The 274,205-nt window shown below is 42.3% G+C and overlaps 11 protein-coding genes across 17 annotated transcripts; 7 read left to right on the top strand and 4 right to left on the bottom strand.

Moving 5' to 3' along the window:
* The first annotated feature begins 8,597 nt into the window (after positions 1 to 8,597).
* Positions 8,598 to 12,726, top strand: LOC146965328 (uncharacterized). The gene is made up of 7 exons (XM_085764328.1): positions 8,598 to 8,801; positions 9,182 to 9,283; positions 9,380 to 9,489; positions 9,599 to 9,794; positions 9,964 to 10,021; positions 10,479 to 12,303; positions 12,343 to 12,726. The coding sequence occupies exons 1-7, from the start codon at positions 8,618 to 8,620 to the stop codon at positions 12,724 to 12,726; spliced, it is 2,859 nt and encodes a 952-aa protein (XP_085620454.1). The 5' UTR covers positions 8,598 to 8,617.
* Positions 12,727 to 44,431: 31,705 nt separating this feature from the next.
* Positions 44,432 to 46,433, top strand: olig2 (oligodendrocyte lineage transcription factor 2). Of its 2 annotated transcripts, none has more exons than XM_085765574.1 (2): positions 44,432 to 44,555; positions 44,866 to 46,433. In XM_085765574.1, the coding sequence occupies exon 2, from the start codon at positions 44,873 to 44,875 to the stop codon at positions 45,695 to 45,697; it is 825 nt and encodes a 274-aa protein (XP_085621700.1). In that variant the 5' UTR covers positions 44,432 to 44,555; positions 44,866 to 44,872; the 3' UTR covers positions 45,698 to 46,433. The 2 variants fall into 2 exon arrangements, with proteins under 2 accessions (XP_085621700.1, XP_085621701.1); XM_085765575.1 differs by having other exon boundaries at positions 44,467 to 44,540; positions 44,846 to 46,433.
* Positions 46,434 to 61,223: 14,790 nt separating this feature from the next.
* LOC146965326 (putative C-type lectin domain family 20 member A) lies at positions 61,224 to 69,356 on the bottom strand. Its single transcript, XM_085764326.1, has 5 exons — positions 69,317 to 69,356; positions 68,769 to 69,140; positions 62,736 to 63,080; positions 61,891 to 61,988; positions 61,224 to 61,358 (listed from the first exon to the last, which is right to left on the bottom strand). The coding sequence occupies exons 1-5, from the start codon at positions 69,348 to 69,350 to the stop codon at positions 61,224 to 61,226; spliced, it is 984 nt and encodes a 327-aa protein (XP_085620452.1). The 5' UTR covers positions 69,351 to 69,356.
* Positions 69,357 to 73,719: 4,363 nt separating this feature from the next.
* olig1 (oligodendrocyte transcription factor 1) lies at positions 73,720 to 74,646 on the top strand. The gene has a single exon (XM_085764715.1). It carries the CDS (start codon positions 73,774 to 73,776, stop codon positions 74,593 to 74,595), a length of 822 nt encoding a protein of 273 aa, XP_085620841.1. The 5' UTR covers positions 73,720 to 73,773; the 3' UTR covers positions 74,596 to 74,646.
* Positions 74,647 to 108,829: 34,183 nt separating this feature from the next.
* On the bottom strand, positions 108,830 to 112,338 carry hpxa (hemopexin a). The gene is made up of 10 exons (XM_085765738.1): positions 112,226 to 112,338; positions 111,677 to 111,711; positions 111,495 to 111,572; positions 111,222 to 111,379; positions 110,966 to 111,119; positions 110,270 to 110,482; positions 110,071 to 110,166; positions 109,774 to 109,904; positions 109,516 to 109,663; positions 108,830 to 109,412 (listed from the first exon to the last, which is right to left on the bottom strand). The coding sequence occupies exons 1-10, from the start codon at positions 112,270 to 112,272 to the stop codon at positions 109,183 to 109,185; spliced, it is 1,290 nt and encodes a 429-aa protein (XP_085621864.1). The 5' UTR covers positions 112,273 to 112,338; the 3' UTR covers positions 108,830 to 109,182.
* Positions 112,339 to 120,596: 8,258 nt separating this feature from the next.
* ankrd50l (ankyrin repeat domain 50-like) lies at positions 120,597 to 141,439 on the top strand. 6 transcript variants are annotated; one of them, XM_085764938.1, is made up of 5 exons: positions 120,750 to 120,961; positions 126,871 to 127,778; positions 135,140 to 135,363; positions 136,714 to 140,272; positions 140,566 to 141,439. In XM_085764938.1, the coding sequence occupies exons 2-4, from the start codon at positions 127,294 to 127,296 to the stop codon at positions 140,259 to 140,261; spliced, it is 4,257 nt and encodes a 1,418-aa protein (XP_085621064.1). In that variant the 5' UTR covers positions 120,750 to 120,961; positions 126,871 to 127,293; the 3' UTR covers positions 140,262 to 140,272; positions 140,566 to 141,439. The 6 variants fall into 6 exon arrangements, with proteins under 6 accessions (XP_085621061.1, XP_085621064.1, XP_085621062.1 ...); XM_085764939.1 differs by lacking the exon at positions 120,750 to 120,961 and adding an exon at positions 126,554 to 126,763; XM_085764935.1 differs by lacking the exon at positions 140,566 to 141,439 and having other exon boundaries at positions 120,597 to 120,789; positions 136,714 to 140,484.
* Positions 141,440 to 149,678: 8,239 nt separating this feature from the next.
* Positions 149,679 to 157,778, bottom strand: LOC146965322 (uncharacterized). Its single transcript, XM_085765737.1, has 3 exons — positions 157,687 to 157,778; positions 151,816 to 153,795; positions 149,679 to 151,731 (listed from the first exon to the last, which is right to left on the bottom strand). The coding sequence occupies exons 2-3, from the start codon at positions 153,742 to 153,744 to the stop codon at positions 150,988 to 150,990; spliced, it is 2,673 nt and encodes an 890-aa protein (XP_085621863.1). The 5' UTR covers positions 153,745 to 153,795; positions 157,687 to 157,778; the 3' UTR covers positions 149,679 to 150,987.
* Positions 157,779 to 162,652: 4,874 nt separating this feature from the next.
* On the bottom strand, positions 162,653 to 187,012 carry fhip1b (FHF complex subunit HOOK interacting protein 1B). Its single transcript, XM_085765734.1, has 12 exons — positions 186,474 to 187,012; positions 181,272 to 181,798; positions 178,126 to 178,530; positions 177,137 to 177,367; positions 173,181 to 173,426; positions 172,773 to 172,940; positions 171,790 to 171,869; positions 171,147 to 171,316; positions 168,655 to 170,052; positions 166,672 to 166,850; positions 165,510 to 165,672; positions 162,653 to 164,407 (listed from the first exon to the last, which is right to left on the bottom strand). The coding sequence occupies exons 2-12, from the start codon at positions 181,398 to 181,400 to the stop codon at positions 164,106 to 164,108; spliced, it is 3,471 nt and encodes a 1,156-aa protein (XP_085621860.1). The 5' UTR covers positions 181,401 to 181,798; positions 186,474 to 187,012; the 3' UTR covers positions 162,653 to 164,105.
* A 1,090-nt stretch (positions 187,013 to 188,102) lies between these two features.
* On the top strand, positions 188,103 to 192,052 carry cnga4 (cyclic nucleotide gated channel subunit alpha 4). Its single transcript, XM_085765735.1, has 7 exons — positions 188,103 to 188,415; positions 188,940 to 189,041; positions 189,132 to 189,238; positions 189,773 to 190,356; positions 190,442 to 190,687; positions 190,919 to 191,084; positions 191,232 to 192,052. Exons 1-7 carry the CDS (start codon positions 188,261 to 188,263, stop codon positions 192,050 to 192,052), a joined length of 2,181 nt encoding a protein of 726 aa, XP_085621861.1. The 5' UTR covers positions 188,103 to 188,260.
* Positions 192,053 to 192,905: 853 nt separating this feature from the next.
* trappc10 (trafficking protein particle complex subunit 10) lies at positions 192,906 to 220,779 on the top strand. The gene is made up of 23 exons (XM_085764320.1): positions 192,906 to 193,093; positions 196,611 to 196,692; positions 197,580 to 197,715; positions 201,558 to 201,757; positions 202,339 to 202,534; positions 202,676 to 202,787; positions 202,875 to 203,122; positions 203,992 to 204,138; positions 204,867 to 204,981; positions 205,373 to 205,449; positions 205,658 to 205,749; positions 206,567 to 206,707; positions 207,505 to 207,614; positions 207,715 to 208,256; positions 208,457 to 208,598; positions 209,511 to 209,669; positions 210,040 to 210,269; positions 210,490 to 210,590; positions 210,718 to 210,841; positions 215,666 to 215,830; positions 215,980 to 216,160; positions 217,194 to 217,388; positions 218,637 to 220,779. The coding sequence occupies exons 1-23, from the start codon at positions 193,033 to 193,035 to the stop codon at positions 218,885 to 218,887; spliced, it is 3,807 nt and encodes a 1,268-aa protein (XP_085620446.1). The 5' UTR covers positions 192,906 to 193,032; the 3' UTR covers positions 218,888 to 220,779.
* Positions 220,780 to 221,773: 994 nt separating this feature from the next.
* Positions 221,774 to 224,963, top strand: gdf3 (growth differentiation factor 3). The gene is made up of 3 exons (XM_085764643.1): positions 221,774 to 222,137; positions 223,064 to 223,677; positions 224,521 to 224,963. Exons 1-3 carry the CDS (start codon positions 221,786 to 221,788, stop codon positions 224,758 to 224,760), a joined length of 1,206 nt encoding a protein of 401 aa, XP_085620769.1. The 5' UTR covers positions 221,774 to 221,785; the 3' UTR covers positions 224,761 to 224,963.
* The last annotated feature ends 49,242 nt before the right edge of the window (positions 224,964 to 274,205 follow it).

Below are 274,205 nucleotides of genomic sequence, written 5' to 3'. Positions count from 1 at the left end.
TTAATTGTAGTGATTATGGCTTGCATGCAATAAAAACCCAAATTCAGTATCCCCAAAAATAATAATACTACATCAGACTAATTTTTTTAAAAAAAAGATTGTTAATACAGAATTGTTATGTGCACTCAATACTTGATTGTGGTGGTGTTGTGGTATTTAAAAAAAAAAAATGACATAAGAGGTTGAAAACAACAAGACCAATGAAAAGAAAGTTATGCCATCTTTAAAGATCAAGTCAACAATAACCATACTATATTTTTATGTTTTGTGTGGGTTTGAATAGTTAAAAACCAATTATTTTGTGTCCTTATGTTGTTTCATTTGAAATGATGCATTACCTCTGCTAATTGCCATCTTGATCTCCAAGATTACAGCATGCTCTTTAGCACCACTTAATGGATGAGAGTGTGCACTTCAACAGGATCTGAAGGAGTGCAAGGCGTTAGTGGTGAATGGGGATGGATGTGAACTATATATGACCCTTATAACACTTTCTGCTGAGCTAGGAGTTTTGGCTTCTGGCGCAGTAACATAGAATGGCCACCAGGCAAGGATTGAGGATGGCAAGATCTCAAATATGGCTAGGAAGGTGGTACACTTCCGGAGAAGATGAGGGTGAAACCAAGGTCACAGAATAAAATGCACAGTCAGCAGTGATAAGGCCTCAACAGGTGGGAAGGAGAAATACTGAGATCAGCACATGCCCAACAGTATATAAGCCACACATTGATGATATGAAATTAGTCGCTCTGTCACTCTCTTTGCAGTGCACCTCTGTGTACGTGTCGCAGTCTGTAATTGGGGAGAGCTTATGACTTTGTTTATTTGTTTTTTTGTGTGTGATCATATTGTGTGCAGTGCCAATTAACTCTCCCCAATGCAGCTGCGGCGTGTCCATTTCAGTGAAGACACACCGGTACGAGGTTTCACTAATCAGTAGTAGACAATCTGACTGGCTGGAGGGGCAAGGCCAGAGGATCTTGCCCGGCGTCTTTGCCTTTCTCTCCTGGGGTGGCATGCGGAGAGGAGTTTGTCGGTGACGAGCAGCCCAGCTAGTGGGAGTAGCTGCGGATACACAGAGGAACTCCAGGTGGTAACTGCTTGAGAAGAGCGAGCCTGCCGGAGAGGAGAGGCAGCCAGCCGACGGTGCGGCGAGAGTGAGTCCCACGGGACCTGATATGCTTCAAGCCTTATTGGCATCAGGCGAGTGCATCTCCAAACCAGTTCCTGAATTTATATTGTGATTGGTGCACACATGGTTGTTCATTTTACTCCATAGAAGTTCTTCGCGTCTCCGGAGAGGGTCCCACTCCCAACGCAGCCTACGTTTACAGCCACGCACCCAAGAGCTCTCCCCAAGGACGCACGGAGCTGGGACTTGTCAGCCCCCCAGAAGGACTGTATCAAAGACTGTGTATTAGCGCCCCCTGCTGCTCATTCTAAGCGACAGACATTTTTAAGGCCCTTTTAGCTTTTCATAATCACCTTTTTAAAAGAAAAATAAACTGTGTCCTGATTTGACTTCCTCGTGGTCTGTGTATCCTTGACCCAGAGATCTTAAAGAACCTTTTGTGACATTTGGCGTTGTTTGGCAGGATCTCTGGTGATCAAGGTGCACAGTCATGAATGAAGACCAGGAGGCAACAGGCCAGCCAGTCCCAAATATGTGGCCGTGTTTTATGGGAATCCCATGGGCCCCCAAATTTGATGGAAAAAAAGAAAAATTTGCAGATTGGGCCAGTCAGATAAAAGCTCTTTTGAGGGCTCAGGGCCTCAATGAAGAACAGAAGATAGATTTTATTATTAGTTCCATTGAGGGCAATGCCAAACGTGAAATCTTTTTAGAAGACGAACAACAGCGAGACACGGCTGACAAAATTATAGACATTCTTAGAAGGTTGTATGGAGATACCCGCTCTGCTGCTGACTTACGCACAGCATTTTTCAACATTAAGCAAGGCAATGGGGAGACGGTGGGTGATTTTAGTCTTCGGATCAGAGAAGCCTTCCAGGAATGGAAAAGAGCAGAACCAAATGGTTCGGCACAATTAGCCAACACTCTGAGAGACCAGATGATCATCAGTTTACAGCCAGGTGTATTGAAGAAAGAGTTACAAACAAGACAAGTACGCAGAAATGCTGACATGACCATCACTGAGCTGCTACAGGAAGCCAAGGAGCTAGAGAGGGAAGGCTGGGGGATGGAGTGTGAAGGTTTGACCAACCAAGTTGCCACCACACCTACCGTTGACCCACTTTCTCAATGGAAAGACCAGACTCGGACTGAATTGATGCAACTAATCACAGAGTTGGGGAAAGGTCTAAAGGAAGAAATTCCAAAATCTTAGACAAGCCTCACTCCAGTACAGCAGAGTTCCATCACAGAGGCACAACCAGTCCCGCCCTCGCTGGGATGATCAAGGACAGCCTATCTGCCTCCATTGCGGACAACCTGGACATTTTCGCAGAGAATGTCCCCAGGGTAAGGCACCTCAGCCAGCTTTAAACTCCCAGCCTATCTCCCAGGGCTCCCGCCAAGAGTGGGAACGAGCTTTGGCCTGCTGCCAGAGAATAGTGACAGTGGGACCAACCGAAGAGAGGCCTGTTACTGCCCGCTTGATCAAACAACAACCGGTTGTGGTTCCAGCAGAGAGCGAGATGGTGTTGTGGGCACACATTCCAGAGGACTCTGGTAAGACACACTACACTGCTTTGGTAGAGGGCATGGACACAGAGACTGACTGGCAAGTAGCACACGCAGTGGTTGATATTAAGAATCACAGAATTCCAATACGGGTGTGTAATCCACACCCCTACCCCATTGAGATTCCTCAGCGCCAACCACTGGCTAAAGTGTGTCAAATATCTCTTGATCAAATCCATACTGACCGTCTTGAATTTCAGGAATTGCCAAGTGGAGAGCTGGAGGTAGCAGTACATGCAGTCCAGGAAATTGCAGAGGATGGCACCTCGGGCGGGGTTCCACAATGCACTAACCTCAACCAAACGCAGCAGGAGAGAGTGGACAGGCTCATGGCTAAGTGGAAGTGTGTGTTCGCCCAGGATGAAGAAGACTTTGGGCGGACCAGTGCAGTGCTCCACCAGATACCCACCGGTGATGCCCCTCCCTCACGAGAAAGGTATCGGCCCATACCACCAAAGCTCTATTAGGAATTACGATCCATGCTGCAGGACATGATAGATAAAGGAATTGTTCGAGAGAGCAGTAGCCCCTGGGCAGCCCCAGTCGTCCTAGTAAAAAAGAAATCTGGTGCATGGAGGTTCTGTGTTGATTACAGACGCCTGAACGCCCTCACTCACAAAGACGCCTACCCGCTACCTCGTATTGAGGAGTCCCTGACTACCCTGTCTAAAGCAGAGTGGTACTCAACGCTGGACCTTGCTAGTGGATATTGGCAAGTTGAAGCTGATCCTGCAGATCGGGAGAAGACTGCATTCACAACTCCCCTGGGGCTTTACGAGTTTGACCGGATGCCTTTTGGACTCTGTAACGCACCAGCAACCTTCCAAAGGCTAATGCAGCGTTGCCTTGGATCACAGGTAAATGAATCTCTCCTTATTTACCTTGATGACATCATTGTGTATTCTGATTCATTTGACACACATCTAATCCACCTAGAAAGAGTGTTTCAGAAATTGCATCAACATGGTTTAAAGCTGCAGCCTAAAAAGTGTGCCTTATTCAAGAAAGAAGTGAGTTACCTCGGCCACATCGTCAGCCCACAGGGTGTGGCCCCGAACCCAGAAAAAAATCAAGGCTGTAGTGGACTGGCCCCCACTTACTACTGTACGGCAAGTACGCTCATTCCTCGGGTTGGTAGGCTATTACAGACGCTTCATTCACTCCTTTTCAAAGATTGCTGCGCCACTACATGCACTTACACATGGCATTAAACAGCCAAGCTCCAAAAACCAGCCTGTTGAATGGAGCCCAGATTGCCAAAGAGCCTTTGAGTCACTTAAAGAGATGTTAGTGACTGCCCCGATCCTTGCATATGCAGATTTCAAGTTGTCATTTAAACTGTATACTGACGCAAGCTTTGAGGGGCTGGGTGCTGTGCTCTGCCAGTTACAAGAGGGCAAGGAAAGGGTAATAGCTTATGCCAGTCGAACCTTAAGCCCTGATGAACGTAATGACAAGAATTACAGCTCGTTCAAATTAGAGCTGCTTGGTCTTAAGTGGGCAGTCACAGAAAAGTTTAAAGACTACCTTTATGGCACCCATGTAGATGTATACACTGACAACAATCCTTTAGTGCATTTAGACACAGCAGGCCTGGGAGCAGTAGAACAGAGATGGGTGGCACAGCTGGCAAATTTTGATTTTACTCTGAAATATCGCCCAGGAATGGAGAACAGCAACGCTGACGCGCTGTCCAGGAGACCCTCGGAGGAAACATCATCCCACGTCATGGCTACGACCGAGGACGGCGTACAAAAAGGACCAGAGGGATGGGCGGAACGCCAGGACGAGGATCCAACCCTAAAGACGGTAAAAACAATGATCCAACAGCCAGATTCCACTCAAAGGCAAAAATCTAAATTGTTGAAAGCTTACTCCAAGTGTTGGCACCAACTCCACATGACAAGGAATCTCCTAGTAAAAATGAGTGAAGAACAATTCCAATCAACAGATAGAACAAATTGTAGTTCCAGCTGGATGGAGACGATTAGTGTGGGAAGAATATCACAACGCAGCAGGCCATTTGGCAGCAGCCAAAACATTGTCCCTGTTACAGCGGAAGTTTTATTGGCCGGGACAAAAGGATGATGTGCACCAGTGGTCCACCAACTGCAGTCACTGCTGGTCCCAACGCCGACAACCAGAGGTAAGGGCCCCATTGAACTCTATTGTTACCTCTCACCCCATGCAATTGGTTCAAGTTGACTATTTGTCTTTAGGCAGACCCGAAGACGCATATCCATACATCCTGGTAGCAATAGATGTTTTTTCAAGATATGCTTGGGCCATTCCAACAAAGGATCAGACAGCAGTAACGACCGCAAAAGCATTTTGGCAGCATATCATCCAGAACTTTGGCTGTCCAGAGAGAATTCACTCTGACCGGGGAGCCCAATTTGAATCGGCCATTTTCTCTGAACTGATTCACATGTATGGAGCCCGTAAGAGCCACACTACCCCCTACCACCCCCAAGGTAATGGGTCAGTAGAAGGTTTGAACCACACATTGCTGACACTTCTGAGCTCATTAGAAGGGGATGAACAAACACATTGGCCCAGAAAGTTACCTGAGCTAGTGCATGCATACAATAACACTGTGAATGATTCCACTGGCCTGTCACCTTTTTTTGTCATGCATGGCAGGAATGCGCTCCTCCCAGTGGACATAATGATGGGAGCCACCGCACCAGCCAAGGTCTTCTCTGAAAGGGGGTGGGTACAGGCCCACCACTCAACACTGACCCAGGCCTACGAAACGGTGGCTAAACACACACAACGACAACAGGCTCGAGACCAGAAACGCCACGATCAGAGGGGAACGGCTGAACCCCTCCTCCCAGGAGAGCGTGTACTGGTAAGGAATTTTCGTTGTAGGTCCCAAGGAAAGTTGGCCCCCAGATGGAATCGGCAGCCATTTGTGGTTGTATCTGCTCTTTCTCCAAACAGTCCGAGTTACAGAGTACGGCCAGACGGTCAACCCTGCGTGTTTGCCCCAGTACAACCACCACTAGAGAAGGACCACAACTCAGCCACGACTGAGGTGAGAGAACACCCCCCTATGCTCCTCATCAGGCCTCAATGGAATCCACCCGCAACTCAGGTGACTGTAGACCTACAGGGTGCCCCACCAGAGAGGACAGCACCAGTTGAACAATCACTTGCACGTGATAATGCCCAGAACGGGCCGGAGGAAGAACAGCTACCGGACGGCCAACCCTGAAGATCCTCCGGGGAAAACCTTGGGGTCAAGCCCCACCGGTATCAGGATGAATGAAGTTGCCGAGGACGACAACTGAAAAGACTGGGAGGAGTGTCGCAGTCTGTAATTGGAGAGAGCTTATGACTTTGTTTATTTGTTTTTTTGTGTGTGATCATATTGTGTGCAGTGCCAATTAACTCTCCCCAATGCAGCTGTGGCGTGTCCATTTCAGTGAAGACACACCGGTGCGAGGTTTCCCTAATCAGTAGTAGACAATCTGACTGGCTGGAGGGGCAAGGCCAGAGGATCTCGCACGGCGTCTTTGCCTTTCTCTCCTGGGGTGGCAAGCGGAGAGGAGTCTGTTGGTGACGAGCAGCCCAGCTAGTGGGAGTAGCTGCGGATACACAGAGGAACTTCAGGTGGTAACTGCTTGAGAAGAGCGAGCCAGCCGGAGAGGAGAGGCAGCCAGCCGACGGTGCGGCGAGAGTGAGTCCCACGGGACCTGATATGCTTCAAGCCTTATTGGCATCAGGCGAGTGCATCTCCAAACCAGTTCCTGAATTTATATTGTGATTGGTGCACACATGGTTGTTCATTTTACTCCATAGAAGTTCTTCGCGTCTCCAGAGAGGGTCCCAATGCAGCCTACGTCTACAGCCACGCACCCAAGAGCTCTCCCCAAGGACGCACGGAGCTGGGACTTGTCAGCCCCCCAGAAGGACTGTATCAAAGACTGTGTATTAGCGCCCCCTGCTGCTCATTCTAAGCGACAGACATTTTTAAGGCCCTTTTAGCTTTTCATAATCACCTTTTTAAAAGAAAAATAACTGTGTCCTGATTTGACTTCCTCATGGTCTGTGTATCCTTGACCCAGAGATCTTAAAGAACCTTTTGTGACATACAAAGTTCTGAACTTTATTTTTCTTATCTTTTACCTATGTATGCGACTCGGGTTGTTTTTCTTTTGCTTTGTTCTGAAGTGAATTAAAGACAACTCTACTTGAAGATCCATCTTTTCCAGCGTCGTGTTTTGAGTTTTTGAGTTTATTTTACTTAAACGGAGAAGGAAAAGTAAAGGCCCAAATAGGACGATATATACGTTCTATATATGTTATTTTTCTTCTACAGTGGCATGGAGGCAAACGGCCTGTGGCACTGCTGAGGTGTTATGGAAGCCAGGTTGCTTTGATGGTGGCCTTCAGCTCGTCTGCATTTTTGGGTCTAGTGTGTCCCATCTTCCTCTTAACAATACCATAGATTCTCTAGGGGATTGAGGTGTGGGCAGGTGACAAATCCAGCTGGAAAATTAATTTAGCATCTCCATAAAACTTGTCAGCAGAAGAAATGCAAGTGCAGCAAGTGCTCTGAGGTAAATGGCTGCGCTTGCAACTTGGATTCTGTGCCTCAACACCATTTCTTGTCTGTATAAAACATGTATTGCACATCTGATCGTCCTGGGTGAGGGATCCCAGCCTCTTCTGCTGCTCACCCTGAGGTTTCTCCAATTTTTTTTCCCTGTTAAAAGGGTTTTCTTGGGAGTTTTTCTTCAATGTGAGGGACTAAGGGCAGAGGATGTTTTCATGACTCTGTGTAAAGAGTAAAGACAAACTGTAAAAATGGGCTATACAAATTGCCTTGCCTTGCCTTCCTCCAGACTCTGGATCCTTTGTTTCCAAACTTTTATCTGAAAAGAGGACTTTGGACCACTGGGCAATAGTCCAGTTCTTAGCCCAGGAAAGACAACTCTGACATTGTCTCTGGTTCAGGAATGGCTTGACACACTAGATCCAAAAATGCAGACGAGCTGAAGGCTGCTATCAAACCAACCTAGGCTTCCATAACACCTCAGCAGTGCCACAGGCTGTTTGTCTCCATGCCACCCCAAATTGATGCAGTAATTCAAGCAAAAGGAGCCCCAACCAAGTATTGAGTGCATATAAATGGACATACTTTCCAAAAGACCTATCCTGTATTAACAATCATTTTTTTAATTGGTCTGAATTTTTTTGAGATAGCCTACTGAATTTTGGGTTTTCATTAAATGTAAGCCATAATCATTACAATTAAACAAAAATAGAGACATGGAATATTTCAGTCCGTGTCATGGATCTATATCAGGTAAGTTTCATTTTTTTAATTGAACTACTGAAATAAATGAACTTTTCCATGATATTCTAATTTACTGAGATGCATCTGTATAAGACTGTAAAGCAGTGAACAATGAACTGCCATCAATGAACTCAAGAAAATGTGTGGTTACAGCACCATTGTATTGTTTATGAGTCATATGAACATATGAATCTATGTCACAAGACAACAAATTATGCTTAAGTTACTATAGGCTAATTAAGTTGAAACACTATAGCCTACTTAAATAACTAGCACATCTGAATAGCATGTAAAGCTAAAAGAAGCAGAGACCAAAGTGCTGGAGCAGTACTAGGTTTCAATGTAAAGCAGTTGGAGTTGCGTTATGGTGAGGAAAAACAATACAAAAAAAAACCAGCTAACGGGAAAAGATAGATTAGCCATAAACTACCATCTGGAGTTGCGTAAAATGAACATAGCTACTCTCCATGTTGCACCTGTGCAGCTTGTGGATCTAATTAACTGATTTAACAGCACAGCTGTGCAGCGTCCCTTGTTTCTCAATCCATGTCGGGCCTTGGTCTGGTCTGTTGGCGCAGGGGACGAGAGGAACAGACCGGAGTACCATGGCGTCTGCACTGATGGTTTGGGTTTGGATCGGTTTACTAGCCCGGCTCAACAGCGCAGATGGCTACCGGTACACACGCGGAAGTCTGGGCGACCAGGACGAGCTCCATACTCGCAACAAGCGGGTGGAGGCGCCTTCAGAGGACCGGAGCTTCCCAGCGTCAGTCTGGAATTTCCTCCAAGGTGAAGCCTCTTTGTTTCTGACCTATGCACCTTGTTATCAGTAGCTCATTATCACCTTAACTACTTCCATTAAATCTCCTATTCATAGGCTATGGGAGTCTTCTGAAAAGTTTTTAATGGCAAACGAAGCACTGAAATTAAATGATTATGAGCATTAAATTAGGACGGACAAGCCTAGTCTTCCTAAACTAACTGCATATTTTGATAAGCAGTATTAAATGTTCTACCACAGGCCTAATTTTTTGAATATAATATTTACTCCTAACTGTTGTCAATAATTTTGTACCATATTTCCAAGCATTTGCGATGCACTTAAGTGTAAACCTGTACAGTGACCTCAGACTTGATGGGTTTTCTATATTCATTGCATTTTTATTTAGTTTCAGGGGTATCAGATTTCAACCAGCCACAGTATCGCTGCAGTAATGATGCACTTTACCTGCGATTTTCACTCATCAGGTACTCTAGTCTTCGCATGGAAGGTAGGCCTATGTTTGATTTATCCACCTGCAGTTATTCGTTTGCCTTACAAAAAAAAAATGTTAGAAGCCTGATGTATCTCCAAATATTTTTTACAGATGGATCACGGTTGTTGACGTTGCCTGAAAGGTGTCACAGCTCGATTGAGATCTACAGGTGGTGGTTGTTGGTGAAGCTTCCATACACCGGCTGCCACACAACAATGAAGGTAAAATGTTGTATTATATTTTGATTTATATTGATTATAGGAGCTTTAACATTTCTGACTGATTGGTGCCTCTTTTGATCTCTCTCTCTTAAATTTTCTTTGTTCCCAGACTGATGGAAGTGAATACAGTGCAGTGAAACTGCATTATTTTGACCATCTGCTACAGAAGCATATTTTGGGCATTGCTGTTTGTGACACTCAAGTAATGTTATCACAAGCAGCATCACCACTGGTGACTTGTACATCAGGACACGTCACTGTGAAGCTGCCTAGGGGAACAAAACTAAGGAGGGTGAAAGAGCTTGGTAAGGATGAGGTATTTCGGAGCGTACAATTGTAACATCAAAAAATATTACAAATGGAGTAAGGTTTTTGTCCATAAGGGGGCAGAATAACTTCTATCTTAACTATACCAAGATCTATATAAATGTCATGCAAATCTGATTTGTAAACCTGAATCTGCATTTTCTTTAGATGTTTTCAATACTGATCATGAAGAATACTCTGTGAGACAATGGACCTCCAGGGCTCTGTTTGTGGAGATATCAAAGTTACCAGACACCGTAAGTCATGTTAAAAATGAAAAAGGCACACCAGTAACGATGTCAAATTGCTAATTTAATCTGAAAACTAAATCTGACAATGTTGACAGGATTCTGGCTTTGAACTGGTTTATGCTGACTCTACTGGGAAACTGCACTCAGCGTTGGTAACCTGTTTACCAATGTTGCCAAAACACGTTGGGAGGCACCGTGTTGTAAGAGCTCCACAGGAACCTGATGTATCCGAGACGTGGGGCTTCGAAGAGATTCCTGAGGAACCTTTTGATCCGGATACAACACAGACAACAGCACAAACTCTGACTAGTTCTGCTGATGATGAATCAACACTGGATTCAGACGTCATAGTATTTGATACGGATGATGATGATGGATTTGAACCTGATCCTGACTTAGATGAATTGTGGGGTCTTCCTGAAATCCCTGAAGAGCCATTCACTGGAGTAGATATAGTAATCCCAGAACCCGGGGCTTCCACTACAGCGACCACTACCACAACAGCTGCCCCCGTCACAACGACCACTACCACAACAGCTGCCCCCGTTACAACGACCACTACCACAACGACCACTACCACAACAGCCGCCCCCGCCACAACGACCACAACAGCTGCCCCAGCCACAACGACCACAACAGCTGCCCCAGCCACAACGACCACAACAGCTGCCCCAGCCACAACGACCACAACAGCCGCCCCCGCCACAACGACCACTACCACAACAGCCGCCCCTGCCACAACGACCACAACAGCTGCCCCCGCCACAACGACCACTACCACAACAGCCGCCCCTGCCACAACGACCACAACAGCCGCCCCAGCCACAACGACCACTACCACAACAGTCGCCCCCGCCACAACGACCACAACAGCTGCCCCCGTGACCACTACCACAACAGCCGCCCCTGCCACAACGACCACAACAGCCGCCCCTGCCACAACGACCACTACCACAACAGCTGCCCCCGCCACAACAACCACTACCACAACAGCTGCCCCCGCCACAACAACTACAACAGCTGCCCCAGCCACAACAACCACTACCACAACAGCCGCCCCCGCCACAACGACCACTACCACAACAGCTGCCCCCGCCACAACAACTACAACAGCTGCCCCAGCCACAACGACCACTACCACAACAGCTGCCCCCGCCACAACAACTACAACAGCTGCCCCCGCCACAACGACCACTACCACAACAGCTGCCCCCGCCACAACAACTACAACAGCCGCCCCCGCCACAACAACCACTACCACAACAGCTGCCCCCGCCACAACGACCACTACCACAACAGCTGCCCCCGCCACAACGACCACTACCACAACAGCTGCCCCCGCCACAACGACCACTCCCACAACAGTTGCGCCTGCCACAACAGCGACCACAACAGCTGCCCCTACCACAACTACTACAACAACTGCCCCTACCACAACTACTACAACAGCTGCTCCTGCCACGACTACCACAACAGCTGCCCCAACCACAACGACTACCACAACAGCTGCCCCTGCCACAACAGCGACCACAACCACAACAGCTGCCCCTACCACAACCACTACAACAGCTGCCCCTGCCACAACGACTACCACAACAGCTGCCCCAACCACAACGACTACCACAACAGTTGCCCCCACCACAACGACAGTCCCCACGACAACCAGGTCACCTTCTACCACCACACCCAGGCCTCCGACCACCACACCCAGGCCACCGACTACCACACCCAGGCCACCGACTACCACACCCAGGCCACCGACTACCACACCCAGGCCACCGACTACCACACCCAGGCCACCGACTACCACACCAAGGCCACCGACTACCACACCCAGGCCTCCGACCACCACACCAAGGCCTCCGACCACCACACCAAGGCCACCGACTACCACACCAAGGCCACCGACTACCACACCCAGGCCACCGACTACCACACCAAGGCCACCGACTACCACACCCAGGCCACCGACCACCACACCAAGGCCACCGACTACCACACCCAGGCCACCGACTACCACACCAAGGCCACCGACTACCACACCAAGGCCACCGACCACCACACCAAGGCCTCCGACCACCACACCCAGGCCACCGACCACCACACCAAGGCCTCCGACCACCACACCCGGGCCTCCGACCACCACACCCGGGCCTCCGACCACCACACCAAGGCCTCCGACCACCACACCCAGGCCACCGACTACCACACCCAGGCCTCCGACCACCACACCAAGGCCTCCGACCACCACACCAAGGCTGTCCTCGACTAGCCCTTCCGGACCGCCCTCGACTAGCCCTTCTGGACCGCCCTCGACTACCCCACCCGGGCCGCCCTCGACTACCCCCCCCGGGCAGTCCTCGACTACCCCCCCCGGGCTGCCCTCGACTACCCCACCCGGCCAGTCCTCGACTACCCCACCAGGGCCACCCTCGACTACCCCACCCGGGCCGCCCTCGACTACCCCACCCGGGCCGCCCTCGACTACCCCACCCGGGCCGCCCTCGACTACCCCCCCCGGGCCGCCCTCGACTACCCCACCGGGGCAGTCCTCGACTACCCCCCCCGGGCTGCCCTCGACTACCCCACCGGGGCAGTCCTCGACTACACCACCCGGGCCGCCCTCGACTACCCCACCCGGGCAGCCCTCGACTACCCCACCCGGGCAGTCCTCGACTAGCCCTTCCGGGCAGTCCTCGACTACCCCACCCGTGACGCCCTAGACTACCCCACCCGGGCCCCCCTCCAGCGCCACAAGCAGCATGCCATCAAGCACCTCATGTGGGGCGCCCTCGAGTTCCGGCTAAACAACAACCTAAAACTGTTTTATCTTTTCTTCAAAATAAACAAAGCAATTTCAGTCGGTTCCTTTTGTGTTTATTTTTTAATATAAGGATGTCGAGAGATAGTTCTTCTGTAGATGTACTTGGGTGACATTTAATGTTAAGTAATGTAGGCCTAACCGATGTCTAATTTTGCTTTTATTTTTAAAAATATCCAGCCAATCGATATTTCAGACAACAGTCTAGTTACATGGGTGAATCCGGTGTTTTTGAACAATGGTTACCTGTGGGTTTTAGGGTAAACTTCATGTGAGGAGGTCCATAGGTTGTCCTCCAGATCCCTAGTGTGTGTGCCCTTTTTGTAATATATGATCCTCAACACTGGGGACTACAGGTGATGTGCTGATCTGTTGCTTTGAAGAGCTTAGTAGATAATATGCTTGTCAGCAAGCCAGCTCTAGAAGGCAGTCTAATATAGGCAGTGAAGGTACCCATTTTTTAAATAAAGATAGGCTACTTAAATTGAGGTAACAAACAACCACACAGCTATGATACAATGCCGTCATTTGAAGCTATTTAAACTTTTGTGTTATATGTAACCTAGATAATTAAATTGCCATGGCATTAGTGAGAGATTGGTTAATTGAGGTCCAGCAGCTACTTTTTTGCCCTGGGGCTCTCAGCAGTCGGATGCTGTGAGTAAAAACTGTACTTGACAGGTTGTATTGTTTGCTTTTTTCTCCCATTCTTCAGTCTGAATCCCCTAGAGTCCCTGTTTTTTTGCTGTAGGCCTACTCGTTCATTTATAACTTAATATATGATATACTTGATCAAGTATCTATCAAATGTGCTTGTGCTGAAGGACAGCCTCAGAAGAGTGACAGCGCTGCGCCACCTGCTGTCGGAAAGGAGTCATAGCAGAGGAGTCGTAGCAGAGTGAGCTGATGCATCAGGTGGAAACGTGCACAGCGAAAGAGGGAGAGACTTTTTATTGTTGCCGTGTCGGTCGGGAGTTGGGAGCAGTGTGCGTTCATATACCAGTGAGTGTAATGTTTAAGGTTGTCAAATCACGTTATGCTGTTCATTATGGTTTATTCCTGTGTTGATACTCCTGCTAACAAATTGCTAATAATAAGCAGTCTCTCACGTGTGTATGTTTATATTATTAGTGTAGCCTGGCTATATTATCGGTTGATGTAAATCAAGAGGATGATTCACTATTATTTCATTGGTTATTTACTACTACTGGTAGCCCAGTGTACAGCTAAAATGATGGGCTGTTCTGATGATTGTTTTTTCCTTATTCTGTTACAGAACCACACACACACACACCCATAATCATCAATCATACTCCCACCCATTGTTGATCGACAATAAAGAAATTTAAAGGAACATCATCTGGACTCAAGCATTTTAACTGATGCCCCCCAGCGGCCACAAGTGTACTGTATCCATCCAGTTCATATACAGTCCTTAGAATAATCTCCAGAACAGTGCTATCGAATTATATATTTCATCCAATTCGTCTTATGAAGTGCTGAGAGGCTCGTTTTCTGACCATGTCACTTTATTTCTTCTTTTCCCAGGCGCTGTGTGCTTTGAAGGGGGCATTCCCCACTGCCCTCAAGCCCTCTCCAGCAGGCCAGCAGAGCTAGACAAACAAGACCTGGGGTCCAGTCAATTTGTCTGGACAAATGTGGGGATTTGGGGCCACAGCATGCTATGCAGGGATGAGTGCTAATTGTTTGTGTGCCAAGCAACTCCCCTCAATCCCCTGGTCTCTCAAGTCACTCTATTCACCCCAGCCTTTGTCTTGTAAGTAACTTGAACCTGACACATCGGACAAGAGAAGGTGGCATTCATGCCATTTTCTTCTCCCCTCATTTACAATTACATTATGTCTTTTGAAGGATCAGTTCATTGTCCAGGCATACGATGTAATTAAATATGATTTTTTTTTTCTCTAAATGTATGGTTTTGTCACTCTTTCTCATTGTTTCTCAGCCGTGGGGGGGTCACGGTTGGAGGATGAATGGGGAGCAGATGGACCGGAGGGGGGTGTTTGCCTTATACCTCCACCCCCTGGTCAACAATAAGCTGGGGCAACACTACATCAGCACAAGTGGCTGAGACAATCTGAGAAAGTGGCTGGAGCCAGGCGTCACCTCAGGCCCCCTCTCATCCACCGGTCCAGTCAGGCCCCTCTGGGCTCTCCTGGCATGCTGATCAGAGGATTAGACTCCGGAGGCAGCGTTGAGTCAAGAGCGCACTGGAGAAAGAGAAAGGCATGCAGGGAAAAAGAGGTACATGCCAGTTTCACATGCACCCACACCCACACAAGAAGGCAAACAGGCGTGAATCATGAGGACCACACACTTGCCTGCACTTGTGACAACCTGTCAGTAGAGGGTGCTACAAAGCCACTGTACAGTGTTTGTTCAGAGGAATAGACATAATGATTAGAAAAACTTCACAATACTATGGGAAAAATGTGTGTGAAGTGAATTATACCAGCCTTGCACTTCTCATTTAAGCTCCATGGTCTCTTAAAGGGAACATATAACCTTCACAAATAAATTTATGAATGAAGCGAGAGATTGTGAATTGATAACAAAAAAAGCACAGGAATTTCTGTGCATGTTGCTTTATGTCTGTTCACGAAAATAGGTGTGAGCTTAATTTGGGTCTCACAAAAACCACAACAAACTGGTTCTTAACTGGCACCATCAAGTGATTTATAAGAACATTTATTAGCCATTTTCTCTCAGCCAGAGAGTTTACGTTTCTGCACAATGGAGAAAAACAAAACACTACATAGGCTTTTGAATGGTAATGTTTTTAAACTTAATAACTGGCACTGTTTATTTTATTTTATTGGTGAGAGTATATTGCATAATATCTCATCCAATTCAGTAGTTGCTTGGGAAATTTATCAAAATGTAAAGTGTCCATCTCTGTGATTAGGCAAAACAAATCTAGCTCTTGGACTAGTTTCCTCTTTGGCATCTAACTTCACGTTCCCCACTATTTCCTCACTGTTTTCACATTTCTTCACAATGTCCTCACCTATTTCAAGTGTCCTAAAATTGTAAAACCTCCCAGGCTAAAACTCTCATTAGATCTCTGCACTACAAGAGCACCGATATAGAAAATTACTTCTCTAAAATGTAAAATCACTTGATTGACATTTCCACAAACATTTAGTTACTTTTCAAAACTTTTTTTTTTTAATACTTTATTGGTCTTTCAAAACTTGTGCTCAGAGAATGTCTTCTCTTTCTAGAAATCCTCCTCCCTTGTGTAAACATCCTCAATTCTCATTTTAAAACAACCACAAATGCACGCACAGACACACACACACACACACACACACACACACACACACACACACACACACACACACACACACACACACACACACGTACGTACGTTGACACAAGTTTCTACTAATTTTTAACAGGGTCATTAGAAATGCTTCCCTCCCACAAATTGCAGCCCATTCAGGCCTCTTGTGTTTTTTGTGTCAGGCTCTGCCCACCGATCAGGAGGCAGGTGGTCAGCAGTGCTCTAACTACTCTGGCTTAACATGAAGCCAAGAAAGGGCGGCCTCTCACTGAGTGTATAGCCCGCCACTGACCCTTCATCTGATCATACTCACCCCTGAAACACATGCACGAACATGGGGGTGGGGGGGGGGGCAGTTAGGGAAGCAGTGGGGCAATAATTCATAAGACAGAGTGTGTGCTGTCAACATCTGCATACTCGCTGAGAAGTAATGTGAGTAAAGTTCAGAATTTGAAAGTCCATTGTTTTACATTTTCTTTCAGAAGAAAGTTGTGGTTTCTAGAGTTAAAAACCATCTCAGTGTAGATTTACATCTCCTTTGTCAGGTGTCTCTCGGTAGCTTTGGTAATGAGAAGTCAGTGACTGATTCAGTCAGAGAGGAGGCTCTGAGTCTATCCTCTGATTGGTTGACTGTTTTCTGAGCGATTGAATAAAAAAAATAGCAGATAAAACAGGTAAAACACTCCAGAGAAAACAAGAAACAAGAAAACTTAGTTGTGACATCACAAAGTTACAGAAGTCCTGACAGCTGGTTTTAAGACTGAGTTTCTAAATACAGCCTCTGTGCATTTCTCTGTGTTGACTGGGGTTTTGATATTTTCATAGTGTAAATGTAGAGTCTGTAATGGTATTGAAAGGAACTTTTAATACTTTAATACTTTTCCTCAGGGACTTAAAGGTTCCTGTGACCCATTGTTGTTGTCGGCCCATCTGTTGTACCCTTTCCTGTGGGACTCCATCTTGAACCATAATAATTTAATAGTTTTGAACCAAAAAACAAGAAAACAGAACAAAACAACAACCGAAAATGGTTGGCTTGTAGCTACAAGTGTTACCAGTTCCTCAAAAGGTTCCTGGTTCCTGGGGAAAGCTTCTGCTGTTGAAATGAGGCTAAGATAACATAACGCAAAATCTTACCATGCAATGCTCGTACATGCCAGATTTACACAGGCAACAGATTTTTCTGTCTAATAATGTTAATTGATGAAGCTAATGTGAAAATGTATCAGTGCATTGACTGTGAGGATGTGGGATGAGTGTCCATCCTACGTTGTGTGGCTGGTTCAGTTTCTGGAGAATCATCTTAGAAAGTCAAACGTGGACTGATCCACTTTTTGACAATCGTTTCTCAAATTTATACCCAGCAAAGTAAAAAGACGTCAAAGACATGTAGACGGTTGTCCTGTGATTGTTTCACAACGTATGTGTGTGTCTGTTTGCAGATCCACGTGTGCGTGCTCCAGCTTTCGGGAGTCGCAGGTCGGCCATGCACGACACAATATGGGCTTTAATTCAGACCAACAGCCTCTCTGTCAAAAAAGAAAAAGAAAAAGGAGGAGACGGAGCAATTAGCCCCGTGGAGGAGAGAGAAAGAAAGAGGGAAGAACGAAGGGGAATTGTGAATTTGACACATTAAATGGTGGCCGTCATTAGCATGTGGCTGTGTAGAGTTGGGGTTTATTCACTGGATCCTTGAATGCATATTGCTCCACGACCACGACCATACCCCCAACCTATTCTCTACCCGGTCTGTCCATCATCCCCACAGCCACCTTTCACTGGTAATCACCCTATTTGGCCTCTTTTCTCATTCAGTTTCTACGGCTTTTTCTGTCGCCTTCATCTCTCTATGCCGTCATGCTGACTGGGAGAGGGTCCCTGGGATCCCCCTAATCAAAACAAATTAAGCAGGATAATTACATGTAGGAACAAATGAAACGTCAGATACCCGTCGGTAAACTCCAAGCACCACACGCTTAGCTTTTCCCGTATTAACGATATACATTCGATACTGTGTTTATCCCAATGAGGATGTCGCTCTGCACTTCCTGCCCGGGCTCCCCAGGACGCATTAAAAACTCATTTTGACTTGAATTAGTCTTTCACGTTGCTGAAGACCTGACACAGCTTCTTGTCTGCGTTGACTTTCCCTCAGCTTGTTGTCTCCGCTACATGAGCCTGGAAAAGAGCAAAGTAGCCGGCCCAGTGTGGTGCCTTTTCCTCCATTGTGCTGAGATCACCTCATGCCAGCTTTCTCCTGTCACATTAGCGCACATCAACACACTGAGCAACACACATCCCACACAGGGAGGACGTTTGTCCTCTGGGTTTCCTCTGGCTCTCCTCAGTGCACACAACTGAGCTGCAGGACATTTGTGTTTCTGGGTGATTTTGCAGTTTTTGCATCATCATCATTAATTAGAGTTGAGGAATAACAAATGAATACAAAGGGCTGTAATAACGCTGAATTAACAAGCGTTGGCGTTTTAATCGGTTCTTCAGAATTAGTGGATTTTTGAAGCAACGCTGACTCAGGCATTTTGTGTTTAGAGTTCACGAGTTGTCATTTTGGCCTCTCTCAGCCTCCGTAACTTTGTTTGTCTACATGGCGCTCAGATATTTATTTGACACACAAATATCAATGTGCTCAACTCTTCTAGAAATTACATTTATATGCAAACAAATCTGTAGCAGTGAACACATTTTACAGAAAGCATTACATTTTTTGTTGATATAATGAAAACATGCAGTTGTGTTTAAACTAAACATTTTGGAAAAATATTCGGACAACGTGTTTGTTTTCTGCCAAAATATCCAATGATTTCCAGCCCATGGTTTGGATTAATTATTGTTTTCAACATGTTTATTTACACTAAATGCGTCTCTTATTTTGAAGTATAACGTGTAGCATGTAAAGTGTCCTACAACATTTATCAAGTCACAAATACAGTGATGTGATAAAATCAAAAGTATAATACGTTTATAGGCATAACAGTTGTTATCAGGAGAAAATTACAAGTTGTTTGATGCAGATTTATTAGTTTCTACCACAGTGGATCAGTGTGTGTTGGACTGAATGTGAATAAACAGCAGTTGGTGTTCATGGTCGCACAGTGCAGCAGTTTAACCCACTGGTGTGTTATTAGTTAGTGCAGCTCTGTGGCACAGTTGAATAACATATGCGCGTGTCTAATACTTGTTGGTTAATTGATAGATTTTTTGCATTTCATGGCATAAGTTTCAATAAGAAAATACAGAATATTGCCAGAATATGAGATCATTTTAAAATCATCAAAACCAAAATCTCCTCCCTTCTTTCTGCTTTTTTCTTCTCTCTTCTCTGCTGTTTGTTGGAAATCCCTCTCTTTCAGTGTGGCCTCCAGTCCCCCCTTTTTCTTGCTTGGCCTCGATCTCTCTCTCTCTCTTTCTCTCTCTCTCTCTCTCTCTCTCTCTCTCTCTCTCTCTCTCTCTCTCTCTCTCTCTCAGCCCCTGTTAGGGCAGTGCGGCTCGAGCTGTCAGAGCAGCAACAATCCCGGTCCATTAGTATGGTAATGAGGCTGCAGGCCGACAGGTGGCCCGCTAGACAGCTCAATTAAACTGCTCATTAAAGAGGAAAGTTAACGAAGCTGCAGCCCGGTGCCAGTACGGCTTTAACACACAATGTGATGTCACAGGCAACAAATTGCTGGTGAGTAGGGGAGTGTGTCAGTCTGTGTGTGTACAAGTGTGTGGGTGTGTGTGCCCGCTTTCCCCCCTGTGTGAGTGTGTGTGAGTGCACCCTGACATCCCGTGTGTGTGTGTGTGTGTGTGTGTGGCCAGAGATTGAAATAACAGGTCAGAGAAAGTTAGATGGACGTTCCTAATAAGGCAGAGACGCAGCTCAGTGATCAGAAAAGATGAAAGACGGGGAGGAGATGGGACGGAGAACAAAAATGAGTCACTCAAACTTGGCCTTTAACTGTCCCATCAGGCTGCGGACAGACAAGTTCTCTGCATCATTAACTGGACAGGAACGTAGTAATGCTCTAATTATCATGAAATAACCCAAAGTACACAAACACAACGCACTGTGTACATTATTTAAATATCACATATATACACCAGCTCAGTGCATTAAGGGAAAAAGTATATATATATATAGCCTATTTGTTTTTAAATTGATTCTCCCATGAACCGGACTAAAGCAGCTAGTTTAGAGTTCATTATTCTGCACTTTGCACTTTTGGTTCTGACCTGTTGGTGGAGCTCGATGACGTCGGTGCGTGCTGACAAATCAACATGCGCTCGCACAAAAATGAATCCTGTAAACACAACATGGCTATTTTGAAATTTCAGTGACCAAACATATTGATTAGTATTAATGGTAAACGCAGCATTGTTGCTATTTTGTATTTTTTGTGATCTGAAGCACTTTGGGTCAGTCGGCGTTGTGTTTAAAGTGCTATATAAATAAAGCTGAGTTGAGTTTAGAGTTGAGCACCAGCAACACTCTCTGTTTGTCATCATCAATTGAGCCAGAGCATTGAATATCAATATTAAACAAAAAATAACCAATATTGGTTATGTTGGTTGTATTTTTATGAGTTAACAAGTTTGATCAGAGGTCATTGAAACTCAATTAAAACCACTGTGCACTTATGTTCAACATTATATTGTAGTACCGTATAAACTGTCTAATAAACTGCATAATTCATAAAATACAAATAATTTGCGCCGAGCCAACCAATACACAAAAGGATAAACTGATAACTGTAATAGCTGATATGACTTTTTGTTAATTCAATTCTTCATTTTGATGCATTAAGAATAATGATACATGATAAACATCCTCTAAGCCTATAAACAAGCTTTAAATTACAGTGAGATTAGACACAAACATAGTATCTAAGTGTTCATAGCTACATAAATCGACCTCTTTATGTAAATGAAAATATTAAAATTTGTAGCTTCACTCCCTCCCTGAACTGACTCAATGCGATTACAGTTTTTTTTTTTTTTTTAATGCGGTTTTCATTTTGATTTGATTAGTCTGGTCTGGATGGAGCTGGAGGGGGGCGCTGAGTGCAACATGTTTTAATAGTCGCTCATTGTTTATTATGAATTAGAATAAAGATGTAACACAACATGGTAATCAGTTTGTAACCCTGACCAATTTAGTCTGTAATCCGGGGGGGCGTGCTCTCTCAAGTGTGAAAATGGGGCCGTATGGGTCTTCCTTCTCTCTCTCTCTCTCGCGTTTCTGTCTCTGCGTCTGTGACATGGCGGATCATGGAAGTTAATGGGGTGGGACTGCGGTCAACAAACGGGGTTATGTATGGGCACAGTGAGAAAACAGACCCTCCAGATTCACTCAAAGCTGTCTGAAAGATGTCTGCCCTTATGAATATGCTAATCCCAGTTTAGCATGAACAACAACAACAACAAAAAAAACTCATTAATTAATCAGTAACAATGGCCTCCTTTAATGACACAGTAGCTGCCGTTGGAGACACAGACTACTGTATGTGTGCGTCATGAGAGTTTAATATAAAAACAATATTAATCCAGATCTTTATACTGTTCTTAAAATAACTTATACTGACACTGGTTGGTCATGTGAAAAAATATGCAATAATACATGTAATTATATAATATATTCATATAAAATTTAAGTTGGTTGCATATGAGAATCAAGAATTATATATTCAAAAAAAGTACTATAAAAATGTATATCGTTTTCATGCAAACAAATCGATTTTGCTGCTCAAATATTACAACAGTTGTGACAGTGATTGACAGGCAGACAGACAGACACAGTCTACAGAGGTGTGTTGTGTCTGAATAAGCTGTTTCACTGCATTCTGGGTATTAACCTACTTAACTGAATGAACTGAACTGAAATCATAAACTGACCACGACCACAAAACTAGACCAAACCCACAACAACAGACACAGACCTGAGTCTTTAAGTCCGGGCCAGGGCGGGAAGTGGATCCAGGACGTGGGAGAAAGAGAGAAACAAAAGAGTGAGTGTGACAATCATGGCTCATCCTACCTGCTCCTTTAACCCTGTAGACGAGGTCACTCTGTTTTTATGAATAGGAATGAAATTTATTAACATGAGCTAAGTCCAAAGCTGGTCCGTGAACAAAAGGTAAATAAGACATGCTATCATGTAGTAAAGGGATCACAGGAATTTGATTAGCCTATCAAATATAGGTTTACCTTCACACTTTTACAAACCAGCATAAACATTATGTTAAATCTAGAGAGACAGAGTTATTATCAAACTTAATTACACTGATTTCCATTGAGTTAATACTTTTAATATGTTTGATATCACATGATTTCTCCATTAGACCCAATAGTGTGGCTTCTCAAACCCACTCAGTGGAAGGTCCGGCTGAGGAACATGTTTTCTTTTTTATTATTCTAAATGGAAAATGTGTATCATTTTATTCAATTTTACATATTTTGATGCTGAAACTTTTGTTGATTTGAACTTTTGTTGAGATCTCTCTCTTCTCTCTTCACTTTTGTTGAGATACACCAGATCTGTGTTTTATTTTTGTTTTTTTACCTTTTGCATTCCTCACATTTTTCCCAGACCCCATGACGGTCTCCACAGAGGTCAAGAGACAGAGCGAGGACATTTTTGGGACCATTTGACCACCACCTTGTCTTTTTGCCATTTCATAACACCTCTCTCTCTCTCTTTTGTCTTTTACATCTGTGTCCCCTCAGCAGCAGTGGATCATTGAGGTCCAAGTAGTCAGTGGGCTGCAGCCCGCTGCTCTATTATGTCGCTAATTGGTGGCATGAGTGAGATGGCTACAATATCAAAAGGCAGGAAGCAAAGGTTGGAGGAACTGGGGGGTGGTGGTGGGGGGCAACTGGGAGACGGAGGGGGGGAAAACGAGAGATTTGTTCTCATTAGAGGAGGGCGTGTCCATTCTCCACGTTAGAGACAAATTAGGTTGACAGTGGAGTGACAAGTTTTGTGCATGTGTGTGTGTATATGGGCACGTCAGTCAGTCTGAGGGGTTTTGGTAGGGAGTGTTGTGTATGTATTTGTGTGTGTGTGTGTGTGTGTGTGTGTGTGTGTGTGTGTGAGAAGTTTGGCTGTGAGGCTTCATCATAAGCTGCTCTAATAATAATAACGGCTCTGTTGGTGGGAAACAGAAAGTGGAGCTGTGGGAACTAAAAGTGAAGCGTGGACGTGAGAAAAGATTCAGACACAAATGGAAACAAAGGTTTAGAGGGTAAATCGATGATTATAGCCCAAGACTTTTATCATTGATCGATTATTAATGACCATTTCTGTTCTGTTTGTTAAGAATATCTCACTATGCTCCATTAAAGAGCTATTTAATTGTCATTGGGAGTCGACTAATGTACAGGCAGTAGAGAAATCGTTGGCTCGTGATGGACAATGAAGATGCTACTGAGCGGTCAGAAGTGTAGGACCTAGAGTTGTTTGGAGCTTCACTGAAAAACAGTGACTCTTAACTTTGTGGAAATGTGGGCAGCAAGTACACTTTTTCAAGTTGATTAAGTCTATTTAAACTTAATCAAAGTATATATATACTGTATATTGACTGTCAGCAGCAGTGTCAAACTGCATCTGAACTTGAATTAAAAAAAATACTGTTAGAATTTAATCCATGGCTTGTTGGCTATAGAGCTATTATCAATATATTCACATTTCTGGAAAAAGACTCACACTCTGTGTCAACAGGTGGCAGAAATGCACTTGTTTGACGACAGTAAATCAAAGAAGAAGAGTCGAGTGACGTCATCAGCTAAGACTGTGGATAAGAACCAAATGATAACACAGAACACACAGTGAGAAAGCAGCAATAGAGCAAACTGTGAGGCTACTCCAAAAATGTCCCGACTTAATGCTACTGTATCAACGAGGTCAGTGACTCACACAGACAAACAGGGGCTTGTTAGAAAGTACAGGTTTTTTTTTTGTTTTTTTTTGTTTTTTTAAGTTTATGGCTCTTTTTTAATTGATCCTATAGGTGAAGGATCCCTTCTCTGTTGCTCATCCTGAATTTTTCCCTGACTCAATGTGAGGGTCTAAAGGCAGAGGATGTTGATATGATGCTGAGTAAATTGTTTGTAAAAAAAAAAAAAAAAAAAAGTTATACAAATGAACTTGCCTTGCCTATCGACCTAAAAGAAAAACTCGGGTAAATTAATCCAGACATTTCAAATTACACACATTTTTTCCTCAGATGTAATCTGTCAAGATTAACATGCACTTTTTAATCTTGAAGTGAAGATCATGTGAAATGTGAAAGCACCCTGACAGCTATTAAAAGGACCTCGATCTGAGATTGTCCTGTAAACTGATATTTCCAAAGTCAAGGATGAACTCCGGTCCCACAAAAACAATTCTTACCCCCTTTGTGTCTTAAAATGGAGCCCGATTTTAATTATTCATTCATTCAGAAACAGTGTTTTGACTAATGTTTTAATGACAATCAGTGTAAAAAAAGTGATGTAATTGTGAGGGATTATCGTTCGTGCCCAACATCCACTCTCTGGCCTCGCTTTCCTTTGCCCCGAGGGCGTCTTCTGCCGCCTCACGTGTCCTAATCGTCTCCCTCTCCCCATCACTGCCACTGACCCCCCGTTGTGGAGGGAGAGAGCAACATTACATCTTAATCTCACCCGCTTGAAGGAGAATGCAGGTCCCTGAAAAGCAGCATTTTCTGGTTACATGAACCCATTAGAGGTGGATCAACCATATGCCAATTGACATGGCTGGGGCTGAATGGCCAACGTGGATTGTAACAGTGGTGCTCGGACAAAAAGCCCCCCGCAGGCTCCCACACCTCCACCAGAACTGAACAGACGTTCAGGCTGCTGCTAACACAAGGCCAGACCCCCCCACCACCCACCCACACTGACACACACACACACACACACACACACAACTGTCCCCCACTGACCTCTGATGTTTATGTTTTTGATATGATGTCGTTGGGAATATTAACATTGGACAAAACAACTCCAACTCCTCACAATATGCAATTGCATAGAGTTTATAGTTTATATTATTCAATGGGATTATATTATATTGTAAAACACAACGGGAAACACATAAAAATTGTCATTTTTGTTGATTAAGAAGTTAAGTCGCTATTGAGTCTTTCACCTGTTTGACATTTTATCACATAATGAATGTTTTCTTAGTGGTATCTTGTTTAAAAAATTAAGATACTAAAGGCTGGTGAAGCTGAAACAAGTTTGAGTAAATACCTAATATGTTTCTAGCAATGAAAACAATTGATCAATAAAGATGTACAGCAGTGGACACATTTCAAGATAAAGTAAAGAATAAATAATGTGACTTTGAAAGAAGAGTTCATGCATGTTCTTTTTTTTCACTTGGAAGTAGATTTTTGTTTAGTTTTGATATTCATTTAAATTTTCCCAAACCTTTTTAAATTGGTACACTTAGTAGCTCTCTTGGTTTGACACTATATATAATAGTAAATAAACTTTATTAGTACAAAAAAGTTCAACAAAGTTATAGGAAGAGGACAAAGGGTATCAAAAGCAGCTGTAAAAGAAGAATTGGATATTTGGATGTTTTATTTTGAATAACTGAACTAATGAAAATGTAAAAAATGACTTGAAAGGTAGATGAAAATGTAAAAGACAAGAGTTTGAAGTTTTTATATTAACAGGTCTTGCAGACCCTCTTTTTTGCATTTCAATTAAAAATGTTTTATAGAAGAGTCACATCCTTTAAAATCCTCCAGGCTGAGAAAAAGTTATCAAGTGTGACCTCCTCTAATCACTAAAAGTGTCGCTCATCATCACATGGTTTTTCCATGTCTTAACTGAAACTGTGATCAGATGGCAGCGGACTCCCATCTCTGGGACAACGAGCAAAACAATCCTCGTCTTTTCTACACCAGTGATCCCACATGAGGAGCTTTAGTGAAAATGTGCCCTGATTGGAGAGGCAAGCTGGCCCTGCCACTCCACCGACTGTACGACTGGAGAGGCCAGTGCGTTCACCATATGTGACAGGGATGGTCAATAGGATTACGTCCTGCACCTCGCCTTCTCCCTCTTCTCTGCACCACACATAATCAAACCAGGGGGGATGAAGTCCTAACCCACCAAGCCTCCGCTGAAGTAGCCCCAGATCCCCTTTCGCCTACTTGGGAAGGGAGAGTGGGGCAGTGGGGGTCTCGTGGGCGAGAGAGAAAGAGCAGGGAGGGTAGGTGGGGGGGTAGAGGGGTGGAGAGGTGGGGGGCACCAGATGGATTAACATATTCAACAGAGACAGAGATCAAGCCTTTATAGAGTGAGGACAGAGGGAGGCTTTCTCTCACACATACAGAGTCTGAGAAAAAAACAGAAATGAGTGTAAGCTGGATTTGTTTTCATTGTCATGGAAAAACAGCGATGGGCCAAGTGATAACTACTCGCATGTAGCCTTGTTTTTTTTGTTTTGTTTTTTTCTTCTCACCAACGTAGGCGAGACGTGGACATGTGGACAAACACTAGAGGTGGAAAGTAACTTGAGTATTGTGCTCAAGGTTGAGGTAGAGGAATATCAGCCCTCCTTGTTTCACTTCATTACTCAGCCTGATATCATGATCAGTAGTAGTTTCACATGTTGACAAAGTTAAAGTCTCAATTTCGGATTGAGTTCAAACCAGTAATCGATCTAATAATGGTCAGATTAAATAGCAAATATTACTTTATTACTTCGGGACAAGTTTCCTGTTTTTCCTTCAAAATTAAAGACCCTATATTTTATTGTTTTATTTTAAGTGCTAATCTGTAAGAGGGTATATCTTAAAACCATCTCAGTCTAGTTTTACATTTCCTCTCTGGGTTGTTGTTAGCCAATCAGAAGAGAGGAGGCCCTGAGTCTGTCCTCTGATTGGCTGTCTGTTTTCTTAGTGGTTGAAAAACATATACCATATAACAGATTTCAGGTAAAAAACTCTAAGAGAAACCCAATCCTGCAAGGTTGGGATGGTGGTGTCCAGGTGGGCGGGGCTTAGGGCGTGACTGAGAGTGGTGACGTCTTTGTTGTGACATCACAAAGTTACAGAAGTCCCTACAGCTCATTTTGAGGTACAGTTTCTAAATACTTTCTAAAAAAAAAAGAATAAATCGGTTAAATGAAATGTCAGCCCCCATAGCTATGCCTGGGTTAACATGGGTTTGGTTTGAAGGAGAACTTCACTAAGGTAAAAAAAAAGTGATTTTATTTGTAATCAAAAATATATTTTCACAGTTTTGTGTTTCCATTTCTTCTTACATAAAGGATCTGAACTCTTCACCACACACACACACACACACACACACACACAGCATTACCACCGTGCTGTGAGTGAACTTGTGGCCCTGCCACAGCATGGGCACCAGATTAGAGACTCTGTTTTTTTCACTGGTTTGCTGTTCTCATGACATGTGAATGGCCAGTGAGATAGTGGACCGACATTATCCTACACATTCATCTCCACATCAAAGATGAGCCCAACGGCCGCAGGGATACCACCCTGAAAGAGAGCAGAGACCCCGCTGCTGGTGTTGGATTAGAGATCCAAAAGCAGAAAGTAGCTGGAGTCGTGTTCATGAGTGACTGTTGATGTCCGATCAGGCCAACTTCTTCTCTTTTCTTCCTCTCTCACAGGCTGTTTGGCCGCTCTGCAGTCTGTCTCCCTCTCACTGTCAGAGTGAAGTTCATCCCGACACAAAGGCCGACACACATGCAAACAGCACATTAAATCCATTGTCCATAATTTTCAATTTCCATTTTATTTCAGTAACAAAAGTCACAGATAAAAATGATAAAACTATGAGGACAAGTGGCCTCTGCTTTAATTGCAAAAAGTGTGTTACTCTGTTCCTGTAACAGCCTGCACTCTTCTGTTTCAGTCGTTCCTCTGATAAGTCCCTGCACCAGTCAGTGCTGCAGTTCATCCCACACGTGTTGGATGCTGTGCAAGCCAGTTTTATTTTCTATTCCACATTTTATTTTATTTTTTGCATTTTTTGACTTGCAAGGAATTTTGACTTTCTGTAGCCACGCTCCTTTTATGGCATGAACAACCAGCAACATTCTGTTAATTATGCAAAACTTTAAGTGAGTTATATACTTTTTTTTTTTTGGTAATGGAGGAATTCAGCCATAGACACTATAACTAGTCCACCAGGTTGTAAACATGTTTAATTCTGTTTCAAATTTGACATTTTAACACAGGAGTCTGTGGGCAGTGACTCACTGTTGGAGTTCGACTCAAGCTTGACTTGGGTTCATTCTGCAGCCTCTGAAGTTGCTGCTTGGTTGCTCCCTGACCTCAGAGAATTACCTCTATATGGATCTGGCTTTGAGCACAGAGGTAAAAAGATAAAGGATGAAAATAAACCTGGAGGTTCAATATTGTTTAAAATATTGTTGTGTGATGTAGCTTGAAGATTTAGACACCCAGGCCAAAATCAGAAAGACAATATTTTCCATTATCTTTCAGTTTTTTTGATGAAGCTGTTTGCTGTAAGAAGAAATAGGGAAATATAAAATCAAAATAAAAGAACCCACCATCATCAATTATATTCATTTGTTGAGCAGCAACATGTAGGGACACTGTGATTTGTCAGGTTTGGCTGCAATGCACTAACCAATGAGCTCTGAGGGGGTGATGAAAGAAAAACAAGATGATGAAGATGAGGAGAAAGTGGAACAACGGAGCATGAGGGTCCACTAGTGCAGGAGAGTGAGGACAATGCAGCAGCAGCAGCAGCGACTGGAGAAAGAGGGTGAACCTGCTGCCTGGCTGCTGGTGCTGTGATTGATGAGGTCACTGAGAGGGCTTCCTCCAAATGCAGAGTGTCTTCAGAAGGTCAGTCAGAGGTTGGCTGCAGGTCAGAGTGCAACCAAAGGGAAGACGCAGAGTCTCAAAGTCCCAGTGAGTGAGTGATATGTTAGTTAGTTAGGTGTAAAGTGTGAGTGAGTCACATGGTGTTGCATCATCTGTAAAATCAGTGGGATCTCCGAGAAGGCCTGTAGTGCAACAGGTGAACTGATCTGCTGTATTAGTGCAAAACATAATGTTGGAGTGTTATCTTCTACTATTTACCTGAAGTTAATCTCTGTTAATTCATCTCTAGTTGTGTTGATTTGTCTGACTTTGCACCTCTAGTAGATTTTGTCTGAGGACAGTTTGATTGAATTTTCAAAAATACTGAGTAGACTACTGGGGAAGACATGGGTGTAAAATAAAAGAGCAATTATATAAGGTAAATAGCTTTTAAAAATCAAATAATACAGATTCCCGCACACTGTGAACTATGCAAAAGGACTTTTAATCCTGGACCGAGCAACGTTTCGGTCTGTGAGACCTTCATTGAGATCTTTGCCCTCTGTTTTTGATTTGCTCTGCTTTTTCCTTCACACCTGTCGATAAGACCTTTTACAGGTGTGCATGAGCCCACATTGAATTTTGAAAAGTTAAATAATACAAATAAAATAAAATAAAAAATAACACGTTGTGACAAAAGTAGCAGAGATGAACAGACACTTGAGCCTTTTGTGCAGTTCAATCCAGTGCAGCTTTAGATACCTCAGGTTTGCAACTAATATAAAACTTGATTTATCAACAGAATACTTATCCGCTTACTATATAAAAACGGTAGATACCTATACAAGTTGCATGGACAGAAAACTGCAGAATGGTGTCACAAACCTTTCAGCAAGTAGTGGAGAGAAGTTGAGAATCAGGTGAAGTTTAACTGAGGTTATAAAACAGCGGCCTATTCCCCCTTCCTCCTCTGATAGCATACATTAGCATACATGCTAATTCCAACACAACGCTGAGAGCACTTTACAGTGATGTCACACAGTGTGTCCCTGTGTGGGAGGGTCAGCGGTGGAGTAGCTATGTATGAAGGTATAACCTTTTTCAACCATGTTAGAGCCACTTGGTAAACACACACTATAATTACTGCTTATTAGAGGCTATAGGGGCCCATTAGTGGCACTGGCCCCTACCCCTCACTGCCCGCCACCTCATTACAGAAGCCAGCACAGCACAGTGTGCCTCATTACCACCTGCCTGTTAAACTCATACACAAGCATCCATGCAGGGACACACACGCACGCACGCGCACACGCACGCACGCGCACACACACACACACACAGGGACACACACACAAACAGGGACGCACATAAACAAACGGGTCGACATGCACTTGTGAGCACACACAAACACAGTGCAGGTGCTGCCAGATTGAAGTCAGGTGTTGACTTGTTAACTGTTTGATAGATGAAAACAGCAGTGTGTGTGTGTGTGTGTGTGTATGTGTGTGAAGTGTGTTTACTGCATCGTGTGATTAAGAGACATTGTTTATGAATATTTGCCTCATGTTATAGACGGGGCTCATTATTTTTTGACTGGCATCACTTTGTTGTTCGTGGAAGAAATTTGTTTAGTGTTACTTTTAGGTTTTGACTTTGGCAGAAATCTTTCAGCCATGATGGATGTTTTTTTTTTTTATGTGTCAAAGTTTTTGCTTTTTATGTATATTTATGTTAATTACAGCTGTTATGTCCACTTTAATAAAGAAACGTGCACAAGTGGTGCAGCAGTAACTGATAAATGTTAGTGTGCATGCAGGACGTTCACTCTTTTGATATTGTATTGTAGTCACATACTTAAAAAAAAAAGACAAGTTTAGTGTGAAACTGACTTTTTAGTGTTGAATTGAATTAACCTGAGTAAACTTTGGTTTAAAAAAAAAAGGAAAAAAGAAGAAGTTTGTGACTACAAACCTTGGCTGTAGGTCAGTACTGGCACAACATGTGGTACATGTGCACACATACACACGTACACACACACACACACACACACACACACACACACACACGCACGTATACTCGCAGACATAATGTCTCTCTTAATTGCCCCCTCAGTGTGCCCCATTTTGACCCAGTCTCTATTAAAAAAAATAAAACAACAACAACAATAATGTCACATTCCTGCCCATGCCACCAGACCCTGCTCACTGTGCCGCCTGTGCTGCAGACAAAAGCCCGCTCTCTGTCAGCAGCCACTGAACTGGGTGCAGCTGCCACCGCCGTTTCTTCACTTCATTGGCGAATGCCCGCGCTTCTCAACAACACTGATTTACAGGGAGGGGGGAATACACAGGCACTATTTTCTCCCTCAACAGACCCTCTCTCCCTTCCATGTCTCCCGTCCCCCTCTGCCCTCTGTGTGCCCTCTGTTCGGGTTGCAATTTCTTCACTGAGACTGTTTGATTCTGCCATGGCAGCCGAGGCAGAGTGAAGCTGCCAGCACACTTATCTTTCTTTCTTTTTTTTTTTTACTCTTTGTCCTCTGTGGAGCTACAGTCGTCGAGTGAACGGCACCAAGGCAGCACTGGCAGTTAAAGACTTGTGTCTGTCTCAGTTGCGCTGCAGTAGCAGATGCCTGCTTTCTCTTTGTGCGGACAAAAATAAAACCACGCAGTGATGCAATGCAACGCAGTGATTATTCAGAATACTAATGACTGAGGACGGAGGGATGAAGGAGCAACAAGTCCTCTAACCAAACAACCAAAAATAACCTCACGTGACCCATAAGACGATTCAAAACTGACTCCTATGATGTTTAACCACCTGTTGCTTCCATGGTTAAAGTCAGCTGACATTCACACAACAAAAATAGCAGCAGATGATTCTAGTTTATCACAAGTTTGGTGTTATTCTGATTATTTTAAGTCAGGTATGAAAAAGAAAGTAGGCAGGATGAGACACTATGCCCCTCCATCCAACATGCACCATACAGGAATAATTTCTGTTTTGCACCAAAAGTAAAGGCAAGATTATTTGTATAGCTTATTATTTTACAAACAGTTTGTCTCAACGGGCTTTACACAGCATCATAACAACATCTTCTGCAATTAGACCCTCACATTGACTGAGGAAAAACTCTAAGAAAACCCCTAACAGGGGAAAAAATGGAAGAAACTGGCTCAGGGTGAGCAACAGAGGAGGGAACCCTCACGGGCAGACAGACGTGCAATAGATGTTGTGTACAGACAAGAAAATGGTTTACAACATGGAGTATGGGGATGAGTGGGGATTCATCAGACAAGGAAGAGCCGGGCAGGCTGGGCCAAATACAGGGAAATAAGGGCGAGCAGGCCAGCTTAAAGGGGAACTATGCATGTCCGGTTGCTTTCCCACTGTGCTGCTAACCCTCCTCCCGGCCATGTGCATTTGTTTTCAATGAAGCCATCAAGAATGCAATCCATGGAGCAATGCATAACAAAATGCCTTACGATGTGTATATTTGTGTAGTTTTATCTGTCATAAACAAGAGATTATGGGTTACCTAGCACGTTTGTGTTGCAGTACTGCCGAGACGAGAGCCTGGACACCGGGTTGGAGGTGCTGATCTTGCAAGGTTGGTTTTCAACCAAGAGACGGTTTGTTAAAGGGAGAGAGCCTCCGTTCTCCCTGTAACAAGTTACATTTATTTAACCATCACAATCACTACGAAAATGTTTATTTAATGCTGCATAGTTAAGATAACAGTCTTGCATAGTTCCTTTTTAATGGGAATACTAGTGGGCAGGCTGGTTCATAAACAAAGTTATACTAATTTCTTGCCAGTTCAAACACAAACAATATAGGAAAAAATCACTCAGGAAATTCAAGTTATCTCAAGTTGGTTCATCCCTGGTAAAGAAATCGTGTTTTTCCTGTGGAATCTCATGTTTTTTGAGTGAAACACTTCCTTCCTGTGGACACTGCTTTAACACCACCTTTGGTATCATGAATCAAACCACACGGTCGTGAGCTGCAGCCTGACTGGAGGGATGTGCAGAGCAGGCGTGCAGGATCGTTGAGAGAGCTCACACGTCACATGGGACACATCGAGCTCCTCAGCTCTGATCATCAGCCTGAAGCACCCGTTAGTCTCGGCTTTAATTAGGAAAGAAAAGAGTCGGCGCTCTTCACCAACCCTGCACGCAACAACAACAGGTTACTCCCATAAGAATCCCCTCAGATTCTGGCCTTGTAGGGTTACGGCTGTTTCTAGAGGTGGCTGATAAAGGAGCATGTGTGGCATTCAACATATAAGCATATGTGTGTGTGTTTCCACTCCAGGGTGCTCCAAACGTTGAGGACTGCCCCTCCAGAAAACACAGGCCTGGCCCTCCAAACTCAAAGGACGAGCTCCATTCACCTCCTGGCAACGGCGCTGAGAAATGGAGAAGAGATGGGCAGAAGGGAATGGGTGGGCAGTAAATTATCAGCTTTCTCGAGGAGAAGACATGATATTTATTTATAGCATTCAGCCCGGGCACTCGGGGAGGGTCGCCATGGAGCGGGGCGGTGGGTGGGTGCGTTGCGTGTCTTTCGCGAAGGGGCATCTTAGGTGGTCAGCATTGACCTGCGCTCACCCCTTGTATCCTGTCTCATTCTCCCACCCTTCACACTTGTCTTGTACCCATAGCTCCTGAGACCTCCCTGGTAATTAGGGAACGAGTCACACCCACTCCCTGCCCCCAAAGGCAGTAAATTTTCCTCCTTCTCCTGGCCTTGTGACACACACACACACACACACACTCACACACACACACTCACACACCCTCAGAGTCGAAGCTTCGGGACACCATTCAGCCTGATCCCTACTTTGCCCCACCACCCTCCCACCCCACACCACACTCTACATTTTATCACCACCCCTTGTTTTGTTTTGCTGTCTCAATCCATCAATCTTCCCATTAGCCCTCCATATTACGGAAACCGCGGGGAACGCCCCCTTTACACCGGCCCTTCAAATCCGTCTTCCTCCCTGCACCTCCCTCCCTCCCTCGGCCTCCTCCACTTGTTGCTGACTCCCTCTTTCCCTCCATCCATCCGCCCATCCATCCCTCACTCCGGCCTCGTTACTTCTACCTGTTGCTCTTAAAACGTTCACACACTCTCCTCCAGCTTCCCGCTCCGTCCTTCGCCCGCACAGCTCCAGTGTGACATCAGACGACGGTTGCTGGGCAGGGCAGGGAGAGGATGGTGATGGACGGAGAGAGAGAGGGATGCTGTGGGTGGATGGTGGCGGTGGTGGTGGTGGGTGGGGGGCAGCAGCAGCAGCACTTTGGGTGGTATGTTTCCTGCGAGGGTGGGACACAATGCCCCCAGTGTTCAGGCAGGCCCACAGGAGCTTGTTTTACAACAGGGGAGGGGCAGCCATCAATGGCCAGATGATGTGAACCACCCTGAGCCGATTCACAGTGACAAACAGCCCCCTCCAACGCAGACCCCCCCCCCAACAACCACCACCCTCCTCCTCCTCCTCCGCCTCCTCCTCCTCTTTTCTGCTTTCTCCCATCACCTCCCTCCTTCCCTCCACACATTCTGTTCAGTTGGACCAAAACCAGGGCATCAGAGCGCATGCAACAGCACCGCAGCTCAATGGACTGGAAGTGAGGGGGACACACGCCCCCACACACACACAGACACACACAGAGACACACACACACTCAAAATTTCTCACATACATAATGGCCTTACATGCATGTAGTCGTGCACGGACACACACACACACACACACACAGGAACAGGAACAGAGCCTTTCTGTCCTTCTTCTTCTTCTTCCTCTTCTTCTCCTAATGACGCCTCAAGTATCTTGCAGGAACATGAATTGGTATTAGTTTAATTAAACCAGCGTGGCCCTTATTTGTGTCGCTCTCTTCATTTAAAAAAAAAAAGAAAAAAAGAAAAGAAAAAGGCAAAATGGCTTGATGACAGCATAATTGCTGAAGAATTGAAGGAGAGCTGGTGTGTTGAGCTGCCAATTGGGCCCAGGAATCCCCCCCTCCCTCTCCCCCCCCCCCCTCTCCTCTTCCAGCTCTGTGGCCCCTGTGGCCCTAGCTTCCTCTGGAGACCTGTCCATGCTCTCAGGCCCCTCTGTCCGTTACTGTCTGCACCGGCCTCACCATTCAAACAGCTACTTCCTATCTGTGCCTAACGGTTTGTAGGTTTCATACGATTGTCCCAGTGCAGCTCAGAAGTACCAGCAACAAGTTGGAAGCTTGTTACCTCAGTGTTGTTATTGATTTATTATTATTGTGCATAGTAGGTCTATTCAAAATAACAACATTGTTGTGCATTGTTAGCATCATAAGTGTTGTGTTGCTACAGAGATGCTCTAACCAACAAATCATATTCTCAAGATGTTAAAGGGACATATTTGTTCGGTACAATTTTATATTTTTTAAGTGAAAATGTAAAGCGAAAATGTTTATTCTGACTAAAAATCACATGTCGCAATGTCTGCCCATATAATTGCAATATGATGTTTTTGCATATTGTGCAGTCCTGATAGAACGCAATATATCCAAAGAGAAATGTTGGACAGTGCTGTGTGTGTGTGTGTGTGTGTGTGACTGATTTAAAGAGAGCTCTCACTTCTGTTGATGCCCAGAGCAGCCATCTTGGATTTTGAGATCGAGGTCGACAAGATTCCTCCAGCTCTCTGAGATAAAAAAAATATGACTTTAAGGAGGTGTTTCAGGTGAAATCTACAACTGGGAATTCAGACTTTCCTGTGCCAACATCACCCACTTTGTCTGCTCTTCAATTGTCCTTTATCTAGTTCTTTAAAGGGATAGTTCAACTTGTTTTGAAGCGGGCTTGTATGAGCTACAAATGCCCATTAAGTTTTACACCAGATGCAGTAGAAAGGTCTCTGCTCTCCTCACTGAGAAACACCGGCGCATTAATCAGCATATTTTTGCTGCCTATGAGAAGTCCCGTCTCAAAATAATACACCAGTTCAAGGGTACCACTCCATCACGCCTATCAACTGTTCGGATCAGCGGTGTGTGGAAGAGGCGGAGACCTTTCCATGTAGATATTATACTTAATGGCCATTTGTACCTCATAAAACCCCACTTCAAAAAAGCTGAAATATCCCTTTAAAGCAATGCTCAGGCTGAAAACGCCAATACAGATCCCCACGACCAAATGTTAAAATTGAACCTGACCCCACTTTTGCCACATTTATTGTTTTATAAGTATAATCCAGTATCCTAGGACAGTGGTTTTCAAAGCTGGGGCCGAGGCCGCCTGGGGCTGCTGGGGGGTCGTTAGCAAATTGGAGTGAAGGTGAGAAAAAATGCAAATAACAAAATAAAATCAAATGACTATATTTTGAGAATTATTATGAAATATAATTTATAGTAATATAACATATTGAAACCTTATTTGCCATCATGCCCATCTTTCTAATTGCTTGCCAGTCAAAATATCATTCATGACATCATAAACTGTGTTGACATCAAGCCTCAATCTCAGTGGATTTGCAAAATGGGTCTCCGGACAGAAGCTAATGGTATTTGGGGGGGTCTTGGCATGGAAAGGTTTGGGAACCCCAGTATCCTAGGAATTACTGTATGTTTTATAACAGATCTTCAGCTTCACCTGCCTGACCTTGCTCAGTTTTACCTCCTTTTCACTTTGTTTTTACTCCGCAGCAACACCTGCAGCTACTTTCAGTCAACCCAGAAGCTGTGAGAATGCATGTCTGTATCTGTGCATGTACGTACATGTGCATGTGCATGTGTGTATGTGGTCGGGGGTGACAGCTGGTTAGCAGTGGGGTGGTAATAAAGTAGCTAAAGTAGTCCGCCCCCTTGTTAGGGATGATGAGCTTGTGTGTGTGTGTGTGTGATGGGATCAGGAGGCTGGTAGTGAGAGTAAAGGAATGTAACCCAGCCTCTCAATCCCTCCATATGACGCTAATTGCAGCAGAGCGGGGATGGCCTGGGCTGCTTGTGTACGCCATTGTTATTCCTCGGCCTATTGTCTCCGGCCTTCTGACAATCGCCATGTGAATGAGAGCCTGTTAAGCCTGGCAGATCCCCATCATTAGACCCCTTTACACCCATTGTGATGCAGCGCTGAGGATACTGTAGGGCTATCAGTGACTTTCAGCGGGACAACCGAGACCATGTCCTCAATAACACAGATAAATTTTCTTTTTTGTTCAGGCCGTCCATCCAGACAAAGACGGCGAGGTCCACCTCTTTCACAAAAAAACACTTGAAAATGGCGAACACTCGTTTCACTGAGGATGATGCACAGAGAGATTTTTAACCTTTTATCAGCCCACTGCTCTCAAGAAGAGAGACTGTAACGTTCATGAACTCCTCATGCTATTCAAAGTGAATATGAATATAACAATGTGATATGCAATGTGTATCCATAATATATTCACATTGTTGTATCATAAAAATAATCCAGGTGTAACTGAATTTGACAAAATTAAGTGATAGTGTTACAGATCCCTGTCAACTCTAAATATTTATAATACAATTGTATATATTATATATATATATATATTTTTTTTTAAGTCAGGTCGTTTCTATATGGGGAAAAAATAATTGTAGAGACATTTCCATATTTTGTTTGGGGCATAGATACCACTAAGTATGTTTACTGTATCCTGTTTATCTATTATCATAGTTTATGGAGCTGCTGAAGAAGTAAGAGCAGATTTATCTGGTGCAACACTATTTTGCATTTACAAGTACTTTCCATATTTCATATTGCATTTTTATTTAAGTTTTCATTTTTCCCCTAATACTTTTTGTTGTCTATTTCTTTACTTATTTATTCCTGACTTTTTCTACCCTTATGCTTGAACCACTGGTAAATTTTCCCATTGAGTAATATAAAATCTTATCTTATCTTATCTTAATGTATTATCAGAGGTGATAATGAGATGATAATGGGAGCAAATGAATGAAATATCTTAGTGTGGCTATATCCTGGGTAATTTAAACAGCTGTCAGTTTATTAGGAACACCAAACTAATTCAGTCTAATACATCAATCTTCCTCCTATGTTGAACCTCTTCCAGAAAGGTGTTGATCCAACTGTATGATCACTGTGGATGCTGTAGTAGCCTGTGGCTCTGTTATACTGTGTTGCATTATACAAAAAAACACTGATATACATGAGCTGGACAAGGTATAAGCTAATATAAACAACTGGCAGTGTAACTCAGCACTAATCTGTCTGCTTTTTACAGCTCTGTGCCACAAACTAAATTAAAATAAGTGATAAAAACAGGAGCTAAATCAGATTATAAATGAAATGCTTGGCCGGATTAGTCCATTCACACTGATGCATAATGATTTGGCTCAATCTTAAAAACTACAACTTGGAGGGGGAAAAAAGGGGTTTGTGTGGATCATTATGTGGATCAATTGTTACTTTTAATAAAAGCAGAGGAATTAAAGGTGGAATTCCTCACTCTGAGTATTTCAAGAACTTTCTAAACATCTTTTAAAAACTTTCAACAGTCTTTCACCATATTTCCCCCCTGACAACAATTGACAGCAGCACTCCAGTGAGCGTGGCACTTTTTCTTTCTTTTTTTTTTTTTTTTTTTGTGTCCGCACAAGTTTTGGTCGTGGACACACAAACTACCAGCTGGCCTGTTTTGGGCAGAGTGCGGCTCAAGTCTAGTCTCCGTCTCCCCTAAAAAACAAGCATCTGGAGGCCCCCGGGAGGTGAATACAAGTGTGAATATATTCATCCCCATGCTGCTTTGTTAAATCTCTGGGCGTAAAGCCGTTGTACCCCCGTGCCCTCCCGAGTGACCCCCGAGGATCAGAGACCAGGTTGTCGAAACATTTGTAACATTTGGCCAAAGCAAATCTCAGGCTGCCTGTTGAATTGAAGCTCAGACCAAAGAGGAGAGAGAGAGAGAGAGAGGGAGAGAAAAAATCCCCTCAAAACACTCCCTACGCCGGACCGGGACCCCCTCCCCATCCCCTCCCGTTCCTTATCCCTCACACACACATATACACACACACTCACACAACCGAGCACAGAGGCTCAACCCCTCACAACCTCCAGCAAATCCCCTTTATCTTTTCCCAGCCAGATGGGGCCGCTGGAATAATAGCTAAAGCCCAATGAGTTCCATTCAATTTGTCATGCCGTCTAAAGGAGCTTGTAAGCTTCCCATTTGCAGTTATGTTATAGTAACCATGGGAGGCTCGGCAGTGTTAGGACTTAATTACCTCCTAATAGCTGTTGTAGAGATAAAGCCCCCGGCCAGCATAACCCAACACTGTCCGGCCCCTGAGGCTCGCATGCATGCAGGCCCGTGGACCGCGCCTCTGCAGCCAGGAAACCTCGCGGGTTATTGTCATGTGCTGGATTGGACTTGACTTGACTCGACCCCTCATGTGCTGTATACCCCCAAACAGATGTGTATAGCTGCACAGATGTGTTCAGGATAGTAGGTCAGTCCAGGTTTAGGTTTGATCTGATTATTGTGGAGGAACTCACCTGAGGATCTCAGCTCAGGTAGATTTGTGAACATTTGAGCTTTGAAGAACCTACTTTCACTTTAATTTACTGCCTGTGTGTGTATTTTTCTCTCTGTACCTTGATGATGCATTGACTTTTGACTTTTTTTCCGCCACCCAGCTTTTGATCCAACACTTTATACCTCAACAGTTATCAGATGGATGACCATGAAAGGTGCTGCTGACGGTGGTGATCCTCTGATCTCTCCTCTGGTGCCTCCATGTGGTTCACATTTGTAGTTTTGAGGGAAATGTCACACAAGAACTATATTGGATTATGGGATGTTATGTTCCCACCAGGATGGACTGTGAATGTTTCCTCTTCCCACTGTCAACAGGAATTAAAATTTTAATTTGTCAAATACTTACTTAATTTTCAGAAATCCAACACGTGCCGCTGAAACAAAGGAGGTTCTCGTCCTCGTCAACATCATCTGAACTTCTTCATTCGTGCTAATAGGCAACTGTTAGCATGCTAACACGCTAAGATGCTGCATCAGCATGTTAGTATTGTCATGGTGAATATGTTCACATGCCGTGACTCAATGCATCTCTGCACTAAGGGACCGTTCACACATGTTCATGCATGGGACAGTAGAGAAATGTCGGTCTCTCCGGCAGCTTCCCAGTTCTCTGTGATGAATCCCTGATAATTTACTGCGACATTGGACATGTGGAAATTAATTGTCCACAGTTCTGTTGTCTTAGTCGGAGCAGAGAAGCCTGCAGCTCACAGGCTGCAGCACATTTGACTCAAAATCAAACATGTTTCTGTGCTCTTGTATCCACAGGTTGAAGACAATTAACAAAACAATATCTTTTGGATGAGTTCTTTATCTGCCACATCTATCACATGATTTGTTGTTGCCTAATATGGAGACTGCTTCTCTAAATGAGATTTTATGGGATTACATTTGTTCTCTTTTACTTGTTTGGATAGTTGTCCTCTCTAATTTGAAACCAGAGGCGTCATACACACCCACACAAACAGTTTCTCACCTACAAATCTAAACAAATATATATTTTTAGAGAAGCACACTGTTTTCCTTCATGTGAGTGTTTTCTTCTAAGGATCATTAGACTCATTCAGATCTGTCGCTCTGATGACCCGAGAAAGACAGGATGGAAACTCACGACCGTTGCTGTTAAATGCTGGGTAAATCTCAAGTGCAGGAGAGCTACATGTGAACCTAACTGACACACACACACATACACACACACTAACACAGTAACAGCAGTGGCGGCCTGCATCTCACGTTCCTCGCCACAGATTTAACAACAAAAGCGAGAATTTTGCTTCATTTCGTTCCAAGATTTCTCAGAGAAAAGGATGGAGGGGGAGAGCCAGGACGTTATTCATGTCTTTCAGTTCATTTGGCCGAGGCCAGTCAGCTCCCCAGACAGAAAGAGAAAACTTCTCTCGTGTTTTTCCACCCTCCTCTCTTTTCTGCTTCTTTTTTTTTTTTTTGTTCCTTTTCTTTTTTATTTTGGAGGCAGATTAGCAGGATTAAGTATGGCTCACATATGCTCCTCCTCACTATTGGTATTCACCACGGCACCGGGCCCACCGCCACCCAGACTGGTGGACAGAGCAAGAGAAAGAGGGAGAGAGAGAAAGAGAGAGGGTCTGAAAATAGGAAATGTCCATACACTTGTGTGTACGTTTGGTTTCGGGCCATTTTTTCCACAGTTCTGGTTTTGACCTCTTCCAGTTCCAGTCAATTGAAATGTTAATACTACACCGCACATACAAGTGTTACTGTGTCCCTGTCTGGTGAGGGAGGGGTGAGTGGGGGGGGGGGCTCTGACCTCAAGTCTGTCCAACACCTCTGGGATCAACTGGAGCACCAACATCAGTGATGGACGGACGTCACTCACGCTCTTGTTGCCGTGTCTGCAGACTTCACACAGGTTCAAACCCTGCTGCATGGGAAACCTGAAATCATATAAAACAAACACAAACAATAAGATGTCTATCACATAGATATCACCAATGAGCTTCTAACATAAACAAAGTTCAGATACTTTGCTCTTTTGTTCTTTATTTTCCTTACTTTAAAATCCTCATCAGTAATACTTTATAGGAAATACAGCTGTGGAAATGGAAACTTACAGGATTGCATTTGTAAGTTACTTTGAATTTTGAAGCTGAAGTATCCGAAATTACTTGTTTGTGTATATTTGATGATTGATGATTCACTCCTTGTTTTTATTTTTGGCTCACACTGCAGGTTCCCTCTGTTATGACCGAACTTGGAAAGACCAGTTTCTCTTACTGTGCAGTGCACCTACAACACTCTGCAAAATCATTTGAAACTTACTTCACTTTTATCAATAGGACAATTTAAAACCATACCTACATCTTATTTTACCTCTAACTGCTCCTGCTTTTAACTACACTTATGTTTCAATTTATCCTTGTCACCTTTAACTTCCGGTATTCTGTTATGCTTACGTATGTTTCAAATGTTTTGTCTTCTGTCCTTATATGTTTTATGTTTCATCTTGGCTATATTGTAAATGAGGTTACTCCTCATTAAATCTCCGAGTTTAAATAAAGGTTATGATGATGATGATGATAATTTTTATGATCCAATGATCCAAAACAGAGTTACTATGAGGAACAGTTATAACAGTCAATTATCTTCATCAGAGGTTGATTATTAGTCGGTTAAACTTGGGTTGGGATGCCAAAGTGAGCTATAGTATATAGGCTATAGGAGATGATATCGGCCTCCAGCACAAAAGTTCCATATAGCGGTCATCACTGATAATCTATTTTGAGCTAATTTGTTAATTAAAGCCTTTAAAACGGGTGACAACAGATTATTTCTATTCTTATAGACATAAGAAAATATATAAGTTAAATAAGTGACTGCGTCTATGGGCTGAGATTTCTGAAACAGTCTGATCAAAGAGCTTTAATCCAGTGATAGATACGGATCAATTTACTGTATAGGCTATTAATGATGATGATGATGATGATGATTATGATGATGATGGTGTAAATGCTGAGGAGGAAGGTCTGTGTCTGTGTCTCATTGTGAGTCCACAGTGACACTGTGGGAATGTCTAATGAAGCAAATGATGGCACAGATACAAAACCTCCTGATTTAAAAAGCCACTTTAACCGCCCTCATTAACATAATCTTATTTAACGGGAGTAAATAACCACGTGCACGCAACGGATGAAAAAACAAAACAAAACAAGCAAATAATATAATAACCAGGAGGAGGCGAGGAGGTGTGTGTGTATGTGTGTATGTGTGTGTGAACTTGATTTTGTCACATGGTTACCGGTCGGATGAGGACGTGACACTTGACTCACGGTTACGGCGACGGAGGGAAAAATGATCGGTTTCTGATTGGCTGCCACCAGGTGACCGTTGAATGCATATGACACCACCCCTGCCACCATGCATGGCCAAATCAACCCCATCCATCCTACTAAAATACGGGTAACCATGGCAACAGCACAGTCTTAACTCAGCATCCCAAGAGAACTAACTTACAAACACAGCAACTAGATAAACGAAAATAAAAAAACATTTCAAGATAAAAAAAAATAAATATATATTTTTTTGCTTTTAACACAATGTGAATGTTATCTTGTATTTTATTTTTTTCAAATTTAATACATTGTTCTTCCTCTGCTTCACTGGCACCTGTCAGTTTTTTTCTCTTTTTAAATAAATAAATCTGAAAATCGAATCAAAACTGATCATTTTGATTGGATTAAATTATTGTATCAAATTAAAAATCATGCTTTAAAACAGTTCAGATTGAACTTCCCTAATTAGAGTTTCTTTTTTTTCTCTCTCTCTCCATAGCCTAACTAGATGCAGAAGGGAGCAGAGAGGAGAGAGAGAGAGAGAGGAGCCTCTTCCCTCCTCGGTCCTTATGAAAACAGATAAACTTGTAGAGGCAATTAGCGCTGATTGCGTCTGAGCGCGCACCACAGTTCGTCATGTTTGTGGACAAAGCTGCTGTCAGCTTCACTTAGTCCGGGAGCACATCACCGCTCTGGGCCCTTATGTCAAGCCGGAGGCCCCGCGAGCTCCTCCAGCAGCAGCAGCAGCAGCAGGCCGCACGAGCACACCGCGCGCTCTCTGCAGACTAATTGAAATGTTACGGATCATAACCGTTAAAAACAATTTTGCACACTTCATTAATTAACGTCGAAGATGCACTTTAAACGGCAGCTGCTGGCCGACAGCGGGTAGAAACGGAAAACACCATATTTACTCCAAAATCCGCAAAGCCGGAAACATATTGCGCTGCTCACGAGGCTTCGACCCGTTATTACCGTTCATTAGAGCGCGCGACGTGATTTCATGCTCCACCGGGTTATTGACTAAAAATAAAAAACGAGACGAGGAACGAACTTGCTTTAAAAATTATGATCCGATTAATGAAATATTATTGATTATTAAATATAAACCTTCGATAGACTATTAATTTTCAAGTAACTTATTATTTTGGCACAATAAAATAATAATTCAAATTCATGCAGATCATTAAATGAGATCTTATTTATTTATTTTTTGCCTATAATTGACTCCGGATCCTTAATAATACAAACAAATTAATCAACTTCTGATAAGCAAAATGTGGCAAAATCTGTGTTATTATAATAAAATCAATCCACGCGTACGGGCCGAACATTTTCACAAGAAGGAGCCATATGTAGGAGGAAGTGTGTCTGATTTCACTTAATAGTGATGCTGTGTGCTGGTAATTACATCAGGCTGGAGGACCCTCCGTCACCCCTCCTCCTCCCCCTCTCCCCCCTCCCTCACCCACCCTGCGCAGAGCTGATTGGTCGCGGGGTGGCAGCCGGGACAGACACTGCGTTGTCCCGGTGAGGCGGCCTCTGTGCGCCTCAGCCCCGCTATAAAACCCTGCGGTCACACGCAGCCGTGCCAAATGGGCTGTCACACATGCGGTTTGGAGTAACAAGTGGATTTGACATTTAGGTTTTCTCACCGTCGCGCTTGGAAACACTCGGTAAGTGATTTAATACTTCTGTAATTAGTGGCATTTTCACCAGAATGTATTTATTACTGAGGCAAGAGGAGAGACAGTGTGGGAAAGAAATGTATAGGGGACTCACTGATAACTGATCTCCGATCGATTATCGGATGATCCAATGTCAATAGAGAGATTTTAAAAGAAAATTAGTCATAACTGTCAAGCTGTTTTTAAATGTAATCAGTATTGATCTTCAACTGATACAATTACAGTCACTAGAATAAAGTGCACGGTCTCTATAATGAGTTCACTTCTATAACTTTCTCTGTGTGCGTCCTCAGAGCTCTGTAGCCTACTGGACCAGAACCATGGACTCTGATACGAGCCGCGTGTCGAGCAGACCGTCCTCCCCCGAGGTGGACGACATCTTCATCTCCACCCTCAAGAAGTCGGTGCACGGCTTCTCCGGCGCCGTGTCCTCCACGCAGAGCGACTCTCCGTCAGACCTGGTCGGTCTGCGCGGCCTCTCCGCCGCCGAGGAGGAAGAAATCGCCCTGCGCATGGCGTCCAAGAAAAGCGGCAAACTGCTGTCAGAGAACGAGCTGCAAACCATCCGCCTCAAGATCAACAGCCGCGAGAGGAAAAGGATGCACGACCTCAACGTGGCCATGGACGGGCTGCGGGAGGTCATGCCCTACGCGCACGGACCGTCGGTGCGCAAACTCTCCAAAATCGCCACCCTGCTGCTGGCGAGAAACTACATCCTGATGCTGAGCAACTCGCTGGAGGAGATGAAGCGCCTGGTCAGCGAGATCTACGGCAGCAGCGGACACCACGGCGGCTTCCACCCGTCAGCCTGTGGGACTATGACACACGCGGGGCCGGTGCCGGGACACCCCGCGGCCTCCCACGCCCCTCACCCGGCGGTGCACCACCCGCTGCTCCCGCCGGCCGTCTCCACCGCCTCTCTGTCCGCGCCCGGCATCTCCGCCGTCACCTCGGTCAGACCCCACCACCACGGACTCCTCAAAGCCCCCGCCGCCGGCGCAGGGCCGGTGCTGGGCAGCAGCTTCCAGCACTGGGGCGTTGGCACCGGGATGCCGTGTCCGTGCAGCATGTGCCAAGTCCCGCCTCCGCATGTGTCCAGCATGAGCAGCGTCGCCATGCCGCGGCTGGCCAGCGACTCCAAGTGACTCCAGACTCCGCGGACACGAACTTTTTCTGGGGTTGTCACAGACTCTCTTCCTACATTGTTACGCTTTTAATTTATCTCTGTTGCTGAATCCGTTGCGTTCACGGAACCAGTAAAAAAAAGAAAAGAAAAGAAAAAAAAAGACCAATGCATTGATTTTTCCTCACCGGGACATTGGGGGGGGATTTGCAACTAACTTAGTGTTTGATGGTAAATTAACCTCAGCTGTAACAGGTGTTTCCTAAAGCACAACGAAGTCCACCCTCTTTACTGGAAACATGTGATGCCACATTTATTTAAAGATCAGATTGACTGAGCTGATTTTCTGTTCTGTGGGCCTGCAGAGAGGAAAAAGGTCTCAACTTGAATCAAACCACAAATATAGAGTGTAAATATGTAGATGGATTATTCTGTTTAAATAGTCTGAGATATTATATATTAGAGTCTTGTTAATGTGTGGGACGACTCCCCCAGCCCTGTTGCACCTGCTTTATTCTGTCCGTCTAATAATACAGCGCATCTCCCTCTATTTTCTGCCCATCAGGGCTGTCAGTCAGTCACTGCCCGACACACTCACACACACACACATCCACAATGACCACTTCTTTATTTTTTTAATAAAAAAAACAAACAAAAAGAAAATGATATTTATTTACTTATTTCGGGCGGGAATTTCAGATGAATCTCTGATGATGATGTTGGGGGGTTTGAAATGTAAAATAAAGACGATTAATTGAAAAAAGTGAAAAGTTTGATGATGTCTTTCTTTGTCAATGTTTATAATGATTGATGACATTAATGATTAACAGGCAAACAGATAAACACCATCAGGCCTACACATCAAAAACTGTGTTTTATACATAAAATAGCCTAAATAAAATAAATAATAAACATCATGAGAAATAACTGTATTTTAAGCTTAAATAAAAAATATATAACTGATATCTCTATAACAGAAAAATTGTTTTTTATCATCATTATTATAATTTTGACACATGAAGAGAATTTCTCAGATTTTATCTGTGCATAGCTGTTATAAAAATACTGCAGAGTGGATTCAGAATTCAACTAACAAGAAAAATATGAGGCATTTTTGTCTGTGGACTTTTAAAATTATAGTCCCAAAATCATTGTATGCTAAAAACTCATGATGAGCATCTGATAATACTTCTACTTCTTCTTTTTTCATCAATTTGGTCGCAAATGGGTATTTTATTTAGGATAAATTGCTAAAATTAACATATTTTATTAAATTTGAATACTTTATGACAGATTGGTCTTTGTGTCCAGACCTTCTCTCTTCTGCTGGATGATGCTCAGATACTTCATTTGGTTGGAAATGAGCTGAATCTTATATTCAATCCAATTCAACTTTATTTATAAAGTGCATTTCAAGCACAAGGCAGACTCAATGTGCTTCACAACTGGTCTACATACTTACAGTAAAAACTGTCATAAAAAATCAATTAGAAATCAATCGGAGAGTTCAAGTAAACAATCATATGTATGCCATTTTCACCACATACACTTAAACTCACACATGTGCACACACCCACACAACCACACATGCACACACACAGTTCAACAGAACGCTGTCGAAAAAGATAGGTTTTTATAGACGCCTGTATGTCCAAAAAAGACTGATCGATACCAGATACTGAAGACATCTATTTTTAATTTTTTAACCTGTATAAGAAAAGGGCACTGTCCACTGAAAACTGCATCTGGAATCATCATCAACATTTTGTAGAAAATCGACATGTAAAAACAGCCGCCAAAGGACGATGCGTATACGCTCAAAAGTTGTGCCACATGCAGAAAAGCAGCCAGTAATGACAAGTAAAGGCCGGTACACTTTAGGAAAAGGCAGCAGCTGCATAGCAGATTGTGCATGCTGTTGCAATGTTTTCCAAAGGCTTTTGAAGCTGGAACGATATGAACTAAATCTCTGAATATTCATGCACGCATTTGTTTATTCGTCTCATTACTGGAATTGAATTATTCAGAGTCCTCCAGCGTTTTTGTAGGACGTTTCAAAGAGGAAGAGGTCACCTGGTGCAACACAGCAGAGATACAGTCTGAGTACAGGTGAGGAAGAAGACAAGAAAACATCAGCCATGTTAGAAAAATTGAAGATAAAACCCTGACATACTTTTACTGTTAAACCCATCCTTGATGTGACTGCTCGACTGTTAAAGATTCATTAGCCTCCAGGTTTCCATCACATCACTATATCTCTTTGCAGAATCAGAGGGATCCACATTTAGGACAAAAGGACAAGAGACATTTTCAGCTGTTTTCAACTGAAAATTTGACCCATTATGTGTCAGGTTAGTTTAGTATGAGAGGAGGCAGTAAGAAGAAGAAGAAGACGTGTTTGATCTCTTATAGCCACATCATCAGCCTGTAAATACAGCCACAACCTTTATTGTTATTCAAAAAGTAAACGACTGGATACGACTGAAGTTGTCACGTTTTAGTTTTGCTCTTTTGCATTTGGTCTTGAAACAATGATCCTATGAGTCAAACGTTTAATTTTCATATTTTGTGGATATTTGTAAATTGTGTTTTTGGCTGTTAATGAGTAGAACTGTTGCACTAAAGCAAAATCACACTCATGGTCGTGATGTACTGAATATCACATGGCAAGTTGTTTGTGTGGACTCAACATCTTTCAACTAACGTAAGTGTTATATTTTGTTGTTATTCTTGCAGTTCAGTGTTCAAATATTGGCTGTGTTTGTTATGATGTGATATTTCTGGCAAAAGAATAAGATACGAGACATTCAGCTGTTTCGCTTTTGAAGGCACATACCTCAGTTTTCTCAGCAGATGCAACAAGTCTGATTTCTGTCATTTCCGTTTGGGATGTTGAAAGCATTCCTGGGAAAAATGTAACTGTAACCTGCAAAACAGATTTAAAAAGAGGCAATAAACAGATTGAAAATGTGATGCAGTGTGAGTATTAACATGCACAAAATAATCTGAAACCCAGTAAATCACTTAAAAAGCCTCACAGTTAAGTTCTGCTCCATCTGCAGTTTCCCCTCACCTTCACCTCTGATTTCTGCAAACAGCTGCTTTGAGAATTAACAAACCAGTTTGATGGCACATAAAGGGAGAAGTTGTAGGATTATTTGTCTTAGAACATCTGCTTTACCTCAGGTATCTTTTCCCCAGAGCCGCCCGAGCACCATTTGTCAGTGCAAAATGCAGTTAACATGGATCACATTGTATCGTATTGCAAAAATAATTAGACCTCCCTCTTCCCCACGGTTCCCTCTCTTCAGTGTAAATTTCAACAAGTAGGCTACACAACAAACAAATATCATCATATCAAAGTGTTATTTCACTGTAAGCTTCAATGCTTCAGTCTCTGACCTTTACTTCACAGACGAACATGTATTTTTCTCCAAAGTTATTAAGAAACTTAATGTAAAATAAAAAACTATTTTTCCAAACTGTAAAATGATGATAAGCTCTAACTACAGATGAAATATAAAGTCCAGTCTCTTTCAAACTCCTCAACTTTGTATGCTTTTTATCTATAATTCATGCACTCTGACACTTTTAAAGCTCTGGGTTGGATATAGGCCCAAAAAACAAAACAAAACAAAACAAAACATTGTCAGTGGACACCGGCAGCAATAGGTTTTCCCTCCTAAACATTGTGGGGCAACAATGTGGTAGTTGGCAATTTACTGAGCATGGCCCAAGAGCTCAACATGCTGCAGCATAAGAAAACAACTGCAAAAACACAAACATGCTGCAAATTCAGAAAACTGTGACACCAACAACAAAAGCCCACTAACTTAAAACTTGTATAATAAATACAACATCAGCACACGCTGTAAGACAGCCATGGTGGTCTAGTTACTTGTGTAAACAAATGCAGCCATAACAGTTAAAAAAAAAAAAAGAGTTAATGAGGTGTCATTTGTTAGCTGAAAGTTAGTTTTTCCACTGGTAAACCTCTTTAAACTTAAAACTGGGCTGAATTTGCTTTACCTCTATAATAAGAAATAATAGAAAACACACTGATTGATTACGGATTGTAGGCTACCTTCAGCTTGGCCTCCATGCAGCCTCTCAGCTCCTTCTATACCCTCCACATTTTCTGGGCAAAGAAAGGTCCGGCTGAGACGCCATCTTTGTTATAAAAAAAATTCCGATGGATCTGAACGCGTCATTACGTTTTACGTTTTACACCTACACTCCCCCGATGCCATCTTTTAGCCAGGAAGCGGACAAAAACAAACACACCTGCAGAGGCCCGCAATAGGAAAGAGGAAACCTTTGTGGATTGATGAATAACAGATAAATCTGTTAACGGCGATAATCATAACTCGGAATACTTTTATGAAGAAACCTTTCGTCGTCTGTGAGCTGTGGACACTGGACTACAGGAAGATAAACAATGGAGGAATGAAAGAAGAGTGCAACATGTGTCCAACAGGTAGGCTCAACAAGGCCATTCTGGTTAGAAAGATAAATTATAAGTGTAATCTTATGACCTCTGCTCTGTTAGTGCCTGTCATTAGGACAAGGTTGAGAAACTGAATAGCATGGATAACCAATAGACCTATTGCCCGGCTAGTATTTTATCAAAAGTGCTGGAAAAGATCTTATTAACAAGGGTGGAAATGTTCATTTTAACCATGGATAATCAATTTGTTTTTTTGTTTTTTTTTAAACATAGTGCAGATGTGTATTTATGCTCTTGTTGGCAACATTATTAGGAAAAAGGTATGAGAAAATGAAGTGAGTGAGTGAGTAGGCTATTGATGACATGTTGATACCATGGCACGTGACACTCATGAGAAAGTTTTTCTCAGATAAACACGGTGCTGAAGTTAAAAGAGAAACTGACTGAGCAGCATCTTTTCAGCTCTGCAGTGCCTGGGATGATTTAGCCAATAGCAGCTGGGCTTCACATCACTGTGACTGGATTTGAATAAACAGCTTCTCATCCACTGTTGGTGGCAGGCTGACTTAGCCATTGATGCTGAGAGTCGGAGGTTGGTTCTGTGACAGTTTAAATATTCATAACTTTGGACAGAAGGGGAGCATCAGTCTTACACAGTTGTAACTGGGTTTAAACCTTCCTGAAAACACAGCACAGATGTACACCCTTTCAGCTCTGCGCATCATGTTGTGTTAGCTGAAAGGATTAAAGATTGGTGGGATGCATCAAAGGTGGCGGGATAACAGAAAGAGAAACATAGTCTATGATGGAGCAAAGGAGGAATAAGGGAGAGAAGATAAACAAACAGAGGAGCTGTCATAGACAAAGGCAGGATTTAACACTTACAAGGGAATAGATGGAGCTCTAAGGTGAATATGAGACCTCACAGGTCACTCTTTCCCATGGGACTGATGTTTACTTCAACACAGCTCATCTGCCCCCTCTGTACCAACATTAGACACTGTGATGTAGCCTACCCGAACACACAGAGAAACACTGACTGTACTGGCAACAAGTGGCGTCTTAGCCAAAGATTTAGCTACTTTTTTCTTTTCCTGAGACTTAGGATATTTGATTAGACATTTTTGGTGTCACTGTGAGCTGCTCAGTATAAATGCTTTAAACCTCATCCACACTATGGGGTATGTTGTAGTAAACACCAGTTCTTGGCCTATTAATTGTATTCACATACCATCACCATTTGAACAGAATGGGAGGTAATTAAGATATAGGATTATTTTTGTTACAAATCTGTTTGGTTCATTCTTTCTGCATTATATCTGTCTGCAAGAGTTTCTTTCTTTCTTTCTTTCTTAAAACAGCTACAGTGTACAACTTTACGATACAAAAGACAAATTCATGTTTCTGTTGACGTTTCAACATTGTGTTGTGGCATGTGGGAGACATTCCTGAAATTATCACTGTGATGTGGATGATTTGTCATAACAGTGTGTGTGTCCAATATTGATTGAATCTTGCACAAGTCTCAGTGTCAGTCATAGTCAAAGGTCGTTGAATGCCAGTGTAATAGCTTCCTGATATCAATTAATCGTATTAGCAGATCAGTTAGTGGATTGTATTATTGCTGATATAGAAGGTCTAAGTCGAGGAGTTTCAATCTCTTCTTAGAGCTTAAGGCCAAATGGGTTGGTGATCAAACAAAGAACGTAAAGGCTACAAAATTCAAACTTTTATATGTTTATTTCAAATATTTTGTCTCTTTTTGTCTCTTTGTTAAAGAGAGGACTTCCTTTTTGATCAATGCCGGAGAACCAGAGAAAGTTGGGGAAGTTAAAGACAAAATGAGCAGCAGCAACATCCTGGATGAGCTGCAGAGAGATTTGAGCTGTTTTTGGTACAGACAAGGTTGTATGAACCGATCAGGTCCACAGAGTTAATGAAGGAATAATCACTGGTAACAGGTCAGTTATGTGTTTGCAGTTTGGGCTGAAAGCTGGAGACGCACGGCCTCAGTGTGGCTGCATTTCATAAATACTGCAGTTTTCTGAATTCATTTGAATTCATTGTAGTCTGAGAAGTGAGATGTGTACACTGGCTTCCAGGTGCTGAAATCTGGCAGCATTTACAAATATATCAGGAGTTTAATGTAAACGAAAGTTAAATACTTAAACCACACTCCTGAGTGGTGTGTGTGTGTGTGAGAGAGAGAGAGTGTGTGTGTGTGTGCCTAATAATCTATGAAGAGCAGCAGATGAACTACTCGATCGGGTGGATCAATGTGTTTAGTAAAAGCCCAATGGGACAAAGACAGAAGGGAATGAGAGAGAGAGAGAGTAAAGGAAAGCCAGAGAAACAAAGCGAGAGAGCAGAAGATCCATTGAGTGTGTTTTTTGTGGCTGAAGAATTGTCCCCAGTGGCTTTGAAAGGAGGGATAATCCTGTCAAGTAAGCAGACCTTTGGATATTCATGACTGGCCGAGCGGCTCGGCGGACTGAAGGAGGACACAGTCAGGATGGGATTAAACATCAAAGTGCATCTGAGGAGCGCAGGACTGGGACATAGATCAACCAATGCAGAAACACAGAGGTATCAGAGGGGTGTGCTGGGGGGCCAGAGGGGACCAGTGGGGACCGGTTGTCTGCTGGGTGGACAGCATGTTGACTCCAGGATGAGAGGGCCTCCTATACATACACTTATACCATGGTGCGTGCACCTGCCCCCCAGTCTGAGAAATACATAAGCATCCACTTAAGTCAGAAAATAAAGTTCTCATCATGTCTGTTGAAGAGAGAGCAGACACAATCCCATCCACGCATTCATTTGTAGCTTTTACTCTGGGCTTGTTTCCACGGTTTGGACAAAAAACTCCTTCATTTTGATTTAAGTAAATATTATGTTTGATCATCTCTTTGACAACTTTATGACAACAGTTTGTGCAAAATCCAGTGGGAATTAAGAAAGCAGAGGCTTTTTGGTATTAGGACTGTGGTTTATAAGTGACACATTCAACAATCACCTATGGGTCATCTTATGTCCTTGGTTGCATACGTACCTTCAGCCCTGCAGTGTGTTTACTACACTGCGATTTGGTGTCCTCTGTCCAAGTTTTATGATACCTTCCTTCCTCTGCAATACTAATCTTAGTTTGGCTTGTTCTGCTTAAAAACCAATATTTGGATAATTCAGCAGCAGAAACGATGCTGTGGTTACTCAGGATAATCCATAAACCTCAATGTAAACACTTTTGTTTGGAACTACGTAAATGTGAAGGAATAGAAATGAAGTTAAAGTAGTTGATGTTTTTTTTTATCGAGATATTGAGATAAATTCACATGCTGATGATGGTCTGTACCAGTGTGTGTGTGTGTGTGTGTGTCTGCATGTGTCCACATGTTACGGCACCATCACATATCCTGTGAATGGCGTCCCATATGGTTTGTTGACCATGTCACGCTCATGTCTGTCCCCTGGCAGTGGCCCTGCCAGCGCTGACTGCTGCAGGCAGCTGGGACGCCTGGACAAAGAGACTCAACCTGACAGGATTCAGGGAGGAACATGCACACACACACACACACACACACACACACACACTGGGAATTCTGCTGTCGGCAAAAAAAGGGTGAGAATCTATGCTGAGGCCTTTATGAGATGTTTTAGAAAAAGGCGAATGGATGGATGGATCTGATCTAACATGAGACTTGTATTCTTAAACACTTGAATCAAACACATTCAGCTCAATCAGCTGGGAGGAGAAAAGTATAAGCAAGATGACATAACTATGTTTCTTTATTATGTTTTTAAACATTTTCATGCAAAACATTTCCATGCAACACAGTAAACTGAGATAGCAAGATAAACATTATAGCTGTATGCCTACACATGCATAATCAATTTTGAGAAATACAATATTAATTCATTTCATCTACCATCATTATGTGAATTTTAGGAGCTGGTTTATTGAGATGAAAAGCTGAATGCATTCATTTTTTCTGTGAACCAGTGCAACAAGATGATCTAGTAATTAAAAGAACTAATCTGAAACAGCAGAAAACATGATGGAAAATGACTTTTCCATTTACAGGAACACATAAGACTAAAGACACCACAGTTTCCATCTGAGCCAAGTTTAAAGGAGCTTTGAGGATTTTAGGGCAGAAACTGAAATAAAAACAAGTTGTAGATGTAGATCAACTAGTTTTTGCAGCACACTCTCTGTTGTAGCCAGAAAACAATCTGTCTTTGGTTTGAGGTCTAACCAGATCAGTGTGATTGATTGTTCCTCTACAGGCGCCGCGCCACCCCGAGATGGTGACGTTTTAAAAACTACAACCACAATTTGTCAAGTCACTGAAGCCTGCTATCATGTTGCGCTGCAGCATATGTCCGCTCTCTGAGTTGTTGCTTCCCCGGGGTCTGCTGTTTCATGAATCAAATTAGCACCGCGCTTACAATGGCCGCGCGGTCTGATGATGTGCAGCTAATAACGTGCATAAATATAAGTTTCAGTCCTGCGTGTGCTGTGCTGCGGCCCGTTGGTTAACGCAGTCTCACTCTTGCTAATAGTCAACAGTCCTCAGTGGGAGGCCCGGGCGTGGGTTTGGGCAACATCTGTGATAAACCTGCTTCAGTTTGGTGAGAGTGGGAGTTGAATAGAGAGGGAGAGTGGTGGCTGCTTCAGCCTGATCTCTCAGGTCTTAGTGAGGATTTTAATGTGCTGTGAGGAGCCGGAGCACAGTGGGAGGTGAGTGAGACGAGGACGAGGACGAGGACGAGGAGGAGGAGGAGGAGGCTGCAAGGCAGAGAAGGAGAGATTTCTGGGCTCTGGGCTCAAGGGGGAGGGGAGGTAACTGTGTGTGTGTGTGTTTGTGTGTGTGTGTGATAAAGGGTGCAGGCTGACAGATGTGTCCATCAACGCCTGAAAGAATCATCTTACATCCACTGCATCCATCTGCCAGCTCAGAGTGGCACCATCTCTATCAAACCAGAGCAGTGTGGTAAAATGCAAAATGACTCGTGGTGGCCTGAGAGGAAGAAAAGTTTTTGTTTTTAAATCACATTCAGATGACGGCAACTTTAAAAACTCTCAGCAGCACCACTGGCTTCAGCTGCAAACTCATGTCCTGCAAAGAAAAACGTCATAACCCAAGTGGTATCAAATATGTCAGGCTGAGTTTTAGGGTAGATTTCTTGATTTAAAGAAATATAAGTAAAAGGGAATTTAAAGGGATAGTTCAACATTTTAGCAAATTGACCCATTGCCATAATCCTTATAGTCATAGCAGAAGGTTTGTTACCTTTGACTTTGACTTTATTTTACAGGATAGCCCCTTGAGATGTGCCATCTCATTTTCGAGGGGGTCCATATTATCAACGGAAATACAAACATACATAGCACATTGTAACATACAAAGAAAGTAAGCAAAACAAACAAACAGACAAAAAAAACAAAAACAACGAACAAACAAACAAACAAAAAAAGAACAAACACATGATACAATATAGAGACACAGACGCCCATTCACACACTTTAATTGTCGGTGCAAGCTATTTTTAGAATGGCGGAGCAGAGCCGTGAGCTGCTCAGAGCTACGCTACGGAGGCTCATGGGATTTCTTGGTTTCCCTCATCAAACTCATCAAATTCACAATGGTAAGAGGTAAATCATGCAAAACTAATGATGTGGGTTCCCGTTGGGGGGAGTTTTTGTCTCGTAATGTTCAATTATTATCTCATAACGTGGGGTCTTGTCCACCAGAGCGTTTTGGAGTTGTTGGATTGTGTATTTGATGAGTTTGATGAGGGAAACCAAGAAATCCCATTAGCCTCCATGGCGTAGCTCTGAGGAGCTCGTGGCTCTGCTCCGCCATTCTAAAAATAGCTTGCACCGACAAGTAAAGGTAACAAACCTACTGCTAAGACTATAGGGATTATGGCAATGGGCCAATTTACCAAAATGTTGGACTATCCCTTTAAAGCAAAAAGTGGGTGCAAAGAGACAGAAAGTGGTTGTACTGTAGTTGATCAGGGGGAAGGAAGCTGGTTGGTCCGTTCATGGTGCAGCGAACAGGATCACTCGGAGCACCAGGACACTCAGCAGGATCCTCCAGCTCTTCCTGGTGGATCTCCCTCAGTGCCCCCCCCCCCCCCCACACACACCCAGTCAGCTGGGAGATGTGATCCCTGCAGCGTGTCCTGGTTCGGCCTCTTGTCATCCCCTCTGCCTGCTGGATGAACACTAACATGTCCAAAGGGAGGCTTCTCTGTCCGGGGAGGGGGGGGACATCTCCACCAGGCCATGTCCACACCAGTGAGGATGGATTTAATGACACCGCCGTTTTCATAGGGGAACAAGACTCTCACAGTTTCACACTCATTAAAGGGATAGTTCAACATTTTGGCAAATTGTCCCATTGCCATAATCCCTGTAGTTTTAGCAGTAGGTTCGTTACCTTTAATTGTCGGTGCAAGCTATTTTCAGAACGGCGGAGCAGAGCCGTGAGCTGCTAAGAGCTACGCTACGGAGGCTCATGGGATTTCTTGGTTTCCCTCATCAAACTCATCAAATACACAATCCAACAACTCCAAAACGCTCTGGTGGACAAGTTGTGACCTGCACATTCATCACGCTATGAGATAATAACACAACGTTACGAGACAGAGTTGTTTTAGAGGTAAATTCATGCAAAACAGCTGATGCACGTTCCTGTCGGGGACAGTTTTTCAGCAAGCAGTCTCTGTATTTACCTCTAAAACAACTCTGTCTGGTAACGTTGTGTTATTATCTCATAGCGTGGTGAATGTGCAGGTCACAACTTGTCCACCAGAGCGTTTTGGAGTTGTTGGATTGTGTATTTGATGAGTTTGATGAGGGAAACCAAGAAATCCCATGAGCCTCCGTAGCGTAGCTCTGAGCAGCTCGCGGCTCTGCTCCGCCATTCTAAAAATAGCTTGCACCGACAATTAAAGGTAACCAACCTACTGCTATGACTATAGCAGATTATGGCAATGGGCCAATTTGCCAAAATGTTGAACTATCCCCTTAACTACTCCAGTTGTCTGATCGGAGGTTTGTTTAAAACACGTCTGATCATTTGATTTAATGTGTTCCTTCTGTGTTTTTGCAAAGGCCTCAGTGTTTTATTTTGAAAAGCCTAGCCAGCAAGTTGGAAAAAGAAGTCCATTCCTGGCAAATAAGTGATTTCTCCTCTGAAAATGAGAATGAGAGTTTGTAAACATCTAAACAGAGACTCTCGAGTTTCCACCCTTACATCACAAAGATGAACGTCAACGTTTCAATGCGTCTGTTTCCCTTTCACTCACTAATCAGCTTCAGCACAACGAGGCTCGTTTCTGGGACGTGTATCCTCATCCATCATACGTCTATCAGCTTTCACTTTTAACAGTGACTTTGGTGTGGCTGCACCGCCCTCCATACAGAGGAGGATAACCCCTGAAATCCCACCCTTGGCCTTGTACCGCTAATAAAACCCAAAAAGAAACATCTCAACCCGCCCCCCAACAACATTTAGGCCCCCGGCCTCGATCACATGGGTGAGAAGAAGACGCTCTGTGTTTGACTTTGGATAAGGATTCCTGTGTGGAAGTTTAGAGTCTGTGAATCCATCATTGTCACAGTTAAATAGGATCGGGGGGTTTTAAGGGTACTTTGTAGGAGGAGGGGGGGTGCGGGTTAACTAACATTTTCCTATTAACAGCCACCCTGCAAATCCCCAGTGGCATTGTTTCACAGCTGAACATCTGCTATAACAAAAGGTGATCGCAGAGTTGGGTTTTGTTTGGGCTACTTTTAAATGAACACAATGAAACGTTAGAGTACTTCAGTTTGACTTTTGCAAACCAATTTAATGTGAAACTTTGCAACGTTTTGAGATATTGTAGGAATTTCAGGCTTTTAATGTGAAAACGACACTTGTCAGGCGGTATAAACAAGCAAAAAAAACAACAACTCAAAACGACAGGAAGTGTCAGAGGAGCAGTTAGCAACATGAAATATGAATGTGGCAAACGTCCATCTGTATTTAAACAACCGTGACCAACTGAGCGTGTGCAGCTATTGAGAGCGGAGCGTTTAGGCTCTCTTTCACAAAGGGCCCGAGGGCTAAAACCTTACACCCCCTCCCACCACCTTCATTATCCACTGCCACACTATGATCAGCACCAAATGCTGACTATCCCAGGCCAGCGCTCACAAAGCATGCTGGGAAGGACAAAAGCAGACCTTCAGCCGATCGGTTCCACCTTATTAACAGCTTGTAATCTTCTCATGTCTTTGGTCAGGCCTCACAGAGCAGGAGTTAGGGCGAATAGACGAGTGTGTCCTCCGTCCCTGCTTTGATGCAGAGCAGCCTTTTCCCTCTGAAAAGTCTCTGCTCTGTTATATTTTCCATTGTTGCTGCTGCTGCTGCACCTGTTTGCCCGCAGGGACACATGGACAAAATCAGTCACTGGCAACTGTTAATTTCTCATTAGCGTCTCTTTTGCACATTGTAAACAGAAGGCGGTTTGGTGATGTAAAGCCCATAGCAGGTGCATTAACGCTCTGGTTAGCACTCTGTCATAAAAACCGTTTAACAATCCTCACAGCATTTTGAAGGCATGTGATGTGATGTGAATGCTGCAGCCTGACAGTTGTTTTGTGATTGGTGCAGGCAGAAATCCTTGATCATGCAGTGGGTTTCCCTAAAAATGCAATGGAATATGCGTTATTGTATAGTTATACAACTTTATGCGATGAAATTGTGGGAACCTGCAACCTCCACTTTATTCCCCATCAGGTGTTTGTACCTCAGAGTATCTGAAGTTGTTTTTGGCTTCTTAATGTCCATTAACCAAAACAGCTCTGAAGAACAACACAGTCTACCTCCTCCCACCTCAAAGCACCTTAACAGCACTGCAGCTTTGAAATGTACAGATTTTGATAATTATTTTCTGTTGTATATACTTTTTGTTTCTTATGTCTCTATTTAAAAATCTCTTTTTTTTATCTTGCACTTTTTACATTTACATTGTCTTCTTTTATCTGTGGGAGCACCCTCAATTTCATTGTACCTTGTGCAATGATAATATGGCTCTATCTATCTATCTATCTATCTATCTATCTATCTATCTATCTATCTATCTATCTATCTATCTATCTATCTATCTATCTATCTATCTATCTATCTATCTATCTATCTATCTATCTATCTATCTATCTATCTAATCCATCTAATCCATCATCCACATTTAAAACAACATTAAAATAGCTACTAAAGAATACCAAATCGTGCAGGAAGCATCAGTATCGTTGCCATAACTACCTCTTAATTATCGTGTTAAACAGTGGTCAGAACAATGTTTGGGGTTTGATTTAAATAACAGTCAGTGTCTAAGATGAGGAGGCAGAAAAGAAGCAGTGTAATTGTCCCAATTTAAGGAATTAGATTGCCTCTTTCAGACATTAACAAACATGATCAATCCTCCCAGTTTGTGCAACCCCCCCCCCCCCCAAAAAAAAACCACATGGACGCGCCATAAAAGTGATGCACAAAGGAGCTCAATCAGACACCTGATGTAAATTGACTCCATTAAGTCAAGATTGTGCGGCGACCATAGCGGCCAGCCCGTGGCTTGACTTCATTTGTGAACCTGTCTCTTTATATCAAGTGAGGTGGGGTATGTAATTATGCCAATTTATATTCAATTAATGAGCCAGTGGAGATTGTTTTGTGCCGTCTCCCAGCGAGGAAATGTCTATTCTGCTCTTTAAAGGTAGAGTCTGGATGTTTTTTTAATTGCAGTTTTTAAAAAACAAAAGGTAGGGGTGGTATTATAAAAAATTTGAAAACTAATTACATCAACTGAGGGAACAGCTCATAAAACGCATGGATTTAAATGTTGCGAGCCTGAAAATTACAGATTTTTTTGTCAATTCTCACATTTCAGGGGCCGGAAAGCGAGCAAAACACCCATGTTAAAGAGCCTTCAAAAAGTCATATTTCCATAATATGTCCCTTTCAATGCTGCACATCCATCTGGTGAACATTTGAAGAAGAGTTATATTCTCTACTATGGACTGAACTCTAGAAACATTAGATCCTACTTTACCAAAAATGCGGCTGGATATTGTCTTTAATCACATCTTTCGAAAGCTCCCTTTAGAGCCACAAAAGGTTTTACTACAGGGCCTAACGCGTCCCTTGACACTCAGACCCTTGTAAATCAGGCTAAATGGCTCGATAGCGCTCCCTGGGAAATTCAGAAAGCTCTCTGTCATAGAGATGGTTCCAGCTGAGGCAACATTTTCATGCAAAGTTCATGTTTGATCTCTGTTGTCAACCTAATCCTTAAAGTTTGTTTTTTTGACATTCAAACATTGAAAATATTAGAAATTTAATATATTTGCATATATTCCAGATAATTCTGCTAAGATATCTGCAAACAGGCCAACGTCAACATACTGTATAGTAGTAGGTCTGTTTGGGAAACATTCACCAAAAAAAAGTAAGTGATCCCTTGTGATGTGGCTTGTTCTAAACTCTGTGATTAATATCCATTTTTATCTGCATATTTCAGTATTTCAGTGCTCACTGTTCATGAAAATACACTGAAGGAAACTCCAAACAAAGATGCAATATATCCAATGTTATTATACTAGTGTCAATACAGAAGTAAAACTTTATTTATTTAGAAATGTTAAAGTTACTTTGAAAAAAATCAAACTGACACAATAACTACAACAAGATTATATTTACCATAATAAAAATAATTGGCTAGACAAAACATCATAATAAAAGAAATCCCTTAGTATTACATGACACTTAAGTTATATGTGAATAATATCATCTACTGATAATAAGGAAAGAAAGACATTAATGAGAAACAACTGCAGTAACAAACAAAACAGCACAGAGGAAAATGTACAAACACGACTAATATGTGGATAATCATAAACCAAAAATTATCAATATAACTTTAACATGACTGATACATGATGAACGATACGGAGGTGACGGTAAACGGCCATGATGAACTCTTTAGCAACAAGGAAAACTAAGGTAGCATAGTTTAGACAACTTCTCGACACTATTTGCTGTGAGTTTCAGTTATCTTCGTCAGACTCGTCTGTCATCTGTTCATCCCTCTGTTCCTTGACAAAGACTCTTCCATCAGGATACTTATTCCACCTCAACCTGAAATTCTCAGTCCCAATCACGCCCCCCAGCTGCTGCCTGATCTGAGGAACAGAGAAAACAAAAAGAACAAAAGAAAATGTTAAATATTTCTCCAAAGACAACCAGCACCAGCACCAGTTGTTTTCTGGCATGGTTAAAAAGTTCTGCAAAGGTTCTGTAACAGCTTTTCCCCCCAAGCTGTCAGAGCCCTCGATAAGATCATTAAAACTTAACTGTTGCATACACATCTCACACACAGACACACACACGTCTGACACTTCTTTTATCGAACTGAGTACCTGCACTTTGCAACAATTGCACCTTGATAAACTACCTCTCATTGCTCTCAGTTTAACCAAGCCATGTCTTGTCTTTGTATTGTTTGAATGGACTGTCACTTTGCAGCACAGCTATTACTTTTAAATCCCCTTTTAATCCTTTGAAATGCACCTTGAGTCTGCACGAAACAACATTTTGTTTCACTACCTGCTAGACTTGTAGTGGAAATGGCATTAAATCTGAGTCTGAGTTGTTGTACCTCCATCAAATTTCGTCTTCTTGACATTGTGCCATGCTCTTGTTACTGGGACTCACTTGTTGTAAGAGGTCCTCTTCCACTGCAGGGTTGTTCTGCTCCATCACTGAGTCTTGTGCTCTGATCCTCAATTTAATGATCTTCACCTTAACGGGACCTGATGGTGAGAAAAGCTTCATCATATCCATTATGACAGGCCAATGCACAGTAGGACGATAAGTATTCAGTTACCTCCTATTTCAGAATATTTCTATAGGGAAAATAAACATTGGTAATGTGATATTCAAATTCATGGGTGCTTTCACACATACTGCTGCGGACCAGGGGGGAAAAAAATGGTCCGCATTCACACGTTGTTTTCTTCACTCTGGTCCAAACGGCCACCACTGGCAGAGCGGCATGTTTTCATGACGACTGATCAGAAAAAGACGCTCGGTAGGCTACGTCATGTTTACACAAGTCCTGATTGTAAAAATGAAATTCTGAGAAGTAACGCTAAACTTTAACAATGAAGACACAGGTAATGCAGTTCACAAGTATGTGTATTATTTGTAGCACTGGTTCATTTTACATCATTTGTATTTACCACTACCTGCAAAAAATAGATTTTGAGAATTAAGCGGGACTGAGGGCGAAAACTACGGGAGCCTTTTTAGCTCAAACTTGTTGTGTACACCAGGCAGTTAGTGCGGACCAGGCTGCAGCAGCTTTCACATAACAAACGGATCGCACCATAGTTCGACCACCTCTTCAGGCCGGTCTAGGTGCTGTGTTTTTGGTGTGCAGCAACAGTTGTGTTCACAGTGACCCTGGACCTAAACACTGCCTGTGTGAAAGAACCCTAAGTCCAAGTCAGATTATGAGCTTTCACCAGAACAGAGTGGTGGAGAATCTTAATGCTCACCGTTACAGATGAATGGATGAACTTCACCACATGACTTTGGTCCCCATTTACCAGATTCACTCTTCAACACAGCAACACACTCGTTTGTCCCTGGTTCAATATAAACTGTTTCACTCGGTCTCCAGTATCTAAACGAGGAGTAAGTCCCGTCAGACCACGTCCATGGTTCTCTGAAGAGACCCACCCACACCGGCCTGTCTTCTGCTACTTTCTGAATGATCTGGCTCTCGACCTCATTCCTCACACTGGCCAGGTCTGTGTGGTATTTCCTGCAGTAATCCCGAGCACTGTTCCACGTCGTAGTTGTTGTATTGACAACATACTGTTCTTCACCAACTTTTTTTTCTGAATAAAAAAAGAAAGAAAGACACTTATTGACTGCGTTTACATGGACTTCAGTAGGGTTTGATTGGGGTTTTTAAGTATCCCGTTTTTCATTCCCGATTTCAGAAATCGGGATAAGCCCTTATCCCTAGGAGATTATTAACTTTTAGGGTAAATTCCAATTCCCCCCTTAGCCCTAGCCCTTGGCCCTACCCCTTCGTTTTGCGGGTTCACGTGAAGTGGTAGGGGTGTCCCGAGTCTGGTTCAGACGAGGGTTAGGGGGAAGTGGTAGGGCTATCTGGCCCTTCAAACTGAAATTTTTCAGAGGCACACTTCAAACCAAGGGGTATGACAAGTTTCCCTGAATGCATCTCGCGGCAACCGGCAGCTGTTTTATTTCTCACTGTAGCGCTGTTATTACGTCATTTTGTTAATTTTTAATATTTTTTCATGCGAGAAAGTAGCTGTTTAGACCCCAATGTGCGGTCGGTTTATCCAAATGGCGGAGCCTCCACCTGTGGAGCAGATCAACGACTCGTCACGGAGACACCACCCCGCCCGGAGAGCTTGTCAACCAGCCAACCCCCGTCGTCATCCCGGTAGAAAAGACGATCGCTAATTAACTTACCCGCAGGTTTTTAAAGGTTTACTGCCGGGTAGTTACATTCTTTTTAGGAGATAAATGCTGGTCTCATTGATGAAATGTAACAATTGTGGCAGTCGCATTAGTTTGTTTGAATTAAAAGTGAAGCTTCATGTGTGTATTGGACAGAGGAGCAGTGCTGCCTGGGGGCTCTGTAGCCTACGTACAGAAATCACCACATTTACATCAATAAATAAATGTTTTTCAATGAACCGATCAGTCTGCATTAAATTTTATTTTATTTTATTACAGTAAGTTAACATGGTTTTGAATACAGGATTTGTACAAAAGCTCGTCACGTCTGCTTATGTGAAAGCCAGCAGAGACGACTGATGACGTATGTGATTGTTGAAGTGATTGTTGAAGTGGTGTCCCAATTCGTAGGGGTTGACTTTCAACCCCTACCCCTTGTAGCTCCGTTTCAAGGGGCTACGGGAAGGGGTAGGGATGAAAAATAGAATTGGAATTGGGCCTTAATATTTTTTCATGCGAGAAAGTAACTGTTTAGATCCCCTCTGTGCGGTTAGTTTATCCAAATGACACCTGTTTAGAAGTTTGCTCCTATGTTTTTCAGAAGTGAAGCTCCACTTGTGTGACATCACAGAGGCAGCAGCCCTGTCTCCTGAGGTTGTTGCCCTTCCTGATGTAAACAATAAACATGAAACACGAATGCGCACATAAGACGCAGTAAAAGAAACTGGGATACTGGTATTTATCTTGTATACGGGGATACTGAATAACCAGGTTTCTCTAAGTTTATTTAAACACCATATCCTGAATTTGATCAAAATCGGGATAACCATCAAAACCAGGATACTTAAGTCCAGGGTGCGATTTGTGAAAAAAACAGAGGGGGGGATAGTTTGCACCGTACCTCCGCACATGACAACTACCATTCTCAACCAGACTCTGGTCTCCTAGTGGGCCGGGTCTGGCTCCAAGTTTGAGCAAATAAATTAGCAAAGACCCGACCAGGTCTACGGAAGCCGAGAATGGCCACGTCCATAATATTTTTTTTATTACCGTTTTCTCGTGATAACGACTTATTATTTCGTTATCGAGATAACAAAGTCCGTTTTCTCGTGATAACGAATTAATTTATTTCGTTATCTCGAGATAACAAAGACCGTTTTCTCGTGATAACGAAATAATCATAGAATGTGTCGTTGACATGGTTGCTTAGCAACATGTTTCCCCGGTGCAATCGCTTCTGCTTACGGGGAAGTAGCAGCTGGTTAGCCGCTGTATGTTCGTAGCAGGAGGCTACTAAAGCGAGTCTGTTGGAAACACTACACATCTACAGATCTAACGTAACAGAAGAGATGTTTTTCGTGGGATAATTGCCCAGAACCATGTGTAGAACTCAAATCAGTGAGCTGATTAATGTGATCACATCATCCTGATTTCAGCCTTCAAGAGCTGCCACTAACATTAGTCTGCTCTGAGGAGCTGTCAACAATGAAGTAGCCTACCGGTAAGTTACACTTAACATTAGTTTGTTTACTGAGCTGGGTTTATTTAAGGGGCTACAGGTTAGCATAAACACATGAGAGTTGACTACGTTATGGCAGCTTCAGCTAAGGTAATGTTAGCTAGTTGCTGCTCAGATAAAGCTCATGAACACTGCTGTCTTGCCAAATTAACATTAGCCTACATGTCAGTGGTCGCAGGCAACAGGTGTCTGATGGTTCGAGATAAGGTTGTGATTTCTGACAGCAGCAGACAGTAGCTAACGTTAGCTTAGCTGAAACAGGATAGATGGGACCACCGGCCGGTAGCCCCTTAAATAAACCCAGCACAGTGACGTTATTCAAACTAACGTTAAGTGTAACTTACTGGTAAGTTATTGTTGACAGCTGGTGTGGACAATAATCACACCAGTGAGTAGAGTAGACTGAAGCAGAGCGATAGATAGATGTTATATCTATCGCTCTGGACTGAAGTTAACTGCCCCATGCTCGAGCTGAACAGTAGCCTCCTGTTGCTAGGCAACCATGTCAACGACACATTCTATGATTATTTCGTTATCACGAGAAAACGGTCTTTGTTATCTCGAGATAACGAAATAAATTAATTCGTTATCACGAGAAAACGGACTTTGTTATCTCGAGATAACGAAATAATAAGTCGTTATCACGAGATAACGGTAATAAAAAAAATTTATACGGACCTGGCCGTTCTCGGCTTCCGTACAGGTCTGACCCTGGACCCGATGCGGTCGGACCGTGGCAAAAATAAATAAATAAATAAATAAAAGAAAGCCTGTGTGTGGCACGACAAGCATGGTGATCAGCTGTGGTCATTGAATAGACTACACTACAGTAGGTCATTTCAATTTGCGCATCTGTGTTTTTTCCTTTTTATTTTGTTTTATAACATTTATATGCGCATCGAGAGTGAGTGAGCGAGCGCGAGAGAGAAACAGCGGGTGCACCAGATGATTGCCAACCGACAAAAACTGAAATGAGACGGTTAAAGAGAGGAAAAACACAGAATAGGAACAATCTGTATGTCCAAGAGACTTTGTCCCGAGGAAGGATCGGATGATTGGTGGCCCAGGTTTAGTGATGAGGAAACTGTCACTGTCAGCTGCACATCTGTCAGCAGCTGCTCCAAACAGACATGTCACAAACTTTATTTTGAAGGGACAGATTAGATGCTGATTTTGTTAACGGTGACTTTGTTGCACCCAAACATTAAGCATATAGGCTATATAGCCTATAGAAACAGACCCGGCTTGAGACCGGCTTTTATTTGCTCAAACCTGGAGACAGACCCGACCCAGCGCAACCGGCATCTTGAGACTCGCCTTTTTTTTTTTTTTTTTTGAGAATTTACAGTAGCCTAGGCTACATTATGACGGTCTGGGAGACGCTGTGCGCTACTGTAGGGGGGATGAGAAGGCTCACGGTTCAAATGATGTAGACTTGATCTAAAGTAGGCTATTACTCTATCTGACCACAGGGGGGGGGGCAACACGTATCCCCACCGGGGATAATAATAAATGACCAGAGGGGGGGACATCAAAAACAGAGGGGGGGAAAATCCCCACCATCCCCCCCGGCAAATCGCACCCTGCTTAAGTCCATGTAAACTCAGTTATTGTCATGTTTTGTGGAGATTATCACATTGGACATCATGCACTAAGATTTTTTGTAATCCTGAATAACTCTTGCTTCTTTGGTCTTGCTCAGTGATCTGGGACAGATCCAGTAAATGTAAGTAAACCTAAAGCTGTTGTACTTTTATGTCCGTTAATTGTTACATACCAGCCATTACGAGATGAGACAACACAATACTGATTACTGTAAACCTTTCACCTCCACAAATCTCTCTTGTTTTTTTTTAGTTTTTAGTTAGTTTTTTTTAAAGTATTTATTGTTTTGAATTGCATGTGTACGAAGGAGTATTAGGGCCAGCCAAAAAAAAAAAAAGCCAGCCAAAAAAAAAAAGAATCCAGCGCAAGGGAAAAAAGCAAGCAAAAAAAAAAAAAAATCCGGCACAAGAAAAAAAAAAGTCAGGGAAAAAAAAAAAAAGATCGGGCACAAGAAAAAAAAAATCCGGCACATGAAAACAAAAAAAAAGTCAGGGAAAAAAAAAAAAAATCCAGCACAAGAAAAAAAAAAAAAAAAGAAGCCAGGCGAAAAAAAACAAAACTGCAGTGGCTTGACCACGTAGCTAGCTACCACAGAGCGATCGGCACACAAATCACTTCTGTGTCCAACCCCTGCTGCCAACATACAGCAATGCATGTTGTTCATTGCTGTCCCCCATATCTATGGCTGCCCCCCCCCCAAACAAACGCACACACACAATCATTTATAAGTTACATAGAGACGTTATATGAGCTAACGTTTAGCGCTAGTAGCCTACCAGCTAACTAATGTTAACCTCCGTGACTGGACCACCGCGATCCACTGGTCTCTGCCTCCTCCTGTAGTATTTACAAATACAAATACTACAGGATAGGCCTACCTCCTCTCCTCCTCTTGTGTAGTATTTGTAGTATTTACAAATACTACTACAGGAGCCTGTCTGTCACTCTGCCGGTACCGCGTCCTGTGTTTCCTGTAACACACACCGACACCGTGTAGCCGCGGTACCGGCCGGCTGCTGTCATGGAGCCGTCAGTCGCTTGACACTTTGTTGTGGTACGTGGTCAAGCCTCTGCAGTTTTTTTTTTATCCTTGCGCCGGATTTTTTTTTTTTTTGGCTGGCCCTAATACCCCTTCGTACATGTGGTCGGTTCGTCTGTTCAGTTAATTTTCTGTATATTGAGTTTGAATCCTTGAGTAAAGATCTGTTAAAGAAACTCTTACCTTTCTGGCATTTCATACAGCACAGCATAAAAATTTGAAAATCAACAACTCCACCTCCCTCCAATATCTCACCCACCTCTTCCTCCTGCCTCACCTCCACGTGCCCCCCTCCTTCCCCCTTGTTTGCAGTGCCTCTTAGTGAAAATGCAATGTTTTTTTATATTAGTGGAACAACTGGTTTGACTGAAAAGTGTGTGAATGTGCCACAGTACGGTCGACAGTGCACTGGGCGAGCTCGGGTTTCTATACTCTGAAGGACCAGGAAAGACTGTTGAGGCGGTGTAACAGATCAGTACGTTTACGTGACAGTTGGAAAAAACAACAACAACAAATGATGGCCTTATCAGACTATAACTGGACAACAGAAGTGCATGTAAACATGTTAGTCTGACTAATACTGAACTTCTCCAAATCTGACTAAAGCAACCAGATACTGCAATTGGAAACTGGGTTTCTTCTATACGCCCTAAAGGAGAATTACGGCCATTTTTGATAGGGGTGTGTGCATTGGCACTGCCCTCACAATTCAATTCGATTACGATTCACCAGATAAAAATTCCCTCAAGGGGTCAACAGGAGCTACGCACTACAGCATTAAGTTTTACAGGACCAGTAATTTGATGAAGGGATTTAATGAAGAAAATGCCTATGCAGCTACAACACATTTCTAGTTTGTAAACACACTGATTGATTGTGATTGCATGCATTTCAATGGGTGATGCCAGAATAAGAATGAATGACACTCACCATCAAAGCAAAGTGGATATTTCTCACTAGCACAGAGAGATGTAAAGAGACTCCCATTTTTGAAAAACACACAGTTGTGAGATCCTTGGTTTCCCCAAACTAAATAACTTCTTTCTCCTTCTTTGTAGAAGTCTTTGTCTGCCAGAGACCAGTGCCACATCAGGTCTGTTTCTAACTGAAGTCCTATCCATAGACTACCATCGTATTTATCCTCAACATCTTTAAGAAGCCTTTCCATCTCTCCAGCGTCGTCTATGGTGGCCAGGTCGTAATAGTTCTCTCTGCAGTAGCTCTGTGCATCATACCAGGTTTTTGGAGTTGCCACTAGAACGTATTGATGCTGGGAGACACATGAAGACAGAGAGCACAGCCCTGGGGGAGGAAAGCCGTAAAACTTTATGCAGTTTTGTAGAGGTAAAAATGCTCAACGGGTGAAGAAAGCAAGGAGGTTGAAAAGAAATGGAAATTTAAAAGGAAGAAGAGAAATTTAGAAACTTGATTTTAGAGTTCACGTTTACAATAAGTGCAGATGTATTAGTAACACTGACCTGCAAGTAGAATTAGATGTGAGATCTTTTCCATAGCTCTAACTGTTTGGTACAAAAAAGAGAATTTACTTTCTGAGATGTCTACAAGCATCTACATAAACTATGTGAAATATTTTTTACAGCAGGAGAACTTACATGTGTTCATGTGTAAATATGACATGTATTGAAACATGTATAAGTTGCTTTTAATGCCTTTAAAAAAATGCCAAATAATTATATCAGAAAAAGTATTTCATTATGAGTTGGAAACACTTACCCATTATCTGGTGAGTCCTGGTGCTTTGTTTTCTCTTCTTTTCTTTCGTCTTCCTTTTCTTTTCTTTTCTCTTCTCTTCTTTTGTCTTGTCTTGTCTTCTCTTCTCTAAATGTCTAAATATTTTTTATATAAACGTCTTTAGTCATGTGAAGTTGATTCAGAAATCCTCTATGTGGGTTCAGCTGTGTTTGTTGCTTCTGCTAATATATGGGCATGATTCTTCCTCAACATGTAAAACACAGGGAAATGATGTCAAATGCAAACTAGATATCAGTTGGAACTTGCTTTCCTGAAAGACAATCATTCAAATAATGCGTTATTATTATGTCTGTAGCTGTGATGTGTTATTATGTTTGTAGCTGTGAGTGCAAATCACCTGCACACCTCTCTGAACGTGGACGTGACTTCAGCCATGTGGCTTGTTGTAATGGGTGAACACTTTATGCGTTCTCTCCTACAGTATCAACACCTTTGATATTGTCATTGTGCACATCGTTAGAAGTTAGAACAACAATCAATATACCAGATATGTGGCACCCACCCCGAATTGATATTTCATTTTTAGTCTGTCGATGTGTATGTTGGTACACAGTTACTAACATGTAGACAGGTACCTAATGTTAACTATTATGGTCTCACTTTTTTAGATATTTTGGTAGATGTTGATTCATTGCTTGCAGCTTAAATTCAATTTTCCATTTGAGTGCAAACACTCTGAGGTTAATTGATTTATTGTTATGTTTGAGTGAATCTAACTAAGAATCCTGTTTGCATGTTTCATAATTTTCCCTTCAATTCCTACCAAAATCAAAACAGTAAAACCATATGACCTTAAACTTAATTTACACACCTAAACATCTAAAAAGAAAAAGAAAAAATGCTATTATTTGATTAAATCAACTGTAACTGTAAAGTCACTGAAGATTTGTTGGTTCAAAATTGTACAAAAATCACAAAAGAACTTCAGAAAACCTGTTTATTTCAGTCCTTTTGTGGATAAGTGTAGTGGATTTTATCATCTCCTGTGTGAGGTCTGAGATTTGCGTTAAACACCAAGAAAAAAAAAGGTCATAATAATAACCGCTGTTTCTGTCCATCGGTGTCACTCTGGGTGTATTTGTCATGTTGTATTGGAGGATAAATCGACCCAGGAGGTTTGGCCGAGGTGTCTTCCTGTCTGCCGGCCGCAGGAAGTGGCTCCGCACAGACGAGGCATTTAGCTCCCAGGTGCAGACCCACCATTGGACGGCCTTGCCCAGATGGATAGTTCTCCTTCCACCATAAAGACACTAGTCTTCCCCCTGCCCTGCAGCCACCGGTGCTCCTGCCCTGGTCCAGCCTCATCAAAAGGAGCCTGGAAGCTGGAGGAGGCGGATATGCTGGGCTGCAGCCCCAAATCAAGCTCACTTTTCTTTCCCTTGTGGATAAAAAAAAGTGGGGGAGGTGCACTTTTCGGGTAGACACCAGCTTCTTTCTTTCTTTCTTTATTTCTTTCTTTCTCATCCTTTCTGACTTCTGTATGCGTGGCTCCTTGCAGGTGTCCTTTTTCTCCCTCTCTCTCTCTCGACACAGAGACCACGTCAAAAGCATCACGGCTCGTTTTCTTTCATTACTCCGTTTATTACCTCTCATTGTTAGACAGGCACTAGAAATCAAATTGAGCTCACAGGCACGCACACACACACACACACACACACACACACACACACACACACACACACACACACACACACATTCATCCTGGCTGCCTGCACTCTGTTCTCCTGCAGGTGCGAGGGCCATCCGCCTGGCCCTTTTCATAGGGGCCCTCCCTTTCCTGTCCGTCTGGAGTCTGTCCATTCAGCTTCAATCACAGCACCAGCCGGACGCCACCGGACCACTGGCGGGGAAGGGAAGCGCCTCCACATACATCTTTCACTTGTTGAACGACAAGAGAGGAGCGGGCTGGGGAAGAAAGAAAGGGTCTTCCTCCTCTGCATCTCCTTCTGCTTTCATCACGAACAACTTGCTTTCTGTGTGTAACGGTGCTGTCCTTCCCCTCTTCCCCCTGCCTTCCTTTTCTCCCACTCAGATGGGCTTTACAAGGAGGAGGAGGAGGGGGGAGAAGGAGGGTGGGAGTGCAAAGAGAGGACGGCCAGGCTCACTGTGCCACGGAGTGATGCTGAGGTTCTTTTTGTGGCTCCATGAATGGCACATCTGAGGTTTCCAGCCTTGCTCGGTGCCCCAAGCCAGCTTCACCTGTGGTTGGAGTCAATTGGCCTGTTGTCTGGCTGCCTGGAACCGTGCCCAGCTCTCTGCCAGCCAATTTGGTGGTGGGGGGGGATGGGGGTTCGCGTGTAGCCGCTCAGAACTGAGCAACAATAACCTCCACCTCAAAACCATCAATTAACTCCACACACACAATGATGTGTCCATTGAATGTTTGCCAAAACTCTCCTCTGACACAGTTAATACCTATGTTAATACTGCTAATACCTGCTCTCTGGCTCCAAACAAAGTACTGAAGATTTTTAATGGCCTCCCAGTTGTTAAATGTTAAATGGCTGCGGTGCCACATTCCATTAAGCTCACGGTGTGTGTGTGTGTGCTTTCAATTAACTTCACATAAAGGACAAGTAAAAACAATGTGGAGGCCGTCGGCTCAGGGAGGCACGGCAGTGTTGTGGGTTAAATGCTAACATCAGCATGCTAACATCTCTGCACAGACAATGATTTTTTAGCAGCTAATGTTCATCGCGTTTAATATCATGTTTTTAGTGTGTCAGCAGATTAGCATTCGCTAATTAGCTCTGAACAGAAAGCGCAGCAGGGGCTGACGGAAATGTTTTGACATTAGCAGGAATTTGCTCACGAAACCAAACGTTTGTGAAATAAAAGTGAAAACACAAAACACAGTCAGAGTATCACCAGACTCTTTAGGATTCATCCTCAGACGACAATGACTGCGGCCGCCCAGGAGATTAGATCGGGTCATTTTTTTGACCAAAGAGGTGGAAACTGTATGTCACAGTACAAAAGTACAAAGTACAAAAAGATGTCACAGTTTAATCAGTTGAACTTGTCCCTGTTTATCCCCAAAACCTTCTGGTGTTTGATTTATTTATTTTTTTCTGTGTTCAGCAGTGCATTTATCACAAAATATGACATTAAGAACACATTGGTCCTTTTAACATCAAATTTTCTTCACACCGTCCTGATGATTTGTAATAGGTCTGTTTTACACAGTAGTCAAAATTATATATGAATGAATATATCAAGTATATTTTGATTCTTGCAGAATTTCATTATACACTGTAAAATTTGACAAGGAAACTAGGAATCCAGGAAACTGCTGAGGATAGTAAATATGACTATTAATCTTATATTATATTGACTTTACATCTGCTAGTTTAGTGTATTTAAATGTAGTTTTAATCCAGCAACTAAAATCAACCTTGTGTATATGTTTTATATCTTTGTATGGCATCCTCATAAATGACTGTAGTAACTTCCTTTACAGGAATACGTGGCTAAAAGCTGCACTAAGAAAAATACAGTAGCACCTCTGTTTCAGTCTGAAAGAAAAAGATCTAAGAAGTAAATGTCTGGTGATGACAGTTTTTAATTGAAGTCGTGCTCATATTCAATATGAGGTTGATAAACGCAGCTTTAAAAAAGAAATGATGCAAAAACACAAATAACATTTATTGCCGTAATTGTATCTGAGCTTCTTTGTCAGATGTGAAGATGTAAGTCAAACGTGCATGTGTGTGTGTTTCTAAAAGACACATCATGTGCTGGGGAGGAGTTGAGCTGAGGTCGGGGTGTGTGAGGGGGGCATTTAGCTCACTTTACCCCTGTGTGAGTCGTCATTCTCAGCACTCGCAGCTGTGGAAATGAGATAAAACTGAGCTGCCACTTCAGGAAGCTCTCACTCACTCACACACTTGTGCTGCCAGAAACCTCTGAGGCCAAAAAGTGAAAACCGTTTGGTGAGTCGTCATTGTGCTGGATGGCATCTGTTCTCTGCAGGCAAAGAGGAGAGCAACAGGTGGAGGGAGGACGTTTTTGCACCTTGTGGATTTTTTAGAAGCAGGAGTGAAGCGTTTTTTTTTTGTTTTTGTTTTTTGCTTTGACAGATTTTTTGGTTTGTCTCTCAAACCTTCATCTTTTTGCTGAAGAAGCACCACACTCTGAAGGCTGGCACACGTCTGAGGAGACTATGAACGTGCTGTCGAACCCAGTGATCAGGGCCCAGGAGCAGTCTCTGTCTCTGTGTGGCCCCGGGTCTGTCCAGGACTTGCCCCACTGCCCCCCGGGGTTCAGCCTGAGCTCTCGCCTCAACCCGGCGCACCCGATGCTCGGCCTCCAGTGCGGCCAGAGATCCGCCAAACCTCAGAGGGAGCTGAGCCCCGAGGAGCAGCAGGAGCTCAGGAGGAAGATCAACAGCAGGGAGAGGAAGCGGATGCAGGACTTGAACATCGCCATGGACGCCCTGAGGGAGGTCATGGTGCCTTACGCCTCCTCTCCTTCCTCTGCCGCCGCTGCTGCTGCTGCTGCCGCCGCCTCGCAGTCCCACCAGCCTGGAGGAACTCCTCCCGGCCGCCGGCTCTCCAAGATCTCCACCCTGGTCCTGGCCAGGAACTACATCCTCCTGCTGGGCTCGTCGCTGCAGGAGATGCGGCGGCTGCTGGGGGAGGTGAGCATCGGGATGGGGGTGAACTCGGGCTCCGTCCCCAGGTTGCTGCTCACCGGAGGGTGGCCCCTCATCTCCGGCCCCGGGCAGCTCCTCCTCACCCAGGAATCCCTCCTCACCTCAGCAGCAGCCTCCTCCTCCTCCTCCTCCTCCTCTTCTTCCTCCTCCCCCGCTTCATCATCCTCTGTAGCTAAATGCCCCCTCCTGTCTCCGGGCCCCATGGAAGCCTCTCTGGCCCCGGTGCAGTGGAGCTCTGCGGGGGCCTCGGCCGGGCCCCTCTGCCCCTGCGGAGTCTGCAGACTGCCCAGATTCAGCCACTCGGCTCCAGTTCCACGATTCCCAAAGTGACACCTTTCATGTTGAAGAGGAAAAGGACTCGATGACTGTTACATGTACGCCACGGTTTTTATATGAATTGTTATTTTTCTAACATTTTTAACATGTTTATATTCGACTATACTCACAAATACCCTTTGACCTTTTTTTTTCAACATTACGCAGCTGTTCTGTATTTGATAAGACAGGCTCTTTAAATCTAATAATGCTCTTTAATGTTTCAGAGTTGCAATACGTTTCGTCACAATATTTATGTCACAAACAGAGAAATAATGAAGTACTTTATATTAAATGTAAACTATGATGGCTCTGTGATGGTGCATGTGACTGCAGTGCTGTTCTGTAGCTTGCTGGGTGAAAAGTTAGTGACTGTTCAAGGGCCCAAAGCTGGAGAGGGTCCCAATAAAGGCTTGTTGTGAAATAAAGATGATGCCAGTTAAAGGTTCGATCTAGTTTCTATTAGCAACAAAATCCTACACAAAGACATGAAAGAGCTGATCAGTTCAGGATGTTTTCGTCTGTGCACAAATCAGGACTGAACACTGTCACTGTTGGCAACACAAAAATGAAATGTAATTGTTTGGTTAACAAAAACGTTTTGAATTGAATAAAAACAAAGATTATACTGTGCAACTAATGCAGACACATATGAAACGTCGGATTTCTTATAGATTGTCTAAACAATCTACTGTAACAAAAAGAAGTTACATGACACATAGGACATTCAATATAAAAGCTCTCCCAACTTTTTTGAAACATGTTGGTGGCAAAATGGGCAAAATAATATTCAACAAAACAATGACATTTCTCAGTTTCAACACCTGATATTTTGTCTTTGAGCTATTTTCAACTTATTACGTATTAAAAATTATGTTTAAACACTCATTTCGGTCCCAACTTCTTTAGAAATGAGGTTGCAGTTTAAATATGCATTTGTGAAACACTCTATTCATTTTTTTTTCTTTTTTGACATATTGATAGCATTGGAACCAAGAAAAGTCGAGACTTGTTTTCTAACTTTTCTGGTAACCTTGGCCTGGATTTTGCGTAAAGTTTTCTACCTTTTATACAACTTTCAGCTCCTTCGTTTTCTCACAGAAGTCCTGCATCACCTCGTGTCCCACAAAGTGCTGAGAAAAGGATTCACTCTCACAGCCTCTCCTCCTCGCACCGTTACACTTTTCTCTGGATCCTCACGGTTGTAATTTCTGATATACTACTTCAGACTCGGGACAAGATGCTGAGCTGAAAAGCTCCGTGAAACCCTCTCCTCAAAATACTGAAACAGTCCTCATCTATCCCCCCACTCCACCACCACCACCACCACCTTCATTCATTGCTCCCAACAAGCAAAAGATCAAAACCCACCCGTGTAATTACTGCTCTGCAGAAAGGAGGCCTTTTGATTATTAGCCCCCTCTTTCTCCTCCATCCTCAAATTCTTGATGTTTCTCTGTGTTAAGGAGCCAGGACGGGTGATTTGGTGCTACTCATTACACTCACTCCACAATATGTTCAAACGCCCAGAAAATGTGTCTCCCTGAATGGGGTTCACTCCCGCAAACTCGCCACCCCTCTGGAAGAAAGCAGGCAGCCTCATTCTGAGCGAGAATAAGAGGCGTTGGTAGGAGGGAGGATATTCTCCGCCACAGCCTGGCCCTTAGCATGGCCTGCATGAATAATAATAATGAAAATAATCATAATCATAATGCTGATAAAATACTCAAAATAATTGGTACCCCGGAATAAGAGGATTATAGAGGGTAGATATGTGAATGGTGGCGAGTGAAAGGCAGGGAATCTGTTAGCATCAGGGAGGACAAAGGAGGAGCTGGATGCCATTAAGTGAGATTAAGCCAAATAAGGCTTGATTTTCTTACAAGGAAAAAAAAGGAGGAAGGAGAAGAGGGTGAGAGTGAAGGAGGAGAGAGGAGGGGGGGGGGGGGGGCAGGGAGGGCCCCGATTCATAGATCAAAGTAAGATGGCCAAACTTCACGTCTTTCATTTACATATAGCTGCTTTATGTCTCTGGAGGGATTAGCTACCTTGCTATTTTCTCCTGGTTGTTCTCTATTCTGCCGCCTCTGTCCCACCGTCCATTTCCTCCTGCTCTCAGGACGGTCCAGCCCTTCTTCTCCTGCTCTTGTCTTCTCTCTCTCTCTCTTTTTTTTTTGTTTAAGTCCCAGCCTCCTTAATTTCTCCCCCCTCTCGTTCTCTGCTCTTTCTCTCTGTTTTTCCAAGAGGCTCTCACTTTCTCGCGTTTGGTGGTTTCATTGTTGCGGCGATGCAGGGGTCTGGTCAGTCTTTGTGTCAGCACTTTAACTCATCTCCATTTCATCACTGTTGTTCAATGGGGCGAGGAGAGCTCATAAGACAATGCACGTGCACACACAACACACACACACACACACACACACACACACACACACACACACACACACACACACACACACTGTGGACAACAACCAGAAAAGCAGATTTAGGCCTGAATGGTTCTTACTCTCATTAAAGACACAGCACATCCAGAGAGCAGCAACGCCACTGGTTTCTAGTAAATGTTACTTCTTCTTTCCTCTGTTAACAGATGTCTCAGTCGGATTAAAAATCTTTATACAGTATAAACCTGCCCAGAAGAAAAAGAAAAAAAAAGATGCAATGAACAAGCTATGACTCAGCAAAGCCTGCTATGTAAAATAAACATTAGAAGCACTGACTAGCTCATTTTGTTCAGGTCCTGCAACTTCAGTTCACCACTAATCCAAATCTAAAGTTAAAAATCTTTTACTATCTTCCTCTAAGATTAAATTTACTAAGATTTACATTTTTTAACATTTCTAGCAGGACACTTCAGTGCTTCTGTCTTTTACTCATCCATGTGATGGTGCAGCTGTGGCTGTAAAAAAAAAAAATTAGGAAGTACTACATAAATATCATGTTTGTTTTTTTGTTTTTTTCAGCTTTAATTTACAACTTCACAGTGGAGTCAGTTGTTTGTGTCGGATTTCACTCTGCAGACTCATGGCTTTCATGTGGATGTGATCTCACTCATGGGCACTGATGTTATAATGTAACAGGGACTGAGACTTCAACATGTTCACTGATTTAAACTGCAGGCATAAGTTGTTCAGATAACCACTTGACTGAGCACCAGTTTGTAGTACTTTCACTTTCAAGATAGTTTGTATCACCTCTTTCTTTGACTGTAATCGGCCCAGCACAGGCCTGCAGTGCCACTTTCCAATAGTGATTCACAGCAGCCTCCGATCGGCCCTGTAGACAACAACCTCTTGTCTTATGAAGATGAAGGTGGTTGAAGCAGTGTCAAGATACCACCACCACCACCACCAGCAGCAGCAGCTGCTCCCTGCTAGAAACTGCTGAGTCAGGGAAAACTTACAAATAGAAACATTTAACCGTAGTTTATAGTTTTGCATCGTCACTGACCTGCAGGATCATTTACCAACCGAGCTGTCTATTGATAACCACTGAGTTCCTGATTCCTTTGCTTCCACCTCACTTGTTATTTTTCAGACACTTCAATTGCACTTTCTACTTAAATATAACAAATACTGTATCAGAGCTAATACCAATTTGATGTTATGTCCTTCCATATAAAGAGGAACTATGCAAGATCTTTACTTCAACTATGCTCCATTTCTACCTTAATTAAACAGATTCACAGTAATTGTGATGGTTAAATGACTTGTAACTTCTGACGAGGAAGAGTGGAGGCTCTCTGTCTTCCATTTGCGTCTCTTTGCCGAAAAACAAACTTGCAAGATCAGCGCTTCCGACGGGGTGTCCCAGCTCTCATCTCTACGGCTCCATGGATTGATTTCTCACCGGCTTCGTTTAAAGCAAATGCACATGGCCAGAACGAGGGTTAGCGAAACAGTGGAAAAGCGACCGGACTTACATAGTTTGCCTTTAAAACAACAGATATACAAAACCAGCAGGAGGAGGAGCTTTGTACGAACGCACCACACCAAACGTCCTTCACAAATATTTGCGCTACACATTTACATCGTCAGGTGTTGTGGCCTATTTAGCGTTTCAGCTGAACATGTTGTTGTGCTTTATAGTCCAGCACTGGTCTCTCTAATGTGGATGGCACACATTGTCCTGCACTGTCCCCTCTCCTGCAGCCTCTCATCTCAGAGTGTTGTTTGCCTCCGGCCTTTGTCGTACTGTTTCACAGCACTTAACCAGTCAACGTGGGGAGTCCTTGGCTTAGGAAGTCCTGAGCCATAAATTTCATCTCCACAATGAGCAGAGCACAGGGGCTGGTCAGGACCCCCATTTACTTTCTAACCCAGCTTTTATTCATCCCCTTCCTAAATAACATCAGACCCTCCTGCGCTGTCCCACCCTGAAATTCCTGATCCCCTGTGTCACCCCCTTGTGTCTCAGACCGAGCCGATACAACGGGGTTACCGCTGAGCCCGCCGGCCCGCTCATTAAGCATCGTGTTCTCTCCCACCCATTCCAGCCCTCTGTCCTATTCACGCCGCGGCCCTCATTACAACTTTACAGGCCACCATCAGCCGTCACCTCATTACCCCAATCGACCGGCTAAAAGACGGGGGCTGAGATGGTGTGTGGTCACTGTTGTCTTTGCAGAATCAGAAATGATCTCTAAAGCTTCGTAAACGATTCGGTTTAGGGCCGATTTTAAGTTGAATGGGTCGAACCGCTTGTGTTCAAGTGTGAATAATGCAGGTGGCACCCACCCACTGCAGAAACTCACACTGACACAGTCATAATAAATATTAAGCTCTGATTTCCCTCGTCTTTTAGAAAACTGCATTAAAATTTTGCATTTATCCTTCATATTCATTCATATTTAACATTTTCATTTATTTACATGAAGGTGACATAGTTTCCTCCACATGTTTGAGGTGCTAATCAACACTACTGTATAGAATATTCAGCGTTATTGATTTTGGGGCCCCTAGTGGTTCAGCAGGGCCTCTGTCTACCTTACATCACCATAAACATCCTGTCTGCTCTCCTGGTTCTCACATATTCATATTCACATGGTGCTTTTGCATTGAATATCAGTGGAGTCTGGTATGAAACATCTGCAGAGCATCACCTCTGAGGTGATTCAGAGGACTTTCCCAGCATGTGACGGACAGGAGAGAGGACACAGAGGTCACCTGATAATCAACAGTTTAATATTAACACCAGATATTAAATCAGGATGAAAGAGAAGGGATACGCATATTCTTTGTCAAAATGAAAGTACTGGCATGACTTTCCAGATCTGATGAATCTGCGTTGCTGCATTTTAAAACAGTGACTCATTCAAATCTGTTGATGTTAGACAAATATAGTCAAAGACATGTAGTTCACAAGTTACATGTGTCCAAACTTTGATTTGTAGTGTTGATTAGTATCTCTACTAATATATGTAACGTAATGTAATGTAACCGTATCTATGTAATGTTTGATTTTTAGTCTTCAGATGTTTTGAAGACACTTTCATGAAGATGATTTTGACTCTATGACAACAAAAACGTGCTACTTCCTGTCTTTTGTGTGCGGTTATGATCAATCTGGTGTTGCACCACCTCTACAGGTTAAAATAAAATATTGAGTTTTGGTTTTGAAAGAGCCAGTTTCATTTTGTTTTAGGTTTACCCAGAGTATATAAGTTGTATTTGTTCTTTTTCTTTTAAGTAACAAACTGAAGCTGCAGTATATTAACTTTGATTACCTTGAAATCAGGTTGACTGATAAATGATCACACTCGTACAAGTCACAGATGACTGCAATCGACCTTAAAATCTAGAAATAAGTGGCGCTTGGACAACACCTGGAGAAAAGAATGGGAAATAACATTTAAAATTCTAAATTACATCTTTGTAAAGAAGGACAGCGATTACAAAGAGGCTCTAACATGAAAAGACGCTGGTACTGTTGTGTTGTGTGTGTGTGAGAGTGTGTGTGAGTGTGTGTGTCTCTGTGGTAATGAACCCCTGGCCCTCAGTTTGCCCTCTGAACCCACGGTGGCCTTGGAAGCAGGAATTCCAGTTAACACATCACAGATCAGTTTTCTTTTCTTCTCGTTTTGTGTTTCTGTCGCTCCTCGCCAAAACGTGGGCCGGGCGTGGACGGGGCCTGACAGCCACCAGCCCTCTCCCTCCTCTGTTTTCCTGTCCTCTTTCTTCCCTTCCTTTCTCTCGCTCCTCTGTTTGGGCTTCTCTCTTTTGCCTCCTTTTCTGCTTAATTGAGTTGTTTGGCAGGCGGGCTTGTCAGACAGCACCGTCTATGTGGGGAGTCTGAGGGGCAGTGGGGGGGGGGGGGCACCCGCCATTGTGCTCCCAGAGACGGGTTAGTTTTTCACTGTTACTGCTGCATGAGTGAACATGGCCCAGATTAGGACCAGTGTGGGGGGGCTGGAGTTCAATTTATGAAATATCAAGAAGGTCGTTGGTTTTTTTTATTTTCTTACATCTGATTATATGAAAGAAAATAATTCTCTGATTCAGTTTGTGACTTATAATTAAGTAATTATACATATTCACTCTGTAGACATAATTTTTAATAAATCCTAACCCTCTCTGTGTTGAATACGCTGTAAAATATTAAAATGACTATTTAACTCCTTACGCATTTCATTTGTATGTATATCTTAAACCATAATAAGTCCATTATTGACATTTGGACCATTAAGAGATGAGAGTCTCCTCAGTTTTAAGTGCTAAGCAAACCCATAAACATCGTGTCCATACGAGAGAGTAGAGTGGTGTGAAGAAGGCAAACACTGAGTGTGTGTGGAGTCATCAATCATCAGGACACAGAAGAGAGAGAGAGAGAGAGAGAGAGAGGATGAAGAGGTTTCTATGTAGTCACGTAACTGGCTCTGTATTAAAATTTCCCACAATAACTAAAACCAAAACCAACAACATGCAGATCTCAGATTTTATTGTCCTGTTTTATTACAGTATCATATCAAAAATAACAGTTTGCGTGTAATATGTCTGAGCTTTTAAAGACTGTTCCTTGTTTTCTCGTTTGCTCAGTAGGAGCAGAACTGCAGGCCTGAAACGCCTTTTTCTAAATTTATTCAGCTGAATTAAATATGAACTGTTTATTTTTGCAGTCAGCAGCACAATGGGGAGAAAACACAGTGTTTCTTTCATGAAGGATTATGTGTTATAATCCACTCAGGTTGGATGTTATTTCTTAAACATGTAAACAATATAAGATGTAAAACACAACATTACCTGCGTGAAGCTTTAGAGTATTTTTTTTTTAACTCGTTTCTCTCTGATATTATTATTATTAAAATACAAAATGACTCATGTTTCATGCAGGCAAATGTTTTTGTTGACTTTGAGCAGCAGTGTTGCTTCTATTGTTTTAATTGTGTTACACTTTTTTAATCGTGTTGTGTGTTTGTTTGTGTTTTGAGGCCGTAGGAGAAACACACTCCCCTCTTCCCTCAGGGTTCATGAGCCTGTCCATCTGCTCACACACACACACCAAAACAGACAACCAAGGGCAAAGGGTGTGCATGTGCGTGTGTGTGTGTGTGTGTGTCTGTGTGCATGTGCATGTGTGTGTTGTAAATATGAGATTCTTGAAGGGTCGGGTGTGTAGTCAGTTTACATGGTACAAGGTCTGGACCAGAGCCACTAGACTTCAACTCCCTCCCTGAGGCTGCCCCAAAACTCCTTACTTTTAAATCACACATGTGAACACACACACACACACACACGCACGCACGCACACATAAATACACAAGGCTGCTCTGACAGCTACAACCTCCCCCCAAACACACACACAGACCCACTTGTGTCATCACACAGCCGTTCTCTTTCTGCTGACCAGCAGAAACCCTGGACACCTCAACCCAAGGACAGACTGTGTGTGTGTGTGTGTGTGTGTGTGTGTGTGTGTGTGTGTGTGTGTGTGCAGCAGGGGTTGCTGGGGGCCACAGCTCACTGCCCCGCTCCTCCAGCCTGCTGGAATGCCAAAACCAGCCGGCAGGGTCAACGCAGGAGTCAAAACACTTCAGAGAAACGAGGAGAGGCCAAGCAGCGTTGTGCATTTTTATCACACAGGTACATGGTTTTGACCTATTGAACAATAAATCAAAATGACTTTACTCTGAAGTCTGGAGAAAACCTCAGCTGTAAGTTTAAAAGGTGGAGAACGTGGCTGTTGTGCCTTTAGAAGTCAACAATGAGGGAGGAAAAACTCACTGTTATCTTACAAATTGAATTAAACAGAGTGTGGTGGGTGATTTTCTAATTTCATGTTTGTTCTTAGAAAGTGTACGGATCTGGACTGAGATCGTGAGTGTGTATGGTTTCATTCAGTGTGAATCATCAATCTGGACCAGAGACTGGAGCTGTGCATGTTCCAAGTCAGGAGCCACTTCTTTTGAAGAACACAGGGCCTGATTTTCTAAAGGTTTGCATTTGAAAAACATGTGCAAACTTGTGCAAACACATGTTGAAGCTGATCTAACCGGAAACATTGAGGATTGCGTCTCTCAAATAGGCAAAATAGCACGCACAATCCACTACAATCCATTCCCTCAATGAAAATGCAAATATAGGCGCTTCTGATGAATAAAGTTTTCTTTTGTTCATCGCCTTATATCTCCTCATCTTCTCTTCAGTTCATCTGTTCTCTTCTTATTTTACCAACCACATTTAGTTTATGGTTTATGGACATTTAGTCCACGGCGGAAACAATTGCCAAGTGCAAACCCCTCATTTAAATACTGCGGTTTGCGCCTGTAGTCATTTAGGCAGTTACTCTTAGTAGATCACCTGTTTTGCATGCACTAACTAAACACATAAATCAGGCCCATATAGTGTATGAAGAGACACAGCCAGCCATTGTAGACCCAGAAGGCCAAAACACAATGAGGTGGTCTGGTCCATGGAGGGTTTAGACTGTGTGTCACCAGATTTGCCTGCCAGTAGCATTTAGTTTTTTTCTAATATAAACTTGAGATGTTAAAGCCTTTGGGTTTAACTGTTACACTTTTGAAACGAGCTGAAACACAGTATTTGCGTTTAAAAATTGCGCTTTTTTAAAAATATCATTTGATTTCATGCAGGGAATCTTGGGATACGTTGGTCCACAGAAGATCCACCCACTGGGTCGTTGTTTGTCCAGAAAAAGCGGGATGCATTTGAAGGAGCTTTTGAAAAGTGGACAGTCAACTCAGTGCATACTGGTTCCTTTAATTCTGAGAAGACAAGACCAACACGCTTTTGAATTTGATTGTGTTTTGTGATAGTGTTTGGTAAGGCTGCACGATTAATCGTATTGTCATCGTCATTGCGATGTCAATGTGTACGATTAACACATTGCAAAGTTTGCCTGAAATGTGATGAGTAAGATTTATTTGGCGCACCTCATACCTGTAACCTGAGCTGCACCGCTAGACGTAATGTAAGAAAGAACAACAATGGTGGACTTCAGTCAGGTCCCTCGTATACCGCGCCTGAAACGCATACTTATAATGTTTGGCGTTTGTTGAGTATTGAGCATAGACTGTAAAAAGAATGGACGTAGCGTCCGTGACGTCACCCATTGGTTTTGGGGAGTCGTTTTTGTGACTCAAATATGGCGGCCTGAACAGCGCCATGTTGGATTGGCCGGCCGAGAACCCGCCCACTGGCCTCGAAGCAGCTGTCCACGGAGCTGCTCGGACCTGTCACTCAACGTTTCCGCGCCCTAATTGGTCAGAGTTTTAACCTTATAACAGTAAAACGGTAGAGTTAAAAAAAATTCACCCCCCTCAGAGTGTGTGCGGGGGTAGAAACTATCGATTGAGACGAAAAAACGTTCTGACACCAGGCTTTTAACATGTTTACTGAGGATGTAAAGTCTGCGATTTTAACATGGGGCTCTATGGGGAATGCTCCCTTCTGACACCAGCCCCCAGAGGAATTCGAGGGGATTGCAGTTTTTTGAACGCGGAAGTGAGCTTCACTTCTCAGACCGACAACTGCCCCCTTGGTATTGAGTCATTTTCAGAAAGACACAGGAACTGTATGGTTATTATGCACACCTGAATATTGGCCAACTTATCGCAGGTCATATCGCCATTGCGATTTTGAACAGTGTCATTGCACATTGGACATTTTGCTGATATCGTGCAAGCCTATCGTGTTTGGTCATGTTGGCACCATGGTATACTTAGGCTCCTGACAGCTGGATTAACCAGAGGAGATGCACTTGCAGCACTCAGTATTTTGGGAAAATGTTGTAAAAGGAAACATTTTGATTTATGTTCAATAATAGTTGTGTTAGTGTGGGATTGTGAATGTGAGTTAACAAATTAAAAGCTCAGACAGAAACCGATGGGCACCAAAGGATCCCAGTATGTGTGTGTGTGTGTGTGCGTAGATGGATGTGTGTGTGTGTGTGTGTGTGTGCTGGGCAGCGTACCCCACCATCGTGAGTCCTCTGTTGGGAAGGGCACGGTCCATTCCTCCTGTGTGCAGGTGTCATGGCTGGACCTCTTCATTTGCATACATTTGCATGCTGTCAAACGGAGCTGCTGCTGACAGCTTCCAGAGCCTACTGTCTTCCTGGACCCCGGCCCAATCCTGTCGGCATGGTTACACGGGATGGGCGAAACGTGGCGCGGCAGGCTCGCAGCCAGGCCGATCAGCCTGGACGAGAGATTCACTGAGACGTCTTTCAGTGGACAGACATCAGCTCCAACGACCTCCAAATGTCACAGAGCGAGGGCAGAATTAATAGGTTTTATGTATGTATATATGTATGTCTGCTGGTATACAGCAGTGTTGAGACACGCTTGACCCTTTTCTACCAAACTGGACCATCTTGTCCCAGGCACTCAGTGCCAGTCCTGTCTTTGGTTGCACCATATCCACTGAACCATGAAGATTGGTGTTAATTATACAAATTGCAGGGTGTTGAGGTGGAAATGGAGACTAAAAACCCCTTGAGATCTACTTTGATATGTCAGTCATCCATTAATCTGCCCAGTCCTTATCATACAAACACTTAATGTATGAATGAACTCTTTAAACAAGCTGAAGGAGGCTCTGAGCTCGTGTTTGATCAGTGATGCTACAGCAAATTCAACCTGGGAGTGGGACCATCACAGATTTATTCCCACCAGGACTAGGATTCAGGACAGAAGCCATTACGGAGGAATATAATTTGGGGTAAAGGTCTTTGAATGTCTGCTTTGGTGGTTGGTGGTTAAAGAAAAGTCAGGAAGGTTGTACAGAGATAGACACTGTGGGATTAACAGTTTGGGAGATGAATTTTAATTATTTCTCCTCAGATATCAATCATTATCCACTCAGAGGCATCTTGACATGGAAAAATTTGGAAATGTTCTATGCAATTTCCTTTTCCATATTTGCCTTTGTCTTATGTTCTTATATGAACTCTGCCCACTGCTGTCGGCTGAAAAACAAACACTTTTCTGGATAAATCAACATCTTTGATTCGAAGACGAGCAGCAGAGTTTATCTTTCTTATTCTTATTCTGAGTTAATATCTCCCATCTTCCTCCTCCCCCATCCTTTCAACCTTAGATATTAAAAAAAACAAACTGAAGGTGAGTCCAGTCCACTGTCCACTTGCCCTCTCACTAAAATAAATTGCCCTTTACCCCCCTACTCCCTCCTCCTTCTGTCTCCGTCCTCTCGGCTTTTGGCAGTCGTGCCGGGACCTTTCAGAACGACTTGTTTGGCCCCAGATTTCTGGACATTAGGTGCCAAGAGACATAGAAGCCAAAGAGTCAAAATGAGCTCTCTCTTCAGTTCCTCCCGCCCTCTTCATCTCTGCCTCCTCGGCGGGTGTTTGTCATCCCCCGCTGAGCCAAACAGACGTGTGTTTACCAGTTTACTGTAGCTGGCCGGGGAGGCTTGTCGGTGTGCAGGCCAGCGCTTTGTCTCTCACACTGTGAAACACAACAGCAGTTAGACTTCTCCCTGACAGCATGCTAATCGTCTGATTTAACTCTCCCATGTTTAATCATGAGGGGAAACGGAGGGAGAGGGAGAGAGAGAGATTATGATAATTGGTTCAAAGTTCTTTTGTGTTGGATCCCATCTGTACACTTTTCGAATGAGGGTGTCACTTTCAACATGTCTGTTTCTTTTCAGTGCAAACAAAAATGCAGAAGACGGGGGCTCGATATTTGGGGTTTGTGGGAAATAACAGAAACTATTTTCATGTTTGCATTTTGCACTGAGCCTTTAAGGAAGTCTTGCTATTGCTACATGGCTAATGTTAGCATTTGCCACTGTTTACTTATTAGAATAGAAGAAATGTTGCAAGTTCCTCACATATAGCGCCTTAACCAGCAGTGGAAAGCAAGACTAATGTTGCTTTTCTTAAAGAGGAACTATGAAAGCCCAGTTGCTTTTCCGCTGTTTTACTAACCCTCCTCCTGGCCATGTGCATTTGTTTACAACTAAACCAGCAAGAAATCAATCAATAGAGCGGTATATAACATTATATCATGTACGATGTTACAACGTGTATATTTGGGTAGATTCATCTGCCATAAACAAGAGATTACGGGTTCTGGGCGCGTTTGTGTCGCGGTGTGCAGAGACGAGAGCTGCACTGATCTTGAAGTTGTTTTTTTAGCCAAGAGACGCAATAAGGGACACACACTTGGAGGCAGAGAGCCTCCATTCTCCCTCATAACTAATTAAGCCATATTTATTAAACCATCACAATTACTCTGAAGATGTTTAATTAAGATAAAAATGTAGCATAGTTAAGATACAAATCCTGCATAGTTTCTCTTTAATATTAGCATGCTATCTACCTAGCTCTGGCCTGTCTCGTCATTTTCTGATAGCAACTCACTGTAGCCTCCGATTTCAACTCAACTCAAACTTTTTTTTACAGAGCACTTTAGAAATAACCAATGTTGACCAAAGTGTTGTACAGATTAATGAAAATACCATTATTGAAAAAACACAATACATAAGTAAAGTGCAATAGAATAGCCTACAAACTATAAGCAAACAAATAAAATACAAGTAAATGAGTCAACTCATCTGTTATGATGCTGTTTAGAGATAAAGTCTCTAAACAGCATTATAACAGATTAGTAACCTCTTGTCTTGTAAATGCAACGTTGGCCGAAGCTCTTGTCAAGTCACAGTCAGCACAACCCGCTCCCGACAGGAAACCACGTTCAGAGGCAGCGAAAACTTGCAAATTGCCTCTTTAAGTGATGCGTCCATCTGTGTAGGATGCCGGAGTGTGAACCCTCCATAAGGATCAGTTTTATGTAAATCTGTCACATTTTTATAGCTCTCTTCTCTCCTGTGTGCTTGAATACACTTAACAACGAGAGCACAGGTACAAAGAGAGGAAGGTGATTGACAGGCGGCAGCATCACAGGAGCAGGAGAAGAGAAGGTGGATGAGAGGAAGGTTATTTAAAGTCTGATATTGTCTGATAGTTGATATGATGTTTTGTGTGTGGAGTGGGTTCTAATAAGCACATGTAGCAGTTTTGAGGGTGTTTCTATTGTCACTATATACAAGATAGTGTTGCTATAAATGAGTTAGGATGCTATAATGTTGTCTGGATGACAGGTTCGGACAGTTTGGGTCAGAGGCCAGTAATAGTGCACAGGTGGAAGTGTGTTTCAGGAGTCTGGTCTGGAAATAGTTTGCAATTTTGGGGATAAATCCAGATTAATTAAGTGGAAGCATGTTTCATCTTTAAAGGGCATCTTCAGTGTAGAAAATGAAGGATATGGAAACTGAGAACATGTGTGCTAGGCTGTGCTAGCTTAGTGTTTAGAAATAGCTGGACGTTTTAGCACAAGGGTTGGAAATAAATTTACCAAGAATGCAGTGTATTGTTTCCAAATATTCTCATACAAATCATTCTTGGGAAGTGCAGGCAAACACTTTGGCACGAGGCCGTTTGTATTTCTGAAAAAGCCACGGTGAAGACCAGTGATTGTTTTTTATATAGATTATTCTCATGACTTTTAGTCTTCATTGGATAACTAAAAGTTGAAAACCCAAAGTATATATTCTATACTTTGACTTCCCGAATATAAATCGAGTTCAATAAAATGCAGCATATAAAAATATCTGAGCTGGCACATCTTGATGTCGAAATGGGGTCACAAGCCAAAAAAGATTGGGAACCACTGGTCTAAGTGGTTGTTGCATGCTTTAGCATTAAGATTCCCCTCTCTTTGGAAATAAGAGGTCTAATCTTAACCAGTTGGATATTGTTAAATAATCTCATCTGATATAGGTTTGAAGCTGTATAGTGTTGACATATTCACTTCAGGCATCCCCACAGGTTTTACCATGTAGTGTGGACACAATATTGTCGCAATCTGCTCCTTGTCGTTTCCTCCAATCCCAAAGTTTTGGATCTCATGTAATTTAAGTTACAGTGAAGGTCGAGTATTTGTTTGAGATTCCAGGTCCCTTGCCGGTCAATGACACATGATTGGTCGAGAGGCAGCAGCATCACTATGGGAGTCAGATTGAGTGTTGGTGCTCTGAACATGTGAGATTTACAGACACTACAGTGTGACGGGCCGCCACAACAATCCGCTTTCACTGCCACACAGACAATGGTGGGACTGTTCCTCCACAGACGTACAAGTGTCCCAGCCATCTGTCTGCATACCCCCACAGTACAAACATTGTCCTACACACACTCTCACACACACACACTGATGCCACCCCCCAAAACACACAGCTAGCCGACTGTCATACATGTGCCAAGTCACACAATGCATAAATATTTTTGCATGGAGCGATTTCAATATTAAAACATTATTTTTTACATAGGGTTAGGGTTGTTGTTTCATATTTAAGTGTTATGTAAAAAATAGTAGAACCACGAAAAATAGACTGAAAACCTATGGCACAACTTTAATATTTTCTTACAGTTTATCACTTTTCATATTTTAGTTTTAATTTACAGAGTTTTAATTGGCTTTTTACAGACATTGTTTCTACCCCTGCCCAAATTCTTGTTGGTCATGAAGGTTGATTTGCCCTTTTTAGCAAAAATATCAAATATTTGTTGGTATTAGCTTCTCAGATATGATTATCTCTGTTCTTTTATCACTGCCATGAATATCTGTAGATTTTTTAAATTTATTTATTTATTTTTTGGGGGAAAATTTCCACAATGTCCACATATTGTACGCACAAAACAAAAACCTTCAAAGACCTTCAAAAATGACCCTGTGCAGAATTGTGTCAGAGACACGATAGTCAATTGGACAACTGTGCAGAGGAATCAACACATTAACTGCTGCTTAATTGCAGTTTTATCTCATTTACAGGGTCTGACATCATAACAATGATCCAGTGACCCATTGTAACACAAAGTAATTCTATTAGCAATGACATGACAAGAATCGATTAAACTGTCAGGGGGCATCCCTGTACTCTCCTATTGAGACACGCACGCACGCGCACACACACACACACACACACACACGCACACACGCGCACACACAGCTTGAAATCTAAAGAGACTATATAAGGAGCAGAGACAAAGGGGGTGTGTGTGTTTGTGTATGCACGCGTGTGTGTACCAGCAGAATAAGATCGGGTCACCATACAGTCTCAGTGACAGTTGAGTATTGAAAGGCTGCTTGCAGAAGAGAGACGCCAGTGTGTGTGTGTGTGTGTGTGTGTGTGTGTGAGAGAGAGAGAGGGATAAAGACAGAAAGTGTGTAGACTTCAGACACATCCTCCCTCTCTGTCTGAGGCATCACATTGTGTGTTTTGTATGGTTCAGTCAGTGTATTTTTGGCTTTACCAGGATTTAACATTTATAAATTAAATTTTCTTAGTTTTCTACTAAATTTGCATTTGCATTTGCATTTTGACTCAGGTAAGGAATTTCACCTTCGGGAAAAATAATTCATAGTTAATTATCCAAATCTGAACCAAAGGTCAGTGGGATCCTCTTTGACCTGCACCCCATGACCCCACCAGTGTATAAACTGGTTCAATACCTCTTCCTTAATCCATCTGAAAAACTGCTAATATAAAGAGCTCAGTGTTTGTTACGTTTTGTAGTTCTAGCAGCAAGCGACTTAATTCATGGCATTTATTCCGTTGTTCTGAATCAATTTTACAGATTACAAGAGGACTGAGCATGTAAACACTACACACAGCCCTTAAACACTTTCAATTTATTTCTACTCCATTTGTTTAGTCAGACGATGGCCTTCATCGAGAACACTTACCTTGCCTTGACTGTTATGTTATATAAACATCTTGAATTATCACATCTTAAAGGTCTCATATTGTAGGTATTTTCTTGTGTTTAATTTTCTTTTGTGGTTATAAAACCGCCCCAGGCCCTGTAAAGGTATGAAAGTGCTCAGTTCACAGAGAGATGCTCACAGTCTGTATTCAGAGATTGAGTATCACAATGAGCCGTCAGGACTTATGCAACTTTGTGATGTCACAAAAACACAATCACTACTCTCAGCCCTAAGCCCCACCCACCTGGACCCACCTCCCGTTCTTGCAGGATGCTGTTTCTCTCTGTTTTCCCTGAAAAAAAAGGCTCTGAGCCTGCTCTCCTCTGATTGGCTGACACTGAGCTGTTGTTACTAGAGCCCCAGAGAGAGCCTCTGTATTAATTCTTCCTCGGAAACTGAAACACAAGCTGTTTGTGTGTGTGTGTGCTTGTATGTGTGTGTGCACACATGTGTGTTTTGTGCTCATTCAGCATGTCATACAAAAAGACAACGACAGACAAACACAAGCCTGGGAGACCAAACACACACCTGCATCCAAACCCACAGAGGAGACACTCATGTGACAGTCTGAATGGTGTCACTTCTTTCTCTCTGTCTTTCTCTTTTCTTTTCGTTCTGCGTCTTTTACTTCTTTCTTTAAATCTTTGTTGGATACGAGCAACAGGCTGACCACTATAGTCTGCGTACCATCGGCATACAGTGCACAAAGACGTCCCTGTGTGCGCTATGAGAGACAGTTGGCGGTAACAGTGTAATTCACAGTGAGTGCTGTCACAGTGAGGGAAGCAGAGACACATTCACTGTCTAACAGATGGCTCATACACGCTGCTCAGCCTGAAAACCCTCTATTCTCACACTCAGATGTTTCAAGGAGCAGCAACTGTTTGTTTGTCTTACGCAGGGATGGCAGAAAACACACTGGCAACAATAAACTACTATAAGTCCAACTTTTTTCATTTATGGGTCGATTTTATTTATCATTTATTCCCGGCTAACACTCCTGCCTCCACATTGAGATTTTATTGTATCTTTTTGCACCTATGGGAGATGTTCATTAATCACTTTCCTGCCAGTCCCCTTAAAAAAGAAGATTTAATAAATTATTATTATTATTTTAAAGATATTTTTGGATCATTTGTGAGGAGAGACACTGGGGAAATGACACGTTTTACAGATCTGCACAGTCAGGAATTGATCTGGCAATCACTGCATTGGGCATTGCCAATATGGGAATGTGCTCTTAGCCCACTCGACCACCGAACATCCCATTAGATTTAATTTTTATCCAGAATAAAACACCAAACAGAAACCAAAACAAATCTTGTCCTTATTCCTGGTTCCACATCCCAGATTTAGCCTGTGTACAACATGACTTTATAAGATGCTACTTTTCTGGAGTGTGCAACGAAGTGGCTTATCAGTCAGTCAATACTGGAGGAAAACAGCTGGAATCGGCCCAGATGTGGAGATATATAGGCCACAGTGGGGCCAAGGACCCAGGCATACGTTGGGCCAGAGGTTTTATTTTGTTATCTGTGCAGGACGAGAGAGTGCAGAAAATAATCCATATGAATGTGTCACCTGCAATTAAGGCTGGCTAAGATGAAGGCACCATAAACTGTCTGGTTAAGACTGTGGTCCAAAAATAATAATTATTATTATCATTATTTGAACGCTTAAAAGACAAAAGGACAGTGCCCCGGTTTTAGGAAACACTGCCAAGTACTGCAGCCACATTATTATTCTGCCAGTTAAAAACCAGACAATGTATAATATGTGAAAGTTTTTTCTTTAAATTTTGATTTCTTGACTTTTCCAACCAGTGTTCAGACCTGAAAACTAAAACTACCGCAAGGTCAGAGGACGGATCTGTTTAGTCGAGGGAGGTTTATTTCCTGCACAAAGCGAGGAGCTGAGCTGTTTGTTTTATCTCTTCTCTACCATCACTGTCTCCTTTTTGGTTAGGTTTTGTATCCTCCCTCTCTCTGTCTCTCTCTCTCTCTATCTCCCCATGTTTCAGACCCTCGGGTGCTTCCCACTGCTGAGGGATGAATAACAACAGATTCAACAGACTAAAGTTCAGCGGGCGCTGTGGAGAGAGGAGCTGTGCTCTGTGTGAGCTCTCATAAAGTGAAGCTGGTCAAGGAGAAAAGCTACAGATCCAACCTGTCACTGATATGAAAAACGTTTTGTGAATGAACTAAAGAAAAAAATCGGTAGTATTAATGTGAGCATCATTTATACTGGGCCATTTCTGGTCCTATAGACTCTACATGACTTTATCATCTCTAATGTTTTCTGTGTTGTATTATGTCATCATCTTCAATCCATTCAACCTGTACATTATATTTGTACCCCTGCCCAGTAACTTCCTCCATTTGACTATCAAGGGTTGAGAAAATTAAACCCACTGTTACCAGATATATGGTCATAATGATATTAAAACTAGCAAATATGAATAACTGTAGTTTTATCTTTAGGAAGATATAATGCATTCAACTCAACGCACTTGCAGCAATTAAAATATAACCAAAACAAATGAGACGATGACAAGGTCAGAGTCTCACAAAGTCACTGCAGTTGTGCCTGATAAGGACACTGCAGCTAGCATGGCATGAACACCAGATATTCATTTTGAAACAGTATTTTAAAAAAGAAAACAATCTCCATCCACACAGCATATGGAAATTATTATTATGTTATTATCTCATAGCGTGGTGAATGTGCAGGTCACAACTTCTCCACCAGAGCGTTTTGGAGTTGTTGGATTGTGTATTTGATGAGTTTGATGAGGGAAACCAAGAAATCCCATTAGCCTCCGTAGTGTAGCTCTGAGCAGCTTGCGGCTCTGCTCCGCCATTCTAAAAATAGCTTGCACTGACAAATGAAGGTAACAAACCTACTTCTATACCAATTTGCCAAAATGTTGAACTATCCCTTTAACACTGCATATGATTAGGTACAGATAATGCTACAGATGAGGACCAGTGGTAGTGGTAGTTGCATGTAAAAATAAAACAACAAACAGAGTTTTCAAACTAATAATGTGTGACTGGTGAAGCCTTAGTTTTGCTGTAATTAAAGCAGAAGTAAGCGATCCGGTCGTTTTGGCTAATGCTGCGTTCCAGGCCGGCTTTTGAAACCGTAAATTACAGCTCCAAGTCACAACTTACGACTTTGTAGCGTTCCAGGCAACCCAGGTTCACAGGTCGGAAAAACACGAGTTACGGGTTGCCGTGAACGCACCATAACAGTCCTCGTCCCTACTGTACGTCACCACATTCAGGCGCATCCCTTGGCTGCACACACAGCCCCGCATGCCGTTCTCTCTCCTCATTGGATAAAAATTGTAGGATACGAGAAAAGTTCTCTCCTGGGCTCAGAGCAGAGCAGAGTGACTGACAGACCCGTGTTTCAGACCAAACACTCTATGTAAGTGATTGCTGTCGGAAGATATAACTATTTAAGACTTATATTAACACAAAAATATCACTTACTTCTGCTTTAATTAAAAAGAAAAAAGATAAAGGGCTCAAATTTGTTGTTTTCATCAAATATGATTAGATATTTCAGATACAGTGTTAAAAAACAAACAGACAACATGAAGTTTGTGTGATGTCGTGCCTCTAACTGTCAGATCAGCATTTCTTCTGTAAAAAAAAAAAGACGGCATAAAACTATAGAGACCCATGTCTGGATATTGTTTCCCAATTAACCGGGACGGCAGTCATTTCTACAGAGACTGTTGCCAACATCTGAAACAACAGCCAGTGTATTTAGCAATTAGCTGCAGTGTGGCCCGATGGGAGTGGGAGTGTCCTGGCAGAGAGAGAAAACATCAGGGATGAACCTGGAGACAGAGCAGGGTAGAGACGACTAATTTCCCTCAGGAGGGCTCGGCACGCACACACACGAGCACAAACACATGAATACAGAATGTAAACGCACATACAGACATATGCACACGGACATGCATTCAGCCGCACATGCACACACACACACACAGAGAGAAACACACACCAGCTCTCTCCGTCTTTGAAACAAGCCCGGGGGAGCTGAGGGTTGTAGGCAGTAGCTGCAAACTGAGTGCTGACCGGTGTGTTGTGTTGTGTTGTGTCTCTTGTCTAATGAGGAGGTGCCAGTCCCACCAGTTAATTTACCAGAAGACAATCGCACACTGACTCACACTGACATTTATAGGTAATTAGGACCTGCCTGGGAAAAGTGTGTGTGTGTGTGTATGTGTGTTGTCTGTGTGCATCTGTGCATGCATGTGTGAGTGTGTTGGTGTGTGTGTGTGTGTGTGTGTGTGTGTGTGTGTGTGTGTGTGTGTAGGTGTGTGTGTGTGTGTGTACGTGCAGCGGTTAGGTCAACATTTTTATCAGTTCAAAACTGACAGAACAGCCCTGTAGCTAATTTTGTTTGCATACAGATAATGGGGGATACGTTCTTTTAATTGCAGCCTGACTTGTAGACATTAAATTCTGTGTATTTTACAAGACTTGTGACCAGTGCAAGGAATTATGGGAATGTTTTTATCAGACAGGAATGTTGACTTTTCTTATACTGTAAGACATGGATCAGAATCAAAAAGGAGTGTGGTGGTTTTATTGCCAATAAAGTTTTTCAACAATAAGTAAAAAAGTAAAAGGGAAAGATAGAGGAGAAGAAAGATAGAAAAAAATAGATAGAAGAAGTTTACATTAAAGTTAACTATTCATTATTAACCACAGTTTTTAATGCTAAACACTTTATTACCAAGCTCATATATAATGTATTTCATAATTGTATTATCATGCTTAATAAATTATGGTTTCAGTATTTATTAATAAAAAGTATTATATCAATTATCAACCACTTATTGAGGAGATTTCAGTGTTTCATTAGATCCTTTATAAAGTCAGTAAGTCAGTAAATAATGAACAAACTATTTACTATTTATGTACATTTATGCTGCATTACTGTAATACATACAATGTTTTAACACATATAGTGGTTACTTATTAATACTGAAATTCATGATGAACTGATGATTACTAATTAGTTTAGTTCTTTAAAAATAAAAACATCAACAACAATGGAATTGTTCAATATTTCTTAACTAATACTTGCTGAAAAATATCAAAACATATATATATAACTATATAATACTAGGAATATATTATAATACTAGGAGTATTTTTAATTAAATATATTATGAGAAGTGATTTTCTACTTCCTTTTTGTAAAGTTTTACTTTACAACATGTTTATTTCAAATGAAGGAACTTTTATTCTCATAATTTACATGAATAACTTTAAGCTCATCGTGTCATGTCACTAAGAAGTCAAGTCAGGTTTCTGTTCACAGCCCGCAAAGTCAAGTCCTCGGTGCCGTGCAGTGCAGTGCAGAAAATGTATTGAAAGAACGTGTTTTTCACGTTCAGTCCTCGGATGAACTCATCGAATCTCTTACAGCCCATCAGAGGTCAACAAGCAGCACAGTGCGGTGCAGAGGCGATCGCCTGCAGGATCACATGTGTGATGTAATGCTGCTTGCATCACACTGTATCTCCCCCAGCTGATGACAGTCAGGCCTGTTTCCCCTGCCAGCACAACCCAGCTGCTATGAGGCAATGTAGTCTGCCAGGCACAATACGGCGCGTCAGCCCCTTAACAATGGACGACTTGTGCTCCCTGGATGGCATCATTGTCACAGTTTTTTTTTTTTCCTTTTCTTTTTTTAGAGGGAGTGCTTTGTGAGATGTTGTTGTTATTGTTATTGTTGTTGTTTTTGTTGTTTTAGCAACATGTCTCTCTCTCTGTGTTTGTGTGTGTGTTGGCCAGTTATTAACCCTTGAATTGTTGGCTGTGAGACAATAGATGTTGTGTGTGATGATGCACGGCTCATGCACATGGACGGGGATGTGGGTCATGGGAAAAGAGACGGGGTATGATGATGAAGCCGTGGGGCTGCACAGGATCTGTACCTCAGTGATGCCAAACCAGGTCAGAGCAGCCAGACGCAGTTCACCAAGCCCACGGTCATCTGAAGGACAGAAACAGAGCTGCAGACTCTGGTTGTTTCATTTGAGACTGTGTCACTCAGAAAAAACAACACAGGCCTGCTTCTTAAAATAGTCTTCATTCAATTACAGTAAAGGCCATGCAGTTTAGCACGGTTCCTATAGTATGCATGAAACTGATGGGCTGTAATCTAATTCTAAAGATAGATAGATAGATAGATAGATAGATAGATAGATAGATAGATAGATAGATAGATAGATAGATAGATAGATAGATAGATAGATAGATAGATAGATAGATAGCAAAGCATAACTAAACTATGAGGATATAAATGTTTCTGTTTGACACTAATAAATATAAATGAATTTGCAGACAAAACTCGATTTTAGCTTCATTTTTTTTCATAATTGTGGCCAAAATTGCCAGAGCTCAACTTACATATTAGTCCCATTTATATCAGGAAAATTGACTTGAACTCCTCTAGACTTCTACTCAATTGACCAGATTTGTTTGTCTCCAAGAATCACTTCAGTTTATTCCAATATATGACTCCTTTTTTCTTTTCAGTTGTTACAAGATCTCCAATGTAGAGCTCAATATGCTGTAATTGAAGAAAACACAAGACTAAACAGACATTTTTATTTTCTAATTTGACAGAAATGAGGGACAAATAATATAAAAAATAAGATTAAAATATAAAATCTGCTCTGTCCTTTGTCTATGCATGGTAAAACTTCAGTGGGTAATTTGCAGAGGAAGCGACAGATTTCTTAATGACGACGAGCTGCAGTGACTGTTGTCAACCTGTTGTATAATTATGGGTGTGTTAATGCTCCACAGAGGGTCTTCTAACAATCTGAGTAACGAGCCACTCTGCCTGTGTCATTAAGAACGCAGCCTAATGACACTGGTGATTGCCTCGAGCCACAATGTTTGCACAGTCTCTTCGCCTAAATGATCCATTAAAACTGGAGAGAAACGTTGCCATGGTTGTGAACATCAGGGCCTTTTTTCCCCCCAATCTGTTTTTGCCAATATTGTTATTATCTGTTATTGATAAGGTTCTTGTGAGTCTCATTCTAGTTTGAAAAGTATTGTACAGATGTAACATTGTTTATTTCAGGGTTTGCTAAAAGGTAGATCAAATGTAAGGTGAGAGATAGGGTAAGAATAAAGTCAGACAGACATAATGAATCTCCTTAGATTTATCACAATAAGATTTACTTTACTTTAGTTTTTCTTTTCTTTTTTCTCTGTTATTTGCCTGTATGTTTTAAAAACCCTGCAGCTCCCACAGTAACAACTTTACAGAGATATTGTTACCCTTAGCTTGAGTCCAGGTCTTCACGTGCAAAACCTGGGACCTGATCTTTATAGAAAGGTTTTCTATCAGGAAATTGCTAGTACATTAGTTGGTTTACTTTGTTTGGAAATTATGTTTGAAATCACATGCATTATCTATGCATTATGATGCATATGATGATATATTACAGTACAGTGATGCACAGTCTCATTTTGTCAGGGGAATATTTCAACATCTACCCTTGCCCTCACCACTTGGTTGCAAAGGCCTAGGGGATATAGGAGGAGGTGAAGGAGTATGAATGAGAAACTGGACCTAGGCCCTGCCCCATTTTACCCACTTCCACTCGATTTTGGCCCTAGCACTCGGTTTTGCGCGTTCTCGTGTAGGGGTAGGGTGTCCCAATTCTTTTAAGAGCAAGGAGAAGTGCTTTTCAACCCTTAAAACTACCCCTTAAATCGGAGGGAGGTCGGAGGCAGACTTCGAATGTAGTGCAAGATGAAATTACCCGTTTTTTCCGTTTTATTGACGGTAGCACCAGCTTTTCAGGCGGATTATCGCCACCTTCTGTTTCCTGCATTTCTTTGTTGATTTGTCAAATGAAGGAAGGTCATTTAAGCCCACACGACAGGTAACACAACAGCTGGAGCTGGCATTTTCAATCATGAATGAAAACCATGGACACCTATAGGTTGTGGCTCCTACTGTACGTTGTAGCTATGCGTGATGTAGGTGAAAATGTGGTGTCCCATTGCGTATAGGTACGGTCTCTACTTCTAACACTTCTCACTTCATGGTCAAGGGGTGTCTCCCTTTGGAGGCCACTCGAAACCAAGTAAGGTAAGGTAAAGGTACTTTATTAGTCACATATACAGCTAGTACAGTGAAATTCTTTCTCTGCATTTAACCCATCCCTGAGGAGCAGTGGGCAGCCACAGTGCAGCGCCCGGGGACCAACTCCAGATTATGAGCCAGTGCCTTTGGTCAGGGGCGCTGACTGGAGGATTAACCTATCCGACATGTTTTTAGTGGTGGGGGAAACCGGAGCACCTGGAGGAAACCCACGCAGACACGGGGAGAACATGCAAACTCCACGGGATTCGAACCCAGGACCTTCTTGCTGTGAGGCAACAGTGCTAACCACTGTGCCACCGTGCCAAGTGCTAGTGTTAAGGGAAGAGAAATGGGATGGACCTTAGTCACTCGATGATAACGTCACCTGGCTTCCTCTTTGGTTCCTGTTTTTGTCAGTTGACTTCAACGCGTGTTCATTGTGAACTTCTTCTTCTTCAAACACGGGGTAAGAAGAAGAACATTTTCCTCCCGTGACATTGACGGTAACGACACACCACATGCTCCCAGCTGATAAAACGTCCGCTCTGATCCCCTCATGCCATCGACATATTGACACCGACCTGAGACCGGCTGCAGCTCGCCTCGCTCCACCCAAACCAATTAGACTGAATATGATTTGGACCGGGCCCAGATCAGGTCTCGGTGACTGGACCTGTGAAGACCCCAGCAGAGGAGTATTTGTCCTTTTTTTTTAGCCTCACACATGTGTTGTCACAAAGTAACTCCTGCTCTGCCCTTGCTCCCCTCTGTCTCACCCCCCCTCCCCTCCCTGCTCCCCTGATGTAGAGTTAAAGTCATAATCCCTCCTCCCCTCCCTCACCCCTCCGTCTCACCAGGTCCCTTGAGCTTCGCCCGTCCTCATTAGCGAGTATTTTTCCCATGTTTGTTAATTGTGTCCTGCTTTTTGCGCCACCTGCCCCTCCCCCTCCACCTCTCTTTACCCCCCCTCCTCCCCTGTCTCTCCCTCTCTCCCCCTCTCTCCCTCTCCCTCCCTCCCATGCCTCCCCCCTGCTCATCTGTGCACTCTAACAGACACTAATTGTCATCATAAGGATGCGTCCGCTGTCACAACTGGAGAACAGACTGCGGACCGACAGTGTGCAGCCTGGCTCCTCTGGCCCCTGGAGGCCTCTGCACCGGCGTCTGGGGGCCCGCAGGACCTTGGCAGGCAGGAAGCCTCCCTCTGCAAGTGTAGCTAATGAAGACAGGATGAGGATTTTACCTGGCTGAGGGAAGGAGAGACAGGTAGCAAACTCAACAAGGGCAAACTGGGAATTAAGTGTAAATGAGAGGAAGGGCAGAACGGTACAGTGGCTGCCTAACGAGGTATACGACTCTGTTTATCACAACACAGTGCGACTGTAACACAACATCCCACTGTGGATGATTTCATCACTCACTCCTATACCAGACTTACAAGGATCTCCAATGTATTCCTGCAGTTTAGTCTCATTTTTCTCCCGTGCATTTAACTTAAATCATAAAACCGTGGGACTGTTTGCATCCCCACATTTCACTGCAATTGTTCTACTGCCAACAATGACTGTATTTAAAATCTGTCTGTGTGGAGACTTAATGTGACATATGAGTTAATGTTTTCATGTTTTTAATAAGTGGAGCAACATATTATGATGAAACTTGGGGTGTTATTGTATACACATATTCTGACATGTGCAATAATAAAATCTTTAAAATCTTTTTAAAAAAGAACATTGAGTTTAGATGTCCATGAGAATTAAAAAAAAAAAATGCAGTTCTGGGAATTCAAAAAACTTGAGAAGGCACATTTGCACAAATGTAACCAACTGGTCTCCTCCTCCTCCTTCACCTGACTCTCTCTGTTCACCTACAGTTCACCTGTCTCCCATTCCCACAGTCAGTCACAGCACTTACACTTCCTATACCATTCCCTTCACTCTTTGTCAGATTGTCTGTCAAAGAGGAGTCAAACTCATTTTAGTTCAGGGGCCACAAAAAGTGCAATTTGATCTCAAATGGGCCGGACCGGTAAAATAAAAGCATAATATCCTAATAAGAACTCTTCTCTTTGTTTTACTGCAAAGAAATACATTATTAAGATGTTTACATTAATGAGCTATCTTTTTACAAAGCATATGACCAACCAGAAATTTATTGAGAAAAATACATGTAATGTCAACAACATTATACCTCTTCTGTCTTACAGTATATGTAATTTTCACACCTGGTAAATTCATCCCACGGGCCGCATGTTTCTATTACACCATTTCAATCACACTCTTCCTGCCTTTTCCATGCTCTTGGACATTTTCCTGAGCTTTGCCCCTTGTACCTGATTGACCTGCCTTCTCCTGCTCTTCCCCATGCAGACTTCCCTGCCCTTCATTACGTAAATATATGACTCTTTAAAAAAAAAAAAAAATCATCATCAGATCTGAGTTTAATATTGGGTCATTTTGTAACATTTCTATCTCCACAATCTTTAGATCAAAGTAATCCCATCTAAAGGCTCTTTTACAAACCAGTGTTTAATTAAAACCAAACACCACAACATGGTGGAAACAACTTCTCCTGCAGCACATGCACCATTCATTTAATCATTAAATGTCATGATTATCAGTGTCTATAGTTAAATGACAGTTTAAATGCTTTTTAGTTTGAGGAGATAAATAACAGACCTCAGTGAATGACTGAATACACCTCAGATGTGTGTTTGTGTGTCCTTATGCATGTTTGTGTGTGTGTCTCCATACATGCACATGTTAGTGGACGTGTGTCTGTGTGTGTGTCTGCAAGTGGGAATTTGCGCTTTGTGGCATGTGTGCCCTCAGCATGGGGCCGTGGCGGGCCCCGTGCCGGCCAGCTGGAGGCTCAATCTGTTGAGGGGGTCCACTGCTCAGTGGTGGGAGGTCGGCCGGACCCACAACGACGCCCCGACCATTTGCCCCGGCCTCCCCTCTGACCAGGACGGTGCAGCTTGGCAGGCCCAGCTAGGGTCTGACAGCTCCGCACAACCCAATCCACAAGACACCGAGGAGGAGGAGGAGGAGGAGGAGGAAGAGGAGGAGGAGGAGGAGGAGGAGGAGGAGGAGGAGGAGGAGGAGGAGGAGGAGGAGGAGGAAGAGGAAGAGGAAGAGGAGGAGGAGGAGGAAGAGGAGGAGGAGGAGGAGGAGAGGAGGAGGAGGAGGAGGAGGAGGAGGGCTGGATACACAGGCGAGGATTCAGGTGTAAAGAGAAGGATGTGTTGCGGCTGCAACTTAGAAGGGAGGGCAGCAGCAGCAGAGCAAAGGGAAGGTGAAGAAAAAAAAAAGAAAGGTAAAGAAATTAGACTCAGATGGAGGCGACAGAAACAGGGTGAATGAGAAAAGAAACAACAGTCGTCAACAAAGTGCTACACACGCTGAAAGGAGTTAATTAATAATTCTTCAAGCTTTGTTTTTCATGTATACTTCTGGATATAACTATAGGATTTTATTTTTGTTTTATTTATTTATCCAGGTCATAGATCAGTTTGCAGCCTGTTTTTTAGGACATTTTCCTTTTCCTGCTGTGGGGATGGCAGATTGTTCTTTCTTTCTTTCTTTCTTTCTTTCTTTCTTTCTTTCTTTCTTTCTTTCTTTCTTTCTTTCTTTCTTTCTTTCTTTCTTTCTTTCTTTCTTCCTTTCTTTCCTCTTGTCACACATTCAACATGGAAAGACATGGAAACACAGTTTGACACTTTGCAGGGTTGGAAGAGTCGCCATGATGATGTGGTGATTCTGGGCAAACACATAAAGGCTTATTTCTGAGTCATGAAATCAAACTGGAGTTTGATACGATCATCGACTGCACGCAAAATACAAAACTAGCAATGTTGGTCCAATCTTGCAACAGCTGGACCAGTTAGAGTTTGCACTCTTGATAGAAGAAAAACTAATTTATGTTTTTTGTTTGTTTGTTTTTCTCTTTTCCTTTCTTTGTGACTTTAAACTTGAAAACTCAGCATTTTAAACACAAATATATCACCCCATTCCAGTTTACTCTTTAAATCTAAAATCTCTCTCTTCCTTTCTTGATTCCATCTTCTGTAATAACCGTCAGCTCTTGTACTGAGATGCTTGAAGGACAACACTCCTGAAGGACCTTTTTTTTTTTTTTTTTTCCCTCTGAGCTTTGTGTCCACATCGTACTGTTGTTGTGTAGCCATGTGTGTGTGTGTGTGTGTGTTTTGGTTCCCTCTGCGTGTCTTCACCAGCCTGGTTCTCTGCTCCCTCTGACAGTTTGATGCAGGGCACCGGGGTTACATCTGAGGGAGTGTTTTTAGCGGTCACCAGTCTACAGAGGGGACGCTAGCTGGCACCATCTGGTCATGAGAGCCAACGTTTATCTGGCACAGTCTTGGCCACTGTCCATACCTGCTTGTTCCACACACACACGCACACACACACACACACACACATGCACACTTATATATTCCTGCCTAACCAACAGTGGACTTTTGGACCGCACAGACTAAGTCATTTTGTTTGTCCCACAAACAAAGTCCACTACTCTGCTAATGGTCGGAGGAACTTCACTCTGAGCCACCTAGTTACTGCCCATATTTGGTCTGTGGTTCCTTCCTGATCATGGCCTGGAAAACCATAACTGATAGAGTACATCACAGTTTTTATATGCAGTGTTGTCCCTGAACTGTGCTCCTATACACCCACAGGACGGTGCAAGCGGAGGTGTGAGTGGACCTCCAGAGTCTCCCTCGTTGGTGAGCGTGTAACATCTGGGATGTCCACTGTTGGATCGGTAGGCAAGCATCATGCAGAAACACACACAAACACACACACACACACACACACACACACACACACATACGGGGGGTCAAGCTACCCTAAACGACAGGCTGAGAGCAGATGTCCGTCACCCCTCCCAGTCCAGTTAATTAAGCAGCACCGCAAACAACAACTGACATTCACACTCATGCATGCACACACAAACACACACACACACACACACACATGCACAAGCATAATGTACATTATGACAGTTGAACGGCTGTTTGTCCTCACCAATAGTGAAGCGTGAATAGTCACAAATGTGTGTGTGTGTGTGAGAGAGATTTGTTGTATTAAACATTTTGTCACACAAAAACTGAAACCAAAGACAAAGTGTTTATAGTTAAACCAAGTTGGAGGCAGCAGCAGCAGCAGCGTGTGTCATGAAGCTGTAAATCAGGTTATTATAGGATGCTGCTGTGTTTATGCCATATTATATAGTCTCTATGGTTTCACTGACATACAAGATGTCAAGACTGTCTCCATGGGAACCAGTGTCTCTGTTAGACCTCGAAGGAAATACTTCAGATTTGGTAGAAACATTCACTTGGACTCAAGGAGGAACTGATGAGATTTTGGAGCTCAAGGGTCAAATGTCAAGGTCTGTGCATTTTTGGCTTTGTGAGCACGATATTTCAGTCGTGCTGTGATGGAACTTTTTTTTTTTAGCTTCACCACAAGATGCAAATGTTTTATTCTCCCCTTCGCTTGCAAATACGGGAAGTGAACGGGAAAATATTCGCATAGCCTACGTGTGTGACCGCAGCCACATTTAGCAACTGCGGGTGATTATCTTTCACATGCCAGTGCAACGTGTGTGTGTGTGTGTGACTGAAGCCTATAATATTTGAACATGTATGTAATATTCGTATGTATTGTATAGATATATACAGGTATGTGTTTTCAGATTGAGCATATATATATTTTTTAATTTTATATTGTAACGTAGGAACCCAGGAAGAATAGTTGGCAGTGACTATTGGGGCTCCATAATAAACTATAAACTAAACTAAACTATACTGCAGGACTCGATGGGTGGCTGTTACACACCACAGCCTCAAATGTGACACAAATGTTCAATGTTATGATTAGATTTAGGTGGCTCTAGCATCAAGACTTCATTATGACAAAATTTGACAGAAATAGTTGATATTTTACAGGACTAAAACAGGGATGTAACCTGAGAGCAGCCTGGGGGTTAAGGTTGGATAACTGGTGAGTCTTGTTGTTGTTGTATTTATTTGTCTTTCCCTGCTAGTTTGTCATTTTGCATACTCTCCCAGCCTCTTCCGCCTCTCTGAGCTCTTACCTGCTGTTTGAACATTTCATCTGTGTCTTTTGAATCCCACATTCGAGCTCAGCTGTGTGTTTGTCTGAGCTGTGATACATTCACACACAGGAGAGTAGTTGGTGGTGGAAACATGCACTACTAGGGTCTGTTTCACAAAAGCAGTTTGTGAGCGCTGAGTGTTGCCGGGCTGGCGGCCTCTGTGGGTGACTGTGGCATCATATCAGGGCTGCTGAAGGGCCTCAGTGTTTCCCCCTCCTCCTCCTCCATTGTCATCCCAGCAGGCAGTGGGGTGAAGTAAGGGATTGTGTGATCCAATGAAGCGTGCTGTTATCAGAGACTTCAGTCCCGGTCATGAAGCTGACATCACCCCATTGCCTCAGTTTGGAGCTGCATGATGCACAGCAGGTCAGCGAGGACGGGAGGGAGAACCCCAAAATCAGTGCAAAGCCTGTGTTGTCAGTCACCACCACAGTCTTCCTCTGTTAGGCCTGTGGAGCAAGTGAGTGGACATCAACCACTGATTCACACCGAGCTTTGTTTATTTCATGTTTCCATGTAGACATACTGTAATTAACGGCAGTGGTTCTCAAACTTTTTTAGATCAAGGACCCCTAAACGGACACAAATTAGATTATGAATTGGACACAATTTTAAAACAAACACCAGCAATACACAAATATTTGCTCTTTTTAGTCAATGCAAGTTCAAATTACTGACAATGGCATGAATTTTTTTGGGGAAAAAATGTGGTAAAATTCTTAGAAAAAGTTGAGGAATCCCTTGATATAAACTGTAAACTGTTTTGTCTGTAACAACATCTATTGCACGTATGTCCGTCCTGGGTGAGGGATCCCTCCTCTGTTGCTCACCCTGAGGTTTCTCAGATTTTTCCCTGTTAAAAGGGTTTCCATGGAGTTTTTCCTCAGTCGATCTGAGGGTCTAAGGACAGAGGATGTTGTTACGATGCCATGTGAAGCCCTTTGAGACAAACTGTTTGTAAAAACGGGCTATACAAATAAAATTGCCTTGCGTTGCCTTGCCTTGCCTTGAACCCTCTCAAGGACCCATGGGGGTCCCCGGACTCCACTTTGAGAACCACTGATTAACCGGATGGTGCAAAGTGTAAAACAACGGACACTTCTCACCCACACTAGTGACCATTTTGGCTTTGTAGTGGAAGAGGTGGGGCCACTTATGAATTTTCAAAACGGCGAGGAACGGCGGTGCAGATTGCATGACATACAGTATAGAGACACAGAAAAGTAAAAGGAACATGAAAGTCAAGCGAACAAAGCTGCCAACAGGACATCACACACCCCTCTGTGGAAATTCAAACACAGCAAGTTTCAGGTTTGAGTCACCTCATAAACTAGAATCAGATAAACCAAAACACTTCAGTAAAGATTTGATTAACTGCATCGACAGTGAAATAATAAGGGCTGGAGGCCTTACACAGCCTGGATATGACATTTGATTTAAAGCCTGTGCCTTGAATATTGTATTTGAAGCAAGTTAAAGGTGTTCAGAAATGGCCGTTTGTCCTGTTTGTCGTGCCTCCTTCTCCGAGTAAGGAAAACAAATTTGATTGGCCGTTATCGAGCAGGCGGGACATTCAATGCTTGGGGCAAGACCGAGCTCGGTGTGTGTGTGTGTGTGTGTCTCAGACGTTTGATTGACGGATGACGGATCCAATATCAGTGGCTGATGAATTGTGAGCAACGTGACGCATAATTCGTGTGCCTGCATCATCCAATGCGGGGAAAAAAAACACACTTTCATCCCGGATTTACTCGAAAATAGAATTTTGCACAAAGTTTGGGCTTACATCGTCTGAGAGATGAGTTATTACACTAATTTTATGACCCATAGTGGAATCAAATTAATTCTTCTTTTCTGTACACCTTTAAATGTTGTATTTTTTTTTTAAATGTGTTTATTAATTTTCTTCAAAAACAAACATATAGAAGACAGGACCAGACAAAACAAAAAATGTATCTGGTTTTCAAGCACCTGAACCCGCGTGTCCACCGTCTTATGTGTTCAGCTGTTGGGCGTGGGCCTGTATCGTTTGGGATAAGGGCCCAAGCTTTTCATCAATCACTCTGGTTATGTTTGCTGTTGAATAGTTTGACGAAAAGTCGGGTCAAGGACAACCTCTGTGTTAGCTTGTAGCTGTTGCAGCTCTTCCTCCACTGGGGGAGAGTCAGGCATGTTAGCAGCAGTAGCTTCTGGCCTGCTCGTCTTGGTCGGATTTCGATTTTCTTTTGGTGGTATCTTGTCCCAGGGTCTCAAAAAATACTCGTCGATACTCACATTAAAATACACGATGTGGAAGTTGTTGCGAATATTGAATTCTGTATGAAATTTCAGTGCGGTGGTGCAGAGCTCAGAAAAAGTCAACCACTCTCTATGCCACCATCTTGAATCCCCTCAAATGTTGTATTTTAAGTTAGAATCTGTATTTTAAACTGATATTGTAAACTGTCATATGTGTCATCTGTTTGAACCCTGCTTGGCACCACATGGCAGAGCCACTGATAGAGTCTGAGTTTATTGAGTTAAGTAGCTCAAGTAACAAGTTAAGTCAAACAATTAGCATTTCACAGAAACCTGCACAGAATAATTTAGCCGCTTCTTCTCCATTCAGCAGATGGAAAACTACAGGTTTCTGTCAAACAGATTCTGTGTTCCTGCCAACTACAGCAGGGCCTGTGAGCCGGCGTTCACAGGTAGTCGAAAACATTTCAGCGTACAAAAAACAAAGCTCCCTGCGGTTGACTCTCAAAATCTCAAAGTCTCAGTATTTGCCTCCGAGGAATAAGATATCACACCTGCACTGACTTATCTGTGCTGCTCTGTTGGAGAGAAACAGGACGGAGCCACAGACTGAGGGAAACACAAAAAGCTGAACTGGTCTCGTCAAACAGCTGGCTCCTGATGTGGAACTCTTGTGCCCTCTACTGGTGAAAACCCAGAATTAGTGCTGGTTCCTGCATTGTGCAAAGATATGCAACGTTCATTCAAGTCTAGAAAAAACTATGAAGTCGATAGTGTGTCCACCCATTAGTTCAATAAATTGCTAACCTGAACAACTGCACAATGTTCAGCTGTACAAGAAGACGGAAAAATATAAGATCTATTTCCACGCAGTCAAAAAATCAACCATGTATAAATGACAAATTGATGTTAACAGTTTCTTTATCTCAAGTTATAGCCTATCTTAATTTTTAACTAGTGTTTTTATATAGAAAAGCAATATAACAAATAGATCATAAATACTGAATAGGATTTTTCTCACCTTGTTTTCCTATAGGCCTCACTTATGGTTCCAGAGAGCAAGAGCACAGGCCATAATGTCATTCACTGTTTTATACAATGGGTCACTGTTGGGACACCATTATGACTAATAGTGGACGTCCGGACTGAGACACTTTTATACTCTGTTGCCAGGGTAATCAAGGTCTTAAAGATAAGTTGGTATAGAGGAGCAGAAACTTAGAGAACACTTTCTCAGATCTTGTTGTTTTCAAGAATGAGCTGTAAAGCACAAGAAATGTAATACAATAATAAAGAACATGTGACAACGTGGGTTTGGTGGACAACAGCATATTCCCTCAATGTTCATGATAAAGTTTAGAAAATACTTTTTCTGTGGTGCTGCTATAGTAGAAACTATAGTTTATAGTTTTCAATCACATCTTAATTATGAAAAATTTACTCAATACTAAAAAAATAAATAAATAAAAACTAGAAAAAGTAGACTGTTTGTCCATTCTTCTCTTTATTCACAACAACACTGCACAAAATGAAATCACAGACAAACATGGAGAATCCTATAACTCCTGAGTAGCACACTTTTACATGGAGGACCAGTGAGCATGGTAATGAAAAGAGAAAAACTCTTCCGGATAGACATACGACAGATAGCAGGTTATTTTGAGGTAAAACACAGAAGGGAAACAGCTAGTGTAAAATATTGCATCGTTGTCTGCTTGTCGACTTGTTTATTAGGCGGCCTCCTGTACGATGTTGCCGGTGCTGTCATTCTTCCATGTTTCACTGTGTTGTATGTGACACTCTACACACAATCCATTCAGTCCTGTCGAGCGAGCCTCTTAGTGATCGCAGCCGAACATCTCCAGCGATACTCTGTGCTGCTCAGGCAGAGCCCTGGCAGCTACCATCAACATGGGGCTTTCAAAGTGGTAAAAGTGGTTGCCAATGATCACTTTGACTCCTGCAGCATCACACATGGCAGCGTCGATCTTCTTGAAGAGGGCAATTGGACGCTCGTTGCTTGCAACGTGGGGGGTGACCCTCATGTCCACATCATGGAGCTTATCGCCTGAAGGACACGAGGTAGGGAAACATCATGTGAGTGGGCGAGAAGGATAACACATTAACCTGGACTATTGCTTGCTAATGTCAACCTTTGACTGTGCCCTTACCCTGGACGATGTGGGCGATGTGATGATCCTCGCAGATAAAAGCGGCATCGATGTGACCCTCGATGCCCAGCTCCTCCTTCACACTCTTAGGGTAACCCTCCAGGTGGGTGTGGGGCTCTCCATCTTTGTAAAGGAATAGCTGGTCATCCTGAGGTGGGAGGAAGAAAAGTCATGTGATTTCAGTGTTGAAGAAGAAGAAGAAGAAGAAAAAATGATGGGATCAATGATGATTTGCATGTGTTTGTCCTCTTCGTTTACCTTGATCATGTAAAGGTGGTTGTCATAGGTGAAGACAGCGTCCACCTCACTGTGCAGCTCCTTGAAGTCATGCTCGATGGTGTCGGCCTTCAGTACATCGCTGCCAGCATCTTTATGCAGGAAGTGGTGGCCTGCAAAACAAGGTGAACACTTTGAGAGGCTGCAAAAGGGGAAGAGCCATTGAGATAGAGAGCAGGACGTGGACGTAAACATTTGGCTGTCAAGAGAATCGTACAGCCTGGTCCCAAAGCAAAACACTGAGGAACCATCTCTGAAGAACTCTGCAGCATCTCTCACCTCTGAAGGCGTACATGTTTCCGGCGTTGTCGGATGTGATGGCATCGAGGTGAACACGGCTGCAGCGCTCTCTCTCCACATGGTCGCTCTCTTCACCTATATGGCGGAGATCAGTTTTTATAAATACATATTCTCCACCTTTGTCCAGGCCGCCATTGATTCCTAATAATTATCCTATGAAGGTATGATTTTCACTTACTGAACTTGGAGCATCTCATGAAGTAGTCGCGTGCCTCCTTGGGGTATCTGCCGTGCACCTCACCGGTCTTGGGGTCGAACTTGGAGAACTTGTGTCCGTGGAAGCAGTAATAGTGCTCCATGAAGCGGAAGGAAGATGTGCAGTTTGGCATGGACTGGAACTCCTTCTCATCCACAGCCTTGGTCCTGACGTTGTAGTGGTAGATGTCGTCTCCTACGGAGAACCATAACACATGATGTCAAAGACTGTAGGACTGTTAGGCCTTTTTTTTTTTTTTTGCCCAGGGAATGCCAGATAAAAAGAGTTAAAGTTCCTACTTCTTACACAGTTCATCTGCTATGGATGTAAATTAAATTCAAGCTTAAAGTCAACATTTTAAACTCAAAGTCACTGCGTCACTTGAGATTCAATATTTGTTAGAGGTCAAAGTGGACCTGGGCGATTACAGGGCTGTTCAGCCCTCCATATTTGTTCTTGTTGTAACTATTGACATTCCTCTATCTGCTTCATATGCAGCAGTTGTTGTTGCTGTTTTTTCATTCACAAAAACGCAGTAAATTGCAGTTATTCTTTCATCCGACTGCAGCTTAATTGTTCATAAAGTCCCATTAAAACACTGTGCTAAAATAACAAACAAGACCAAGAACAACTTCTTTGGTGAAGGTAATTTTTTTTAAAGCAAAAATGTACACCAACCTTTGAAGAAGATGACAGAGTCTTCATCGCACTCTGGCTTAGGGCACTCCACGGCAGCGTCGAGGTGGTCAGGGATTCCAGGGAAGACCTCAGAGATGTCCTTGGGGTAGCCGTCCTCCAGCTTGTGCTTGTAGTAGCTGAACACTTTGGTGTCCTGCATCAAAGCACCACCAGATTGTTATAACCAACCTTCCACTGAGGGTTTGTTTGTGCGTGGTCATAGTGGTGCTGTGTGTTTATAATGACCGGACCGTACCAAGAAGAAGAACATGTGGTCGTGGTCGGCTTGGTTGTCCTCGTAGTGCATACGGAAAGCAGCATCTACGTGGCCCAGGTGGTGATGGTCGTCCAGCTCGGCGAAGGACTCATTAGACAGCTCGGCTTTGCCATGGAAACCCTTGAACAGGTGGTCACCTGACAGGGAGTACGGACACCAGAGCATGGATTAATCGCTCAGTGACCAGCTGACACACTTCGTCATGTGTCCGATGAATACAAACCCATGATTCTTCAACATGTAGGAACTTACCCTTGAAAAAGTATGGGATTCCCTCTTCGTTCACGGCAACAGCGTCCATCTCAATGCCCAGACAACGGTCAGGGATTTCTGCGGAATATCAAGGGGAAAGAAAAAGTGTTAACATTAATGATGAGAAACATCTGGCCAGTGTCAAAATGAGAGTGATGATCGAATGTTTTCTATCATCTCACCTTCATGATGATGATCATGATGATCTGCATGGTGACTGGATGAACAGAAACAGAGAAAATAATTTTTAAATTGTTCTCATTTCCGAGGATGAGGTTGTTACACATTTTAGGATTTTATGTGCATAAACAGCAGTGAACAAAAGAGAAACATTTGACAATGCTATTACTCATGAAATGGTGCTGCACAATATTATCATGCATCTTTTTTTAAACCATAAATCTTCTTCTCAGCATGACTCCTAGCTTCTACTCTTCTAAAGCTGCATCATTATATTGAGGCTAGAATAAAGCTATCTAAAATAATTGGAGCATCTGCTGGTTCCTTTTACCACTTCTTTCACTCTTTGTGGTCAGTCGTGCACTTAATTCAGTTAAATACCCGTCAATTTCAACAGTATGCAGAGTATTATCAGTTTGCAGTAGAAATCATATCATGTCTACGCTTGCAGAGTTCAGTAAATGACTGCATTGGTATGCTACAGTGACATAACATTATGTTGACTATTGACTTATCTTATATAAGATAAGCGACAAGAGTGTTGTACTTACTCAGCCCATGCCAGGGCCAGGCAGAGAGACAGGACGAGCAGCTTCATGGCGAGTTGTCCTCTGGTCCAGGAGTGACTGGAGGAGCTGGGAGAGAGCTGGGCAAAAGGTACCCTGCTGCCGCCGCTGCAGCCGTTTATATCACTGCCCAGTTTGCGTGGGCCTGGTCACGTTGGGTATTGAGGGGAGGAGGAGTAGAGGATGTGGAGATTCACTGGGTCAATCAAAGACGCCCACAATGTTTGACGTATCCAACTTACTCAGACCAGCTACGTGGAAAATGAGTCCTGGGGCGGCAGAGATTCATAGAATTCAGAAAGCTCCATGTTCACTATGAAAATCTAATCAATAGTTGTGTATCTTGTCCCTCACATGATACCATGTCCAAGTTCATGCATGTTTCATCATGTATTTGCCACTGTTATTGATTGCAGGTTGAATAAATCTCATTCAATTACAATTTCATAGTGCCAGTGCAGCCGTGATTTCCACTGTAAACTCTGCCTATGTCACATTTTATTGTCAGCAATATTAATTCTTATATATTATTATATCTTTGGATACAGTGGATACTTTTTTTTAATTTGAAGACTCAAAGCTTTGGATGTTGGGATATGAAACAATTTATAGAAAACTCCTCTGTGCACTGATTCATTGTTGGAACCATTTAACCACAATTCAACCTGTGCACAAACTCAGTATATAGTTGTTTTTTTTTTAATTATTATTATTGCAATAATCAATAAACAATATGCTCAAAGTCTTAAAACTCAGCTGTGACACATGTGTGTTTCAGAACCTTCCAGAGGGTTTGTCCCGACCGATCAAAAGCAGACCAGCATCATGGACCTGGTCCAACTCAGAGAGGTAACTAACCCAGTGGGCCAACAAAAAATAAATACAAACTGCTGAGCACTGCACTTATGTACGGTGAACATTAACAGAGAATAGTGGGTTGGCCTCATTGTGTGTGATACTCTGTGAAATTGAGAAGTCTATGAAGTTGTTAAAAGTCAAAAAGACACAGGAGATATGTGTGCTAAGTAATGGAGGAAATAAAAAGAGATGTTTTTAAAAAAAAAGTGCAGAAATGGACACATATTTTGAGTTTATGGATGTAAAATACAAGTTCAATGTTTCATCCTTTAGAACCACAGATGCTGAAGTTGCAGTAACTCAACTGAGCCCCTTGGTCAGCATCACACAGCAGAGCAGCAGGTGAACAGAAGTTACATGAATGTAGAGCAGATTAAGAGCTTTTTTGTTTCTATTAGGACTTAATGTATTATGAAGATTAGAACAGATCTGAGTGGAAGAATGAAAACTGTTTGTCCTCATACAGTACCTGCTTCAGGTGTCAATAGCCACTATGAGGTGGTTGTATGTAAGAGCCTGTGTGTTTCCTGCTTACCTGGATTCACTAAATGAAACATACTGTTTTCCTTTCCTTGACATCATTTAGGAACAAAAGTGACGATTATTAATGAATTAACATAACTTTGGATGCTGAATTTGACAGATAGTTTTCCAAATAAAACAAAAATGTGGCACAGTGAGTGTAATATACACTACAACCTACAGCACAGAAGGCTTGTTTCTATCTAAATTAAACTGATAGAAGTTCTGAATAAAGTTACTTTCTACATTGTACTTGGATGGCAGCAGAAATGTTAGAGATGGGTATTTCAAAACCAAGGCACAAGAAAGAAAGAAAGAAAGAAAGAAAGAAAGAAAGAAAGAAAGAAAGAAAGAAAGAAAGAAAGAAAGAAAGAAAGAAATCCAATCTGACAGCTTGGTTAAATGTCTTTAGAAACCGTGATAACAGATGATTGTGTTTTTCTGTTTATGACAGCAGCAGAGCAGGTTTCTTTTTGGAAGCTCTTTCAGTAGCTCCCTCCTCTTTCTCTCCATCCACTAATCCCTTTCCCTTTCTCCTCCTATCCATCCTCTAACTCCCTCCCTCGCTCCATGCTTCACCCGCTCCTCATTTGACTCATGTTTCCCCTCTCACCCCCTCCCACCCCTGTTATGCTTCTCTCTATATACATCCTTCCCTTTGCCCTCTGTCCTCCCTGCCATTTATCACGTCCATCCTCTATCACATCTATCTGTTTTGGGTTGGGAGGGTCAGAGACTGTTTACATATGGTTCAACATTACGCAGCATAACAACCTCGAAATGCAGCTGAGTCATGTTATTTATCACCCAATCACTATTACAGTAGTCAGTTGTAGGTCAACTAGTTACAGTCAGGTTTATTTAAACCAGGTCTACTGTAGACAACATGCAGTGAAGGCAACTATAAACAACTTTAAAGGGATAGTTCAATATTTTGGCAATTTGGCCCATTGCCATAATCCCTATAGTCCCTATAGAGTAGATTTGTTACCTTTAATTGTCGTGAAAGCTATTTTTAGAACGACGGAACAGAGCCGCAAGCTGCTCAGAGCTACAGTACGGAGGCTAATAGGATTTCTTGGTGTCCCATATTTGTTTGTTTAAATTCAGGAAAAATGAATTGAAATAGCAATTTAAAGTTCACGTTTGTTCATGTTTGCATCTATCTGTCTATCTATCTATCTATCTATCTATCTATCTATCTATCTATCTATCTATCTATCTATCTATCTATCTATCTATCTATCTATCTATCTATCTATCTATCTATCTATCTATCTATCTATCTATCTATCTATCTATCTTTATTACATATTAAATGTTCATTGTTTATATATGATACACACTGTGAAAACTGTTTTGTTACATTTCAGCCACACAAAAGACTTTTACAAACACTGAGTGAGCCCTGTTGAGCAATAATACTCCAGAGACTCTTGTCTGTACACAAGAGGGGTTTAACCTTGACTGAGGCGCAGGCTGCAAAAATACCATCACGTTGTGCACGAACTGAATTCATTGAACTTTTTTTTTTTCTCTTTTGTTAATAAGTAATAATAAGACTTTCTGTTTTGAAAAGGTCAGTATGGAAACTGCATTGTAATAATGACATTTTCTAGTTGTAACGGTTACATTTCTGGTTTTTGCTCTCTTTTTTTTTGCTTTTTACTTGCTTTACATCCTAAAGCCGATCTCAACATGACAAGCAGCTTTTTTTTTGCCTCTTCAAAAGTGGAAGCGCTGACTGAACTAATCATGTAAAGTATAGAGAACGCAGTGCTCCTGCTGTTGCAACAGGAAATGTGGAATTTGAAAAGCTTTAACACCTCAGTTGTTTCTCTCTAAATCTGTGTTTCGGCTGTTTTTTTGCTGTCAGAAATGTCTCACAGTTGAGCTTCCACCATTTTTGTCACTGTTAAAAAAAAAGAAAAAAGCATGATGTGCAAATGTGAGCAGCAGTTCAGAAACCTGGGTCCAACCGCAGCTATTTATTTCTAATGTGCAATCATTTTGTTTCATTTCGATGAATCAAAGAACAGAGAGTAGCTTTTATGCCTCTGGATGGAGTCACTTCACTTCCTGCAGCTCTTTTCATCCAAACAGTCTCAGAAAACCTTTCAGTCCTGCCAGTGGGTCCGATTTCTGGGCCCAGCTCCTGCCACCGGCTTTATTGAATCACTGTTAAACTCTGATAAAGAGTCACCTGCTGAGGCCAGTTAAAGCACACATGGCGCTGGATGATCACTTTTTTTACCCAGAGAGTCATGAACACTTCTAAAGCATGAAATGAAATGGTAAAGTATGCAGCCAAATTTCAGCCTGGAGATGTTGTATTGGCTGGATTTAAAAGTTTCCCTGCTGCTTGAAACTGAACTAGTTAAACACTCATAACGTTACAATGAAGCCCAGTTGAAGCCAGAGAGCTTAAAATAGCAGGTTTAGTGAAGCTAACCTAACCTGACCTAACCCTAAGATATCTGACTCCATGAATAACTGCTGTGTCGCAATGAAAAAGAGTAGGCCTACTGGCAGATTTCCAGATTTGCTTTCTAGTTATATTCAATGTTTGAAGGGTCCTGGTCCACTGACCCAGTTCTGGAGCCACTTTCACACTTTTAAATTAATATATTTATAAAAAATTAGATTACAGACAACAACAATGCATATATGAAAAATCTACCTATATACATTATGTTTCATTACATACTTTATTTTACACATACCTGTAGGTCGATTGTTCATTCATTGTTCAAAAAACCTCTGATGCATTCATGTGCACTGTAACTAGAAAACTCAATATTTTACATTGACGAAAATTATAAAAAAAAAAATGTCACTATTCTGCACTCGATTCTTAAGATGTTGTTATACTCTATAATTATTAAAAAATCCCAAATATTAGTGTTTCAGATGTCTTCAAGTATAAATATCTATAGTATCATTTTAGACCAATTATTACAGTAACCTAGAGGATGCACTTTCTTCTTCAGTCTCACTCACTGCTAAACACACACACAATCCTCATTGAAAGCGACAACAGTGGTGAGGTAAAACTTCCTTTTACCATAAGAGGCAGAAAGCTCGAGCAGAACCAGAATCAGCGTGGGCGGCCATCTACCGGTTGGGTTGGGAGAGGCGGAGAAGACTAAAATATGGACGATCTTTTATCAGAAATCATTGCTGCACATTGAAAACATTGGAACAAGTTCTGACATCGAGCACTGAAAGTACAACCAGTGATCAAACAGATTTGATTTGATTTATTTTGGTATCTTCACAACTAGGTTTTATGTTCAGCAGTTTTCTTAATTCAATCAACATTTATTTAAAAGTATATTTTTTAGAAATGCCACTGCAAGTGAGACAACTGAGGTATCACTGATTGTGTTTCAATTTTTTGACATAAAAGCTGCTCATGTGATCAATTGTGTAGCAGATTTCTTATATAAATTAGATGCAATGAGTGTCGGATGACACAGTTATTACATAAACAAGTAAAAAAACGACAACTTCATACTTGTCTTTGCACTCTGAACTGCTCAAAGTAGTTGCATAATGTTTGACAGAACTGAAAAAAGAACCAAGGAAAAGCTTATAAACTACAAACTGGAAACACCAGCACATTACAGTCTGAAGAAGAAAGAAAAAACAGACGAAGAGTTTAACTTATTTTGCATTTCTGATTTGGCAGGAATCTCAAAATCAATTGTTGTTGTTTGTGATGTTCACAATGTTCGTTGAATCATTGTGTTGTGAGTTTTTTGGGGGTGATATTTCTGTCAGTGACCGTGAACCTGTTTAGACCCGGATCATTGTCCTTCATTGCTGTTGACAGTCGTGAGCAAACATAAGACTCGACCAACAGGGAGTAATCTTTGCCTGTGTGTCCAAAGCCAACAGACCCACGCATCCATGTTTATGTTCAAGATTTAGAAACCTCCTACAGGTACTTATCAGTAGTATTAGTTTGAATGGTTTTAAACATGAAGTCGTTGACATTTCATAGACAGCACTGGGACATATACTAGAGTATATGTTCTGTTCAAGACTCGGTTCTTTGACTTTGACTGTCATCTTTGTGTTCCTGTGTTTCTTTGTTTGTGACATATTTATACTTAAATTATCCAAAAGCAAAGATGAGAGCAGCAGCCAGTCACAGAACAGGCAGCTTCAAGTTGATAAAAGTGAAACGCTGCAGGTTAAATAAAAGAAGTCTGCGAGCAGAGTTTTGTCTGTCAGGTTCAGGAAAAGTCTGGAAAATGAGCAAACAAATGCAAACTGGCTGGTGTCGAAGTGTGCTCGCCTGATCTTTTATGTAAGCTTCAGATTTCATCACACACACACGTGCACGCGCATACACACATGCTGCATTAATCACAATCAAAAATGTTGTTGACTCAGTTGTGAAAGAATCCAGCGAGTCTGACTCATCTAAAAAGAAAACAGTGACACAGTATGGATTGTTTGGTCCGGAGGTCAGAATCCTCTCCTCTGACAATGATTTATCGATGTGTTTCTGTATGATAAAAGATTTCAACATTAAACTGCTCGGCTTGCAGTGGCACGGACGGGGTACGGCCCTCACTTTGCAGGTCAGAAAAGGTCTTGAGGTGCATGATTTTACACATTTTGCATGCACGCTCTGTTGCAGACACTGATCCTTGTTTGCTTATTTGATAATGAAAAATACCTGCGGCTTCATTCATGCAAAACTGCACCCGAAAATTTGAAGTGACAAAGCATTATCTATCAGTCTTTGCAACAAGACGTCTGAGGAAACCCCCGTACTAGATGACTCAGAGGTCAAGTAGAGGGTGGATGTACCTCATGAAGCATTAAGGCAAACACTGTGGGTTTAATATGGGTTGTTGGTTGTCTAAGATTCATAAAACTGGATTTAAATTGTTCAAACTGAGTAATTTATGGCCTCATAATTGAGAAATCTGCTGATGGAGATCATTTGATGTGACTGAAAGGTCCAGGACAGCTGTTTGTATACCCAACTGCAGTTTCTAAGATTAATTTTAAACCTGAACAAAAGCCCTGTTTTCAATGATTATGGTTATTAATTTTAATAATCAAGGCCTGCCGTAAAAAATAAAAAAAGTCATGATCAAGAAATATTGGTCTTTTTTTTGACTAAAACTGGTTGATTTTTTGCTCTTAACCCTTTAAAATGTGACTGTCAATAGTTTTGACAAAAGTCTGTAATTACTATAAATATCCACTAGAGGTCACTCTTGCAAATACAGTGGAGAAGAGTGGAGCCTCTGATTGATCTTTATAGCAGAGATATTGTTGATAAAAGAGTATTTTACACATGTAATTTTGATTTGAGAGTTTGTTAGAGAATTTCTGATGCAAAACAGTGGAATGGAAAAGTTAAGAAAATCAAAAAAATATGCCTAAATTTTACGGTTTTTATTTTGAACCATCCAATCACAGAAAGATGAAAGCTTATCAAATGTGATTATCTTTTTAGTCCCTATTTTGTAGTTTGTTTGTTTTTTAATCAACAAGACTGATTGAGTAGATTTCACAAAAGATCAGAGTTTTTCTTTGTTGTCTTTCTGATGTGTTTGCACAAAGATGAGCTGCACTCAACACACTCAGCGTTTCATCACGCAAAAACATACTTTGATGACGAAATCTTCAGTGTCAAATATAAAAGTCATTATTCAAGAGGGAAAAGTTTTTCTCTCTTTTTTTTTGGTATTTATTGGTCTGTATGTCAGAATGTAGAGAATTGGCGAACAGGGTGAAAAGGTCATCTCTCATCTCACTGTGAGCTGCGTTGGGATCGTGGGACAGTTTAGGGCCCTGACAGGTTAAGCAGAGTTTTTACGAGGTTTAGACCAAACACATCATGTCCGTCGACCAGTAAACAGTGATCAGGACATCTCAGTAAAGACTGGATAGCTGTACATCCAATAAAGTGCTAACATTTCCCCTTATTGGTCAGCAGGTGTCATTATTTTATTATCCTGGAATAACCTTTTTAACATGGAGGCACAGTTGGTAGTTGTTGAGGTATAACTGAGACATATTCACACATTGACTTTGCCTTTTTGACCTCTTGGTTCTACAGAATCCCGTTGGATCTGATTGTACATTTACATTGGTTGTTCTGTCTCTAACATTGGATCTATGGAAACCAGTTAATTACCAAAAAAAAACCCTAAATGAATGAAAATTTTGGTCAGGGTAAGTTAAAGTTAAAGCAGAAGTAAGCGATCCGGCCGTTTTGGCTAACTTCTTGTCAGCCGATGGAGTTAGCAGCCCCCGCCCTCGTCATGGATCTATTGTTCCTCGTCCCTACGTCACCACATTCACGCGCATCCCTTGGCTGCACACACAGAGAGGACTGCCCCTTTATGCCGTTCTCTCTCCTCATTGGATAAAGGTTGTAGGATACAAGGAAGTATACAAGAAGTTTTCTCCTCGGCTCAGAGCAGAGCAGAGTGACTGACAGACCCGTGTTTCAGACCAAACACTCTATATAAGTGATTGCCGTCGGAAGATAGAACTATTTAAGACTTATATTAACACAAATATTCCGCTTACTTCTGCTTTAATTAAAAATACAATTTTGATATACTGTTCCATAATTTGGGCGTATAACCTTAAAATACTGCTAGATCAGGTAGACATCAAACAGCTAAATATGATTTTCTGAGTCCAAATCCAAAAAATACTATTCCCCAAACAATGGGAATTTTGTTGTTTGGGTGAAATTCATTAATCGTCAGTAAAATATTCGGATTTAATCTTGACATTACCATATTATCTCTTTATATCGACTTCTGTCTTATCAGTTTTACTTAGTAAATCAAAAGTTAACCTCTCTGTAGAATATCTTTGTGCTATTTAAATTTGTCATAACTTTGCTTTTTATGTATTTTTTGTGATCAATTCTGATCTGTTTTTCTGACATTAATTAACATCCATACCCACAGACTTAAGAGTAAAAACCAAACCCATGTCTGAACCTGCTGTCCGGTCTGACATGTGTGTGTGAAACCAGCCCTGCAGAGGCTGATGATCCTCCAGAGAGACTCAGTCCTCCAGTTTTTCTTCTCCACTCTGGAGGAAGCAGAAAGAACAGACTGAGAGGAAATACCAGCCTCTGAGAGATGCAGCTCTGCAGAGCAACTCCACCAGAAATAGCAGTAAGTTGACATTTGCTGTGCTGTTATGGTATAGAGGATTGTGGGAGAGGAGGATACACGTGATTAATTCCGGTGAAGTGGTGTGGTGTGTGCATGTGTGTGTGTGTGTGTGTGTGTGTGTGTGTTGGGAAGGAGTCGAGGAGGGAGACGGGAGGAGATGGAGCACGGTTAGGTAAGATCATCGCTGTTTCCCGCGGGGAAATAAAAGCGATTTGTGACTTATGAGTCTTTCTGGGAAACAAACTGGCAAAGTGTTTGAGCGGCGCTTTGTGTTTTTGTTTACAATGGCGTCGACCACCGCGCCTCATTAACGACTCCAGCCACTCACAACGCAGCAGCAGCAGCAGCGGCAGCAGCGGCAGCGGGTTGACGAGGGGAACATGCTCACATTGATGGTGGAGCAGCAGCAGACAGGTGGAGAGACGATCACCTGTAGATTCCTGCAGCGACACACAAATGAGACCGGAGAGAAACAGCTGATTGGCTGCAGTGATGCGTTCAAGTGTCATGTGGAAGCAGAAAAAAAGGACAAAGGATGATCTGCTCTTCACTCTATCTTGATTTTAAATGGTTTTAAACCTAAACATGCCATATAGACAAACCAATTTATCAAGCAATAGCTTTTATTTTTGTTCTCTTTGCACAAATGGCTTTTTGTGTAAGGAGAGTTTTCTGCAGTTTTACTAATCTAGACAACTAGCCTTCATCCTGTGCATTGTCTTTACTGGCTGCATGTTCTGTAGTGACACAGACAAAGTGAATTCTTCAAAGAAATAGTGTAGGCCTAGTTGTTTACTCTGAGTAACTTTTTGCATTTTTCTCTTGTTGATTCTTGACATTAGAGACGTTTCCCCATTTTTACAGCCTTCATGCTAAGCTAAACTAGTTGCTGTCTGGGGTGTGACCACAGGAGGCGCTGCTGCATGGTTGTTGAGTTTGTAGGCTAGGTGGTTGATATTGTTGTTATTCTGTCTTTTTAAAAGCAAAGTAGGTACCTGATGCAATTACTGCATATTTTTGTGTCACATCTCCCGGACCACATTATTCTAATGAGCTGCCTTTGACCTTTTATAGAGAGTTTGTTTTTTGTGTGCTTTTCAGTGATTCCAAATACTATTTGTTTGTTTAATCCATGGATAATTTTTGGCTTCTAAATGTGGCAAAAATATAAAAGAGATGTTTGATATGATTTCCAATAGCTCAAGGTGGCAGAGACCTGAAGATATTTAGATTACCATCATTAGGCTACTGGCGAAAACCCTAAAATCCATTGTGTAAACTGTTTTGCTCAAAAAAGGGACTAAAACACTTATTTAATCATCAAAGAATTTGCTAATGAATTTTGCTGCTGATTAATTATTTGTTTATTTTTTTGGCCATTTCTTTTCAATAGCCTATAGAATAGAGGCAGGAAGTGATTAGCATAGTTTAGCCTAAATAGGCTACTGAAAAGAGGAGGAACAGCTAGACATTAAATAATCTGGCACATAATTGCCTTTACAGTACAACAGTGAATTGTCGCTTTTATGTCTGTTTTAGTATAGCTATAAAACAAACAAATAATAATAAAAAAAGATATGACTTGCCAGTGAGCTGTGCTGTGCGGCATAACATTTGTCCGTGGTTTCAGTTTTTATTCTAAGATAAGCTAAGGGCTCACACTAAGAGTGCGGTCTCCTTGTTTAAACCGATTTTCTTGAAATGTCAAAACCCCTACAAAAGACTTTTAACTGAATGCAAAGTCTCTTGTTTCTACTGATGTCTCTGTATGACCTACAAGCTATTTCTAAATAGCGTAGTGTAACTCTTCGGGAGGCAGTGGTTGGGTTGGTCCCACCGGACGAAACAATTTACGACACTCAGACCAGAGGAGACGGCACACCTGACGAGGCTATAAATGAGCACTGAGTTGTTGCTACACTAGCCAGTAAAACCAGGCTCAGTTTCATCACTATATTTTCGTCATGGCTGACACTGGGGCAGGATCCGCAAAGAGAAACCTACCGCTTTTGCCCACAGGGGTCGCCAAAATCAACACAAAATGAAAGTTTTTTGTAGTTGCTTTAAACAATTTCTTCAAGTCACAGACTAACACATAAAGCTAAATGTGGCGATTGGTGTTAAGGGGAGTTAGATGGTGTAACTTCTTGATGAATAACAGTTTATCAGTTCATTCAGTGCCTTAATTGCAGTGTGTCTGCTGGTTGCCTAGCAGCATCATTTAGTGCATTTACAGCCAGGTTACAGTCAGTAAGTTGATTTCTTAAACATCATGTGGACGGCAAACCCTCTTGTGCCTTCCACAACTAGTCAATCAAATCAATTAATCAATCAATCAATCCATCAACGTGTCTCCATGTGTAGGCCATTTCTTGGCCATGTTTCCATGTTGCCGGGTTTGTTATAGACAGTTATATTCACTGTTTGCCTGACTGAGGCAGTGTTACTGTCACTACAAGGCGGTGAAATGAATGAGAGCACAGATTATGTGTGTAGCTACTCAAGATTAATTCAATCTGAAGTTGTGCTTCATTGTCAACTGACACAACGCAGCCTCTAGAAGCAGAAATAAGTTATTTTCCAACACCGAGTGTTTGATTGTTTGTCAAGTTCAGACACATTTGTGCTGTAACCGCGGGGCAGGGGAGAAATCTGACTGCTTCCTTGTCAAACAGTGACTGTATATACAGACAGTAGCTACATAAACTAAAGACCTGTTGTCTTATTTGCTTCACCTAATTTTTCCTTGTTTTTTATCTGGTTTCTTTTTGCGCATGTAAACACACACCCTAAAGAATAGACCTCAAGAGGTGCGGGTGTTGTGTTAATTAAATAAATTAGATGTATTTGATTTAACTTACTGCATAACTTAACTGCATAGTGCACTGCATTGTCAGTGAGGCACCATATAGACGCTGCTGCTGCTGCTGCTGGCTTTGGTTGCTGCTGCACCATTGTCTGTACAGGCTAAACGCCAGGTTTGGAGGGCTTTGTAAATACCACAAGCAATGACAAGAATGTAGACAACTTCAGTGCTTGGTGCCACTTCTCCTCATTACTGTCATCAGCGACTTGCCAAAACACACATCTCTTCATTCCCTGTTCATTTTCAGAATTCGGCACTTGTCAGCTGACAACGATGTAAGTGTATACAACGTGTGTCATCCCTCTCAAAGACGGTCTGAGTCTGAGCAGCAAAAAACCACAGACAGTAAAATGATGCACATGTCAAAAATGATCTCATCAGGAAATCAGCCGGCTGTTCTGACTCTGTATCCATCGGGCTGCCGTGCCGTGCCGTGTCGTGTAGATGTGCACGGCGTATCTGCTCTGTTCGGGAGTGTTAAATCACAATCTCAGTTATAATCTGACCAATTCGTTTTAGTGCAGCTGGTGGTTGATTAGTCATTGACTTCAAATAAAAGCGGAGCAGTGTGCACCCTCATCATCGTGTCAGCTTCGTCTCAGAAACTTCTCATTTGGATTCCTTTAAGGCTTTTATCAGATATTCATTTTCTCTCTATATAAATACTTATTATAAAAGTGTCAGACTTCAAGCACATTTTTACCCATGTGATTAACACAGTACAGTCATCACATCTACCTATAGATGTGTCATGTGATGTCGTGTGCACTGGGTAATTGAGAAAATACACTTTTACATAATATATGCATATGTATAGTGGGATCATGTGGACTAAAAGGTGATAGACTTTTGTGCATGGTGTGAAATGTGCGTTGCCTTAACATGCAGCACATACATTACACAGCTCAGGAGTGGAAAATGTGTTTGGTGGTGTAACGACTTGTCTAACCAATAAATGACATGATTAGTGGATGTCTTCATAAGGAATCTTTGCTTCACTACCCGTGAAGGGTTTTTTTTAGATTCACTGTTGGCAGCAGCTTTCTGAAGTTAGAGTTATATTTACCTTAGTTGACTTGTGCTATTTATCTTCAGTAACAGTTACAGTGTGATTAACTTTTCATTGAGTAGTACGAGAGAATTGTGCGGAGCACATAGTGCATGTAAACATCAAATTAAAGCACTGATAATTGGCTTTAAACAAAGTAGATGGGAAATGGAAAATGCTCGAAAGCAATTTAACTCACAGTATGTCTTAACAAAGCATGAAATTATGATTATATACAACATTTAATGTCTAAAAAAAAGTTGAAGATGATTCATTTGTCAATTTCTTATCCTCACTGATCAAAGTTCAAAGATACGTAATCTATATGTGACAATCTTAAAGGGATAGTTCAACATTTTGGCAAATTTACCTACTGCCATAAAGTCTTAGGGGTAGGTTCATTATCTTTAATTGTCGGTGCAAGCTGTTTTTAGACTGACAGGGCAGAGACACGAGCTGCGAACGGTACTTTCGCCTTTTCCTCATCAAACTCATCAAATACACAATCCAACAACTCCAAAATGCTCTCGTGGACAAGTTGTGACCTGCACATTAACCACGCTATGAAATAATCATGTGATTATGTAACATTACGACACATGAAGCAAATACTGGGAACTGCTTGCGCTTTTGAAATCACTCCGCCCAGCAGCCGTGTCTGGAATGTAGTTCCGGCTACGCATCTGCCTCGAAAACAACTCTGTCTCGTAAAGTTACATTATTATTTTATAGCGTGGTGAATGCGCAGGTCACAACTTCTCTACAAGAGCGTTTGGGAGTTGTTGGATTGTGTATTTGATGAATTTAATGTTGCATTAGCTGAACAGCTCGCATCTCTGCCCCGCGGATCTCAAAAGAACTTGCACCTACTCCTATGACTATAGGGATTATGACATAGGTGAATTTGGCAAAATGCTGAACTATCCCTTTAATTTTGGGAAACTATAACTACAAGTTGCTTGACACATTTTCATGATAAATGATCAAGTTACTAATCAAATACCAGTTTCAAATACGTCTTTCTTGATTGATTGATTGATTGATTAATTAACTCGTTGCTGAAGCTCACACGGGTTCAAGATTAGACAAAGACTGAAAAGTAATTTTCATCGAACTAAACTTAAACAACATGAAGCAGCTTTTTACTGGCCACACACAAGTGGGAGTTTATTGTGCAGATCTTAATGTTTATGGATCTGGGACTTCCCGTAATCAAATCCTTTGGTGTGAACGAAACAGCAATGGTTCATGAACATTGATCCCATGAGTGCACGGTGACTGGGTGTTGCGTATTATACGACTCCCCGCAACTCTCCACGTCAGTCACCGTTGGTTTCATTTTTGTTTTTTGGTGCATGACTTTAGAGTCCGCCTCCATGTTTGTTTTCCCCATAAAGTCACACACAGGGTTGACGAACTCCTCTACTCTCGTCTGAGTCTGAATCGTCTGGCTTGTGTCGATTTAGGATTAAAATATTCAGAATCGGTTAAATCTGTCGTCATGTCTCTGCTCCCCCGGCTGCTCAGATTTAAAAACCCTGCAGCAGTGTGCACCCAGCCTTACCTGGATAATTCACCTGAAGCCAAAGCTGGAGGTGTAGTATTGTCCTGTGACTGAACCTTGACCCCAGGTAACCCCTCCCACCTGTCAGCTGTGAAATAGCTCACAGCCACATGAGCCCTCCCTCTCTCTCTCTCTCTCGCTCTCTCTCTCCCCCTCTGTTCTCCTGGGCATGTCTTTACATGCCGAGTTACACCACGGGAGGGAGGAGACAAAGACAAAAACAAAAAAAAAAGAAAACAAGAAAAACCGGAGCGCATGAGAGAGAGAGAGAGAGAGAGCGACAGACAGACAGTGTGGTAGAAGGAGGTGTGAGGTATTAACAGAGGGTTGGGACAGGAGCTCAGGAGCGTGAGAAAGGAGAAGGGAGGATTTCATTGTGGAGCTGCAGTTCGATGGTACCGATGCTGAAAAAGTCGTAAGAGTGGACAGAGACTGAGAGGAAGGGAAGACTGGAGCTGTAATTGGGAGACGGAGGACGGCTCAGGCAGGGGAGGGGGTGAGAGACAGTGTCATTATATCTGTGAGAAACATGCTGTCACCTAACCCTCTTCATTCATTCCTTCTCTCTCTCTCCTTTTTTGCATTTCTTTTTTTCTTTGACAGAGCAGCTCCACGATCTCCAGGAGAAGCATAGTGATGATGATGGTGATGATGAAAGGTGGTAACCATGGATCCTCTTCCTCGCTTCTGGGTGTCAAACCCGGCAACAAGCTCAAGATCAAGACCAACGGAGGAGATGACGATGAGGCGAACCATTAGCTGACTTGACCTTCCTCCGACTTCCTCTTCCTCGCGGCGTTCCACCTGGAGATCTGCAGGGGAACGGGGACAGCAACTGATACTAATCACCTGATGCAACACTTACAGGAACTGCCGGTGTGATAAAATACCCAGGCGCTGGCTGCCCAGAGCTGTCACCAAACCAGAGTTGCTGTCGCCGTCGCCAGCAGCTGCAGCTCAGCCCTCAAAGTTACCTCGCAGGAGCATGGTGGGACGTGGGGTTCGGAGCAGCCGGTTGTCTCCTGGATGTCAAAAACAAACCACCAGGAGCAAATGAGCAGCAGCAGCGGATTTGGCAGCAGCAGCTCCAGCTCCAGCTGCAGCTCCAGCTCCAGCTTGCTCCGGGGCCGGCGTTTCTACTGCCGGGAATGGGCCCTGGACAAGCTGCGGCGCTGCCTGGACGCCCGATCCGTGCCGGGGCAACCGCCGGGGCTGCTGGTGACGGGGGGCTCGGGCGCTGGGAAGACGGCGCTGTGCACGGAGGCGGTGTGGCCCACCTCCAAGGCAGGTGCGGCGGCGGGACTGGCGCCACGCTGCCTGGCCTCCCACTTCTGCCACAGGGAGGACCAGAGGAGCACGGTGGCCTGGAGGTTCGTGCTGGGCCTGGTGGAGCAGCTGAGGGCCTCGCCGCTCCTCTCCCCCGGGTACAAAGACGTCCTCAACAGCCCGTCTGTGTCCTCCGCTCTGGAGCCTCACACCTGTCAGAGACACCCTGACGACACCTTCAAGAGGTTTGTATCATATTATTTCAAAATTTCCCTTTGAAAATTGAATTCTCAGTGTGAGGAAATTATTGCACTTTTTTTTTTTTAATGTGTGTCTGGGTTTGATCTAAAGAGGGGGAACTTTTTTTTTTTTTTTTTTTTTATTGAGCCAGACTGTAGAGAAGTTTCAAGGTTGTCAAATGAGAGGGGGCGGAAAGTTGCCGCAAGGTAACGAGCAATGGAGCCCATCCAGACGCTTGTTGGCATGTGTGTGCATGTTGGAGAGCGTGGCTCATTCCCAGCTCAACCCAGCAACATTCACTGTGTGTGTCTGCGTGCGTGTGTGTGTGTGTCACTCTGTAAAGGTTGATGCGACTGATGAAAGCAGGAGCAGTTGAACAAAATTACATGTGTCAGCAGGCAAAACAAAAAAAAAAGTGGTTTATCAGATTCAAACATGAACGAAAGCAACTTGGTGAAAAAAACCTGCAACACAAGTTTTGTTGAGTTTTGTTAAAGGTAAGTTTCAACATGTGGCTGTTACACACACATGAAGGGTTTTTATGTGACATTTCCCACAAGCATGGTGAAACATAGAGAGCGAATTTAAAAAGGATTCATTTAGCCTACAAATCATCAGGTTAAAACACAAAATTCATCATCAACATGGATCTGATGTCAGATCAACATGTGGTTGACAATACATCAGATTACATCACTGTAGATAGTTTCTTTAGTTAAGACAAGACAGATGTGTTTTAACCTGATGATCTGAACATGAATCCTATTAAAACTTCTCTCTCTGTATATCAACATGCTTGATTGAAACGTCATGCAAAACCCATCAAATGTGTAAGAACAAGAAAAGTTAGTTAGTATGTAGCACTTTCTACAGATACAAAGCACTTCGCAATTAAAATGAACCAATGAAAGAATTACATATAGGGCTGTCAACGTTAACGCTAAATATAAACTGTTAATGCTAATTCCTTTTAAAGCCACTGTTTTTTGACACACGATGAACACACACACGTTCTTTTATTTTGGCATCAACATATTTTTGCAGTGAGGCCTCATTACGGTACGTTTTGGACAAATGCGATGAATTGCGATTTACTACGGACACTTACTTTACTACGCGATTCATTGGAATTTTAATTGATTGACAGTCCTAATTAAAACCATAATACATCAAATAAAAGCAAAGATATTAATATCGGTCTGACAGTCTTCAGGGACCATTATTGGTTTTCTTTCATCTCAAGTAATTATAGCTTACTAATCAGGAAAACATCATCATGTTAAGTGATTAGATAAAATCTTACACAATTCCACCTTAGGTGAATAAGTGATGATAAAGACTGAAGATCTGCCTCAACATCAAACATCTGTGTACAAAATAAAAAACTTTCCCACCGTGAAAAGACAGAATGACAAGTGCGGTGGAGAAAAAAAGAGGTGTGAAGGCTTTAAAGCTGCTCCTCTTACTTCTTCTAAACAGAGGTGATTCTTTGCAGGTGTTTAGACTGTCAACAGACAAAAAGCAGCTCAGACACTGTAAATGTAAAAAAAAAACATGTGGTAAAGCAAAGCGAGAGGGAGAGAGAGGCCGGGGCAGTCACAGGAAAAAGATGGCAGCAGCCATTCTTCCTCGTCTTATATTTATTTCTCTTCTCATAATGCGGCCCATTCACGGCGCACACAATGGGCCTCCAGTGTGAATGAATGCAACAGTGTTATTTACGACACAACATCCTTTCAGAGAGAGGGTAAAAAGGAACAAAGAGGCAAAAACTGCCTCCAGTACCCCGGTGACCATCTCGGCACCAGTCAGCGAGGTCACTCTCCTCTCTGGGACTTTTTTTTTTTTTTTTTTTTTCCTTTTTCTTTTTTTCACTCGGCCCTGCTGTGTTTACTCAGCGATGAGTCTGAGCCCTTTTACACTCCCCCTGTGTTTGCTCTCCTCTGGTGTGAAGTACCGAACTGGATTCCACACTCCCCTCAGACTGGCTCGCGGCCAGCGGCTGTTTGTGTTTGGAGCCCTTGTGAGAGAAAGTGGCCGCGGGGCGAAAACGCTGCCATGTGAGAACGGCCGTCGACAAGCTGATGAAACACGGGAGGCTCGAGTCGGCCGCGGAGAGAGAGAGAGAGAGAGAGAGAAGCAGCTGCTCTGGATGTATGTGCAAGAAGCAGCTGGTGGCTCGGAGCAGTCACTCCTCAGTTGAACTTTGAAGTGCTGCTGCTGCTGCTGCTGCTCGCTCCACCTGGAAACTCCTGCAGTTTGACTGAAAGCTCAAGAAAACATTTCTGTGTGTGAACTGATGAGTCAGATACATTTCTGTTTGACACTTGTAGGTCAGTGTCATACATCTTAGTTTTACGATTAGGGAAAAAAAAAATCCCATCGTTCCTGTGTACTCTATTGTGCTCCAACCACAGACTGTAAATAAAGATCGACGTCGCCTGTGTGATGTCACTCGTAGGTTTCTGAAGCTCAGAGCGGGCTGCTTCCCTGCCGCCATCTTGGCAGCGCCTGACCCTGACATCACTTAAAGATTAACTACTGTATGCAGGATCTGTAGCTTAACCTTCCTCTTGTGTTAGGGTCACCACTGACCTGTTTTTAGGTTTTAAATGCATAGAAGTACCACATATTTGTGTATTGCATCAAGGCTTTTTGACTTTGCCAGGAACCTCTATTTAAACAAAATAAAACCTTTTTTTTCCACAAACTTCTAAAACGGTCTGGTTAAAATTATGACATTTGTGGTGTTAGGGACAGTTTCGGCTTGGTTAACACGATAAGAATAATAATGAGAGTTAAAACTGAAATCATACGTGCAAAACCAACCTTTTCATGGACCAGGAAGCCTAACGATGTAACCAAGAGAAGAAAAACAAATTGGATGAAAAAAAAATGGGTCAAAACTGACCCCAACACAAGGGATGGTAGCAGAAAGCTAACACAAGACGAAGGTTAACGATGCTAAATTTTTACCTTAATTAAACAGATTTGGAGTAATTGGGATGGTTTAATAAATGGCTTAACTAGTTAGGTGAATGGAGGCTCTCTGCCTTCAACGTGTGTCACTTATTGCATCTCATGGCTGAAAACCAACCTTCCAACCAAGATCAGTGCCGCTGCCCCGGTGTCCCAGCTCTCGTCTCTGCGGCACCACGACACAAACGCACCCCGTAACCCGTATTTCTTGACAGATTAAACTACACAAATGTACACGTCATACAGTAACATCGTTAATGATATATAACGTTATGTATCGCGCTATTGATTGATTTCTCGCTGGCTTCATTGTAAACAAATGCACATTGGCAGGAGGAGGGTTAGCAAAACAGCGGAAAACAAACTGGTGAATCAAACTGGTGGTAAACTGGTGCATCGCTCACGTTGGATGTCTTTCTTGAAAGCTAATTCATTTGCGAGCTCAGTAACTACACTAAGCCTACCCTGATACTTTCTAATTGATGCTAGTTTATATATACACAACATAGTAATGCTAATTTCACCCCAATTAAAAAAAACCCCAGAAGCATAGACTTCCTCATGTTCTGCTAGTCAATTAACATTATTAATCTGCCTGTATTTGCATTAATTGTTGTGGAGAGATCATGTGTAGTGACTCACATTACCTGAGGTCACACCTAGCAGACTGTGATGGCTCCACCTGCATGACTTTCATCTGTAATAAAATGTAAATAGATGACTCATGAAAATTCACCCCCAGCACAGTTGTATTCATTCTCAAGCTCCTGTGGTTTCTGCTTGTTATAAAAACACAGAGAGAAGTCAACATCTCATGCTCATGCTGGCTAACTAGACACCGAAGCATAATAATGTCATAAACAAGTGCTAACAGAACAAACACAAGTATTTTGTACAGTAATGTGATTGAGTCATTTAGTTGAAACACTAGGAGGAAGACATAAAACATGCTGCTTTTTAGATGACACATCAGGTTAAGTCAGTCAAACAATCCACTTTATTAATATGCTCATATCATGCAGTGTATTTATACTTACACTGTTTAAACAGATGGTTTGATTGATGGCTCACAGTGAGCAGATGGAGGAAACGGTAGTGTGTAATGGTCGGCTGTGTTTGGATTCATGCTAACAGTTGACCTCCTTTGGTCCAGTTTGCTTTGGAGCGAGACAGACAACAGGACTAGAGTTACACCACGCTCTCCTTCCTGCCCACTCCAGATCTGGAGCTCGGTCTGGGGTCAGTTAGAGAGCATCACCTGAGGCCTTGAGAGCCAGTGAAGCGATCCAAGTAATTTGACCGTAGAGAGGCAGCCTTCCAATGATTGCCCAGTCCAGTTAAAGCTGAGGGTCAAAGATCACACGCGCGCACTCAGCCTTGTGTGAGATAAATGAAGCAGCGATAAAAGGTTCGTTACACTTCCTCTTTTGGCTTCTGCTGTAATCAGATGACTTAATCACACAGAGGTATGATAAGCTTGTTTAAACCCAGCTGTCACTTAGTACCTTTTAATTGCCGGATACGCTCAATGATGATGTACTTCTGTGTAGTTTAGGTAAAGAGAGAATGATGATGATTCACTTCTACATTAAGGCTTGGTCTGTAAATAAAAGATAAAGATGTGATGTGAAACCTTGACTTCAGACACTCTGTAGGTGTGATCAGCACCTCTCCTTATCTGTGTTGTTTTGTCTGTCTTATACACAAAGTTACGGTTCAGCAACATTTTCAAGCAATCTTTCTCTCTGTTAATGTAATATTTTGGGGTTTTACACAGCTGGTTATGTCTTCTCGGGTTCTGGGAACGTGTGATCTGACTAACTTTTTTTTTTTTTAATGAAAGATTAATTGAAAAAGAAATGCAGAATTTGACCATGAAAATAAGTGTTCACTGCAGCCCTTAATTAGATTTTTTTTTTTTTAAGGTGATTACTGGAAGTTTTTTTTTTTCTTTTTAATACCTTTCTCAAAAGATTTACATTATACAAGACTAACTCTAAGAAGATGTTCTAGTTCACAGTGAAAATGCATCATATTTAGTGAGTCACAGTAATGTTTAGGTTGTTATCTGCTAACGGATGTGTCATGAGTTGAGATATATACAGATGTGGGCGGTTTATCACCTCTGCTGAATAGTTTTCTGAACCCTGAACTAATGCAGATGTTGTAACTACAGTAATAACTGATGCAGCATCAACTGACACTGATGGTGAAACTGTCTGTAGAGCGAGTTTATTCCTTCATGGACGAGGTGCTGAACATGGTGGATGTAGTAATGAGCAGCACAATGCAGATTAGTTCGATGCATCATTACCAAAGTCTAATCACTGTGAATGACTAATTCCTGCTCCGTTGCGCGTTTGCTGGTCCTGAGGCTGATATTTTTGCTCTTGACCTCAACACATTCAGTTAATGAGTCTGCTGCTTATTTAGCCCCACAGGCCCCATGTTTGCTTGATTTGCCAAGCTCCTGCATCATCAGCCAGTGAGTGTAGTGAAAATTTCACGCATTTCTGCCGTAACGCCTCTGTTTGCAGCTTGGATGACCTCTCACCAGTGTTTTATAAACAGTTTCCTGTTTCCTTCCTGGTGGAAGCCTGTTCTACTTTCACAGCGTTGGAAACACTCTCTGTTTGCTGCCACTGTTGATCATTTTGAAGCTGAGAAGATGCAGATTTTCTTTCTCTTTTTTCTTCTTTTTTTTTGTTTTTTTTAGCTGTTTAAATCTGTCTTGGAGAAAAGCTGTTTGACAAAAGGTGACTGGACCTTCTGGTCATTCTTAAACACAGACATTAACACTAATAACAGCACACACACACACACACACACACACACACACACACACACACATACACACACACACACACACACTTGAGTTAAGCCTCTGTGTTCTCCATTTATAACAGACTGCTGTCACAGGTTAATCACTGTTTGTCACCTTCAAAATAAGAGCCTTTAGGCATCTGCAGCACAGAATTAAACCAGACTTATAGATATATTCATTAACCTCAACTCTCTGGTTATTTGATGTGATTTATTTATTTATTTTTTACAATAAAGAGATGAAGCACAGGTTTCTATAGTTACTAGGACCACTATGCAGCTAATGTAACATCTTGAGTTGTTGTTTTTTTGTCTTTGTCTCAGGCTTATTTTTTTTACTGCAGGCACAGTAGCCATCTGGAGCATGAACTTTGTTCTTAAATGCCCCTGGTTTCTCTCATACAACTTTCACTTTCATGATTAAGTTTTCATCCTCCTGCAGCAGCAGCAGCAGCTCTGTGCCTCCTCGTGTTGACTGCACAGCTTCCTTCTCCTCACATAAACCTGCCTCAGGTCTTAAGTCTAGATGCTGGAATAAGACATCATCGCTATCGCTGTCTGTATTGTATATTATTTTAAAATGCTTTAAGGTCTGTGAATTGTTGCTGAAACAACAACAACGGCAGAATATTTAATGGTGCATTACATGAAAACTTTAAGCTCTAAAGCTTTAATGTTCGAGTGAGGAGGTTTTTTATGGGTCAGGAAGTGAATTTAGTCTGTGGATGAACCTTAGCAGAGATGAGGAATGTGTGTGTGTTTAAATATCAGCCTGTGTGTGTGTGTGTGCGTGCTCAGGGCGGAGCAGGAAATATCAAAGGTTCCTTTTACCTGAGTCACCTTCAGATCACAGCGGCAGGGTGTGGGTGCTGCTGACTGTGCTCTTTTAAAGACTCTTACACTGTAGTTTGCCCAATTGTTTTACTGTTTTACAATGTGTTGCAGGGTTTAAAGTAACTCGCAGACTAATCCTACAGTAGCTGTTTCTCAGAGTTAGAGGTTGAATGTAAATGCTGCCTCAGTTGTTCTGAGTTTATATTTCTAAACTGAAGCAGACAGAAGGATTTTGCTTCACCATTAAAGTTTGTCTAATTTTCGTGTTCTGACAGTTTTAAGGAATTTGTTTTATCTCGATCTTGATTAAATTCCTTTTGAGCAAACACATCAAGTCATTTTTGTTTTTGTTTTTTAACTGACTGTGAATCTAAAAAGCCGGAGAGCTGAGGTGAGATTGTTTGTTTCTGAAATGTGTGAAATGGAAAAACAAAAGAAGGAAAAAATAACTCAACAGTGAATTCTTGTGATGAATCTAGAATTGCCTCAAGTCATTGTCAGATCAAAATAGCTGCCTGCATATCGATGCCAGTGATTTCACTGAGTGTCACTGCTTTAATATGCAGAGGAAGGTTTGACCTACTGTGTTTATCTGTGATGTAATTACACTGCAGTGCATAATATGAAAGAAAAACGCTCATGCTGTTAACTTCCGACTCCCTCGTCCGCCCACGACTTCTGCAGCTTTTCACACTTCCGTCTCTCCTCTTTGTGTGTCTGTCTCTCTCAGAGCAGTGTTGGGACCCCTGTTAGACCTTCCTCCTCCTGCCCAGACTCTGATGCTGCTGGTGGACTCCCTGGACGTGGGGCACGGGCCGGGGCCGGGGGCAGGAGGTGGGAAGAGAGGCTCCATCGCAGAGCTCCTGGCTGCCAACCAGCACCTGCTGCCTGGCTGGCTGCTGCTGGTCTGCTCCGTCCGCCGCAGCAACAAGACTGTGTGCAAGATGTTCTCAGGTAACAGATGAAAAAGAAAGAGAGTCACCCTGTCAGTGTGTTTCTAAATGAGATCATGAATTTAAAGCTTTTATGAGGCTGGAAATTGTAAAATGCAGACAGGGAGGGAGATTCATTTGTTGAATACTCACTGACATGTTTATAAAAAATCCTCATCTTAAAGTCTTAATATTTCTATATTTTTAGCTTCTGTGTTAATTTGCAACCCAGTAGAAGTCACTTAGCAACCCCTGACATCCTTTTTATTAATCAAGCATGTAGCGCCAGGTTGTCCTCCCCTCAATATACCTCCGAGTTTTGATTCTCTTTCTGTAATGATAAAGTCATTATTGCCAGCGACCGTAGCATTATACCATTAACAATGCATCCAGTGGCTGAGCAAGTGCTGAATAAGAAATAAAAGAATCTGCTGTGTCTTGGCTTCAGTTTTGATCTTGTGTGCAGACTCACTGAGTCTGAATTTGAAGTGGCCCTAATAAGACAGGGAACCTCAGCCAAGATTTTTTTTATGTAACTATAACAGAAGGGATCTTTTTTGACTATAGCTCTTGTTTTAAGTTTGGCACTGACTTGCTCTGGTTGTATGCTCCAGCTTCATTTTACTAACAAATTACAACTGAAGGAGGGAGGTGTTGTTTTATAACGGTGGAACCTGATCATCAACTTATACACTGCAATGGTAATAATTGGTTTCATAAGCAATACATTTCTTGATTTGACAATGAAATGTCAGAAAGTCTTCAACTGTCTCAAATTCCTGCATTGGAGAAGCTGCAACTCGCAAATGTTTGGAACTGTTGCTTAAAAAATGACCAAAACGATTATTAGAGTTGATAAATAACCAACATCTTGAATAATCAATTGGCCAAGATATTGTTTTAGCTCTATAGTATACTCTGTCAGGAAGATTGTGCCGATAGACAATGCAAACATCAACACAATATAATTTTTGGTAACTTATTATTTGTAATCCTAAACATATAAACTGTACATACAGGTCCATGCATGCAGTGTAACTGTATATGACCAAAAATAACCGTTTAACAAGCAGGCACACACCTGTCACAGACAGAGAGAACATGTCATCTAATCTATACATATCTACAGTACACCTGTAGGCAGCACAGTACATCTATGTTTACATCTTTCTATAGAAAGAAAAAATGCTCGGTGGTACAGGTCAGTAGGTACGGGAGGTGACGGCTGGGTGGTTCATCTACATCCATTGATCTTACTTTGTGTTTTAGTTATTCACACTGTGATTAGAAAACCAAAGTACCATAATGTGAACTGATAAAGCCGTCAGCTGCCAGTAAAAACAAACCTGCTCTGCCTGTTTCTGTGTCGTAGGTTTTCGTAAGCTCTGTCTGGATGATCTGCGGAAGCCCTCTCCGGTCCATGACGTGCAGCAGTACATCCTCTGCCGGTTGGATGAAGACCCGTCGCTTCGCCGGCAGCTCACCCCCGACACGGCCGACATGCTGAATCTGCTGCACATCAAGAGCGGCGGCTGCTTTCTCTTCCTGGAGCGCGTGCTGGACGGCGTGGCGGCCGCGCTGGTGGGTCTGCGGGAGATCCGGGACATCCCCGGGACCCTCAACGGCCTCTACCTGTGGCTGTGTCAAAGACTGTTCCCCCGCGGGCTCTTCACGTACATCAGGCCTCTGCTCAACGTGCTGCTGGCCGCTCCGAGGCCCCTCACGCCTCAGCAGCTCTTCACCGCAGTCTGGACTCACGACACCTCGCTGAGCCTCCAGGACTTTCAGAACAAGCTGCGAACCCTCTCTCCGCTCCTCATCGACGGCCCCGGAGGCACCAGGCTACTCTTTCATGCCAGCTTTGCAGAGTGGCTGACGGACGTTAAATACTGCACCCAGAAGTACCTGTGTAGCAGGACGGAGGGTCACAGCATGCTCGCCATGGCTTTGACTCTGCAAGGGCCGAACCTGGACATTGAGGACACTTGCCAGCTAGCCACACATTTAGTTTGCTCCGGCCACCATAGAGATAACCCTTCATTGCTGGCGCTGTGGATGCTGTGGGCAGATGTGCCTGCTGTTGCCCCCAGTGGCGGCCGTGCCCTCACCACATCCTTGAGTCAACCTCCTGTCCTGGTCAGTCAGGAAGTCCTCCAGCTGTTAACGAGGACGGGGCTCGTCTCTGCAGCCTGTTTCTCAGACGAAGCCCCGACGAGTGTTGGAGTGCATTGTGTAGGTGAAGAGGGAACTCACGCGCGGCCGTCTTTCGAGAGGGAGGTGTCCGTGAAGAAGCTGCTAGACAGCGGGGTGTCTGTGAACCAGCTGCGTTCAGCAGATGGACAGACCTTGCTCGCTGCCGCGGCTCACGACGGCTCCGCAAACGTAGTCCAACTTCTCCTGACGCACGGCTCCGATCCGCTGATCAGCGACCATCAGGGTCAAACGCCGCTGACGCTGGCCTCCAGGCAGGGCCACGTCAAAGTGCTGTCTGTGCTGCTGGACTGGGCCAAGGTCCAGGAGCCGGAAACCGCAGCACAGATGATGGAGCACGTCGACAGCGAGGGCTGGACGGCGCTGCGCTCTGCGGCCTGGGGCGGACACAGCGAGGCCGTTCGGCTCTTGCTGGATGCGGGAGCGGATGTGGACGGATGCGACGGCGAGGGCCGGACTGCCCTCAGAGCGGCCGCGTGGGGCGGTCACGACGAAATAGTTCTGACCCTGCTGGACTACGGGGCGCGGGTGGACAAAGCCGACAGCAAGGGACGCACGCCGCTCATCGCCGCTGCCTATATGGGACATCAGGAGGCGGTGGAGATACTGCTGGACCACGATGCAGAGGTGAACCTGGCTGATGGAGACGGGCGCTCCGCTCTGTCAGTCACCGCCCTCTGCGTCCCGACAGCAGCCGGGGTCAAAGGTTACGGCGAGGTAGCGAGTCTGTTACTGGACCGCGGCGCCGATCCGGGACACAGGGACCATGATGGCATGACGCCGCTGCTTCTCGCAGCCTATGAAGGTCATGAAGAAGTAATTGAGCTTCTCCTGGAAGCCGGTGCAGATGTGGACGAGACCGCCGGCCCCGATGGCAACGTCACGGCTGCTGCGGCCGTCACTGCCCTGCTGGCGGCCGCAGCGATGGGCCACATGAAGACGGTGTCTCGCCTGCTCTTCTGGGGAGCGGCCGTGGACGCCATCGATTGCGAAGGCAGGACGGCGCTCTGCCTGGCAGCGGCGAGAGGCAGCACCGAGGTCGTCCGCGCCCTGCTGGACCGAGGACTGGACGAGAACCACAAGGACGACCTCGGCTGGACCCCGCTGCACGCCGCTGCTTGTGAAGGCCACCGGGCGGTTTGCGCCGCTCTGACAGAACGAGGGAGCATGGCACGCGTCGGCGAGATGGACATTGAAGGACGCACCCCTCTCATACTGGCCGCCCAGGAAGGTCACTGGAGCACGGTCAGGCTGTTGTTGGACAGACGTTCTCCCATTGACCACCGGGCCTACGACGGACACTCCGCGCTGAGCGCCAGCCTCCTGGAGGGACACGCCGAGGTGGCAGAGCTGCTCATGAGGCGAGGCGCTGATACCGATGTCCGGGACGCAGAGGGAAGACCTCTGCTCTACCTGCTGGTGTTGGAGGCCCGCCTCGAGATGGCTACTCTGCTAATAGAGAAAGGGGGTGTCCCGTTAGAGTCCCGGGACTCTGAGGGCCGTACAGCGCTGCACGTGGCCTCCTGGCAGGGATGCGTGGAGATGGTCGACCTGCTCTTGAAGCACGGGGCGAACCCCAATGCACAGGACTCAGAGGGGAGACCACCAATGCACTCAGTGGCGTGGACGGGACATGCTGAAGTAGGACATCGTCTCCTAGAGGCCAGCGGGGTCAAAATAGACCTCGCTTGCCACCAGGGGGCGACGGCTCTGAGCATCGCTGCCCAGGTGGGACACGCCAACATCGTTGCGATGCTTCTGGAAAGACGCGCAAACCCCGATCACATGGATAAATACGGCCGCAGCCCGGTCAAAGTGGCCGGGAAACACAGGCACTTCAACATCGTCAGGCTCCTGGAGAGTTACGGAGCCAAGCCATACCTCGGCTCGCTGCCTAACTCCAGCGTCGTCTCCCCTGTAAAAGTCAACAGGACGCGCCCCTCGGATATCTCAGACATTAACGGAGGTGAAGTCGCCGCTGCCACCTCCTCCTCTTCGATATCTTCTCCCGGCTCCACCGCAGAACGCTTCCACTCCATGCAGAGCTCCCAGACCTCATCCACCTGCCACTCACTGGCCACGGTGCAGACGGTGCCGGCCGACAGTCTCAGCTTCATCCAGCAGATCCAGCAACACTCACTGCCCCGAAGCCGTAGCCGTCCCTCCACCCTCCCTCCGCCGGGGAGCAGCCTCCATGGAAGCGTCCAGCGCCATCCCAAAGGCAGCCCCCCTCCCACTGTTTGCACAGTCACCGCGATGGTGCACAACTGTGAACTGCCTCAGAAAGGCTTTTCACCTGGACTCGAATGTCACGAGAAAATGAGCCAACAAAATTCACACTTAATAAAAGCAGACAGGACTAATTACGCTGGTGGTAAATGGCACTCGGTCATGGCTTCCCTCGGGATAATGCCGGGGCAAGACGGTCCTACGGTTGGTGCTAAAACCAGAGAGAGCCCTCCTCTGGGTTACCCATACAGACTGCAGAGTCCACTTCAAGGAGAAGCTTGGGATTCTCCACCCCAGAAAAACTTTTTGTCACCTGCTTGCTACAGTTTCACCCCAGTCCCACACTGCAGTGCCTTGCCAGAGGACGTTACGGTTGCAATGACAACCACAGACCCGCAGCTTAATTTGAAACAGGCCATCAAACTGCAGTTTGAGGGTCCCACCAGTGCAGCCTTATATAAGAGAGAGACACCCCTGTGACCGGTGCTCAAGTAAGACACTGAAGTAAAACCTTGCTCCGCTCTTTTTTAGAAACGCTTTTCTCTTCTGAAATGATCAGCTCATTGAGTAGTCATTGTAGTCATGAAGAGTAAATTGAAAATGCCAAATACTGACTGGTTCCAGCATCTCAAATTAAATGTGACATCTGCTCTTTGTTCTTAGCTCTTTGTTTTATATCATTTTAATTAATGTACTGGGCTTCAGTTTTTAGAGGAAAAAAGACAATTGACAGATTCACCGGTTCCCTGAAATCTCTATTTTAATGACAGCTTCTTTGTTTTAGGTGGAGTCGGACATTTTTACAGTTCAAGGAGAAGGAGCTTTTCACCATGTACAGTACAAAGACTTTCTGGGTTCAGATGTGAGAGGAAGTTATGTCATTCCCCCTCCCCTCCTCCCACCGCCCCCACCCCCACTTTAGAAAGAGGAAGGACAAACTGAATGACATCAAAGCTTCCCACCTTTCTGATGCCTGTCTTGTGTGTTGAGCTGGGCTCTCACAGACAAGATCATACAAATTCATTTAATAATTGTTCATTTTCAACTTGGAACAGTTTTCCATTGTTCTCTGTTCTTAGCTCCACAAAAAAGGTTTTCATTATTTACTTTATTTGGCCCTATAGGACTGAGATTTGAGTCATAAGTAGGTTAACAAGACTGTGTCAGCAGCTCCACAGTGAACACTCAGTATTATGGAGCACAAGTGTTTAGGTTGGGATATGTCTTAAATTATTTTTTGCTCGTAAAGACCCCTTTTTGAAACAGTAAACAACATTGTTTAAGAGCTTTAAGCCTGTGGCCTTGATGTTTATTGAGGCCTTTTATATTTACAGCGCCCCCCCATAGGTCTATTGCTGACAACCAAACCAACTGTTTGCATAAAAGCAAGCCTACCAAAGCCTGACCCAGTATGAGGTTTATGATACAAACTATAAAGGACGGCCAAGTTTACTGAACCAGCTTGGCTCGTTCTGTGTGCGTCTGTGGAAAAGCAGCAAGGAACATCAGAATTGGACCATTAAAAAAACTGAGGGTGGATGTGGGAGGGACGCGTGTTATTCCAAACTTGTATGTGGCCTAAAGAAATGTCTTGTTCTTTATCATTTTATTTTTCATCTGATTCATATTTAAGTACATTCATTGAATAAATTGGCAAAACTTTTGCCATAAAATTGTCCAACACTGCTCTTGTCTGTTTATTTATGTGGTTAGATTCAATGCACCGATGCGTCTACAACTAAATGTCAGGGATATCTTCTGATGTGGAAGCATCATGCAGAGATGAAAGTCAAGCAAAACCTCTGATTGTGGCCACCTGGGACTAGAGAACCAGGCACTTTAGTCTGTTTTGAAAGAGAAGAAAGGAAGACTGCACAGAGATCCGATTGTGATTTGTTCTCCATTTTTGTGATGTGTTGTATCTGTAAAGCCTTTAGGTATTTGGGCCTTGGGAATTACATTTCTAAACTGCATTTACCATGTGCATTTGGATAAAAACAAACAGAGGCACATTATAGATTGCCAATGCTAAACATCTGCTTAGATGAATAAAGGAATGAGAGTTTGATTCCATTATTCAATGGACCTAAGGCAGCAGAGCTATTATTCCTCCATATTTGATGTTTTTGACCTTCTTGTACCTCAGAGACATACCTAATATGAATCTACTGCAAAATTGATGATGTACAAGAGTTTATACAGTCAGATGCACATAGCACATAACCTAATAACTCAGCTGGGTCAAAGCAGGTTAGACCTCTCCTGTCACCTCCTACTCTCTGTGATGAGTTGTTTAGTGTTTAAGTACAAAGAGCTAAGCCTTCTCTATTTATAGCCTCTAGCTATGCTCCGTACCACTTGTAATTCAATGCATTTACTCATAGAGTTTCTTTCATCTGTTTTTTTGGAGCCATGTTTCTGCGATCCTTATTCAAAGCTAAATGCGAAGCAGCTACTAAATAAATGGGCAGTAAAATTTGAATAGCTCATCACCCTGACTTACATTTATTTTGTTAATATTCTCCATCAGTACTAAGCAATTGGTTCATGTTAGCTGTTGTCAAGTGCCAATTTTTTTCTCTATCCAGTGTTGCACTACAAGCCCATTAAGCTAAGAATATGGATACAGTACAAACCTCCGCACGCACGAATATCCAATTTTTTGGGGAGGACTGGCAAAACAACAATTCTATGAGAAAGCTAAATGTACTGGAACAAAGATAAGACAGATGTGTGGGACTCTGGCTTTCAATACCGAAGCACACAATGATGTTTTGCCACTGACATACATTTCTGTTTGCGTTGTCAGACAAAATCCTCTAATAAGCATTCGCAGAGACTGAGACTGAATGTTGCTGTGTGTTAAACTGAATTCTTGACCATGTCTGTGAAGATTGGCAGACAAAAAAACAGCTTTTCCCTCTCCAATCATTTGAAGTACAGTTTGAAAAGCTTGTTTTTTTGTTTTTTTTGCAGTGGAAAATGTCAGCTATGTGGCAGGATGTGCAAGATGTTCTTTCAAATCATACACATTGTCAGTGAGTTGTTCTCTGCATCCGGAAGAGTGTACTTTATTTAGTGCCATAGTTAGCACCGTCTCTAGCAAAGAGATCACTCTAACTTTAAATCACTGAACATTGTAGTAACACTATACCTAAGTTCCTCATGGTATGGATTCCACAAAATGTTGGAAACTTCCCTTTGTATCATATAACATCTGCAGGTTTGCATGCTTCCACCATGTCCCAAAGCTGCTCTGTTGAATTGTTCATGAAACAAGTTTGACAACTTCTGCTTTGTGGCATAGATTATGCATTACCCTGCAGGAAGTAGCCATTAGAAAATGGTAAATTGTGGCCATTAAGTGATGCACATGGTCGGCAACAGTCCTCAGACATGCTGTGGAATTCACACTGTGATTGATCGGCATTAATGGACTAAACTGAGCCAAGAAAACCTTCCCTACAGCAGCACACCGACAGCACAGACCTCCGCTGTTGACACAAGGCCGGTCGGGTCATTTGATTCATGCTCTTGATGCCAAATCCGAACCCCAACCATCTGGACCATGGAAATCTAGACTAATTGAGCCTGGCAACTTTGTTTTTTCCAGTTATTGAGTGTGTATCTGCAGGATGTCATGCATTGTTACGGGCACAACCAACTGATTACACAGAATACGTGTTCCTAATAAAGCAGTAGATGAGTGTATGTTTGTATGCACAAGCAAGTCATGCTCTTGCTGTCATTGAAAGGCACACACCATGTTTTTAACATAGGGTAAGACAAGAACAAAAGCAAACTTGTTCTGGAAATGTGTTGTGTTTGTGAAAAGGGTCACATGCTGTGCTTTGTAGACAGCATCCAAAGGTAAACACCAGGTGCAGCAGACACAGTTAAATATACATAGTAAGGGCAACATATGAAAATCTGGGAACTAAATCCTTACCAAGAAATTTCTTCACAGTTGTCTTTAGGAACATGCGTAGTATGACGTCTTAAAATGTTGAAATTCAACTCCTGTGGGAAACCCCCTAAAAAACTACTCAAAGTTGGGGTACCCGTAACTGGATTTTTGAACATTCCGAAATGTTAAATTTGGCCTTAAGTAACTTCTGAGGGGTCAAACTAGGGGTTTTTCATGATTCTGAGTTGATTGCAAACATTAGTTTTACACCCAAAACACTCCTTGGTGGAGAAAAAAACAGCCACACCCACTTTTCTTGTTCATCGGAACCCCCATCACCACCACCAATAGAATGCTGGTGCAGGGAAGTTCCATAGTGCAGTTTCAGCCGACGCGACCCGGCTCAGGCTGCAGCGGCAGCACCATTCATCCTATTAACCATTTTTCTACCATTGCAATGAGTCTGGAAACATTATTTTAAGACGGAAAAACTCCGCAATGTTACTTTAATGCAAATTCAATCATGAATTCTTTGGCCTTACCACTGCAACTTTTCTGCAAATTCGCTATCATAGACCGCTGTGGCTACTAGCTGTGGCTTGCTGTTTTCAGCTGTGGCCACAGTGTTTCCATTACGTTTTTTTGCATGTCTGTGTTTTTATTACTAGTTATTGGTTTCATATAACATTAAGTTGTATGCGGATCGGGAGCGAGAGAGAAGGAAAGACATCAGGTGCACACCAGATTTCACATACCAGTAAAAACTGAAACATAGCCTACACACAGACACACACTTCTCACTATTGGGTACATGTAGCTACATTAAAATGTTGCTTTCTTCTACTTTTTATTCATTGCCATGGTAAATCGGCCTAAGTATTGTTTAGTGGTAGTTGTAGTTGGTTAGCATTAAAAGTGAGGAATTTTGGAGTTAGCTAGTGCTAGACATGTTGAAGCCATATACAACCTTAGATCATTGACAGACACTTTTTACACCTTATGTGAGAGCATAAGAACTTGAAATATGTCATGTCATTGCGTTGATAACATGCATAAGAAACTTAAAAATTGTGGTAACACTTTATCTGATGCCTATCTCTATAATGCATTATTGTCATACTTATAATGGGTTATAATAATAAAAGTTATAATGCAGTTATAGCACTGTATAACTATGGTTATAAACACTCATAAATGATTATAATGCTTTATAACAATAATCATAACACACTATAAAGCATTTTATCTTGTCTTATAAGGTCAGGTATTAATATATTATAACTATTAGGAACTCACTGACAATGCCCACATTGATAATGCATTAAAATATAGTTATAATGCGTTACAATTGGCTTATAGACGTGTATAACTATCATAATAAACACTCATAAATTACCATAAGGCTTTATAACAATAAGCATAACATATTATAGACCATTATAACTCTATTGTAATACTTGACCTTAAGCCATTACAAAATGCTCTATGATGTGTTATGCTTATTGTTATAAAGTCTTATGATCATTTATGAGTATTTATAATGATGGTTATACACTTTTATAAGCCAATTATAACACATTATAACTATATTTACGATGTATTATCGACGTGGTCATTGTCAGCCAGTTACTAACAACTATAACGTATTATTATACCTGACCTTATAAGTCATGATAAAATGTTTTATAGTGTGTTATGATTATTGTTATAAAGCCTTATGATAATTTATGAATGTTTATAATTATAGTTATACAATGCTATAACCACATTATAACTCATTATAAGTATGGTTATAATGCATTATAGAGATAGGCGTCAAAGTCTTACCAAAATGGCTGTTAGTTGGTAAATAACAGTAAATAATATGGTTAGTTAGCCAACTCCTATGTGCGACTGAATCTGATGACCATCTGACCATTTTATTTTCCTAAATGCTGGCTGACTGCCCCATTAGCTATCAAGCTAGGAAAACATGGTGTAGGCCTATTGTCATCGCAAGGATTTTTGCAGAACGGTTTAGGCTATTATAATAAAGGTGATCTACTGTACTCAATAGAATACATTAGAGATCAGCTATTCCTGTGTATGACAGAGGTTTTCTTTAATGTCACAAAAAAACTTCTACTATTACTACTGAATATTTAATATAACTTATATTCTACCTTTTTACATTGTTGGACATTAATCTAGCACACACGTCAATCTCATGTCAAAAACCTGGGGGCCAGATCTGTCCTGCGACACTTTTATATGGCCCTATAATGTTAATAATGGCCCACCAATATAGCATTCACATTACTCACATTACAAATCCCATAATACACTGCAACAGCTACCATACGGTCATGACCAAGCAATAGGCCCAAGCTGGAATGAACAAGTTTGTGACACACTGCAACATCTATCTTTTTCCATTCTTCAAAAAGAGCCTGGATGCTCGATGGAGATTGATGCTCAGTGTGTGTGCAGATTAACATTACCATGTTTGCAATCAATGTAGCACCACTGTGTATTTTTTGTGCTTTTCCTATCTCCATTTCGAACAAACTTGTTTCAGTTGTTGCTGGTATGTGAAATCTGGTGCATGTCCACTGTCTTTTCTCTCTCGCTGTTTGCTACCGATCTGCATAATAAATTACATCTATAATAACTTTTTTAATAAATTTAGCGACACCACAAAATCCTGGAGGGTCTGTAGAAATATAATAGAAAAAAAAAATAGAAAAAAAGTTATATTGAGTATTTAGTAGTATTATGTAACACAACCTCTGCAATGATAAGGAATGGCTTCTCTGTAATACATTCTATTGGTGGTGGTGATGGGGGTTCCGATGAACAAGAAAAGTGGGTGTGGTTGTTTTTTTCTCCACCAAGGAGTGTTTTGGGTGTAAAACTAATGTTTGCGATCAACTCAGAATCATGAAAAACCCCTAGTTTGACCCCTCAGAAGTTACTTAAGGCCAAATTTAACATTACGGAATGTTCAAAAATCCAGTTACGGGTACCCCAACTTTGAGTCGTTTTTTAGGGGGTTTCCCACAGGAGTTGAATTTCAACATTTTAAGACGTCATACTACGCATGTTCCTAAAGACAACTGTGAAGAAATTTCTTGGTAAGGATTTAGTTCCCAGATTGGTCAAATATCTGCTAAAATGCCCTTACTAACAGTCATATTCTTTATTTGCTTGACATTATCAGAATCAGACTATGAGCTTGTTATACTGTGAAAATGCACTTTACTCTGCATAATCTGGTATTTATGTTGGTGTGTTGTGCGTAGGAGCCCAGTCATTTCCATAATTCTTCCTCCACAGCGCAAGTGTGAATTAAAGCAGCATCAATGAATACAGTGAGCACAACATAAAAGCATTTATGTCACATTTTAATTTAAGCAAAACTTTTTATCTTATAGACCAGTATAGAGTTTATATGGTAAGTGTGTTTACTTGGATTTGAACATCAGGCAGCTTGTGAAAGGCTTTTCAACTTGTTCTTCAGGAGTGCATCAACAGTGGTTATAATGTTTTAATCAGCTGATTAAAAAAGAATGGACAGATTGTCTGGAAGTGTCTGTTCACTGTGCATAGAGCTGGTCAAGTGAAAGGGGGACGAGATGTCTGCATGGTGAAATGGAAAAAGGGGCTGAGAGAAGGAACAGGAAAAGTGAATGACAGATCGAGCAGCTGCCTAGGAAACGAGGCGGCTCGCAGACTGGAGGACAATGGAGAGACAGGATAGGCAACAGCTGATGGGAAGCAGGTGGGCCTGCTGAGATGGAAACAGGAAGGTTTTCTCTGCAGAGAAGGAGATGCAATGAAGAGACAAGAATGAAGACTATGGGGTCAACTGTAGGTCCAGGAAGGGAAGTCAGTTCAGGGTAGGCGACTATAAATCTAATACTGAACATACGTTATGTTTAAACTGGTTTTGACAGTTCAAATGAGCAAAAAAAAAAAAAAAAAGGCTGTATATCTATATATCTATATAATGTTGTCTGAAGATAAGTAGGCTACCTGCACACCCTCCCCCTCAGGTATGTTGGTGTCACCCTGCTGGAAAAAAAGAGATATTTCCATGCTAAATATTCAAATTTCACATGTGTTTTCAATTTATGAATTGGACACAATTAGTAGCCTATAGTTGTATCACTTTACAATGTGTCTATGTCCACTCTGCTAAGTGAACAGCTAACAATGAGTAGCACAATTCCAGCAAATACACATAGCCATTGGTGGAGCACAGTTGTGCCCGGAAATACTCTAATTCAAGGGAGAAACAATGTGGAGCACTTCCAGGAAATAGACATGGTCAGCACTAAATTGCCATGCGCTCACCAAAAACCCAGTAAAATATTAAGCTTGTTTGAAAAAGCTGTGCAATGTGCCATTTACACGCTTAGTGTAGGGCTAATTGTTTGAATTTTGCTTGATGGGCTGAGTAGTGATAGCAAATTAGATTAGCCAGAACGATATGATCCTCAGTCTAGACTTCACTAATTTTATCACTTATTACTTATTATTGTGTTTTTTTTAGTTGGTCACAGCTGAAGTGTAGAGCGTTCCAAGGAAGTAGACATGCCCAGGTGAGATACCAGTCCACACAGCAGGTCATGACATTCAGATGAGGAGCTGCAATTCAGGTGTTCATGTAATTTGGGTCAAATCACCATCACTTTCACAAAGAACTTGAAATTTTAAAGACAATTTTTTATTATGTATTTGATTTCCCATACCCCACCTGCTGCTTCCTTGAGTGGTTCATGGACTCACCTTGTGCCACTTGAGTTGCAAAGTCCAGGAATTATGAATATCTGGTCTTTGATTCGGTGAGGACAGTACCTATTATGAATAAGATGTGGAAAGGTTTGTTGCAGTGTCTGGGAGTAGAGGAGCTGTATAAAGCTTACAGGTTGCACGGAAATATGCTCAAGGTGGAGTGGAGGCAGTAAGTTTGTTACATCAGGGATAAAAAAATTGTGTTTGTTTGTTAGGAGGTGACAGTACAAGCTGGTACACAGTTCTTATAGAGCCTAATAAAAAGTCAAAACATACTTGACACATTTGATGAGCATTGACAACAAGCTCCCAACATGATGTAGCCCTATAGATCAAAGATGTGCTCCTTAATTTTGCTGCTGTGCTATTTGCAGATATCCATGGACATCACAACATTAAAACATTGGTTGTGTGATCCAGCTCCAAATCATTTTTCTCAAACTATACTGTATATTTCAGCAGACAGTAATTGTCATGTTCTGCTAAGCAATCACAGCACATTTTCAAGCTGTGCCGTTTGCACTGAGAGGGGGTTGCTGAACTGCTGATTAGCTGATGGTTCGATCTGTGAAGTGAAGAGGCTGGTATGACTCTTCTCAGATGTGCAGGAAAATGACTTGCAATGCAAACAAAGCTCTTATGTTATTCTTCACTTGGCAACAGATAGGAGATAAGTAGGTGTTGATCCCAAGAGATTCCTCCTTCAGTTCTTTCTGTGTGCAAGTTCATTTTGTGGTTATTAATTTTCACCCGTGTTAAATCCTAATTGTGTTTGATGTAGCCTACTGCACAAGTCAACTCTTGTTTCCAACCCAGACATTGCTGGCATATTGCATCAAATAAACAACTGTTATTAATGTTAAATTATTCTTATGCTGTCAATTGTAATCAGTTTTCTCTATTCATGAATACAGTTTTAGATGCAATATTCATTTGAAATACTCTGATGCCATATAAAAATGAAACATTAATATCTTTCAAATGCCCCTAAAATATATTGTGTAATGTTAGAACATTTATTGCTACAATACAAACTAATATGCCTAAGATAGTTTTTAGGTTGTTGTGTGTCCACTATTGTATTTCAGGGGAAGATTTGTAATTTTGTTGACTCTCCGGATGAGAAGATTTATAATAGCAGGATTTACAAAACTTTTTGTCAAGTAAGATAAAATAAAACTGAAATATTGTGATAAATAAAAACATCACTCACTCAACATTTTAAATTTATTGTTAACAAATGAACAGTCATCACAACATATTATAACATAATTATCTGTCTTTACTCTATACTGCAGTCGTGAAAGCAAAAATGATAAGAGATTAAAGCAGCTCGTCTTTACCAATAAGTGCTCACACCCACGACTATGCACCCTGCTAAGACATCAGGCCTGTAACATGTCATGGCTTAATCTGAGAGAGCACGAGAGCACTGAAACATTTTGGATGTAATCCAAGTGGTAGGAAAGCACTCCAAAAGTAAAAGCAGCGAGTGGAGGAATAGCAAAAATCCATTTTCAAGTCTCAAATTGAAAGTGGTTCTTGAGGAAAGTAAAAAGGATGAAGAATAAAAAGCAGTAAAAAGTAGTGAAAATCAAAAGACAGGACTCTGTCTGTTAAATTATTGATGTGTGGACTTCACAACAGTATTTTTTTTTTTGTATTTTTAACTATTCTGTTGAATCCCGATAGGAGTTAACTACACCAATATGTTTTTGTGTCCAGAGGAAATCTTTTGAGGGTTTGTTATGCTCCAAGATTTGTTGAGGGAATACATGTTCTTACAGAGGTTTAAAACTGTCTAACCTTTTCCCATTTCTTACACTAATTAACAAATTGGATAATTTCAGAAATGCATTACTGAATCAAAAACAAGGTAGACACAGTCTGTTCTTTAGCTGACAGTGAGACTGTGACTTTATCTAATTCTGAATGTTAAATCATAATCTGAAAAGTAATGAGGAACCACAGCTGTCAGATAAATGTTGTGGAGTAAAAGGTACAAATTTCCTTGCACCCCTGCCTGGTCCTAAATAAGCAATGGTCTCCTGTATGAAACATCTGCTATTAACAGACACATTTGAGAGAGGAGAATTTGGATGGCAGTCTGGTTTCACTGCTGATGATTCAAACACCATGTATTTTCTGGCATCAGTGAATCCTCGTGTTAAATGCAGAATCCATCAAAGAGCGGTGGATATACATGACAGACACTGATGGTGAAAGAAAGGAGTGGGAGGACTGAAAAAATGCCAGCGAGCTCCACTCATCAGGAAAGAGCAGTGACAGCGTGAAAAATTGTAGAATTTGCAAGAATTACTAAAGCCAATCATGACAAGACGCCACAGAAACGGTCAAACCATTCTCATTTCAACACATCAAAATACAAATGCCACACTGAATAAGAAAGTAATCTCTGCTGTTCCACTTGAAACAGTCTTTTCGACTGTGATAAATTGTGGTAGTTCATGCATGAGCATTCATATTTGTCTTGGATCATATGAACTTAAACATAAACTCACTCTAGCCCTGCACCGCTTTGTACTGGTATATCTTAACGCAGTGGTGCATGCTGTCGGACACAGCCAGTTGTCCCTCTGGTAGTAGGGTCAGGCCACGTGGGCTACTCAAGCCCTGGGTTACTATGGGCCACCCCACTCCCTCTGCAGGGTATAACAAGACTCTATGCTCCTCCCCCCAGTCTGCTACTAGCACATTACCATCTTTATCAATACAGATGCCCCAGGGGCAAACCAGGACCGGTCCCAAACCAGCACATACACCCAAAACTCTCACGGTGTTCCAGCCTGGCTCTAGGACTTTGATACAAGGTACACGACCCGTTTCATTACCTCTTTCAGACACAGCGATCATGCCTGAGCTCAAACAAGCTGCCACTAAGTAGGGCCGATGGAATCCAGTCACCACTGTGCGCTCACGACGAGAGCCTGTCTTAGGGTCAAGCTTCAGGGCAATGAGGGTACCTTTCCGGATGTCGGCTACCAAGAACTCATCCAGTCTTGTTACTGTCACGCCCCTTGGAGCTTCTAGATCATCTTTTGCAGTGGTCCACCCCGACCCTCCAAAGGTCTGAAGCAGGCGACCGTGCCGGCTGAACACAAGCAGGGCTCGCTCTGCTGCACAGCTTAGTGCAATCAAACCTTTCGCGTTAACAGCAATGTCAAAGTAGTTCCGACATCGTCTTGCAGATCCATCTGACGTTGGGGAGGTCACTTGCTGGATGACATTGCCCCGAGGGTCAGTCACCTGTGTCAAAGATTAGATTTAGTTTCAACATAATTGGGAACTTACGGTAGCAATACTGTATGTGGTATTATTGATAACACAAACCTGAACACGTGCATTTCCGCAGTCAACTATAAAGAGCTGGCCCTGTGGTGTGGCGTGGATACCACTTGGCAGGGTAAGGTCAGCCCGGCCCGAACCCTGCTTCCCAAACTGCCTGATCAGATGAACTCCTGTGGGGTTGAATACTGTAAAAGATGGGTCTCCCTCCTCCTCCAACTCCACCAGTGTTGGTTCTCCTCTGTCTCCTCTGCTTCTCTTTGACTCTTGAGATGAACCATTAATTACAGACATGGATAAAGACCTGGCCACGAGGGGCTGTTTTGAATGGGATGCTATGTTTTTTTTCTGTGGCTGGTGCGGACTGTTATGACCTTTATATGAAGAGTACGAAAAGGTCTGTCCCATCTCAGAGACACCATGCCCCCTACTGAAAGCTGGTGAGGCTGAGGTTGAGTTAAAGTTGCCACACTTCACCTTCCACACTCCTACCTGCTCATTTGACCCACCACTGATCAGAGGGCGGGTCTTGTGTGTCAAGTCTACTGCGGACTTTGATAGACGGCAGTTGTAGCTCAAAGAGCCTCTGTTCATGCTGTACTCATGAGATGGACTAACAATGAAAGTATAGTTGGAATCAAGGCTGTCAGTTGGCGATGGTGCTCGGCCGGAGTCACCCAGCGTCCCAAGAGAGTGTTCGTCAGAGGACTGGCTGAGGCGAGAGTGAGGCCGACCCCTGGAGGTGAGGTCCAAGCAGCTTTGGCTGGTCAGAGGCTCTCTTGGGGTCATCTTTGGAGATGTTAGAGCATTGTGGCCATACCTCGAAAGCCTGCTATCGGAATCTGAACCAACTTTTCCTTTGCCACCTTTCTGGCTGTCTAAACTCAAGCAATTATTCAGCTTAGGATGCTCTCGTCTTCGTTCTGGTGAAGGGGACGGCCTCCTGGTCGAGGCTGCAGAAAGTGACCTCCTCTGGTTCCTGGGAGAATAGTGTTTTCTATTAGTATTGACCTTGTACACTTGTTCCTTTCCTTCATTATCCATGTTTTTAAGTACAGAAGGGACGGCCAGGAATACATCCTCTCCTTGTGGCTGAAAGGAGGCTGATTCTATCTCATCATCATGGGATGACTCCCAGTCAGACTGTTCACACTTAGGAAGCCAGCGACCTATCTTTGTTGAGGAGAGCTTTTGTTCTTCCTCTGATTCCACATCACTCCGGGTCGAGAGGCTGATCTTTCTGACAACCCTGCCTGTTGGTGATATCCACCCCTGTCCTTGGGTGCTTTTCTCTCCCGCAGCATCTTGGTGGTTTGAATCTCCACATTTAATCTCCTGCGAATGTAAAGCACACATCTGTCCCTGTGGTCCACAACCTCCGACATTAAGGCTCAGGCTTTGCTCTTGCACACGGATATCACCAAAGGTAACAGCATTTGGTTGCGAGCTGGGTTTAAAGTTCACTTTCCTCAGGGAGACAGAGATTTCCCAGGGTTGTAAGAACTCTGTCACCTCCTTCAGCAGCAGATTCTGATTTGACCCACTTAGATCCAGACCTGACTGCTGACCCACTTCCTGGATCTGCTGCTGAAGTTGGGCCAGTTTGCGGAGCCTTTGGTCCAACAGCGACTGGCTGACTCGCGCTGCTGCCATGTTCTCCCTGCGGACCTGCTCCAGACGCTGCTGAGTGTCTCGATGGTCTTGCTCCACCCTTTCCAGCAGGCGCCGCTCCTCTCTCCTCGCTCCCAGGATGGCCCGCTCTACACCTCGCTTCACAGATTCAGTCTCAGTTGTGTGGCGCTCTTGTAGTTGACGCAGCTCTGCCTCCGCCTGGGCAAGGTCGCACCGAGCTTGTGTTACCCAACATGGAGGGGACTGAGGCAAAAAAGAACCATCTGACTGGCAATCAGGGCTGGGGCAGGGGGCTTGGTTAGGGGAGGTGGGACTGCTACTCAAATGACTTCCCACAAACATGATTACAGATGGATGGATGTTCACTTCCTTTCAAGCAATCAATCAGAGTTCCTGCAGAAAAAACAAAGTAAAGGGAAATAAATAGACTTAACAAAGTCATGAACATCATACAAAGTCAACTAAAGACTGCAGGAATTCATCCCCCAACAATTTGATTGACTATTCCACATTGTTTGACCAAATCTCAGAACTTTTCTTGTAGCATTTTGACTCACAATCCAAAAGACTGTCAGTGTAATACAAAATGTTTCTCATGTTTTGCAAGATGGCCATTAGAAAGATGTTCCTCTAAAACTGTAATACTGCAAATATGACACATTCCCAACAAATACTGTTCATTTGAATGTCCTACATTGACGTTGGCTGATTGAGGAGCCATTAAAGAGCCAGCATGTTTGTGTTCTACAAAGTTGCATTGATAGTCAGCTAAGTATTATTAGTAATAACAATTGTGTTGAGTGACCCCAGTCACGTAAATTATATCCCTAAGAGATGTTACGGTTTTATATCCCATTTAAATAGAGTTAAAATGTTTGAATTGGTCTTGAGTTTGTGACCTGTGGTGTTGTTGTACTGGAGTAGTATTATATGCAGTATCCTGTCTGTGCCAACAACTGTGTCTGTGACAAATATGAAACATTTCACTACAATGAAAATGACCATCTTCAGACAGGGTTTCCTTCATAGGGGAATGTGTGACAAATTCAGCACGCTCTACTGACTGAGACGACTGAGTTACAACTCCTTTAACCAGATACTATATAGGTCTTTTATTATTAGAGCTATTGTTATGCTGCCAAGTGAGCAGCTGCTTATGGAAAGGTGATCCATGTATGACGGAAGGCCACGAGAGAAACAAGAATGTGGGCAGAATGAACCAGCGTAGAGAAGGAACAAAGTTTTGAGTTTCGCACCGAGAAAAAATCCATTAGCATTTCAAATGGCGGCGGACAGCCAGAAGCATCCAGAGTGAGGGCAAGAGTGGGAGGTAAAGAGACAGCTGGAGTGTCAGCGCAACAATAGTTCTCAACTCCCCAGTTCTGCAAACAGACTCCGCTTTGATATTTTATGCATGAGCAGTACAAAGTGATGTGGAGAAACGCCAGTGAGAGATGACTGTCCTCGGTGTGATGTATTGTGATAACACTGGAACCACGGGGAGCCATCATATAATAAACAGAGAGGCACACTCTTACTGGGAATACATTAGGAAATTTATGGCCCCAGACAGTCTTTTTTTTCACACACTGGAACAGTGTATATTACTTTTATTATAACAAGTATCTCTAAATTAAAATCTCTAAAAAAAAATATGCATTTACAAAACAGCAATCATATTCAAATTGAGAGCAATAATAATTAGCAAATTTCTGGTGTCAATTTTTTGTTTTTCACAATGTCTGTTAAAATCATAACTCATTCAACAGTACTGAAGGCTGATGTGTTTTTATCATTTTGTTGGACCTTCAACACTGTGTTTTGTCTGAGTTTAATCAAGGTAAATAAGAAACACAGACACAGACATAACAGTGACTGCAGGCTAAATTAAGGGTAATTGCTGTAGTTGTGAAGATAAAGAAACATAAATAGTGTATCATAATAACAATATGGGGCATGTGATGGAAATTACAGAAGTGGCAAAATATTATAGGCCTACGCAGTTAAATGAAAGTGGTGGAAAATAATAGGTGTAAATGTGTCATTTAAACCTCTGACAAAATGAAAATCTGTACAATATGAGTGTTTCGAAGAAATACACTGTTTGTCTAGAATTCAATAGTACTTCTCCTCCTTTGAGTGGCTGTGAATACAAATCTTTTATTGAAGTCTATGTCTCTTTCAGTGACTGAACATGAAGTGTACCAAGTGGAATAATCGTGAAGGTAACATGAAGGTTAACATGTTTGTCAGGCTGTCTAGGCTTTGGCACGTTCAGTTGAGAGGGAAATTAATTTTTCAGTGTTATGGTGCACCCTGTTGGCCAACAGGGAAGTGCCTTAGTGAACTTCACTGTCAGGGCCACAGCTCAATAAAGTCATGTGTCACATTTTGTTAAAGGGAGATGAAGCTGTCATCGTTTTTTTATTTTAAAAATGCTAGACTGAAACTCCCCCTAAACACCCTTAGCAGCTTTAAATCCTAAACTCAACCTACAAAACCAGGATTTAACCGAAACCTAACTGGTAGATATAATCTAAATCATCACCTCAATCATGTATTTTTAGCCTTTAAAGGGCACTCGTTTAAATAATTGAAAGTTCATTCATCGACATTTGAATAGTTTTTTCTCTCTCAATTTCTCTTCCATTTTTGGGGGCAAATCAATGCGTGGAAAAAATACTTATTTTGAATTTAAGTACTTAGCTTAAACTTAAATGACTTCTATTATTCGTCAGAAGTGAGTTACTGAATGTCGTTGCTTGTCCGATAAAGTGTTTTAACACAGACCCTGATCTAACTGTGAGTGGCACCATGGGTAGCCTATATAATAATCCTTCATATTATGCCTTTTTTTCTTTCTATGACCTAATTTAATAGCAGTGCTTCAAATCTTGTTGTATGCTCGGCTTACAATGATAGTCAGCGCTTTCTTGTCAGATTCTATATTTTTGGATATTCCCTCCTCAGGTCATTGCTGTTACTGACTGCACTATCACGGGAAGTGTCCAGTTGTACTGAATGTGAAGACTCCCAATGTCAGAGTCTGAATTGTGAAACATTTTAGTGTCTGTATCCTGTTAAACTTGTTGTTGAACTGTCTTTTTTGTAGTTTTAGTTTAGTGTTGAGTAAATCAACTCTACTATGAGTTGTGTGTCACTGCAACGTCATTATCAAAGCTCTCATCATTGCACTTGTTTAATTCATTCATTCATTCATTCAATCCTTTATTTAAACTCGGAGATATATTGAGGAGTAACCTCATTTACAATATAGCCGAGATGAAACATAAAACACACAAGGACAGAAGACAAGACATTTGAAACATACAAAAACATAACAGAATATCAGAATATAAATAAATTGAAACATAGTTAAAAGCACGAGCAGTTAGAGGTAAAATAAGATAAGTAATGTTACCTGAGTCTCACCTGCACCTTCTCACTGCCTATTACTGCCTACAATATAATATCAGCCAGATGCAAATTTAGCACTTTCTTTTACTAACATTTAATCACTTGACTCATATTGGCCTTGGCTTGTTGTGATAGTTGTATGCTGATTGAATTAAAGGGGCTGTGGCATATTCAAATAAGACTGTCAAAGTAGCAGTTCACATATTATGAGTGTATTTAATAAATTTGAATTGGTCTGCCATTTGTATCAGAGCTATAAATAGTTAAAGGATTCCCGTCTACTTCCTGCAGTATAAGTTACCTAACACATTAATAATTAAGTGTTGTGAAGGTTTTCTTATTCAAACTTGTACTTTTGATACTTTGGGAACATTTGTGTTGACTTGCACTTGAACTCTTGAACACTCTGGGACTGTTTCTTTTCCTCGTTGTTGTGCAGCTGCCTGTGATGAAGTAATGTAACTTCACTGTGAACTTGTTTATGTCGAAGATAAATGAAGGCACTCTTCTCATCTGTGCATCACGGAACAGATCTCAGGTCAGATTACCAGACTACATTATAGATGAGAGGAGGGTCCGGTTGCTCATCTTGTTGGAGCTCATGATAACTGGACAGCAGCCAATGAGCATCATAGTGTTACTACAACTACTACATGTCCGTCTCCAATGATTAAACTTAAAATATTATGAAAAAACAGAGAAAAGATTTAAATTTGTTGTAAATTATGATACTCTACATTTGCATTGTCATAATAATTACATGAAATCAAGCAAAAATCTAAATTAAATTGTAATGTATATGGTGAAACCTTGAAAACATGAGTTGTACATTGATTAAAAAACAACACAAATCTCTCAGTGTCTTACCTGTCGTCAGGTACCAGCGCTGCTATGACCCCATGCTCCACTCCTCTTCACAACATCTCACCTCTCTGTCACTTTTACTCCCTCTCTGTTGCTTCCCCTCTCATTGGCTGTTGCTAGGAGACCGTCAAGCTGACTCCAGTTTCCTGTGTATGCAAACTGTGTGTTTGTGTGTTCGTGTGTGTGCATCCACACTGTACTGGACATTTTCCTCAATTTTCAAGCTGTGTATTTTAGACTTGACTTATTTCCTGCTGTGTATTTCATTTTAAGAGTCGACGAGAGAGAGTGACAGACGAGACGGGAGGAGAGCAGGAAATGTATTTTCAGGCTGCAGAATTCACCTGTGAGAATAGATTTAATGGAAATGTTCCTGTCATGGTTCGTTTTAGGGGTTCAGTTTCTCAGCATCAGCATCAAACACTGATGTCCAGTGCTGGTTAATATGTTGTCACACTCTGTGCTCTCAGTCATGTGTCTATTATGGACTGGTGATTTATTTACATGATCAATTAAAGCGATAGTTCACTCAAAATTGAAATTTCACTCATTATCTACTCACCCTCGTGTCTTTTCAGAGTCCTCCATGCCTTCTCTGAGTTACAGCGGGGCTCGGCGCAGCACTGCATGTCCATTGACGGTAGCAAACGGAGCTCACTTTTCTTCGTCCAAAGAGACACACCAAAAAACATCCAAATACCTCCATAGTGCTCGCCTGTAATGTCCCTCTTGTATTGAAGCCCTAACATGAGAAATTGTTCCAAAAAAAATTAAATAAGTCTATATTTTAAGCTTGTTTGTAGCGGAAGCTCCCAGTGTTGCTCTGCCTGAATCTCGCGCGATTTGCAGTCGCGGGAGCTTCCGCTACAAACAAGCTTGAAATACAGACTTATTTAATTTTTTTTCTGAACAATTTCTCATGTTGGGGCTTCAAGAGGGACATTACAGACGAGCAGTATGGAGGTATTTGGATGTTTTTTGGTGTGTCTTTTTGGACGAAGAAAAGGGAGCCCCGTTTGCTACCGTCATATGGACATGCAGTGCTGCGCCGAGCCCCGCTGTAACTCCGAGAAGGCACGGAGGACTCTGAAACTTCTCCCAGCCCTTAGTTGACATGAGGGTGAGTAGATAATGAGTGAAATTTCAATTTTGAGTGAACTATCCCTTTAATCCACTGGTTTTTTTTTTTTCAATTGATCAATTTTACTGAAAATAGTCAAAAAGACTGAGAAAATTGGCAATTTTCAGATTTGAGAAGCTGAAACAAAATAACTTCTAACATGAAAAAAACGTATTTAAACTGTTAACTTATCAAAATTGTTCAGTTAATCATCTGTTGATTGATGAATTAATTGCCTAATTATTTCAGCTCAGATGTAAACGTCAGTTCAAACGTGTTAAAATGACAGCTGAGAGCCCATTTATTCAGTTTGGCTTTTAATGAATTCTGGTTTCTGTTTTTTATTCTCATTTACATATTTTATCTTTACTGTCACCCTCTTTTCGGTCTTTTAATGCACCACTGCCATTTAAATTTTATTGTGTAAAAGACTTGAACTTGAAAAGTTAGTGCTCTATAAATGATTTATGTCATATTATATTTTCAGTCACCTAAAATTTCTGAAAGTGAAGACAGTTCAAGAAGAAACTGAGCTGTGACCTGAACCTCACAGTAGATCTGTTTAATGCTCTTCATCCCTCAGTGTTAAGTTAATATAGTGACAAAACAATAAAGAAAGGAGACGAGGACAACAGCGATATTGCTAGGCAAAGAATTTATAAATTAATAAAAACATTCCCTTTGTAGTGTTCTTCTGACAGCTTTTCCCACTTTGTATTTTTGTCCATTTTTTTCTAATGATTTCAAAATATAGAAAAATATTTCTGACAACATTCATCATTACATTATTTTAGCATGATTTCCATTCTGTCCTGTTGATTATTTCACATACCTCTGCATATCCGACCCATTGCTCTTTTTTTTTTCTTTTTTCTTTTTTACAGTATTTACACATTAACATCAGTCCACATCACCTACTCAGCTTCAACACAGGGGACAATTAGAGCGTGTTGCATAGATCACAGGGGAGAAATGTTAGTGACAAAAGCTTTTCCAAAAAAAAAGAAAAGAATAAAAGATAAATGATACAGCACACACTGTACATCCCATGATAGGCAACACAAATCAACATATGAAAAAAAAAAAACATGGCACAAAGTGTAAATGATGTGTGAAATTGGCCGTGGAAGAAGCAAACTGTAGCTTCAGATAAAAAGTGTGAGAAACAGTGAGGTTGAAATATTCAAAACCGTTTGCAGAAAATAAACCGTCTGAACAAATGTGCATTTATTCAACATAAAGTGGAAGCTTCATCTGTCACACTGCAATTTCTTTTTTACCTATTTTGGTGTTGTGGAAACAAACAAAGGGCTGGATTACCAATTCAAATGAAAATCAGTGACATTTGAAGACTTTGGCTTGTTGTTTTCATGCACCCTCCAATAAACAGAACAAAAAAACTCAAGACATAACATGCTCTGAAATGTAGCCAAACTAATACACGAAATATATTCATTTTAGAAGATCCTATTTTTAATCTCAGGAAGTAAATGTAGTGTTCAAGTACATTTGAATTTCAAAGAAAAAGAAAAATCTGTGACATTACAAATCTTTTGAAGCTTAACTTTGGGTTTTCTTTCTTCTCAGCACCGTCTTTGTCAGTTTACAGAGTTAAAAAAAACAACAAAACAAAACATTTTAATGTTACTCAGCAGCCACCACAGCTGAGACGCCAAACATAAGATACAATACATTTTAATGGCCAAACGCTTTAATCCCACAATTTTCACATTTAACTGTCTCAAAGAGAGTTTCATTAATTTGGTTTTCTCTGTCACTTCATGACAGTCAGATTTGTTTGGTGACACTTTCAGCAGTTAAATGTCTCTATCCAGCCTCCAGCTGTGGTGGCTGCTGCTTTGTCAAAAATCTAAATCCCTTTTCCTAAACATTTTTTTTTTTAAATGAGTGTCGGTGTTTGTTTGTTTTGAACAGGACTGTCCCACTGTCCACGATCCATACCACACACCACAGGTAAGACTTACTCCTCTAGGAGGCAATTTGAGCAACAGCGAGATAAATAGTTTTGTCAAACTATGGTGGTTTAGTCTTTCCATATCGTATCAATCTGTCGTCTGACTACTCTGGGAAGAAGTCAAAGTCCCTGGTAGGAAATAATCCCCTTTAGAAAAAAAAACACCCCATTACAAACTTTCAAACATGTAGGTCTTTTGTTTTCTTAAGAATGACAATATATATAAAAAAATAAATACAAACCGTACGCAGTGTGAAATGACTGTGGGAAGTCTAGACGTGTACACAAACTTAAATCTCATTTCGAGTCACAGACGATCAATGCCGGAAATACAAGTCGTGCAGCTCGGGGGTTATTAAGCTGTTCCCTTCTGTCTAATGCGGAGTGATTTTCGAAAACAAACCTCGTCCTGTCTCATTATCAGGTTAGACACTGAATCATCCGTCATTGTTGCAGCACCAGTTAAACAAGGTGTTTACAACTTTATCATCGTAGTTCATTTGGCCATTTAACTGTTAGTGTGGGGTTTATATCTGAAAGCACTTTAAATCTGTTAAAAGTGCTGCATAAATAGGTGTAACGACTGTGTATCAATAGGTTGTCATTGACTGCATAAACACAGACACTGGGAGTTTCACTTCTTCATCAGAGGGATTGTCTTTGGTGCCCATGAATGTATCACAGCGATGCATAAAACTGACTAACTTTCCTTGTTCGGACAAAACTTGACCGGGTAACGAGATCCCGCTGAGGTAACTGCTGAACATTTACCTTCAGGCTCAGATCCTTAAAAAACAGGTTCGTTATAAAACACAATCTTGAGTGCGGAGACAGAGACAGAGACAGAGAGAGAGAGACCCTCTGTGGTCTCTTGTTTCCGTACAGGGGGGAAACATTAGTCTCTGCTCTGAACACGTGGATGAACAACAGACTCGATGAACAGATGGACGGACGGAAGGCGGTGGGTAAATTACAGAAGTGATTTCTCTACCAATTTAATTAGCCGAGAGCAAACATTCAGCGTGAAACATGTCCGTGTTGTCGCTGCTGATCTCTGCAGGCACCGGGGGATGACTCACTGAAAGAAAACCCACTGAAACCTACAGCATGGAGGCTAATCGAAAGCACAAACCAAACCTACGCTATTTAATTATCGTTTAATTAGAAACCTGACCCTAACTAGCATGCAGATACTCGTACTTATGGTTACTCTTAAAAAACAAACCGTGGGGTGTTACAAAAGGTGTCTAGAAATTCGGTAGAAAAGTGAGTTAGAGCAGTGGTGAAGTGCATTTACAAACAGGACGACGACGACAGCGGCGGCAGATATGGCTTTGACAAGTCGAAAAGGCTTCGACTTGTAGTGGAAGATGAAATGAGAGGTTAAGACTTTGCAGGATGGCAGTTGAGAGAGAATGGCTAGTATGTGCAAAAAGCTGGGTCATCGATGGAGCTCACACTGCACTCATACCGGTGACGCTTCACTTTACAGCTTCTTTTCATCATTTTCTAGATATTTTGCTGGAAAACAGCTGGAAAACTTTTCTTTTTTTCAAAAAAAAAAGTGTAAAATAAAGCATCACCATCTTATAAAAAAATATCAACCAACACACAACAAACCCAAACCACACAAGGTCACTCAACAATCAAAGAAGATACTTTTTTTATGTCTTGGCAAAAGCTTTTTTTTAACACTGTGACTGCATTCTCATTCAACCTCGGTCAAAATTAAAAAAAATAATAAATTAATCGCCGATCACAACACTGGCACTGACTTTCGCTGCATCCTCACATACACATTTAATACTTGGTACCTACTGATAATAATGAAGAGATAGTAGCCATTACACTAATAGAAATGGGTGTTTTAAAAAAAAAAAGAAGAAATAGCAGCATGTTAAGTTCGAAGATGAACGGTTTGGATGTTCAGTTTGGCCTGTCCCACCCAGAAGACACTACGTTGTTTTGTTGTTTTGTTTTGAAGCTAACAAAACCCATGTAAAAACTGAAATACAAATCTCTTCTTACAAGCTTCATCTCAGCTCACACACTCACACGAAGATCAGTTTAAAGAAAAGTCAGTAAATGCCTCACAAGGACTTTTTTTTCTCTTCAGCTGTCAGTTCAAAGTAAAATGGAAATCATGACAACGCTCCCTTAGAAAAAGAAAAAGAAAGAAAAAACAATTCCTTCCCTTCTCACCTTTTTTTCCCCTCACAGACTCTCAGGTCTTTTGAAAAAGACTAAAATGACAAACTAAAAGTCATGAATTGTAAAGCAGCGCTGCCTTTTCAATCCCGCAGCCTCTTTTTTTTTTTTTTTCACTTTAATGGCAACAGGCGAATGACTGGCTTCACTGACACCGGCCTGAAGAGCTGACGTTGCCTTTTAGAAAGGAGTCGTTTCTTTTTACAACATACTCACTCACACACACACACAGACACACAACCACTGACACACCTGCTCCCATGTGTTGCTGATATGTCTAGAAAGTGGTGCAAATGCAAAAAACGAAACAACAAAAACAATACTTAAAAAAAAAAAAAGGAAATGGCATTAATTTCCCAAAGATTTCCAGTACATTTGCGGAGGTCGTGCTGATTCACAGGAGACAAAGTGGCACTCTCACCTCACCTCTTCCAGTTATCTGTCGGTCGTTGATGACTTTTCTTTGTGGAGCCTTTTGAAGAAACTAAATGGCCTGTTGAGGTGCTTGAATGTTACTGGGAGTCGGTTTTCTGAGAGGTTTTTTTTTCTTTTTTCCCCTCTACTGGACAAAGATGAGGTTGTCAAACAGAAATCTGATTGGATCATTTTCTATCTCGTTTTCCTGCCAAACATTTTTTTGGTGTTTATCGTTTTGTTGAGGATAAAACTTTCTCGTACTCCTTCTCTGTGACGCCGGAACGCACCCTCCCAACGTAAAAGAGTAACAACTAGCACCGATGTGTGCACCTATTTCTTAAATCTGTGGCTTTACTGTGTCACATTATACCATGACATGGTACATGTATATACAAGCTCCCAAATCTCAAGCATCTGATGAGATTCTGTGTATAGAATGTAAATATAATACATGATATGCACAATATCATATAAGTTTTACAGATGAGGGAAATTCTTCCAGTCCTATAGGTATCCTATAATGATTTTTGATTTAAAAAAAAAAAATGCCACTGTTTTCCTCTCGACCCACTTCAGTGAGTCTCAGTGCTCCAGTCTGTCTTCTGGCGATGGAAGAATCCTACACGACTCTTTTTTTACAGCCTAAACAAAAAACAAATGGAGGCTAAAGAGCTAGATCTGAGGAGTCTGGTGTGTTACCGTCTATTCCTCCGCCTCCTGGCTCTGAGGGAAGGGCAGACTGACGGCGTGCTCTTGAGCCAGGGCGGCCAGCTCCTTGAGGAACTCGCAGAAGATGACGGCACAGTAGACGGCGTTCTTCACCCGCAGCGCCTCGGCTTGTTTCTCCAGCCCTCCGCCTGCGCTGCCCCGGAACAGAGCGCTGTGCAGTGATTGGCCGCCGTCCCGTACGTGTGCGAGGGCCAGCTGAGCGGCGTGACGAGCCCGGGTGGGACTGTTGGTGTGACGGAGGATCAGGTCTCCCAGAGATGGCTTACGACTCTTCACTGGAGGAACAAAACATCGGGTTTAGGAGTTATTTCAGTTATTTCAGTTATTTTCTTGGTCTCAGAGTAAACCTTTAAAAATAACAGAGGAATTTCACCATCAACAACAAAATAAGGAAATTGATTTCACAAAAGTATTGACTGTACAAATTCCTTAAAGTTTCTGTGTTGAAAATATAACTGTGCTTGCAGACGGCTTTTCTGTTTTATTACTTGTACTTATTTTTGTTACATATTTTGGTATCAGCCTGACCTCTGAAATTATGCACATTTACAGTAAATCCAAATGAATACAAAGCACTTTTGACTTTCTGCATTTAAAATCTTCCATTTAAAAAAGATAATTCTCCAAAATAAAAAAAGTTGCAGTTCTTCAACTCAGAGACACTGAACCAAAGTAACAGAAGCACAAACATGGTAGAAGATCTAAGTTTGTGTCCATCTTCTGGGGTTATAAAAAGCAAAGAAAAGCCCCTCAGCGGGACAGTTTGTGCGAGAACACTTAAAAGGCAGAACCACATAGTCTGATCCAGTTCTGCACCAGCAGCTGTTGCAGTGATATGAGGATCCTGAAATGCTCTGCACAGATAGAATCGCTCAGACTCAGAGCTTTCAAATCATGTATAATTTAGTCTAAAACACCTGGAGCAAAGTCAGCTCAGTCAAAGCGTCCCATGGTGGATTTTAAAAGGTATTTGTCATCAATTGTTCTGCTTTTAGTTCTCTTTAAAGTTAAATTGTGTGTGAAGCACTTTGAAACTACTCCTACATCTGGGTTGTGTAAAGATGTAAAAAATAAATGTGCCTTCATTAGTTGAAGGGAAAGATTTCAGACTAATTAGCAGAGTTGACTTTTTTGCAGCGTAAATACAAACACTGACTTACGAACTCACAGTTTCAGATTTGGCTAATTAACTGAATCCCTATTGAAAATGTTAAGAGGTTTGTTTTTCGTTTTGTTCAGACACTTGAGGAAAACTGATCTGAGCCGTGACCCGTCCTCATCTTCATCAGCAGCAGACGACGCCGCCCACACATCCACATACAACCATGTAAGAGAGAGAGAGAGAGGGAGAGTGCGACTCCTCCGGGTTCAACTCACCCAGTGAATCGGAGCGTCGCAGGGTGGGAACAGCTGCAGGCGAGTCGCTCCAGTCCACTTTGCCCCGGGCCACCAGGTACTGCTGGGCTTTCTTCAGCATGGCAGGGAAGTCCTCATGGGAGGCTGCAAACGCCTCGATGCGGTTCTTCACAGAACCTAGAACCTGGGGAGAAGCAGAGAGACGTTTTTAAAAGGGGAACTATGCAAGTCCACTCGTTTTTCCGCTGTTTCGGTTACGCTCCTCTTGCCCATGTGCATCTGTTTACAACGAAGCCGGCGAAAAATCAATAAATGGAGCGGTGGATAATGTTACATAACATATACGATGTTACGGCGCGTGTGTTTGTGTAGTCTTAACTGTCATAAACAAAAGATTACGGCGCATCGCGGTGTGCAGAGACGAGAGCTGGGACACCGGGGCGGCGGCCAGGTACTGTACTGATGTTGCAAGGTTGGTTTTCAACCGTGAGACGCCAGGTGAAGACAGAGAGCCTCCGTTGTCACTCATAACAAGTCACAAGTCTCGTAGTTAACAATCACAATTACTCTGGAGCTTTTTAATAAAGGTAAAAATGTAGCATAGCCATGGGAGAAATCCTGCTTAGTTCCTCTTTGATTTTGTAAACTACTTCAAATATATTTTCTGACCTGACAGATTCTGGCATAAAGAGCGAAGACTGACAGAAGGTGCAGTATTCATTCCACTCCACGGCGTGTTGTAAGGAGGGATCGTGAGAGAAAAGGCCACGAGGGCGTTTCAATTGAAAGCATTTACCTCTGTGAATGAGTCACCCATGTCAAAGCTGAGGTGCTTAATGTTTTACTTTGCACTCCAGCATTAGGTATCCATTCACAGTATCTTCGAATATGGGCAGAAAAAGAATATGGAGGGAAAAAAAAAAAACTCTATATGCAAATTGCGCTGTGGGCCTGATGGTTTTTGGAACAGCATCGAGCACAGAAGTGAGGTGGGCTGGAAATGGACAAAGCATTAAAAGCAGGAAACTGAACACTGTCATCACGAGAGCAAATACAGGCACCGTGCTCTATACAAGAGTTGTACCTGGTTGTGAAATGATGTTCAAAAAGGGAAGAAGACCCAGACAAGAGGGAGGGCATATCAGGCTTCATCACACACCAGGTGTTACAGGCTGTACTGTACCTGGATCAGTGACTTGACACTTGGCTGGAAGACCATGTTGGTGTTGAGCAGGAAGGAGCGTAGGAGGGGCTGAGGATAGCAGGCCAACTGAGCCACGATGCCCGTGAGCAGGATGTTGACGTACAGGGAGTTCTGGAGCATGTTCTCCAGCTTGGCAAACAGAACCACCATGAACGGACCTGCGTAAAATAAAAAAAAGAAAGAAAGGGAGATGAATACATCAGTGGATGGAAAGATACAGCACGCTGCTTTGAGCTGAGGTGCACGTGGGAAAAAAAGTCGGGGTGAAATCAGAGGCGTCTTTGACAGATTTTCTTTAATAACCGCGGTGGCGTGGAGGCTGACAAACTGTGAATAATACACAGAGAGGTGTTTTAACGGCTCGTAGAGGTTACAGCAGGACAGTTTGATCAGCCGCCATTCTTCCACACTGCTGCCACGCTGAGTGACATAAAAAGAAAAAATTATCCACCCCCTATGAACAGTGGAATTAATGGGAAACTGTACCTGCAGAGACAGTTATTACAAAGGAGAAGAATGGTTTCGCCTTGAGTTGAATATTGCTGCAAGAAAAATGTCTGCATTAAGTCAGCGCTCCTCGCTGCTTCAGTGATTTGACATGATGAAACTTTATAAATGGAAAAGACCATTTTGAACTGATGCTTAAAGTAATTTCACAAATGGAAACTGGAGAGAAAAAAAAAGGTTTCTGAATCAGGTTTGCATGCTGTCAGACTCGGGATTAGTCACGAATAAATGATGTGTTATGTCAGCGGTGGGGAGAGATCGGCCCTTATGTCTGATGATCAGTGCTGTGGATTATATATAATCCTATTACGGTGCTGACAAAAAAAAAGTTTACAGTATTTCAGTACAATAACAAATGTGCTTCATAAACAGAAAACACAGATTTTTCCACAGCAACGGTGTGGGTGTGAGAATGAAATGATACAAACAGGAAAACCAGATGAATCGCTTCTCAAACAGATCTGGAGATTTAACAGGTCGTCACCTGCTGACATGACAAGATTTCCCTACCCCTTAGTTTTTGACTCCACTCATTTGTCTGTTTTCTTTCTTTGTTTCAGCTATTACACTATTATTATTAAGTAATACATGTATGCTCAAATTATTATTTCCTATTTATCGTGTTGATGTTCTTGTCATTGCCGTCATTACCATCCCATTGTAAGATACTGTTTGCAGGAAAACTCATGGATAGGGGAAGGTGCGTATGGGGCAGACAAATGTACATATATTACAGCTGCTATTGTTTATTTTGATCTACTGCTATATATTTATCTTTTTTTAAAATTTTTTAGTTATTATTATTTGTCATTTTTTGAATCATTAAATTGCCTACCATTTCAGATATATACCTATATAGGAATACTGTGATAGAGGAGAGTGTAGGTGCTTTTGTAATGATGAAGATTCTTTCTTTCTTTCTTTCTTTCTTTCTTTCTTTCTTTCTTTCTTTCTTTCTTTCTTTCTTTCTTTCTTTCTTTTCTTTTCTTTTTATTTATTCTCTTTATCCTGTTTGAACATGATGATTTGTACAAAATTAAGAGTAACATGATTAACCTGTTTTTTTTTCTTCTTCTTCAAATTAAAAGTTTAATAACAAAAAACAAAAATCTTCCTAGGTGAGGATTAAAGTCTAGTGTTTGTGTGGGAGAAGATTTCAGTGTCTGGAGCATTTTTGATTCAGTTTTAAAAAAAGAGATTTATTCTAGCCACTATCACATTCTAATAATTACCGGTATGAATGAATTATCCTTCAAAATGCAGAGAGTACCAGGCAAAGAGAGAGAGAGACATGAGCACTCACACACCTAAGAAAATTGGTAAAACACCACAGATCATGATGACCTCCATCTGAACAAGCTGGCACTAACAGCAACACTACTGCCAGTGAAATACAAGTGTAGTTTGGCAAATGAAAAGTCTAGACATGAATTAACCAGTGGGAGTCTCTCTCACCTGTGTATGGCTGAGAGGCGGGCTGGTTCAGCGGTCTGGCGGGACTACAGACGCCCACCACCAACCCCTCTGCTGCTTTAGTGTCTCCTGTCAGCTTGGCCTCCAGCTGCGGCTGCTGCTCCTCCTCCTGCCGCTCGGCGCTCAGCGACTCTCTGGACGTCTCCTCCAGCTGACAGGCCGCTCTGGTCCGCTCCTTCACGCGGTCCTCCAGCTCCCTCAGCTCCTGCGTGAAGGCCTCGATGCTGATGCCCTGACCGTTGGAGTCTCCGGAGAGCTGGGGGTCTCCCGGCGCCTGCTCAAGCAGCTCCTCGATCAGACTCTCCACGGACTGCTGCTGCTGCGCCGGGCCGGCTTCTGGAAGCTCTGAGGATGCCGTGTGCGGGTTTGAGGTGTCGCTGGTCAGCAGTTTGGTGTCAGACATCGGCTGAGGGATGGAGCTCTGGTTCGTGCAGAGAGATTTTGCATCACTGATGTCGCTGTTGCTAAAAATGGACTGTGGCAGCGCGGTGCAGCTTTGGGAGGGGCGCGTGACGAGCGATCCGTTCTGATTTGCGTTTTCATCCAAATACTGCTGCTCCCCCAAGTCTCTCTTGACTTTCTTTACCTCCATCCCCCTGTCCCGACTGTCCGAGCAGCCGTCCCCCTGTCCCATTGTCCCGTTGTACATGGCCTGGTAGCTAACAGTGATGGCGGAGGTGGGAATGTGCGGCGCTGTGGACAAGGCAGCGTGGGGCGTCGACAGAGGGGCGGCCGAGGACGAGGAGGACGGGACCAGAGGGGGTACGGGTTTGGGCAGCAGCTCCTCTCTCTGCAGGCTGCGTTTCTTGGAGCGCGGCGTGAGGCTGATGCAGCTGTTCTTGCCGATCGTGATGTCCCACTCGCCGCTGTCCCGCTCCGAGCTGCTCCACTCGGACCGCGCGGCAGCGACGATGGCCGCCCGCTGCTGGCTGGGAGGAGTGTTAGTGCCTCCTCCTCCTCCTCCCTGCTGCAAGGAGAAGTGCTCGGGGAACATAGTCATGGAGGGGTTGGAGGTAGGGGGAGGCGGGGGAGGCGGGGCCGTGTTCGGGGAGGGGTTTTCGCCGTCGTAGGGCGCCGACCAGTCGCGGCAGGCCCAGGAGCAGAGCTCGACGCCCCGCCGAGCGTCCTTGAGGTACTCCAGGTAGCCCGAGTCCCACTCCAGACACTCTGCGTGCGTCTGCTGCTGGTGCATCGGGCTGTCGGGGGACATGGGGTGAGGGCTGGCGGGGCCCGACTGCAGAGGCTCCATGCTGGTGGGGGTGGGGGGGCCGCCTCCTCCTGATCCCCCTCCGCCGCTCTGCTGGCGGATGAAGAAGGCTAAGCGGGAGGGAGTGCTGGGTCTGGGCGGGGCCGGAGACTCTGTGCTGGGACTGTTCAGCACTGCAGGAACAGAAAACAGATTTCAAAAAAGGCTTTAACTTTCATACACTCAACTCAAACTTTATTTATAGAGCACTTTAAAAACCATTATTAAACCATTATTAAAATACCATAAGATACACATAAAGTACAATAGAATACAAACTATAAGTAAACAAATACAATACAAGTAAAAGAGTCAACTCAACCGAATGCCAGGGAGAAAATGTGCGTTTAGGGAGGATTTAAAAGACTCTATTGACCGCGCCGACCGGATGTGGATGTGGATGTGTAGTGTAGCCTTTGCTGTGAAACAAAGGCTGTTAACTTCTCCTTAGTAAGTTAACACCATGTTACATTCACTGACTTAACAAGGCAAAAAAACTGACCTTTTATTAAAGTTTGAAAGAAGTTAAAGGGCCAGCACGCGCAAAATGTCTTTTAGGTAGCTTTAATATAACAGGTGGCGAGGTGCAAACGTTATGACAGTCTTCTTCAGTGTACCTTCCTTTGACTTTTATTAAAGTTTGCCTTCATAATTATGAGCAGAAATGTTTCTACCTTTCTACAGAGCGCAGTGACAGTGGAATGACAGTAATAAAACTACCAATTCATTAAATTCTTGAAATATCTCAAGTGGGCGCAGAAATTCACATAACATAATAATGACACCAAATGCGCTGTAAAAAACAAAATAACACATTGTTGTTTAACAGGCAGCCGCCTCATCTACATGAGCTGCAAGATGATAACGCAGCTCATTTACATCAGATCATTCACTGTCCTCAGCTACACAATTACACATACAGTGTGTATACAGAAACAGCGTCTGATATAGTAGCACAAAACACAAAACACTGTCAATGTAAAGCTCAAACACAGCTGCTGGCTTCCTCTCAACACCCCAAGGGTGACTGTAGTGTACTGTAAAACAACAGCAATAGCAACCTTTAATTGCACTTCCTGACAAGTTAACCAAAAGATGAACAAAGTTAATTACTTTAAAAAACATATTTCCACACAGTGAATTAAAAAAAATAAAAGCTCATCTTATGAGTGTTGGACCAGCTGAAACTGTTAACTTCATGTTTACAATCATTGGGTTCGCTGCTCACCTTTGCCCCAGAATGCATTGTCCTCGTCGCGGTCAGCAGAGGGCGCTGCGCTCAGCCTGCAGCACTCAGGGATCAGAGACAGGAACTTGTCTGCTGACTTTCCATATATGTCCGTCTCCCTGATGGCACGACGCTGACTCAGCATTACATGGGTACAGGGCAGTAGATACCTGGGAGCAAACACACACATAAACCGCTTAATTTACAATTACACCGTCAGTCTCAACTGAGGCTGTAAAACCTAAACATAGTGATGCTTGTGTGATCAATCATTTGCAATGCCATATTTCCAATGATATGTATTTGATGACAGGCCACACAGACACACTGCAGTTACAAACCATGGTGTTAAGACTGTAAATTATCCTGATGGTGAAATATTGCAAAAATAAAATACTGAAATATTAAGAAACTCAAAGTGACACTCAGCTGGATGAGCTGTTTTTGTCCTGAATACAAACTCACAAAGGCAAAGTCGTCTATGGATGTTCACTAAATTCCTTTAAAAATGTCTTTCACAGATTTTTCAATTTAAATAAACCAGATTGTAAAACTAAAAAACAGATGACCCATCCTGTGTTGTACCAATTAAATAAAATGAAAATTGAAAATACATGAGTGGGAAATAGATTCTCAGTTTTACCTGAGAATGAGCTGCAGCATGATGTCTTCACAGTGCAGGGAGAGCAGAGTCCTGAAGAGGCTCAACGACACCATGCAGAGCTGCAACGCAAACATTGTTATTCACATACAGTGTGTATGATTAAAAGCCAACTGAGAATCAGTTCTGGAGATGAAGACACATGTCGTCTAATCACATCAGTGTTTTTTTTATTTTTTATATCTAAACTACATACAAACGATGAATTACCTTAACTTATATCTCATGATATTTCTTGGTTTCAGTGTAGTCGTGTTCGTCACGAAGCATTTTCATCTCTGTCAAACTGCTGTTAATCCAAAAGCTAGTTCACAAGTTTGTGGTGCGTTCAGAACATTTTAACACATAAGCAAAATGTTGGATTTCTGACAGACCAATTGTTCTCAGTAAAACACATTTCTAAAAATGTGACACATTCTCAAGTTGTCAAAAAACAACATTCGAGGACATGTGAGGCCCCTGTGTTTTCAGCAAAATAATGGCCAATACTACAAAAAAAAGGCCTGAAGCTTTGTTTCTATTGTTGTCTATTGTTGTGCTTTGAAAGAAGGATGATCATTTGTGAAAAGCAGTGACTGTCGGGAGATTTTTTAAACTCCCCCTTCTCTAAGATAGAAACAAGCAACATGACACGATGAAGTTCCTGTTTCTGTTAAACATCTCGGTGGTGTCCTAGAGACCAGAATGTGTTTATTTTGAGGGGGATCAGAGTGTATGAAAGTGAAGATTATGTAAACACGTTTCAGACATATTTGCTTTACCAGCCACAAACTGTGCAACTGTCAATAGATGCAGCACGTTTGATGACATTTACTCTGCGTGTTTGTTCTGGAAAAACAAATCAGGCTGTTTTTTTGCTGCAGTCGTTCTCAATCAATTCCTGCTCGCGGCCCACTCACCGCCCACACCACTGGGTTCATGTGAGGAGACATAGACACACACTATGCATGTTAGTGTACACCAACCCTTGAATTGCTGCTGATGCGCGTGAGCAGCGTGTCCAGGATGGTGTCGTTGTCGTGGCGATGCAGCAGGATGAAGCGCAGGAAGGTTTTGAGGAGGGAAGTCTCTGTCACACTACGCAGGAACAGGTCCAGGTAGGCGGTGCTGGCGATCATCTCATCCACCGATGACTACAACACACAAACACACACACACACAGAAATATGTATCAAAGCCAAGGGCAGCTGTCGTATGAATAATATCAAGTCTATGATTAAATCGAGGCAGTGAGACAACTCCCTCAAACTAACTCATCATGTGGATGTGAGGTCATCTGGGACAGAATTTGTTGATCCACCTCGTTCTGTTTTTGTTAAGAGGGTCATACAGAGGTTTGTGCTTCTCCGGACCGCTCCCTCCCTCCCTCCTACCTTGTGCAGAGCGGGGCCCATGACGGGTACGAGGAAGCCGTTGTGGAGGTAGTCCAGGAGCTGGGAGCGGACCAGCGGGTGGGCCACTTGCACCACGGCGTTGCAGAACTCCAGCGAGTTCATGAACAACACGAGTGAGGACACGCTCATCCAGTCCTCCCTCCGCAGGGCGTGCCAGTCGTCTCCTCGGACCTCGATCTTCCTCGGCAGGGACGAGTAGAGAGCGCTGAGGCCCGTCGCCAACACCTGAGGAGAGACAGAGGAAAATGTTTATTAAAATTCTTGATGTTTTTTAAGCTGGGAAAAAAACAACTAAATAACAAACAGATCTGAAATTGTCACATGATGAATCAATTTAGTAGATAGACAGAAAATGAGCCAGCATCAATTGAAATAATAGACTAAGTTAATTTTTTCTTTATTTTCTTTGTTTATTTGATCATAAAAATGAGCATCAGAATGAAACATGCTGTAGTTCCATGGCAAATAACAATGTTCCATATACAAAGACAAATAGGAAAGACATGACACATTATACATGTCGAGTGAGAAGTAAACAGTGAAGTGATCTGGTCTGATTTTGTTTGACCTGTGTCTTGACAGTGGGATATGTAGGACACACTCCCTTTTTTCAAGTGGCGAGCTGATCCAATATTTACTTCCCTGTGGTCGCTGCACAGTTTGAGCCAGTGTGCTGCAGCTATAACACTACATCACAGTCCCCTCTAGTGGTGGCCCCGCTGCCTGGGCCACCGTCACTCCTCTGTTTAATGAACTCATCCAGTAGAGGGACTGTTGGTCTAACAATGCTGTCCTGGCCTTGAAGAGGTTATGACTGAATTCATCATTATCACTGTTTGTTTTGTGTGGTTTTCTGGCACAACTCGTTAGATATCGAAGGTGACAGCAACTTCCAGCTCTTTACTTCTGTTAAAGGAACTTTCTGTCAAATATTTCTTTTCTTTATATAAGACTGTATTTGTTTGTTTCTTTACATTTTTGTTTGCCCAATCAACTGCAACTGGTTCCAACAATAGCAGTAAAAATTGAATGGGAAACGTGTCCAAACTTTTGACTGGTACCGTCTATAAAACCCAGACCAGTCCTGCTGCCCTCTCTGAAAACATGCAAATAAGGGCTGCAGCTATCCATAATTTTTGTAATCGATTATTCTATCTATTATTTTATTGATTAATAGAATCATTTGCAAATGAACAATCAATAATTGTGATGTACTGATATGCTTACTAAATATAATACCTGTGTAATATTTGTGCATCTTTAACTCCAATCTCTACTCTTATTAACCACCTGACATTTTGATATCTACAGTATTTTGGTGCCACCAATGGTGTGTGTGTGAGAGAGTGAATAAGTGTGCGTGTGAGAAGGGGGGGTGTGCCTGTATAAAAAGAGAGTGTATGTTCTTGTGTGTGTGTGTTACTCCAACAAAAAAGACTACCGTAATTAACCGAACGCAGCAGCGTTTTATATCGTTTTCTTGAGCTAATGTCAAGGATGTCCTACGTTATTTTCTGTCTTTTCTCAGATCGCTCCACCGAACTCTGACGTCGGCGTGTGTCAGTAATAAAAGTCCACGTGAAACACAAGTGGTGTATGCTGTATATTGCGAGTGTAATTAATTGAACGAAGCTACGGTTCAGGAAAAAATGCCTTGATCATTTTTTGTAATTGAATTATTCAAATTACTCCAGTAACCGCTTCAGCTCTAAAATGATTTTTTTTAAACATTTAAAACATTAGTAATTGCAGGGTGGGAGAAATGAGAGCATGATTGGGATGATCTCTGCTTACATGACCACACAGTCAGAGAGGTTGTTGCAGCCGTCTTAGGATTTTATCACTACATGGAAAAATTGCCAAACAGGCTGATGAGAATCTGCGAGAATGTGTACTTGGTCCTTGACGCCACCTCCACTGGTCCTTCCAGACAGTAAGTGGGTCAGACTGAAGCTGCTGGAAGTAGGACGAGCAGAAAATAGCCGAGCTGGCTCTTTAGCACTACAGTGAACATGCCGAGGAGGAAGAGTCCTGACCACTGCATTAAACCACAGTTACGTCACGCAACGCTGTCCACTCGCATAATGTAGCGTCTGTCCTTAGTGACCAGATTCAGGCAGTTATCACCGGTCAAGATCAATGAAGTCCAGCGAGTAGGTAGGTGCAACCCTATTTAGTAAATAAAGAGCGTTTAAAAGTTATAAGTAAACATGGATCTTTATTTACATCTAGTGGCAGCTGCAGGGAACTACACCAACACAGACAAACAGCTCTCTGCTCCGAGTATCCAAATGCCCCCGTGCTTTTTTGGCACAGCCGACGCCTACATCTGCAAATATCCATGACTGAGTTGAGCGAGCGATGAAGTGACACCATTGATCAGTCGACCCAGTGATGAACTGTTCCCACAGCTCTTTCACCGATGATGTGGAGCAAACAGTTTGTCACTGGGGGCGTTTGCAGCTGATTCATAACAGTTACAGCCCCTGTATTTCCTCATATGAAGACCTTTACCTCAACTGCATGAGACAACATTAACTCCCTCCGTTTGATATGCATTAGTGTTCATGCTGGTATATTAGTACAAAGTCTCATGCATGTTTGTCCTGTTATAAGTATTGACTTGTACATTAATACAAACCCAACACTTCCTGTATCTGTTTCAAATTAGAGGAAATCTGATGTTTCAGTAGAGAAATGCTTTTTTTTCCTTTTTTTTTTTAAACAGGGCTTTTATTGTTGTGCTGACATGATGCAATAAACATATTATCTCATTTTCAGTTGCTGGTATTTCTGATTTTCAGACAGGCCCACTGATGTGGCGGGCAGGGCGGCCCACCAAGACGTCTTCCATTGTTCCTGATGGTCAGTCTGACAAAAGGCACATTCTGCTGTGTAAACAGCTGTAAAACCAGAAGTTGACTTTTGGTGGTTGATTTTTCTGCAGACAGCATGTTGTGCTATTACATTTTGATGTAATTTTCCATCAAATATTGGTTTACAGTTTTCTTTTGTGTCAGAGCTCGGTACTGATGGAGGGATTATATTCTGGTCTGTTAATGAGGAAAGGACCAAGGTGTAGACCAAGCTATACACTGGGTTTATTATACCGAGCCTGGTTCAGTCTACAAACATTGTGAAAATATGAAACAAAAAAGATTTCAGCTTAAAGAAAAAGCCCTCCACATGAAACTGAAGTTCAGCTTTTAATTAATGTTTAAATGATCACGGATAAAGATTTGAGACTGGGGGTCTATATGAAATAGAAGATTTTTAAATGTGTTTGTCTTTAACATTATAAATGTTGTCGTGATGTCGGCTGAGGTGGTTATTTCTTGGCGGTTATGTTTACAGGAAGCCCCTTAAGTTGAGACGGGGCTGATAGGATGTAGATAGGGATGAACGGTCTGTCAGAGTGCATAGTCATCTCCTTCCTCTTCCATAATCACACACCATCACTGATGCATCAGAGTGAGACAGCACACACGCACACACACACACGCTTTCTTAAAAGCAGTGTTGAAAAGGAGCCAGGGTCCACATTATGAGCTGTCCTCGAATATCACATCAGTTAAGACTTGGTAGTTTTCATGTGTATATCAAACTAATGGCCGTTTTCAGTGACAGCCAAATTTGACGATAAATAATAGATTTCAGTTGGATAATACATGCTAAGTATTGCATAGGAAGAGGAATAAGTGAATTACGAGTCAAGTCGGGTAACGAAAAGTGTGGAATAAAACCATCACAGCATCAAAGAAAAGAACAAGGTTGGATATTTCCAACTTTTGACAGAAGCTCAGGATGATTTACCTGCTGTAACCGTACAGTGAGCGATGATGAGTGATGTTAATAAACCTCCAAACCCAAGTGATCTGACCTTTTTTTGCTTTTCGTTGGAGTTGTGAGTTATTAACAACAGCAGCATCACTCACCGGGCAGAAGTAGGAGTTCTCTGCGATGTAGCGGGCCACGGCCTCGTGGCTGGCCGAGGCCGCCATGACCAGCAGCAGGGCGTCTCGCGCCTGCTGTCCGATGGCTCCGTCCCGGTGGATGAACGGCACGAGGAGGGAGAAGATGAGGAGGTTGGTGGAGCCCTGCTGGGCCGGCGCTGCCCGGAACAACATCTCTAGGACCACCGGCTGCCGGGCCATGGTCACACACACCTGTTGGGGAAGTAAAGAGTCCCAGTATGAAACTAAGCGAAGCAGCGTTCAGTTATTATGCTCCTCATCTGTGGAACAATCTCCCTGCACACCTGAGGTCTGCACAATCTGTCAATTTGTTTAAATCAGGATTGAACATGTTATTATTTGCTACAGCTTTTACCTGAATTCAATATATAATTTTAATAATTTTAATCTTTCTAAATGCTATTATTGCCTTTGTCTTATTTCTTTCTTTTTCTTTTAAAGGGGAACTATGCAAGTCTTTGCTAACCCTCCTCCCAGCAATGTGCCTGGACCGTTGGATAACGTTATACGATGTTACGACATGTATATTTGTGTAGTCTTATCTGTCAACAAGAGATTACGGGTTACGGGCTGCGTTTGTGTCATGGTGCTGCAGAGACGAGATCCAAGAGATGTGAAAGGCAGAGAGCCTCCATTCTCCCTCTAACAAGTCATTTAACCATCACAATTACTCCGAAGCTGTTTAATTAAGGTAAAAATGTAGCATAGTTAAGGTAAAAAAAAATCCCGCATAGTTCCACTTTAAATGTTTTTCTCAGTTTTTGATTTTAATGTATTTCTATGCCTCTGTAAAGCACTTTCAATTGGCTGGTGTATGAATTGTGCTATACAAATGCATTGCCTTGCCTATTAAAAACTGTACTGTGGTGTAGTGTGAATGACAGATTAAAGAGTGCAAGCCTTTATAGACACACAAACAGGAGAGGTGTATGAATTTGAGGTGAGTGTACCTGGTTGAGCAGCAGCACCAGGCTGTTCTCCAGAGCTGAAGGACAACCCAGTTCTGGGTCAGCGCAGGCTCCCAGCAGCCTCAGCAGCGGGTGGAGAACGGCCGTGTGCTGCAGCAGGGGCTGCTGGGATTGGCCGATGAGCATCTCGAACAGCTTGAGCAGCGCCCCCTGGCTGTCCGGGTCCAGGCCGCGGCGGAGGTGCCACTGGACCAGGCGCTCCAGGATATTCTCGGTGACCACCATCTCCAGGATGGGGCCCATGGGCGGCACGGGGGCGCCGCCGTCCGAGCTGTCGGTGGGCCTCTCCTCCGCCAGCAGACACAACATCTGGTCTGTGTGGTTCCTCACTGCTGTTAGGTCATCGCTGGAGGACGAGGGCTCGTGCTGCTCCAACACCCAAGAGACCTGAGTAGAAGAGCAGTGATTCAGTGTAATATTTAACTCTTTAACTCCTGTCCTTTGATCAGGGCTTAAAAACTAACAGACGAGCGGCCTGGAACAGTCGTTTCTTTGTATTTCAACTGAGTTTAAACAGGCTTTAAGCCTTTATGATGTCATCAATCTGGTCTTTCAAGGGCGTTGTTTCATTTGTCCTATAGGTCTCCTTCACAGCAGACACCTCTCAGTAGGAAAATCACAGGTGTTAATAATAAAATTAATGACGGCTGAATGACATTCAGCTTCCTTAGTCAAGGTCCTGGTGTTGTCTGTAGCTCGCTGCCACAGCGGCTGTGCTCAGAAATCAATACAGGGAGTGGTGGGTGAGTGAGCGAGGGAACAAGGAAATGATTTGGGGCAGAGCCAACATGGAAACAACACAGACACTTAAAGAGCTCCAGTAGCATCATGAGGAGGAACACGTGTACTTGTCCTGCCATTACAAGTCAAAATGTTTTACATGAAAAAGGCTGGTTGTCAGATCTGAAAATATTCACCCCCTTTTTGTTTGCTGTATTTTCTTATCATATAAAATACATTATATACTTGAACTCAAGATTTTTACAAAATACTTTCATGTAATTTGCTAAACTCTGAGGTGGACTGACAGATACAACACATGCAGTGCAAGGTCATTACTGCAATTTAAGATAGAAAGTAACAGAGTTGTGTAACAGTGGTGTGAAAAAGAAGGAACAAACTGACATGCCACAGTGTTATAATGAGGTTAACAAGTCAGCCTGATTACAGAGCCACAATGAATCTGCAGATCTCTGAACAGACGTACGCGTTTGTGCTTCAGCAGCTTGTGTGTGACATTAGGAGCGTTTGGGTGTATGTGGGCCTGATGCATACTTGTTTGTGCTCACACGCTTTCCCACAAAACAAACATTATCTTTTCTCAAACGCATTTACATTTACAAGACATGCACCTCAACACCTCTACCCTTTTTCTTAACAAGAATAAAAACATGCTCCTGTTGTTCTCCACATAAGAAAGGCATGCTACATACAGCACCAGGAATCCTGCACCTACATATAGGAGCAGGTTATCATCCTGATGTGACTAAACTTCCTCTTGAACAGGTTTTAACTACGTAGACTTGAAACAATTCAAAGTTTCCATACGTCAAGACACTCTGGTATTCAACAGTCTGGCAGTGGCTATGCTCTGCAACCTATAAACATTCAGTCGACCAACTAACTACTCTCATCAGCACTGACACAGCCAGCTGAATGTGTGCACTTTCACACTTGGTGTCTGCACAGATAATCATTCACTAAGCCCTGTTCAGACGTGGCATTAATATGCAGCTCAGGTGATCCGATCACAAGCGGACGGCTCAGACTACGTCAGCTCACACCTGGCATCACAATCCCTCCTCCATGTGCGTCTCTCTCGTGAGTGACCACCTGTGATCACATCTTGTTTCCCTTCTGCGTGCACATAAACACGAGACATGAGTTTCCATTTGCAGACCAGATTCAGTGTTGTTTTTAGCCAGTCTGACTCTGACAGACTTTTAATGGTAGTTAAGAGTGGGAGTGGGCCAAGGTGGAGCTGATGGAATCAATGCTCAGTGCTCAGCTGTGCAATAAAATACAGTTTAAGCCATTTGAAATAGTAAAAACAAAAAAACAAAAACAATTGAGAATCAATATGAGGCCGTCTCTGTTGATATTTTGGCTGACCGCCACTCGTAAATCAATGTCCGGGAAACACTGTGAGAAGTGTAAAAATATTTTCGGTTCAATGTGAAACAGTGGCAGGACAAATTAGACCGCGACAGAAGGCATCAGTCTGAGTAAGTGGTCCTTCAGCGTAGACAGGACCACCTCCAAATGTGCTCAGAGTAATCACATCTCAAATATGTTGTCAACCTGCCCCTGGTGCGTTCACACCTGTACTCTCGTGGGTCAACAGGGTGCATGTTAAAGCCAGGTCTGAACAGGATCTAATAGAGCTTTAAACTTCTCACTGATCCCTCCACTTCATGATTAACAAAAAGTGATCATCTAATTTTTATTTTTGCGCTCATCAACATACAAGACAAAGAGAACAAACAATGCAAATATCTTCTCATCTAAAGTAAATATCTTTGACAGCGTAGGCGTGTGAACATATTTAATGCTGAAATCACCTACAGTAAAAGTTGATTCATTTGAAAAATAATAAAATTGATTATCAGTTTGATAATAAAGGGGAAAAAAGCTTTGAAAATGTGAGGATTTCTGGCAATCTCTTGGTCTGGAGTTATACAGTAATGTTATAGGATTTCAGTGTCTATTCACAAAGGATATCTACTATATTAGTATCCTCAGAGTGTGACAGAGCTGACTATATAATGTAGCTGGGTGTTTATGTGACTGAGTTCTGAAAGGAAAAAGTGCAATTTTGACTCAAACTGCTGCATTTGGGCACAAAGGATTTGAAAGTATCTGAATTGGCTTCATGTGATTCATGATATGATAATCCACAGCACTTCTTTCACTTCACTCATTTTCTACTGCAGTGAGCACTTTAAGATAAATGTTTAGGATGATATTATTCAACTTGCGGGTTGTTTAAAAAACCTTTCTGGTGGCCTCATCACTTTATGTTAAGAAAAGGTATAGTAGATATGACTCGACTCAAACAACAAAATGTTATTCAGCCAAACTAATATCCAGCTTGTAAATTGAAATGGTCACGCATGTATCGAGCTCACCTGTCTCCAGTGGTTCTCAAACACCATGAGGCAGGTTTCCGGGTCAGCGGTGCAGGGGCTGGAGGGGGCAGTGCTCCGGCCCGACCGACTCCCGGGGCCCCGAGGGTTCAACCTGCTCAGCCAGCTCATACTGGACCCAGTGGGAGGCAGGTGGTCAAAAGTCACAAGGAGTCCAAAATGTGGGGTAGAGGGAGCTCCAGTAAAAAAAAAAAAGGTCAGAGTAAAAACAGAAAGAAAAAGAGAAGGAGGGACGAGGGAAAGAAAATTAAAGGATGATGTGGGAAGGAGAATGAGACGGGGAGAGGAGAGGAGAGAGGGAGGGGGGGGTGGAGGGGAGGGGAAGTGTATCCAAACAGACAGGAGGAGGTGAAGGAGGTCGGCTGAATGGGCTGTCACTGCCAGTCAGTGTACATCTAGGGAAAGCCCAGTTGCTGCTTCAGAGACTGTGTGACCCTGTCCTCCCTGTAGACCCTGTCATCCAGTCTGAAGCCAACACCACTCCATAGCCAGTCGGGACGGGCGCTGTGCTGGGTAAACAAACAAAACACACACATCAACATGTGAACTTCAAAATAACTGTGTTTTTTGTTGTCTACATCGCTGCCGTTCCTTTTTGCCTGGGCTCTGACAATGTAATGAGCAGCCACTATAACCAGGGTGGTTACTGTGTATGTCAAGTCTGCTCCATGTAGAGGGAATGGACTGTGACTCAGCAAGACACTGAGCCCTAATTGATCCCAGTGGCTGGACCAGAGAAACTGAAGTTAATTAAAGTGGCCATTATCATCATCACATGACGTTTTAATACTAAACCAGAATCAGAATCTCGAGTACCGGTATGCAACTTTACAAACATCATTATAAATTGTGAAAGTGTGTTTTAGTTTTGAAGTTTGGTTAAAAATTCAAAATAAAAATAACCAGTTGGAAACATCCAGAGTAGTCCAGTGCAATAAATATCTTTTGAAAAAATGTAATCACATTGACAAAACTGAAATCCATTATTTCCAGTGAGCATGCCGCCTCATACACTGTACAGCCGGTCCGGATACATTAAAGTGATAGTTGCTTATTATGCTGTTTATACCGTCTTGGCCTCATACTTCACTAAAAACACCCATTCATTTGTGCAGAAGAGTTTTCCATGTACAAACATAAGTCATCCTCTACAGTATGTTGTTTCCAAGGAAACCATTCAGTCCACCTACAGCCAGTCCACCTCCTGCTTAGCATGGAAGTCAATGTCTATTAGGGATGCACTGTTGTTGCTTTATTCATGACATTAATGACAGATTCATCATTAAAGGCTTATCATAAAAAACATGAAATGTGTGAAGTGTCATCATGGTTAACAGACATGTTACCCCATGTTAATCATGTCAACTGCTTGAGCTGTCCCACCACAAGAAAATCCAATATTTGAATGAGAATTTGAACATAAGTCTATTTTTACTGAACTGGCCTAGAAATAAGCAAAGTTGGGGCAAGAATTAGGAGACTTAATGTGCAGGAAACTTTAAGCAAACAAACACTAACATCAAATAAAAGCACAAAATTGGCTGATCTCCCCATTCAACACATAGTTTTCATTTGAGAATATGTGCAAATCTACTCTAGTCATAGCAAAGTTGTATGTAAAGTTTGTTCTCTGTAGGTTTTGCATTGCAGTAAAGTTGAGATAAAAGAAGGAGCAGCCAAAGTAAGGTAAACTGATATGGAAGTGCGGGCGTGTGTCATTCTTTTTATCTGAGACAACTTAAGCATGAAACATTTCCACAGAGAAGAGATGCAAATTCAACGTGCATGTCTATAACTGTTGAAGAGACACCTGTACAGACCCAACCAATCATGATGATGCACCGATCCTCTACCTTTAACTTCTCATAATTAAAGTCCCTCCGTCCTTATTTTACTGCTCTCATAATTCATTTAACAAAGAGACTCGCTTAACCTGTTAATAATACACAATTTAAAAAGTGGGATAAGAAAATTTTCTTATCAGACAAACACTCTCAAAACGTTCAGTTTTTCCACCACACACAGTAGCTAAAGACACGACAATCACATCCTCACAGCTACAGAAATATCTGACACACAAGTCGTGTATTTACTGAGTTATTGTTGGGATAATTCAAAAAACAACTGAACAGATGGATCAACAGCGAAGAGGTGGATTATTCTGCAGGAGTTTTTCTCTTTTTTTTATGACTTTTTCTGCTGTGACTCTGGGTTTGTTGTCGTCCTCTATGAAAAAGAGGGCTATAAACTCTTCAGAACCACATTTTCAAGCCTATTTCATACTTGAAAAACATTGATTTTCAGTGGTGTATTTGTAAGAGAAACCACATTACCACATTATCACTGTTATTTTTCCTGCAGGAGAAAACGTGTTTCAGTGAAATGAGTTTAAACTTTAAAGTTAATGTCAAAAAGCACAGCTTAAAATGGAGCTCGACATCTATCTCTCTGTGAAACTGTTGACTTTCATCTCCTGGCTGTTTTAATAAAAGATCAGTCACAGGTCTCCCTCTGGTGAGTCCAGCCAGGTTCAAAAGGTTTGTCAGGTCAGTGTCTAGGTGTTAAAATGGACGTGTAGCCTAGATAAGTAAATGTCAGAGTAGTTTACAAACGTATTTGTTATCTTTTGTGACGCGTCAAATTATACACAACTTCCCTAAATCAATAAGACAACAACATGCTTTTGTTCTTTCAATTTCTCACACAGCGGCTGTATCAGTATCACAAATAGCACAAGTCAAATCTAACTTCCACATTTATGGTGATTTACAAGTGGCCGGGTTGGGCCAAAGTTAATGATTATCATTAGTTATTCTGGAAAAATTCTGTCTTTTTTCTTTGAAACATGAAATAAATCTATAGCAAGACATGAAAGCAGAGAGAAACTGGATCCACAGAGTCAAGACTGAGACATCTACAGCAAAATGACCCTGTAAATAAGCTCGCTGAAAACACAGCCTGCTGTTATGATTCACCAGAAATGAAATTACCTTAAAACGCACGTCAGCCGCTCTGCCTCAGCATTTCCAGCTCATGTGAGCCGCCACGCCACATTTCAACATTCAAAATGTGTTTTATTTTCAGGTCACACACTCACACTGAATCATAAAAAACACCCATAAAATGAGTTCAAAGTTCAGCAACAGATTCCACTAAAGGGAGGCTGCCTGCGAGTTTGTCAAAGATTACTGATCAAACACACCATAACACAGCTCGTCTTGACTGCTATAATCTCAGAGCGCAAAGTCTACAGGCCGAGATCCACTCTCTCAGATGTTCAGAGGCAGACTGGAAGACTGGAAGGTGGAGAAAAGCTCCTTTCCAAAGTTTTCTGTGATTCCCCTAGTTCAACGTTCACAACTGACAACCACACCTGCTTTGTAGCAGCAATTGTCCATGTGTGTTGTGAAGAAGAGCTTTGGGTCACATTCCTCACATTTACACATCTGTCATTATGTGTTTTCAATGCTGAACCACACTGACTGTTCACATCTGTGTTTGCAGGGACAGAGGCAGTGAGCTTTCAGAGCAGAGACATGATGTAGGACCAGTGGGACTGAAATCTGTTCGGCTCCACCAGACGCGAGCTGAAACAGACACCTGCGTCGTATCTTTTCAAAATCGCTGCGGTAAAGCAGGTCTTATACACACCGTACTCATCTAGTGTACCAACAAATACTTCCTCTCTGTAACCACTATTCCTCACCATGACAGCCAGCCTCTCAACCCACCTTCAGAAAGGTAGTTGTTGCTTTACAACTGCTTTTAAGTGGCAAAAACAGGATATAACAAACAGATGAACAGGACACAGTGCTCTGCTTGTGGGTTATCTGTGAGTTTCAGGTCTAATCTCAAAACTTTCTTCTTGTTTATATTTAGACTCAACTTGCAAAATGGATCGATGTTTACATTTGTCTTAGGAGTGGCTGTGCAAGAACTGTGCCTACATTTATTACAGTACGGGACTGCAACCAATGATCATTTTCAATTTATCAACAGCACATTTTCCCAATCAGTCGATTAAAAATCAAACTGGTAATAAACGGCTTATTTGTCTGAACAACACAACAAAAGCCAAATATCTCATAACTGAGAGAAAGAAACCAGCAAATAATCACAATCGACAAGCAGGAACAAGTACATCTTTAAGAGTTTCGTTTGTTAAAAAATATATGCTCAAGCTTGGTAACAGTGCTGTCTAAGGCTAATATAGCTGAAGCCAGTAGTAAATGGACATTGAATTAAGACATTTAAACTACAAAATGATCAGAAATGAGTGTGACCACCAGGCACTTGTTGATTTTTTAAACTTTAAAGTTTTGGATGTTCTGTGCTACAAATACCAGAATTAGGTGGATGCTCAAGCGGTTCTTATAATGCGTTGATTTTTATACATCCATAATAAAATGATCCATTTCAGTACTGTGTACATCTAATTGCAATGAATGCAACTTCAGTCGTTTGCAACTAATCCTAGATAACTCATCTAATCTATTTTTGGTGTACTCAGATAACAGATTAGAGTTAGATTTAGAGAACAGAGATAAGAAAAGTAACAACAAATATACACACTACATCAATATGTTATGAGATAAAATAACGTTACTAAAATTAGAAGAAACAGAAGAAACTGTGCATAATGTATAAACGGTGCAATGTAATGGTGAGTGCTTTTGAGCATTTCAAGGAGTTAACAGCAAACTTTCAATGCACCTCAGGAAAAAAAAAAGACACTTCATTCATTTAGTAAAACCACCGATCACACCGACAGTATGATGCCAGATCGGGCATCAATCTCTGCAGTGTTTTGGGTCAAATGTCCCGTTAGCCCTCCTGTACCTATAGTTAGCTCCTTTAAGAGCAACCATCAAATAGCACGACCTTGCCTTTAAATTGGTCCGGTTATAGTTAGTTAGTTCACGTTATCCCATTAGCATTTGGGCTGTGTGCATCTGATCTGGCATCATCAGCCCTAGCCCTGCACCAGATCCTTATATTATTATTAGCCCGGCGGGGTGAAGCGGCTTAAGGTTGGCTGCCACCGAAAAACAACAATCAATGCATCTCAATACAGCAGCGAGATGATGTAGCAGGCTAGTTGATAGTTAGCTTAAAACGCGTCAACCACATATTATTTACTGTACAGATGCCATTTAAAAGCAATGTCAATCTGAAGTCACTTACTTTAGTTGTTTGTATTTGTCTCAACAGTTGTTGTTTTGAGGAGCTGTCCCGCTAGCTGTATGCGTTGCTATAGTCAGTGCGTTAGCGCTGCCGCTCGGTTGCTAACGACTTAGCCGCTAAGCTAAAGAATTCCACAATGTCAGAGCAGAGAGCGGAGGAGCAGTAACCCGGGGCAACAACGACCCGGGAGGTCGAGTTCAGTGAGGCGGAGGGAGGCTAACGAATGAACCACTCCTGCGCCGCTCGGGCTGCTGCCGTGCATCCTGTTAGCGACAGATAAACATCCCATTAGATAGATGATTTCTCAAACACTCTTCTCTCTCTCCCGCAGCAGCCATCTTACTTTAACTCCTCCTCCTACACGGCTGCTGCTCTGACTCACACCTCCACACCACACACACCACACACACCGCCGCTGCTGCTGCTGCTGCTCCACTCTGCTCTATGAAGGGTTTAAAGTGCCAAAAAATTAAACTGCAGCAGCGTAAACACCGTCACCTAGTTTATACCAACACTGCTGAGTGTACACTGTGTACTAAAGGGCAGTATGCACGAAACGAAACTGTTGATATAGCCTACAATATTGTTACAATAATAAATCCACTATGATGATGATGATGATGATGATGATGACTGAGTATATGGCAGTAAAACAATCCCAACCCAAAGTCCACTTGTCACATAAAGCTACAATATCCAGTGGAGAACAATTTCAATTTGACAATGCATAGGCCAAGCTGCAAAAACTAACAAATGCAAATACAAGTGAGATGCAAAAACTGACACAAGTGTTTTCAGTGACGCAAAAAAAATAAGGGCACACACATGAGAGCATCAATGGTTTTTGACTTGAGAAGTTATGAGGATGGCAACCTGTTAGTGGTTTGTTTTGGTTTATTACAACATCAATAGTAGGCTACATGATGCAGAGGGGTCTGGGTCTGACACTTTTTTATGTCTCTGGAAACACTTCCATTATGTTGTGAGAGAATGCATATGTTGTTATATGCTTTTGCAGCACATTTGTGTACTTGCAGATGTTGCAAGTTTTTGCAGAACATGCATGTGAAATTCATGAAGTTGTTCTTTTGATTTGTTGCATGTTTGTGTTTGTGCATGTGTTCTCTTATGCGGTAGGGATTAGCTCTCAGGGCCTCCGAATAAGACTGTGATTAAGTTTCATCTTTTCTGATCCCCATAGAGGAAATTTAAAGAAACACAGCCGTAAAAGGGGAGAAGGAACAGAAACAGAATAGTTATATTATGTTTATAATAAAGTAGCCTAAATAAGATAAAATAGATAACAACAAGAAACATTGTCATAATTACATTTAGAAGGTCATTAATCTAAACTATCAAAAAAAACAGAATGAATCAAATTTCTCATTATGCATTTCAATTAAATAAGATATTTGCCTCTTAATTTTCTATTTTCTTAAGATGCAGTAAACTCGTATATTTTTTATTGAGAGTGACATATGGGATCTGTAGCCTACTTTAATCATGTTTGTTTCCTGGATGTGCAGAAGACCTCTCTGGTTTTCTAGGGGATGGAAGAATTCCCATGAGGACACATGACATCTGTTGTGCTTTCCTACCTTAGAGACCAGCATCACCAGGCAGTGCTCATGCAGGTACTCTTAGTTTTGTTGTTAGGTGAACCACACAGTGCTGCCCGACGCACGTCATCAAGTTTGTTTGTTATTATTGTCGAAGAAAGTATGATGCTCATGCAGAAAGGAACCTCTTTTAGAAAAATGTGTTAGTCTGCTGATTCATTTTGGAGAATGGATAAAACAGGTGATGGAAACAGTGTTAGAGGAAACCAATGGCAGAGACTCCTAAGGTGGCATCGGGGTGAGAAAGTGAATGAAGAAGGAGAAGATGGAGCCAAGGATGAAGGGAAACACAACACCATTCTGGGACTGAAGTTGAAAGTAAAGTGAGTAATGATGACTACTGTAAATGATCCAAAACAAAACATTTTTGATCAGAAGAGAGAAAGATGTTGCATCCTTTCTGTGCTGCTGAAGAACTGACATTAGGGATTGGATGTTTGGAGCACAGCTGATCAAATTAGTTTGAAAGCTTTCTTGATCCATAACCGAGGCATTTGTCCAGCTGTATACTCCAGCATCATTCCTCCTGCATTAGGTGGTCTGCCAAATCATATGCTAATATAAAGTAAAGACTCTTGATTTACATGACAGCCATGTTACATTAATTTTTTACAAGGATATAACTCTGAAATATAGGCAAATTAATCTTCAAATAATTACCACAGTACCAAGACCATATGAGCGTTCAGAGCATTTCTGAATGTTTACATATTGCATATTTGTAATTTTACTTTTTCATAATTGTCTTTATTTGAGAGTTGAACCAAATGTATACATACATACAGTGTAGACATGACAATTTCTCTTGACTAAATTCTTCTCATTACTCTCTTCTCTTTCTTTTCAGTTGGAAAGAGTTGGTGATCGATCCGGCAGATCAGTTTTATTATGTTTGGATACAGGTCATGATCTTTCCTATTGTCTACAACTGGGTGATCATCATTTTAAGGTACAAGCATTATGAGGAATACCACCATATGCCATCTAATAATGTAACCTGTATGCATTCATTTCCCCTCAAATTGTTTTATTTTCTCAGGACATGCTTCACTACAATCGCATTGAGCTACCTGCCTGTTTGGCTTACACTGGACTATCTGGCAGACCTCATGTATATACTAGACATGATTGTCACTGTGCACACAGGTAAATATTTGTCTTTTTAAATGTTAATTGAGTCTTTGAAACACTAGTTAATTTTCCTCCCTGGAGTCTATTTGTGGCTAAACACTAAGCAAAATGACGCAGCATCTATCATCTACTGTATAGTAAAAAAGTATTGGATTGGATTGTACAAGTTAACTTTACAGATATATATATAATGAACAGATACAGACTTTTACATAAAGTTTGGTCTAGTTTTGATGAACTGAAATATCACTTTGGTCTGTCACCGTTCGTAGGCCTACTGGTCTGTCAATGCTCCCATCTGATTCAGTGCTAAATAAGTATGTATGTACCTTGCACAGTATCTTAACCCCTACAATAGAATCTAAGCAATCAGATTATGATCAATCTTGCAAGTCATTTACACAGGTTTCCTATTTCTACCTTCCAATCATGGTGTGAAAGCACTATTAACTCGAGATATTCTCTGAAAATTAAAGCCTATCGAATCTTTTATGTCACAATTGTACTGGTGTATGAAACATACTCTGAGCTTTGATCTTCCCCCTTCAGGTTACTTGGATCAGGGCATCCTGATTAAAGACCTCGAACAGCTGAAGAAGCACTACCTGCATTCAAAACGTTTCTTGAGGGACTTGGCTTCCCTGATGCCCACTGACTTCCTCTACTTTGCCTTCGGCATTCTGACGCCGATGGTGAGGATCAACCGCCTCCTCCGTTTGCCACGACTCAACGAGGCCCTGGATCGGATGGAGACGAGAACCTCCTACCCCAACACCTTCCGCATCTCCAAGCTCATGATCTACATCTTCGTGTTGATCCACTGGAACGCCTGTCTCTACTTTGCACTGTCCAACTACATTGGCTTTGGAAGTGATAACTGGGTCTATCCCAACATCACCCACTTAGAGTTTGCCTCCATGCGGCGTCAGTACTTTTACTGCTTCTGGTTCTCTGCCCAGATTTTCACCACAGTAGGTGACACCCCTCTGCCAAAACGGGAAGAGGAGTACTTGTTTATGATTGCAGACCTGCTCATTGCTGTGCTGGTGTTTGCATCAATTGTTGGCAATGTTGGTAACGTCATCTCGAGCCTGAGGGACCGTGATAATGTCTTTTTTCCTAACCATGAGCTGGTAAGTTGGAAAACTGTCAGAAATGAAACAGTTTGATTCTGAATTTAATCTTTCTTACAACAAAGTTCTTCTTTTCCATTTCCAGGTGAAGGCTTACCTTCGTAGCCATCACATTAGCAAGGAGCTTAGGCAGCGAATCGACAACTGGTACCAGCATCTTCACATCAACAAGAAGATCATGCGAGAGAATGAAATCCTGGAGCAGCTGCCATTACACCTGAGGACAGAGATCGCTGTCAGCGTTCACCTTCCCACGCTCTCCAAAGTCACCATCTTCCAGAGCTGTGAGAAAAGTTTGCTGGAAGAGCTGGTGCTTAAACTAACACCTCAGGTCAGGGAAAAAGGAGGCTCTTCAGATTAAGTTCCCACACAATTAAGAACCTGGTTTGACCTCTTCTTACAGTGCACTGGCAACTTGTATTGAACCTCTTACTTCCAATGATTCAATTGTGTATGCTCATCTTAAATACAATCCCTGTTTCTTTGCAGTGTAAAATTTCAAGAGATGGTTTAAGAAGAGAATTGGTTACGATGAAGATGTGTTGTCATGCCTTTCTTGCAGGTGTTCAGTCCAGGAGAGTACGTCTGCAGGAAAGGAGACGTAGGCCATGAAATGTACATCATCAAAGAGGGAAAACTTGCTGTTGTAGCAGACGATGGAATCACAGAGTTTGCTGTGCTAAGTGGAGGAAATTTCTTTGGGGAAATTAGTATCCTCAACATTAAGGGTAAGTGTCAATTACAGTCAGTAGAGATTTTGTGACTTAGGTAAGCTACAATTTATCTCTGGAAGGGTCTTGTGACCTGGCATTACTGTTCTTTAAAAAAAAATCCCACCAGGATTTTAAATGAAACCACAACATGTTTTCTTTTAGGCAACAAGTCAGGCAATCGGCGCACTGCCAACATCAAAAGCATTGGCTACTCTGACCTGTTTAGCTTGTCCAAAGAAGATCTGACAGACGTGTTGTCTGAGTTCCCTGCAGCCAAACATCACCTGGAGGAGAAAGGCAGACAGATCCTCACCAAGATGGGCATGTTGGAGGAGAGCGGGGATGGAGAGGAGAAGGAGGCAGAGAAAGTGGAAACCAAGATAAAAAGGCTAGAGAGTACCTTGGAGGTGCTGCAGACAAAACTAGCCCGACTTATGGTGGAGCTGGAGTCGAGCAACCGCAAGATGCAGGCCAGGGTGGAACAGCTGGAGTGGGAGGTGGCAGCACTGGAGACTCAGCTGCCAGAAGATGGAGAAGAAGGAGCCACAGCTGAGGGGAGAGGCGAAGGGGTGGGAGGGGAGGTTGCATATGAGCGGGAAGAGGCAGAAGGAGAGGAGGAGGAGGAGGGTTCAGATGCAAAGGGGAAAAAACCAGGGCAGAGAGAAGATAGTAATGATGTTACCAAAGAGGGGGATGGAGAGAGCACTAAGAGCACAAAGGATGATGTAGAAAGGACGGCCGAGGGAGATAAAAAGGGCCTCAAGGACACTGGTGACCTGGAAAAGAAAAAAGAAGATGATGGAGAGAAAACCGGAGAAAAGGGAGATGACAGACCTGGGAAAGGAGACGGAGCAGAGATTGAACCAGAAGACAAGAAAGAGGAGAAAAGTGGAGAGAGACAACCTGAAGAGAGGACAGAAAAGATCGAGGAAGACTCAAAGGAAGGAGAGAAGGAGCAGAAAGATGAAGGAGAGAAAAAATGAGACATGCAAAATAAGTTACAATCAAGCTTTAAAAAAAATGAATGTGTATTTTTGTCTATGGGTGTTTGTCTATTTTATATCAATAAAATATAAACGTCTAAGTCACTGCAATACAACTTTATTTCCCCTAGATGGCAGCATTGTAACATTCACTGTAGATGAAGGTGAGCAGTTCAAAACACAACCAGGGATGAAACTGCACATGTACAGATTGCATTCTTCCTGAGGAGTGACTAATTTAGAAAATCATGGATGAAAGATTATAGAATCTATATTTCCCAGTAATACCAGCCATATTCCCTCAGACATTTGACATGTATCAAAGATATTGTTGCCAGGTATGACTGTACATTTTGAATGTAAAAACCAATGCTGTAGGCTACATAATATGGCATGAAGACTAAAAAGTAGCTTGGGAGGTTTTTTTCTGCATCGAGGGTTGCATCCACAGTAAGTTTCAAAAGAAAAAGAAGAAGACATTTTATTTAGATAGCACATTTCTTGCTCGAGGCAAGTCAATGTGCTTCACAGCCAAAATACACAGATGAAAAAAACAAAACACATAGCATATACAGAAATATAACTTATATAAGTAAAGCAATGTTTTATACTGTAGGCTACAATTAAAAACAGACAGCACAGAGATACCAACTAAAATATAGAATACTTTGAGTAGTCTTCATTTTTTCTGATAATGTTAATGCAAGTAGATAGCATCATGTATGAGGATTATTTTTTAGTACATGATTTGTTTTTGTTTTGTTTTTATAATCAGTTGATCTTTCTCTATTTCTTACCTGTAATTTAAAAAAAGCACAGCGCGGCCCTTTAATGACGCACAGTTACGCACTTCCCGGAAGTGCAGTGGGGGGGACACAGGCCCCATCGATTCAACACACAACTGCACACATAAGCACTTACTAATAATAAAGCTCTGTTTGTATGCATGCCATTTTCATGGAGTCGTAACGCTAACACATATGGAGAGTCAAGAGGAAAAGCCAATCATCTATACTATGGAAAACAAGCCGATTGTGACATGTGAGTGTTTCTGAAAAAAGGATTATTTTCTCTGCTCTTGACAGTTAGCATGCTAGCTTCAGTCATTAGCTCGCTTAGGCTAAAGACTAATTTAACCAGCTAGGTAACGCTGTATGTGTGTGAGTGTTTAGCAAATGGGTGGCTTTGTTTTTTAACTTGCTAACGCTTTGATATTGTCATGCTTATGTAACATGTCACTGTCTGTGCTGTACAGTAAGTGTTCATTTGTGAAGCGGTGTCGCTGTCAAGCTAGCTTAGCGGCTACACCACTGACTCTCAGGGCCGAGGTAACGATAAAACGTCACGGTCAGTTGCTGCAGTTTTTTGGGGGGAAGGATTTCACCTTGTTTCCCGACCGGACAGACACCGTTTTAACCCCCTAGTTAGCAGCACATACAGACAGATAGCGGGTCCATACATGTTGTCTGTTGGCCGGTAGGATCGGGTTGCCATTCATAAATCCCTTGGAGTCATTTGGGTTATTTTAGGAGCCAGCCGGCTTCACCTCACACCGCAGGCTGCTCCATTTTTAGGACAGAGTGGTCCTAAGGTGTCCCTGCTCTGGAGTGGGACCTTTACAACGGGATAGTAAGAGGAAGAGTAAAAGTATCAGGCATAATAGTTCACCAGTGTTGATGGATGGATTGAACATCTTTAAATCACACGTTGCCAAGAGAGTGGGATCTAGCAAACACCTGTGTCTCAGGGGTGATATCAGTGTCCTATCATCATCATCATGTGTATCTCACTGAAGTCATCGCTGGTGCATTTTTGACCTTTGCTTTGATGATTGGAGACATAAATAAACAAGTCAGACAGTTGGAGATAATTTCGAGGAAGTCCTGCAGGTCGTGTGACAAACACTAGCAGCTGTTTACTCAAAATCTGGATCCATGAGAGCTGAAGAAGTACTCCAAGAATTGATCAGTTGTTCAGCAGCAAAGCGTTTGTTTTCTCCTTTTCTTATTGATGGATCCATTTGATAATTTTCAAGCAAAAATATATATGTTCAAATGGCAGGATTTGCTGCTTTGCTCAGTTTTACACCACAGTAAATGAAACAACTTGGGCTCTGCTATTTGTGAGTGTCGATTTTTTTTACTGCTGATAAATGATGACATTGATCCTCAGTTGCAGTCTTAGTGATGATGAAGTTGAATGATGCAGAATTTCGGCTAATTTCTCCAAAGTCTCAGTTCCCTGATCTGAGCAAAGATGGATAAGTTGTGTGGAGGGAATGTGTTTTTGAACATGATGGCGGTTTTCAACCATTGATCTTATAATTTCAGGAGAGACTCAAACTTTGTCTGAGGTAGAAAAGTGCACCTGCAACAAGGTGCATCATCTTAAAACTGTCTTGACAGTGTTTATATTATTGGTTTTACTAGTTGCCTAAAGTTGGATGCAGAAAACAGCAGAGTTATTTGGGGACACAGTTTCAGATGTTATGTGTCTCTCTTGTCTATGAATAACCTCATTCTCTACTGTCTGTCTATTGTCTACACTCTGTCAATTACCCACAAGGCCACATGTGCCTCGTAGTAGACAAAGTGTTGTTTAAAGAAACTTCATAAATGGCTGAAACACTGATTTATAGATTGATAAATCAACACTTGGATCAGAAGTTATGAGTGTGTGAACATCCTGCTGCACCTGCTTTTACAGGTCTCCCAGCAAGATGAGCAATATCGTACTTTTTTATTCGACCCTGTGTGTATGATTAGCTCCACATAGTCACAGGGATTTTACTGGTGTTTGTTTTGCCGGGGCCACATTGATAACAACTTTCAATGGCCTTTGTGAACATTCAAAGTTCAATTTAGGCCAGAGAGCACACGGGAAATATTGCGTTGCCATAAACTGAAGCAGCAGCAGCATGCATGAATGGTTTAGTGCATGATGCAGTTAGATCACATGTCACACAGCAAAGCACATTCACTAATCTTTTGTATGTGTCCAGGTGTAACACTGTCAGCAGCAGCAGCAGGGCTAATTGATTTACAGTGCAGTCAGCCTGTCAGCAGCAAGGGGAAGTGTCCGGGCCCAGCTCCAGCACAAAGAACTGAATGAATATCACTTTAAAGTGCGGACGTCTGTCTGGCAGAATGTTTGAGGGTATTTACATCTGTACGGGGTGAACAGTATAAGACCAGTGTTCCTGTTTATCCCTGGGGGAGCGCTTATAAAAAAGACCTTTTTACATGGTTCGTTGAATGGGTGGCCTAGTTCCAGTGCAGCTTGTTCCAGTGCAGCTTGAACAAGTGCCTCAGTCCTGTAAGGCTCTGTCTTCTATCAAAGTGCACACAGCTACACACGAGTGACAGGACAGCTTGAATGTTTGTGACATGAGGAACCCCCTGTGAAATTCAAGTCACCTGATCGTTGCTGGATCAGGAACGTTGAGTCATAGAAAGTCGGGTGAGGCGAGAGCCTGGTCTACAGGTTTGGTGATGACTGGTGAGGATATAATAAGTAGCTGCACAGCAGAGGAAATATTTAAAAGATGATGTTAATCGATTGCAATGAAGACCCTAATACTTCATACAAAAAGTTTTTGAAAGCGGGCATTTACTAGTTAGTGAGCACTGCAGAGAATACAGAAATGAGAAGTAAATAATCTGTAACATGATTAAGATGAAAAATAAAAATGCTGTTCTGTGTTTCTGAGGAAATGGCTCCACTAAATAAATATGGCTCTGTGCTCTCAGCGGTTGATTAGCTTGGAGCCTTTATTCTGTTGTAAATGACAACACAAGTAAATCAAAAAGTCACGTGATGTGATGTCGTTTTACAAAATTGCCGACAACACAGTTCCCAACACAAACAAGAGAGAGTGGGGGGGGAAAAGGAGGAGAAAGTTCATGCTGCAGTCTTCACCTCGCTCAGTGTTAAAACAAGTGTCCACATCGTGTTCATCTGCCAGGCTGATAAACATGACAGAGCAGATAAAGAGGCAGAGAGCTGCAGGACATTGACCCAGGTCTGATGGAGCCTGGGCGCCGCAAATCAAAGTGTCCTGACAAAACCTTGACATCTTTACTACGGCCTGTCAAGAATGAAAATCACATCTCGGCCTCACCTTGATGTGTTTATCAGTGTTTTTATCCTCTAGTGCTTTACTGGTCACTTCTGTTTGATCTTGAGGATGATGCTTGAGAGAAAACTTGATTTTTAAGGGAAATTGATCGTACATTTTCTTCAATTTTTCCAGTTTGTCAGATTTTTTGCTTTTCTTTGTATTTAAATGATTATTGTTACAGATGCACAAACTCTTTGACACACAGACTTGATTTAGCCTGGAGTATTATTCATGTCTATCTTGGTGCTGAATACTCAAGAAGAGACATGTTGTTGTTGTTTGACTGTAACAGCCTCCCACATCTTTATTATTCTTACCAGGGAATAAGAATTAGTGCGTATTAAATATTTCAGTTTTCCTATGAGCTCTGTAATTTCTCCATGTCTTGTCATACCTGATTTTTTAATCCATCTTTGTGCTCTCTCCTTCTCACCCCAGGCGCTGGAGACCAGGGCTTGTTTACGTCTCTTTACACATCATTGGCCCAACAGCTTCCCAGGGAGCCGATGGAATGGAGGAGGTGAGTTGAACAACACTCCTTAATGCATTATGGGTAAAAAACAAAAACAAGTGGTATTAATTTATCATTATGAAGCTCAGATGTTGTTTACACTGTGTCAGAGAGGTCTAGAGTTAATGGGCCGCTGATAGAGGTTTGTAAATGTGAGCAGGTACAGGTGGATCAGTGTTAAACATCACTTTTACTATGCTTCTTAATTTCTTACATAACCACAAGATATTAAATGCCTGAAACATTTGCAGTAAATAAGGGGCATCGTTGAGGGCAGCAGTGAGTGGAGGATGTAATTAGATATAAAACTTGATTAACTGGGAGAATTAAGAGATTTAATCATGGTGGTCACGGGAAATCATCTGTGTGTGCAGAGTCAGAGACAACATGTCCTGCTGGAAGTAAAGGCTTGTTGGGTTTTTAATACGAGCTGTCTACTATTAATTTTCCTTTCAAGGTTAAAATTTCTAGATTGAGTGAGTCCATGAAGGATATGAGTATTGAAGTCTATCAGCACACTCTTTGTCACCTGTGCTCTGTCTTTGAATGGTCCGTTTAATCGTTGCAAGGAGAAATCTGGATCTAAATCATTGCTCTTGTTGGTGCCGTTTTGCAGGTTAACTGAGCAGCTTGTTGAGTTTCTGTCAAACAAGAAATATGCTGTACTTCTAAAATGGAAATTAGAAATATTGCAGTGGTGTGTCTCTTGGCTTGACTCAAGAAAAGGCCCTGGTCTTTCTTTAATCCATGGATGTCACAGTTATGATGATAAACACATGTAAAACAAAGCTCCTATGAAAGCTACATGTGTTAAGTATTCGTATTTATGTCCTGGATCAATAAATTGCAGACACTAAAGTCATCGATCTCATCGAACTGCTCTGTTTTCTGTTCAGGACTTACGGCCGTGCACCAAAAATGATCCACCTTGAAGCTAATTTTGTCCAGTTTAAAGAGGAGCTCCTCCCCAAGGAGGGCAACAAGGCTCTGCTCACCTTCCCCTTCCTCCACATCTACTGGACTGACTGCTGCGTGAGTATCTTTACAGCACACACACACACATACACACACACACTGCTCCAAAGCCTCAATCATTCAGGCACTGAGCATTTTAACTGAGAGCACAGTGGAAATGAAGTATTGCATAATGCAACAGTAGACTGAGTTAAGACACTGAGGATTTCAAATCTCACAGCTTCCTCCAAACACATAACTGTCCATATTTGCCAAACTTTGATTAGAAGTTGGATTGAAACTAAGTCACGAAAGGACTTTCATGCTGATACTCTATGACTAATAATTGAAATCGGTTCACATGTTACATTTGTTGCCGAATGTCAATAGAAAGGTAAATTTAAAAAAGAAACTATGACACATACTCGTTCTATGTGTGAGTTTTATATCAGTGATGATTTTGTATGATAGTGGTGTGATTTCTGGTTTTGGTTCTGGAGTTATTTCCCTCTTATTGATGCTTGTGGTCTGTAGCTTCTGCTTTGAGACTTTGAGGTAGCTCACTGTTTGACTGTTACTCGTATTGTGAGATTAGTGATGTTCACATATGCAATAAGTGATCACAGAGAAATTGAGTCAACTCAGAGACAGTTTGTTAATGTTGCTGCCACCAGATGAAACTCAAAAAACAGAGGAACTTAATGTGTGCTTTGTTTCTGCACCAGATGAAACTTTGAAAGGTGAATAAAATAAATGCTCTGAGTTGAAGGTTGAAGGAACAGAGTCCTGGTTTGTTTAGTCCACTCATTAGCAAGATAAGTAAAAACACCTTCTTGTCTACACCCTAATAATAGATTGGCACTTGGAAGTTATCTTGTCTGGGTGAAAAATAGGTCACAGACGTCTCCATGGGCTAGTGTGATAAACATAAGAAATGACAGTTCAGTAAGTTATTTATGACTAATTATTGTAATAACTCCATATCTGAAGGTTGACTTTACAATTTACGGTTTAAATGAAAGAAGAAGAAATGTTTATATAGGTATCTAGTATTATATCTAGTATTATTGTACTTCTGTGAGCCTGGAGTCAGCCAGTTAATGTGAACTTGACGTCTGTCCACTTTGTGCTCGGGGGGAAGCAGAGGAGGCAGAAAAACAAGAAGGGAAGCAGGAACCTGCTGCTGCTGACTGAGCAGCTGCTTAGCTGGAGGAAGTGCTGTCATCAGCCTGTGAATCATGACATTTCCTAAAGATTGCGCCTGGCTCTCGTGTGGGGAGCAGTCAGCCCGCGTGTCCGTGCAGGGTGGACACAGTAGCATTAACACCTGCACTGTTTTAAAGGGGACCTATTATGCTTTTCCAGCTTTTCAGACTTTTATATATGTTTAAAATGTTGGATAATGGTTCTAGAGGCCGTGGAAGTGTCATATCCTGAGGTTAATGCATTTGGAGGTAAACCCTGCTAGATAATTGAGATTTCTCTGCACACCTGTTACACTCGGTTGCGCTGAGTTTTTTTTGACATGAGCTCGCGTCTACGTCGATGCGTGCCGGACTCCCCTACATGGTCATGCCGAGGTCTCTGCTCCAGCCGGCCCCGCCTCCTCCCATGCTGCTCTGTTGTGCCTGGGGTCACAGCGGAGAGCGGAGCGGACTACTTCCTGCTTCTTCCCTGCATGTTTTAGCGCTGTAGTGTCACTTTACCAAGTTTTATTTAGAAGTTTACGCCGACGTTTCATGTAAGTGAAGCTGTACCTGTGTGAGAAGCGACGTACCGCCGGGGCGACGTTGTTCGTCGGACCGACGTAACGCTGGACCGCCGGAGCACCGGAGCTGCAGCGGCTCCTCACACAGGCAGCACCCGTCTGCAGGCCTCCTTGGCCGGGCAGAGCCCGTCTGCGGGCCTCCTTGGCCGGGCAGGCGTCCGTGCTCATCGCGGTAGAGAAAACCATCGCTAATAAACATACCCGCAGGTTTTTTAGACGTTTACCGCCGTGTGGTTAGTCTATTTAGCAGAATGTTGGTCTCATTGTTGAAATCTTGTGGCAGTTGAATTAGTTTGAATGAAAAGTGAAGCTGTGAGAAGGAGGAGGAGAGGAGGTGCAGTGCTGCGGAGCTCTGTAGTCTATGTGCACAAATCACCTCATTTACATCAATAAATAACTGTTTTACAATGAACTGACCATTCTGCATATATTTTTAATTTATTTTATATATTTATTTTTGCATTTTTATATTACATGTTACATGGTTACAGTAGCCTACATGGCAAAGACTACTCTATACCATCTTTGGTTAGGGTGAGACTAGGTCATGGGCACATTTCATTACACAATGTAGACTGGTCAGATGCAGACTGGAGATCTGGCAATCTGCCTACTGCAGATTTAGCTTTTGTTTGCATACTACATTTTGGCCAAATCAGTATAGGTACTAGTAGTAGACATCGTCATGGTAACGCAATGCTGAGGGAGTGGTTCATTTGCATTTAAAGGGAGGGGCCACTGAAACAGACCGTTTTGCAGAGCCCTGTTTTTGAGAATGCTGTGATGTTTGATCTTTGGGGTATTTTGACCGAAGCACGTCACAGACATGTCTTTAAGACACCCAGGAACTATTTTAGTTGGTGCAAAAAGGAGCATAATAGGTCCCCTTTAATGCTGTAGATCTGTGATACCTGGGCTGTTTAGTCTGTGCAAAGTGCTGTTTAGTGATCTAGTGGATGACTGAAGGTGGATAATATTCAGTTTATTCCTTAGTCTCATCTGCCTTTCTTGTTTTGGCGGACGATTTCTGTGCTCCAGTTAAAACTTAAAATCTGCTACACTTCATTTGTGCACAAACACAGTTCAGTACCTCAGAAGAGCTTTAGCTAACAAAGCTAATTGGAGAGGTACAGTAGCAGACTGAACATGGCGGACAGGCAGCGCTGCAGCAGCCTCCCCTCTCCTCTACACACAGCATGGCAGCATTACAGTTTGTCAGGTGGTGAGGAGAACGGAAGGACAAAAAAAAAAAAGACAAAACAGTAGCACTGTATTTGTTTTGAAATCGTAAAAACCACAGACAGTTCTGCCCCGACCAGTTTAGCATTGTAATGTAAACTGCAGCGATCAAGGAAGTGAGCGTTAAAGACGATGATGGATCCATCCACAATCGGCCGACTGTGCGAGGCAGTGACACTCTTATCGAGAACAGTCAGACAGAAATTATCAGCCGGTGCAACTGAAAAGCAGCTGTGAGTTTTTCCATGGGTGTGCACAGTCTTAAACAAACACGTGATAAGCTGCACCAAAAGAAATCACTATAAACCTCAAATGCTACAGTTAGATTAACGCTTCGAGGCAACTTGTGTGATCTGATCATAATCCAAAAACGATCCTGTAACTACAAGTTCTCCTCAGGAACGTTGCGTAAAAAAAACAAAAACAGAGCTTCAGTTCCTCTCCCTGCCAGTGGACTGTTGCATAATAACTGGCCCATTAAGTAAAAGTATCCCACTTCTAATCAGCTCCAGCAAATATACAGCAGCACACAACACTGTAATCAAGCAGCAGCTGTAGGTTTAGTTATCATGTAAACTCGCTGGTCAGCATTCTTCTGTCCACTGGTGTGAAAACATCCTGACTGAGTGCAGGTCGTGTAAAGGACAGGAATATCCTCCTTTTTCCTTCATAATATTTTTTACATGACCCTGTTAATATTTAATACACCTGTGATGGTTTTTCAGTTCCAAAAAATCCTCAAATTAGTTCACTGTGGGGAATGTTTTTGAAATCTAATGAGATAATGCCTCCTTTTAACATTAATATTATTGGCAGCATCGGTTTTATTTGCTATATTCCTTCATATGTGCATAAGAAAAGTGTAAAAGTCTCTGAATGTGTCATTAAAACAAGGATTGTGTTTTTGTTTCAGGACACAGAGATGTATAAGACGGTGGTGAAGGAGGACATGATGCGCTGGCAGAACAGCTTGCGGACCCACAGCTCACCAGACTGGGTCATCATCGTCGTGGAGACCAACGATACCAAGAAGAAGAACAAGACCAACATCCTGCCGCGGTCGTCCATCGTCGACAAGATCCGCAGCGATTTTTGCAACAAACAGAACGACAGGTGAGGAAACTGGCAGAAGTGACATTTTTCTATCTTTTTATGACCTGAACAGTTTTATACCCATTTTTTATTTTCCGTACCTTTTATATTTCTTATCTTCTTTTGATTTATTCTCTCATGTTTTCTCTTTTCAAAATGTTGAGTGTAAAATAGCGTTTAATTCCTCAGTGTTTTTAATTCTACATGAGTGCGTGTGAACATTGAAGGATTGTTTGTTGTCTGTTGTTTATGTAAAGCACCTCGGGCTGCTTCCTTCTGTATGAAAAGTGCTCTGTAAACAAAGTTTGATTGATTTGGTTGAAGAGGAAATGTGATGTGGTGTTGAAACGATTAGTTGATACGTTTGGTGACTGTGACTGTTTTCTTCTTGTTTGGATTCAGCTTCTCAGTTGTAATAGTTTCCTTCTTATCTGTCATTCCTGAATTGAATCAGATTAAATCTTTGGTTTTGAGAGTGTGGGTCAGACTAAATATTAAAACAACTACCTTTAAAATGTTAGCAAGATAAATCAAAAATAACAGTATATTATACGTATGTTGTCAGGCAAGAAACTGTGTTGATGAACCTTTTCGTCCTGCAGGTGTGTGGTGCTGTCGGATCCTCTCAAGGACTCGTCTCGCTCTCAGGAATCCTGGAATTCCTTATTACTGAAGCTGCGAACCCTCCTCCTCATGTCCTTCACCAAGAACCTCGGACGTTTTGAAGATGACATGCGCACGCTCAGAGAGAAACGCACCCAGCCCGGCTGGAGCTTCTGCGAATACTTCATGGTTCAGGTATGCAGGAAAAAGAAGGAATATTTTAATTGGTTTTAGGCAGAGAAGGAGAAGGAGAGGTTGTTCTGTGACCGAAACTGACTCCCATGGCAGGAAAGGTGCTGTTTTTTCTGACGTATGTGTGATTGTGTGATTGTGCAGGAGGAGCTTGCCTTTGTGTTTGAGATGCTGCAGCAGTTTGAGGATGCCTTGGTCCAGTACGATGAACTAGATGCCCTTTTTACCCAATATGTCCTTAACTTTGGAGCTGGAGGTACGTGGAGTAATTTATTTATTCCTGCAGTTTCTGTTTTTCAGTTTTTGGTAGTTTTGGTTTCTGATCGTCTCCGTCTCTCTGCAGATACAGCGAACTGGCTCGGCTCTTTCTGCGCCCCGGTGCGCAGCTGGAGCGGCCTGCTGCTTCGTCGGCCCATCGACATGGAGAAGAGAGACGGGATCCAGCGGGGAGAGGCCAGCCTGTTGGATCTGAGGAGCTACCTCTTCTCCCGCCAATGCACCTTACTTATCTTCCTCCAGAGGCCCTGGGAGGTCACGCAGAGAGCCCTGGAGCTGCTACACAACTGTGTCCAGGAGCTGCGCCTGCTGGAGGTAAACCCGCTCAGTCAATATACACAATATACACTACATCTGCTGTCACTCTGGCTTGGACATCATAACCTTACTACAACCATTCTGCATTGGTTGGGGATCAGTAGGTCACATTACTTGGAAGCTATTGGGGAAAAAAGGGTTAAAGGCAATTTTTTTCCTAAAAATATTCATATAAAATAGAGGGAGCACAAAAATACCATATAAAGTGGTGTTTCTTATTCATCTAAAGTAGTGAGACCATTCTGCATTGGTTTGGGGTCGGTAGGTCACATGACTGGGAAGCTATCGGGAGAAAAAAATATAAAAATATTCATATAAAATAGAGGGAGCACAAACATACCATACAAAGGGGTTTGTCTCATTAATTCAGAGTATTACAAAATAAATCTTCAAGTGTTTCTGTCTGTGGCCTAACAGAAAGAAAAAGTGAAAATGGGTCATTTAAAAAAAAAAAATTAAATATGGACTGTTCCACATCCTAACTTCCTAAGTCATATGTGGTCAACGGAAATTACATTTGGAAGCATAAATAAAGTGAAGTGTTGTAATTAAATGTGTGAAAACCAGATAACAAGTGAAACAGTTACAAATGGATAAATACTGGAAACACATCACTTCTGTCACTTCTAAATGTTAAGCCCATAAATACCAATTTGACCAAACCAACATTAACACTGATTGTTTATTAGTATGAAAATGACTCCCACAATCTACATGTTAATGTCATGTCAACAGTGTTGCTGTATTTCATCCTTACAACACTAACGGTCAAGCCAGCTCATTAGGAGTCATCATTATCCATACTTAAAACGACAGAGAACAAACCTAAGAACAGACTGAGTTAAATGTTTCTGTGTTTAATGCAGGTGTCGGTGTTGGAGGGAGCGTTGGACTGCTGGGTGTTCCTCAGCTGCCTGGAGGTTTTGCACAGGATCGAGGGCTGCTGCGACGCTGCCCAGTTAGCAGCAAACTGCTCCCACACTGTGGGGCTGTGGGCGTACGCCACTGACAAGGTAACGGACCAATGTGATGATGTAGCTTTGACTTTGATCCCCTATGTAACTTCCACAATGTGTCATGATACCTTTGTGCATTTTAACCATCAATAAGGTGTCATTTAATTAATATTTACTACTGTGCGGTTTCATTACACATACCTGTCTTTGTTTGACCAGTTTATATTAAATTAGTGATGTGCAGATAGATACTTAAGTATCGATACTTCTGATACCAGATGTGTCAATTTTGGAATCAATACTCATATTAAAGTATCGATACTATCACCAGTTTGCACTAATTTAGGGTTAACAACTATTTTTCTCACAGTAGACAGTTGCGTTGTGTAAATCAATGCTCCCCTTTCACACACACTCAGCTGAACTCATAGACCTAATGAGAGCAGGAGGATTCCTTTAAATGTGAATTCAAATGGTCAGTTTGGTTCTGAAGACTTTGTTCTCAATTGGCAAATTTGGGCAGGGCTATGAAGCTTTGGTAAAATCTATTGGTATTGGTGCCACCTTTGGTTTTACTTGTAATGGATCGGAATAAAAATCTGTGGTATCGCACATCACTATATTAAACCACTAATGTTACTTTTCAATATTTTTTTCCACCAAGTATTGGAGTAAATCTATGACTCAAAACATTTAAACAAATTTACTTTTTCATTTAAATAGAAGCAATACATATGAAATAATCTTCTCCAAATAACCAGTGTTTTTCAATAATATTTCTCCAGCTGAAGTCCCTGGGAGAGCTCTGTGGCCTGGTGTCAGAGAAGGGCCCCACGTCTGAGGACCTGAACCGGACTGTAGACCTGCTGGCCGGACTGGGAGATGAGCGGCCAGAGACCGGTGAGTCGTCCAGACTCTCCTACGGTGTTCCTCACAGTGTGATTTCTTTCCTGCTGGGTTGTGATTTACAACCTCATGCCAACCCCTCCCACTGATGGCATGAGCACGTGGGCGGGTGATTTAGAGCCCTGAAGATTTATTTACTGGTTATCATGTAATGCAGGCATGCAACATATCCACATGTTGCCGTGTGCTCAGATGCAGCTTTTATTCTGTTTATTTCGGCACAAATCCAGTTTGATGCCTCGGGGCCTGTAGGGTTTGAATTCAGTGAGTTTGTTCTGTGGAGCGTGCCGATGAAGATGTAATGAAAGAAGCCTGAGTTGTAATTGAAAGGCAATAATTAACTGTGTTCCTCTGTTGTCCTCCTCCTCCTCCTCCTCCTCTACAGTCAACAGTTTGCAGAGCCCTTACAAAAAGCTAAAAGAAGCGTTGTCGTCTGTGGAAGCTTTTGAAAGACACTATCTCGTAAGTAAAAAAAAGAAAAGAAAAAACAGAAGCCCTGCCGCAGTTTGGTGTTGTATTTCAAAGCAGGAAGTCGACACATTCTCTGAATTCCTCCCAGTACCAGTTCTTTTAAATCAATATTTTTTTTAACACCTCATCTCCTGGAAAAACTGATAATATGTTTCTCTCCCTCTTGCCTCCGTCACCACCGCCTTGACGGCCACAACAGGAACTCTCTCATGCTGCTATGGAGATGTACAGGGCCATCGGCCGGCTCAGGTCCGCCAGACTGGTGGGGAAGAGCCTGGCTGAGTTTTACATGTAAGTGGTTCAGTTGTCAGTGTCTTCCTGAAATCATTAAAGAGCCATGTGAATCAATCACTACTTGTAAACAGCCATACAGTCCTAATGAGGTCTAATTAGGCAGAATTAATGAAAGCACTCAAGTGGCATGAGGGATGTGACAGGGCTGTACAATAAATGTGAAGACATGATGTGAATTTTTTAAAGCAGCGACAGAATTAGCAGTGTAAAGAATTAAACAGGCCCTCTGCTTTTATTTTCTATTTATCTAAATTAACTTCATTTAACACAATATACAAACAAAGCCAGAGTCAACTAATGAAACAAGGAAACAATGGCAGAGAGCTGAATATCGACAAGTTCATACATTTATAAATATAAATATGCTCATAAATAAAACTAATTAAACAGACAAAGGATGAAATGAATACATTGTATATGCATCAGCCCCTCTGCTTTTATTGCTGCTCATCCCTGATGGGAAATGACATCATCATCTTTAAATACAGATCACAGCATCACCTGATGTCGAACACCAGCCAATAGCAGACGGCTCGTCAGCACTGACATGTATTTCGGTCTGAAAACAACACCTTTACTAACGAGGGGGAGAAAAAACTGCTTAAGATTCATTGAAGCTGAGTCACAGCAGCTCATGGACATTTATCATCACTTATTATCACCGGCTCCAATCTCTGTCGGTCTATCCTCTGTGTTTACTTTAGCCTTTTAAATTGATTTCACTCTAAAAAGCTTTAAGAATAAGTCTATAAGCACATAATTGTTCTTTCCTGCCTTATTTTTGATTACATTTCTGTGTGTTTGTGTTTATTAGGAGGAAGGGAGACCCTGAGCGGGCAGAAACCTTCTTACAGGAAGCTCTGAAGTCGTACGTATCGGAGGGATGGAGCCTCCCTGTCACTCACACCAGGAAACAGATCGCTGAGTGTCAGAAGCTGCTGGGCAGAACTGAAGAGTATCCTTCACACAGTGTCACACCGTGTCACATGTGGCGACTGAAGAGTCAAAACACGTCAGCTTTCCTGTGGTGCACAGAGGAAATAACCACCATCCAGGAGCCAGAATCATTCTGTGTGCATTTTGCTTTTATTAAGGTTAAGGGGCTCTTTGATAAACACTTGCACATGTGCAGTATCAGTAGTTCTCTTTTAAATAATTTGATCACACACCCTCAACATTTTACTCTTGATTTAAGACCAATTAATTTTTATTTTAAAGGGATAGTTCAACATTTTGGCAAATTGGCCCATTGCCATAATCCCTATAGTTTTAGGAGTAGGTAGGTTCGTTACCTTTAATTGTCGGTGCAAGCTATTTTTAGAACGGCGGAGCAGAGCCGCGAGCTGCTCAGAGCTACACTACGGCTAATGGGATTTCTTGGTTTCCCTCATCAGACTCATCAAATACACAATCCGGCTCTGCTCCGCCGTTCTAAAAATAGCTTGCACCAACAATTAAAGGTAACGAACCTACTGCTATGACTATAGGGATTATGGCAATGGGCCAATTTGCCAAAATGTTGAACTATCCCTTTAACAACACAGTTTGTGCCAGATCAAGTTATTAATTATATAATCTTTTTTTTTTATTGCACTTCAGAAAATAACTGAAGAAAAAAAATGACCCCTGACTTAGTCCTTTCCCCTGTTGTTATATATCTGTGGAAACAAAACCTGGCAATGGTGGAGACTTATTCTTAGTACTTGTACCTGCGCCACCATAGTGTTTGGTTTCCTTTACAACGCACCACAGCTACCTGCAGACCAGTGCCTTGTTGGCCGGTGACGTTAATCTGACCACGGAGGAGAGGAAGCACTTTTGTCAGGAAATTCTGACCTTCGCTGGAAAGTCTGGAGATCACGGTGAGCAACCAGGTTCAACACTGTGTCATCAGTTTCACAATTGTGTAAGATTTGTTTTTATTTAACTATTAATTATCTATTTGATTTGCTTCCTCCACAGCCCACAAAGTGACTCTGAGCATGGGTGTGTTCGCCCAGCTCACACGGCTACAGTTCCACCCCGGGACGGCCTCTGTGCACTCTGGCGCCGTCCTGCAGGTGGAGCTCACTCTGAGATGTCTGATGCCCGTGTCGGTGCACATACAACAAGTAGCTGCTAGCATTCACTTCGACGTGGACCATGGAGGGACTCACGGGAGATCCAAAGGAGCTCAGAGACAAACTAACCCAGGGACAATAGAGTTTAACCAGGGGAGCTCGTCAGCGGGGCCCTCTTCCTCCTCCTCCTCGTCGACCACGCGTCCTCCTTTAGAGCTGGACGAGATTCACGACAGGAGTCCGTCGGACAATTCTCTCAACTCTACGGGGGTGGTGTGTAAAAACACGCACCTGGTAATGCGTCGGCACGACAGCAACTCACCACCAGACACGCCCAACTGTGTCAGCCCGCCCACCGTTGCCATGAAGGAAGGAGCGCAGATGCTGAAGGTGCAGGATGTAAAACTGGAGCCTGGGAATAACAGCATCATCTTCACAGCACCAGTAAGAGACGCCTACATGACAAGATAAAAGTGTGACCTTTTAAAAGATGTTCAACCATTTGACATTTACTGTATAAGCAGATACTGAATGTATCTGTTGATTTTTCTTTCTCTCTTTCTCAACATTTGCTTTGATCTGTGTCATAAAACCTTCTCTCCTGTTTTCTCACTGTCATTACTTTTCTCCGTTGTTCTTCGTAGAGTGGGCAGCCAGGTACTTACACACTGCGTCAGCTCTGTGCCACGGTGGGTCAGGTGCAGTTTGTGCTGCCTCATATCTACCCGTCGGTCCAGTATGAGGTGTATTCTCAGGAGCCTCAGCTCACGGTGGAGCCGCTCTCAGGTCTGAATCTTTTATGTGATGTTGAATTCTTAAAATCTAATGTTGTGGGTTTTGGTCACTGCTTTCAGGTTTGTTTTTGTGTTTGTTTTTACTTTTTTACTTGTGGACGTGAATTCCTCTAGACAACTACCCCTTCAATACCCCCCTGCAGTGTTAAAAATGGGGCTGCACTCCCAGGTCTCTCTCATTGAACAAACTAAAAATGCAGCTTGCAAACAAAAACTCGTCATGTCAAGTGTTAATGACTCCTGACCTACATTTTCAGGGGTCCAAGCAGCGAACGCTAATGTGTCTCTGTTGTGTTTGCTCTAATTATTCTTATCATTTTTTATATATATTTTATTTATTATCTTAAAATGTTTATGAAGTAAAAAGCACTGGAGAAAAACTTGCAAATTCCACGCACTACTCAAGCACCAAAAAAAAAAAGTCAGCATTTGTCCAATAGGTGGCGCTGAAATAATGAAGTATATATTTTTTGCAGTTTCCACACATGGCTTGTGCATTTTGAAATCTCTGAAATCATCTGCATCTTTGCATGATGTTGCTTGATCATTTTGTTTTGTAACTGAGGAGAGCATCAACATTTGATTGGGGTTCCTACTTCTCTCATCAGCCGTGCATTAAAGTTACTGATGGAGGAAGTTCAAGTTCAATATTTCCATCTTTTTAAATTTAAAAATAACTTTGAAAGACTTTTTTGTTTTAATAACAAACTCAGTTGCCCTTTTAGATGTTTCTGAGCTTGATTAATGTTTAGTTTCATCCTAGCTGCAGCTTACATCAGACATTTCTGCTGCACTGATTACCACCATGTTTGTGAATGTGGGTATAAACCACTTTGAAGTGTGAGAGTGTGTGTATGAGTGTGTGTTTGGGCTTTGCTGACTGTGATCGTGTTTGTGTTTGCAGAGCCGCTGTTAGCCGGTCTGCCTCAGATAGTGAAGTTCACTCTGTTGACGGGTCACTACTCGGTGAAGAAAGGAGACGCTCTGCAGCTCAGCAACACCGACACCATGCCCATCCTGCCCTCCGCCAGCTGCACCGCCTGCATCAGCAACCCCGCTGCTGGTTGGTTCACGTCTCACCAAAGGCTTTATCTGAATCTGCTAATTGATTAGACGCTCACGTAGTCTTTCAACTAAAATCAAAACTGACATAAAGTGAAGTTTTGATCTTATCTCACAGCTGCCAGCCTGTGTCTTGTGTACATGATTACAGGACAGAGCCATGTTTGAAGTTTGAAGTTTGATTATGCAGGTTTTCCTCAATGTCAATTTACCCTTTCTCTAAATCGCCCCAATGTAGCCATGTTTCCTGCATAAGTTATGTTTGGAAAACTAAGTTCCTACAAAAAACTGTCTGTAAACCAACTAACTTAAACATACAAAGCTTTAAAGTTGTCATTTCTTCCTCCTCCTCTCTCCTTCCTGTTGTCCAGAACTGGTGGGTGAAAGCGTCCTCTCCATCCAGTCGTCTGAGAAGGTGACGAGCATCAGCCTGCCCCCGACGCCTCCCTACCACACTCTGGTGTTCCAGCTGGAGGTTTTGTGCATCATCCCGTCCGGGTCGGAGCGGCCCGCCAACGAGAGGCTGACCAACGGCGAGGTCCGCCATCGACCACGCAGCTACAGTCATCCTGATACGCCCATGACCGCCATCGACCAGAGGGTGAGCCCCACACACACAAATATGTGGAGGGATAAGAGATTAAAACAAGGATTTTTCAGTTTTCTTATGTTTTTAAAATGATTAATTAAGAAAATTATGAGTATATTAATCAGTAACTTAATAAACATTAGTTGCAGACCTAAAATTACACATATTACACATATTTCCTTATGATAAGTAAAGAGACTTGGTAGTAAAGTTTGACCGTGTCTGTCCACAGATGTCTATCGACTGTCCGTGGTCGATCTACTCCACGCTGCTAGCTCTCACCTTCTACATCCCCTTCAAGACCAAACACTCGTTGCTTTCTGCTGGTAACAGGTGAGTCTCCGGTCTCACAGGATCCCCTGTGTGCGCACCCCCAAAGAGAAATCACGTTAACACACAGAGTGAACACAGCATCATCTACCATGCATGTCTGATCTGTGACCGATCCGTGACCTGACAGGAAGTACATCCAGGTGTGTGTGCAGAACGTGTCGGATGTGAGCTTCACGCTGGCTGAAGTGAAGCTGACGGAGAAGCAGCATGCAGCACTGGAGCTACAGTCTCTCAACACTAAAGCACAGCAGGTGAGCAGGAAGCAAAACAACAACTGGAAGGATCAGTGCAAAGGTTCAAGCAGGAGGGAAAGTAGTTTAGTGTTTGTGAAATATATGGATTTTATTACCAAACTGACCTCATATTGTATATCTGAAAAAGAAAGGTCGTCCAATACTCGCTTTAAGACAACAATATACATCCACAACAGTAGGTGGCACCTAAAACTACTAACCTGAATGCTCTCCTCATGATCAGAGCTGTCGATCAAGACTCGTAGAAAGACCAAGGCATCTCAAAATAGATCAAGTTAACAAACAAAGAAGAAGTTTTGGTGCTAACGTTAAGATGATGAAGATAAACTCTGCAGAGTCAGCAAACAACTGTCGAACAGCAAAGAAATGCGTCACACAATGAAACATATGAAGATGTTGAGTCCAAAAGGACAGTTTGAATTATTTTCACATACAATTATTTCCTTTATTAAAATTTCCCAGAGAAGTTTGCTTTTGGTTATTAACTCTTTGAGTGCCAGCCCTTTTATAAAATGGTCAGTGCCATGTGCCAGCGTTTCGGGGCATTTTGAGTAATATTTTAAGACCAAGAAAATATTTTGTATTATGACTCTGAAAACACAAAATAGCTCAAAGGAAAGAGGAGACTCTCTATTTAACTAGGGAAAAAAACATTTGTTTGTACCTTGTTCCATTCTTAATTGATCTTAAGTTGAATAGACAAAAACAAAGAAAAACACGCACTCTCCAACAAAACTCTCAGGAACAAACTAAAGAGGTGCACGGCCAAAAGATCAACTTAAAGAAACAAAAGAAAGGCCAGCAGCACTCGTGTCCTTCTCATTGTCTTTTATTTCATACTGCGTCGGCGCTTAGCACAGACCGGTTTCGACAACGTCTTCCTCAGTGTGCAAAAATGCACCAGGAAATGATGCATTTAAGTACTCTCAGGTGTGGTTAATCACTTGATTGATCAGTATAAACATTCAAGACAGGTACCACATTAAAGGCATTTAGAAAAATAGAAATATATAGAAAAATGTAACAATACATAGAAAAACAACAAATATTACAAGCAGATCCACAGGTAAATCGATCCATTAAAAAAACTTTAGGTCAGCCATTATACTAAAAAGAGACAAAGCATGACAGCACAGTGAAGACATAAAGTGCTGAAAAAGCCGTAGCTCCCTCCATGTATAACATAATCATCCAGTATAGACAACGTAATCATCCAGTACATAAGATCCAGTATATAAAAAAATACAAATGAACGACCAGTGTCACAATGAATGACCTACTGGACAAAAAATAGAAAAAACAGACTCCAACATATACTCCATGAGACCCCCATCATCCACATCATAGATGAAAACTTTTACCAACAATATACATGTGAAAACTTTACCAACAATATGCACACAGTAGAAAACTTTACCGACACATATTATAGAAAACATCCCAACAATAACTCTTCATTCATCCCTTTAGGGTACTCAGTCTGTAACATGTGTATCCAAAATGCTTCTCGTTGCAGTAAAAACTCTTTCCCTGTCTCCCCCTCTACTCAAAGGTTTCACTTCTTCTATGCCCTGAAATCTCAATGAGCATACATCATGGCCCGCACTGTTAAAGTGTCTCGCCACAGAAGAAACTTTTCATCAGAATTTCTAATACTACTCTTATGTTCTGAAATGCGAGTTCTGAGCTCTCTTTTCGTCTTCCCAACATAACAGAGGCCGCATGGACATTTTAGAAGATACACAACAAATTTTAGTTCTACAGGAATCCTGCTTTTTATAGGGAATTTACGACCTGAGTGAGGATGGGAGAAATATTCACCTTTAATAATAGCATTACATTGAACACAGTTTACGACACGAGAAATTACCCTTGGGAAGAGATGATAGAAAATGTTGAGGACGAATAAAACAATCAGCTCTAACTAATTTGTCTCTTAAATTAGGAGCACGTTTTATGAGCAAAAGTGGGGTCTCCTGAAACACATGACCAATATGAGGATCACTCTTTAAAATATACCAGTGCTTCCTAATACAATTTTTAAGATCAACAGTAATGTTAGAAAACGGTAGTGGCACATACTAAGCCTGGGGACTTAGAGGAACGAACACTTGATTTAAAACAAAGACTTCCTATCTAAATTTCTTACCTTGATCAAAGATTGATCAAGAATTTTTTTTATCGTTATCCTTTCGCTAAAAAGCGATTACATAGTTCCCCAGCTTGTTCCTCAAAAACAACATCTGTATTGCAAATCCTTCTGACCCGTAATAACTGACTATATGGAGACCTTTTTTAAGAGCAGGTGGATGGAAGCTGGTGTAGTCCAAAAACTATTAGTATCGGTCTTCTTCCTATATACGCTAGTGTTCAAGTGTTCATTTTTAACTACCTTCACATCAAGAAAAGAGACATTGTCCTGACTAAATTCAAGTGAAAACTTAATAGATGGCATCCTCGAGTTAATGTATACATTAAATTCTTCAAGTTGAGCAAATGTACCCGAAAAAATGAAAAAAATATCATCAATATACCGAAACCAACACAATAAAAGGGAGAAACGGATTATTATTATAGACAAAATCCTCCTCAAATTTACCCATAAGAGATTGCTTAGGTTAGGTGAACTGGCTGAAACCCATAGGAACACCTTGAAGTTGTAAATAATATGAATCCTCAATTTAAAATAGTTTTCTTTGAGGATCAGTTTCAGTCATTTTAACCAAGAAATCAGTAGGAGAGTAAGGGATTCTCTTATGATCCAAAAAATGTTTCAACGCTTCTAACCTTCAGTATGTGGTACATTTGTGTACAAACTCGTGACATCCATCGTACATATGAAGACCCCATCTTGCACATCTTTTACAGAATCAATTTTGTTAAGAAAATCAGTTGTATCTTTAACAAATGATGGAAGGCGAAAAACCAATTCTTTTATATGTAAATCAATGTATTTAGAGATGGGTTCAGTAAGGGACTGTGTGCCAGCAACGATAGGACGTCCAGGTACAGGCTCAACAATACTCTTATGAATCTTGGGAAGAGTATAAAATATAGGACGCACAGGACATTTTTGAAACAAAAACTTGAACTCATCTTGAGAAATAAAACCATCATCACACGCCTTTCTTAGAAAGCAGGAAATTTCTTCATTGAATCTTGGAGTAGGATCACATGACAAAGGTGTATAAAAAACAGTGTCATCAAGTTGTCGCAACACCTCTTCTCTATATGCACTCTTATTTTGGATTACAACAGCTCCACCTTTATCAGCTTTCCGAATAACAATATCTGAGTCATTAGACAAATCAGCTAGGGCTTGCCTCTCTTCTGGGCTGATATTAGAGTGCAACTTCTTCTGATTCCTAAATGTCAACTCATTTACCTCCTGTTCAATCAGTCTGCAGAATGTAGCAACAGCAGGGTTGAGGGCAGGAGGGACAAAAGTACTTTTTTGTTTCAGTCTGGTACAGTCCGGTTGAGTGGAATCAGGTGCTGGCACTTTTGTTTCCTTAAGTTGAATAGAGCCTGGTTGCACCAAAAAGACCACTTTTTTTCTAGAAAGCTGAGAAAAATGCATTTTTGTGAAAGAGAGTCTCTCAAGAAAAACAGTGATTTATCCGTTTTAATTTTGGCTTCAAAAACATGTAAGACATCTGAAAATTTCATTTCACATGTTGTACAAAAAAAAAAAAAACTAAAATACAACAAGTAGGAGTCTTACTCTGCAGAGTGATGCCTGCTCTCCTACTCCTCCTGCAGTTGCTGCCCCCTCACCCTCTCCTAACCCGTTCGCTTTCATCCGTCTTGCACCGGTCCAAGACCGAACACCGTGTGCGCGGAGGCTCATGGGAAATGTGGTGTCAAAACACTTCCGCTTTCCGAAAGTCCTCATAGTCTCTTTAAAGAGGAATTATGCAAGATTTTCACCTTAACTCTTGGTCGAAAACTCCATAACCTGTAACTTCTTGTTTATGACAGATAAGACTACACACATATGCACGTCGTAACATCGTATATGATATGTATGATACCACTTCATGGATTGCTTTCTCGCCAGCTTCAGCGTTAGCAAAACAGTGGAAAAGTGACCGGACTTGCGTAGTTCCCCTTTAATACATAATTTGGTTTACAAAGTCTTTTCCAAAAAGATGTGTCATGAAAGTAGCAGTCGTTCTGTAACCAGAGTCGTCTTATATTTGGGTGAATACGGTGTAACAGGTGGTGTTTATGAGGAAATATTAGGAATATGAAAAACAGTTTCTAACCTCATGTTCACACAGGTGAGGGTAGATATAAAAAGACATATTTTTCCTCCGTAGTTTCAGCCTCCATCCAGAGGGAGCTGAGCCTGAGGCTGAAGGCTTTGAATTTTGCCGACAACCTTTGTTCCCGGTGTCCCCCTCCCCAGATCTGTGGTCATGAACTCTGCACAGTGACAGAAACAAACGATTATGTTTACAAAGCAGCCAGAATGAGTTTCCTCCGCGGGGCTGAGCAGGATGGGAAGGGCGACGAGGAGCTCAGATATGTGGAGGAAAGGAGGTTCAGACATCTGAGCTGAGGGATGCGTCTGTGTGAATCTGACAGAAGAAAAGTTTTAATGTGCCAGATTTTAGAGTTTAGCTTTTGTTGTCCTTGTTAAAAATTTGAGTGTTAGCATGTCGCACAAACAGCAGTTTTGACATCTGAGCAGACACTTCCTGACAGTCAACATACATGTCTCTTCACTCACATCAGTTTCATTTGTAAGAAATGTCAAAACAAACATCAAACATTCATCCGTTTCATATCTTGTGTGTTTTGTGTGTTCGTGTGCAGCTTTTGTGCAGTAAGCACAGTGTGTTCTGCTTGTGGGAGGTGAGGTGGAAGGACGACCTGCCTTCCTGTCTCCAGTGTGTTTTCTCTGCCAACTTCTCTCCACTCAACCAAGACGTCTCTGCCTTCAAACCCTTCCACTACCAGTTCCAGCTGGAGAGAGTCACTGTAAGTCCTCCACACCTTCAGCTTCACTTCAGCTCTGAGCTGACGATCTTTTACAACATGTGGACAGACAAAACCAAACATGTTCAGACTTTATTTTCTGCCTCTCCCACCTGAATTAACCACTCTGTGTGTGTGTTTGATGCTGTCAGACGTTGTACAGCGTGAGAGCTGAGATCCTGCCTCCTGCTGGTGAAAAGCACTGTCGCTCTGGTTTCCTCTGCGGACTGGAGGTGTGTATAACACGACTGACTGAGCCTGCGGAGGGGGAGATGGCCGAGGAGAGCAAGACTGACACTGACGGTCTCAAAACCACCAAGCTCATGTATGAAGGTACGTCTGGAGGATCCACATGAGACCACCGGGGGGGTTTCTCTGAGTATTCTCTCAAGTTCTGTGTAAATATAAATGTTACAAAGTCAGATTGAAATGAAACAGAAACATTATTAAGCTGCAAATCATGATTTTAAATTAGATAAACTGTAATGGACCCTAAATGATTATATGATTATTAATACATAAGAAATAGTCACTATTTGTAACTTTTAATGTATATGACAAATAAACTTAAACTAAACTAAACTAAATGTTTAGCTACCTTATCTAAAAAAAATATTACAGAAATAAATCCTCCGATACACCAAGAACAACACTTAACTCATGTGAGCCTAAAAGAAAATGACTACTGTTAAAATGAATCAGGACATTAAAATGAAATATTAATTAATTCTTATTTTAATAATAATAATTTAAAAAAAGCAAATTTTCACATAAATATACATAAATATACAAAATATTTGTAGGTTTCAGCTTCGGTTGTGTGTTTAGCTGTAGCTTTCCTTTGTCGTTTGCCCCTCTTCTAACTTCAGTTGTTATTGTATCTTGAATTACTTAAATTATTATGTAGACCTTTATTGTAATGTTGGCCTTAGGTCAAATTTGACCCATTGTCACATGTTTTCATATCAAATATATAGTTACTTTTCAGGCCTTATAATAATAACATTGACGATTCCTCACAACACTGATCACTATTTTTTATTTAATTTTTGTGTGTTTTATTCATGGTTATAGCATCTGTGATCTTTTTTGGTAAAATCTGACAAATGATGAAAAGATTCACGCAACTGTAATGGTTTCAGAACAGTAACCTGATTGATTTCTGACTCAAAATTGATATATTTTGTGTGTAAATGAGCTCTATTGACCATGAAATTACAGAAGAAAGAGTAAAAGTGGATTGAAAAAATGGAAATAAATACAGTAAATTATCTCAGTGCTTATGTCAGTGTGAGTTGTTGGCGTGTAAATGTACATGTTATACCAGTTCTTTGTGACTTCAGCTTGTGTGTGTGTCTGTCCACAGTGGCTGACAGCAGCAGTAACTGGGCGGTGTGTGGGAAGAGTTCGGGGATGGTGTCGATGCCGATGACGGCCAACGCCACCCACAAGGTTCAGATCGAGGTGATGCCCCTGTTCGCGGGACACCTGCCCTTCCCTAAAATCAAAGTGCTCAAGTACCTGCCTCACACTGCAGCGGTGGCCATCCAGCCCGACCCCGGTAAGACCTGCACCCCGGAACGTAAACAAAAAAATAACAAACCCACACAGCTTTGTAGAAGTTTGTTGAGCGAAAAGAGACTTGAACTCACCGTGAAGCAGCAGAGGCACTTCTTTCCAATTTACTGTCAGAAAAAGCAGTGAAAGTCGGTCACGTGGTAAAACAGCAGGTACGACGCTGATGCTGTGGCAGCTGCCGGACAAACAGCAGCAGGTGGTGCAGCAGCAGCTGAGAGAGGCAGAGGGAGCTGTGCTACTTATTGAGGAGTAGCTGCACTGAGACAAGCTCCAAACAAACTCAATACAAGTTTAAATTAACCAGGAAATTGAACATTTTGATTTTAATTTTTAATTTTCTCTGTCAAACATGTGTTGTCCATTTAGTTTAACAACCTGACAGTCATCAGTTCGCTCATCAATACATCTTCCACCTCAAATTGTTATTGTAACACAAAGGAGTGACCCACGATTAGCCATGGGCCGGTATGAGATTCTGACGGTATGACAACCTATAATGTCATGGTTTCGCGGTATGGCTTTATTGCAATTGCAGCTCTAAAACATGTTGTTTTGAAATGCCTGGGTTAAAAAAAACAACAACAACAACAACAACATTTCCATTGAACAAAGTCTTTTGTTTTTAAATAACGTATAGAATATTGGGATCACTAGTAAATGTATATCAAGTTAAGATAAATAATTGTATTCTTCTAAATGCAGTCCTTTAGTTCAGTTCAGTTTTTATTATGTCCCAAAGGAAATTGATTTGCAGCAGATAAAAGACAGAAAACGCAAGCGACAAATAAAAAGTCAATGCCAATAAGTTAAAAAAAAAAGAAAGGGATACAGTCAATGAGAAGATGAAGAAAAGAAAATCTTAGAGGCTATTTTTTGGAAACGGGTCCCAGATTGGCTAAATCTCAAAACGCTGCCCCAGAGTTTTTCATCCTGACACCCCAAAAAGGATCTTTTGTTAAACAGCGTACTGCACCCGAAACATGTCTCTTAAATCGGCATTGATCGGCATATTTGGCCTGGCCACTCAACATTTAGTCGATAATGTTTGAAGATTGAACTTTGGCAATTGTAAAAACAACAGCTCACACCACAGGAACGGTATAACTTAAAATTTTAGTGGTTTTGAAACCGTGACTTGGTAAACCTTGAGCCCACCCACGATGTAAAAAAACGATACGATAGCAGCAGGATTTCCAGAGCGTGACTTTGTGCTTCTTTGCCGTCCTCACAGACAGCTGCGTGGAGAACGACAGTCTGTCCCTGCTGGACAAGACGCTGGACGACCAGGCCGACACGGCGAGCATCCGCAGCCGGGGCAGCATCCACTCGGTGGGCAGCGGCGGCGACCAGCAGCAGAAGGGCGTGGCCATGCCCCGTCTGGAGCCCTTCTGCCCCGGCCAGGTGTTCAACCACAGCCACGCGCGGCAGGTGCTGGTGCTGCCCTCCACCGACGACCACATCATGGAGGTCAACGCCACATGACCCTGGTGGCCACGCCTCCCGTCCTCCTCTCACAGGACTGACCCCACGCCCCGGATGGACTCTGCTGAGCTTTTGCTCTGGGGCAGATTGGGTCCATGAGTCCATGTCCAACACCCTGCCTGCTGCAGGTTGCCGGTGTGGACTCCTCCCCCTCCCCCTCCTCCTCTTCCTACTCCCCCCTTAAGCATGAAACGTTCACATCACTGGAGACATTACAGACTGGACAGTGAAGAGCCAATGACATCTGCTGATAAATTGAAATAATAAATTCTTTGCCATACTTTGTACATAGCTCATTGGATGGATTTATAGTTATAAATATATAAATATATATATGGACCGATCGATCCGATCGGCGCCTGTCGTGATCCTTCGAACTTTGAAGAAAAAAAACACTCCTGATTGTCCCATGATGCACCAAAGCCCTAGATGTGTGTACGCCCTCGATCAGCTACTCAAGTACTGTAACTTTGACTGAGTGTTCCTGCTGTAAGTGCTGGTCCGGTGCCTCTCCGCCCGCCATCGCCTCCAATATCTGACACCCTCTTTTCCAGTTGCTGTTGAAAACATGATGCAAGTCGAAACCAGGCGTCAACGTGTCTTTGGAGACGCGTCCGTGCGTCCCCACGGGGCTCCTCCGTCGTGCCGATTAAAGAAAACATTCCCACGCTGGAGTAGATTATTGATTCTCTGATCATCATGTTGAGGCCTAAATCAGTCACAGTGACCGACAATCTCCTGGAATCAGATTTTAATTCTCCGAAACCAGTGAGCAGCTCTCAGGTTTTGGTGCTTTTGTCATGTTTTGGCGACATAAACAGAAGCAAACCTCAACAAAAGCCCTAAAATTTGACTTTTGTTTCCACTGAAGGTGACATTTTTGGTTCCTGTAGGATGTCTGTGACTGTCACTATGACAGTCGACAGCAATCCCAGCACTTATACTGTATAAAACCAGTTACAAATGGATTTTTTTTAAACTATTACAGTTACATTTAAACAGACTGTGGTGGTTGTTAGTTGATAAATCGTGTTGAAATACCACCACAGGTTTTTTTTTTTTCTTGATTTAAGGGCAGAAATAAAATTATTTATTATAGTGAAATTGAATTTGAAATTTCACTATATGATATTTACTGCCAGTTTACAGCAAAGAAAATGTGTTTTTTTTTGTCTGGCATGACTGAGGAGTCTTTGGTTCTGGATGTTTTTTTCAAGAGCACAGTGAGATTTATTGAATAACTTTGTTTCTATTGATCTTTAACAGAAGCAGCAGCTCGTTTTCTCTCAGTCCAATGCAAACATCAGCACTTAACTTATCCTCTCAGACGTAACGGCGGCGGTGACGGGAGAGGCCGGGCTCGATCTAGCGGTGTGTTGTGTGTATCTGTTCAACTGTAGTTCAGTGTATGTGTGAAAGTGTGTGTGTGTGTGTGTGTGTGTATGGGTGTATGTGTGTGTTTGATCAGGTGAGACTTTTAAATAAGGGTCAGCCAGTGCACATTATTGTCTATCTATTGTCTTTACCTACCAGTGGATTGTTCATATACAGTGTGTGTGTGTGTGTATTTATTCTGTGTGTGTGTGGGGTGTGTGTGCGTGTGTGTCGCCAAATCCGTGTCCGAGCTATGCACACACACCGTTAGGTGTTGAATTGAATAGATGAGTGAAATAAGTCGTTATTGGATTTATTGGCTCATTTATTTCAAAGGATGAATGTCAGCTACTTATGCCCCTCCCCTCCCCCTACCTCCTCCCCCTCGGCGCACACACACAGTGTAACTACGGCCTCCTGCTCCTGTTTGACCACTGTACATACTGATCTGTAAATAATGATTCAAATCAAAATCATCTTTGATTGCCAACTATATTAAAAAAAATCATTGGAACTGACTCGGGTTTGTTTCTTTAAACCGCACAGGCTTCGAACCCGCACAGGCTTCGAACAGAAAACCACTGTCCCCCTGGTCCAAGCAGACAAGTTATTATTATTTTTAACATGTAAAATAGGGGCTGAATAATATGCTATGACTGTGATATCAGTCACGTATATTCTGATGATTTTTCAATTTACTTTTCTGTTTTAATATAAAAGACAGAACATCTAATTGTGTCTGTAGATTGGGACCAGTGGCAAATATTTTAGAACTGTTATTTTCTTGTGACCTTTTGTTGTGGATTTTTAAATTTATATTTTAGTTTTGAACTGAGATGTAATGTTGGACTGACCCCAGGAAAAGTAACCATCCAAATACACACATAAGAAAAGAAAAAAGGAAAAAGATGTTGTAAAATCTCCAGGTTGAAGAGTTCATTTGCAAAAGCAGATAACTAAAATTAAAATTCAAAACAATTTTTAATTATTATTTACACCAGGTGAAATCAGTCAAACCAAAGTTGAGTGGCTTTGACCAAACAGACGTAGCTCAAAAAATAAAGCTTTATTGAAAACAACACTATGCAAAGAATAATTCAAAAGCATCAGCTCATCAAAATGGCATTTATCTGCTTTTGCAAATGAACTCTTCAGATTTAAAATCAACTTTTAAAATGAGACAGTAGTCCTCACAGGGTGTTTTTTTTGTGCCTTACAGTGTTGAATTTGGTTTATTATAAGGAGCGCTCAGGTGACGTCATCAGACATTATACCGCCTCATTAACTCGGGTTAAATCCATGTGAGTTGTTTGATCCAGGAACCTCCTGAGGATCTGACCTGTGATCAGTCTCCAGGTGTCCCCGCCCCACCGCCCCCCCTCTCACCCTTATCTCCGGCCTGTCTCCCCGCTCCTCATTAACATAATTATGCAGCTGCTCCCCGGGAGGTGAAGACAAACACCACGCGCCTCCTGGGAGCCGGAGCTCAGGTGAGGAACCAGCAGAGCCGGGTGAGGTGCGAACATGATGAGGCCGAGCACGACTCCTCTGATGCTGCTGATGCTGCTGCTGCTGCTGTGTGTTCTGGGTGTGTGTGATCTCTCTTCACACGTGGAGGAGATGAAGACCCAGGAGCGGCTGTTCCTCGGCTCGCTCGGCCTCTCGGAGCCGCCGAGGCCCGCAGGGGGGGGCGCAGGGGGGGGCGCAGGGGGGAGCGGCCGCCAGCAGCAGCAGCAGCAGCAGCGACGCCACGTCCCCTCCGCGCTCTGGAGGATGTTCCGCAGGTCGGAGCACATGCAGGCCAAGGAGAGCGACCCCTGCACGGTGGCAGAGTACGGAGTCCGCGGCAACATCATCAGATATGTGCAAGACCAAGGTACCAGTCAGTCAGTGTGTGATGATGATGGTGGTAATTGATTTAAAGAGCCAATGTTCTCATTAGCTCAGCAATTAGACGGGGCCCGTATGTTCAGGTGAAGTATAATGACATGTTTTATTTTGAAAAGTTGTGGTTGGACCTGAAATAGTTGAGTTGAGATTACTTTATTTATCCCATAGGGCAATTCTGTTTCTACAGTTGACCTTTGCACCACATTCATATGCACTACTATAGGCTACTATTGCTGGAAAAGCTAAGAAAACAATGATTGATAATAATTTTTCATAAATTATTTAGAGACCTTAATTCATTTTCTACAATATAACATGACTTGTGTAAGACTATGTGCTTATTATATTACATTAACAATTTAGATAAGTTTTTGGTTGACCTCCTCATTAGTCGACTTGCATTGCATTGATATTTATTTCCAATTGACAAGTTGCATTTTCAGTGCAAATAGCATTTTTTTTTTTTTATAACTTTAGGTTTAACAGTTATGAACTGAAACTGTGACCGACCCTGTCCTGGTTGTGGATTTGTACTATAGACTCATTCTCTGCAAAGCTCAGAACAAAAGCAGGTTTCACTATGAGTAAAATGAAGAATTTGTTTTTAAAAAGTACGTCTGAGAGAGACTGTCCACTATTATGCAGTAACAGTGTAGACAGAGCCTAAAAATCCCAAAAAATATCAAGACACTTTCATTTTGTTTTCTTTTTTAAAGTGAAAAATGATGCGAAATCAATGAAACTCAATGAAACTCTTATGCAAGTGCAACCACAGAGAGTTAAATGGTTATAATTCTTCATCATTCAGGTTCAGGTCAGTCTCCCACTTGTTTAAAATAAAACCAAAACCTCCTGAAACACTGCCATCCCTGTTCCTAAAGTCTGATCTGTGTTGCTGACGCTGTGCTGCAGGCCGGCTGCTGTCTGGGTGGAGCAGCAGCTGCCACATCTGTCTGGAGAAGCAGCTGTTCTTCAACATGTCCGTCCTGCAGCCTGTGGAGCTGCTGTCTCTGGCTCAGCTGGAAGTCAAGCTCCACTGGAAACCGTTCAGGTCCTCGGAGCTGCTGCGGGGGCCCCGGGCCCTCAGCGTGTCTCTGTACAGAGTGATCCGAGCCACGCTGAGAGGAGCCGACCCCCAGGCCAACCGTCGGCTCCTGCTGTCCCAGTCGGTGCAGATGCAAGCCGAGCCCGCCTCGCTCACCCTGGACCTCACACAGCTGGCAGAGAACTGGCGCAAACCGGGGCGTAACTACGGTTTGGTGATGGAGCTGCTTCCTCTCAGCGCGGAGCCGGAGGAGCTTCTTCCCTTCCACCCGGGGAACTCGCTCCCGCTGGAGCCGGCCTTCGCCCTGCCGCTGATCCAGGCCTCGCTGGTGGCCGTGTCCCTCAACCCGCACCAGTGTCGCTCCAGACAGAGGAGGAGCGCCGTCCACCTCCCCGTCACGCCCTCCAACGTGTGCAAGGCCCGGCGCCTCTACATCGACTTCAAAGACGTGGGCTGGCAGGACTGGATCATCGCCCCGCAGGTAGGGATGTCACGATTACTTGTTGTTTTCACAATTAATCGCGGTATTTAACGCCACAATTAATTAATAAATCGTAAAGATTCCTAAATACCGTCACTTTCCAAAATAGATTATGTTGGAAACACGGAGGCAGATGTGCACCAAAGTAAATGTAAATGTAAGAAATACCAAGGCCGTTGTATAGGGGAGAAAGATGATGATAATTCTAGGGGCCCAGCGCCCAGTAGGGCCCACAAAAAACCCCAGTAGTCTAATCTTTGTATGACTGATTTATTCTGCATAAGACCCTGACTAATACTCACAGTAATGCTGCATTAGCATCAAAACAAAGTAGGCTAAATAAAAAATTATATTACATACGTATAGTCTAAGAAAAATAAGTGGAGAAGTTCAGGTGTTAGGGGCCCACTTTAGTATTCTTTCGGGGGCCCAGAGTTCCTAGCAACGGCCCTGAGAAATACTGGTCCATTTACAACGTAACATACAAGTGGTAGGAATTTTAAATGTTAGTGTGTCATTTGTGATAAAAAAAACATCAACAAACAATTAAAATAAACTTAAACATTTGGTATAGATGACAATTAATGATTGAATATTTAAACACTTCCCCTGGAGGATTAATAATTGGTTATATATTAACAGTAACAGTAGCTACTATAAATATTTAGTGTAAATAATTACGGTTAATGTAATTTTATATTTTGACTGTATTTGATTTTACACTTTCATATGTTGTGAAATGAATGAATGCATAATAATCGTGATAATTGTGTAATACCGTGATTATTTCTCTGACAATAATCGTACAAAGAAAATCTATAATGGTGACATCCCTACCCGCAGGGCTACATGGCCAACTACTGCCACGGCGAGTGCCCCTTCCCCCTCAGCGAAAGCCTGAACGGCACCAACCACGCCATCCTGCAGACCCTGGTCCACTCCCTGGACCCGCACGGGACGCCCCAGCCCTGCTGCGTCCCCATCCGCCTCTCGCCCATCTCCATGCTCTACTACGACAACAACGACAACGTGGTGCTGCGACATTACCAGGACATGGTGGTGGACGAGTGCGGCTGTCGATGAAATTTGACTTTTCTCATCAACTCATTAACTTGTTGTGGTTTTTCTGTCACTTCACTGTCACTGCAGTTTGAAGAATAAGTTAGATTATGTTTTCAATGTCAAGTCAAGTCTTTGTCGTCCGTGGTTTTAAAGAATCTAAGATTAATGAGTTTGTTCTCAGGGAAGTTTTGATAGATTTTTGTTAATAAAAATGACAAAACACACTGGAGAGTTGGTGTATTTTTCAGCAGCTGTCTGTCATTTGCCCATTGATGTTTTGCTATTGCTACATAGATAATGTTGGCATCTATAGCTGTTTACTTTTAGAGTTCATTCATTTTCTCCTTTGTCATATCCAGAGGTGAAAATGCTCAGCAGCTTTTTTTGTTTCAGTTTCTACTATTGCTTTTTCATGCAAACTAGCTATAGCCCCAGTGCATGGCAATACTGACGGTACATTGTTTTACTCAGAAGTCGTAATCATCATAAATAATTAGTCTTTATCATTTTGTTTTTATTAGTCATTTAATTCTCCATGTTATAAAAGAGTCAAAAACACAAAGATATAAAAATTTGTAGCCTAATAAAAATCAATGAATTGTCCCATCTGGGAAGCTAAAGGCAGTGAGTGTTCAGCTTCAATAAATGACTAATTTTCTGTCAGATGACTCATTAATTAATCAGCTCTTCAATTCTTTATTGCAGCCTGAAGGCAAAACTCACATTGTAGATGCTTATTTAAAACAACTATATATTGTCTTTACAACAGAGCAGCACACACCTTTGCTGCTCTATTTTTCTTTATTTGTGGATCTTTATATAAAGGTAAAAACAAACCTTGGCTCCAGTAAAACAGAAACCTTTACCAGAACTAAGTTCAGTCTCATTCAGCTTCACCTCAGTTTCCCTGTGATTTAAATGTTTCTCTGACGGAGACCAGCTCCTCTTTTATCTGCTTCATAAGAAATGAACTCTCTTATCTCACCTTCCTGCATGATAACACTCCCACCCCCCAACATGCCTCTCCCCCTCCCCCTCCCTCTCCCTCTCCCTCTTCCTCTCCGAGCCAGACCAGACCACTGGGGTTGCCGTGGCGACGGCTGGTCGCCACAGCAACCAGGAGGAGGCTGACAGGTTGTAGTAATTAGCGAGGGAGTTTTGGGGTGTGAAGACACAGAGAGGGAGAGACCCGGCAGCGAGCAGAGTTTGGTTTTTTTTGGCTCAGTGAACGTTCCCCTGTGGGTCCAAGGTAATGTTGAATGGAAAAACATGTCGCAGCAAGTTTTTTTTATTTTAAAGGTTCCCACAAATCTGTGTCTTTATTTCCCAGGTGGTGAGATCATTATGGGATGTTCTTCTCATACAGCATTCATAAAACTTTGTAAAACACCATTCACCACCACAGAATTGTTTTCAAGGCAAATGCAGAGACTGCTTGCTGAAAAACTGCCCCGGACAGGAACGCGCATCAGCGGTTTTGCATGAATTTCCCTCTAAAACAACTCTGTCTCGTAACGTTGTGTTATTATCTCATAGCGTGGTGAATGTGCAGGTCACAACTTGTCCACCAGAGCGTTTTGGAGTTTATGGATTGTGTATTTGATGAGTTTGATGGGAAACCAAGAAATCCCATGAGCCTCCGTAGCGTAGCTCTGAGCAGCTCACTGCTCTGCCCCGCCATTCTAAAAATAGCTTGCACTAGCAATTAAAGGTAACAAACCTACTCCTAAGACTATAGGGATTATGGAAAGGGGCCAATTTGCCAAAATGCTTAACTATCCCTTTAAGATTTTCCTCAAATGTTCAATTTAAATTAAATGTGAACACTAACAATTTCCCAGTGACCAGGTGCCCAACATTTTCATCCCTCGTCCCACATCACACATATTGAGATGATGTCCTGCATGTTGATTAGCTGCAAGCAGGCTCTAGGCTTGTTTGCATTTTTTAATTAGCTCCAATTTTCTCACTCTAACGGCCACGCACAGAGCCCAGTTGAAGGCCGCTGTAGTGTAGGCGGAAGAATGAAGGAACACCGGAGCCTAAGAGCCATTTACTTGATCGGAAAATATATGATAACAGTAACAAACCTTTCCTAAAACTTTGTGGCATGTAGCCTACGTAGTGTCTACCGTATCTTAATTCTCTGACTCGAACTGTGCCGCCTAGTGGTGTAAAGTAGCAACACTGTAAATTAAAAACACAACAGCCGCCTGTCTCCAACTCTCTGAAGGAGGTATTGGTCATAGACACAGACTTTGGATTGGTAGGCTTGGGTTTGAATCCCAAATCAGGGCTGTATGGCCGTTTGGTTATTATGTTCCCTGGGTCAAAAAGAGTTTATTATTGGGCCTGGCCTCTGTCTCTCTTTGTAGATGGGCAACTGGTGGCTGTCGCTCTGGTTTTCTTTGGTTTGGTCTCAATTATGAAAGAAACACATTGAGGCAAATAGACACAACAGGAATGTGTAAAGTCTCTTTTCTGTTGCAACATGGCTCTGCATCAGTGGTTCCCAACCCTTTTTTGGTTCATGACCCCATTTTGACATCACAAATTTCTGGCGACCCCGACGGCCGTCAATCAAGATGCACAAGCTCAGATATTTTTATAGGCTGCATTTTGTTTGAACTCGATTTATATTCAAGAAAGTGGAAGTATCGAATATAGGTGTTTACAGTAAGATTGTATGTGGTGTTTTGTAATCATAATTTTAAAAAGAATAATAATAATGATTAGTTTAAAAAATATTTTTATCAGAAATGTTTTTATCAATTAGGCCTACTAGACATTTCAGGCGACCCCACGTGGGGTCTCGACCCCAAGGTTGAAAAACACTGCTCTACATGTTAAGGACCTGGATAAAGAGACAGCAGCCAAGCTGGTGGATGGGGAACCTGCCACCACCTCCCGTTACTGAAGGAGACACACCGGCGGAGGGCTCAGCACATCCAACTGTAGCCATAGGTCAGTTGATAATGCCTTTGACTTTAGATGGGGAGGCTGAGGTTTGAATCCCAGTCATGGCCATATGGCTGTGGAGATACATTTGTGTCTTATTAAAAAAAAGTTGATTAAAAAAAAAGATATTTTCAATCAAAATAAACTTCACTTCAATCAAAAAAAACCCCTTTTCGATCACAAAAAAAGTGTTTGAATGCAAAAAAATATTTGAGACCAAAAAAATTGCATTTGAACCCTTTTTTTATTGAATAATAAAGACACAAATGTTTCTCCATATTAGGCTAGTAAGGGTCAACAGGAGAGGAAACCTGCCACTGTATCCAGTCTCTGAAGGATGTATTGGCCTGGGTCCCCTCAAAGCTGTAGGAGGAAACCGAAATTTGACACAGAAGACGAATAATAAAAAGAAGAAGAAACCACGCAGGATAACAATTCAACAACTTCCTGGCTACAGAGGTCAGTGCTTCGGAGGAGTGTTGGCCCTGTGGCACTAATTACATTCACATTCGCACAGTTTCTGTTGAATTTCTGCTGTTTCTGCGGTTCACTGACCGGTGCCACGACCACAGAGCAGATGATATCTGACACAGCAGATAATAGCTTGGCTTTGTCTCTCCCTCTCCTCCCAAATGAGCGCAGTCAATGAGAAATGAATAATCAATACCAGTTCAGATGAGGCCTTTAGAGCCGGAATGACTCAGCCATCCTGACATCATGTGGCTCCCCCCCCCCCCCCCCCCCCCCCCCCCCCCCCCCCCCCTGCTGTCTTTCTGTCTCCAGTCCCTCTCTGCTTGTCCAGTTAATGCTAACGCGTACAGTTGTATGTTTGAGAAAACAGCTTGAAACTGACCGACCTTGACCTCAAGCCTTTATCATTCAGTGTGAATGTTTGACTACATATGTTTCTGGGTCTGATTCTTAATCTTTCGGGCAATTGCTTTGGCTTTTATTAGTCTGCTGAGATTCATTGTGGAGGTCAAAATTCAAACCTTCTATTGTTGTTTGCATTTGTTGCTGAATGTTGGACCTTTCAGGTGATCATGAACACAAACTCTTATATATAAAAATCATAATAACATTAGAAGAACAACCCTCTACACGTAGAGTCCATCCCTGCACAGCTTGATGGAGAAAGTGACAGAGACTAACTATAGTGACAGCCCTGGTTTTCTTCATGATAGTGATTCATCCCTCTGAACAGGATGGGTTTTATTTATTTAATAAGAGCAAAATAACGAGGTTGAAGTATATAACATGGCATTTAATATGAAAAAAAACCCTGAAAATGACAGTGAACAGAAACATTTACTCGAACACTCAAGGTGCAGTTTTTTAAATTAATAATTACATGTTTTATTTTTTACATTACCTTTGAGCAAGAATATTGTAATATTGTTATACAATTGTTCTTGACTGGTGGATGTGGCAGAACAGAGGATGAAGTTGAGTTGCTTTTATTTTCAGTAAAAGGATCTGAGAGGAAATGTTCTTTCTTATTCTCATCACAACCAGCAGGGGGCACTGTGGCTTCAGCTCAAAGTCCAGAGCTCACTGGTTTCGTGTGTGTGTGTGTGTGTGTGTGTGTGAATACTCTCAGCATGAGGTAGCTGGTTAGCAATGGGTAGGTGCTGAGCTGACCACTGCAGAGACCATCAGCAGTGAATCTTAGCGAGGATTTAAGTGTGTGAGTGTGTGTGTGTGTGTGTGTGTGTCTGTGTGTGTCAGGCTCAAAGGAACTTGTTTTTGTTTTATTAGTTTAAAAACTCAAAACACAGTCGAACCTAGCTATTACTGGTTCTAATGAAGCATGAAAACAGGATTTGAACCTGTTTAATATTCAGACTAAGTAGAAACGCTTTTATCACTTTATTCACTTTATCCATTTATTTGTGCAAAAACTAAAAGTACAGATTGAGCCTTTAATGTAAAAGTAACAATTCTTGAAAAAAACATAACCTTTTAACATTTCAACTCACTGGCCACTTTATTAGGTACATCTCTCAGCTGCTTGTTAATGCAAACATCCAATGAGCCAATCACATGGAAGCAGCATTACATGGTACAGCCGAAATGCTGCTGAAGTTCAAATTGATTATCAGAAGAACGGGGAAGAGAGAGGTGATTTAATGACTTTGAACATGGTCTGGTTGTTGGTGCCAGATGGGCTGGTCTGAGTGTTTCAGAAACTGCAGATCCACTGGGATTTACACACACAACCACACACACACACACACACACACACACACACACACGCACATACACAAAAACCAGGGGGGACCGTGCGTTCTCAGTGGCTCCTAAACTATGGAATGAGCTACCTGCATGTGAAAATGTCCCCCACCCTGGATACTGTTAAATCTTTACTTTATCTGATCTTCTTAGTGTTTTTATATGCTTTTAGTTTACTATATGTTAACTTTAACTTTATTTATTTTACTGTTTGTGTATCTGTTGTGCAGCACTTTGATAACCTTGTTGTTTTTAAAACGTGCTATAAATAAAAGTGGATTGGATTGGATGCAAACAACTATCTCTAGGATTTAAAGGTGTTCAGAAATGGCCGTTTGTCCTGTTTGTCGTGCCGAGTTGTCACGAGTTGCTGCACAAGTTTACACGAGTAAGGAAAACGAATTTGATTGGTCGTTATCGTGTTATGTGTGTGTCTCAGACGTTTGATTGACGAGTGATGGATTCAATATCAGTGGCTGATGAATTGTGAGCAGGCTGACGTATAATCCGTGCGCCTGCATTATCCAATGCGGAAAAAAAATACCACACTTTCATCCCGGATTTACTCGAAAATAGAATTTTGCACAAAGTCTGGGCTACATCGTCTGATAGATGAGTTATTACACTAATGTTAGGACCCACACTTGGCTCAAATTCAATTTTCTTTCCTGTTCAGCTTTAACAGACAACAGTCTGAAAAAGAAAAAGAGAAAAATATCCAATGAGCATCTCTGGACCGAGATGCCTTGTTGATAACAGAGGTCAAAGGAGAATGGGCACATTGGTTTAAACTGTATATTTGGATGTTATATTTGGCATAAACAGCAATAAAATATAACATACATCCATCATCGCATCATACTTTAGGCCTCTTAGCACCAACTAAGCATGATTTAAACACCACAGCCAACCTGTACTAAGTGGCTGGTGAGTCTAGTCTGGTCCAATTTAAAAACTCATAGAAAATACACCAAAAACAAAAGAGAGAGAAGACACACTGCTGATTTAAACAGCAAACAATATTCACAATAAGCACTAATGTCTTCTTTTCCTGGGAAGACAGACTTAAAACTGGTATTAAATGGAGTCTCAGGTGGTTATTGCTGAGATAATTCATTAGTTACCTAATGAGTGGCAACATTAGAATTGATCAAATCCCAAAACGCCAATAACAGAATTCTTTTTTGCTGTGTAAAAGGTGTTGTAGCCTCCTACAGCTGCGACTATGATGTCACCACATCCTCCAGTAAGCAGCTTTAATATGAGCAGACGATCAGAGGAGCAGCAAAGATGACAGAGAAGCACTCATTCTCTCTCAAACACACACACACACACACACACACACACACACACACACACACACACACTCATCGTTCCATTGACCTCCACAGTGAGGACTATAATATACCGTCTGATACGACAAGTGCTCTGACTAATGTTCTGTCAGCACACACACTCACACACACACTCACAGAGGCAGACAGACTTCTTGGCTTCTGCGTTCCTAATCCTTTTACAGTGTGTGTCACACTGACACACATTTGGCACACGCGCGCACACACACACACACACACACACACACACACACACACACTGTCACCTAATCAATGGTAATGGAATCACTGTGTTTGGTGCCTCGTGACACAAGCCAGTGCGTCATTAACATGCTAACCTACACTTTGGGCCGCGCACGTACACATGTTTGCATGTCGGAGCATGAATGTACAGTCAACAGCAGCACTCAACCAGATGTTACACAGTAGATAATGTTGTCACCGTGCCATGAAAATCCCCACAAGATCAGGAACAGGGGGGGTGCAGGGTGATTCATGATGTTTAAAGCCCCACAAATGCAGTTTTTCACTGTTTAATCAACTAATGAGAAAAAATATTCCCAACTCTGCAGGTCTACAGAGCATTTTAGCCTCTTTTAACTCAAAGTTTTGATTTTAGGTCACGTTTATTTGCTGCAAATCTCAGGGAGCTGATTAGAAATGACTTGAAGCAGCTGGTACAAGTGTTGTTTTTTTAGATGTGGATAATAATGCTGATTAAAAAAGAGGCGATTGACTTGTTTTACACTGCCACCTGATTTCTCTTTATACACTCTATACAGATGCAGATGCAGGCGTCACATTTCATCCTCAGGTCTGTGCTCCCATCAGCCTTGAAGCCTCCATGCGATCAATGATTGAGTGTTCTTAAAACTTATTTCGGGGCTGAAGCTCACTCTTTCATCCCTAAGTGCAGTATTACCCACTCTATTTAAGTAGCGCCATACTGGACAGGTGTGTTTGTAGTGTCTTTGCTCTGAAAGACATCACAGCGCGAAGGAGGGGGTGGACAATTAGCGCGTTCACCTCGATGTTGTGTTTACATCAATGCGGATCGCCACCAGAGCCGATAGATACCGACGTCTACTGCGGAGTCAATTGATCCTTGTGTGAAATCCAATTGTACCATGTTATGATTAAAGCTGGATGTTGGCAGGTTTTAGATTTTTTTTGGAAAACAGTGGGAAAAGAGCTTAAGACTTACAATAGATAACTTTAGGGGATAATTCAATCATTTGAGATTAGGAAGAGGAAGAACAGGGTGGGAAATAATAGATAAAATTGACTATGTTGTGAAGACTTTGGCACTTACAGAGACAGGAAATGGATCACCATGGGAAGCAGTTCATAGGTTTAAGGTCCTTCCAATTAAAGGAAACTTCCCCCAGAGCCAAGACACTGATGGCGCATGGGGCATCTTCATGGGAGAGGGTGGGGCACTTCTGATTGTAGGTGGCTGAGGTGGTGAAGGGATGGAGGGTGGAGGAGGTGGGTTACAAAATCTTCACAGTTATTACTGAATGACAATAAAAAGAGAGAAACCTTTAAAGGTCAGTGCGTCAGGAGGAGTTCAGATACCTACGAGGCACATGCACATGGACATGGAAACAGTCTTCCTGATTGAGTCACAAAGATGCATTAGTGTCCGATAATTTTTCCTGCCCAAAATGTGCTTCGAGCTTCAAGGTAATAGATTTGTTGAAGTGCAGCAGTATAAGTTTACAGTGGTAGTAATATTGATGGCTTTGTGTGGGAAGTCACAGGTTTGAAAGCGTTGTTTTTTCTTTCTTTTTGTTTTAGTCTTTTAGTCGCAGCATGTTTATTTTCTGCAGTGTGACCTCTGATCTCTGAGGGAAATGGAAAACACAGGCAGCAGGATGTTGTTGTGAGCAGGTTTTGATCAAACTGGTTCGGGATCAGTGATTTCTCAAAACAGTTTCCAACCACATCTCCATCATTGTGGGATAGGTATATTAGTACAATATGCATTAATGTCATGGAGTCACCTCATTGGAAAGTAGTTTATACATTTCTGGTGGATTCATGCTAACAGTGAAGCAGAGTTACTTTGACTTATCCAAAATCACATTTGAATGTATAATAAATAAATGTATGCTGATCAGATCAGATCAGATCAGATCAGATCAGATTAATTATTAGATTAATAATTGTTATTAGTAACGTTGTGTTATTATCTCATAGCGTGGTGAATGTGCAGGTCACAACTTGTCCACCAGAGCGTTTTGGAGTTGTTGGATTGTGTATTTGATGAGTTTGATGAGAGAAACCAAGAAATCCCATTAGCCTCCGTAGCGTAGCTCTGAGCAGCTCACGGCTCTGCTCCGCCGTTCTAAAAGTAGCTTGCACCGACAATTAAAGGTAACGAACCTACTGCTATGACTATAGGGATTATAGCAATGGGCCAATTTGCCAAAATGTTGAACTATCCTTTTAATGCAATGGTCCTGTGTCATGTGTATAAATCCAACATGTACAGTGGTGTCCAGAAGTTGAGCAACACTTTCCCAATGGGTATCCACTGTTATGGGTTGTGTGTGTGTGTGTGTACAGATACTATAAAGGACTGACAACATTATATCTGGTAATTCAATATACTGTGGGTGGTCAGTGTATATTCTCCTGAGTGTAATGAGTGTGACATGTTGTGTATTTGTTGCACCAACACAGTTGAATGGGATCACAGGATAAGAAAGAGATTTTTTTTATTTTATTGCACTATCTTTAATAGTTTTCTCCATTCCTCAGTAAAAGTTGCCCCCAGCAGCTTTGTGAATGAGTCTTAAGAGGAAAAACTCTCGGCTCCAAACTTTTTCAGTGCCATTTAGAAGAACTCCTGGTGGTAAAATAAAATACTCTGTGAATACGGCCCCTGGATGTCAGCGTGAGTTGTGGCCGGCGGTGTCCTGTAATGAGGTGACAGCAGGTTCCACCAACACACATTTTAACACCGCGCCTCAACACACACACATACACACACACAGCGGACAGAGGTGACACCATTACCCCTGACCCCTTCAGCCTGCATCTGTGTGTGTGTCCAGGTGTGTGTGCATGTGAGCGCTCACAGTGGGAGGGGCTGTGGTAGTTGGAGTTTTTAATTAAAACCTCACCGTGTCACACCGGGACAGTTCAAGGCATTCACATTCATTTTTTACACAGATATGATTTTAATGAGCGTCGGACGTCAGTGTCAGATATTAAGACACATCAACGTCTCGTGGCCAATGACCCTCTGCAGGTTAAGGTGCCATAATTACCAAGAACATTTTTTTTCTTCAGTGAAGTTACACACAGTAATGTAGCTGCAGTTTCGGATCAGTGTGAGGAAAAAACAACAAACTTGTCTGGCTCTTTAAATCTGTGGAGACAAATTTTATTTCAAATGTTTTCTGACTCTAATCGCTACCGGAACAAGGCGAGAAAGTAAAAATCACACCCCATGTGTGACTCTGAACAGGACTGAAATCACTGTGATCAGCACATGGAAATATTAAAAATCACAAACTCCCCCGGAGGAATTAAATCCCGTCTGAACGAGGCTTTAGTCTGTCTGAGTCTGAGGTGAGTCGCTGCCAGGAAACCCTCTCAGATCTACACACACAGCACCAACCTGGGCCAGAGAGACAACAGATATCGAAGATGGGAAGACCTATATATAGATCTGATAGTGGATGAACTTTGTGTGTGTGTGTAGATGTGTGTGTAGATGTGTGTGTGCTATGGTGAACTCACTGCCTCACTTTTTTTTCCCCCTCTGGGATTCTCAGTCCAGCAACCAGTCAGATTTACAGCATATTGATTAAATTAGCATTTGTTCCACAACCTGAATATTAACTCATCCAATGCACACTCACATCCAATGCACACTCACACTCACACACACTCGCACTCACACACACTCGCACTCACACACACACACACACACACACACACACACACACACACACACACACACACACACACTGGGTCAAGAAGTGATTAATTTCTCCTCAGAAAAAGAAAATTGACTCTACAGAAAAAAAAACTCTCTGTCATAAGGCCCGAGGTGCGTCTGGTTTGCAGGTCAGTGAAAAATGGCAGCAGGCGATGATCACCTGTCTGCTCCCCCAAGGAGGAGGAGAGCAATGTTTTCTTTTTTTTTCTTACCCTTTTATTTCTCAGGGGAATATTGACAAAGCTGCCGTACAGACACCACATATATGCAGGAGGTCTGTCCAGGCGTATATTATATATACACACATATAGTATATATACAGAAATACAAAATTACTGCTTCTGAAATCCGCTCCCACACACAGAGAGAGACCGGAGCTCAGTGACCTTCCAGTCTTTTGTCAGCAATTAGAAACATTTTCCACCCAATTTACGTGTCATAAAAATGCAACCAATTAGCCAGAGAAAACAACAAACAACAACCCAGCCCTGCTTTGTTCTGATGGTGACCTTTATTTCTTCTTCCCCCTCACACACAACAACAACAGGCACTCCTGTGGAGAAAATGCCATCGTCGATGTATATGATGTTTTTTTTTTTTCTCCCGCACCCTGTCAGATGCAGCCATATGTGTGATAGCAACATGAAATGAATCTGATTCTGTGCAGATGAACAGGTTTTGTACTGACAGAGCTGAAAACAAGAAGCTACTGTGTATCAGTAGCTACAGACTAATAGTTTATAGTTTCACATGATCATAAACAGAGTAACCACACTGAATCATAAATTACAGGAAAAGTATTTCTTTTTCCGTCAAAGTTAATGCGATAATCACGAGTTAAAGCCAATTTATTGTAATGCCACAATTAGTTTTTGACACATGATTAACACAGGTTGTATTGGCCTTTGGCTCAGCCTACAGTTTGAATCAGTTGGTAGAAATCAGCTGCAGTCACGAGCTAAATCATATCCACAAACAGTTACCTCTCGAATGAAGCCGCCATGTTATTATTTTAGCACATGTTCTCATGGAAAATGCAGTGAAGCATTCAAAAGGACTCTGAACGAGATAATTGTCATTGTTTTGTTGAATGTATATAAAGTAAAATTTGCATATAACTTTGTGATTAATGATGATTAACTATGGACACTCATGCCATTAATTGTGATTAAGCATTCAATTGACATTGCAAATATCCCCAAAATTTTACAATTTATGTGCCACAGCATTGCAAATAAATAATTAAAGTTGCATTTTACCCTTAATGTATTTATGATATAAATACTGATATACTGCCTTAAAGCAGAAGTAAGCGATCCGGTCGTTTTGGCTAACTTCCTGTCAGCCGATGGAGTTAGCAGTCCCCGCCCTCGTCCCTACGTCACCACATTTATGCGCATCCCTTGGCTGCACACACAGAGAGGACTGCCCCTTTATGCCGTCCTCTCTCCTCATTGGATAAAGGTTGTAGGATACAAGAAAAGTTTTCTCCTCGGCTTACAGCAGAGCAGAGTGACTGACAGACCCGTGTTTCAGACCAAACACTCTATAGAAGTGATTGCTGTCGGAAGATACAACTATTTAAGACTTATATTAACACAAATATTCCGCTTCCTTCTGCTTTAATACAGCATGAGTAAGTGTAATTTCATTCAGGAGAGACTTGTCTGTCCCTGTCATATTAATATTATTCTCCAGTCTTTACATCCAGTCAGGCCAAAGACTCTCATATCTCTTTACTCTCATACAATGTGATTGGCTGGTTGAGATCATGGTGACATCTGACTGGTTGCTGAACATTTGAAGTCAAATGATTACAAGGAGTGGGTGTGATACTATATGCACCCTGTAATGCACCTTGTATAATACATATACCTATTAACTATTCACCTATGCACCTCTGAAATCTACTTAAAACTTAGTTACTTCTATAATTAAAAACAATCTCATTAAAATTAATGAAATGGCTTCATACACCAGCCTGGCAGGAGACTAATGATATGCACTAATTTGGCTTTAAGGATCATTTGCTTCCTCGTTCATCCTGCTGAGTTTCTGTGGTCTTTTTTCTTCTTGCTCTGTTATCAATGTTCATTCATAAATTTTCCTCATCATCATCATCATCATCATCATCATCATCATCATCATCATCATTTATGGTCATTTAATAATTTCATCATCATAGTTGCTTTCTCATGCCGTCAAAGCTCCTCTCATTTACAAGGCTACATATCTAATGTGGTAACTGCTCGATGTCCATCCAATCATTAAGTAAATACTTATATTCAGAGCTGCATTCAATTATTTTTTGTAACAGTGTAAGTCCCAGTCAGGACTTTCACAATAAGAGCACCTCAGAAACAGGAACAGATTGTGATTTAGATCGTATCACATGATCTTTGGACTAAATTGCCCAAATTTACTGCAAAATGCTTTATAAAGAAACATGTTTTACATCACATGTCGTCATTTGATTCATTGTTGAAATTAAATTATCATTAGCGCAGAGACTTGAATGTCATTACAGATCTTAGTCGTTGATCGGGTGTAGCTATCATATCCCATGACTGATTGCAGACATGGCAGCATTGCTGTTGACTTTGTGCTGACTTCAGACTTTCTGCCACTTTTTGTTTGATGCTGATGGTTTAAGTCTAAACAGATCGATGCTGATATAAATTATGTGTATATTTCTTAGTCCAATGTTGACACAGCATGTCAAAATCATAAGAAAAAATGAAATGTTTGTTCATGTAAGTGATGATGTGTAAAAAAAAAAAAAAAAAAGATGGCAAACATTATCGGAGTAAACAGTTTTAATTGTGGTATAATAAGAAAAAAAAAGTGAAGTAATCAAAAACAGTCAAAATAGCACTTAGACCACCCAGAGTCAATGTATTGCCATAACCCTCATTTGAACTTGCATCTATAATTAGCGTTAATGTGTGGCAAACAAAGACAAGCTGCTGTGTGATTGGCAGGGACACAATAAGGAATGAATTTATCCACATTTAGCCTACATGCTTTTTTGTCAACTGTTTCTTTTCTTTAAAGTAAAAGTCAGTCCTTGCTTTTGTTAAACAAAGAAACCATCACTTTCCATCCTCCGACACAGGATGAGAGAATATAACCCTTCACTGTGGATTATATCCCAGTCACCCTGCACTTGTGTTGAGTGTAGACTGATGATTTAACTTCACTGACTCTGCTGCCGGGACTCCGACACCGTCGAGACACTCACTTTATCCACATGCACAGCGTGTAGATAACATTTTCTCGGTTCCTTTTCTTGGATTGTCTGAATTTTCCCAAGGCAACATGAAAGTAAAGCGCTCTACCCTGACATGGGTTATCCCTATCCATCTGCTGCTCTTGGCAGATTTAAAGCAAACAATCAAACTGAACACGATTGTTTGTGAAACCTGTGAAACCACGAGCCACGGAGGCCTGAATGATTTCAGGAGAACGGCTGCGCTTCAGCCAGAGAGAGCTGAATAAATCAGATGTCTCACCTTGACTGAGATTCAAATACTCCTACACTCCTGTTTGAGCCTGTGAGTTGAATCCCCCACCACTCGTCGTACTTGTATTTTAATTTAGTTTCTCCGGTTTTAATCCGTTTGCTCTTTGACAAACCAGGGAGAGAAACAGCTCCCAGATGGCAGCACAGACAGACAGTCAGGTACAGTGAGAGACAAATATTAAATGATGGCCTGAGCAGAAGGAAATGTGTGTTCAGACTGGATGCAAAGCAAATTTTAGAAGCACATGAAGTCTGTGTTAAGATTCAAGGGCAGACATGTATTCGCTCTTATTTTTAATCTCAAGTGAAAGTTGAAGCTTTTCTAGACACATTATATTAATCTGCTTCATAAACGAACATAGACGAGATGGAAAAACTGCAGGAAACTAATAGAAAGAAGCTGTCACACAGAGAGACATTTAATGTGTACATGGCTATCTAACAGCTACAGCTAATGTCAAACAGTTATTGGATATTGTCTGTATGCAGCAGCTGTCAAATTCACCTAAAACATGTCAAACAGAATAATCCTCAGTGTTCAATATGAGGTACAAGGGTACATTTAAAGGCCCCACATCTTAGTAATTGATTATAAATTATAAATCATTATAAATTATACCTAGGTTTTATGTAAATACAGTATATGTATCAAAATGCTCAATTCATAAGGAAGTGCACACATCTTGTAGATTGAGGGACTGAGCATTAAAACAAGCCGTCAGGACATCCGTACCTTTGTGATGTCATAACTATACAGTCAATGCCCACCAAGACCCACTGTCCAACCTGTTTTTCTCTTTTTTTGTTGTTTTAACTTTATCAAAAATGCAACTTCAAAGTGATCTCTACATCGCTAAGCTACAGGCTACAAGATTTTATTTATTTTAATGTTTATTTTGCAGGGACGATACATACAACATTGCCACAAAGAATGAAAAATGCGATGCATACAAGACGTCTAGCTTCAGCTAATTTGCAGTCTTGCAGTCAGATGGATGAAACGTAGGCTACATAACGGATAAAGTAGCTGCTGCGAAACGACTGTTTGGATATGAATTTATACTCAACACACATCAATGAATTGCAATGCACATACTAACTAGACATAAACATTTATCAACATGACATATGCTACACATGCAAGCAGTGAAAATCAATATAAAAGTTAGCTCCACAAGACATTAATGTCCTCAACAGCCCAAGAACACAGATGTACGCTACCCTCACACACTTTAGCTTAGCATACTGTAGTGAGCACATAGGACTACTGTTTTGTTGTCTACATGTGTCCATTGTAGTTAGGCTACTATAGGCTACTTGTAATATTAGGAGGAAAATCCTGCTCTTTTCCTCACAGTTATCAGACACTGGATATAAACCATGTGTGTTACATGAATACAAAACACAATCACAGATACAAATTGACAAATATGAAACTCAATCACTCCACAGTGTAAACAGGCAGAGCTTAAATCCTGACAAACTGTGTCAATACAAGGGTTTAATCAGTATTACTGATCATCCACACAGGATCATGAAAAGAGAGTCTGAATGCCGGTTTAATGTTTTCCCTTTTTTCTCTCATAAGCTCAGAAAAGTGAAAAATTTTCCATCCAAAATCACGACTCTCCTCCTGTATGCTGTCACCAATTCCCAAACTGAAACTCTACAGTCTCCTATGATAATTACAGTCATTTTTTGTGTTACTAATCAAATATAAATGAAGACTAAGTTCTATTGTTACAAAATGTTACAAAATTGTTTTCTTCAGTTTGCCTGGTTCTGGAGATAACTATTGGACACATGGGGCCCTAGTTTGCTGGCGCAGCGCAGGTGGCGCAAGGTAGCGCAGCCGGTCAAATGCAAGTTTCGACCAGCGCAGCCTAGCGCAGAGTCAGATTGGAAGATTGGCAGATCGCGCTGCGCTGAGATAGGCGTGGCCGCGCAGCAGGGGGAGGCGTCACAGATTCAGCTTGGTGCAGTGGAAGTTTTGTCCGAAAATGTCCCGCCGAGGTTGCGCTGAAAGCTCGCCACCTCCAACCAGGTCTAGTCTCAGCGCAGGGCGAAGCGCAGCAGGTGCAGTGCAAGTTTGGCTGACTGACCTGCAGTGCACACACGTCACCAAGACCTCACAGGCAGATCTCCACAGTTCCAGACACATTTCAATGCAATAAATATCCACAATAACCACTATTTAATGCAACTAACGGAATCAACACGTGAATTTATATCTATATAGATTGTCCCGTCACATCTGACGTCAGATCAAAGCAGAGATCAAAGGCTGTGGCACGCGCAATGGAAACTCCACCTGAATTAACACAGCAGGGACGAACTGGCACTGAAAAGCAGCTGTGGATGTCCCAAAAGCAGGACTGAGGGTGGATGACTGCATGTCGCTGCCGTGTTGAGATACCACTCTGCCCTTGTGATGATCGCTTTATTTATTTATTTATTTATTTACTTATTAATTCATTAGCGGAGAGCGACCGCATCACGCAGCCGTAATGAAAAACAAAACACAAATCATCATCTCTCTTAGTCCACCACAACAGCCTCGGTATCAGATAGTCAGTATATAGCCTACTACAGTATACTCAGCATCTCATCACAGAAAAAAAAGAGACGGACAGAGAGAGAGAGAGAGAGAGGGAGGGAGAGAGAGAGCGCGAGTCCTTTACGCTGATTTAATCCACATGGTCTGTGTTTATGTTGTGATTAGTGTACACCTCTCATCTTGCTTACATAGGGTTTGAGTAAATGTGAGTTTCTTTATTAGTGTATTAGTTGTTTCTTAGATTGGGTAGGGGTTCTCAGTATATCAGATCAAACCTGGTTAAGTATATTAGTAAACTCATTATTGGTCACTCTGAGCTCGGACCTCCGGACCAAAACAGCTGTTTCCTCCTGGGAGAGGTTCGGCCTCTGGCGTCGCTGTCTCCTCCGTCCATGTCCAAGTATAAAATGACAAACTTGCAGCGCGCATCACCCGCCGCGCAGTTAAAGGTGAGGAGAGGAGCTCCTTTGATTGGTGAAGATCTGACTCGGCTGTGTCAAACCCACTCCACGCCTTTCTCTCCTCCTCCTGTCTCCCTCCCGCCCCCTCTCCTCCCTCTTCACCGTTTGCGCCGGTGGGAGGGACGAGGGGAGGGGTTGCGCTAGTCTAAGTCTGACTGCGCGGCCCAGCAAACTTGCGAAATGGACCTGGGCCACACCCCGTTGGCGTGGCGAAGCTGCGCTGATGCTAGACTTCACCTGGTCGACGAAACTAGGGCCCATGGTCTTGTTTCCCATCCATCAAGTCCTCCAACCTAAACAACCAAAGAGAAGTGTGTAGGTTAGCTTTGTCCCAGTTCGGGAGCTGGATCGTTCGGAGGACACAGCTACCATGGCCACAGTGTGAAGCACGTATGGCTAATAATACGGCGTGCAAAGAATCCTGGGATACGGGAGGATACGAAGGGAGAGGTGCAGTGTGTCCTCCTAGAACAGACAAGAGACAGCCGCATTTGTCAGAGCCTTCGCATTGGGACAGGCCTTGTCGCGTAATCAACCTTCAAATGCGTCCTCTGAAGGATGCAGCCCCTGAATGGACAACCAGCTAAAGTTTTGTTACCCTCCAATTTCCTGAAATACTGCACTTACTGGACCTGGGTTGTCATTTATATCACAGTAACTGTACAAAACTACCAATTGTTGCAACAGTCACTAAAAGAGTGGTTGTTGCTTTCTTTAGGTTGAGGCATTAAAAGTACTTTGTTAGTTTAGGGCAGTGAAGGTACTTGGTTAGTGTTAGAAAAAGAACACATTTTGATTAGCTCTAGGTTTGTTTGTTTTTTTAATTAGCTCCAGTTTTCAAAACACAACACTGCAAGATTGGCAATTTTATAAAATCTCACTCTAACAGCTGTGAAAGTGCATACTTTACATACAGGTATGTAGAGTAGGAGTGTAAAGGGTTTTTTTGGGGTCTTGTGTCTTACTAATGTGCATGTTATCATGAAACTGAATCTCTTCCTCCTCTTCCCTCCACCTCGTCCTCTTTCCTTTCACAGCTTTCTTCGCTGCTGTAAGATGTAACATGATGCAGTTATCACCATGGAGATCTCTCGGAGATGGACTCTCTCTGGACAATGTCAAGACTCTCAGCCGCCCTCTCTCTCTCCTCTCTCTGGCTGTAGATTTGATTCCAGGCTTGAGAGCTTGCTGAGAGCCAGAGCAGATGGACGACTCCTAAAACGCCTACACTAGAATTTCAGAAGTCAAATCCAGGGGCAAGATTTTCAACAGTATGCCTTAGAAGAAATGTGTGAATGTTACAGTAAATGGCAGAGCTTTTTTCTTTTTTAATGCAAATTCAAACTCAGCAGCTTTTGTGTTACCAATAAGACCTTTGATAGAGCAGCAGTATTTAAAACCACAAAGAGCAGCGTGCACAATAAAGCTGCAACATTCAGCCTTTTCAAATTAATTAAACAGAAAAGCTACAGCTTATCAACGTGGACACATCCACTCAGTGTACGCACAAAGGCACAAACCAAAGAGGAACAACACAGTAGGCTAAAGCTATTCCTGTTTTGTTAATGCAAGCTCGATAACACTGCGTAAGAAACACTGTGAACGTTGATATAGCTACTAAATAAGTGCTTTATATGTATGAAGAGATGGTGGTGTAGGAACAGACACATGAATTGAAGCTTTGGTATGTTTCGCTAGAAATCTATTGATGCAGCTTCAGCAAAAAATTGCATTTGTTTGAATCCTGCCGGCTTCGATGGACCGTGCCATCATATTTTAATTAGCTTAAGGGACTCAGCGGTTCATTAGCTGATAATAAGATCTGAGAGGGAAACCTGTGGACTAACAACAAACTGTCTTAACACCACAGAGTGCTGAGTGCTCACTTTTAAGAAGTTCAGCAGCTCGCTTGTATTGTTATATCTGCACTATTTGTAGCAGGTGTGCTAATTAGCTGGTTACTGATGATAACTAACTGGTTAGCTCGCTATAACACACAAAAGAACACTGGTCTGTCGCTCTTTAATATGAATGAATGAATAATGAAGGTAAATAAAGATTTCCCTGTGCACACACCCAAATTTAAAGACACAGCTTCAAAACATCACACACATTTAAATTGCTCTTTCTATCTCAGAGCGGTGTCAGGATGTGGTTTCTGTGCTGTTCAGGTGCTATGGGGCAAAAACTGGAGTAAACTGAGAAGCTTGGATCCAAGTCCAAGTTTTCCAGTTTAAATAACAAAATATTGTAAATACCCTTTAATGTTGAGTCCTGATAGACAGGACTGTATTTCCACTTCTTCCAAACTGTTATTTTTCCACAATGCTTTAGTAAAGTTTAGGCACAATTACAAGCATCACTGCTAAGGTTAAAGAGAAACTATGCCAGGTATTTACCTTAAAGCAGATAACAGCGGCACGGCCGTTTCGGCTAATGCTGTGTTCAAGGCAGGCTTTTGAAACCGTAAGTTACAGCTTCAAGTCACAACTACGACTTGGTAGCGTTCCAGGTAACCCGTAGCTCGTGTTTTTACCGTCCTGTTGTCTGTGAAAGTTCCCTATAACGGCCACTCGTAACTTCCGACCCGTGAACTCGTACCAGATCGAACTGGTATGACTTCACAGGAAGGAAAAACACAAAGTACGAGTTTCCTTGAACGCACCATGAGTTAGCAGCCCCCGCCCTTGTCAGGCATCAATTGGTCCTCGTGCTACGTCACCACATTCACGCGCATCCCTTGGCTGCACACACAGCCCTTCATGCCGTTCTCTCTCCTCATTGGATAACACTTGTATCCCACAAGGAAAATTTTCTCCTCGGGTTACAGCAGAGCAGAGTGACGGAGAGACTCGTGTTTAGGCTGAAATACTTCATGTAAGTGATTGCTGACGGAAAATAGGACTATTTAGGACTTATATTAACAACAACATTCCACTGATATCTGCTTTAATTAAAACGCTTTTTTTTTTTTTTTTAAAGTATATTTTTCGGCTTTTTGCCTTTATTTGACAGTGATGACAGTAGAGATAGACAGGAAATGGGGAGGCAGAGAGAGGGGGAATGACACGCAGGAAAGGTCTGCCCGACGGGGGATTCGAACCGGGGACGCCTGCGGCGAGGACTGTAGCCTCTACATGGGGCGGCCACTCTACCCACTGCGCCACGCACCGCCCCTTAATTAAACAGCTTTGGAGTAATTGTGATGCTTTTACGACAGTATGAAAATATAGCCACTGTGAGAAGGTGAGCAACCCCCTCCCCTTTCTCACCATCACCTGGGGGTGGACGCCACGTCTGTCTGGCGTCTCCCACAAGGCAGAGAGAAAGACTCTGTGTGGACATTCCCACACACGCACACACTTACACACGCACTCCTTTAAGGGAAACCGGGACGTCGGTATGGTGGTTATGTTTATATTAATCATGTGTTTGTTGTGTTTGTAAACATGTGCGGCGTGAGCCGTGTGCCGGCGTCGGGAGCGCGGTGCGCTGCGATTCGCCTTCACCACACCTACAACTCACCTGTAACGAGCGGGGGCCCGGGTGGGCATAGCCCATGGTGCCCAGGGGTGTTTGATTTTGTATGTGTATAATGTGATTAATTATTGTACAAAGCTGTGGTATATTTGTGTACATTATATGGAGTGTGTAAAGGAGAGAGTAGGTATTGTGTATTATATTGTATATTGGTGGTGTTAAAGGGGCAGTTGTGGGCCATTATGTTATTGGTGTTCCCCTCATTAATGGTTTGCCCCAATTAGCCTTGGTAGGCTGCTGTATTTAAGGGAGCTTCATTCAGCTCTCTGGAGCTCTGAGTGGAGGTAGTCTGCTGTGAGGCTATGCTCCATGTGCATTTTGGTTTGCGTACCTTTGTCCTCATATTTGAGTGTTTTTGTACAGGGTTTTTGGTGTAAAATAAAAAGCCTGTTTTTTTGGCACTCAACGCTTGGCGCGCTCTCTTTTCCACCTCCAACACCTAAGTCTGGTCTGCCCTGGTCCCCATTACGTGGGGAGGCCACTCTGGTCCCTCAGACTTCCATAGTTTCCCTTGAAGCAGACTTCATTGAGTTTAGAGGACATTAGGGTTAATATAGGCCTAAATGTGTGGTTGAAGTTAGGGGCAAGACAACGGTCACTGTTACAAGAAACTGATGCTGACTCTTGGTAGAGGAAGGGAGGAAGAGTCAGACATCCATTTGTCCAGTCTGACAGTTCAAACAGCTGGTAAAGGGGCTTCGTCCACACAGGTTGTTTTGGAGGATTTTCTGAAATGACTGATTGCTCTTGTCTCTTCTTGGGAAGACAGTGTCAGTGAAGCGATGTCCACTTAACTGCTCTTAACATGTCTTTAGTTTGGTCATTTTGGTCACTGACACATCAAACAATGACACACGAATCACATTAAAATCTGAAACAAAAAAAGAAAAAGCCTCAGACTTCACTTTCACGCAGTGCTGAGTGAAGATAGAATAATCTGCCGGTAACCACAGCAACAGTATTGATGCTTATCATCACAGTATTAGTTAACTGACTGGTAAAAGTTACAGAATGTGGTGGAAGCGAGTTTTGAACGCAGCTTCCTTTCTTTCCTGAAGTGGTCACGGTATCAGGTAGGGACTCTCTGATGTGAGCTAGAATATATTATAATGAATTAATTGATGATGGATTTTTCTATGATTGTGCAAGTGCTATTATTTTGTGTACATCCCTTATCTTTAGGGTTATAGGGTTAGTGGGATAGGTTACTAATGCTTTTGTTACAGTCTCTCTCTTTCTTTCTTTTTTTTTTTACCGTCTACAGTAACCAAGCAGTATTAGATTCAATTAAAGACTATTAATGGCGCTCTGCGAGATAATGGGGCTGAGAGTGAGGGGTTCAAACATCTGCGAGCATGTTCTCGTAGCTCGGGGAGAACAGAGATGGAGACAGAGATTGAAAGAGAGAGGAGAATGAGAAGGAAATAAGGTCCAGTGCGTCCTAGAATAGAAAAAGAAAATCCATTTATTCTGAGAGGCCTGCGGGACTGGAAGTAGCAGGAGTCCACTGTTACTCTACACACACACACACACACACACAAAACCTCTCATCCTACTGGAGAAAATGAATTCTTTTGCTCCTTTTCCTCTTTTTCCCCCCTTTTACCTTTTTGCCTCTGTCAGCGCAACCATAACTCCAACCTGAACACAAATCACACACACACACACACACACACACACACACACACACACACACACACACACACACACACACACACACATAGAGTCACTCACCTGGTCATTTGCCCCAGGGGTTGTGATGCTCTTCACTCTTTGCAGGGGTCTGTGTTTCCCGTCCGCCCGGCCACAGAGAATAGGAGGCCATCAATAACCGAGGTGAGAGGAGAGGAGAGGAGAGGAGAGGAGAGGAGAGGAGAGGAGAGGAGAGGAGAGGAGAGGAGAGGAGAGGAGAGGAGAGGAGCGGAGAGGAGAGGAGAGGAGATGGAAATGGAGAGGAGAGGGCACAAAATGGAGAGAAAATCCAAAACAAGGCTGAGGAGAAAACAGAAGAGACTCAGAGAAGAGCGGAAGCAATGAGATAAAGACTGAGGATAAAGGAAAAGTGTGTTTCTATACAAATGTAGCATTAAATTTAAGAAATATTTAGAGAAAATCTGCAGAAGAAAACACAAGTAATTGGTGTTTCTATCCCTGGGTGTTTGTTTGTGGAGACAAACAGGTGGAGGCACAAATTGAAGCCATTAAATCGTTGCAGAAGCTGAGAGTACAAGAACAAAATGTTGCTCCACGCAGATCGGCTGTTCTTTTCTGTATTTTAAAATCTTTTCCAGTGAACTTTAAGGTCACATGCTTCTGTTTTTGTCCTCAAAATGTGCATCAAAATGTACATTAAAACAGGTGAGAAAGAGAGAAACAGGGAAAATAAGAAAATGTGAGAAAAATAAAGAGGAAAGAGAAAACATGAAAGAGAGTGAAGGAACAAGGAGCGGATGTGAAAAGACTGTTGCTCCCAATCAAAAGAAAATATGTAGAGGAATGAATAAAGCGACTAAAGTTATACATCATGTTTTTTTTAACCCCTCTCGTCATTACGCTCCTCGCTGAGTTGATTCCCCCTCCCCATTTCACCTCAAATCCTCTTCGTCTTTCACCTAAACTAAATCCCCCCCCCCCCTTTTTTTTTCCTATCCACCTATCCCAATGCCCCTGTCAACCTATTTCCTTCTCCTCTAATCCTCCAACCTTCAAACCACCTCTACCAGAAAGTGCAGAAATACCCTCTGTTCTCCTCCACCCACTGAAATATCACCTGTCACCACCGGTATTACCCATACCTGCAATCCATGCCAGAAAAGTCATGTAGGCTAAGTCAGTGTTGTTGTTCACATGTTTTGTGCATATTCTTATTTCAAGAATGAAAAAACTTGATGAGAAATACCAGACGTTTGAGAAAATGCTGGAAAAATGATTTTTTTTTTGTGTTGGCTAAGATCAGAAAAGACGTGATAACGATTCTTCCCTCGAGGTATCTGCCTCTTACTGTAGATAAAGTATTCATGTCAGGCTGCCACTGACAGTGAGATGTCTCCACGCTCACCAACCTGAAAGCCAGAGAATAAAAACTAAAAAGAACAAGAGTGTCAGTAGTATAGTAGTGTACATCCCCATTTTGAGCTGAATAGCAACTGATAAACACAAGAGACACCTTCATTCATCTGAAAAAGAAGAAGAAAGAAAAATCATTGTATTTCATCATAGCAGGTGGTGAGCAGTACAACGCAACAGTTGCCTGTGTTGCATGTAATCCTGTTGAATTCATTTGATGAACATACTGTACGCTAATTCTGCAAAAATCGCAAAAATATGTTTTACCCACTTAGAATCAGCTGTTAATTTGCAATAATTTGCATAATGTTTACAACAGATGACGTCTAAGGTCAAAATGCATATATGGTTTCTGAAAATGGGCTTGTTTTTAGGCCACATGTGACCACAGCATAAACTTTTTTGTGGTGGTTGTTTGGTATTCTTCAGTTGCCTGTAACTATGAATAAAATATTCAAGGTTATACAAGCACAGTAAAAAGCTCAAAAACACTTCTACATGTTGTCAAAACCTCCTCTGTGCAGCTTCAAGGCCTCTTGGCTTAGCAGTGTAGTATAACAGTCCTTTATAGTTCATTGTTGACAGATGTTTATAAACCTCTCTAAAAGGAAAATTTTGAGAAATGTGCTTTAAGTGTTCAATATGAAACAACAGAACACATACTGGAGGATTTTGATTTTGATGCCTTATAATAAAAACCTTATGAGACCATTTACTGTAAGACTGAGCTGAGTCTTGTTTGTGTCCCACAGCTCAGGCTGAGAGGTGGAAAAACAGTGATTGGCTGTTGTTCTGAAGTGCCCGCCCCCTTTACGTCGCTCTGATTGGTCAGCAGAGACGTCAATTACAGAATCGAATTTTCGCAGAAACGCTGAAAAAGAAGAGAAGAGACTGTGTTATGACGTCGTGACGCTCGCCGTCAGCCCCCGACACTCCGAGAGGGAAATCTAATTGGATGTTTACGAGGGGCCGCCATTTTGAAGCTACACCTGATACAGGTGCAGCAGGGAAGAGAAAAGTGATTGGAAAGTGAGGGAGAGCTGGATTCATTGGATTACTTTTTTGGGGGGAAATATCCTTCTGACTTTTGCTTCCATGGACCCATTTGGACTAAAGGAATGTGAAAAATGGATGACTCAAGAGAGGATCAACACTGAGATCTTCTGACAGGTATGGATCACCATGGTTGTTCTGGTTCTGCTGGTACTTCATGTTTTTCAGTAAGTCTTCTTTGATTTGGGAAAAATGAACATAATATTTCACACTTTAGGCACCTTCAGTGAACCAGCAAGCGGTTCGTGGTTATTCAAGGTTTTGCTATTTCTGCTCAGCTAACATTGACAGTGATGGCCAATCTTTGCTAGGTAGACTCTGTTACTGTACGTTCAGACCGAAAGCGTCGAGAGCGTCGCGGTGGCCGGAAGTCATTCATTTTCAATGAGAACCAGCGTCGAGGAGCGTTGAAGAGCGTCAAAGGCGTTGGCGTCGCGTTTTGGCGGCGAGAGCGTCAGGAGAAAGTTGAAATCTCCTGAACTTTATGCTAATGAGCGATGATGCGGAGCAGCGGCAACCAATCAGAGTGTAGATGTCGCGGCCCCTTTAAATGGATGACCAACCACAACCGACGTCAACTTCTTTGACGCGCGTCAAAACGCCAGGGTGTTCAGACCACCAGCGTCGCGGAAAAGCGTCAAGAGCGTCTTTTGACGGTTTTGACGCTTTTGGTCTGAACGACCCATTATGCATCAGATTTTATTCCTGTGGAGAGCTGTGGCAGTGGAAACCCACGCCAATGTTAACTCTGGTTTCTATCACATATATTCTCCAGATGTAATAAGAAGTTAGCATGCTTACAAGTTAACTGCAGCCCATCAGTTTCCATTAGCAGCTCACTGCAGCTTCCAAACTGCTCAGAGGATGTTTCATAACAACTAGTAAAGTTAAAACAACAACACTCTCAGCAAAAAATAATCCTTATAAGATCGCATTACTATGTGGTAGAAAAAAATGAAAACAATACCCAGTGTAACTTAATGTAAACACAATGGGCCTACTCAATGTAAACTATCAGCTGCGTGAGTATGGTGGTTCCTGTTTCATGCTTCGTGCTTATACTCCACTGGCAAGCAGAAGTGTTCGCTATAGGCTATTACACAGGCAACTACAGTTTAAAATAGAAAACATACAGCTAACATGTTGCATATATTCATTCAAAGTCAAGAGTTAATAATCCAATATTATAATTGACTCCAGCAGCTGCAACTCAAATAAATAAAATGACAATAATAGTCGGCTGTTTAACATGGAAAAGGAACACTGAAAGGCATTAAATATTCAGTCGGGGAAAAATGGGAGGAAAAAAAGGAAAATAAATGCATTTTCAGATGATGGTTGGTAAAACTTCATTCACTGTTGCATTTTAGGGCACAGCAGGCAGCGCATCCCTGCAGTTTTCAATGCTTGTTGCTCTCTGAGTGCAAACAGTGAATAGCTAGCTACTGCTGTGTGGATAAAGGAAAGAAAAAGCAGAAGTTAACGACAACAAGAAAAACGATTCAGGACAGTAACTGAATCCCTTCAGTCCTGTTTATTGGCCCACATGTTTCGAATCACCTTCAGGTCAACTTTTTTTTTATTGCTGACGACACTGTGAGTCCAGTTTGCCATCTACCAAAAACCAACACGGTGCAGGGACTGTAGACGGAGACTGATCATTTCATTTCAGCGTGGTCCCCTCTGGCTTCTGCCTCTGATGGGATCCCTTTGTAGGGCACTTAAGAAATAATTGCCCATCTGAAAAGAGAAATTTGGAGAGGATAAATGCAGCCCTCCTCACCCCTAAAGATCCACCAAGCTATATAAACATGTCTATCCACACATTGGGCTCTAGCTCAGTTTTTTGTGGGCTAAACCATTTACACTGTACATGAGATGGAAACAGCAATAGTTCAATTTAGTGCAGTATTCATGCAACAAATCCTGGCTTTAAAGCTTTTCTATGTTTGTTGTTGACGTTACGTGTCATTTTATCCACATCGTGATGGACAGACTGCAACAACCCCCTTGTTGGATCATTGAGTGTATTAAACTAAACCCTTGGAGTACAGTAGACAAGAGCTCATACACAAACAAACAAACAAACAAAAAAATACAGGCAAATGTCGAACAACTGTCACCAAATCATCACATTAATGGGAAAAACCAGCCGTCTGTCTATCCATCCATTTCATAGCTAACACACAGGCAGATTTAGTACATAAATATTTGGTTGTGTACTCTCAGTTTTTAGCTTTTTGTTCTCAAGGCTGCGCATTGTGAGCACATTGATAAAGATGTTTTCTTGAATTGCTTGTGTTTGTCTGTTTGCATGGAAGCTCTCAGGGCCACACAACCAATACGACTTCAGGCTCAAAAAAAAAGATTACTGGAATGAGAAAAAACAAGTATTATGAAAGCTATAATAAGGAAAGAGCAGAGGAAATTATGAACATAAATAATACAAAGAGACAGTTGACAAAGGAGTCATTCAGTCTGCAGACTTCCATAGGGCTGGAGCAGAAAAACAAAACAAAACATGGAGGCTTTGTTTTTCAACTCTGCCCTGCAGAGGATATTGTGATGTGAGATAATGACTAAAGATGAGCAGCAGTGAGACAAGTTTGGTGAGATATGATGGAAATCTGGACAGAGATGACCCCACAACTCTGGAGCGGAGAACACAATGATGAGTTAGTGGCATTAATGTGGGGACACATTGTAATGCACTGTGGTAAACATAACACAACTCTCTCTCTCTGACTTTAGTGTGTCTCTCCAGAACGAACGCAAAAACCAAATCCCTAAAAAACAAAAAACAAAAAAACCCATTTAAAGGGATAGTTCAACATACTGGCAAATTGGCCCATTGCCATACAGTCATAGCAATAGGTTCATTACCTTTATTTGGAGCTATTTGGAGCAGAGCCACAAGCTGCACAGAGCTACGCTACGGAGGCTCATGGGATTTCTTGGTTTCCCTCATCAAACTCATCAAATACACAATCCAACAACTCCAAAACGCTCTGGTGGACAAGTTGTGACCTGCACATTCACCACGCTATGAGATAATAACAGAACGTTACCAGACAGAATTGTTTTAGAGGTAAATTCATGCAAAACCGCTGATGCACGTTCCCGTCAGGGACAGTTTTCCGGCAAGGAATCTCTGAATTTACCTCTAAAACAACTCTGTCTGGTAACGTTGTGTTATTATCTCATAGCGTGGTGAATGTGCAGGTCACAACTTGTCCACCAGAGCGTTGTGGAGTTGTTGGATTGTGTATTTGATGAGTTTGATGAAGGAAACCAAGGAATCCCATGAGCCTCCGTAGCATAGCTCTGAGCAGCTCACGGCTCTGCTCCGCCGTTTTAAAAATAGCTTGCAGCGACAATTAAAGGTAACAAACTGCTATGACTATAGGGATTATGGCAATGGGTCTTTACTCTGTGACGGGACAGTGTGAACCGCTGAGCCACCACACTCCTCTGATTAACGGATGATTAGTTGTTAATTAAAATGAATTGCCTAATTAACTAGAATTGTAGTAGTCTGTGTATATCCAGTCTCTGAAGTACAATAAAAGTCAGCACTAGAGAACACAGCTGTTACCAGCTCAGCTTCATCGGGCACCTCTCTGTGCAGCATGGGGCCAAAATATCCCGCTCCGGGTTTCCAGACCTGACAATATTTGTTTTGTGCTTGAGGGGCCCCAAATGAGCCGTTTTCTCAGGGAAACCAGGGGCGCTAACAACGCCCCCGTGTCAGCACATCGGTGACTATGACTGCGCTGGCAATCCTGTGGTGGAAATAGATTCTTATCAGTGACTAATACTCGAGGTAAATTTGGCTTCAGGCCCAATGGAGGGCGGGAAAAGTTGAATAAATCTGGATCTCCTGAGGAACTGATAAAGACCTGTGAAAAATGGGTGAAGTTGTCCTTTCTATCGCGCTGCTAAACTAAAGTACTTATGCAATAAATTTCAATAAGAGTGAAGGAGATACTTGAAATAGTCATCATCTCACACACACACTCATACTCAGACACTTGCTTCTGAATACCTCCAGAGGGGGAGGGAGAGAAGGAGGGGGGGGAAAAAAAGGTGATTGGGGAAATAAAGTGAACTATATATGGGCAATTTATCTTATTACATTAGTGGTGTGAGGTAATATGAGATAGTGTTAGTAAAATTATTAACCATAAAACACTGAAGAGACTTAGTTGGGATTAGAGAGAGGGAGATGGACTACATCGGGGCCACTATATCCTGCACCTACTGACACATTGGAGACGGGGAGGAATTAGGTCAGGGCTCGAATGTAGAAGGTAATAGATGGCTACAGCAGAGATTTATGTGTGACACCCTCTCTCTAGAGAGAAGTGGAGGGGGGAGAGACAGAGGGAGAGAAAGAGAGATGGGAGGTTGGTATTGGAACTAAATCAGACTGTCAGTTGGTGCTGAATTCTTCCTGAGGCGACAGAGGGAAGGAGGGAGGGAGGGAAGGAGGGAGGGAAAGGAGAGCACAGCAATGGAGAGAGAACTGGGACATGGAGAGGGAGAAGAAGAATAATGATGGAGGAAGCGGAGAGGCTGAAAGAATGATCAGGGTGGAGGAGTTCATGGGGCAAAAAAAACCACAGTGTGAGTGAGGACACAGCAGAGATGGGGAGTTTTTTTATGATGTAACTTAACTGTGTGGTGGCAGAGGAGGAGGAGGAGGAGGAGGAAGGGGGAAGGGAGGAGGAGGAGGAGCTATTTCAGGCATCCATTGATCTAGAAGTTGAAGTCCTGTTTGTTTTCCGTTAAGACAACACTACATGGCGGAGAGTTGGAGCACTTCCAGGGCTCAGGTGAACCCGATCCTCTGCTGCTGAATCATCACAACCGAGAGATGAACGGCTGAGTTAGAAAATAATAAAAAGTCAAAGGTACGAAGACAAATCGAACACCTGAACCTGAGGGTGTTGGTGTGAAACAGTCGATCAGAAGAGTTCAGTGTTTTCTCTGTGTGAACCGCTAATGTCATGTAGTTTACTTTATATATTCTGTCAGTTTTGTTCCTATTTACCGAATGACGAAGCAGCTCACTCAGTCAAACAGTGGTGTCGTCTGCATAACAATGTCAGGGTTAATGGTTGCCATATTAAGTGCAAACAGCTGCTGAAACCCCCCCCCCCCCCTTTTAACCTATGATAGCAGTGATTTGTGAATGTGGTTGCTAAGTGCAACAACCATTGAATAAAATGTTGATATTGGCCAACATACAGCCACCTGTACATCTGCATAGATCTCACTGTTCCCGATTCTGTCTCTGTTTGTCACGGATGTAGCCGAGCAGCTGTGAAACAATCATGTCCATGATGTTAATCTTGACAATATAGAGCTCTGATTGGACTGTTTTTGTAGCTGTAATACTGTATATGTCTCTATATCAAGAGTGATGTTGTCTTCCATATACGTCAGTTATTATCATATACTGTACATCCTCTGGATAATTGAAGACATGATTTTATAGCATAAAAAAAAGTATGGAATAATGTGTTAGATTAGATTATGCAAGTTAATTAAAACAAGATACATGCAAAAAAAAAATCAATATGCTTATAATTTTAATAACTCATTAATTTTGAGCTGTCTTTACACCCTGGTGTTTGACTTATAGGTATATGATAGCAACACAGACTGACAAACTTTGAGTATAAGTATTTTATCGGCTACATATCTGCCATGCACATATATTATAGGTTGAAATGACTGAATGCTGTCCAATCAGAGTGCCAGGAAAATTATTCACACCCGTCATTTCTTTTATCAGTTGAATTGGTCAAACTCAAAACCGCAGTCATAATGATGAAAATTTGATAATCGTTATTAAATAAATTAAAGTATTTTAAATAACCTTAAATTAAAAGTTAAAAGGTTTCACTGTGGACAGATGTCTTTTTATTACAGAGCCATGACAGAATGATAATTGGAATTAGAAAAATAAGTCTGAACGTGGTTGTAATGAGGTGAAAGGACATTTAGGTTTTGAGTCATCACTTCTGAGTCAATGCGTGTCAAATTGAGCTACTGAACTCTGAGCCCTGCGCCAAACTCAATCATACCCCTCGCCTGACAGGACGGACGGATGTCGGACGGACGTGTTGGAATAGAGCCCAAATCTTTTTGTTGTTGTAAACCATGCAAATGATAGAGACCGTAGCACACATGATCACAGCCCTGCAGAGCTAAATACAAGTTAGTGGAGAAGTGCCAAACCTGGCAACAGAGTCGGCTGTGTGTTATAGAGCCTGGTTTAAAGGAGGGAAGTAGTTTTTGTTGACACATTGGCTGTATTTGTGTACTGTGTATGATTATTTTAGATTTAAAAAGCATGTCTGATCTTTTTACGATAAACATTTTTACACCATAAAATCCTGACAATGTGGCCACTAGCATTGTCTCCATATTTTTTTATAATAATAATAATGCTAAAACTTTAATGCATCGCGTGTCCAATGTCACTGGATCAATTCAGCTCAAGATCCTCCATATAAAACCACTCAGGTATTGATCAGTTTTTACTGAGGCCCGTGTATGTAATCCAATACACTGGGTCCCATCTGTCATATCCAACTTGACGTTATCCATTTCTAATACAGAATATGTCCCGTGCATGTTAAGTTCCTACCTTAACACTAATTGCCTATATTACAGATGATTGACATGTCTCTTCTTCTTCGCTCAGACAACCAGACGCTCCTTTAAACAGCCATAGAGACAGACCTGTGTGTGTGTGTGTGTGTGTGTGTGCTTTAAGTACTGACTCGCATGCAGAAACACACTCTCTTTCATGCTGTTATTCAGGCACACACACACTCACACACACACACACACACACTAATCACTGTTACACTTGCCGCCACTGGCCCTTATTGAAGGCTTTGTTAATGATGACTTAAACAAACAGTGTGTCTTTAGCTGTGGTCAATAACGCTAAACAGCCACGAGTCACATCACCCATTACAATTAGGGTTGGAAATATAAGAGCTGCTGCTATTGCACTCACTGTCAGTGTGTGTGTGTGTGTGTGTGCTTGTGCTAATGAAGGTATTGAAATTGTCATTAATGTGTGTGATGACTCAACACTAGGAGAGCAATTGGGTTTATGAAAGGCTCATTGCTTTCCATATTTCAGCCCTAAGCAATATAAATGTTTATGTGTTTTCCCATTGACAAGTCCATTTAAAGCAGCTTCCAGGGACCTGACAGGCCATAACTAATTCTCTGAAGCCGCCGGCCCACCAGGGTTACAGTGACACTCTGGGCTCCTCATATAATGGTCCAATAGTTTCCTTTTGTCTAGAATAGATACAGTACATCATCTATCCTTGATACACTACAAGGCCAAAGGTTTTGCGAACAAGCTGTTGCTATGAAAGCCTCCACCGACTCTCCGGTTTCAGACTCTTCCAGGGGACTTTAGAGCCGGGCTGCAGGGATGTGATCCCATTTAGCCGCACGAGCAGGAGGAAGGTTGACCGCTGATCTCGGGGCGATAAGGCCAGCTAAGCCATTTCTTGATGTACCTGTGCTTTGTGCAGGTAGTGATGAAAAAGAAAACAGCCTTTACTGAACTGTTGCAACAACATGGAAACACGATTAGTGGAACAAAAACAAACACGTTTCACAGATGTCTAGACCTCACCTTGTGGAAGTTGTTGTATCTGCTATTTTTCGTAGATAATCGATATGTGAGAGGTGGGATTTTGTTTGTTAGTGTACATTGCTATGACCATGCACCTGTTAGAGCTGACAGTTTTGACTTGTGCTCTTTACTCGTATTATTGCACAAAATGTGATTTTATAATATAGAATTAAAATCTTTCTTGTCAACACGTATGTCGACAGCAGAAGAAAATTTGCATTACCTATTTGTTCAGGCTCATGTCTTCTCTGTTAGGTTACTTGCTGCATTTGTGTTAATACCGACCAGGTAGGCAGCAGAGGCAGAATGAATGTGATTTTTGTGAAACGGGTGCATAAAAGGTTTGTTCATGTTAAAAGTGAAGGAAGTTTTAACGGCGACCAGAGGAAACAGACAGATTCGCTCATGATGAAATTTAAAATGTCTCAGCTTAAACAAAAATCCTATGATAACCCTGAAAATTAGATGATTGTTTTCCAATATTAAGTCTGAAAGCACTGGTTTCTCCTTTCTTAACCTAAATTTAACACATTTGTTTGGCTTGGCCAAAGGGATCAGTTATTACTGCAGGGTGGTCTGGTTGCATTGGTTTATAAAGAAGTGGTAAACAACCTACTTGTTGTTTAGCTTCAGTCTGAGCACTTGTTGGATGGATATAATTTAGGTCAGCTAACACAATTTTCCTAATTATCCATTTATTACTATGTACAGTAGATGTCTTGGATTTATTTGCTAAAAGTATCTGTTGCTGAGATTTCTGCTTCCATCTGAGCAGAGTGGAGTGAGTGGAGCTCAGCGTGTGGTTCAGTCTGAAAAACTCAACGGCAGCATGTGATTTCAGCAAATAATGTGAGTTTATTCTGATAAAGTCCTTTGTGAGGTGTGTGGATCTTTCTGAATAACACTTCCTCTGAAAAGAGACGTTGCTCTCGACTTTTCAAATGTCATTTTTTTGCTGCAAATATGATTTCCCATTTAGGTCTGTTGTTTTTGGGAGAAATCTCAGAGACGTTTGCTTGACTTAGAAGTGAAAGTATCTGCAGCGCTGGATGCCACAAAGGCTAAGTGGAAAAATATGTTCTTGGTGTGATTCAAAAAGCCCTTAAAGGAAATCTCTACATCTGCCCGTGTGTTTGTGTGTGGATGTGATAAAGCTGCCGACTTGGAATAGTCTCAGTCCACTCAGTGTTTACTTGGCCTCCATTATCTTTTATTTGTAGTCTGATAGTGTCTCTTGGCAGCGAACAAACGGGTTGCAAATCAGAAATGTTTGTGCATGGGCATAAAGGAATCCAGGCATCCACAAACAGAAATCTAAATATGCAGGTGAGAACCATGAGCACAGTGCAGCACAGCTCTCAATTTTATTTGTGCGAATCAAGGGGGAGGGAAAAAAGCTGAAAACAATGAGCTTGATGTGTCCATTAGCCGTGCAGAACATGCACGCAAACCCTTCATGTGAATGCGCGCATTAGAGCAGCAGCCATTGGAAGCCTCACTCCTCAACACATTTGAATATGCAAATGTTTCCCGGCACAAAAAGCCTTGACAAGCTGTTATTACATGATTCCTGTGGGTGCAGAGACAACAGCCTGAAAAGATATTAGAGGAGGCAGAACAAGAGAAGAGGAGAGTGGCCCTAGACAGTTGCCGGGGAGATGTGTGCATGTGCACGCTGCCTGCATGCATGCGTTTGTGGGTGCTGCTGCTGATGGGTGTTTGTGTGTATGTATCCACAGGGGAGCGTAATAATGCCTGTGGTGTTTCTTTACCGCTCACCTGAATATGAGCCGTGCTGCCTGGGTCATACTGATGATCATGTATGTAGGGGGGGTTGGTCGCAGAGGGCATCAAAACATCCACCGAGATAAATTCAGATCACAACTCAGAACAGCAGCCGGCCGTGACCTTGTGCACTGGACATGTTGTGGTGAAAGGAAAAAATACACCAAATAAAACAAGTCTACATGGCAGCTCCGTCTAAACAGGAACTATTACCCAATTAGGGTGTAAAGAAAACCCAATAACCCTACATCCAATTTCACAAAAACAACAATCAACCCAACATTAATGAGTAACGGGGAATCACGCTGTCACTGTACAATATTATTGCGATTTTAATCACTTGAGTATTGCAATAACATATTGTGATGCATTGCACCTTTTGTTACTGCAAATTGTCTCGAAGGGAAAACTTTATCAACATCAGTTTTATCTAACAAGACAAAGCTTAGTCTGTTCATTTGTATTTATTAAAATGGTATTGTCAAGCAGACACGCTGACCAACACAGTCATTGAAGAAGTAATCTAGTATTCCAATACCAGAAAATTCAATTCGTATTTGCAATTAATACTAATAGGATGCTACTTGGCTGGTATTTGGTTGGTACTTAGATACTTGGCTGCCATGAATAGTATTGCCACACAAAATATCACAAAACATTGATGTATCAATTGTTCCCCCCACCCTTAGCAAACTTTATTATTATAAAATTGCCATAGCAAGTGCCTACAGTTGAACAAAAATTCAGGTCTTTTTAATACACAAAAATCAGAGATGTATTAAACAACCAGCTGCTTTTACATCTCAATGCCTGTGCAGTTAAAATCAAAGATACTAAGGTAGGACATCAGTCTACTCATTGTTCCTCTCCTTTGCACAGGATGCATTGAACAGGATCTGTTTACCTTTGATGTCAATGAGGTGTTATTCAATTTTATTGGCGTCTGAGTCATGTTTAAAGTAAATCAACTTGAAATTCTATCTGTGTATGACGTCCGTGCTGCTGTAATTGATGAAGTGCAGCCGTTATGCAGCGTTTGCAAAGTAGTGACGGCAAATGGAAGATAAATGTGATTTGATCTGATTTCTTAAGCGGACATCTACATGAACGTGCCCTGTGTACTCGGTCACGTGTGTTTTGTTTTTATTCACAACCGTCAGTGCTGCTCAATTAGATGACTCAGGTGTTTTATCTTCATTGGGGATGTAATACAACACCACCAGCACTGTACATTTCCATAGTGGACGTTGTCATTATTTGTGTTTGTTTAGGGATTCGATTTGGATTTAAACTGTAACCACACCCAGGCAGGTGACCAATGCTCGCCCTGCTATTTCATTGGCTACATCATAACTGAAGGCCGTTACTTAAACAAAAGACCACACCTGACCACACCCAAAGGTGCAAACAAAGATCCGTTGATTTCCTTTTCACACCAACAGGCAAGGTGGTGTATGTGATGCTGACTGAACATGCTTAAACTACATAATCCCAGTGGTATTATCAAAGATTGTCAGAGAAACAAGGCAAATTAGCTTTATTTACATAAAAATAGTTGTCATATGAGCTGAGCCGTGGAATATCAGGAGTTGAATTATATGCATACTGAAACAATGACATCATATCTGAGCATTTAGTCATAGCCTATATAGACATTTTTGCAGAATCATCCTCATGCTAGGTGTTGTTCATATTTCTGCAGTAAACGGCAGGAGTCCATCTTTTCAATTTTACGAGTGTTGACTGCATCCTTCTCTAAACCTGCGAGAGGAAGTCGGACAGCAGTGAAGGTCAAATGATAATTTGGAGGAAGAAGCAACAATGAGGAGAAGGGAAATGAATACACCTCCCATTTGCTGGTCATTCTGTAAAGGTCAAGGGAAAATGTTAGAAATCTAAAGGGAATGAGAAACGGCAATGACAGTGGTTTTTTGGGGGAAAAAAAGTGTTTGTAAAGCTCCAACTTCTTCTGTTAAACTGTTGATGTTGGTTTTGTGGCGTTTTCAACTATTTTCCAAGCTCACATTACTTTATCAAAAGCATGAACTGAATAATCTGACGCACAAAAAAGTTTTTATAAAGTCACAAAGTTAAAAAGAGAAAGAGAGCCAACTATCAGGCCTCATGTAGAGGAATGTTGCCATGTAAAGCAGCATTTATATGTTTAGATCAATGGAAAACAAATATCAACGGGGGCTCTAAGTGTTTGTCCATGTGTCAGAAATATTTAATGTCAGAGGATTTATATTTCAAGTCACACAGCTGATTTCCAGCTGGCTGGCTGTTGTGGCTCAGCTTCACATTTGAAGTTTTAGGAGTTTCAGTGAACTGCACAGGGTTTAATGAAGTAATTTGTTGTACTTTTAGTTCGAATTTAAGTAGCTCCTTTACAGGCCGCTAAACAGCAAACCAAATAATCACAGCCTCAGAGGAACCGTGTTTATTAAGACGAAACATAAAAGGTAGAGAAGCTGCAGGTAGCCAGCTCAGACTGTGTGAAGTGTTATTGAAGTGCATCGAAGGAAACAGTCTTAACGGCTCAACCGGCAAGGTTGCCTCTTGATTTATTGCTTGTTACATGCATCTTAGAGTCTCGCATATTAATGACTAGCATTATGCTAATGTTGTCATAAAAGAATACACAGCGCTGCAGGTGTCATCCACAGCAACTTCAACAACCTTCATCATCATGAGTGCGACTCCTTGAACTTAGACTTCATCAAGTGTATTCACTGAAGGTGATTGCTGGAAAGTCATTGACCTTATCCTGAAGGTTACCAGGTTTCTATACAAGGATTTTTAACACGTTTAAAGGGATAGTTCAACATTTTGGCAAATCGGCCCATTGCCATAATCCCTATAGTTTTAGGAGTAAGTTCATTACCTTTAATTGTCGGTGCAAGCTATTTTTAGAACGGCGGAGCAGAGCGGCGAGCTGCTCAGAGCTACGCTATGGAGGCTAATGGGATTTCTTGGTTTCCCTCATCAAACTCATCAAATACACAATCCAACAACTCCACAACGCTCTGGTGGACAAGTTGTGACCTGCACATTCACCACGCTATGAGATAATAACACAACGTTACCACACAGAGTTGTTTTAGAGGCAAATACAGAGACTGCTTGCTGAAAAACTGCCCCCAATGGGAACGCGCATCAGCGGTTTTGCACGAATTTACCTCGAAAACAACTCTGTCTTGTAACGTTCTGTTATTATCTCATATCGTGGTGAATGTGCAGGTCACAACTTGTTCACCAGAGCGTTGTGGAGTTGTTGGATTGTGTATTTGATGAGAGAAACCAAGAAATCCCATTAGCCTCCATAGTGTACTGTAGCTCTGAGCAGCTTCAAGTTGGACTCAAGTCAGAGCCAGTGGATTGACAGTTGTGCGATAAAGTCATCAGTGTATTGTTTATACAAAATACCAGTGGCGGCTGGTGGTCAAATTAGTTGGGTGGGCTAATAAATAAATTATACCCATTAAATGGTTAACACAGCTAAAAGTTAGGGTTATCACATCTCACAAAAGTATAGCAACTAACTAGGCCTACACACTGCATTAAGTAAGGGTCTAGTCCAAAAAAAAAAATAAAAAATAAAAACTTCACCTGGTTATCTCACACATACACACACAGTCTCTCTCTCTCTCTCTCGCACGCACGCACGCACGCACACACACACACGTACGTACGCACGCACACGCACACACGTACGCACGCGCGCACGCACACACACACGTACGTACGCACGCACACACGTACGCACGCACGCACGCACACACACACACACACACACACACACACACACACAAACACTTACACACACACACACGTACGCACGCACACACCCGACGATGTTGCTCAATTTTAAAAAAAGAAAAGAAAAAAAAGACGATATGCAGCTCATATCTACGGCCTTTCTGGTCTGTTATCGCCATGTCATTTAAGTCTGGTGCTCCCAGTGAGTTTAGAAACTAGATTCTCCACTTCGTTCATGTTAGCAAAGACAGTTTAGAGCAGTAAAGTAACGCTACCTGTGATGCTAGCGCCTAGCGCCGCTGTTTCTGTCTTCTCCCTCCCACAACAACACAACTTTTCCTCCGGTTCCTGTCATTGGTCTGAAAACAGCGGTGTTGGGCTAAATGAAATTAGCCCCAATGACAAGTTAACCAAGGGGGCGGGACATGGCGCCTGTCAATCATTGACCCTGCGTCAGCCCGCTGCTGATTGGTCAGAACCGCTCGGCCTGTGGGCTGAATGAAATTAGCCCCAACAGTCGGTCAATGGCGAGGGCGGGACATGGCACCTGTCAATCATCCACAGTCGGAAAATGAATGAGAGCAGACCTGGAGCAGACTCGGTGAGCTGGGGCTGATTAAAATTAGCCCATTTAGAGATATCCTGTGTTTTTCTTGAAACTATTTAATATTGTTGCCAGTTCCGATTTTACTAAGACTTAGAACAATCTTTTGTATGTTATTTAGAGAATATAATATAGGCTATAGAGCTCCGGGAGCTGACGTCACGCTGACGTCACGCAGCCCCGAAACTGACAGCGACGCCATTTTGGCAGGAATCTGCAGATTTTCGTAGAGTAGATACAGGGGAGAGCCGGGTGCGGAACGAGAGTAACAAAGCGATTTTCTCCGAGCCCATACAAGTTTTACATGTCTAACTTTGTCAGCATGTAGTATGACCCAACAGAACTGCAAAACATATTGAGGATACGTCTCACTTTGACCGAGTTACGTTCAAGAACCAGCCGTTTTCAGTGACAGAAAAAATTCACTCCGGCGTAATTTTTTTCGATCGATCAGCTGTGTTTACCGTTTCAGGTGTCATAGTTATGATGGTTAGACCATAGACTGTGGGTTAGACGGATAAATTGGTCCTCAAAACACACCCTAAAGCTTGACATGTCAGGGTTTTTCAGTATAGAAGCAACTAGGTTTAAGTGTGGGGAGTCACTGTGGGGAGTAACAGCTGTCATTTCATCCCTCTGCACATTGACAATGAACCTGCCTGTCACTCTGTCGGTACTGCAATCACACTGTGTGTGTTAAACAGGATTAATTAAAACACACAACGTAACGTAAACAATGTGACTGTATATGTAGATAGTGCGGGAGGACAGACGTGGATCGGTGGACCAGGAGAACAGCTGCATAACATTTAGGCAGTAAAATGGAAGATGTTAAGCCGTCTGTTCACATGATCTCACTTTAATTCCAACACATTGGACTTAATATATATAAAAACTAAATAGATTAAATATTACCGACCCTTATAATGCCCCCGGGGTGCTTTTCAAAAGTATCTCCGGCCGCCGGCGGACGTCCCAGACCTGCAGTATGCGGACACAGCTAGGCTAAGTTACCTGATCAACTTTGCATCGCGCTGCTCTAAAAGCATACAAAAGCCTGGAGGGTTACACATGGACGCAGTCTGGCTTTGTGATGAATGTCCAGCTGTGGAATCTACCAGCATAACCTGCTGTATCCTCACTAGAGGGGTAAGTGTCGTATCATCCCAGTTAATGCAGTGTAGCATGGCTAACGTTAGCTCGTAGCTGTCCGGGGTGCTGTCGGGGTGCCGGCCGGGAGCTCTCCCCGGTGCTGATCAGCCCTCGGCGGGTGCGGCGGTGCGCTGCGACCGGCTCTGGGTCAGCTTGGAAAGGCTGGAGGCGAAGGAGACTCACATCTTATATGTGTTTGCCTCTTTCTTTTCTTTTTGTCACCGTCTTTCCTGCTTGTGTCATTTTGTGGAGCACAAAGAGCATAAAGCCGGCTTTTGTATGCTTGTAGTGTAGTTGATCAGGTAGCTGTGTCCAGATACTGCAGGTCTAGGACGTCCTGTTCTGCGAAAATATTTTTGAAAAGCACCCCGGGGGCATTATAAGGGTCGGTAATATTTAATCCATTTAGTTTTTTTTATATTAAGTCCAATGTGTTGGAATTAAAGTGAGATCATGTGAACTCAGACGGCTTTGGCGCTTACAGTCAATGCTTCGGAGCTGGTCAGTTTCCTGCCAAAATGGCCGCTCGAACGCTGGAGGTCACGTGGGGTCCGGAGCTCTATATATAATATTTTTTCCTCATCTTTTGTTGTGTAATGCAGGGAGGGCTTAGCCCCACTAGCCCATTGATACCAGCCGTCACTGCAAAATACTAAATATTTGTTTAGCTGTTTTTGCAAATCACTATATACCGTAATGGCCATAGCCAAATGTTTCCAAGTTCATCACTAGAGCATTGCACAGTTTTACAGTAAAGTTTATAACATTTCTCTTCAGTACGTTATCGACAAATCAAAATGTACCAGGTTGTAGTAAATATTGATGTGAAGCTGTGAATATTTAACATTATTAAATATACAATACATGTCCAATATACATGTAACATCCTGCAGTAGCATCTTTTCAGATTTTAGCAGAGCAGACGAACCACTGTCTCTTTAGAGACTACAATAGATACCTTAACATTGAAATTAAAAGCAGCCTCAGCATCTCTGGGTGTATTTGGTGGCGTAACTGAACACAATTTTTGAAAAGAGTTGAATAGGGGACGATAAGAATAAAAAATCTTTTCAGCGGCTCAGACATTCACAGCGAACACTGAGGCCACTCATGACCTGACCTCCTCTGAGTGAATCAGCCAAATGTCAAGTAACAATAAAAGGAGGAGGATACAATATGCCCCACACAATAAAAATGGACATGAATGGGCGGTTGGTTTCTTTTCTACCGACCTGAAAGGTCAAGAACCACTTAATGTATGTTCCTGGATGTCAGAATAACTTACATGTATTAATATTTGAAAATACAGTCACTGTATTGCAACACACACACACCTGCATGGAGACAGTCACACATTGCTCCATTCAGCTGGATGGTTAAATGTCATTACAGCTGAGAGTCTGAGTGTGCAGAAGGTCAGCCAGTCATTTACTGAAGGGTGCTCACACTCAAGTGTATGATGGCTGTTAACAGACTTCCTACCGTCGGCCGTGCTGTACAAACAGATGGATGTCGGGGTAACACAACAGACTCTGCTGGAGGTTTTCACGAGAGGGAACAGAGTTGTTTTGGATTGAGGACTATGAATAGTATTGAATCCACACCATCAAGTCCTCAAAACCTAAAACATTTACGTTATTTCAGTCCTCTAAAAACACTTGGAACGTCTACTGAAATAGCTCAACTACAACAGCACATGTACTGCACCTTGGTTATGTTGCATACTATAATAAACATGCTACTGTACTGAGAGCAGTGTACGGTCGTTACTGTAATAACAGAGCAGTAGAAAAAAATATATCTACAAAAATCTAAATACCGTTCAAATGAGGAGACTTTTATGTTTGACCTGAGTAGGATAAAAAAAAAAAGTTGGCGCTATAGCAGCAGCACCAATTTTAATGTTTTCAAAAGCCCTATTCGCACGGGATTAGTATTACTTGGGGACCTCTGGTAATTTGTAATAATTGCGGAGGACATCTGTGATCTTAATCCCGTGCGAATGCGCCATGTCGGTAATTTGTAAAGTAAAAATTCCCCCGCAAATTACCTACTATATTTTCACCAAAGACTGACGTACCGTGGTAAAACTAGTCCCGTGCGAATCTGCATCTCAGTAATTGAGGGGCATTTGTTGTTCTTCCCCGGTTGAAACCATACTGTACGGGTTGAAACATGGAGGCTGCGGTGGAAATTATGAGCGGCATTTTCGAAGGCAAACACGGGCTGGTATCGGTGCTGGAGACCCATTTAAATAAACAGCTCGGATCCATAAAAAGAGCGAAATGTAGGAGGATATTGAGATGGATGACATGCGGCTTTCAACAGGCTTAATACAAATGCCATGACGGCCCGTTATTGCGACAACTGCACTGTTGCAAAGTCACGTTGCTGCTTTGACATTTTATTTACATTTGCTTCGCACATGGATCTTCACTTATCCCGTGCGAATGCACCGCAAGAAACACAGACGTGGGGGGGTAATTTACAAATCACCAGAGGTCCCCAGGTAATACTAATCCCGTGCGAATAGGGCTAAAGAATGATAACTGCAAACACTCCCATTCAACGGCCAAGGTTGGCACTACGGCATTGAATCTGAATCGATTTGATGAATCACTTATGTCAATACAAGACCTGATTCTGCTATCCGTTCATCTCTAAGGCCACTAGATGTCGCCTGAGAACAAAATGTAACTCTGGGTCAAAATAACTTGCTGTATAAACTCCCTGAGGCCTTTTTTTTTGTCCAGGAGGACGGTCTCGTTTGCTTTGAGGTCTGTGGACATCGTGCGTCTGCTAATTCAAACGGACAGCGCTCTCAGGAATGCTAATGTTTCGCTGTCAACCTGCACAGACATGGTTAGACTTACGTCTTTACAGCAGCAACATTAAGAAGCTCCTCGGTGATCAAATTCTGTCCGTCAATTAAGGAACAGACCCAAATCCAGAGGCACAACGCTGAGGCAGAATGACCTTAAATGTGATTGAATGGGGAAGCAGGTCAGTGGTGAGGGCCGACACAGAACAACACACTGGGAGTGAAGAAGAACAAGAACAAGAACAAGAACAAGAACAAGAAGAACAAACTGACCATGAAGTACTGCCCTAAACCTGTAAGAGACGCACGCCGGAAAATAATTTACCCAAATTGAAAAGGTCACTGTTCTTCATGTCTTTTGATTACAGTCATAACCGCGGTCTCCTTCAAAAGGCAGCACTTTAATTTTTACAACCACAAAGGTCAGAATGGATAGAGTAAGAGACACTGAAGCAAAGTTTCAAAGACACAAACAGTAAAAATCGAAGGTTTCTGGCACCTTTTGTGTGGAAAAGGCTTCGGAGCCACAGTCACAAGTTTGAATCTATTCTGTGTCGACAGCTGCTGCAGTGCTGTGAGGATCCTGAAATGCTTTTGCACAGATAAAATCAAGAAACTTGGAACTTTCCAACAAAGTGGAGTTTGTCAAGGCTGTGTGAAGATTAACTGTGGCACGGACCAAAACACGACTGTGCAGTAGCACCAACAAGGGCAAAAAGCCGGGTCAAAATGTCATCTGTGAAAAAGGCCTTCGCCCTGCAGCTGGGACTGATCAGGGTAATGATGATGATGATGACGATGATGATGCGGGGCAGCTGGACCCGAGGCGGCTGTGGAGAGTTCAAGAGCCGTTCAGCATCAATATGACCAAATACAGTAGAAAGATGTTGAGGTTTTTTTTTTCTTTTTGTTCTTCTTCTCGGGTTGGATTTGAGCAGGATCTGTTGTTTTAGCACGACAGAGGAAGAGATTAAAGGATCAATCTAAAAGCCTGTGATAAGAAAGTACAGTAAAACTGTCTTGTTGTTCTTTTTATTTCCTGAGTTGGATTAAAACAAACCCGTGTTTCTCCCTGTAGATCATAACAAACAAGTCCAAATTATTAGGCAAGAGCACTTACTGTGTCATATACTAATACTTCATACGAAGAAGATGTAATCAAAAATAAATCATGCTGCAGGAGGAAGTCTTAGTCACGTCTAAACAAACAACATTTTTATTTAAAGCAGCATTTTCAACAAAAATTGTCTTTGTCCAGACGAATGTTATAGCTCCATACCATAACCAAGCACGCTACAGTTGATTTTTTGCAGAAAATACTACGAATGAAGAACAGCAAAGACAGCTGTGGTGTAAAAATGCCAAATTTAAGTGCCCATTTACCACTGGGCGGCCTTGTCTGGACCATTGTTACCACAGGTTTCCAGTTTTCCTGTCCAGACTACAATACAACCCCAGAGCTTTCAAACTAAAACACAGTCAGTGTTTCCAAATGTCTTTTTATTTCTACATTTTGGAGCCATAAGTAAACATCGTAAAAGAGAAGCATCTTGAATCAAAAATTGATGGGTGTCAACGTATCCTTAAGTGGCTCATTGTATTCCTGACAGAACTGTTTTCATGGACATTTCAAGGAGGGTCCAAAGTTACTCTGAGAGAATAAAAGATATATATGCAGATGTTAAAACCAGAGGTGGGAGAAAGTCCCTATGTTGCAAGTCCAAGTAGAGTCTCAAGTCTTTGCTCTCAAGTCTCGAGTAGAGTCTCAAGTCTTTGCTCTCAAGTCCCAAGTCAAGTCCAAGTCCTAAGATTTTTGTTTCGAGTCCCAACCAAGTCCTAAGATTTTTTTCAAGTCCCAACCAAGTCTTAAGATTTTTTTTCAAGTCCCAACCAAGTCCTAAGATTTTTGTTTCGAGTCCCAAACAAATTGATTATAATTAATGATAAGTAAAGATCATGACCACGCCTCAGTTGTTAAGTTGTTTATATTTTATTAATAGTTAATGTTCTGACACTTATTCATCTGTTTATTTTTTATTAATATTCTATTGTGATATGCTTTGTCAATATAAGCACTGCCTTCTCATGCCAATAAAGCTATTTAAAATTGACGTACAGTAACACGCCAGAAATCTCATGTGATCAAACGTGATCTGACGTAGTCTGTTGATGGTAGCCATGGTGCATGGATGTATTATATAGATCCATGCCATGGAGCCGTTAGCCACACTGGTTTGTTATGCTACGTGTGCTGCAGTCAGCTCGCTTCTTTATCAGTTACATAAAAAAGCAGAGCCGGTGACTCGAGATTGTCGGCTTCCCCACACACAAGCCGATTTTTGATCCAAATGGTCACGATTGTTGGGACCAACAATCGTAAATATTGAACATGTTTAATATTTACGATTGTCGCCGCCGACCGTTTTACGAGCCCTTTAAATCTTAAAACACCACACACCACAGGAGAATCTCATAAAATACTCTTAAGAGCCAAGATAATCGGACGATTTTCGGAAGGGGGAAAATCTGGGCAAAATCAACCAGATTATCTTTATGTGTGTGGTAGGTATTAGTGTGTTGGCATTAATTATACAGCCAAGACTGATAACAGGACTGGGTTCTATAGGAATGTCTCTGGCTGGCTGCTGCAGTATAACATTGATGTGACATTTTTTAAATATTTTAATATTTGTGCTTGCTGCTTGTTACTTGACTTGAATTCAAGTCTTTGCTCTCAAGTCCAAGTAGAGTCTCAAGTCTTTGCTCTCAAGTCCAAGTAGAGTCTCAAGTCTTTGGCATCAAGTCCCAAGCGAGTCCAAGTCTTTTTTTGATTTGATCAAGCAAGTCTTAAGTCATCAAAATCGGGACTCGAGTCCAAGTCAAGTCTCAAGTCTCGAGTCCAAGTCCACACCTCTGGTTAAAACCCAAGTTTTTGGTAAACTGGTATAAATTGTATAAGTTGGTCACATAGTTTGAAACCGTCACTGACACTAAAAGCCAGAGCTCAGTTCTGTTTGAACAAATTTAACCTTCGTTTGACCAGTGTGGAGGAATTGAAAAGTGTCTCCGTTAAAGGGCAACCTGCATAATGCATCCCAGTGCAATTCCTCTGGGGACAGTTTAATGGCAACAAACAGCAAACACAACAAATGAGGAAGGAAGTGTCTCCCCCCCCTCCACCCCAGTACTGTGTCCATATCTCCCTAATTTGATACTGACGTCGTAGACAAACTTTTCCAGCTTCTCTGTGCAGCCTGTGGCCAAATCAAAAAGTTCCACATCATTAGGAAGGATGGAGGTTGCTATACTGTTAATGAGAGAGCCAATTAGCCTTTACTAAAACAAAGAGACAGGGAGGGAGAGGCTCAGAGGAATAGTTTCCCTCCTCTATAAGATTTGCCGACCCATTGCCAAGTTTGCACAGACCAAGAGAAAAGAGAGAAAGATGGTGTGAGAGAGGGGGAGAGAGAGAGAGAGAGGCAACTGAAAAATAGAAATGTTGGGAGGAGAGATAAGAAAAGGTAGAACAGAATACAAAGTGCTAGCATTTGCATTCATGGCATTGAACTGCCCGAGACATTGTCATTTTGTTAATACTTTTTTTTTTTTTTACTGAATGGGGGAAAAAAGCTCTCTCTTCTGGGGAGACAGAGGCAGAGACACAATGGAAATAAAGGTTCTTGTTAGTAATGAAGGACATGAATCACACCTGAATTTTTAAGCTCTGTCTCACAGCTGCAGATCTGTGTCCACCCAGTCTTACAAACAGAGGCTACTATTGCTCTTAAAGCAGAAGTAAGCAATATGTTTGTGTTAATATAAGTCTTAAATAGTTATATCTTCCGACAGCAATCACTTACATAGAGTGTTTGGTCTGAAACACGGGTCTGTCAGTCCCTCTGCTCTGCTCTGAGCCGAGGAGAAAACTTTTCTTGTATCCTACAACCTTTATCCAATGAGGAGAGAGAACGGCATAAAGGGGCAGTCCTCTCTGTGTGTGCAGCCAAGGGACGCGCCTGAATGTGGTGACGTAGGGACGAGGACCAATAGATCCATGACGAGGGCAGGGGCTGCTAACTCCATCGGCTGACAAGAAGTTATGGTGCGTTCAGGGCAACCCGTAACTCGTGTTTTTCCGACCTGTGAAGTCGTACCAGTTCGATCTGGTACGAGTTCACGGGTCGGAAAAACACGAGTGGCCGTTATAGTGACTTTCACAGGCAACAGGTTGGAAAAACACGAGTTACGGGTTGCCTGGAACGCTACAAAGTCGTAAGTCGTGATTTGAAACCGCAACTTACGGTTTCAAAAGCCTGCCTGGAACGCAGCATTAGCCAAAACGACCGGATCGCTTACTTCTGCTTTAACTATAACCCTAAACCCTAACTCACAGGTGAATATTTGTCAGTGACGAAGGCCCAGCCCCATTTCTCATTCATACATCTTTACTTTGACCACAAATTAAAGGGATAGTTCAATATTTTGGCAAACTGGCCCATTTCCATAATCCCTATAGTTTTAGCAGTAGGTTCGTTACCTTTAATTGTCGGTGCAGGCCATAGGCGGCGCTAGGGCAGAAGGAATGGGGAAGCTACGGGACAAAGAAAAAAAAGTCTTTACCCAGGCAGATATACTGTAGCCTATATAGTTTTGATGTTCATCAAACTGAGATGCAGCAGAATGATTCCTTTCATTCTCTACTTGTTTTTTTTTGTTGTTTTTTTTTTGCTTTTGTAGTGGCCCATAATTAACCTAATCAATGTTCTTACCCTAAGCAGCACGCCACGGGGCGTTTGTGTCATATTTTTCAACTATTTCTTCAGGTTTAAATCCTCTTAGTTGTCGCTCTCGATGTACAGAAGCAACAGAGTTGACAGTATCTGCTGTGCCATTGTCCTCATCCAGTTGCGCAACTCCTGTGAGAATGTGCGCTCACACAGGTGTCCAGAGGTAGGCCGGTGACTGGAGGAGGGAGGCAGCAGGTGTCCGGGCGGTCGGGGCTGCTGTCTGGACGTAACTTAGGCCAGTGACTGGAGGAGGGTGTGCGCAGGTGTTCGGGGGGGCGCGGCTGTCCGGAGGTAGACCGGTGACTCGCGGGCAGTGGCCGGTATCCGGGGGGGGGCAGCCGGTGTCATCATGGAGGCCAGTGGCAGGAGAGAAGGCGGCAGCCGGTCGTGGAAGCATCGTGGTCGGCTTCATTGCTGCTGCTTCATGGGACTCTCGGACTCGTCAATTTTGATATTCAAAAACCTTCTAATGTCCGTTTTACCGGGCTTTTTTCTTTTAATTTCGCTGGACTGTCAGTGACTACAGTAGCATAGCGAGGCAAAGGGGTAAGCTTCTACGCTGCGCGTTGTAGCTACGCCGTGTGTACTTAATGACGCAGGTAACCAGTCAAATACCACTGAAATAAAAAATAAATAAACCATCGACATAGATAATACTTTAAAAATGTGTGTTTTAATGTATTTCCCACCTCTTTCTAAAATATAATTTAAAAACAACAACGAAAAAAAAAACATTATTTTATTTTTTCATTTTATTATTTGTGATGATTCATTTTCTGTGACAATCTAGGGGAAGCTAAGCTTCCCTTAGCCTATTGATAGCGCCGCCTATGGTGCAGGCTATTTTTAGAACGGCGGAGCAGAGCCGTGAGCTGCTCAGAGCTACGCTACGGAGGCTAATGGGATTTCTTGGTTTCCCTCATCAAACTCATAAAATACACAATCCAACAACTCCAAAACACTCTCGTGGACGAGTTGTGCACATTCACCACGCTATGAGATATATGTTTTAGAGGTGTAGCTCTGAGCAGCTTGTGGCTCTGCTCCGCCGTTCTAAAAATAGCTTGCACCGACAATTAAAGGTAAGGAACCTACTGCTACAACTATAGGGATTATGGCAATGGGCCAATTTGCCAAAATGTTGAACTATCCCTTTAAGAAACCACCTGCAAATTGACACAAAACACAGATAAATTCAGAAAACATCAACCATATGACAACATACATACGCACTATAAATATTTGCATTGAACTCAAAGAGCCACAGAAAAACAAAATAAGGACAGTGAAGGGAATATAGCAATGAACCCAAAATAATGAACTAAATCAGAAACCCTGATTCTTAATATTTTACGATGCATATACTCAATTATACCCTGCATATTGATAGTAAAGTTTTAAGTCAGGTATAGCAAAGTCTTTGGAAATGTGAGGAACTGCTTGAATAGATACACAGAAGTAGGCTGTAATATAAGTTGTGAGTTATAATTGAGTCAATATTCAGACTAAACTTTATTCAGAGTTCACATTTGATGACTTCAGAAGTACACCTAAAGGATTGAGAGCATTCTGTGAACCTTAGATGTTTTTTAACGCATCTTTTGCATCATTTTACAGAGCTTCTCAAAGTAAAAGACCAGTGTGCTAAAGGTCACTGTGCTCACATACTTGTATATTCAGGATGGGCCGCAGCATCGCACTGTATTTTGGTGGTGTTAGTATTCAGGTTGATCATCAGTCACTGGTAAACACATCACGTGAACCGAGCCAGTGAAAAAAGCCACAGCAGGGTGTAAATAACAGAAGCTGGAGGGCCACAGAGGGAACCCAGGCTCCCCTCTGTGCCTCCAGCCAGCAACAGAAAACACACCGCTGCCACCGCCGCCGCACCACAAAGCCAGTGCATATAAGATTTATAAGCACCATGGAATAATTTTTGTTGAAATTAGAGACCGGAGGCGCTGTGAGAATGGGATAAAAATGGCTGCATTGCAACTTTAGCCCAAGGCTTTTAATGCTTGTGTCATGTTGTGACAGGTCACGCATCACAAAAAAACAAATTGCTCTGCTCCAGCGTGGATGCCTCCCTGTGTGCACACAGGTGTGAACGCTGGTGCAGAGTTCACAGACAGACTGTCCCTGGCGCTCCCCCATTATTCATGTGCTTAGTTTACGTCTGCCTATAAAACCTGATACCTCGGCCG

Source organism: Trachurus japonicus, chromosome 21 (genome assembly GCF_045865225.1).
Source record: "Trachurus japonicus isolate A0001 chromosome 21, Traja_1.0".
Taxonomy (NCBI): domain Eukaryota; kingdom Metazoa; phylum Chordata; class Actinopteri; order Carangiformes; family Carangidae; genus Trachurus; species Trachurus japonicus.
This window is presented reverse-complemented; position numbering and strand designations above follow the sequence as displayed.

Coding starts and splice junctions, on each gene's coding strand:
- cnga4 (XM_085765735.1), top strand. CDS start 188,261: ATGGATAAAACAGGTGATGGAAACAGTGTTAGAGGAAACCAATGGCAG. Junction 190,688..190,918: donor TGCTTAAACTAACACCTCAG/GTCAGGGAAAAA, acceptor CCTTTCTTGCAG/GTGTTCAGTCCAGGAGAGTA. Junction 191,085..191,231: donor TAGTATCCTCAACATTAAGG/GTAAGTGTCAAT, acceptor GTTTTCTTTTAG/GCAACAAGTCAGGCAATCGG.
- hpxa (XM_085765738.1), bottom strand. CDS start 112,272: ATGAAGCTGCTCGTCCTGTCTCTCTGCCTGGCCCTGGCATGGGCTGA. Junction 110,167..110,269: donor CATGAGATGCTCCAAGTTCA/GTAAGTGAAAAT, acceptor TCCGCCATATAG/GTGAAGAGAGCGACCATGTG. Junction 109,413..109,515: donor CATCGCCCACATCGTCCAGG/GTAAGGGCACAG, acceptor CGTGTCCTTCAG/GCGATAAGCTCCATGATGTG.
- LOC146965326 (XM_085764326.1), bottom strand. CDS start 69,350: ATGGAAAAGATCTCACATCTAATTCTACTTGCAG. Junction 69,141..69,316: donor ACATCTAATTCTACTTGCAG/GTCAGTGTTACT, acceptor TTCCTCCCCCAG/GGCTGTGCTCTCTGTCTTCA. Junction 61,359..61,890: donor AAGAGGACCTCTTACAACAA/GTGAGTCCCAGT, acceptor TCTGTTCCTCAG/ATCAGGCAGCAGCTGGGGGG.
- gdf3 (XM_085764643.1), top strand. CDS start 221,786: ATGATGAGGCCGAGCACGACTCCTCTGATGCTGCTGATGCTGCTGCTG. Junction 222,138..223,063: donor CAGATATGTGCAAGACCAAG/GTACCAGTCAGT, acceptor GCTGTGCTGCAG/GCCGGCTGCTGTCTGGGTGG. Junction 223,678..224,520: donor ACTGGATCATCGCCCCGCAG/GTAGGGATGTCA, acceptor CCCTACCCGCAG/GGCTACATGGCCAACTACTG.
- fhip1b (XM_085765734.1), bottom strand. CDS start 181,400: ATGAGCTGGCTGAGCAGGTTGAACCCTCGGGGCCCCGGGAGTCGGTCG. Junction 177,368..178,125: donor TGGTGCTGCTGCTCAACCAG/GTACACTCACCT, acceptor CTTCCCCAACAG/GTGTGTGTGACCATGGCCCG. Junction 171,870..172,772: donor GCATCAGCAGCAATTCAAGG/GTTGGTGTACAC, acceptor TTTGCGTTGCAG/CTCTGCATGGTGTCGTTGAG.
- LOC146965328 (XM_085764328.1), top strand. CDS start 8,618: ATGGCGTCTGCACTGATGGTTTGGGTTTGGATCGGTTTACTAGCCCGG. Junction 8,802..9,181: donor AGTCTGGAATTTCCTCCAAG/GTGAAGCCTCTT, acceptor ATTTTTATTTAG/TTTCAGGGGTATCAGATTTC. Junction 10,022..10,478: donor CAATGGACCTCCAGGGCTCT/GTTTGTGGAGAT, acceptor AAATCCCTGAAG/AGCCATTCACTGGAGTAGAT.
- olig1 (XM_085764715.1), top strand. CDS start 73,774: ATGAACGTGCTGTCGAACCCAGTGATCAGGGCCCAGGAGCAGTCTCTG.
- olig2 (XM_085765574.1), top strand. CDS start 44,873: ATGGACTCTGATACGAGCCGCGTGTCGAGCAGACCGTCCTCCCCCGAG.
- trappc10 (XM_085764320.1), top strand. CDS start 193,033: ATGGAGAGTCAAGAGGAAAAGCCAATCATCTATACTATGGAAAACAAG. Junction 196,693..197,579: donor GAGCCGATGGAATGGAGGAG/GTGAGTTGAACA, acceptor TTTTCTGTTCAG/GACTTACGGCCGTGCACCAA. Junction 208,599..209,510: donor CACGGTGGAGCCGCTCTCAG/GTCTGAATCTTT, acceptor TTGTGTTTGCAG/AGCCGCTGTTAGCCGGTCTG.
- LOC146965322 (XM_085765737.1), bottom strand. CDS start 153,744: ATGTTTGTGGGAAGTCATTTGAGTAGCAGTCCCACCTCCCCTAACCAA. Junction 151,732..151,815: donor GCGGAAATGCACGTGTTCAG/GTTTGTGTTATC, acceptor TCTTTGACACAG/GTGACTGACCCTCGGGGCAA.
- ankrd50l (XM_085764938.1), top strand. CDS start 127,294: ATGTCAAAAACAAACCACCAGGAGCAAATGAGCAGCAGCAGCGGATTT. Junction 127,779..135,139: donor CCTGACGACACCTTCAAGAG/GTTTGTATCATA, acceptor TGTCTCTCTCAG/AGCAGTGTTGGGACCCCTGT. Junction 135,364..136,713: donor TGTGTGCAAGATGTTCTCAG/GTAACAGATGAA, acceptor TCTGTGTCGTAG/GTTTTCGTAAGCTCTGTCTG.